Below are 251,849 nucleotides of genomic sequence, written 5' to 3'. Positions count from 1 at the left end.
TACATTGACTTCAATACAAAACATTAGAGGCTCGTAGGCCTCACCCCCTTCCATAGACATACATGGTATTTATGACCACTTCCCGGAGGACGTCCTCCAACCAATCAAAGCTTTTTCAGTATGAACTGACATGTTGTCCATCCAGTCATAGCATGAGGATCAGAAAATGAACCTAGTGTGCTGTATTGAGATTGTGCCACAGAGCATTATGGAGGTTCTATTTGTTGAGAAGCTTAGTGACATTGTTGGATAGAGATTAAGAGTGATAGTTGAGCATTTTTGGGATATTATTCCATTCAAATTACAGGAGACGGAGAAGGTATAAAATAAATTGTTACCTTGATTTGAGACCTTGATTTTTGGGTCCAGTTATTAGCAAAGCACATTTTTATAAATTGCACTAACTTCAGTAGCTAGCTAGCTACCAGCGCGAGTGTGCAGTTTTCTCCGCCATAATGGTAGAATGACCAACGCTGACGAAAATGTTGTGGACTTTTTGTTGAAGAACCCCTTCCATTCTCTGGGGTACACGGAAAAGGTGCAAATTAAAAATGAGGGTCAACCTCTGCCTGAGATCAGTTTCATGAAGAAGGAGGAAACGGTAAGGGTGTTCAATACCAACTGGTATCAAAAGTATAGCTGGTTAAGAGGGGGCCTTTCATCAGGCCGCCTGTATTGCTGGCCTTGCCTGCTTTTTGGAAAGTCTGAGCCTTGGTCGAAAGGTGAGTACAGTGACCTTGAGAACATCGATTTTCAGCTAAATGGTAAAAGAAAAGCAGGGAGCATATAAATGCCCACATCAGATTCAAGCTTCTGGGGAAAAGCTGCATCGATTAGGACAAAGGTCTGCGTATTCAAACTGCGCAACTGTAATGATCTTCTTCATCTGATGAACAGGATAGATCGGACCAAAACGCAGCGTGGTAAGTGTCCATGATAATTTATTAGAACTGAACACTAAATAACAAAAGTGAAACAACAAAAGTGAAACAATGAAAATCGAAACAGTCCTGAAAGGTGAACAGAACAGAAAACAGGAAACAACTACCCACAAACACCAGGTGGGAAAAGGCTACCTAAGTATGGTTCTCAATCAGAGACAACGATAGACAGCTGCCTCTGATTGGGAACCATACCAAGCCAAACACATAGAAATACAAAACATAGAATGAAAAACATAGAATGAACATAGAATGTCCACCCCAACTCACGCCCTGAACAAACCAAAATAGAGACATAAAAAAGGAACTAAGGTCAGGACGTGACAGCAACAGAAAGTAAGAAGAAACGGGAATGTTGTCAAGCGGCTTATCAACACCACTGCATTTTTGGGCATGCAAGAATTTGCTTTTAGAGGACACAACAAGAGGGAAAATTCTGCCAATAAGAGCAACTACAAGGAGCTTGCAGAGGTAATTGCACGTTACGATGCTTTACTTGCTGAACATATCAAACTTCCGACTGTCTTTTCTGGGGTGTCAAAAACAATTCTGAATGATTTGATAGCTTCCGTCGCATCATCCATTAAAAGTTAGATTAAAGAGAGAGGTTGACACAGTGCATTTTTTCACATGAGCCTTAAGTAGGCTTTCCACCTTCCTCCGATATTTATTTATCAAAGATGATAACACATAATCACCCCGGACAGACACAAGCAAAAACTCACAACATAAATATTGCAGCAGCCTAGGCTACACCTACATTACATTTAAGTCATTTAGCAGACGCTCTTATCCAGAGCAACTTACAAATTGGAAAGTTCATACATATTCATCCTGGTCCCCCTGTGGGAAATGAACCCTGGTCCCCCCGTGGGAATTGAACCCACAACCCTGGCGTTGCAAGCGCCATGCTCTACCAACTGAGCCACACGGGACCACCTAGACATTAGAAATCTGTATGGGATGAAAATGAGACTATTTTTCCACCCCATACAGAACCAATCAGTTGATATAATCGAGAACATTCATCATAAATTATGCGATATGAATCAGACAGTTGGGCGCCGCCTGACCCACTAGTTGGTCAGAAGGTTCAAATCAACGTTCCATATCGTAATTTCCGAGTAGGCAAAAAGCATCAACTACGGCTGTTATTACACCCCGTATACGTTGGTGGATATTACCATATGTATTGTGCTGTAACTAAAACCAGAATAAGCTGTTTTTTCGGCTTAAATCCTGGGAACCACGGCACGGTGTCATTTCCTGTTTTCAGGGCTAGTCTGAGTCTAATTTATTTGGCTGCATCTCATGTCTCTGTCTAAATCTCCATATTTTTCCCGAAGTGTGCAATAGTACACTATCTCGCATGGATTTAAACTGTCTAGCCAATGCTTACACCATGGTACTTAGAAAGACTCATTTAATATGATATGCCTACATTTAAAATGCATATTGTTTTTCCCTCATTCAACTTTTTCACTCCGGACGCTTTATCTGGACATGGTTCGTCAGCACCTTCAACAGCCGAAGCTAAGTAGTAACATTAACATGATGTCTTCTAATTGTAGTCGCTGTACTCATAATATACAGGAGAACGATCGCCTTACGGCGAGAATAGCTGTGCTACAAGCCCAGCTTCAGACGCAATCGTTAGGCAAGGGTAATTTCAGTGTAGGAAAGGAAGAAACAGCGTCTGTGCCACCAGTAAGTACAGATATTAACGTTAGTATAAACCCCCCCGCACAGTCCCCGCAGCCGGACAACTTTCTCATAGCTTCTGGAGGGAAATGCTGTAGGAATGCTCAACTGGTGTCGCTCATTCAGCCGACAGAAACTTTCAACCGGTTTTCCCCATTATGTAGCGAGTCGGAGTCTGAGTCTGAGTCTTCTCTTGTCTCTACTCCTCCCGTTACGGGGTCTGAGACGCCGAAGGCTCCAACCATTAGCTCTGACAAATTGAAAACCCTAGTCATTGGCGACTCCATTACCCGCAGTATTAGACTTAAAACGAATCACCCAGCGATCATACACTGTTTACCAGGGGGCAGGGCTACCGACGTTAAGGCTAATCTAAAGATGGTGCTGGCTAAAGCTAAATCTGGCGAGTGTAGAGAGTATAGAGATATTGTTATCCACGTCGGCACCAACGATGTTAGGATGAAACAGTCAGAGGTCACCAAGTGCAACATAGCTTCAGCGTGTAAATCAGCTAGAAAGATGTGTCGGCATTGAGTAATTGTCTCTGGCCCCCTCCCAGTTAGGGGGAGTGACAAGCTCTACAGCAGAGTCTCAGCACTCAATCGCTGGTTGAAAACTGTTTTCTGCCCCTCCCAAAAGATAGAATTTGTAGATAATTGGCCCTCTTTCTGGGACTCACCCACAAACAGGACCAAGCCTGACCTGCTGAGGAGTGACGGACTCCATCCTAGCTGGAGGGGTGCTCTCATCTTATCTACCAACATAGATAGGGCTCTAACTCATTTAGCCCCACAATGAAATAGGGTGCAGGCCAGGCAGCAGGCTGTTAGCCAACCTGCCAGCTTAGTGGAGTCGCCAATAGCACAGTCAGTGTAGTCAGCTCAGCCATACCCATTGAGACTCTGTCTGTGCCTCAACCTAGGTTGGGCAAAACTAAACATGGCGGTGTTCGCCTTAGCAATCTTATTAGGATAAAGACCTCCTCCATTCCTGCCATTATTAAAAGAGATCATGATACCTCACATCTCAAAATAGGGTTACTTAATGTTAGATCCCTCACTTCAAAGGCAGTCATAGTCAATGAACTAATCACTGATCATAATCTTGATGTGATTGGCCTGACTGAAACATGGCTTAAGCCTGATGAATTTACTGTGTTAAATGAGGCCTCACCTCCTGGTTACACTAGTGACCATATCCCCCGTGCATCCCGCAAAGGCGGAGGTGTTGCTAACATTTACGATAGCAAATTTCAATTTACAAAAAAAAAAAAGACGTTTTCGTCTTTTGAGCTTCTAGTCATGAAATCTATGCAGCCTACTCAATCACTTTTTATAGCTACTGTTTACAGGCCTCCTGGGCCATATACAGCGTTCCTCTCTGAGTTCCCTGAATTCCTATCAGACCTTGTAGTCATAGCAGATCATATTCTAATTTTTGGTGATTTTAATATTCATATGGAGAAGTCCACAGACCCACTCCAAAAGTCTTTCGGAGCCATCATCGACTCAGTGGGTTTTGTCCAACATGTCTCTGGACCTACTCACTGCCACAGTCATACTCTGGACCTAGTTTTGTCCCATGGAATAAATGTTGTAGATCTTAATGTTTTTCCACATAATCCTGGACTATCGGACCACCATTTTATTACGTTTGCAATCGCAACAAATAATCTGCTCAGACCCCAACCAAGGAGCATCAGAAGTCGTGCTATAAATTCTCAGACAACACAAAAATTCCTTGATGCCCTTCCAGACTCCTTCTGCCTACCCAAGGACGTCGGAGGACAAAAATCAGTTAACCACTTAACTGAGGAATTTAATTTAACCTTGCGCAATACCCTAGATGCAGTTGCACCCCTAAAAACGAAAAACATTTGTCATAAGAAACTAGCTCTCTGGTATACAGAAAATACCCGAGCTTTGAAGCAAGCTTCCAGGAAATTGGAACGGAAATGGCGCCACACCAAACTGGAAGTCTTCCGACTAGCTTGGAAAGACAGTACCGTGCAGTACCGAAGAGCCCTCACTGCTGCTCGATCATCCTACTTTTCCAACTTAATCGAGGAAAATAAGAACAATCCAAAATTTATTTTTGATAATGTTGCAAAGCTAACTAAAAAGCAGCATTCCCCAAGAGAGGATGGCTTTCACTTCAGCAGTAATAAATTAATGAACTTCTTTGAGGAAAAGACCATGACCATTAGAAAGCAAATTACGGACTCCTCTTTGAATCTGCGTATTCCTCCAGGGCTTAGCTGTCCTGGATCTGCACAGCTCTGCCATGGCCTGGGATCGGGAGAGACACTTAAGTGTTTTAGTACTATATCTCTTGACACAATGATGAAAATAATCATGGCCTCTAAACCTTCAAGCTGCATACTGGATCCTATTCCTACTAAACTGCTGAAAGAGCTGCTTCCTGTGCTTGGCCCTCCTATGTTGAACATAATAAACAGCTCTCTATCCACCGGATGTGTACCAAACTCACTAAAAGTGGCAGTGATAAAGCCTCTCTTGAAAAAGCCAAACCTTGACCCGGAAAATATAAACAACTATCGGCCTATATCGAATCTTCCATTCCTCTCAAAAATTTTAGAAAAAGCTGTTGCGCAGCAACTCACTGCGTTTCTGAAGACAAACAATGTATACGAAATGCTTCAGTCTGGTTTTAGACCCCATCATAGCACTGAGACTGCACTTGTGAAGGTGGTAAATGACCTTTTAATGGCGTCAGACCGGGGCTCTGCATCTGTCCTCGTGCTACTAGACCTTAGTGCTGCCTTTGACACCATCGATCACCACATTCTTTTGGAGAGACTGGAAACCCAAATTGGTCTACACGGACCAGTTCTGGCCTGGTTTAGATCTTACCTGTCGGAAAGATATCAATTTGTCTCTGTAAATGGTTTGTCCTCTGACAAATCAACTGTGCATTTCGGTGTTCCTCAAGGTTCCGTTTTAGGACCACTATTGTTTCACTATATATTTTACCTCTTGGGGATGTTATTCGAAAACATAATGTTAACTTTCACTGCTATGCGGATGACACACAGCTGTACATTTCAATGAAACATGGTGATGCCCCAAAATTGCCCTCGCTAGAAGCCTGTGTTTCAGACATAAGGAAGTGGATGGTTGACAACTTTCTACTTTAAAACTCGGACAAAACAGAGATGCTTGTTCTAGGTCCCAAGAAACAAAGAGATCTTCTGTTAAATCTGACAATTCATCTTGATGGTTGTAAAGTCGTCTCAAATAAAACTGTGAAGGACCTCGGCGTTACTCTTGACCCTGATCTCTCTTTTGATGAACATATCAAGACTGTTTCAAGGACAGCTTTTTTCCATCTACGTAACATTGCAAAAATCTGAAATTTTCTGTCCAAAAATGATGCAGAAAAATTAATCCATGCATTTGCTACTTCTAGGTTAGACTACAGCAATGCTCTACTTTCCGGCTACCCGGATAAAGCACTAAATAAACTTCAGTTAGTGCTAAATACGGCTGCTAGAATCCTGACTAGAACCAAGAAATTTGATCATATTACTCCAGTGCTAGCTTCCCTACACTGGCTTCCTGTTAAGGCAAGGGCTGATTTCAAGGTTTTACTGTTAACCTATAAAGCGTTGCATGGGCTTGCTCCTACCTATCTTTCCGAGTTGGTCCTGCCGTACATACCAATACGTACGCTACGGTCACAAGACGCAGGCCTAGAATTTCTAAGCAAACAGCGGGAGGCAGGGCTTTCTCCTATAGATCTCCATTTTTATGGAACAGTCTGCCTACCCATGTGAGAGACGCAGACTCGGTCTCAACCTTTAAGTCTTTACTGAAGACTTATCTCTTCAGTAGGTCCTATGATTGAGTGTAGTCTGGCCCAGGAGTGTGAAGGTGAACGGAAAGGCTCTGGAGCAACGAACCGCCCTTGCTGTCTCTGCCTGGCCGGTTCCCCTCTCTCCACTGGGATTCTCTGCCTCTAACCCTATTACAGGGGCTTAGTCACTGGCTTACTGGTGCTCTTTCATGCCGTCCCTGGGTGGGGTGCGTCACTTGAGTGGGTTGAGTTACTGACGTGATCTTCCTGTCTGGGTTGGCGCCCCCCCTTGGTTTGTGCTGTGGTGGAGATCTTTGTTGGCTATACTCGGCCTTGTCTCAGGATTATAGTTGGTGGTTGAAGATATCCCTCCAGTGGTGCGGGGGCTGTGCTTTGGCAAAGTGGGTGGGGTTATATCCTTCCTATTTGGCCCTGTCCGGGGGTATCTTCGGATGGGTCCACAGTGTCTCCTGACCACTCCTGTCTCAGCCTCCAGTATTTATGCTGCAGTAGTTTGTGTCGGGGGGCTAGGGTCAGTTGGTTATACCTGGAGTACTTCTCCTGTCTTATCCAGTGTCCTGTGTGAATTTAAGTATGCTTTCTCTAATTCTCTCGTTCTCTCTTTCTTTCTCTCTCTCTGAGAACCTGAGCCCTAGGACCATACATCAGGACTACCGGGCATGATGACTCCTTGCTGTCCCCAATCCGCCTGGCCTTGCTGCTATTCCAGTTTCAACTGTTCTGCCTGCGGTTACGGAACCCCTACCTGTCCCAGACCTGCTGTTTTCAACTCTTAATGATCGGCTATGAAAAGCCAACTGAGATTTATTCCTGATTATTATTTGACCATGCTTGTCATTTATGAACATTTTGAAAATCTTGGCTCTCTCTAATTTTCGCCTTCTCTCTTTCTTTCTTTCGGAGGACCTGAGCCCTGGGACCATACGTCGGGACTGCCGGGCGTGGTGGCTCCTTGCTGTCCCCAGTCCGCCTGGCCTTGCTGCTGTTCCGGTTTCAGCTGTTCTGCCTGCGGTTATGGAACCGCCACCTGTCCCAGACCTGTTGTTTTTCAACTCTTAATGATCGGCTATGAAAAGCCAACTGAAAATTATTCATGATTATTATTTGACCATGCTTGTCACTTATGAACATTTTTGAACATCTTGGCATAGTTCTGTTATAATCTCCACCCGGCACAGCCAGAAGAGGACTGGCCACCCCTCATAGCCTGGTTCCTCTCTAGGTTTCTTCCTAGGTTTTGGCCTTTCTAGGGAGTTTTTCCTAGCCACCGTGCTTCTACACCTGCATTCTAGCTGTTTGGGGTTTTAGGCTGGGTCTCTGTACAGCACTTCGAGATATTAGCTGATGTACGAAGGGCTATATAAAATAAAATAAACTTGATATAGCAATAATTAAACACTGGAATGGTATATGTGCAGAAGATGAATGTGCAAGTAGAGATACTGTAGTGCAAAGGAGAAAGATAAATAAATAAATACAGTATGGGGATGAGGTAGTTGGATGGGCTGTTTACAGATTGGCTATGTACAGGTGTAGTGATCTGTGAGCAGGTGCAGTGCAGTGAAAATAATGTGTGCAAAAAGTAACTGCACTAGTCATGCATTATGATACAGTAGATAAGTATGTGGCCTATGTATCAGATAATTTAAATGTAAATCATAATATATCTTAATTTAGAATAAATCAAACTTAGTTGTTGTCTTGTTTTTCTTTACAGATGCCAATCTTTTAAAAGAAAAAGAGCCACACTGGTTTACAGAGACCTGACTAGAGGCGTGATAGTACATCAACTTGGATCGGTGAGAAAGTCGCTCTGTTCTGTTCAACTTAATTTAACCCGGATAGTCCACTCAGTAACAATTGTCACTACTCTCTAGGGAGTACTGGGAGACAAAGTCGGTTTCCTCTACAGCAGAAGTTGTGTTCAGCTGTAGTGATGCACCTCCTCCACCAGCATAAGAAAAAGGAAGGCAGCGGATGTTGAGGCCTGGAAGCGGTTGAGGGAGCTACTACACCTGCCTGCAGTGGAGGCGGAATGTCCTCCACCCAACGCCATCTGCAGTGTGTGTAGAGTTTTGGAGGAGGCTGAGCTATGGTGCAGTGGCTATTGTGGCTCAGATAAATATTTCTGTACCATCTGTGCTGTGAGAGCACACAGCACTCCCAACATTGTCCACCAGTTGGAGTTATGGAAGGTCATGTATTTTATGTTGTGACAACAAACATGTCAACTTCTGGCAAAAATCGCTTCCCAGTCCAAAATCTTTATCATGTACATACAGTTCAGTTTCGATAAAAGTTACAGTTCCCTTTTTATTTTTTAAATTTTATTTCACCTTTATTTAACCAGGTAGGCCAGTTGAGAACAACTTCTCATTTACAACTGCGACCTGGCCAAGATAAAGCAATGCAGCGCGACAAAAACAACAACACAGAGTTACACATGGGATAAACAAATGCAGAGTCAATAACACAATAGAAAAAGTGCAAATGTTGTACGATTAGGGAGGTAAAGGCAATAAATAGGCCATAGAGGCAAAATAATTGCAATTTAGCAATTAACACTGGACTGATAGACAAGTAGATGATGAAGTGCAGATCTATCAGCGGCAAGGTAAATGTGCCAAATCTGTCGTGCCAAGCACAGAGTTGATATTGAGTTTTCGAACAACTTGTGCAATGAAATATCCCCCTGATAGTGTCGTGTCAAATCTCGCCCACTATATCACAGCATCAAGTGTAGCAGCATCATGCTCAGAGACGTGTTCTGCCGCCAAGCCATAAGACTGTTGACGAAAACGCAACTCTTTGCTGCTATGGCAAATACTGTACTGTACTGTACTTAATATTCTGTAGTTATCTACTTATTTCATTGTATTGTGCACACTACGCCGTATTCCTGCACAAATTACAACTTTGATTTTGATTTCATTTGATCTAGTGTACAAGAACCCTGTTCACTCGGTTGTTACGATGAAAATATGGAGTCATTAAGAAAGTTCTTAAGAGACATGCATCTCACCGACATCGGATGTCATGTTTAGTGATGGAATCTAAGAAACGGAATGTCCTCATTTCAGGAAGAGCTCATGACGTCTGGCTGCAGTTTTGCAGCTGTGAGTTGGAACCTGCCACTCTGATCCGCTACAGACTCTGGTCTGCCACCCCCCATCTGCTGCGAACAGCAATTTCAGTGGACCTCCTGCACCAGTTTGCAGCCCTGCATCTGGAGTGTGGGGTGTCTTTGAGGGGAATTAACTTGGATTTTCATAAATCCAATATATGCTGGAAGGTAGTTATTGTATTTTAAATTGGAAATCAAACCATACATGTAAGTGTTTTTTACTATGAGGAGTAGTTTTATTTTCATTCTATCTACAGACAGTTGAGTTCTACCGGAAGTTCACAAATTAGTCATTTGAGGAGTTCAAACACTGGCAGTTTGAACGAGAGACTGTCAGGAAGTTGGCGCTACTGACCTTGGACGGAACAAAGTGTCCTCTCTGTCCACAGGTTGGTCAATGTATAACAATTACGGGACAACAATAAGTAAGTGAGGATTCTTATTTGCTTTCAGTGATGTTCATAATTAATGAGGGGAAATACACTGCTCAAAAAAATAAAGGGAACACTTAAACAACACAATGTAACTCCAAGTCAATCACACTTCTGTGAAATCAAACTGTCCACTTAGGAAGCAACACTGATTGACAATAAATTTCATTGCTGTTGTGCAAATGGAATAGACAAAAGGTGGAAATTATAGGCAATTAGCAAGACACCCCCAAAAAAGGAGTGATTCCTCAGGTGGTGACCACAGACCACTTCTCAGTTCCCATGCTTCCTGGCTGATGTTTTGGTCACTTTTGAATGCTGGCGGTGCTCTCACTCTAGTGGTAGCATGAGACGGAGTCTACAACCCACACAAGTGGCTCAGGTAGTGCAGTTCATCCAGGATGGCACATCAATGCGAGCTGTGGCAAAAAGGTTTGCTGTGTCTGTCAGCGTAGTATCCAGAGCATGGAGGCGCTACCAGGAGACAGGCCAGTACATCAGGAGACGTGGAGGAGACCGTAGGAGGGCAACAACCCAGCAGCAGGACCGCTACCTCCGCCTTTGTGCAAGGAGGTGCACTGCCAGCGCCCTGCAAAATGACCTCCAGCAGGCCACAAATGTGCATGTGTCAGCATATGATCTCACAAGGGGTCTGAGGATCTCATCTCGGTACCTATTGGCAGTCAGGCTACCTCTGGCGAGCACATGGAGGGCTGTGCGGCCCCACAAAGAAATGCCACCCCACACCATGACTGACCCATCGCCAAACCGGTCATGCTGGAGGATGTTGCAGGCAGCAGAACGTTCTCCACGGCGTCTCCAGACTCTGTCACGTCTGTCACATGTGCTCATGTGCTCAGTGTGAACCTGCTTTCATCTGTGAAGAGCACAGGGCGCCAGTGGCGAATTTGCCAATCTTGGTGTTCTCTGGCAAATGCCAAACGTCCTGCACGGTGTTGGGCTGTAAGCACAACCCCCACCTGTGGACGTCGGGCCCTCATACCACCCTCATGGAGTCTGTTTCTGACCGTTTGAGCAGACACATGCACATTTGTGGCCTGCTGAAGGTCATTTTGCAGGGCGCTGGCAGTGCACCTCCTTGCACAAAGGCGGAGGTAGCGGTCCTGCTGCTGGGTTGTTGCCCTCCTACGGCCTCCTCCACGTCTCCTGATGTACTGGCCTGTCTCCTGGTAGCGCCTCCATGCTCTGGACACTACGCTGACAGACACAGCAAACCTTTTTGCCACAGCTCGCATTGATGTGCCATCCTGGATGAACTGCACTACCTGAGCCACCTGTGTGGGTTGTAGACTCCGTCTCATGCGACCACTAGAGTGAGAGCACCGCCAGCATTCAAAAGTGACCAAAACATCAGCCAGGAAGCATAGGAACTGAGAAGTGGTCTGTGGTCACCACCTGCAGAATCACTCCTTTTTGGGGGGTGTCTTGCTAATTGCCTATAATTTCCATCTTTTGTCTATTCCATTTGCACAACAGCATGTGAAATTTATTGTCAATCAGTGTTGCTTCCTAAGTGGACAGTTTGATTTCACAGAAGTGTGATTGACTTGGAGTTACATTGTGTTGTTTAAGTGTTCCCTTTATTTTTTTGAGCAGTGTATATCCAACCTTAGCTGTCTTTCTCATATATATTCTATTGTTGGGCAGCAGGTAGCCTAGTGGTTAGAGCGTTGGACTAGTAGCCGAAAGGTCTCAAGATCGAATCCCTGAGCTGACAAGGTAAACATTTGTTGTTCTGCCCCTGAACAAGGCAGTTAACCCACTGTTCCTAGGCTGTCATTGAAAATAAGAAATTGTTCATAACTGACTTGCCTAGTTGAAAAAATAGAATTCCTTGCCTAACAGTTGCAATGTTATGCAGCAATTCCATTGCAAGCCTCAAAAATCCAAATCGTGGGAGGCGGAAACAGGTAAAGTACGGGATTGCCAGACAGGGTTTTAATTTCTGTGTGGCTTTGCCACCCAGGCCGCTACGGTTGCCATAAAAGCCTGTCTGGATCCACAATATGCTGGATAACGGGACTCTGGTAAAGCTAGGTGGACCAATCATCTGCTTAATGGATACACCGATTACAGATGCATTCACGATGAAACTACAGTGACCCATGTTTCCCAAAAAGCACAAGGGTTTAAGTAATAGCTTCCATTCCCTGTATCTCTAATAATTCTGTATAATTCATTATTTGCATTATTGTTTTAAAGTAAAACGGTCATCAAATTATTGCAGCTGATGCCCTATTTGGTCTTCCCAGAAAAAGATTGCCTGGGACAAGCATTGAGGGTCCAAAACATGCTGGCAGCTGGACGCTTCTTTTGTGACCAAGACATAGTCTACTGCTTTGTAGGAGGAGCATCAGACACACCAACAACTGAGGTATACTGGATTTTGAAGAATGGGATGTATTTCACAAGCAGTTAGTATCACTAGCCCTCTTCTGTGTGACTTGTGTGACGTGTGTTCATGTGTATAACCAACAGCCGGGCTAATGTTGGCGAAGTTAAAGTGTTTGATTGAAATCAGGAGAAGCCATTTATCCTTGGTGACGCGACACTAGCATTAGACTATTCTGTCCCTAATATTTTTCTGAAGTTGAACAGATCAGATGAAACATGAACTGCACAGTGAATGTGACTTTTTACGCACTCTTTTTACAGGAGTGCCCGGGATTTCAAGCAGGGAATGTGCTGTGATCCAAAACCAAAAAACTGGACATAACTGGTGTGTGAAGAGAGGAGAGAAGTATTGTTGATGGATGAATGTGGATGGATGGATGGATTCTTCAGATGTGTAGCTGATGTTTAGTTGATTTTTTTAGTTACAGTGGCAAGAAAATGTATGTGAACCGTTTGGAATTACCTGGATTTCTGCAGAAATTGGTCATCAAATTTGGTCTGATCTTCATCTAAGTCACAACAATAGACAAACATAGTGTGTTTAAACTAATAACACACAAATTATTGTATTTTTCTTGTCCATATTGAACACATCATTTAAACATTCACAGTGTAGGTTGGAAAAGTATGTGAACCCCTAGGCTAATGACTTCAGGAGTCAGCTAACCTGGAATCCAATCAATGAGACGAGATTGGAGTTGTTGGTTAGAGCTGCCCTGCCCTATAAAAAAACATTCACAAAATTTGAGTTTTTTTATTCACAGGAAGCATTGCCTGATGTGAACCATGCCTCGAACAAAAGAGATCTCAGAAGACCTAAGATTAAGAATTGTTGACTTGCATAAAGCTGGAAAGGGTTACAAAAGTATCTCTAAAAGCCTTGATGTTCATCAGTCCACGGTAAGACAAATTGCCCATAAATAGAGAGTTCAGGACAAGTTCAGCACTGTTGCTCCTCTCCCTAGGAGTGGCAGTCCTGCAAAGATGACTGCAAGAGCACAGCGCAGAATGCTCAATGAGGTTAAGAAGAATCCTAGAGTGTCAGCTGAAGACTTACAGAAATCTCTGGAACATGCTAACACCTCTTTTGACGAGTCTACGATACGTAAAACACTTAACAAGAATTGTGTTCATGGGAGGACACCACGGAAGAAGCCAGTGCTGTCCAAAAAAAAAACATTGCTGCACGTCTGAAGTTTGCAAAAGTGCACCTGGATGTTCCACAGCGCTACTGGCAAAATATTCTGTGGACAGATTAAACTACAGTTCAGTTGTTTGGAAGGAACACACAACACTACGTGTGGAGAAAAAAAGGTACAGCACACCAACATCAGAACCTCATCTCAACTGTAAAGTATGGTGGCGGGAGCATCATGGTTTGGGGCTGCTTTGCTGCCTCAGGGCCTGGATAGCTTGATATCATCGATGGAAAAATGAATTCCCATGTTTATCAAGACATTTTGCAGGAATGTAAGGCTGTCTGCCAATTGAAGCTCAACACAAGTTGGGTGATGCAACAGGAAAACAAACAAAAACACAGAAGTAAACCAACAACAGAATGGCTTCAACAGAAGAAAATATGCCTTCTGGAGTGTCCTGACCTCAACCCAATTGAGATGCTGTTGCATTACCTCAAGAGAGTAGTTCACACCAGACATCCTAAGAATATTGCTGAACTGAAACAGTTTTGTAAATAGGAATGGTCCAAAATTCCTCCTGACTGTTTGGTTTGGTTGAGGTTATTGCTGCCAGAGAAGGGTCGACCAGTTATTAAATCCAAGGGTTCACATACTTTTCCCACCCTGCACTGTGAATGTTTACACGGTGTGTTCAGTAAAGACATGAAAATGTATAATTTCTTGTGTGTTATTAGTTTAAGCAGACAGTGTCTATTTTTGTGACCTAGATGAAGATCAGATCAAATTTCATGACCAATTTATGCAGAAATACAGTTATTTCCAAAGGGCTCACATACTTTTTTTTGCCACTGTATATATAAAATTGGCTAGGATGACTGATGTCGGACTGTCATTTCAGGCTTGCAAATGCTGTGTTCCTGCTGGGGGATCTGAAAGCAATGCAGGGACCAGACATGACAACGTTTCTTCACTATGACATTGCATGCCAGCTACAGGTAAAATTGATAGATCAATCTATATTAGCTATTATAATACATGAGATAATGTGTTTAATATTTAACCAACACCCTGTAGTAAGAGATTCATGAATAGCTTAATACGGTTTTATGAATGGCTTGAAATGGATTGCTCCATACCTGCATTGTCATCATAAGTAATATTTTACACAAAAATGCACAAAATAACTGCTCCCACACTCAATTATTTTGACATTTAGAAAAACATTGTTATAATTTATTCTGTTAAACACCAATTATTTGTAGTTGCAGACAGCAGACAGCCCTAACAGTATTAAGAAACAGCTAGTTGTTAATTTGTCCCTTAATGAATCATCACCACCCATTGTAATGCTCATTATGGTTTCTGATTGTACTTTACATTTCTGGTCACTGATTGTACCAGGTATGTGACTGGTAGTGGACTTGCTGATGGAGAACAGATGAAGAGGTTGTGGTCCTACCTTATAACATTTGGGAAGATCACAAAAGAGATGACACCATCTCATCACGTTGACACTCTTACCGATGACCACCTCTACTACACAGCCAGGGTCAGGGAGGTATAACTTGTGGCAGCAGGTAGCCTAGTGGTTAGAGTGTTGGGCCAGTAAACAAAAGGTTGCTGGCTCAAATCCCTGAGCTGACAAGGTTGTTCTGCCCTTGAACAAGGTAGTTAACCCGCTGTTCCCTGGTAGGGAAAATCGTCATTGTAAATAAGAGTTTGTTCTTAACTAACTTGCCAAGTTAAATAAAGGTTAACTGGAAATCAGTTAAGTATTGCAACAATCCATTGTGTTGATATCATTTTGCACAAAAAAAGTGTATTCACCTTCACATGTTATAATACCAGCAATAAAACTCCGTCGGCAGAAGGTCTTGAAGGAGGGAACCGAGGCAAAGGAGGAGTTAATGGTGCTGCTAAATAGCATTCCAGGTTAGATTCCATGTGTTTTGCTCATAATTTTTCCTAATATGTAATTATCCTTTTCTGTAACTTCAATCAGATGAATTGGAAGCAGGGCTTCAGTAGCTGGAGGCTTTCTCCTACAGAGCTCCTCTTTACGGAATAGTTTGCCGACGTGAGAGAATCAGACTCGGTCTCAACCTTCAAGTCTAGACTGAAGACTTCTCTCTTCTGTCAGCCTTATGATTGAGTGTTGTCTGGCCCATGGGTGGGAGGGTGAACAGAAAGGTACTAGGTTTGAATATAGGTTTGAAACATTTCAACATAAATGCTTACGTTTCAGCCTGGAGATAAGGTTGAAGGCCATGGAGAAGAGAAACTGGATTGTACACTACACTGAGCAGCAATTTTGGAAAGTCTGCAAACTAAGAAGACTCACTGTCTGCTGGCCACAATCCATAGGCTTGTCCTGGAGTGCTCTTTCTATTGTGGCCTGGTCAGAAAGTATGCAGGTACTGAAGCCAATTCAGTGTTGAACACTGCATCACGCCCTGGCATATCACTGCTGTTGTTAACTCATTCACCCAGATGCTTTGAACTATAGGAAAGATTTCTATCAAACTTCAAGATTTTCATTAGCATTTCTTACAATAGTTTTCCAGATGGACAAACCATTGCTGTGCGGCTCTCCAGAAAAATCAAGCAGACATCAGAGAATAAAACAGCAGATCAACGCCTACAACGGAAGGAACAAGTCACCTCAATTCCCCCCAATTCTTGGGCAAAGTGTGGCCGAGCCAACACGCTTCCTGGGTGCCTCTGTGCTGTCCGAAATAAATTGCAGAACATATTAAAGCTCCAGCAAGCATTTTCAATGTTGGCTGGTGATGGCCCAGTCAGCACAGATGGAGAGGAGGACAGTGAATCAGAGGACAGTGATTCAGAAGATGAAAGTGGTTGAGGAATGCATGTTTGCGTGTGAGTTCTACAGGGACAAACTATACACCGAGTATTCCAAAAATTAGGAACACACCTTCCTAATATTGAGTTGCACCCCCCCTCCACCTTTTGCCCTCAGAACAGCCTCCATTTATCAGGGCATGGACCTGTACCCCCCCGCACATTGACTCGGTACCCCCTGTATATATCCTCGTTATTGTTATTTTATTGTGTTACTTTTTTTACGTTAGTTTATTTAGTAAACTCTATTTTCTTAAACTGCATTAGTTAAAGGCTTGTCAGTAAGCATTTCACGGTAAGGTCTACAAATGTTGTATTCAGCGCATGTGACAAATACAATTTGATTTGACTTTACAATGAGTCGAAAGCGTTCAACAGGGATGCTGGCCCGTGTTGAATCCAATGCATTCTTGATACATATGTGAAACTGTTGAGTTATATCCTTCCTGTTTGGAACTGTCTGGGGGTATCATCGGATGGGGCCACAGTGTTTCCTGACCCCTCCTGTCTCAGCCTCCAGTATTTATGCTGCAGTAGTTTATGTGTCGGGGGGCTAGGGTCAGTTTGTTATATCTGGAGTACTTCTCCTGTCTTATCCGGTGTCCTGTGTGAATTTAAGTATGCTCTCTCTAATTCTCTCTTTCTTTCTCTCTCTCGGAGGACCTGAGCCCTAGGACCATGCCTCAGGACTACCTGGCATGATGACTCCTTGCTGTCCCCAGTCCACCTGGCTGTGCTGCTGCTCCAGTTTCAACTGTTCTGCCTTCGGCTATGGAACCCTGATCTGTTCACCGGATGTGCTACCTGTCCCAGACCTGCTGTTTTCAACTCTCTAGAGACTGCAGGAGTGGTAGAGATACTCTCAATGATCGGCTATGAAAAGCCAACTGACATTTACTCCTGAGGTGCTGACTTGCTGCACCCTCGACAACTACTGTGATTATTATTATTTGACCATGCTGGTCATTTATGAACATTTGAACATCTTGGCCATGTTCTGTTATAATCTCCACCCGGCACAGCCAGAAGAGGACTGGCCACCCCTCATAGCCTGGTTCCTCTCTAGGTTTCTTCCTAGGTTTTGGACTTTCTAGGGAGATTTTCCTAGCCACCTGCATTGCTTGCTGTTTGGGGTTTTAGGCTGGGTTTCTGTACAGCACTTTGATATATCAGCTGATGTAAGAAGGGCTATATAAATATATTTGATTTGATTGAGAGCTTAGTTCTTTGTGGAGGGACAGCTTGACTGGGCCAGTTTTCTTCTTTCATTCCCTAACCAATTCTAGAGGAAACAATAGCAAGACAACACAATAGTAAAGAAAATCTGGGTTTTACCAGGCAATATGAAACTAGAAGCAAAATACAAATAGCTACTCGAAAAAGTTAAAATAACATGAGAATCAACATTATTATCACAACAGCAGAGGACAGGATCCAGGATATGCATGTTATGTTTTCAGAATTTGAAGTCATAACCCTCTGATAGCTAGCCAATGGGAAGAGGTAGGGAGTGCATTGGGACCAAGTGAGGGAATCCAATAGCCCGCCAACAATGGATGAATGAACACTTAATTGTTCCACGGTGGCATTTGTTTGGGAATAATGGCACAAATGTAACAAATCCCAGAACATTCAACGCTTCACTTAAATACAACATAAATTGTAAATTGTAAATCTTTTTCCTCCAAACATAACGATGGTCATTATGGCCAAACAGTTCCATTTTTGTTTCATCAGACATATCTCCAAAAAGTACAATCTTTGTTCCCCATGTGCAGTTGCAAACCGTAGTCTGGATTTTTTTTATGGCAGTTTTGGAGCAGTGGCTTCTTTCTTGATTTACACTTTTCGCACCAAAGAACGTTCATCTCTAGGACACAGAATGCCTTCCTTCCTGAGCGGTATGACGGCTGCGTGGTCTCATGGTGTTTACACTTGAGTACTATTATTCTTCAAACAGGTGAACATGGTACCTTCAGGCATTTGGAAATTGCTCCCAAGGATGAACCAAACTTGTGGAGGTCTACAATTTTTTTTTCTGAGGTCTTGGCTGATTTCTTTTGATTTTCCCAAGATGTCAAGCAAAGAGGCACTGAGTTTGCAGGTAGGCCTTGAAATACATCCACAGGTACACCTCCAATTGACTGAAATTATGTCAATTAGCCTACCAGAAGCTTCTAAAGCCATGACATAATTTTCTGGACTTTTCCAAGCTGTTTAAAGGCACAGTCAACTTAGTGTATGGAAACTTCTGACACACTGGAATTGTGATATAGTGAATTATAAGTGAAATAATTTGTCTGTAAACAATTGTTAGAAAAATGACTTGTATCATGCAAAGTAGATGTCCTAACCGACTTGCCAAACCTATAGTTTGTTTACAAGAAATTTGTGGAGCGGTTGAAAAACTAGTTTTAATGACTTCCGACTTCAACTGTATATCAGTATGCATATCAGACTTCATTTGAGAAGTGGGCCATAATCAGCTAAGAAATCACTAAGGCAAAATACAAGATTACACGCAAGGCAAGACCCATGGCAGATGATACTGACTTCATATTATTCACATCCAGCCATAGGTACCCAATGATGAAAACATGCATGTTTCAAGTATAAGCGTTGTTCCCTTAGCCATTAACACAATTAAAACCTACTCCACTGATTATTGCTAGGACTTACTAGTGAGGTTGTTTCCATGATATGTTGGCTGATTGGGTACACTATTGTTATGCTACTGTGTTGTGTTGCTATTGACATGGTAATGTTGCTTCTGTTTGTAACCTACTTTGTAACAACAGGCTGTAAAATCAGAACAAACTTGATTCACCAAGAACATTTACATGTACCAGGAATTTGACCAGGTGACATGGTGCTGATATACGAAGTCTCTATGGGGGTGCCACAGGGTTCAATTCTCAGGCCAACTATTTTCTCTGTATATTTCAATGATGTCGCTCTTGCTGCTGGTGATTCTGTAATCCACCTCTACGCAGACGACACCATTCTGTATACATCTGGCCCTTCTTTGGACACTGTTTTAACAAACCTCCAAACAAGCTTCAACGCCATACAACACTCCTTCCGTGTCCTCCAACTGCTCTTAAATGCTAGTAAAACAAAATGCATGCTCTTCAACTGATTGCTGCCCGCACCCGCCCGCCCGAATAGAATCACTAATCTGGACGGTTCTGACTTAGGATATGTGGACAACTATAAATATCTAGGTGTCTGGCTAGACTGTAAACTCTCCTTCCACTCACATTTAGCATCTCCAATCCAAAGTTAAATCTAGAATCGGCTTCCTATTTCGCAACAAAGCCTCCTTCACTCATGCTGCCAAACATACCCTCGTAAAACTGACAATCCTACCGATCCTTGACTTCGGCGATGTCATTTACAAATTAGGCTCCAACACTACTCAGCAAATTGGATGCAGTCTTTCACAGTGCCATCCGTTTTGTCACCAAAGCCCCATATACTACCCACCACTGCGACCTGTACGCTCTCGTTGGCTGGTCCTCGCTACATATTTGTTGCCAAACCCACTGGCTCCAGGGCATCTATAAGTCTTTGCAAGGTATAGCTCCACCTTATCTCAGCTCACTGGTCACCCCCAAAGCCAAAACCTCCTTTGGCCCGCCTTTCCTCTGCTGCCAGTGACTGGAACGAATTGCAAAAATCACTGAAGTTGGAGACTTCTATCTCCCTCACTAACGTTATGCGTCAGCTGTAAAGAGCAGCTTACCGATCACTGCAGCTGTACACAGCCCATCTGTAAATAGCCCATCCAACCAACTACCTACCTCATCCCCATATTTGTTTTTGTTTTTCTGCTCTTTTGCACACCAGTATTTCTACTTGCACATCCTCATCTGCACATATATCACTCCAGTGTAAATTGCTAAATTGTAATTACTTCACCACTATTGGCCTATTTATTGCCTTACCTCCTTACTTCATTTGCACACATTGTATACAGATTTTTCTATTGTGTTATTAACTGTATGTTTGCTTATCCCATGTGTAACTTTGTGTTATTGTTTTTGTCACACTGCTTTGCTATATCTTGGCCAGGTCGCAGTTGTAAATGAGAACTTGTTCTCAACTGGCCTACCTGGTTAAATAAAGGTTAAATATATATTTTTTTAAATATATGGATTATAAGAATATTATAACGATATTACAAGGGCTCGTGTATTCAAGTATGTTGTGCTGGAGTATGCTGATGTTCAGCTTGTCAGTTGCACCTAAGAGCTAGAGAAGGAGCTTATGAGAGTACAATGCAGATGGCTATATTTTGCCACTCTGCTCCCCAGCTCTACCCACACGCTTTTGGCCATGGATGGTGACTTTAACAGAATATAGATAGAAAGCCACAATTTTACTCCTCAAAGACAACAGAGATCCATCTTCACGACCTCCTTCCACTCAGAGAGCACTAACAGTTCACAGCTTCTCAGTTCCACCTGCTAGGACAAAGCCATTCCAACTATTTCCTACATTCTGCTATCAGACTCTATACTGGTAGATACATTTAATGTCTACATGATTCTATGATATATTCAAATCAAATAAAACATTTTACTGGTCGCATACACATATTTAGCAGATGCTATTGCCGGTGTAGCAAAATGCTTGTGTTCCTAGCTCCAACAGTGCAGTATTATCAAACAATTCACAACAATACATACAAATCTAAAAGTAAAAGAACGGAATTAAGAAATATATAAATATTAGGACGAGCAATGTCAGAGCGGCAATGACTAAAATACAGTATAATAGAATACAGTATATATACACATATGAGATGAGTAAAGCAGTATGTAAACATTATTAAAGTCACTAGTGATTCCATGTCTTTGTACATATGGCAGCAGCCGCTAAGGTGCAGGGGTGAGTAACCGGGTGATAGCCGGCTATTGACAGTGACTAAGTTCAGGGCAAGGTACTGGGTGGAGGCCGGCTAGTGATGGCTATTTAACAGTCTAATGTCCTTGAAATAGAAGCTCTTGGCCTGCCGGGTGGCGCAGTGGTCTAGGGCACTGCATCGCAGCGCTAGCTGTGTCACCAGAGACTCTGGGTTCGCGCCCAGGCTCTGTCGCAGCCAGCCGCGACCGGGAGGTCCGTGGGGCGACGCACAATTGGCCTAGCGTCGTCCTGGATAGGGAGGGTTTGGCCGGTAGGGAAATCCTTGTCTCATCGTGCACCGGCGACTCCTGTGGAGAGCCGGGCGCAGTGCACGCTAACCAAGGTCGCCAGGTGCACGGTGTTTCCTCCGACACATTGGTGCGGCTGGATTCCGGGTTGGACGCGCGCTGTGTTAAGAAGCAGTGCGGCTGGTTGGGTTGTGTTTCGGAGAACGCATGGCTTTCGACCTTCGTCTCTCCCGAGCCCGTATGGGAGTTGTAGCGATGAGACAAGATAGTAACTACTAACAATTGGATACCATGAAATCGGGGAGAAAAAGGGGGTAAAAAAGAAATAGAAGCTCTTTTTTAGTCTCTCGGTCCCAGCTTTGATGCACCTGTTCTGACCTCGCCTTCTGGACGATAGTGGGGTGAACAGGCCGTTGCTCGGGGGGTTGATGTCCTTGATGATCTATTTGGCCTTCCTGTGACATCGGGTGCTGTAGGTGTCCTGGAGGACAGGCAGTGTGCCCCCGGTGATGCATTGGGCAGACCGCACCACCCTCTGGAGAGCCCTGCGGTTGCGGGCGGTGCAGTTGCTGTACCAGGCGGTGATACAGCCTGACAGGATAATCTCAATGATGCATCTGTAAAAGTTTGTGAGGGTCTTAGGGGCCAAGCCGAATTTCTTCAGCCCCCTGAGGTTGAAGAGGCGCTATTGCGCCTTCTTCACCACATTGTCTGTGTGGGTGGACCATTTCAGATTGTCAGTGATGTGTACACCGAGGAACTTGAAGCTTTTCACCTTCTCCACTGCGGTCCCGTCGATCTGCTTGGGGGCGTGCTCCCTCTGCTGTCTCCTGAAGTCCACGATCAGCTCTTTCGTTTTGTTGATGTTGAGTTTTTTTTTCCTGGCTGTTCTATATTGGTTTGTCTCTTGCAACTCAAGTGTCAACACAATCCACACTGTGCCTTAACATGTTTTATTTGTCTACTAATAAATTCAAACTAAACCCTTGAGAGTTTTTGCCTATCATGCTGTACCAAAAGCAAAGGCCACCAACTCTGATTGTGTGGCAATAAAGAGTCTTGCTGTGACCAGTGTAACAGAACAATCTAAAGACACTACACACAGACGAGATGGGAGACCACGACCAGTACGTCACATCATTCCTTTGATCTTTCCCGTGAGCAGTGGCAGTCTTTCTGAATTTGTAAAGTAGAATCTGGGTCGGCCATCGGTCAACGACCAATGCGCGAGACTGCTCTCTAAACAAAACAAAACTGAAACTATAGAAGTGCAAATAAGCCGTCATGGGGCAGTGTGCCCACAAAAGCCTGGGACTTGGTTGGAGGCAGAACAGGGTCATATTCACTAGGCACCAAACAGAATGAAAACGGACTGAAACTGCAAGGGACTACCTGAACTTGTCCTATAAGAAACAAAAGGGAGTTTAATACTAATACTTTCACAGGTTACAACAGAGCTACCTAACCCTCTTCCTGGAGATCTACCATCCTGTGGGTATTCAGTCCAACTCTAAACTAACATACCTGTTTCAGCTATTGAGGGTCATGTTCCAGGCCCTGACCAAATTGCAGATAATACATTGCATCAACCAATAGTTGAATAGCACGTAATTTGCATGCCAAATCATCGACTGTGCAGCCAGTATTAGATTGCTTTTCCCCTATATCATATGGGTGGCATTCCTGCCTGATTAAATTGTAGATCCCTGCCAGATCTCGCGAATCTTGGATAGTTGTTTAACACATCAGCTAACCGCATCATATGATATTGCAATGTAATGCCCGACAGTTGATGACGTGGCGCACAACCATTGGTTGATGCAATGCAACGTCTTCAACGTAATCAGGCACGAACACCACCAGTATGTGGTTAGCTGTTATGTTCAACACTAGCCCTGTGTGGCCATCCTTCCAAATCTTGTCTCGTTGAATCGTGTTAGAAATCTGGAGAAATCCAGTATATGATTCTGGGTTTGGATGGGAGTGTAGGTTTTTCTTCAAACCCTTATCTAGCGCACCTAATTAACTGGTTGATAAACTGAATCATGTTACAGGATGGTAGCTCTCCAGGAACAGAGGTAGTAAGGGCTCCTGAGTGGTGCAGAGGTCTAAGGCACTGTATCTCAGTACTAGAGGCCTCACTACAGACTCGATTCCAGGCTGTATCACAACCGGCTGTGATTGGGAATCCTATAGGGTGGCGCACAATTGGCCTAGTGTCGTTAGGGTTTGGCAGGGGTAGGCTGTTATTGTAAATAATCATTTGTTCTGAACTGACTTGCCTAGTTAAATAAAAATTAAAAGCCCTACAATAGTGATTTTGGATTTGTAAGAAAATGTATAAAAGTAGAGGCCAAATAAGCTGAACCAATTATGCTAATCTGTTGTTAACTATCCAAGCGTTGCAATACACCCATAAATTAAGAAGCAATGAAGTCCACCTCAAACGCACCTGTCTCGACCTGCAGGTCGAGACAGGTGCTATCATCAGAAATCACGCAAGTCAGTTAAGAACAAATTATTATTTACAATAACAGCCTACCCCTGCCAAACCCTAACGACACTAGGCCAATTGTGCGCTTTATGTTTGCTTTATGTTTGCTTTATGTTTGCTCTTGCTTTATGATCAACATTGACATCATGAGAAAGTGATGGGGTAAAGTCATTAACATTAAAAAGCATTCATATTACAATATTGATTTGTTGCCTAAGTATGGCTTGGTGGGTATGTTCCACCATTTAAGTTGTACAACATTAAAGGTCATGAACAGTCAAAATCATGTTTTTCATGAAATTGGATGACATGGAACAAAACTCGGACGCAGTTGTCATGTCAACACATCCGTCTGTGCTGCTGTGAACTGCATCACAAGAGACATGCCAAAAGTAAAATGTATAATAAAAATGACATCATTGATGCAATTTCGAGGTTTGAGTTGCTTTGTGTGTCACCAAATTTGCTTGAGATGATTTTACTGCAACACTGCATCCAAGTTTATTGACATAGGCGTTTCAAAGAGCTATCAGTCAAGGCGAGCTCATGAATATCAGCTCCCCCGCCCACTCGGCCTGTCTTTTTTCGAACTTGCTGGTGTGGGAGTTAATGTTACATATAGGGATAGATATAATACTATAGAGCAAAGACATGTGTACATCAGACCACAGGAGGAGAAGGCGACACTTAAGTGCATTTGCTATTCTGGAAAGGGCAGCATACCAAAGATTAGATGGAGCGGAACAAACATAAGTATAATGGCCAAGGCCATAAGTGCTTAGGATAAGCTGGACATACCAATGTCAGAGGGACACACAAAGGAGGGTGCCAGCCAACTGACCAACAGATGGAGTATAGGCATTAATAAATATATTATTTTAGGATATTAAAGGGTCCCGCCACCATTATAACCTAACCGAAAGCAGATGTGGGCGTTAACAACCAACCTCTGAGATGAAAAGATAATAATGGAGAAAAATCAAGGGAAGCTTTTTTCATATAGAGGGAGGGGACTCTATATGTTATGCAAAGACAGAATCCTATAAAGGCAGGACTCTGTAATATGAGAATTTAGTCTCTTTCCATGGAGGGGCTCGGCTCTGTTACGTTTGTGATAGGGTCCTTCCATGGAAGGGCTCATTTTTGCTACTTTGTATTAAAGTCTATATTGAATTCACAAGTTCTTGTAAGAGTGTTATATTTCTGAAACAATTCTCCACGACATATTTGGCGAGCTTTGCAAGGAGATCAAGGGACCTCGGAGAGTGGCGTTCCAGGCTGGTGACAGTTTCTCTGGACAATCTTGCAAACAGGTGGCCACCCAACTATAAGAAGGTAAGCTTGGACTTACATAGTTAAATGTTTGTGTAAATTGCTTCAGAGATCCTGTCTCAGCGAGAAGGGCGTCACGTAGGTCTCTCTTTAAAATTCCTAAAAACCCAGTAAACGCTAAGAGCTTTTGAATTCAATGAATTGCATGCATGTGTGATTTTGGGGGTTGTTAAATGTACATTTATGTGTGCATGTGTAGGAACTAGGTGAGTAGGGGCTGTGAACCTTGCTGGAGTCGGGTATTTAGCGGAGGGGGCTTGCACTTGCTCTGGTCGGACCGTTCAAACGGACCCACGTGTCTGGGTTGATTGTGAGGAGTTGTTCCGTCTGATTCTGCTTGGCCGAGCTCGACTGTCTCAGGACCTGTTTTGGGATGTGCATAAACACAGCCCAATCAACCTGAGCGTGCGACTTGTGTTGGGTGTGTGATTCGGAAAAAGAAAATCGTAAATGATGGCTGGATTCACAAGATGTTTATCTTTCATTTGCTGTATTGGACTTGAGATTTCATGATATTTATATGCTATTATTTACTTGTGGCGCTATGCTAGGCTATGCTAGTCAGCTTTTACTGATGAGGATGCTCCCGGATCCGGGATGGGTGTTAAGTAAAGGTTAAATGGACTAGTTACTCAAATATGTTTACTTTTGATTTAACATGTGTTCATAGGAAAAATTATCAGTACCCTGGGTTTATGGTCTTTGGGTAAATACACACATGTGCTTTGTTCATTCTGCATATAAAAGGGAAATATGTACCCATAACATAGGCCACAATCACAGAGACTGTAAACAGAGAGAACAGGTTGAGTCAAAATATCTGACCGTAACTATCGGGGTAATTCTGGACAGGCATGAAGGAGACCTAAAGGGGAAAGGACCTAAGAAAGACAGAGAGAACAGGACTAGGTCAGACAGAAATGGAACGTCAGAGGAAGGGAGAAAGGGGGGGGGCAAAGATGTTACAATTGTAATAAAAACTGACATTTCGCCAGGGAATGCGAGGTTCCATGTGGATATTGTAAAAAAAAAAAGGACATCAGCGCCGCGATTGTAAACAGAAACCACCAAAATTATAATTCAACTAAGGGGAAAGTCAGGCGCGACAAACGGGAGAAAAAGAGGCAACGAGAGCGCGATTAATGAGAATCCTCGCTGGGGAAACGCTTGGATCTTTAAATTAGAGCTATTTTCTGGGAATTGCCTCGGTGCCGGAGTTTGCGACTACAGAAAATAATAATAATAGGGTTATTGGCTCCTTTATTCCTAAAGTGATGGTGGTTCAATGGTTAAATGGCTGCCTTCCAAGCTTGAGACCTGAGTTCGATTCATGGTAAATGCTCTGACTAAAATCTGAGTTTTTAAATTGTAATTAAACCATTTGTATGTTTTGCCTGAGAAAATACGGTCGTTAGTGTCGGTATAGGATATAAACTGAAACGTTTCAATAGCTTGTTTAGGTTAAAATAAAAGACTAATCCATTCTTAATAATAGCGGGGCGATTTCGATGGAATGTGTTGTGTTGCCTAAATGATCTGCTGGAATAAGGTGTTGAGACGGGAGTCATATTCAAATTACTAAATCATAGATTAATAACGGAGAGATACGATAAAGTCGTGCCCATCGGAATGTTATTATTCTTATGGATTGACTGACATGCAATATAAATTTAGCGAAGTATATGGTACGTTTACATTTTGGAGTAGAGAAAGTTGAAAAGTTGATTTTACTTTTACGATAGTTTTGGTGCAAAACTCAGTTGGAGTAAGGGGTATGTTTTTGCCTAGAGGCAGGAATAAGAGAGTTAGTTTTGGTGTTGGCTACTAATTTTCAGGGTAAGTTGCTAGAGGCAGGTTGATTTGTTGTGTAATAACGTAAAACTGCGTCATTACGTGGGATATACAATAACGTTACTCAAATGGATTTGCCCGTTGTTCAGGTACACTCTTTTCTGTACTTCTGGCAGTATAATTTTGATTAAAAGATGTTGATTGATATTGTAAATTCTATTCAAGATCCAACATTTGTGATAAATTGGTTTTGGTTTATCGAACCCGTAATAATGCTGTTGTAGTTAGCCAACAATGATTTACAATTCGTTGAAAGTTGCAGCGGCCTGAGCACGGGCTGAGCGCTCGTTGTTGACATCACTCACAATGCACTTTTGCAACCAGGCAATGATGTTGTGTCTGAGGGTGGGTGGGACAGAGAAAATGGTTTGTGTCATTTAGAGGGAAAATGCGTGCATTATAGCTTTGAGACACTTTTCAGAAGTTGTTAAAAGTTCCAAATGGAATTTTAAAAGTAGCTGAATATCGTCAGGGTAGTCTAAAAAGATGCTAAAACTAGCAACAAAAATTGCTAGGTGGCCATCACGGATTGTTGGCACTCACTGGGCTATATTTGGCTATAAGAGAGGAAGGTCAGAATAGTTGAATCGTAAAAGTTTATGATAGCTCTTTATTGATTTTTAGTTCGAATGTCTAGGTAACCCCAGTGAAATTTAACAGAAAGTTAAGGTATATTAACATGCCGGTGGAGCTGATTTAAGGTTAAAGGGACAGTTATAATTACTAGGTTTTGTTTGTAGTAAATGTTGGGTTTGAGGGGATTTCCACATATGGAATATTAGAAGTTTTGTTTTCTGAGTTTTCATAAATACGTAAATTTTTTAGATAAAGCGTTCTTTATTTTGTCTAATATAGTAAGGAACACTTCTTTGAAGTGGTGGAATGACTTCTATCATAACTTTCCATAGTGGTCTGATCAGCCTCATTGAAAAGCCATTTGAATGGAGAATCTAAGGTCATTGGCGTCTGAGTTTAAGGTAATTTGATACAACAAGGCGGTGAAATTAATATTATGGATATTGGTGTAGGATGTATTTTCTTAGATGAAAGGTCACTTGAGGGCGCCATTGGTCAACTTATGGAGGTTTGAAGTGCCCACTTCTCTGTTCATTGCACTATGCTTGGCAGTGGAATGGGTATAATGGCTTCAGGGGGGCGTTGATGGAGGTCCATGCCCGGGTTGGGTGCACCCTCTATGAGGGTGCCATTAAGCTTTAGTTAGGGTACGTTTGGAAAAAAAAAGGTACACTCATGTTAAGTATTTAGAACATATTTTTATAAATTTTTCCCCCTTTTCTCCCCAATTTTCGTGGTATCCAATCGCTAGTAATTACTATCTTGTCTCATCGCTACAAATCCCGTACGGGCTCGGGAGAGACGAAGGTCGAAAGCCATGCGTCCTCCGAAGCACAACCCAACCAAGCCGCACTGCTTCTTAACACAGCACGCCTCCAACCCGGAAGCCAGCCGCACCAATGTGTCAGAGGAAACACCGTGCACCTGGCCCCCTTGGTTAGCGCGCACTGTGCCCGGCCTGCCACAGGGGTCACTGGAGCGCGATGAGACAAGGATATCCCTACCGGCCAAAGCCTCCCTAACCCAGACGATGCTAGGCCGATTGTGCGTCGCCCCACGGACCTCCCGGTCGCGGCCGGCTGCGACAGAGCCTGGGCGCGAACCCAGAGACTCTGGTGGCACAGCTAGCGCTGCGATGCAGTGCCCTAGACCACTGCGCCACCCAGGAGGCCCCCATTTAGAACATATTTTAAGCCAACAGGGCAGGAAAAAGATGAAGGTAGAAAAATAGTATAAAGTGGACGGGGATATATGACATCTGTGGTGATTCAGGATTATTGATAGGATCGAGATAACCTTAATTAACCTATGTAAGGACTTTAGAACTTGCCACAGAATTTTTTTTTATTCCATGGGTTCAGATAAAGCCAAACAGCGAGACACTTAGTTAATGTTTGCTACAGACAGATAGGGGAAATGTTTGCTACAGACAGATAGGGGAAAGGGCCGACAGAGGGGCCCTCCCCACACTGCTGAGACCTTGAAGGTTGGGAGCAGAGAGATAGGAGTGACACAGACTGGGTCACGGTTACTGAGGGGAGACAAAGAGGGAATGAAAACTTAGTTGGTTTCAGGAACTAAGGGGCGGGCAGCACTGATAACTTTTAAAGTAGATAAGTAGATAAGTAGATAAGATTTGCGCCAGTATTGATACAAGGGCGGAGCCATGTATCAAAGGGGGGATGGAATAGGGCACTTTGTGGCCTATCAGATAATAATAAGAAAAATAAAACTTTTTTTATATCTATATATATATATCTATATATATATATATATATATATATATACACTGCTCAAAAAATAAAGGGAACACTAAAATAACACATCCTAGATCTGAATAAATGAAATATTCTTATTAAATACTTTTTTCTTTACAAAATCACACAAAAATTATCAACGGAAATCAAATTTATCAACCCATGGAGGTCTGGATTTGGAGTCACACTCAAAATTAAAGTGGAAAACCACACTACAGGCTGATCCAACTTTGATGTAATGTCTTTAAAACAAGTCTAAATGAGGCTCAGTAGTGCGTGTTGCCTCCACGTGCCTGTATGACCTCCCTACAATGCCTGGGCATGCTCCTGATGAGGTGGCGGATGGTCTCCTGAGGGATCTCCTCCCAGACCTGGACTAAAGCATCCGCCAACTCCTGGACAGTCTGTGGTGCAACGTGGCGTTGGTGGATGGAGCGAGACATGATGTCCCAGATGTGCTCAATTGGATTCAGGTCTGGGGAACGGGCGGGCCAGTCCATAGCATCAATGCCTTCCTCTTGCAGGAACACTCCAGCCACATGAGGTCTAGCATTGTCTTGCATTAGGAGGAACCCAGGGCCAACCGCACCAGCATATGGTCTCACAAGGGGTCTGAGGATCTCATCTCGGTACCTAATGGCAGTCAGGCTACCTCTGGCGAGCACATGGAGGGCTGTGCGGCCCCACAAAGAAATGCCACCCCACACCATGACTGACCCACCGCCAAACCGGTCATGCTGGAGGATGTTGCAGGCAGCAGAACGTTATCCACGGCGTCTCCAGACTCTGTCACGTCTGTCACATGTGCTCAGTGTGAACCTGCTTTCATCTGTGAAGAGCACAGGGCGCCAGTGGCGAATTTGCCAATCTTGGAGTTCTCTGGCAAATGCCAAACGTCCTGCACGGTGTTGGGCTGTAAGCACAACCCCCACCTGTGGACGTCGGGCCCTCATACCACCCCCATGGAGTCTGTTTCTGACCGTTTGAGCAGACACATGCACATTTGTGGCCTGCTGGAGGTCATTTTGCAGGGCTCTGGCAGTGCTCCTCCTGCTTCTCCTTGCACAAAGGCGGAGGTAGCGGTCCTGCTGCTGGGTTGTTGCCAGCCTCCTCCACGTCTCCTGATGTACTGGCCTGTCTCCTGGTAGCGCCTCCATGCTCTGGACACTACGCTGACAGACACAGCAAACCTTCTTGCCACAGCTCGCATTGATGTGCCATCCTGGATGAGCTGCACTACCTGAGCCACTTGTGTGGGTTGTAGACTCCATCTCATGCTACCACTAGAGTGAAAGCACCGCCAGCATTCAAAAGTGACCAAAACATCAGCCAGGAAGCATAGGAACTGAGAAGTGGTCTGTGGTCACCACCTGCAGAACCACTCCTTTATTGGGGGTGTCTTGCTAATTGCCTATAATTTCCACCTGTTGTCGATTCCATTTGCACAACAGCATGTGAAAATTATTGTCAATCAGTGTTGCTTCCTAAGTGGACAGTTTCATTTCACAGAAGTGTGATTGACTTGGAGTTACATTGTGTTGTTTAAGTGTTCCCTTTATTTTTTTGAGCAGTGTATATATAGCGTTCCCAACTTACTTGGCGGAGACGAGTATGGTAACTAAACAATTAGGTCAAGATATTCTTCCTAGAGTTGGGTTACTAGGATAATAATGGATGACATTCTAGCTAATCAGATAGAACAGATAGAATGACAGAGGTTCTAGCAGAACACATTAAAAGACTGTTAATTAACCAAACCCGTATGACCAAGTTTTTATGCTCTACAGCAGAACTACAGAAGGAGATTACCCACATGATTGGGCCAGGGGACTGGGTCTGGGTCCAATCACTAAAGAAAAAGGACTGGAAGCAGCCACGGTGGTAGGGGCCATACCAAGCACTCCTGGTGACTGCATTCGCAGTGAGAATAGTTGAAAGAACTACCTGGGTTCATATCACACAATGCAAGAGGGTAAGACACACTGACACTGCCAAACCATCACAGAGTTAAGAGAAGAACCGTAGCTAATAAAGCTCGGGGGTTAACTCTTTTAACGAAGATTTCCCTGACCCCGCCCTCTCATCACTGTGTACGTTCATAGAAGTGGAAGTATGGTCTGGCCTCTGACTGCTGATATGTTTTCCGGGAAAGGGTGGGGCCTTACAGGGGTGCTGGTTGGTCTGAGCTATCTTATTGTGGGAGCCATATTCCTAATACACCACACCCCACCTGAGTATGCAGAAGGTGGTAACTTGACCCATGGTTTCGATGATGAGAATTTTGTATTAACCAAGCATAAGAGATCCCTTGATCTGGATAGACAGGAAGTTAGAGTGGAGGTTGGGAAGGATGTCTCAATGGAGTTTTATGTAGACCAAATGGGGTCTCTGACTCCTGGGCAGTCTAGGACTATGAGCCATTATGGAATATATCTGTGTAGGTCCCCGTGTGGTTCATGGACACAGGTCATAGCTCACACACAGAGAGAGAGGGCTATGTAAACCCATACATCCAATTTGGGAGCAGATGGAGTATAGTAAGGGTTGGAGTTTCTGACTGTGTTCCCGAGCAGAGGTAGTATTTTATAAAGGTACGAATTAACATTAAAACGGTAAAGTCCCAGGATCTCGGGTTATGGTATGTTGGCTTCGAACAGTTTTCAACTGATACTATGGTAACATTCCAGGTGGCAGAGGTTAGAGCTGGTAAGGAGACTATGGTCGGCCAGAGTTCAATCAATCTCCCTAACACCACGGACATTCCTAGTATAAACATCCAGGGTAAAGGACCAGTACGAATAGTTCAGACAAAAGACCTTAAAGAAGTGATAGAGGTGGAGACTGGGTTTGGGGATTCCAACTTTGGTTAAAATGTATTCAGTATACAGCCAGATCAGTAGCGAAAGAAGAATGTTATGTCTGTGCTACTGCCAAACCACAGCTGACCACCATCCCCTTTCCATTTGATGGAATTGATATACTCAGGGGAATGGCCTGTATGGTAAAGCTGTTCATGAAGTCAGGGAAGCCAGACAATGACAGTTGCTTTGATCTGCATAACCTTTATCCCCATGTACCCATCACCTCCATTCCCCCTTTCACAGTTACAGAAGGACACTATTATTGTATGGCCTGGCACATCACAAACGGATGGGACGTAGGGGAAGTAAGACCTGACTGGATGGTTGACTTCCGGGGATTTCAGTAAGATAAAAAGGCCCAGAGCGGATGTCTGGTTGTTATGTGGAGGGATGAGGCTGTGGCCTGACCTGCCTACCAATTGGACCGATAGTTGTGCACTAGTGCAGTTAGGCATGCCCTTCACCCTTATCTAAAACGAGGACCTAGAACCAGGTAGAAGAGAGAGGAGGAGTGCTCCGTCCGGATCTTTTGATAGTAGTATTAATAGTACTTAATAGTATTTACATAGGATAGTATTGGATATGTTATTGGCTGAAAAGGGTGGCGTGTGCGTCTTATTCGGAGCAAAATGTTGCACATTTATTACTGATAATACAGCTCCAGACGGATCAGTGACCAAGGCTCTGGCTGGTTTAACCACCTTAACTCACGAATTGGCAGAAAACTCTGGGGTCGATAATTCTCTTACAAATGGATTTGATAGTATGTTTGGGAAGTAGAAAATTGTCATAATCACTGTGTTGTGGGCCAATTTCACCTGTATGAGTGTTTTGGTTCTGTGTGAATGCTGTTTGATTCTGGGTGTGAAAGGTCTCATTTCCAGGACTCTGGAGAAATCGATGACAATACTGATGATAAGATATGGACCGATTCCAAGTTCTGACCAGTGGAAGGATGAATACTGGTTCCCAGACCGAGGATGGATCCGGCTACTTTAAGACATTATAAATATTTAGGTCCCATCTTGTGTTGATGCTTAGACTATTTTTTGATAAAGATTATAATGAAAATCCTGTTAAGAAGAGTTATGATTCTGATGAAGGCCTGGAACAGCCATTGTAAATACATATATTGGTTATTGTGTGGTTGATGTTGTGTTAGATGTTGTGGTTGATTTAGGTTGTATTTGGAAAACAATAAATATTTCTAATAAAAATAGATTTGTGCCTTTTAATATTTCTAATAAAACTAGATTACGATTAGATGTAAAATATTTAGTCATATGGTGGATATGTTACGGGATTTTTGTCTTTAATGACTAAAATATGTATACATTTGACTTAGAATTATAACTAAACAGAATACTACTATGTTACTGTATGGATGAATGAATCTTATTATAATCATAATGCTGAATATAATGTGTTCCTTGTTAGAAAGAATGGAGTTATCTTCAGACAGGCTGGAATGATGTGTTCCTTACAGGAAATTCAGTCTCTACCCAGGGAGGGGAGAGACCTTGGGTTGGTTGCAGATTGTTTAACAGGTGGCAGACAGTAATGTGAGAACGCTAACTGTACTACCATTGTATCCGAGAGGAGGAAGGACATTTTAAAACCTATGACGTCATTTTTATTATATAACCTGATGTAAATTGTACTATGATCAGTACTCTCGAGAATAAACGCGATTGATTGATTTTGAGACTGGTTTCTGTCCATTTAATGCTGATAAATATCTTACAAATTCTTATGTATGGACAGAGTGTTTTAATTGAATTGGTTGATAAACATATAGGAATTAAATTCCTTTAACAATATGTTAACAAGCAATGACAGTTACTCCAAATGGTTTATTGGAGTGTGGGTCTCTGCGAGGGTTATGTTGATAACTACATAATCTGTAACTCGTCTGAGAGATCGCCAGTAGAATAAGGGAGTTATCATGGAAGGTGACGTCAGAATGCTTTAATGCATGGGAGAGATATTTTCACCACAACATTTTTCACCACAACACTCTTATCCAGAGCGACTTACAAATTGGAAAGTTCATACGTATTCATCCTGGTCCCCCCGTGGGGAATGAACCCACAACCCTGGCGTTGCAAGCGCCATGCTCTACCAACTGAGCCACACGGGACCACCACAACAAGTGTGTGTGAAGCTCAAACCCACCCTAACCCGCTGAAGAGTGAGGGACAACTGTGTCTGATGACCTGTGAACTATATCTGAAATAGACATGCTGGAATGATATGTGCTGGGAGAAGAAAGACTAAAGGGGAATGGGTTACTGACCTTTCATTACCAGGCCACTCATGACAGAAAAACAGGGACAAAAGGGGCTATTTGGAAAATAGATATTACTGGTACTACAAGTTTTTAGTATAAATGTAAATTATTAAAGGGATGATGTGTATTGAATTGAGAAGGTCAAATTTGAGTTAAAGCAAGCACTAAGGACTGTTATCCTGAATTTGGGTTGGACAATTTATAAAACGTTTTAGTTATGATTTGGATATAGAACTGTTTAAATTTACTAGGCCTAGGGAAGCTCTGGAAACTAATCCTGAGACAGGGTGGTTGACAGAATTTACAGAATATTAGATTACAGGTTTTGTTTCTTTTGTTGTATTATGTCATTAGAATTTTAATGATAAATTGTATTGATATAATTAACTGAATAAAAGTTTTATAGTCTGTTGTGCGATAACACCCAAGGATGAAGAAGAAAGAGACCAACATAACATGGGCATAGAATGAAACGGATGGACGTTTTCCCCAGGTTTAGTTACATTACAAATAGTGGTAATTTATTGCAAATATGCAGTTATTATAATTTATTTTTCTCTTTTTTCTTGTTTGGTCAATTTATTTTTGTTTTGAGGAACATAAGAGTGTATATTGTTCCTGAGGAGGGACTGTTATAAATTGACTAAAATTGATTTGAGAATGTTTTAGTATGTATCAAACTATGGAAGGAAATTAGGAGTAGATACTTATGTGTTATGGGTTAGAAGAACTGTGACTACATTGGTATATGAGGGGGCTCATAAATGAAGGTTATGGTAGTGGAGGGGTGTTATTTCTAGAAACAATGTATATTATTAGAGGAGATAACTCACAGAAAAGGAAGGACAGCTGGCTGTGTAAAATATAGGGATATAAAATATAGGGACAATTCTAAAGTAAATTGAACATTACACATACCTAGATTATGGTAAAAGTGATAAGTGATGGCATTTTGAACACTATAGTAAAAGTTTAAGAAACTTATGACTTAGTTTTGTTAGGATTGGATATTCTTCCAACTGGAAGAGACTTGACTGATTACATGTTATTCTTACAGCAGTTGCTGTAGGGACCATAATTTGGCTATCATTATGAATATTTCTGTGGCAGGAGGCCAGGTATTTGAGACAGAATGTTTACATAGGGCTGTTATTTAAATATTAAGAATTAGTGATCTTGCTAAAAGAAGAAAGTCTGTTGTCAGGAAATAACCCATGTGTTAGTGTGTATGTCCTCAGGAAAAAAACAGCACATAAGAAGCCAGAAATAACCAAGGGCATGGGCTGAATTCTGGAGACTGAGTGTACATCAAGATACACCAGGCTGGGGGTATACTTCTTACATCACCTGCAGTGGTAAAGATCGTCATGTCTCTCTTCGGTGGGTGCATAATTCTCACAAGAAGTAAGGTCCAACTGAATAATGGGTGAGCTTGAAAACACCATGACAGAGGACGTGGAACCAGAGAGAGAGAGAGAGAGAGAGAGAGAAAGACTAGATTCCACTGTAGACATACTGGGTTGAGTTTGGGGGCTACTTGTTTTATTTGTTAATGCAGCATGTGAAAAAGGATAGATGTTAGGGTATTTGTACTCTAAACAACATGTTGAAGGCATTGATGTGAAAGCATATACAGTGTTGAATTACTTCAAGAAGAGATAATGTTGATTAAGGATATGCACATGCTTATCAGTTGAAATGGAGCAGATGGGAAACAAAGTAAAAAATGACATGATTTGGGAACACCTCAGAACATGGGGCCGAAAGGGGAAGACTTGGTGGAAGCATGAGGAAGCTTTTTAGGGCTTTTATTTTTGTGGAGTCCAGCAGAAAAGTATCCTGGAGGCATAGAGTCAGGTGAAGAGAGAGTGGGAATTGTCATGATCTCAGATTTCGGTATTCATGAATATATTTATGCATAACACATCACATTGTCAATACTGTTATGTTTTGTTTTTTGCTTTTAGGAAACCAGAAGGAGAGGGGTTCGCCAGCTTCAGCTGGAATGTCAGTTTATTGTGTGACGAGTGATGGAAGTAGGAGGGTGTATGGTGTAATCATAGAACAGAGGCCATAAGTCTCTAAGTCTGAATGCCTCACGGAAAGAAGGCAGAAACCTGAACCAGGACCAGAGGTTCCACATCTGATGATCCAAGGGGACCAGAAGGACCTCTCCCAGTGATACCAGGAGATCTAGTCTACGTTCGAGTGTTCCGGAGGAAGTGGGATCAACCGAGGAGAGAAGGACCCTATGAGGTGGCCAAAGCAACGAGAACGGCCGTCCAAGTGAAAGGAAGCCAGACGTGGTACCATCTGAACCACTGCACCCGAGTCCCAACGGAGAGAAGGACACAACCATATAGAGATGAGGACACAGAGGATGCTGATTCACCAGGCGGGAGCCCGGAAGGAGCAGGAGCAGCGGAAGCGATCGAGACGCCAGGGAGGAGCCAAAAGAACAGCAGACCAAGTGAAAGCCAAAATACGACAGGTGCATCGCCTAATGCACCCAGAAGAAGACGAAGAAGAGACAACACTGGAGAGAAAACCAGCGAACAACCAGTATTCTCTCCTGTGGGGCCAGAGAGTCCAAGGATGGGGGGGAGTAACATGCTTGCTACTCCTGATGATATATCTGTTGTGGCAGACCTCCTTGACGAAGCCCTCTACAGTGGGCCCCCGAAAAACCACCTACAGAATGGGAACATCTCTTCCCTGAAATTGATACCCTTCCAGATGGAAGCCCAGTCCGGCCTGAGGAGGGAGCCTCAGGGGAAGAAAGAGGAGGAGAGGCCTCACAAGAAACAGAAGGAGAGACCCCACAACAAGAAGCAGAAGGAGACACCCCACAAAGAGGAGAAGTCCCGCAAGCTAAAGAAAACGGGGATTTCCCCACAATTGACTTTTCACCTCTGGAATGGTCCCCTTAACAGACAATTGAAGTTAGAACAACAAAAGAACAAAGACATTGACATAACATAAGTAACAGTGAACACTAATACAGAAACAACAGACTCACGCACAATCAAGAAGTATGGTGGAAGCAGGAAGAGAAGAGAAGAGATGAACCAGCCGAACAATCTAAAAATACTGACAAGGTTAGAATCTCTGTTTCCACCTCAACTCATAACTGAAACAGGAGAACAGAAGTCTATCTCAATCAAAAGGATCAAGCCTCTACCTGAGATTGCATTCTGTGGATGGACACATCATCAAACGAAGGGAGGAGTCGTTTGGGACCCGAAAGGATGTGACCTGACGTTAATCAAAGAAAAAGACGAGTGGGTGCTCATCATGAATAAGATTGAACCAGTGGAAGGTGAAGAATATATAGTTGAAATAGCGAGAACAAGATTGACTGAAGGGAGTAGCACCACGGTCATTAGAATTGGTCCTACGCCTATACCTGAACAGGAAGAGCCTGTGACAACTAGAACAACGTCAACAACAGTGACAGCTGCTGCAAAAACTACAGTAGTTACCACCAGGGCACCATCCACTGCTATTACCAAGCAGTCCACTGTACGCACAAAGAAACCTGAAGCATCAGAACCAGGAGGGTTTTTTACTGACATTTGGAACTTTCTGACAAACACCAAAAATCTGCCTCGAGAAAAGGACATTGTGACTCCAACTGATGCTTTAACCCCAGAACTATACAAGGACAACTCATTGGAGAAATTAGTGGGAAATGATTGGTATGGAATGGCTCAATATACAGCATTAAAATTAAAGCTGACAAATTGCTTACTATGTGCATCCTCTCCGCTGACAGAATTAGTGGTGGTACCAACTCCTTATGATTATAGGGACTGTGCTGATTTTAATAAGAACTTTTGTCATTAGAGTAGACCAAGAAAGGCTTTATTGCCCAGCTGAATGTTTGTCATATTTGGGTAATCCATATTATCATCGATATTACAACCAAACTGGCTGGGGAAAGTGGTGTAAAGAATTGGATATACGGGTGGAAGTACAGAAGCTAGAGGTCCCATATAAATATCGGATAGATTATCAACAAACATATGAATGTTATAACAGCACAAAAGGACAGAATGAGATGGGGAAGTTTAAAGGTAAATGCGAGATCACATGGCACTTAACTAAGGATACCACATGGAATGCAGACACTACAAGAAGGGCTACTTGTCAAGCAGCTGGAAGTTGGGTGGGAAAAGTAGTTATTCATGGTAATTGTCAAAATCAAACTCTAGCACTACCATTGATTGCACCGTATGAAGAACAGACTATGATAGTAGCAGATTTCTTCTGGATATGTGGGGGGAAGAGATTAAGGGCAACATTGCCAAAGGGATGGACAGGCCTCTGTGCAAGAGTTAGGTTGATTCAACAGATAACTGTCACTGAATGGGATCCTAGTGATGCTAGGCAACAAAATACTAAAAATAGAGTAAAAAGAGAATATAAATCTGACCCCAAGGTCTATTTGGATGCAATAGGCCAACCTATAGGTGTTCCTAACGAGTACAAAGCAAGAGATGAGATTAAAATCAGGATTTGAATCAATATTCTTGTGGATAACACCTAATAAGAATTTAGAGTGGATTAATTATATTTACTATAACCAACAGAGATTCATTAACTATACCGACTCGGCCTTAACTGCATTGGGGGAACAGGTACAAAAGAGCGTGAGGACGGTCATTACCATCATCCAGAACCTTTTTTCTGTGCTGTGTGTCAAAGAGGGGATTGTCTTGTCGGTCAGGATGAGAAATGTGTTCCTATGTAATGATTTTTAGTATATCTGTCTAGCCTAATGCTTTGTGTTATTTTTATGTTTGTTTGGGTTTTTATATATATATCTATAAATATATATTTTCTTTTAATTGAAGTTAGTTTTGCCTTCTAAAATTAGGAGCATTTTAAACATGTTAGGTAACAGTGGGAATTCCGGTTACAAGTGTCTACGGACGATGTCCTTAATCTTCTAACAAGGGTTGTTATCTTTGATAGTACTTTGTTAGAGAGGTGTCTGCAAGGCAGGATCGTGTTGAAATGTTTGATTTTAGAATGATGTCTTGTTAACTTCTTGTGAATAGGGGGGCGCTGTTTTCACTTTGGAAAAAATCGTGCCCAAATTAAACGGCCTCGTATTCTGTTCTAGATCATACAATATGCATATTAGTATTAATATTGGATAGAAAACACTCTGAAGTTTCTAAAACTGTTTGAATTATATATGTGAGTAAAACAGAACTCATTTGGCAGCAAACTTCCATACAGGAAGTGAAAATTCTGAAAATGAGGCTCTGTGTCAGGGCCTGCCTATTCAACTGGCTTTTATCTATGGATCTGTATGCACTTCATACGCCTTCCACTAGATGTCAACAGGCAGTAGAAGATTGAATGGGGTGTCTAGCTTGATGTGAGGCCGAATAAGAGCTTTTGGAGTGACAGGTCTGCTCTTTTGTCAGTTTTCATCTGCGCGCCGGGGAACCTCACATTGTCTTCTGAAAAGCGTTCGGTATACACTACGAATTGCTCTGGCTCTGATTTTATTGTATACATATGAGAAGAACATCATAAAGTAGGATTTTCAACCGAGTTTGACCAGTTTATTCAACGTTTATTGGGAATTTTGGAATTTTTCGTTCCATGCGCCAAGATTTCTTGGACACGTGAGCTCCGCATGGCTAGCCAAAGTTTCTAATTCGACAGAAGAAATGGACATTCTAAAACCAAACAACGATTTATTCTGGACCTAGGACTCCTTGCACAACATTCTGATGGAAGATCAGCAAAAGTAAGAGAATATTTATGATGTTATTTCGTATTTTTGTGGAATATGTTGGCTCCAACACGGCGGAGAATAGGTGAGCGCTGTCTCACAATAATGCATGCTGTATGTTGTAGTAAAGTTATTTTAAAAAATCTAACACAGCATTAAGAACCAGTGTATCTTTCATTTGCCATACAACAAGTATTTTTATGTAAAGTTTATGATGAGTTCTTTGGTTAGATTAGGTGACTGTCCAAAATATCTCCGGAGATTTTGGTGAATTGTTGCTACGTATTCACAATGTATAACCACGATTTGCAGCTCTAAATATGCACATTTTCGAACAAAACATAAATGTTTTGTATAACATGATGTTATAAGACTGTCATCTGATGAAGTTGTCCAAAGGTTAGTGATTAATTTTATCTCTATTGCTGGTTTTTGCGAAAGCTATGTTGGCGGTGAATAAATGTTTTTGTGTGTTTGGCTATTGTGGTAAGCTAATATAATTCTATATTGTAGTGTGTACCCTGAGGCTGCATTCATCGTAGCTGGGGATTTTAACAAGGCTAATCTGAAAACAAAACTCCCTAAATTCTATCAGCATATCGATTGTGCTACCAGGGCTGGTAAAACCTTGGATCATTGTTATACTAACTTCCGCAACGCATATAAGGCCCTCCCCCGACCATCCTTTCGGAAAAGCTGACCACGACTCCATTTTGTTGCTTCCAGCCTACAAACAGAAACTAAAACAGCAAGCTCCCGCGCTCAGGTCCGTTCAACGCTGGTCCGACCGATTTGATTCCACGCTTCAAGACTGCTTCGATCACGTGGATTGGGATATGTTCCGCATTGCGTCCAACAACAACATTGACGAATACGCTGATTCGGTGAGCGAGTTCATTAGAAAGTGCATTGACGATGTCGTACCCACAGCAACGATTAAAACATTCCCAAACCAGAAACCGTGGATTGATGGCAGCATTCCCGTGAAACTGAAAGCGCGAAACACTGCTTTTAACCAGGGCAAGGTGACCGGAAACATGACCGAATACAAACAGTGTAGCTATTCCCTCCGCAAGGCAATCAAACAAGCTAAGTGCCAGTATAGAGACAAAGTAGAGTCGCAATTCAACAGCTCAGACACAAGAGGTATGTGGCAGGGTCTACAGTCAATCACGGATTACAAAAAGAAAACCAGCCCCGTCGCGGACCAGGATGTCTTGCTCCCAGACAGACTAAATAACTGTTTTGCTCGCTTTGAGGACAATACAGTGCCACTGACACGGCCCGCTACCAAAACCTGCGGGCTCTCCTTCACTGCAGCCGAGGTGAGTAAAACATTTAAACGTGTTAACCCTCGCAAGGCTGCAGGCCCAGACGGCATTCCCAGCCGCGTCCTCAGAGCATGCGCAGACCAGCTGGCTGGTGTGTTTAAGGACATATTCAATCAATCCTTATCCCAGTCTGCTGTTCCCACATGCTTCAAGAGGGCCACCATTGTTCCTGTTCCCAAGAAAGCTAAGGTAACTGAGCTAAACGACCACCGCCCCGTAGCACTCACTTCCGTCATCATGAAGTGCTTTGAGAGACTAGTCAAGAACCATATCACCTCCACCCTACCTGACACCCTAGACCCACTCCAATTTGCTTACCGACCCAATAGGTCCACAGACGACGCAATCGCAACCACACTGCACACTGCCCTAACCCATCTGGACAAGAGGAATACCCATGTGAGAATGCTGTTCATCGACTACAGCTCAGCATTCAACACCATAGTACCCTCCAGACTCGTCATCACTCGTCACCCTGGGTCTCGACCCCACCCTGTGCAACTGGGTCCTGGACTTCCTGACGGGCCGCCCCCAGGTGGTGAGGGTAGGTAACAACATCTCCACCCCGCTGATCCTCAACACTGGGGCCCCACAAGGGTGCGTTCTGAGCCCTCTCCTGTACTCCCTGTTCACCCATGACTGCGTGGCCATGCACGCCTCCAACTCAATCATCAAGTTTGCGGACGACACTACAGTGGTAGGCTTGATTACCAACAACGACGAGACGGTCTACAGGGTGGAGGTGAGGGCCCTCGGAGTGTGGTGTCAGGAAAATAACCTCACACTCAACGTCAACAAAACAAAGGAGATGATTGTGGACTTCAGGAAACAGCAGAGGGAGCACCCCCCTTTCCACATCGACGGGACAGTAGTGGAGAAGGTGGAAAGTTTTAAGTTCCTCGGTGTACACATCACGGACAAACTGAATTGGTCCACCCACACAGACAGAGTTGTGAAGAAGGCGCAGCAGCGCCTCTTCAACCTCAGGAGGCTGAAGAAATCCGGCTTGTCACCAAAAGCACTCACAAACTTCTACAGATGCACAATCGAGAGCATCCTGTCGGGCTGTATCACCGCCTGGTACGGCAACTGCTCCGCCCACAACCGTAAGGCTCTCCAGAGGGTAGTGAGGTCTGCACAACGCATCACCGGGGGCAAACTACCTGCCCTCCAGGACACCTACACCACCCGATGTCACAGGAAGGCCATAAAGATCATCAAGGACAACAACCACCCGAGCCACTGCCTGTTCACCCCGCTATCATCCAGAAGGCGAGGTCAGTACAGGTGCATCAAAGCAGGGACCGAGAGACTGAAAAACAGCTTCTATCTCAAGGCCATCAGACTGTTAAACAGCCACCACTAACATTTAGTGGCCGCTGCCAACATACTGACTCAACTCCAGCCACTTTAATAATGGGAATTGATGGAAATTATGTAAAAATGTATCACTAGCCACTTTAAACTATGCCACTTTATGTTTACATACCCTACATTACTCATCTCATATGTATAGACTGTACACTATACCATCTACTGCATCTTGCCTATGCCGTTCTGTACCATCACTCATTCATATATCTTTATGTACATATTCTTTATCCCTTTACACTTGTGTGTATAAGGTAGTAGTTGTGGAATTGTTAGGTTGGATTACTTGTTGGTTATTACTGCATTGTCGGAACTAGAAGCACAATATTTCGCTACACTCGCATTAACATCTGCTAACCATGTGTATGTGACAAATAAAATTTGATTTGATTTGATTTATTGTGCATATTTCAGGTATAAATCATAGTTTTACATTGCAGCCACCATCACAACTCTCACCAAAGCAAATAGAATAACTACTGAGAGCAACGTGAATTACCTAAATACTCATCATAAAACATTTATGAAAAATACACAGTGTACAGCAAATGAAAGACAAAGACCTTGTGAATCCAGCCAATATTTCAGATTTTTTAAGTGTTTTACAGCGAAAACACAATATAGCATTATATTAGCTTAATACAATAGCCAACCACACAGCAGCATTGATTCATGCACGTTAGCGATAGCGAATAAACCAGCAAAAGATATTACATTTTTCACTAACCTTCTCAAAACTTCATCAGATGACAGTCCTATAACATCATATTACACAATACATATATGGTTTGTTCGAAAATGTGCATATTTAGCGGCACAAATCGTGGTTATACAATGAGAATAGTGGCCAAGCTGCAAACAAAATGTCGGGAGAAATCTTGGGAGAGGCACCTAATCTAATCAATAACTAATCATAAACTTGACTAAAAAATACAGGTTGGACAGCAAATGAAAGATACATTAGTTCTTAACTAGGCAAGTCAGTTAAGAACAAATTCTTATTTACAATGACGGTCTACAATGAATAAAAGTCCCATGATGGTAGTGACTGCCCATTACTGAGTACCACTTATTAACCATCATTTATTCACATTACTTCATTAAAATATTTCAGTTGTTGGGTATATTACATTTGTAATATTTTATGACTTTATTATTTCATTCTAAGTCATCATCTCATCTATATAGAGCTGCTGCTTATGTTGTCTGACAAAATCACTATTTTAGTAAATAAGGCATACTTTTATGACTGCTAAATACCAACAATCAATCACTTAGATCATGTATTTTCAGGTACAGATACCTCGTGAAGCAACTGCTTTCTATCCCTTTCGATAGCGCATTCTTCTGTCTCTTCTCTCCATGTCTGCCCGACACTAACCTAACGTAGTAACAGGCGTAAAAGAAACACACTGGCACACAATGGCTTATGGTCATTGTAATTAAATACCCCGTTTTATGTGCTAAACTATGTAGAATTTTGTCCTGTTGGAAACTACAACTCCCTACTACATCGCACAGTTCTGGGCTTGATCTGATTTATCGCTTGAAAAACTATGCAATGTGCGCATTGAGCTCACAGAAAAAAACAGAAGGAAATGGAATTCAAATAATTGAAGCGACATCGGTCAATAAATTGTTTAAAAAATGAAAAATAACCAACATTTCGGTTAATCACTCAGGACTAATATGCAGAAAAATATACCTATTTTTTTAACAATGAATTAAGCATAATGAGGGCCTCCTGATTGGCGCAGCGGTCTAAGGCACTGGATCACAGTGTTGCATCATCACTACAGCCTGGGGTTCGATCCCAGGCTATGTCACAACCAGCCGTGACCGGGAGTCCCATATGGCGGCGCACAATTGGCCCAGCGTCATCTGGCTTAGGGGAGGTTTTGGCCGGGGAGGGGGCTTTACTTGGCTCATCGCGCTCTAGCGACTCCTTGTGGTGGGCCGGGCACCTGCAGGCTGACAATGGTCATCAGTTGAACAGTGTTTCGTCCGACAACATTGGTTCAGCTGGGTTAAGCAAGCGGGTGTTAAGAAGTGAGGTTCATGTTTCGGAGGACGCATTACTCGACCTTCACCTCTCCCGAGCCCGTTGTGGAGTTGCAACGATGAGACAAGATCATAATCATGAAAAAGGCGGTAAAAAAAAAATAATTCAGTATAATCATTTTGGCTCTAGACTGCAGGAAAACGCTGTTTCAGTTTTTTTTTAAATAATAAATTCTCCATCTTTAGGATGGGGGGGCCTAGCACCACTCGAGACAACTTCCCAGCAATCCTCACGTACTTTGTGCCCCCTCACCTTTTTGAGGTGCATGACGCCCCTGGACGCAGATACATAATTTTATCCACAAGTTAATCTAACTCTGGGGAAGCAGATAAAGGGCTTCATTGCCAAAATCCCAAACTATCCATTTAACGTTGCATACATACTAAAAAGCATATATTTATGCTGTGACATTCATTATTAAGAAAATTAGATTGATTCTCATTCAGAAAGATCAAACTTCACATCTCATGTTTGTTCCATGCATGCCAAACAGTAATTGGAAGACATCAGTTGGAGGATACCAGAGTAGTTGGTCTTTGTCTCCCCCTAGTGTTTTGTTTTCTTAATAAAACTCTCTCTATTTTTGTCTTGCAGAACATCACAAAAGGTAGGTGACTATGGAAAGTTTAGCCTACTAATGAAATAAAACATTAAACAAACTCAAGTTTCATGTGGACTCTATGGTTAAAGAAAACGCGGATTGCTTTGTGGTATGGCTCTAAGGTTAGCACATTTTAATTGGACAGACATCGGTTGGTATGGTAAAAATCTGAACACACTACCAGCACTTTGAAAAGTTGATGTACATCTTACAAAATATACATGCAAAATGTAAAGTGCTGGTCCCAGGTTTCATGAGCTTAAATAAAAGATCCCTGAATTTTTCCATATGCACAAAAAGCTTATTTCGCTCTATTTTTGTGCACAAATTTGTTTAAATCCCTGTTAGTGCTCAAGATAATCCATCCACCTGACAAGTGTGGTAGTATATCAAGAAGCTGATTAAACTACATGATCATTACACAGGTGCACCTTGTACTGGGGACAATAAAAGGCCACTCTAAAATGTGCAGTTTTGTCTGTAATGAAGCACTTTTGTTGGGAAAAACTAATTCTGATTGGCTTGGCCTTGCTCCCCAGTGGGTTGGGCCAGTCTCCCAAGTGGCTACGCTCCTGCCCAGTCATGCGAAATCCATAGATTAGGGCCTAAGGAATTTATTTCAGTTGACAGATTTCCTTATATGAACTGTAACACTGCAAAATCTTTGAAATTGTTGCACGTAGCGTTTATATTTTTGTCCAGTATATTTATCATTTCCTGTGGATATATTCTCACATTCCTAAGTGCAAAAAGTATATCATTTTCAGAAACATTCTGGCTTGTAGAGTTCGTCAGAGGAAACTTTCCTGATCAAAACGCAAATTTTTGCTCGAGGTAGAATTCAATGCAATTCAAAGTCGGGTCTTCTGGTTAGGTAAGCACATTCTGCTGCTAGGCAATAATACAAAAGCAATTGGACGCGAATTAATAGTTGTGCAAAAATACATCCAAATGGTTTTGTTATTAAACTCACCTGGTTCGAGATAGTAGAACGTTATCACAAAGTATACGACGAGCATAGAACGTTATAGCAAAGAGTTTAAAACTAACTTTAAATAGTCCTATTTCTCTTACTCTTTTTATCAAGTCACGGTGGCCGAGAGGTTAAGGCGTTGGACTCGAAATCCAATGGGGTTTCCCCGCACAGGTTCGAATCCTGTTCGTGACGAATTTTTGTAGAGATTTGACTGTTGCTAATTTATTTCATTTTGAGATGTAGTTTACCCAAATCGAAAATATATATTTAACAGAGTAAATGCCGTCATTTGGCATACCGAACATACACAACAGTATCATAACCAAGAAAAAATATATGAACTACATGGTATATTGGATATAGATATAATTTAACATTATAGCATAAGTGCACAGCACACTTGATAACACTACTGTACAATGTGATACAATGTGACTAGCACTGTAAATTAAACCTCACAAGTTATCTTTTGTCGCGTGGCCGTCTGGATACATCTTTAAAGATAGCGTATTGCAAAAGTCAATATAATATTGATATGCACCAAATTATGCACTGCTAGATCAGCCAAAGCTAATAATTAATAATAATACTAATAATAAATTAGACAAAGGGTTTAAAATAAATCGGGAGAGGGGGTATAGTCAGTGATTATTTGTGGTTTTGAAACTGAAGAAAAAATACCCTCCCGTGCACCCCTTTCTAGCCAGTGAAATGGAATGGTCGGGTGTATTTATTCGACCGGCGAAACACGTTGACGTAGTTTGGGGGGCATTGTTTGAAGAGCAGGGGAAGCGTGCCACAGTTGTCTAGATTTAAGCTCGCCGATAATTTTCTTTAGCCACAATTCAAGTCTAATTACTAGCAACACTTGAATTTACGTTTATCAAATAATTATATATAGCGGCCATGTATTAGCAACATAGACACGTACGAGTTTGTGTTGTAACAAAGCTGAAGTTGGACAGCTAACGTTAGCTAGTGCTACTTCCTCCATCAGACTAGAAATTAGTGTTAATGTTAGCTATACTTTATAATTGAGCCAACATCAGTCTTGTTCGCTATGTAAGTAGCTAGCTAGTTCAAGTAAAGCACAAGTCTTGCGTAGTCTTGTGTAAACTCACCATTGTGAGAATGTTCAGGCTAACGTTACTGCTGTAGCTAGTTAGCACCAGATGAGGAAAGAGAACTGAATTGTCAGGCGTAATTTTTTTGTTGGCGTTCATATTTTTTTATTCACCATTAACTGGTGTTTTAGATTAATACTTAGCACAGCAAGCATATCGTTCAATGTAGTTGGCTAGCTTTATGTAGTGATTTTTTTTAACGTTTAACTAAGATTGTTCTAGCAGGAAGTACAGTAACCTTAAGAGAATAGCTTGGTAGAAAATGGAGTAAAGCAGTTACAGTAGTCCATCCATTGAAAAGCAAAAGTAACGTTAGCTTGTTATCCTTTGAGGCCAGCTTTATACATCGGGAACCCCACATCTCCTTTGTTTCAGGTTGTGGCAAAAAAACTTTTTCAAATAACTTTGTATAGACCGCTAGCAAGTTATGACAATCCCTTTATGTTGAAAACTAACGTTAGCTGGCTAGTTTGCTGCTAGCTACCGACCGAATGCTGCTACCGATTGCATAGCTTCCTAGGCAGCTTGCTAGCGTGTCACTTTCCCAACTGCATCCTAAAGATGTCGAACGCCATAAACGAAGGTCTGTTCTTGATAAAAGACGTGAAGCCTGGATCGAAAAATTTAAATATCGTATTCATTGTTTTGGAAATAGGTAAGTTGGTGGAGATAACAATGTCGTGTTTCTCGTGTCATGTCAACCTAGATTCGTTACCGTTTTCTTAAAGGGCCAGAGGAACAATTGAGTCGATTGTGCAACTTAGTGCAAACATGTAATCGTGAGTATAAAATGGCATACAATTACCTGTATTTTTGTTTGTTTTTGCTTTGGACATGTCATGTTCTGACAGGGTGCCATATTACAGCCATGAGGACTTGGTCACCCATCACAAAGGCTATGTAGAAGAGCAATGTTTATTGCATTGCTTTTCTAAAGGGATAACTTCACTTGCTCTTATTCTGTTATAATATGTTAGGACGGGTAACCAAGACGAAGGATGGCCATGAGGTGCGTTCCTGCAAGGTAGCGGACAAGAGCGGAAGCATCGCCATCTCTGTCTGGGACGAGCTGGGCAGCCTCATTCAGCCTGGGGACATTATCCGGCTGACCAGAGGGTATTGACCCCCACTCACACCCATTGGGCTTACTGCAATGATTCTCATCTCTGGCATTGTCTACCCCCATGGTTGTACATTTTGTTCTAGCCAAGCACAATAACATCCCATTTAGCTACTCATTAAGCTATTGGATATGTTTAATCAGGTGTGGTTTTACTGGACTAGAACAGAAATGCAACTTTGGCAGGACCTGAGGATTGGAGATGAGAAACACTGCATGACAGGCCTTGACTGATATGAGCAGTTAGTATATGGAGCATACACTCCCCTGAGCACCTGCACAGGCTTACCATTGATTCTGTTATGACAAGAATCTTAGAAAAGTGAATAGAAGTATAGCAAAATGTGTTAGTCAAAAAACCATGCTCATGAAAACCCATGAGCTGTTTTCCCCTCTGGAATATAATTAAAATTATGAAGTTAATGGAACTGATCCCAACCCCAGTACTTTGTTAGCTAGATACAGAGTCTTGACTTTCCTCCATCTCTGCAGCTACGCATCCATGTGGAAGGGCTGCCTGACCCTGTACACTGGAAGAGGTGGAGACCTGCAGAAGATCGGAGAGTGAGTACAGTCTATTTATACCACCAGGAACTTCCTGTATTTCACGAGAATTCAACTGGCCACTTGACGCACTCTTTATGATTTAATGATGCATAAAAGCAGAGAACACAAAGTGAGACTTTTTTTGGGGGAAAACACTCTGGTTAGGGTAGTATTGATGACTCATGTTGAAAAAGTGGTAGTGTAGGAGTCTCATACCAAGAAAAGCAGAAAATAACAACACTGATATCATGGTATGGGTAGCATTCAACAGGCCTGAAATTTGATGAAATAAAAAAAAGTATCTGAACTTGTCCAATAAGAGTGCTTGTTTTTCAAAAATGTTGCCTGAAAAAAGTACTAATGTGCAACCCCACTGCCCCTCCGGTATTGTATTGTAAACATGTCTTGTTCTATCAAACAAAACATGTCTGTTCTTACATCTATCTACAATAGTTGAGCAACAGGAATCGCATTTAGTTTAGGAATACAGAAGGTTATATTGCTTTGAAATAGGTTTGGCGATAGTACGATAGCATCGTTTATCGACAATAATTGACAGCCATGGTCGATGTTGACGACATCGTAATGTGACAAGATGGTTTAGCGTATTTGAGTGGCGCCACACAGTACATTTTTGTCTTGCAGGGCAGGGCAGCACACAAGTGACATTCTGAGTATGCCTATTCCTATATGCTATAGCCCATTTCAATAATTTTTGTATAGCCTACAGAATGTAAGAGGAATGTAATCCTGAAATAACAGAGAATTCCACCAAATCAGCACAAAATGTCCAGTTTTATAACGCACTCTTTTAACTATTTGTTTAAAAAAAACTTAGCCTATGTTCCATTCTCTCTCCATTCGATAGGCTATGAATATAACTGAAGGCTACGCTTCATCGTTTTATGCATGGCTTTCTCCCGATCAATGAATTATTTGAAAGCCTTAAGGTAGGATTAATAACGAGCACAAACAATATCAATAGCCTATAGAAAAAGCTAATGACCATTTTATTGAAGTTTAACCGTTATTATGAAATAAATTATCCATGCGGGCTGGGAAAATTCCCCCATGCAAGGTTGAAAACCAAATTGGCCAATTACCTATCCTCCAATTAGGCCTATCATAAAAGCTTTAAAACCAGTTTAAGTTATGAACATGAGCTTATTTCCCAAGTATTCTAGCCTATCAGTGTTCTCCTAAAGTTGTTGTGGCTTTCAAAAATAACAAGAATGAAAGTCTGTAACCTAAGCCAAGGCATAGGCTATTCTCAAGCACTGCTTTGAGAGATGGAATAAACAACATTTATTCTTCTATTTTGAGGCAAATAAAGCAATTATTATCCAGTTCTGAAGACTGTAGACTGCTTCTATCCAGGCCATGATGTAGGCCTAAAACCTAGCTCACTACGGTAAGACAGCCCGTTCATCATCAGTCACTGCTCCATCATGTGCAAGCCACACAGATATACAACTGTTCTGCTCCTCCACCAGCAGGGAACATTAGAAAAAATGTGCTATTGCCTGCACTGCCCATGCTTTCAACCACATTGACTTATGTCATGATTCGTCCTGTTGCATTAGGTTTCACGCTATAGCCCACCCTTCGTTTTAGGAGTTATTTTTTTCCCAACAAAAAAATAAATACATTTGTGGGTGGCCAATCGGGGCGATAACGTCGTATATCAATGTTTTATGGGTACATAATCATGATAGGACAAAGGTTGACATCGCCCAACCCTGCTTTGAAATACAGGTTTAATGTATACTGAACAAAAATATAAACGCATGTAAATGTAAAGTGATGGTCCCATGTTTCAGGAGCTGAAATAAGACTCCCAGTTTTCTATACGCACAAAAAGCTTATTTCTCCCCAATTTTGTGCAAAAATGAGTTAACATCCCTGTTAGTGAGCATTTCTCCTTTGCCACGATAATCAATCCACCTGACAGGTGTGGTATATCAAGAAGCTGAATAAACTGCATGATCATTACACAGGTGCACCTTGTGCTGGGGACAATAAAAGGCCTCTATAAAATGTGTGGTTTTGTCACACAATGCCACATATGTCTCAAGTTGAGGGAGCGTGCAATTGGCATGATGACTGCAGGAATGTCCACCAGAGCTGTTGCCAGAGACTTGAATGTTCATTTCTCTAACATAAGCCGCCTCCAACGTGGTTTTAGAGGATCTGGCAGTACATCCAACCGGCCTCACACCGCAGACCATGTGTAACCATGCAAGCCCAGGACCTCCACATCTGGCTTCTTCACCTGCGGGATTGTCATGAGACTGGACAGCTGATGAAACTGAGGAGTATTTCTGTCTGTAATGAAGCCCTTTGTCGGGCCTGGCTCCCCAGTGGTTAGACCTATACCCACCCATGGCTGCTCCTCTGCCCAGTCATGTGAAGTCCATATATTGGTGCAGAAGGAATTTATTTAAAATGACTGTTCCTTATATAAGCTGTTACTCAGTAAAATTGTTGAAATTGTTGCATGTTGCTTTTTGTATTTCTTCAGTATAGTTTCAAGCTGGCTACATTACATTGTTTTAATGCTTTTCGGTACAAGTTGATGCATGCAACATTACTTGAATGTGCTGGGTTACTTTTAAATATCAATGACATGCATGCAGTATTAAAACACAGGGTTAATGTTCCTAACATTCACTAAATGTATTCCCTCCCATAGGTTTTGCATGGTGTATTCCGAAGTGCCTAACTTCAGTGAGCCCAACGCAGATCTGCTAGCCCAGAACCAGCAGAACAAGACTGTAAGTACCTATACCCTACCCTGGTCCCAGATCTATTTGTTCTGTCTTGCTAACTCTTATGGGCATTGTTATTGCCAAACATGTTGGCTATCCAGCACAAACAGCTATGTGACCAGGCTAACGGTAGCTCACCTCAGATTGCTCAAGAGGGTTGGTTAATTAATATATATCAAATCCCGTTAGCGGGATCGATTTCACAACATCTGGTGAAATTGCAGAGCGTGAAATAAAAAAAAATAGAAATGATTTGAAATATTTAACTTACATACATTCACAAGTGCAATACAACAAATTAAAGCTTAACTTCTTGTTAATCTAGGTACCGTGTCAGATTTCAAAAAGGCTTTACGGCGAAAGCAAACCATGCGATTATCTGAGGACAGCACCCCATCAAACAAACACATGACAATCATATTTCAACCCGCCAGGCGCGACACAAAACTCAGAAATAACGATATAATTCATGCCTTACCTTTGAAGAGCTTCTTCTGTTGGCACTCTACTATGTCCCATAAACATCACAAATGGTCCTTTAGTTCGATTAATTCTGTCGTTATATCTCCAAAATGTCAATTTATTTGGCGCGCTTGATTCAGAAAAACACCGGTTCCAACTCGCCCAGCATGACTACAAAATATCTAAGTTACCTGTAAACTTTGTCCAAACATTTCAAACAACTTTCCTAATCCAACTTTAGGTATTTTAAAACGTAAATAATCGATAACATTTAAGACAGGATGAACTGCGTTCAATAGCGGATAAAATGATTGTGGAGCGAGCTTTAGGTCACGCGCCCCAACAAAAACAGTCCACTTCGCTATACACCCAGAAAGGAAATGGCTGCTTCTTAATTTCTCAAAAGAAAAACATCAACCAATTTCTAAAGACTGTTGACATCTAGTGGAAGCTATAGGAACTGCAAGCATATTTATATTAAAATGGGCTTGCCATAGAAAACCAATGGAAAACAGATTGACCTCAAACATTTTTCCCTGAATGGATTGTGCTCGGGGCTGTCTAGCAATGATCAACAACCAACCTGAAAGAGCATGAAAAATTATTTAAATAATGTGCTAATAATTAATTGTACAATCCTGGTGTGCAAAGTTCTAAGAGATTTACCCAGAAAGAGTCTATATGATTGAAACAGACTTTAAGTAACTCAAAAGGACAACACGTTTCTGAGAGAATCTGGTACTTAATGATATCAAAGAAATATGTTGAAGATCCTGAAATTCTTGTGAAATTATTTCTTACAGCACTTCAGATCTCAGGTGACACTGTTGACAAAATCAAACTTCGAGATACAGTGGGGCAAAAAGTATTTAGTCAGCCAACAATTGTGCAAGTTTTCCCACTTAAAAAGATGAGGCCTGTAATTTTCATCATACGTACACTTCAACTATGACAGACAAAATGAGGGAAAAAATTAGGGAAAATCACATTGTAGGATTTTATAATTTATTTATTTGCAAATTATGGTGGCAAATAAGTATTTGGTCACCTACAAACAAGCAAGATTTCTGGCTCTCACAGACCTGTAACTTCTTTAAGAGGCTCCTCTGTCCTCCACTCGTTACCTGTATTAATTGCACCTGTTTGAACTTGTTATCAGTATAAAAGACACCTGTCCACAACCTCAAACAGTCACACTCCAAACTCCACTATGGCCAAGACCAAAGAGCTGTCAAAGGACACCAGAAACAAAATTGTAGACCTGCACCAGTTTGGGAAGACTGACTCTGCAATAGGTAAGCAGCTTGGTTTGGCGAAATCCTGCAGTGCCAGACGTGTCCCCCTGCTTAAGCCAGTACATGTCCTGGCCCGTCAAGTTTGCTAGAGAGCATTTGGATGATCCAGAAGAAGATTGGGAGAATGTCAGATGAAACCAAAATATAACTTTTTGGTAAAAACTCAACTCGTTGTGTTTAGAGGACAAAGAATGCTGAGTTGCATCCAAAGAACACCATACCTACTGTGAAGCATGGGGGTGGAATCATCATGCTTTGGGGCTGTTTTTATGCAAAGGGACCAGGACGACTGATCCGTGTAAAGGAAAGAATGAACGGGGCCATGTATCGTGAGATTTTGAGTGAAAAACTCCTTCCATCAGCAAGGGCATTGAAGATGAAACGTGGCTGGGTCTTTCAGCATGACAATGATCCCAAACACACCTCCTGGGCAATGGAGTGGCTTCGTAAGAAGCATTTCAAGGTCCTCGAGTGGCCTAGCCAGTCTCCAGATCTCAACCCCATAGATAATCTTTGGAGGGAGTTGAAAGTCCGTGTTGCCCAGCAACAGCCCCAAAACATCACTGCTTTAGAGGAGATCTGCATGGAGGAATGGGCCAAAATACCAGCAACAGTGTGTGAGAACCTTGTGAAGAGTTACAGAAAACGTTTGACCTCTGTCATTGCCAACAGAGGCTTTATATAACAAAGTATTGAGAAACTTTTGTTATTGACCAAATACTTATTTTCCACCATAATTTGCAAATAAATTCATAAAAAATCCTACAATGTGGTTTTCTGGATTTGTTTCTCCTCATTTTGTCTGTCATAGTTGAAGTGTACCTATGATGAAAATTACAGGCCTCATATTTTTAAGTGGGAGAACTTGCACAATTGGTGGCTGACTAAATACTTTTTTGCCCCACTGTATGAGCGCCCAATCGTTGCCAAATTTTTGCATTCCTTAAAGATAAAATAATGGTTAAAAGCCTGGGTATAATCCTTCCTGCATGAATGGTCCAGTTCCCAAAGGAAATTGCAGAACAGTGCCAAGGTCTGTACCCACTCTTCAAGGTGAATAGATTAAAAGGGAAATGTGTAGCTCTCGTTGTCGATAAACTGTATATTGATAACGAATTGTGCCGAGACACTAGGACTATTTGTAATATTCTAAATATTACAAAATTCCCGGAGTTGACGAATAATAGATCACCCAATACTATCCATGGTAGGGATTGTAATATTTTCTGGGGGGGGAAACAATAAAATGCAACAATTGATAAAGAAATAAACTACACTATACCATTCAACACGGGGAATGTTGTAAAATAATTAGTATTCAACCTTCTTATAGTATTTATAAATAGATAAGACAGCATTAGAAAAAAGGATAATTATTGAAAAAAGAAATCAAGCCTGAAATGAGGTAGGAATCAACATGGTAGGAATAAAACAGAGAACATAAGGCACAGTTTGTCGGGTGTAAGGTGGGGTGTGTATTTTTGTGTTTGGGAAAAGTGGAGTGAAAAAGAAATGGTTGCAAATGTCAGAGCCCATGTGTGTCTATGAGCAGGAGTTGAGAGCTTTCAATTTTGTGCAGATATGGGATATACATTTTTAAAATTATAAGTCGTTAATTTATTATCCTATCGTGGTGGAACGGTCCCCAACTCTATACCCTAGACACGCACCTGAGCGACCCATACTCTCAGGAGAAGTCCTTATCTGTTTTATAGGCCTACTGCAAGTAGCCTATACCCAGCCAAGATGAAAATATAAATGCACTCAGACATCCACTAAAGCAGCACCGCCCTCTCAAGATTCTGAGCCTGCCTGGCAGAGTTGGGGCTTCAAAGCCTCTGGATGGGAGAGCATAATATTAAACTATTTTCTCAGTGCCCTGGTGGCACAAAATAATCTATGGTCTGACTGCTCAGCGACGCTTGGGGAAATGTTCACAATGGGGGACCTGTGTGTGTGTGCGTGTTTCAGGGGAAGGGGGTGTACCTGATCTCGAACAGCTAGGACTTGACATTGAGCAAGAATGGGAAGATTTGATTAACCAATGTTGCATGCCTTTTCAAACAGCTACAACTATGTATTTGCACATCAAGTCCTTTCTTGACTTGGATGGCACAACTACATCTGAGCTTGTTGTGTTTGTGGGGGAAGGGTGTGTGTTTATCCCACATCTGTTGCTATGGGGTAATGATGTTAGGGACGATATAGGATGAATCACAATTTTCAAAAATAATTGCTTGCCAAAAATGTACGTTTTGATCGCCATCCTGGTTATAGGTAACAATCCTTTGCATGAACTGCCCACATTTATTTGTTCATTGTGGAAATTAAGATGCGCAAGATTTTAAAAATGTGTTTGTGTTTAAACTGTATATAATACAATTGAGGTGAGGGTGTTGGAAATGCTTTTGGCTGTTGATATCCTTCTGTTATGTGTTTACTTGGATGACAACCCAACTTGGGATGGGGGAAGGTTTTAGCGGGTGGACAATTGGATGTTTACATAGTAGCAATGCAAATATCATGGTACAACTATATGGACACTCAATCATTGTTACTTTTTAACAGTAAGTTTACAAGTGTATATTATGATAAACAGAATTGGGTGCGGGGCGGCGGCAAAATTATTCTCCCATAGGCAAAGAAACTCAGAAGGGGTGACGATATTAATTAACAATTTTGATCCCAATGTGCAAATTGTCCAAACGGATCCGCAAAGTAGATGGATTATTTTAAATGTTTTATTGGATCATAAACAGATTTGGCTCATTTATTTATATGGTCCAAATAATGATCCATGCTTGTTTGAAAATTAATAATTATAATGTATATCAAACCTACAAGCAATACAAGATGTATCATTATGGTGGGAGATTTATAATACGGTTTTAAATACCTCAATGGACTGTAAAGGAAATCACACTACCAACTTTAACCCTCATGCACTTAAGGAGATCATTCATATAGATGCATTAGAACTGGAGGCTTAAATATCCTGACCTAGTGAGATCTACATGGTGGAGGCTCAATCAAGCTAGTCGTCTTGACTTCTTTCTTATGTCATTCTCGCTGGCACCAAAAGTTAGTGTTGATAGGGGACAGAATGCGGGCGGACCATCACATAATTGGCGTATACATTACTCTCACAGAATTTCCACGTGGGCGAGGATAATGGACATTTTTATCAAAGCCTATTGAATGTTAATTTGTTTTAGCTAGGACAGAATAATTTAACTGACTCTTTCTGAAGTAACATAGGTACAGCAGATCCCCATGTTGTATGGGACCATTTTAAATGTGCCTTTAGAGGCCCTGCAATTCAGTACTCATTTCTAAAACAAAAACAATTCAGGTCAAAAGTCCATATTAACAAAGGAAATAGGACTAACAGTACAAATGGCAATGCAAACTGTACCATAGAGGCTCAGAATAAGTTGGAGGAAAATAAAAATAAATGGAGGAGCTTATTTAAAGAGTATTGTTATAAGAAATAGTGAACTGGATGGAAATATGGGGGAAAATGTGCCCAATTTTTTTTTAATCTTCAATTTAGAAGTGTTACCAAAAATAATTTACTGAAACTTGTTACAAATTAGTCACCCATGATTCACAAACTATATTTTGACAGCGGAAGCAAAGTACTTTAAAATTGTATGGTTTTTGTTTGTCTCATCTAACCGACGCTGATTGTATGGATTTTTTTCCTATTAATAATGTAAAATGAACAGCTGCGCAGAGACTCATGAAGGCTGAATTAGAGGAGGAATTTCTTGATGCAATTAAAGCCTTTAAGTCCAGTAACTCCAGGGCTGGATGGCATACCCGTTGAGGTATACCAAACCTTTTTTGATATACTATGAGGACCTTTTTTATTAGCTTGTTTTCACCACTTCTATAAAATTGGTAGATTATCAGATACTCAACAATGTCTGATTTCATTTACTGAAACAGGACCCAAGTGGTAAAGTATAAAGATCCAGTCCCCCCCCCAAAAAAATGAAGGCCCCTTACACTTCAGTGTTGTGATGCAAAATGCATAGCGCTTGTTGTTGGATGTTATTCTACCTAATCAGACTTTTTTTAAACTTTTTTTTTTTTTTTTTTTACATGGACGGTACATTGGAAATAAGACAAGTACTGGAAACAATAGAACACTATCTGACTTGAAAAGATTTTTGATAAGTACAACTGGGATTTATATATAAATGCCTCGCATATTATAATTTTGGAGAATCTCTTATACAATGTGTTAAAGTTATGTATAGTAACCTTAGATGTAAAATGGTAAAGAATGGCTACTTCTCAAGTTTTAAATTGTCAAGAGGTGTAAAACAAGGTTGTCCACTATCGGCATATCCATTTATGGCCATCTAAATGTTAGCGATTTAAAATCAGGTCCAGCAATATCAAGGGACTATAAATCCAGGACTTGTACGCTGATTCATGTTTTCTTTTAAATCCACAATTTGGATCCCTCCACAGCCACATAGATGATATAGATACTTTTTATATACTGTAGTTTATTTCTTTATCAATTGTTGAATTTTGTTTCCGTTTTAATTTATTCACATTGAAGAGTGGGTACAGAACTTTGCTGCATTCTGCAATTTCCTTCAGGAGCTGATCATTCATGCCTATATACTGTACTATATTACGTATTGGATCACAAAAAAAATACTTTTACATTACTGTGTAGTTTACCAATAAAAGGGTCTGACGGTGATGTGAATATATTTTTCGGGAAATCATCTCACTAAAACACATTCTAATAAAATTAGTAAAAATGGATAAGATCTTGCTACCATAGACAGGAAAATGCCTGTATTTGTGTTAAGATCACCCTGAATAAGTCTGAGTCATATCCCAGTTGACCTATTTGCTTTATGGCTTTGCCTACACCTAGCAACCTATTTTTATTATATGAGCAAAAAATATTACATTTTACTTGGAAAAGCAAGCTAGATCAAATTAAACGGGCTTATTTATATAATGAATATGAATTCGGAGGGCAGAAATGAATAACCTCCACGGGATCGGTGTCTGTATACCGGGATGGTTGAGCTAATGTGATTAGCATGACAGTTGTAAGTAACAGCAAACTTTCCAGGGCGTAGACATGTCTTATATGGGCAGAAAGCTTAAATCCGTGTTAATCTAACTGCACTGTCCAATTTACAGTAGCTATTACAGTGAAAGAATACCATGCTATTGTTTGAGAGTGAAACAAACTTATCACGGCAACTGGTTTGATACATTCACCTCTGAAGGTAAATAATGTTCTTACATTCTGTAATCTTGCTCTGATTTGTCATCCTGAGGGTGCCAGAGATAACATGTAGCGTAATTTGGTTTGATCTATTTTTATATTCAAATGTAGGAACTGGGTTCTACAGTTTGAACCTCTGCTGTCTCTGGGTCCACACCCACCCCGCCCGGCTATCTAGATGTGTGAAAGTTTATTGTGTAAGCTAATGATCCATCATGTATGACATTCCTGGGAGTGTGTAAGCTAATGATCCCTCATGTATGACATTCCCGGGAGTGTAAACTTTAATTTTGTATTACCATGTCTATGTTCTCTATAGGTATGTACTTGAAAATGTATCAATTGACCAATTTGGCACATTTGGGCAGACTTGATACAAAATATTGTCCAGTATTGCAATGATACTGGATCAATCTGAAACTTTGCACACTGCAAAATTGCAACTAAACTGCAATATTATATTATGGTCTTTCTCTTTCTCTCAAAGATGGAACAAAAAAAAATAATGTATACATACAGTGCATTTGGAAAGTACCCCTTGACTTTTTCCACATTTTGGTAGGTTACAGCTTTATTCTAAAATGTATGTATTTGTTTTTTTTCCCTCATTCTACACACAATACCCCATAATGACAAAGCAAAAAACAGTTTTTTTGCAAACGTATTAAATTAACAACATACCTTATTTACATAAGTATTCAGACCCTTTGCGATGTGATTCGAAATTGAGCTCAGGTGCATCCAGTTACCATTGATTATCCTTGATGATTGGAGTCCACCTGTGGAGAAATTCAGTTGATTGGACCTGATTTGGAAAGGCACACATGTCTATATAAGGTCCCACAGTTGACAGTGCATGTCAGAGTAAAAACCAAGCCATGAGATCAAAGGAGTTGTCCCTAGAGCTCAGAGACAGTATTGTCAAAGCATAGATCTGGGGAAGGGTACCAAAAAAATTCCTCACGAGTGAAGGTCCCCAAGAACACAGTGGCCTCCATAATTCTAAAATGGAAGAAGTTTGGAACCACCAGGACTCTTCCTAGAGCTGGCTGCCCGGCTTAACTGAGCAATTGGGGGAGAAGGACCTTGGTCAGGGAGGTGACCATGAATCTGATGGTCAGACAGAGCTCCAGAGTTCCTCTGTGGAGATAGGAGAACCTTCCAGAAGGTCAACCATCTCTGCAGCACTCCACCAATCACGCATTTTATGTTAGTGGCCAGACGGAAGCCACTCTCCAGTAAAAGGAAACCTGGCACCATCCCTACGGTGAAGCATGGTGGTGGTGGCAGCATCATGCTGTGGGGATGTTTTTCAGGGACTGGGAGACTAGTCAGGATCAAGGGTAAGATGAACGGAGCAAAATGCAGAGATCCTTGATGAAAACCTGCTCCAGTGCGCTCAGGACCTCAGACTGGGGACATGGTTCACCTTCGAACAGATCAACGACCCTAAGTACACAGCCAAGACAATGCAGGAGTGACTTCGGGACAAGTCTCTGAGTGGCCCAGCCAGAGCCCGGACTTGAACCCAATCGAACATCTGGAGGAACCGGAAAATAGTAGGGTGCAGCGCCGCTCCCCTTCCAACCTGCCAGAGCTTGAGAGGATCTGTAGAGAAGAATGGGAGTAATTCCCCAAATACAGGTGTGCCAAGCATGTAGCGTCATACCCAAGAAGACTTGAGGCTGTAATTGCTACCTTAGGTTCTTAAACAAAGTACAGAGTAATGGGTCTGAATACTTGTTGTTTTTGCTTTGTCATTATGGGGTATTGTGTGTAGATTGATTAGGGGATATTAACAATTTAATAATTTTTAGAATAAGGCTGTAGAGTAAAAAATGTGAAACTTCAAGGGGTCTGAATACTTTCCGACTGCACTGTGTATTTACAAAAAAAAGATATGGGGGATTGGAAATAATGCAGACAATTACATTGTTGGAAGCTGCAATATTAAAGCTGATCTAACCCTCCCACTTGCAGCTGTAAACGCTGCCAAAGGTGACTCTAACATGTATTGACTCAGACGTTTAATACTTATCTAATCAAGATATATGGGTGTTTTATTTTTTATGTCAAATGTTAGAATTTTCCTTCCACTTTGACATTTGTATTTAGTGTAGATCATTGACAAATCCATTTTAATCCCACTTTGTAACACCAAAAAATGTGGGAAAAGTAAAGGGGTGTGAATACTTTCTAAAGTCACTGTAAATCAGATGCTAATTGAAAAGCAAGAGCAACATCAACGGCAGACACTCTCTAGAAAAGGAAATGCTCAGAGTTTACACACCTAAATCAATGTTCTTTTGAAAGCACAAACAAAAATCTAATTCAAGTTTCAGAGAACAGGAATTGCCCATCTGTCTTAGACTCTACATGTGTAAAGTGTTTTTAGTTTTTAGAGTCTTAATGAGGTTAGTGGTTTAGTTATCCCCAAAATATTGAATGGTGTGAAGTGATGCTTAATGGACTTTTTTTATAGTGTTCTCTAATGCCCTCACCACGTCTCCACTTGCAGGGCAAATCGGATCAGAGGGGGAATTCTCCACCTAATCAGAATTCAGGTACACCTGCTCAGTCAGGTAAGTGATAATTGGGGTGGTGGGGCAGTTGATCTAGTCAGAAAATCCACAATGAATCACACTGTTTAATTTCACAAAGTTGTTCATATTGGCGTATAACAACTGAAATAAGTCTAGATTTCCAGGCTAGTTGAGGTCCAGGCCCAGTCCAGAAACATCCCCTACCCCCAGTGTAGATCTGAAAGTATTTGATGGGTATAAGCAATATGGGAGAAACTAAGTCCACCTAACCTATCAGGGGGAATTATTAGTTCTGTTTGATTAGATAGAGCCTTTGTACACACAACTGGGGCAGAAGCATTCGTGTTGTGCTATTTAAAGTAGAACCTGCTTTGACAACTGTGGAGAATGGCCGTTTCTATTCCGCTTAGCACGGCGCAGCGGAATCAATGACCTACGAGGTGAGATGTTACGCTGCTCTATTTTCTCTGTTTGTGGGGATGCGTTCTGCTACGTCCAGTCAACCAGAAAATGTTATGAGGGATAGGGGTTGCTTTAAATTGTCACGTTCACATGTTTTTGCTGCCTTTGTGTGTACAGAGTAAACCAGGTGACGGCCCACCACGTGAGCAGGTGAAGGCGGGGCACTGTTCTCTGGTATATTGTCAACAAAGAAGCCTGATGGATTGTTCAGAAACATGTATTCATTCCATAAAATGAATGTAAAAAATATTAACTAGATTTAGTTCTAAACTCAGAAAAAAAAAGAAACGTCTCTTTTTTAGGACCTTGTCTTTCAAAGATAATTTGTAAAAATCCAAATAACTTCACAGATCTTCATTGTAAAGGGTTTAAACACTGTTTCCCATGCTTGTTCAATGAACCATAAGCAATTAATGAACGTGGAACGGTCGTTAAGACACTAACAGTTTACAGACAGTAGGCAATTAAGGTCACAGTTATGAATGTTTAGGACACTAAATAGGCCTTTCTACGGACTCTGAAATACACCAAGAGAAAGATGCCCGGGGTCCCTGCTCATCTGCGTGAACGTGCCTTAGGCATGCTGCAAGGAGGCATGAGGACTGCAGATGTGGCCAGGGCAATAAATTGCAATTGCCGTACTGTGAGACGCTAAGACAGCGCTACAGGGAGACAGGACGGACAGCTGATCGTCCTCGCAGTGGCAGACCACGTTTAACACCTGCACAGGATCAGTACATCCGAACATCACACCTGTGTGACAGGCACAGGATGGCAACAACTGCCCGAGATACACCAGGAACGCACAATCACTCCATCGGTGCTCAGTCTGTCTGAGAGAAGCTGGACTGAGGGCTTGTAGGTCTGTTGTAAGGCAGGTCCACACCAGACATCACCGGCAACAACGTCGCCTATGGGCACAAACCCACCGTCGCTGGACCAGACAGGACTGGCAAAAAGTGCTCTTCACTGACGAGTCGGGGTTTTGTCTCACCAGTGGGGATGGTCGGATTTGCATTTGCATTCGTCAAATGAATGAGCGTTACACCGAGGCCTGTACTCTGGAGCGGGATTGATTTTGGAGGTGAATGGTCCTTCATGGTCTGGGGCAGTGTGTCACAGCATCATCGGACTGAGCTTGTCATTGCAGGCAATCTCAACACTGTGCGTTACAGGGAAGACATCCTCCCTCCCTGCAGGCTCATCCTGACATGACCCTCCAGCATGACAATGCCACCAGCCATACTGCTCATTCTGTTCGTGACTTCCTGCAAGACAGGAATGTCAGTGTTCTGCCATAGCCAGCGAGGAGCCCGGATCTCAATCCCATTGAGCACATCTGGGACCTGTTGGATCGGAGGGTGAGGGCTAGGGCCATTACCCCCAGAAATGTCCGGGAACTTGCAGGTGCCTTGGTGGAAGAGTGGGGTAACATCTCACAGCAAATCTGGCGCAGTACTTAATGCAGCTGGTGGCCTCACCAGATACTGACTTTTGATTTTGACCCCCCCTTTGTTCAGGGACACATTATTCCATTTCTGTTAGTCACATGTCTGTGGAACTTGTTCAGTTTGTCTCAGTTGTTGAATCTTATGTTCATACAAATATTTACACGTTACGTTTGCTGAAAATAAACAGTTGACAGTGAGGACGTTTTCTTTGCTGAGTTTATGCATTTTGTGTTGCTTATACCCATCAAATCCTCTCTGATCTAATGGGTTAGGCATGTCAATGTACATGGTCATACTTGATTTTGAACTTCTTTTTGCTAGTGCCAAATTAGGCCACCTACAAGTAACTGCCAAAATATAGGGAACCAACCGCGTCTTAACCTTTCTCCTACAATTTCTGTGGCCCTGTGGAAATATGATTAACACAATGATAACATCCCCATCAAAATCTGTCTATACTAGAGATGTTTTTTTTTGCATGGGCTGTCTCAATCCACTGCATCTGTTAATATCGCCCTTCTGTATCTGCGGTGAAAGGTGGCAGAGTTGGAGCTGTGTTGGTCAGACCATAAAACATCCCAAAAATCTTCTCACAAATGTCTAAAGCATCAGAACGGAGTGGCCTACAAACTATTATGACCCCTCTGTGGAAAGATGAGACTCTCACGAACATGATGGTGTTGCACTACGAACCCCACAAGTGTCACAGGACTTGTCTGAAGGTGGTGATAGTTTAGTGCCTAGAATAAGGGGTTAAATACATGTGTACGTAAAAAAATTATACGTTTGCTGATCTTTTATTTCTCCTATATAGGACAAACACTTCAGAACAAACGTATATATATATTTTTTAAACTTGTGGGGGAGTTTCTGTTCCATGTAGTGAATCTGTTATTTAAAGCATTTCTATGGGCTAATAGCAGAAACGCTAGAGTCAATAAAAATGTTTAAGCTTAATGCTTCTTGGCATGACCATCTTAAATCAATCCCATATGTTAGCTTATCCAGCTGCAGATTATGCACACTGACTCCTTGTGGTCTGCTAACTTAAAATACTCATTTACTTGCGTCTCGCATGGTAGTTTTGCATTTCAAATGCTATGTGCGTGCGCACCCTGTACACTTTTGTTATCGACTGAGTCAGTCGACTGTCTGCTCTACAAATCACCTTGCATCCTAAATAACTACTCAATACTATTTCTAGTTCAGTCAGTCACAATTTACCCTTGATGCATCACGATTTTGATGCTCTCCAACACGGCCATCCAACACGGCCATTATGTGTGTTACGCACACTAGCTCTGGTCCAGGGCGTTATGTTAACCACTGTTGCTTGTGCAGCTACCTAATACAACGCGGGACGCTCGCAAGTATGACTTTCAGGGGTAGGCAACCCTGGTACTTAAAGTTTCAGATTTAACCAACCTAGAAAACCAGGTGGGTTGAATTTAGGCAATCACTGACCTGAACAATTAGCTCAGTTGGTCAGGTGTGGCGCCTAGTTGGAACAAAATCTTGCATTATCTTCGGCACTCCAGGAGCAGGGATGCCTACCCCTGACCTAGCTTCTAATTCTAAATGTAATTTCATCATCTGTGCTGTTGGTGGCGGTAATGCACCATCCTCTCTCGCACCATTCGATATCTTGTCTCATTTCCTATGTCTCACAATGTCTGTGTTGTGTGAAGTTATCTGCTGGAGTCAGACTCTGAAAATAATAGCCTCCCCCGCAGGCCCTAAGCATGATGGAATGTTAATTGCTTAAATAACTCAAACCACACCTGTGTGGAAGCACCTGATTTCAACCTACTTTGTATCCCTCATTTACTCTAGTGTTTCCAATGCTTTAGCAGTTGCATGTGCACTATATGACTAAGTATGTGGACACCTGCTCATCGAACATCTCAGTCCAAAATCATGGGCATTAATATTGAGTTGGTTACCCCCTATGCTACTATAACATCCTCCACTCTTCTGGGAAGGTTTTCTGATGGATGTTGGAATATTGCTGCGGGGACTTGCTTCCATTCAGCCATGAGCGTTAGTGAGGTCGGGCACTGATGTTGGGCAATTAAGCCTGGCTCAGTCTGCGTTCCAATTCATCCCAAAGGTGTTTTTTTGAGGTCAGGTCTCTGTGCAGGCCAGTCAAGTTCTTCCACACACACATCTCGACAAACCATTTCTTTATGGACCGCAATTTATGCACAGGGGCAATGTCATGCTGAAACAGGAAAGGGCCTTCCCTAAACTGTTGCCACAAAGTTGGAAGAACAGAATCATCTAGAACACAGGTGTCAAACTCATTCCACGGGGGGCCGAGTGTCTGCGGGTTTTCGCTCCTCCCTTATACTTGATTGATGAATTAACATCACTAATTAGTTAGGAACTCCCCACACCTGGTTGTCTAGGGCTTTATTGAAAGGAAAAAACAAAAACCTGCAGACACTAGGCCCTCCGTGGAATGAGTTTGACACCCCTGATCTAGAATGTAATTGTATGCTGTAGCATTAAGATTTCTCTTCACTGAAACTAAGGCGTCTAGCCCGAACCATTAAAAAAAACAAAAAAAAAACAGCCCCAGACCTTTATTCCTCACCCAGCAGACTTTGCAGTTGGCGCTATGCATTCGGGCAGTTAGCGTTCTCCTGACATCCGCCAAACCCAGATTCATCGTGGACTGCCAGATGGTGAAGTGTGATTCATCACTCCAGAGAACACGTTTACACTGCTCCAGTCTAATTCCTCTATATAGTGTATGTCCATGTTTAACTGGAATTGTTAGTTTGGGTTTCTGAATGGCTGTCTCGCATATCTTTATTAAGTTGGTGCTACTGTTATCTAAGCATAGTGGACTCGTGCATTTTTGTATGTTTGGTCCATGGCGGGCGACCTTTCTGGCTTGCTGCTTTCATGTCAAGTTATGATGCTCATCTCTATGCCATGTCCATTGAAAGGATTAAGAAAGCGTTAGTCTGCTATATTTGATAAATGGACACATGTTTTCCCCTCCTATGTGATATACACAGTTGATCATGAATGCTGTTCTCAGCATTTTTGCCCATTCCCTTCTCTTCCCACAGGTAACGGTGCCATGATACCATTTGTCAACAACAACAGTTCTCCCTCCACTCCTCGTGATCCTGTCTTTGGGAGTGTGGGGCGGACTAACGGCCGTTCCCCTGGCAGCGCAGCTCCTCCAATGTCCGCTGTGGGACCTCCCAGTGCCCCCAAGCCTTCGGTCACTATTAGCAATGGCAGGGACCCCCGGCGTGCCAAGAGATGAAACTGGCATAAGGGAAAACTTTCCCCTGGCCTCTTAACCCCCCCCCCCCCCCCCTCCTCCTCCTCACTCTCCCTTCCATCTACCTTTTGAACAAGCCAGATCTGGCATTTGCAACATCACTGAAAAATACTAGTTTCTGATCTGCAGCTTATACTGGTTAACCTAGTTGACGTTGTCTTTCTCTAGTTGAGCTAATGTTTGTTGGTTATGCCATCAGTTGCATAAAGCACCTCACTGAATAATTGTGACCTAAACATGAACACAGTAGCAGGACTTGCAAAGCTCTTGACATAAAGTATGTATACCCCCTTCCACCACCACCATAATTGCCAATTTTGTGCCAATGTTATTGACAACCCTCCCTGTGCCTCTCTCGCCTATCTTGTTGGCTGAAACTATACACCCTACTTGACCACTAGATGCACTTTCTTCTCTTTAAGTCAAAGTGAATGCATCACTAATTTGATTTAGGAACTGATTACTGCTGATGGGGAAAGCCTTACGTAGGCGCAACAACTTTTTGGACAGAATTAACTAACAAACCCCCCTTGGGAGGATCTACTCCCTTCTCAACCAAAACATATCAAAAGTGACTGAAAAGAAGGTGATAGTTTGATTTTTAAAGGTAGGTCGCTTAGATTTAGTTGAATGGCTACAGTTTTCATGAGGGCTAGTTTATTTGCTGCCCAGTTATGAACAATACGTTTGTTAGGTGGGAACACTTAAGAGGTTCACCCAAATATATTTTACTGCCATTTTGATTTCTATTTCATCTCTTGAGATACAGATGGTGAAGTAGCTAATGAGTGCAATAAATAATATTGTCACATTTAACTCTAGCTATGTTCCTCATTCTGTCAAACAACTTTAATCAAGACTGAGTAATACATTTCATCTGTTTTATCACATGGACACATTTCCAATGAATGACAGACGGGAGAACAGCGTTTCTGATATGTCAAAACTAGCCATAAGGCTAATATCCTTACCTTTAATCGATAGTCCTGAGGCTTATTCAGTAGGAGGAAATATGTACCTTGTTGCATGTCTACCCTGTGGGCCGGTTTCCCAGACAGGTTATACAGGACAAAAAATGATACTCGATGGAGATTCTCATTTGAAAGTATTTTAGTCCAGGACTAGGCTTAATCTGTGTCTGGGAAACTGTCCCTATATGTCATCTATCTGAAACACTTAAAATGTTGAAACATATTGAATAAGCTCCAGGGATCACCCAACTGCCCTCAAGTAGAGAGACATTTTGAAGATCTGTCATCACGTGGTGTTTATTTATATACTACCATTATACAGTGCCCTCCAGTGTCCATCCACTCAAGTTCTTGGCATGCCTTGCGCAGGAAACTCATTCCATGAAGGGCCAAGAGTCTGCTGGTTTTTGTTAAGACCTCGTCAACAAGATGAGAGGAGTGCCTTACTAATCAGCGACCTTAATTGATCAAGTACAAGGCAAGAGCAAAAACCGCAGACACTCGGCCCTGTGTGGAATGAGTTTGACACGTGCCTTACTTAATAATTTAGGCTGCTGCTAAAAAAAAAAAAAAAGTAGTTATTTTTTTGGTAGTCCTCTGTGCCATATTGTACCCTTCAATTAGATTGTTATGATCAAAGTTTAGAATCCATACTTTGCGATCTTATTTATTTCCCAAGTCCAGTTGGACTGACCTCAAATTGTTTCATAGTGCAGTTGTGGCAATAGTCTGAACTAGACGAAGCCTTCGGAAGGCCTACATATGATGTTCAAGTAATTTATAAGCAGATATCTAAAAATGCATTCCAAATGTGTTAACCCATAAGTATGTTTGCTTCTAGCCACAATAACAGAAGCTCATTCAGAGTTCTAGACAAATGTAATTTAGTGATGAGTCCATCTGACAGTTATTTTGGCCCTTTGAATATGGTTAATGTTGTGAGAAAAGATGCAGTATGATGACAATTAGTACTTTCCTTATTTTAGCCCAGTGGTCTGTTTTGAAACTTTTATTTTGTAACCACGCATTGCAAGAGAGTAAACACACATGGGCTCATCCTGTGTTTCACAAAGCACCACTGACCACAGCCTGGAAAGGCTTTGGCCTGTGAGAATTTCCCCTGCACTAACTGATAGGCACTGTGTCACGTTTGCGCAAACGAAAAATAGCTTCAGGCTATTCTGGATATTAATTAACAATTTAAAAAATGGTTATCTACTCTTTGATATTCCAAAATAGGGCTGGTTTCCCAGACCCAGATAAAGCTTATTCCTTTACCAGAAAGAACTTTAAATGAAGACTCATCGAGCATGCATTTTTGCTCACTACTAGGCTTAATCTGTGTCTGGAAACTGGCTCATATTAAAATAAGCAATGTAATACAGTGAGAGTGCTTACTCAGTTGTTGGGTATGTGAGCTTTATATTTTGAAATGTATAAAATATTTCCTAGAGAAATTGTTGGTTGAATAAATGTACAGTGCATCAGACACTGGCAGAGGACAACAGCACAATATTTTTGTAATATGTCAGGTATGTTATGAAATGTGCTCCTAAAAGTGAGTGTATGTATGAACTAAATCCTGGGTGGTAAAAGTTCAAAGATCAAAATGAAAGCGGAAGTGTGGAGATAACAGCTGGTGATTTAGACTGTAAGAATTGTGTCCTTGGAGTAATTTTCTGCCTCAGATGCTTGAAAACAAATGGACACTTTGAAATAAGATCAACATTACCTCGCACATGTGCATGCCATATAATGTTTAATCTTCCTAATAATGATTATACTCTTACGGTTATTTTCTGTTTCACTTTTAGTATTATTGTGACAAGTTACTTTTCTGGTGACAAGGTGAGTTGTTGAACATTTTTAGAAAAACATTGTGGTCTGGTCATGACTGTAGAGTTTTTAGTGTGATATCCCTTCAGGTAGTTAAAAAAAAAAAAAAAAGGAACTAACAATTTATAGAATACATCAGTGATATAGTACATGATCACTTAAATTAATGAGACTTAAAGGAATAGTACACTCCAAACCAATGTTTACAAGATTGTTATATAGCCTCAAAAGTGCTCCTCAGTCATTCTACAATATCTGTTGAATAGATAGTATTCAGGGAAATATGCATGATCTACCTCAAATTAATGGAAAAGATCTGTTCAACCAATGTTTGAATTTGAGTGACAATATTATATCGCTACATTTAATTAACCTCTTGGATGTAAAGGCCCCTGAAGAGGGGACTAGCAAAGTTCTGGTACCTGTAATTTTTGCTTTTAAATCGATCTGTGGATGTCGTAGATCAAAATGACTACCATTCAGCAATAGCCCTAGTTCTCACGGAGTCTGGAGTATTGTCAAGTGCTAGTCGGATCAAGGAAACTCGGGTTTTCCGACTTGCTAACTTGTTGTAGCTATACAACTGCTGCGTTCAACCAATTTAGCAAGTCGGAAATTTCTGAGTTTCATGTGTTGCCAGTCGGGGAACTATCTCTTTCACCTTTGTGACTCAGGCTGTGAAATCTGGCACCACTTTAATTTGGGATGTCCCGCCCACCATTTCATTCGCTCTTCCGACTGGCCATTATCTTCTGGCTGGACGCTACATCGCAGCCGTTGACAAAGCACATGCCTGAAATCCTTAGATCCTAGCACAACAGAAGATCGTGGTTTTGACACACTAGCACAGGGATGGGCAACTGGTGGCCCGTGGGTTCAGTTTCCAATAGATTTTTAATGTTACATTTGGGAACTCAGTCCGGGTCTCAATTTACTGTTGAGAGTTAGAATAGTAGAATACACAGGGTGCAGTTTCTCTTGTCAGTCACTCAATTAGCCCATGTCAACATTCTTATTTTATTTTTTAGATTGGTAAGTTAGTCTAGCGGCCATCTATCAAAATTTCTAGTAATCATGGTCGAATTACCGACCGGGGGGCCCCATTGATTTTGTTAGTCACTCTCACTCAGATATAATTTTAAAAAACTGCAAATATTTCTGTCACAATGCAAAATTAATATAATTGCATTCCATTTTGTATAAAATTGCAAAATCTTCTCTACGCCCCATGGCAAAATGTGTAGAATTAACCCAAAAATCCCTGTCGGGGGCCTCTTCATGTTTTGCCCCTTAAGGTGAGGGTGGGCACCCCCAATAAAGTTTTGCTTATGGCCCCAAAAGGATCTGGCCAGCTCTGACGGCATGTGTGGGTATGAATACCCACGAGCCACTGCGGCCCCTCATGATCACTTCTGATTTTTTTGTGGCCCCCGCCCCCATCAAAGGTGCCGATCCCTTTTGTATTGTAAACTACTTCCTTTCTGTAAATGTGATTGTGCACTCATAATTGACTCCTGACAGTATGTAAATAGTTACATTGTATGTTCGTGTCGTCAGGTCGGCTAGTATTTGTAACGTGATCCTGCGTTGTATATTGTGAAATAATAAAAAGTGCCGATCCCTGCTCTAGCAGATTCAGGGATTGATTTTACGTCAAATCAAATCAACATTATTTGTCACACGCGCCGTATACAACAGGTGTAGACTTTACCGTGAAATGCTTACTTACAAGCCCTTAACCAACAGTGCAGTTCAAAAAGAGTTAAAATATTTACCAAGTAGACTACAATAAGTAATAATAAAAAAGTAACACAATAAGAATCACAATAACGAGTTTATATACGGTCGGCACGGGTACCGAGTCAGTGTGCGGGGCTACACGTTAGTTGAGGTCATTTATACGTGTAGGTGGGGGTGAAGTGACTATGCATAGATCATAAACAGCGAGTAGCAGCAATGTACAAAAGGGAAGTGGGGTCAATGTATTTGTCCGGTGGCGGTTTTATTAATTGTTCAGCAGTCTTATGGCTTGGGGGTAGAAGCTGTTGAAGCCTTTTGGTCCTAGACTTGGTGCTCCGGTACCGCTTGCCATGCGGTAGCAGAGAAAACAGTCTATAACTTGGGTGACTGGGTTAGGGTTAGGGTTAGAATTTTTAATGGCTTTCCTCTGACACCGCCTATTGTATAGGTCCAAGGCAAGGGAGCTTGGCCCCAGTGATGTATTGGGCTGTTCGCACTACCCTCTGTAGCGCCTTACGGTCAGATTCCGAGCAGTCGCCATACCAGGCGGTGATGCAACCGGTCAGGATGCTCTCGATGGTGCAGCTGTAGAATCTTTTGAGGATCTGAGGACCCATGCCAAATCTTTTCAGTCTCCTGAGGGGGAAAATGTGTTGGGGTGCAATCTTCACGACTGTCTTGGTATGTTTGGAACATGATAGTTCGTTTGTAAATTGGACACCAACGAGCTTAACTCTCGACCCGCTCCACTACATTCCCGTCGATGTTAATAGGGGCCTGTTCGGCCCACCTTTTCCTGTAGTCCATGATGAGCTCCTTTTGTCTTGCTCACATTGAGGGAGAGGTTGTTGTCCTGGCACCACAATGCCAGTTCTCTGACCTTCTCCCTATAGGCAGTCTCATCGTTGTCGGTGATCAGGCCTACCACTGTTGTGTCGTCAGCAAACTTAATGATGGTGTTGGAGTTGTGCTTGGCCACGCAGTCGTGGGTGAATAGGGAATACAGGAGGGACAAAGTACACACCCCTGAGGGGCCCCAGTGTGAAGGATCAGTGTGGCTGACGTCGGTAAGTCACATCCATTGTTGCCTACTCTTACCACCTGGGGGCGGCCCGTCAGTAATTCCAGGATCCAGTTGCAGAGGGAGGTGTTTAGTCCCAGAGTTCTTAGCTTAGTGATATGCTTCGTGGGCACTATAGTGTTGAACGCTGAGCTGTAGACAATGAACAGCATTCTCACATAGGTGTTATTTTTGTCCAGGTGAGAAAGGGCAGTGTGGAGTGCGATTGAGATTGCATCATCTGTTGGGCTGGTATGCGAATTGGAGTGGGTCTAGGGTGTTCGGGAGGATGCTGTTGTGAGCCATGACCAGCCTTTCAAAGCACTTCATGGCTACCGACGTGAGTGCCGTGGGACGGTAATAATTTAGGCAGGGTACCTTCGCTTCCTTGGGCACAGGGACTATGGTGGTCTGCTTGAAACATGTTGGTATTACAGACTCTGTCAGGGAGAGGTTGAAAATGTCAGTGAAGACACTTGACAGTTTGTCCGCACATGCTTTGAGTGCACGTCCTGGTAATCCATCTGGCCTAGCGGCTTTGACTGTTGACATGTTTAAAGGTTTTGTTCACATCGGCTACCGAGAGCGTTATCACAGTCCTCCAGAACAGCTGGCGCTCTCGAGTATGCTTCAGTGTTGCTTGCCTCGAAGTGAGCATTTTCTTTGCATATGGCCTTATAGAGTAGGTTGAGAGTACCAGCTTCGTTCTGTGGTGGCAAATAGATGGCTACGAATGATATAGAGGAGAACTCTCTTTGTAGATAGTGTGGTCTACAGCTTGTCATAATGTACTCTACCTCAGGTGAGCACTATCTAGAGACTTCTTTAATATTAGACATCGTGCACCAGCTGTTATTGACAAAGACACACACCCCCCACCCATCGTCTTACCAGAGGTTGCGTCTGTTCTGTGGGTGCATGGAAAATCCCACTAGCTCTATATTGTCCGTATCAACGTTCAGCAATGTCTCGGCGAAACATAAGATGTTGTTGATGTCCCATTGGTAGAGTAATCTTAATCGTAGGTCGTCAATTTTATTTTCCAATGATTGCACGTTAGCAAGAAGAACGGATGGCAGTGGGAGTTTACTCGCTCGCCTACGGATCCTCAGAAGGCTGCCTGATCTGCTGCCCCTTTTCCTGTATCTTTTCTGCATGCAAAAGGCATGGATCTGGGGCTGTTCCAGTGAAAGCAGGATATCCTTCTCGTCGGACTCGTTAAAGGAAAAAGTTTCTTCCAGTCTGCGGTGAGTAATCGCAGTTCTGATGTCCAGAAGTTATTTTCAGTCATAAGAGACGGTAGCATCAACATTATGTACACAATAAGTAATTTAAAAAAAATAAGTTCCGCAAAAAAAACGAAACAAAATTGCGTAATTGGTTGGGAGAATGTAAAACGTCAGCCATGTTCTTCGGCGCCATCTCATTTTATAGCCTACTTTATCAAAGTAATTTAAAACAATGAATAGATGTTTTTTTTTAACAAAAATCCCTTTGTCATACATGGACAAGATTTAATGAGATTAAAGGCCAGTTTGTAAAGTTTTCAGGAAGCCAAGCTAGAGCCCTGTCCGATGTTCATGAGTGGGGGCTGGAGCTTGATCAAGAGAGACTTTTAGAAAATATGCTAATTCTCTAACACTAAGCATTTTACACTTTTAAGGAAAGTGAAATCTTAGTAATTTTATCATTTGATTGTACTATATTTAGAAAGCATATTTTAAGTTCTTATTCATACCGTTTTGTTGAATAGGAAATAAAGTATGTCATATTAAAAAATATATTTTTATCATAATGTACTGTGTACTTCAGCTTGTGTCCTCAAAAGTAACTACACCTCAGCAATGTATAACTATTTTTACCAGAAAGGTGAGATTTTTGTCTTGGCGCATGCAGCATTACTAGTTATAGTTTATGGCCCTCGTGACAAATAATAACTTTTGGGATTACAATTTAGTTATATCTAGAAAAGGCTCTTGTCACATGTAATTTACAATAGCGCTGGTTTCAACAGAGATCTCTTCACAAGTACATTAGACGTTTCCTGTGTGGTGTGGGGTGGGGATGCGATTTAGTGATATCCTTTCGTCGACAAAGCAAGACATGGTCACAATGGCAGGTAAGTCATTTAGTTCATTCCTATAACATGACACATACTTTTTCAGTTTATTTGAACGTACATTTAGTTTTTCTACAACACATTGGTTGTCATTCACACAGGCTCGTTATGATTCAAAAACAGCTCTCATTTGTCCTGACATTTATTCAATGAGTTTTATAAATTAATGAATGCTATGGAATCAATGCTCTATCACAATAAGTCAAGCATGCATTTCAAAGCCTTTTGGATATCACTGCAAGTCATGCACTGGAAAAAATATAATCATTTATAATGAAATGTAATGTATAATGTAGTAAGAAAGAAAAGGATCTTACTGATTCTCATCAAGTATTACCATAAGGGGTATTGCTGTAATACCTTTTGAGGAAACCAAACTGTGCAGACACTATACCAATGCATTTTGCCAAAAGAGAAAATAAATTGTCCATTTAGCTCTTACTATTTTTCTATACTATCCATTTTTATTCAAGAAAGTGTAACCGTTTACCAACAAAACAAGTCTGATCTTCTTTTCAGACCCAAATACCTCATACCTTTTGATTGTGGAGGACTTTGGTGAATTCTTCAACTACACTGACTTCAACACAACTTATGAGCTTGACGAAAACACCCTAACCTGCGATACCTCCCCCATTTCCTCTGGTGTGACAGTCGTCGTATGTGCCTTATACATCCTCATCTTGCTCTTGGCCATTCCTGGGAACCTGGTGGTGGGGCTGGTGATAGCCTCCAGCAAGCAGCCACTGTCTCCCTCTGACTTATACCTGCTCCACCTGGCTGTTGCCGACTTCCTGTTGGCTCTCACCCTCCCTTTCTGGGCCGCTTCTATCACCGTGGGCTGGGTGTTTGGTGACGCCATGTGCAAACTAGTCAGTGTCTTCCAAGAGGTCAGCTTCTATGCCAGCATCCTGTTTTTGACCTGTATCAGCGTGGACCGTTACCTGGTGATCGTGCGAGCCATGGAGGCGTCCAAGGCTGCTCGTCGCCGAGAGGTCAGCTGGAGCACCTGTGCCGCTGTCTGGCTCGTGGGTGGCCTGCTGTCCCTGCCCGGTGTCTTCAACCACGTCTTCCTCGTACGCGGCACAGAGCAGATGACATGCACCGAGGGTTACGACCCAGGCAGCGCTGAGGCATTGCGGCTGGTCATACGGGTTCTCGGGCACATGTTAGGGTTTCTACTCCCTTTGACCGTTATGGTGGTGTGCTATGGTGTGATTGTGGCTCGACTCCTGCGGACCCGGGGCGGTTTCCAGAGGAACAGGGCCATGAGGGTGATTGTTGCGCTGGTTTTGGCCTTTCTGCTGTGCTGGATGCCCTACCACCTGGTGGTGATGGCGGACACCCTATTCCGGGCAAAAGTGGTGTGGTACGGGTGCCGAGAGAGGAGCGCTGTGGACACCGCCATGTTCGCCACCCAGAGTCTAGGCCTGCTGCACAGCTGCGTCAACCCGGTTCTGTATGCCTTTGTCGGGGAGAAGTTTAGGAGGAGGCTGCTCCAGATGCTCCAGAAAGCGGGTGTGATGGAGCAGCGAGCGTCGTTGACCAGGACAAGCAGATACTTCTCTCAGACCTCGGAGGCCACCTCCACATTCATGTGATCTGTGTGTTTTACCCCTGATTTATAAGAAGAATCAATTAGTCATGATGAGGACTCTGGTGCTATGCTGTGGGTGTGCAGGAATACGCCCACATAAATGTCAACAAACTGGAATTTTAAAACTGCCTTCTTACTTGAGACCACATTTGTCTTTAAATGTGTTATTGTATTAACTCAATGCATCGAATGTTTGCGAAAAGGAAGTGTAACGCCCCTTGCGGGTTTTGAACGTATGTCTCCCAGCATGTAGGCAAACCTGCTAACCACTGCTCCAATAAATCTGTACCATTTTGGGGGATATAGTAACAGGCCTACATAGGCAAGGTCCATGACATTATTTTCTATTCATAAACATTGTTTAGGGACAATTCTGAAAATAATAAGTATGTCAAAACAATATTGACATAACAAACTTGGCGACGCCATGTTTTCCGTTCTAAATCAGACCTTTCATAAAACTGCGTTTGTGAATTCACCTTTTTATGTTGACAATAGCCCCCTTTTTTTGCTGTATAATATGGAACTATTGAAATTAGTTTCTAAAAGAAAGAGCAATGGCACATTTTGATTACACTCCTGTAGAAGTGTGGGCAGAATGAAAAAAAAGTCACTAAAATATTAAAACAAACTAAATATGCATGCTATCAAATATAGCAGGTGCCAAACACTTGATTGTACATTAGAAACATCTTAAAAGTGAAATTCTACAGCCCACACTTCTACAGTATACAAAATGTTCAACATTTTGTTAATCAATAGATGATGTTTCTATCTCCTGCCTTGGTTTAGTCTCTGATATTAAAGAGGCTATTACCTTGTGCTCCTATTGCACAGCAATACTGTAGCCAATACCCATACTGTCAAATATTTAACATAGGCTACCAGTCTATTTACTGTGTTGGCAGAATGCTTTAATCTTTTGCATTAACTTATGCTGTATTTGGCAAAGGACTGTGAATGTTTCTGAAAAAGAAAATGATGTTAAATTGTTGTGGACCTGTCAGTATAATGTTTTAATTTAATGTTTTGTAATGACTTTCCCCCAAACCTAATATGCTAGACTGTCAGCAAATTGTCTAGGCTACTCAAAAACAAATAATTGAATTATTCAAAAAATTAAACACATATTTTTGCTCTTCTCACTAACTGCAAATGGCTGCAACTTATGTTTAAGTATGTTGTGACACATGTATGGTCATTTTTGCCGTTTTTATTTCATTTTGTTATTTTATGGGGCCATGCCTTGTCAATTTTTAGGCCGTCTAGGTATTTGCATTTAAATTAATGTGTTTTGAGTGCTGTGACATCAAATGGGAGCGTTTGTGAGGTCTTGGAGGTTTCTTCTTCAATCTTGTAGAATGCCTACTACTGAACACCACTAACGTTTCTCCAACATCAATCTATCCTGTTAATTCAGGTATGTAATGTGCAATATGTTGAGGTAACATGGTTAATTACATAGTCCATGAGTTTAGTGACGTTTAAAGACGTAAAGGAGGGAGTATTAATCGAGTGAAAAACTTGTTGGTACAGTGGGGCAAAAAAGTATTTAGTCAGCCACCAATTGTGCAAGTTCTCCCACTTAAAAAGATGAGAGAGGCCTGTAATTTTCATCATGGATACACTTCAACTATGACAGACAAAATGAGGGGGAAAAAATCCCAAAAATCACATTGTAGGATTTTTTATGAATTTATTTGCAAATTATGGTGGAAAATAAGTATTTGGTCACTTACAAATAAGCAAGATTTCTGGCTCTCACAGACCTGTAAGAGGCTCCTCTGTCCTCCACTCGTTACCTGTATTAATGGCACCTGTTTGAACTTGTTATCAGTATAAAAGACACCTGTCCACAACCTCAAACAGTCACACTCCAAACTCCACTATGGCCAAGACCAAAGAGCTGTCAAAGGACACCAGAAACAAAATTGTAGACCTGCACCAGGCTGGGAAGACTGAATCTGCAATAGGTAAGCAGCTTGGTTTGAAGAAATCAGCTGTGGGAGCAATTATTAGGAAATGGAAGACATACAAGACCACTGATAATCTCCCTCGATCTGGGGCTCCACGCAAGATCTCCAACAATTGTAATTGATTTTGACTTCTGTACAGCACTTTGAAATATCAGCTGATGTAAGAAGGGCTATATTAATACATTTGATTTGATACTGAAAACCACTCACGTTTCTCCATCTCAGCATTCTATCCTGTTAATTCAGGTTTATTTTCTGCTGATCACATCTCAGTTCGAGGCGTGTAACCTCGTCCGGGATCGGTGCCACCTTCAGGAGGTAGCTGATCCAGAGATCCATAAACCAGGGAAGGCGTGACTGGAGCGAGAGGGATACGAGTGGGTGACTAAGCAGTGGCAGGTGACCAATGTGAAAGGGGATCCTGGCAGAGAGAGTGCAGCACTACGTATCTGAAGTGTTTGGAAGTGTGCATCATGTCCGACGATGAAAGGGAGGGACTGGTCTGGGCCATTAAGAAAAGGTTGTCTACGCTGACATCTGAAATTTTCCAGTTGGCTGAAAGTCTTGGTGCGTTACCAGAGCTTGACCCAGCTAAGTTAAACAAGGCTGATGAGGAAGGTTGTTTTGACTGTGTGAATTCATGTTTTAATGGGAATTTTAATGTTTGTGCTTTTCTTAGAAATGTGTTGTGTTCTATTCATGTGCTGTTCTATAAACCAATTTCTGTGTTCATGCAAGTGGCTGACTGAACGAATCCTCACTTTCGTTAGCTGCAATTTGGCAGTACGCCAAGACCTTGTTTTGAGAACAAAATATATCTCACTTTTAAGGTCTCAGCTTATAGAGAAGAGTCCTTGTGCGGTATTGGTCTGTCACATGTTGTGAACCAGAATTGGTCGGTCACATGAATGAAACACAAAACGGTAATGATTAATTAATTATGCTAAATCATGCAAATATAACTTGTCTGTGTATAGCGGTGTATAAGACAACTGCTGGGATTGCATAAGTAGAGCTTCTGTTTGACATGTGTACTATGGCGCATTAAGTGTGTTAAACTCTCCAGTGCGCTGACAATAAACAATGATTGACTTAAGATTGACTTCGAGTGTTCCCGTGTTAAGATTTCCACAATTCCACATTTCCACAAAACAAATTTCCACTAAAAAATGGCATCAAGAACAGAATGATCTGATTCTGCCTGCGGAGCTTTCCAGTGGGAGTCTGTAAGGAAAACCAGTGTTATTACAATAGGTTATTATGATCTGAGATGATAATAATATACAACTTGCACACCCACATGTAGACGTACGTACATAAGTGGGGGGGAAAGTATTCTAAGGAATATGGATAATTTGAGGTATAAGGTTAAAGCATTGTACAGGACTTGACTTACCAATAAAAATATAAACGCTTAGAATATATCCTCCACCCTGGTAATGCATTTAGAAATAAACCCCATACCTTGTTAAATAGAACTAATGAATGTTGAACATGATTTGCTGTATTTACCTACTCAACTGTTTTAAAGTGTTAGGTAGAGACTTATTATGGACAGAGCATGCCATCTACTGGGGATTGAGACAGTGCCAACCCAGTTAACCTTTTCTCAATAGGGGGTGCTGTTTTCACTTTGTAAAAATGTTGTTCCCAAATTAAACTGCCTCGTACTCAATTCTTGCTCGTACAATATGCATATTATTATTACTATTGTATAGAACACACTCTAGTTTCTAAAACCGTTTGAATTATATCTGTGAGTAAAACAGAACTCGAGTTGGAGCAAACTTCCTGTGAGGAAGTGAGAAATCTGAAATAAGGCAGGATGTTCTAGGGTCAGTTTATTAATTTGCATGTCTTCTATTGGTCGAGATGCACTGCATACACCTTCCCCTAGATGTCAGCAAATAGTGAGAATTGGAATGGAGTTGCTAGGCAGATCTGAGGCCATATAAATGGTCTTGGAACGTGGGGTGCAGTCTTTTCAACATTCGCCATGACGCAAAACAGACCTCAGGATGGCATTCTGGAAAGCTCCCGTTATAGGCCTTAGATATATCCGGCACTGATTTTATTCGATATAGGTGTTAAAGACATCATAATGTTGTTATTTTGTCTTTGTCTTTCATTTGCTGTATGCTGTGTATTTTTCAAAAATGTTTTATGATGAGTATTTAGGTAATTCACGTTTGTCTCTGTAGTTATTCTAGTTGCTTTGGTGAGAGTTGTGATGGTGGCTGCAATGTAAAACTATGATTTATACTTGAAATATGCACATTCTTCTAACAAAACATATGCTATACAATAAATATGTTATCAGAATGTCATCTGATGAAGTTGTTTCTTGGTTAGTGACTATTTATATCTTTATTTGGTCGAAATTGTGATAGCTACCTATGCAGGAAAAAAATGGTGGAGAAAAAAAAGTTGTGTCTTTTGCTATCGTGGTTAGCTAATAGAAATACATATTGTGTCTTCACTGTAAAACATTTTAAAAATCAGAAATGATGGCTGGATTCACAAGATGTGTATCTTTCATCTGGTGTCTTGGACTTGTGGTTTAATAATATTTAGATGCTAGTATTTACTTGTGACGCTATGCTAGGCTATGCTAGTCAGCTTTTTTACTGATGGGGGTGCTCCCGGATCCGGGATCCGGGAGCACCCCCCGGATCCCGGTGCAAGTAGAAGTTAATAAGTATTGATCCCTCCACAGCATTACATATGAATCTTAAAATTGACATTTTAATAAATATTGAAGCAGAAAGTGAATATCCAACAGATTGGTAATGAAAACAACATCTTCCAATATGGAGAAAGTTATCATGTTTGTTTTAAGCCTTGCAATAGGGGTAAAAGCAGAATGTTTTTTTAGTGGTCTGTGTGTATAAGTAGTAGATTGAGGTATTCCTTTTGGGAATAAGGGAATCCTAGATGAAGGAAGCAGGTTTATGGAGACTAGTAAAAGTAACAAAGTGTCATCATATAGTCATGCTGATACTAAACTCAAAGTCCTGACTTCAGAGTCTGGAAAGGCTGTTTTGATGTCAACACGATGCCTTGATAATGACGGGGGGCTGTGCTTTTACTAGTTAGTTCTGCTCTTTGTCTTTCTCCGTCAAACACCCACGAGCACCACCCCCTTTCATTACTACTGTTGGATTTTCAAATGCAAACAACGAGGTCTCAACCCCCCAGGATAAAAAATATTTGAGAGACTTAATGTGTTCACTCAATTTCTGAGCAAATATTGCATGAACAACCAGCCTCCTTTTCAGACAAATGAGTCAGCTTTTCCTTGCTGTGTTGTTGCTTCAGCCAGGCTAGTCATCATATCCCCCATTTGTACAAAATACTTACTTGCCTGCTTGCAATACAATATTTTTACCACTAGAAAATGTGCGAACGCATGGTCTAAAGTTTGCGTGGAGGAAAGGACATTCTCACGGCAAGTTCAGTTTTTATAAATGCCAACTTTGTGTGAACTGCTCGCATGCATGTTTTGGGGTATATTTTGTACGTACACAACGTTTTTAAGTGAGGCCCTGGGAGAGGAGTGACCTCTTTTTATGCCTTTGAAAAAACTAATTTTATCTTGCAATTGTATAATGAATATAGTTTGTGTCAGTGCCGTTTAAGATGAGGGAGGATTTGTTTTATGAGCATGGCCTTATATCTATTGCAGCATATTGGATGACTGTCATTCATATTCCATTCACCCAGTTCAATGTAACAGCAATAGGATTAGGCTACTACATGATACTCAAATTTTCCCTATACCCATCACGAGGTTGCTGTGAATGGAAGTTTACAACGTATGTGCACACAGGTCGAGAGAAAGATTTGAGGTGACATAGTGACACATGGACAGACAGTGACACAGTCAATACTTCCTTGCACACTCTTGCCTGCGTCTAGCTGATCTATGGTGTAATTATTAGTCCAACACTTGCAAACGATAGTATCTATTGGACAAATTCAGGTATGTTTATCCCCATTTCGTTCCATTTGCTTCTGTTTAAGAAACATCTTTCAACAGAATTGGCGGAATGAATACACCCCCTGATCACGTGTAAACACAGTTCGGGTTGATAGCAGCCAAGTTGTTGTATTCCTTCTCCCTCCACACACCTTTTCCCTTCATTTGTGGACTTCAATGCACATCAGCTGTATGTAATCAGGCGGGAAAAAAACTTTCCAAGCCAAAACATATCATAACCACTACACACAGCCTACACCGTTGTCACCATTTTAGCTAAAGTAAAGTCATAGTCAACATAGCTAATAGAACTAACGTGTTAGTAAACCCGCTACCATCATGCAGTGACGTTACTGTGTATTGTCATTAAGCAGTTTAGCACTGAAACCGGTGGGCCCCAGTGGCAATACATTCGTAAAACCAAAAGCTTACCTTGACTTGGAAGAGTTCCAGTGTTGTGTTGGATAGTCATAGCCAGCTAGCTAACATAGCATCCATCTGGTTGAGCAGGGTGTTTGCGTGGGTTAAACTAGCTAGCTGTATTTGCTAGGTAAGTAAGTGCAACTGGAAAAAAAGGACAATCGCTCTCTCTTGCTTTTCCCATATTTTGGAAGAAATGTATTTGTTCAAAACTGTTGAACTATTGTCTTTCTTTCTCATAGTCAACTATTCACCACATTTTATGCACTGCAGTTCTAGCCAACTGTAGCTTATGCTTTCAGTACTAGTTCCATTCTCTGATCCTTTGATTGGGTGGACAACCTGTCAGTTCATGCTGCATTGTGTTACCCTACAGAGTGCTGTTGAAGCAACTGAAGACCTTCATTCGAAAACAGTGTGTTTTAATCAATTATTTGTTGACGTGAATATATTCTGTATAGTTTTATCCAAAAAGGATAACTTTTTAACTAAATATTTTATTTTTATAAAATACCCTGAGGAGAATGGTCCTCCCCTTCCTCATCCGAGGAGCCACCACTGGATATAATCACATGTTGGGCAGTTATATGCTGGAAAGTCTTATTAAAAAAGTTGTTTCTTAAATGTTGAAGTGTTTAAATACCACACTGCAGTGTAATGCTTGAACAACAAGTTTAATATGCTATATTTTAACCATACTGGTACACACAGTACAAAACATGGCTTCATTTGAACTGATTGAGACTGACACCTTGTGGTTTAAAATAAGAACAACAGGGGTTTGATACTACAGATTGGAGTAAATTAGAATGTGTCATTGCGTGCAGAGCATATCCTAGGAATTATTAATACCTTTAAGCCCGAAACAGATTTGATCTGGAAAAAGGAGAAAACCCTTACTGATTTTGCCATTGTTTTGCTGTCACGATTAGAATTTCTAGATTTTTTTTTCAACTTTAGTGTTACCGAGTCTGCGGTAATGGGTTGACATTAGACTCAGTCACTGCTATAAACTCTTAAAACTTGTACATTTACTTTTAATAGTGTAATGAGTACCTGACAGCTGTCTGATGAGAATCCATTTAGGAACAAGTATTCAAAGAAATTAGATACCTAGCTGCTTGTGATGTGATGAAACCGTGTGGACTGAGGTCTTGACTGCCTAGTGCCCACAGTATGTTGCTTTACCTCCTGAATATTTTTTGCGAAGTTGCTTTTGAGTTTGCATTTGACCTACAAATCAAATATTTTCTCAACCCCTTCCTCCCTGCTCACAGTGGCACTGTCCAACATGCTCTGGAGGCCACATGGTTGGCTACAAATGACAAGAGGGTGGGAGCTAAGGGGGACAGGGCAGAAATATCTGCATGCAACTGTCATTCTGATGCTTTCTAGTTCTGTGGCTGGCACTTCCACTGAGAACTTGCCTGGCAGAGGTGGGGGGAGATCATGATTTGAGAAGGCTTAGCTCTTTTGGCATAGTAGGGGGGACAGACTGTGCATTTGGTGTGACTAAGCCTGGTGCATAATGAATTGGAAACAAAGTGAGTTTGTCAGGCAGAGCCAATCCCAAGAGTTGAACTTGGAAGTAAGGGAAGAGTATTTGACAGAGTCCAAGGCACTTTTTCTTTGACTCGTGCTCAATGTGTTCAAGCCATGAACTGGCACAAGAGAGGTGAGAAGCAAGAGAAACCAGCCAGCGGAAAGGAAGGTGAAAGGCATAGGCCAGCAATGTGCAAAAGGCAATACTGGGAGCTGTTAATGCAACATGATCCTGTAGGTCTTGCCATAAAAATACCGTAGGGCAGGAGAGCATGCAGTCTGTATCTGGCTAATTGCTAGGTAATGATCAATTTGTTTAGCCTTTTTTTCCAATTGAACTTTCAAAGTTGTTTGAATTGGCTCATGTATTGCTAATAATATACCCGTATCTTCTGCTATCAAAGTTCTAAAGCAAATAAACTGAATTAATTAAATTGGATTAGATTACCTTCAAAGTGCCCAAGCCAGGTTTTTTGTCTCAGCTTTTTTTAGAAGGTAGTATTATGTTTGAAAGTGTAAACAATACTTATAATAATCAAAAGTGTAGTTGGTAAACCTACTTTTAAACCGCCTTCAAATCACTAAAAGTCAGCTATCATAAAGCAATTAAGAAAAAGGGCCCATTTGGAATGTATTGGGACCCATTTTGAAAACACAACTGATGCTATTATAAGAAGGCAGCACTGTGACAATGAACAAGGCAGAGCTGCAGATGACCCTGAAGAAGAGAGCGGATGAGGGGGTGTGCGGCATCCCGAGCCCCTTCATTCCTCCAAAGCGGGCCAAGGCCCACCCCTACCCAGACCAGGCGGTCCCGAACTCTGGGGCTTCCTAGTTCCCCACCCAGACCCCTCCAGCGTCTGTACGCAAAATGAGGAACGCCGCTGTGGGAACCGGCTGCGACATCCGTCTGAAAGTGGTGGTGATAGGAGACCCGCAGCCCTCGCTCTACTGGTACCACAACGACGACATGCTGAATATGGATAACCAGGAGTATGGGGGCCTCTGGATCAGGGACTGCAAGCCCAGCGATGCCGGCCTCTACACCTGCATCGCCAGCAACCACTTGGGGGAGTTGCGGAGTAGCGCCGTGCTCGCCGCCCTGGACCTGTAGGAAGGTAATGTAGACAGATTACTTATCCTATAGTTTTGTTAAACATCCCTGACCTATTATCAATGTGTTACAGTTCATATAAGGTAATACTTTTGGATTTATGGAATGAACATGATTGGGCAGGGGAGCAGCCATGGGAGGGCATAGACCCACACACTGGGGAGGCAGGGCTTTATTACAGACAGAAATACTCCTCACTTCTCTGGCAACAGCTTTGGTGGACATTCCTGCAGTTAGCATGCCAATTGCACGCTCCCTCAAAACAATGTGTGGCATTGTGTTGTGTGACAAAAACATTTTAGAGTGGTATTTTATTGTCCCCAGCACCTGTGTAATGATCATGCAATTTAACCAGCTTCTTGATATGCCACACCTTTCAGGTGGATGTATTAAAATCCAAGATGGCGTAGCAATCAGACGTCTTTTGTTCTCGTCTTGCCGTGTATATATCTTTTCATATATTTTTTCTTCGCATATATTTTCGATATTTTTCTTAACCTCAACTTCAACAGACTCTCCTGCAATCTGCCTCACCCAATCTGGTATGGATCTGCTATTTTCTTTACTTTTGAACCGGAATCCCCAACAGAAGCTAGCCAGCTAACTAGCTACTAGCTAGAAGTCAGCTAGCCACAGCTACCTTTAGCCCGGACAACTCTCGCCAGTCTGCGCAGCGCGACTTAAACCAGAGCAAATCAGACTTCTTTTTCTCCATATCTCCGGATTCCTACCGCAAGCTCTGAACCTTTTCACCTGGATCATCGCAGCTAGCTAGCTGCTATCCGAGTGGCCACTCCCAGCTAACGTCTCTGTACCGAAGCAAGAACCGTTTAGCCTGGAGCTAGCCTTTGCTAGGCCCATCTCCCGGCTAGCCGAAGAGGTCCATCAGCCACTCCTTGGGCTACAATACCTATTTTGCCAATTGGCCTTGACCCCTTTTACTGCCGACACGGAGCCCCGCCGACCCATCACGACTGGACTACCGATGTAATTCGTCCGAGGGTTTTTTTCAACTGGCCACTCTGTCGCGACGTCCCCTGAATGCCCATCTGCTAGCCTGTTAGCCGCGGCCCGCTAGCTGTCTAGAGCATATCAAACTGTTAGCTGAAGAGGCCCATCGGATAAATTCTTTGACGACTATACCTATTTTGCCAATTGGCCTGGACCCTTTTACCACACGGAGCCCTGCTGATCCATGACGACTGGTCTGCTGACGTAACAGCACGAGGGGGCTACAACAGACTTCTTCCTTCGCGACGTCCCTCTAAGGCCCTTGTGCTAGCTTGCTAGCCATGGCCCGCTAGCTGTCTGAATCGCCGTGTCTCTGGCCCGCCGAGCTACTCACTGGACCCCTATGATCACTCGGTTACGCATGCCTCTCCCTAATGTCAATATGCCTTGTCCATTGCTGTTTTGGTTAGTAATTATTGCCTTATTTCACTGTAGAGCCTCTAGCCCAGCGCAATACGCCTTAGTTAACCCTTTAGACCCACCTCCCATACATGCAGTGACCTCACCTGGTTTATCCTCTCTAGGGTACGTGGGACGGTAGCGTCCTACCTCTTCAACAGCCAGTGAAACTACAGGGCGCCAAATTCAAATCAACAGAAATCCCATAATTAAAATTCCTCAAACAAACATGTATTTTACACCATTTTAAAGGTAATCTTGTTGTTAATCCCACCAAAGTGTCCGAATTGAAATAGGCTTTTCAGCGAAAGCACCACAAATGATTATGTTAGGTCACCACCAACTCGCAGAAAAATTCTGCCATTTTTCCAGCCAAAGAGAGGAGTCACAAAAAACACAAATAGAGATAGAATTTATCACTAACCTTTGATGATCTTCATCAGATGACACTCATGGGACTTCATGTTACACAATACATATATGTGTTGTTCGATTAAGTTCATATTTATATCCAAAAACTTCAGTTTACATTGGCGCCATGTTCAGAAATGCCTCCAAAATATCCGGAGAAATTGCAGAGAGCCACGTCAAATAACAGAAATACTCATCATAAACTTTGAAGAAAGATACATATTTTACATAGAATTAAAGATACACTTGTTCTTAATGCAACCGCTGTGTCAGATTTCAAAAAGCTTTACGGCAAAACACAATATTCAATCATCTGAAAAAAGCGGTCAGCGACAAAAGCAAGCCATACAGTTATCCGCCAAATTGTGCAGTCAACAAAACTCATAAAAAGCATTATAAATCTTCACTTACATTTGCTGATCTTCGTCGGAATGCACTCCCAGGACTCCCACAAAAAATGTTAGTTTTGTTCGGGTAATGTCCATAATTTATGGCCAAATAGCTATTTTTGTAGCGTGTTTGGTAAACAAGTCCAACGTCAGGAAACGCGTTCACTAAAAGCTGACGAAATGTCCAAAAGTTCCGTAACAGTCAGTAGAAACATGTCAAACGATGTATTGAATCAATCTTTAGAATGTTTTTAACATAAATCTTCAATAACGTTCCAACCGGAGAATTACATTGACTTCAGATGAGCGATGGAACAGAGCTCCCTCTCATGTGAACGCGCATGGTCAAAGAATGGTCTGGTCATGGCAGACCTGACTAATTCCCCTCTCATTTGGCCCCCCTTCACAGTAGAGGCATCAGACAAGGTTCTACAGACTGTTGACAACTAGTGGAAGCCGTAGGAAGTGCAAACTCATCCATATCTCGCTGTGATTTCAATAGGATCTTGGTTGAAAATCGACCAACCTCAGCTTTCCCACTTCCTGGTTGGATTTTTTCTCAGGTTTTTGCCTGCCATATGAGTTCTGTTATACTCACAGACATAGAAACTTCAGAGTGTTTTCTATCCAATACTAATAATAATATGCATATATTAGCAACTATGACTGAGTAGCAGGCCGTTTACTCTGGGCACCTCTGTGCACCTTTCATCCAAGCTACTCAATACTGCCCCTGCAGCCATAAGAAGTTATACGATGTACCGGCAGGATAGAACAGCGGCGTCTGGTAAGACAAGGGGCAGCGGTCTATGTATTTTTGTAAAAAACAGCTGGTGCAAAATATCTAAGGAAGTCTCGAGCCATTGCTCGCCTGAGGTAGAGTTTCCCCAAATAAGCTGCAGACCACATTACCTACGAGAGAGTTTTCATCTATATTCTTTGAAGCTGTTTTACATACCACCACAGTCAGACGCTGGCCATAAGCAAGCTCTCCCTCGAAAAATGAACGAGATCTTTCAAAAGTAGTCAGATGTCCTCTGAATAGTGCCTGCGCGCCAGAGGGGAGCTCTCCATTTTGCTTTTCTCTCTTATTGAATAGGTTACGGTCCGGTTGAAATATTATCGATTACGTTTGTTAAAAACAACCTGAGGATTAATTATAAAAAACATTTGACATGTTTCTACGAACATTACGGATACTTTTTGGAATTTGTCGAACGGAACAAGGCTTTGGTTTTCTGAACATAACGTGCAAGATTGATGAGGAAAACAATGTATGTAATACATTTTAGAATAAGGCTTTAATGTAACAAAATGTGGAAAAAGTGAAGGGGTCTGAATTCTTTCTGAATGCAGTGTATTTGCAAACATTATTTAAAAAAATGTTTTCACTGTCATTATGGGGTATTGTGTGTAGATGAATGAAAAAAAAATATTTAATCCATTTTGAATTCAGGCTGTTACCAGTGGCGAACCGTGACTACAGTATAGGACCTAGGCCTTCAGAGGGACCAAAAATCATCCAATACGTTGTATCAAACCAAAACATTATGAAAATAACATAAAACGTAGCATCACTTCATGCGCCCGACATTATATCCTCTGTTGTCGGACCGTTCTAGTGAAGGAGGAGCAATACATTTTGATGACATTATGAATGAATCCTTGCCGGGCTTCGGGCTGCTGTACGCACAACATGACACACAGCATAAAATAATGCACTGTTTACATAACTTATGGTAGCCAACGCCACCATCATAAATCAAATCCGATTTTATTTGTCACATGCGCCGAATACAACAGGATTAGACCTTACCGTTAAATGCTTACTTACAAGCCCCTAACCAACAATGCAGTTCAAGAAATGGAGTTTAAAAAATGTTTTACTTAATAAACTAAATTAAAGAATGTAATTAAAAGTAACACAATAAAATAACGAAGCTATATGCAAGGGGTACCGGTACCGAGTCAATGTGCAGGACTACAGATTAAGGCACAGTTGGTTAGGAGCCCATAAAACAGCAGCCATTCCCTCCGGCACCACACGGTCACCAATTGCGTCATCATCAGTGTCACTTCAAAGGTGACAGGTTCATGGTGCTGAATGGACAGCGACCGTAATACCTGTTCACTCCTTGGCACTGAAGAAGAGCCAGTTTTGGTCACACACAGCCATCCCATAAGAATAGACAGCCATTCACTCCGGTAGGACCCATGAAATCATACCAATACAAAAGCACAGCCATTTCATGTCCAAAATTAAATGAACAAACCAGTTAATACTTCCCATTGCAAATATATTTTATCACGTTCGTCACAATAACCGGTGATCTAAAGTTTAAATGCAACAATGTTTCACAGTCAATATTTTCAAAGAGAACAGCAAGCGAGCTGCAACAAAAAACAGTGCCACTGACCAGATGATGATAATTTGTTAACGAAGTTTGAAAGGTAATCTTGAAAAGGGTGATGCTAACAAATTAGCAACAGTATCCACCTTGAAGTTGATAACATTTGCTGAAGCCACCAACCCCATTGTTACACTACTACAACACAGCTAGCTGCTTGCATCACTGATTATCTTGCACGCTCTTCTTCGTTAAGGTTTTATGGCAGACTACAACCTATTAGTGTATTGCCACCACCTACTCTATTGGCTGTTTATCAGCCTGCTAAATTATGAATTCATTACCTCTTGTGCTGGCAGTAGTGATGTGTCTAGGCCTTCGAGAAGGACTAGATATGTCACTTTCATTTATTTTTTGGTTCCACCCATTGCAAGTCAAAATGTGATTAGTTCATTCCACTGTCACTCCACAATTCTGCTCTAATACAGTTGAATGGCATAGGGCTTCTGTCCAAAGAAAAATCCTGGTTGGAGACTACGAAAGAAAATCCTGATTGGATAATTTTTTCTATTCAGTACTAACTTCTCTTTCCAACACAAACTGAAGAGATGAAATCAGAAAATTTGAATTATTGTAAAGATTAAATAGAAATTATAACAAAATGTAATTAAAAAAGATATGCATTTTTATAAATCCGTAGGCCTTCACTGAATAAGAAGGACTAAGTCAAGGGGTATGAACACTTTCTGACTTAGGAGCAGTGATGTAAAGTGCTTAAGTAAAAATACTTTAAAGGGCTACTTAAATAGTTTTTTGGGGGTATCTATACTTTATTTTTATATTACTGTTTTGGACAACTTTTATTTCACTACATTCCTAAAGAAAATAACGAATTTTTACTCCATACATTTTCCCTGACACCCAAAAGTACTTGTTACATTTTGATTGGTTATCAGGACAGGAAACTGGTCCAATTAACACACTTATCAAGAGAAAATCCCTGGTCATCCCTACTGTATCTGCTCTGGCAGACTCACTAAACACAAATGCTTAGTTTGGAAATGATGTATGAGTGTTGGAGTGTGCCCCTGGCTATCCATAAATAAATTAAAAAACAAGACAATTGTGCTGATTTGTTTGCTTATAAGGAATTTGAATTACATTTACTTTTGATACTTAAGTATATTTAGAACCAAATACTTTTTGACTTATACTAAGTAGTATTTTACTGGGTGACTTTCACTTTTACTTGAGTCATTTTCTATTTCAGTTTTTTTCAACTGCTTACACACGTTTTCAAAACTGTCTCCTTTTTTCAAAACTCTACACACAATTCCCAAAACTGCACACACAAAATGCAAAATGCCTCACATCTCCTTCAAAATGTAACACTGCATTCAAAATGCCATAAACACATGTCAGAATGAAGCATTTGCATCAAATGGCAAAGACTGCTTTCATAATAGTACATTTTTGGATATACCATGTAAACACTGTTGTTCTAAATCTAAAGCTCTTTGGTCTTTCATAGGCTTATATCTACATTTCAATACAATGTTCTACAGTGAAAGTAATCTGCTCAGAGGGGTAACAAGTACACTGTAAACACCAATGCAATGTAGAAACAGAAAATATTTATTAGGCCAAACATTACTGTTGTATACAGTAGCATACAACAAAACCATAAACATATGTAAACCAAAAGTCTATTCTTCAGAATACAGTAAAGAACACAATTGTGTGTGTGTTCACCTTTTCTAAATCTCCAACCATAGGGTTGGAGATCATACACTTTTTTACATTTACATTTACATTTAAGTCATTTAGCAGACGCTCTTATCCAGAGCGACTTACAAATTGGTGCATTCACCTTATGACATCCAGTGGAACAGCCACTTTACAATAGTGCATCTATATCTTTTAGGGGGGGGGGGGGGGGGGGGGGGGGGCAGAAGGATTGCTTTATCCTATCCTAGGTATTCCTTGAAGAGGTGGTGGGGTTTCAGGTGTCTCCGGAAGGTGGTGATTGACTCCGCTGTCCTGGCGAACTTTTCAGCGTCAGGCTGAGAAGAATTCCTCTATGGGATTTAGAAAAGGTGAATATGGGGGTAGGTACAAAACTACAAATTGTGGATGGGTGGCAAACCAGTTTTGGACCAGAACAGCCCGGTGAAAACTAACATTGTCCCATAAAACCACAAATCTAGCAGGCTCCTAATCTGGATCAGGGACAAGCATTGTGTAAATTGCATCCAGAAAAGTGAGCATATGGCCGGTGTTGTACGGACCCAGTGTGGCATTGTGATGGAGGACCCCGTTTTGAGTGATGGCAACACACATAGTTATATTACCCCCACGCTGTCCAGGGACATTGGTAATTGCCCTCTGTCCTATTACATTTCTTCCGCGGCGCCTGGTTTTGGTGAGGTTGAAGCCAACCTCATCCACATAAAGAAATTAATGGCGAATTACATGGGCATCCAGCTCCAATAGTCTCTGTAACAGACAAAATTATATACAGATGAGTAAATATGGTATGTCTGAAGTACTGGAAGTAGTGTTGCATACATACCTCTACAAAGTCATGTCGCATATTCTTGACTCTGTCAGAGTTTCTCTCAAATGGCACCTTGTAAAGTTGTTTCATCGTCACTCGGTGCCGTTGGAGGATGCGTTGTATGGTCGACAGGCTTACAGCATTGATGTTGTTAAATATGGTGTCATTATTCAAGATATGCTCTCTTATCTCTCGAATCCTAATTGCATTGTTGGCCAAAACCATATTTATAATTGCAGTCTCTTGTACATCTGTAAACAAGCGTCCTCGTCCTCCATGATGTCTTTGCCTTTCCACTCTGTACAGAATTCAAACACAGTATGTGTTCAGCATAGGAATGGTAAATAATGTACAAAAAAGTAGTACAGCATGATAAACAACCTCATTCATTCAATGCAGTGCAGTAAACAGATGGCTTAGAGTTACAAATGTTTATGCAATACTATGCAGTCATACATATTTTACAGTACATTACTGTAATGCTAAAATAGTCATTAGATAGTTGCATACCTGTTGTCATGTCTGAAGGTTCGAATTATGGACGCCACTGTAAATCGACTCAAGTTGGGCTGGACTCTCAGTCCAGCCTCTCTCATGGTCAAACCGTGGTTGATCACATGATCAACAAGTGTTGCCCTAATCTCATCAGAGATGGCTCTCCTTCCTTCTCTTCTTTGCCCTCGTCCTCTTCTTCCTCTCCCTCCTACTCCTCCTCTTGCTCTCTGTCCATTGTTGTCATCCATTGTTCAAAACAGGTAATCTGACCTTTGACCTATTTATAGGCCTATACTACAGTAAAGCAGTGATTGGTTAGTGATCAGTTAAGCTATTAGTGTTTGCACATGTGAGGCGTGTGTGTGTGACCTGGTGAATAAGTGTAGCATTTTGATTGGTTGTGTTTGGAAAAGGAAAGCAAGTCTGTTCCTGTTAGATTTTTGTGTTTTATGTAGAGAATTGTGTGTAGTGTTTTGAAAAAAGTGTTTTATGCAATTGACAACTGAGTCAAAGGCTGAGAAATAGCTTATGGTTTTGGATATTTGGTGTGTAGTTTTGCACTTTGAGTGAGAGGTTTCAAAAATCGTGTGACATGAAAAGATTTTGTGTGTAAGCAGTTGGAAAAAACTGTAACATATATTTTTTTTCTTTATTTTTTTATTTTTATTTTACTCAAGTATGAAAATTGAATACTTTTTCCACAGCTGCTTAGGTCTTAGTAGTAACTTATAAGTTACTGAAGTTCATTCTCTACATGTCTGCAGTGTTGTAAAAAACATAAAAATGGACAGTCCCTGTTGGCTAGGTCTTTCGTTATATTGTACCCGGTTTAACCTGTCTGGCTCTGGCGTTCCGCCAGCGGAACTCCTCCCACATTCCACTGAAAAGGGAGAGCGCGAAATTCAAAATATATTTTTTAGAAATATTTAACTTTCACACATTAACAAGTCCAATACAGCAAATAAAAGGTACACATCTTGTGAATCCAGCCAACATGTCCGATTTTTAAAATGTTTTACAGCGAAAACAGCACGTATATTTATGTTAGCTCACCACCAAATACAAAAAAGGACAGACATTTTTCACAGCACAGGTAGCATGCACAAAGCCAACCTAACTAACCAAGAACCAACCAAACTAACCAACAAACAACTTCATCAGATGACAGTCTTATAACATGTTATTCAATAAATCTATGTTTTGTTTGAAAAATTTGCATATTTCAGGTATAAATCATAGTTTACATTGCAGCTACAATCAGAAATGGCACCGAAAGCAGCCATAATAATTACAGACACCAACGTCAAATACCTAAATACTCATCATAAAACATTTCTGAAAAATACATGGTGTACAGCAAATGAAAGACAGGCATCTTGTGATTCCAGCCAATATTTCCAATTTCTTAAGTGTTTTACAGCGAAAACACAATATAGCATTATATTAGCTTACCACAATAGCCAGAAACACAAGCCATTCCCCAGTAGCAAAAGTTAGCGATCGTAACAAACCAGCAAAAGATATAATTTTTGACTAACCTTGATAAGCTTCATCAGATGACAGTCCTATAACATCAGGTTATACATACACTTATGTTTTGTTCGAAAATGTGCATATTTAGAGCTGAAATCTGTGGTTATACATTGTGCTAACGTAGCATCTTTTTTCCACAACGTCCGGATATTTTTCTGACACACATATTCTGACCAAATGACTATTCATAAACATAACTAAAAAATACATGTTGTATAGGAAATGATAGATACACTAGTTCTTAATGCAATCGCCGTGTTAGAATTCTAAAAATAACTTCATTACGACATCCAGCTTAGGTATAGCGAGAGAGTACCCAAAAGCTGAGCGCAAACGACTAGTACAACATGTTCGACAGATATATGAAATAGCATCATAAAATGGGTCCTACTTTTGCTGATCTTTCATCAGAATATTGTACAAGGGGTCCTTTGTCGGGAACAATCGTTGTTTGGATTTAGAACGGCCTTTTTCCCTCTCGATTTAGCAAGCACACTTGCCAAGTGGCGCGAATCTCTCCATGTCAACAAACGGAAGAGAACGGAACACGGCAAAACTCCCGAAAAAATTTCAATAATCTGATTAAACTATATTGAAAAAACATACTTTACGATGATATTGTCACATGTATCAAATAAAATCAAAGCCGGAGATATTAGTCGTCCATAACGGCAGCTTATCAGAAGGCAAATCCAGGTCCCTGCTCACGCTCTCCAGAAAACAGGAAACTGGTGACACGTCATGCCAAGAGCTATAATTCTAGCCCATAATATGTTACACACTCAATTCCTTCTCCCACTGTTTGTCGACATCTAGTGGAAGACGTATGAAGTGCATCTAAACTAATAAAAATCAAGGACTTTAATAGGCAGCCCCTAGAAGAGTGCATCGATTTCAGATTTTCCACTTCCTATCAGGAAGTTTGCTGCAAAAGGAGTTCTGTTTTACTCACAGATATAATTCAAACGGTTTTAGAAACTAGATAGTGTTTTCTATCCAATAGTAATAATATGCATATTGTACGAGCAAGAATTGAGTACGAGGCCGTTTAAATTGGGCACGATTTTCCTCTGTCCTCAACAGGTTTTAATACTGAGAAAGACATTTATACGTTTTTACGGTAGTATTTACTGATAGCCGGAAACACATTTTGTGACTGTAATGGTTGTCGTCCTCTTCTTCCTCTGAAGAGGTGTAACAAGGATCGGACCAAGACGCAGAGTGGTAAGTGTCCATGTTTTAATATAATCCACTAAACACGACAAAAAATACAAAATAACAACGTAACCTAACTGAAACAGTCCCGTGTGGTATGAACACAGACACAGGAAACAAACACCCACAAACCAACAGTGAAAACAGGCAACCTAAATATGGTTCCCAATCAGAGACAATGCAAAACACCTGTCTCTGATTGAGAACCATATCAGGCCAATTGACAGACCTAAACATAGAAACACATAACATAGACTGCCCACCCCAACTCACGCTCTGACCAAACTAACTAAAGACAAAACAAAGGAAAATAAAGGTCAGAACGTGACAGTATCCCCCCCCCCCCCCCCCCCCTCCCAAAGGTGCGGACTCCGGCCGCAAAACCTATAGGGGAGGGTCTGGGTGGGCTTCTGTCCGCGGTGGCGGCTCTGGCGCGGGACGTAGACCCCACTTCATCATAGATTTTGTCCGCCTCCTTAACCTCCTCCTTGGCCTCTTACGAGCGGCGATCCTCGCCGCCGACCTTGGCCTGTTAACCCAAATAAATGGGCTCATAGGACTGAAAGGCACCTCTGGACTGATGGGCAGTTCCGGACTGAGGGGCAGTTCCGGACTGAGGGGCAGTTCCGGACTGAGGGGAGGGGCAGTTCCGGACTGAGGGGCAGTTCCGGACTGAGGGGCAGCTCCGGACTGAGGAGCAATTCCGGCATCGCCGGCGTGACAGGCAGCTCTGGCAGGTCCTGGCTGACTGACGACTTTGGCAGCTCCTGGCTGGCTGGCTGTGGCAGCGCTGGACAGGCACAACTGTAGAAAGACTGTAGAGAGAGCAACTGTAGAGAGAAAACGGAGCGACAGCCTGGTTTGGGGGGCTGCCACCGGAGAACTGGTACGTGGAGGTAGCCTCGGATATACCGGACCGTGAAGGAGTACAGGAGCTCTTGAGCACCGAGCCTGCCCAACCTTACCTGGTTGAATGCTCCCCGTAGCCCGGCCAGTGTGGCGAGGTGGAATAGCCCGCACTGGGCTGTGCTGGCGAACCGGGGACACCATGCGTAAGGCTGGTGCCATGTATGCCGGCCCGAGGAGACGCACTGGAGACCAGATGCGTTGAGCCGGCTTCATGGCACCTGGCTCGATGCCCAACCTAGCCCGGCCGATACGAGGAGCTGGAATGTATCGCACCGGGCTAAGCACGCGTACTGGAGACACCGTGCGCTCCACCGCATAACACGGTGCCTGACCAGTACGACGCCCTCTCTCTCCACGGTAAGCACGGGGAGTTGGCACAGGTCTCCTACCTGGCTTAGCCACACACCCCGTGTGCCCCCCCCAATAAATTTTTGGGGCTGACTCTCGGGCTTCCAACCGCGTCGCCGTGCTGCCTCCTCATACCAGCGCCTCTCTGCCTTCGCTGCCTCCAACTCTGCCCTGGGACGGCGATATTCCCCTGGCTGAGTCCAGGGTCCTTTGCCGTCCAGAATCTCCTCCCAAGTCCATGAATCCTGTGTGTTCTGCCGCTGCTGCTACTGTCCTTTACCACTCTGCTTGGTCCTTGGTTGGTGGGTGTTTCTGTAACGGCTGTCGTCCTCTTCTTCCTCTGAAGAGGTGTAACAAGGATCGGACCAAGACGCAGAGTGGTAAGTGTCCATGTTTTAATATAATCCACTGAACACGACAAAAAATACAAAATAACAACGTAACCTAACCGAAACAGTCCCGTGTGGTATGAACAGACACAGGAAACAAACACCCACAAACCAACAGTGAAAACAGGCAACCTAAATATGGTTCCCAATCAGAGACAATGCAAAACACCTGTCTCTGATTGAGAACCATATCAGGCCAATTGACAAACCTAAACATAGAAACACATAACATAGACTGCCAACCCCAACTCACGCCCTGACCAAACTAACTAAAGACAAAACAAAGGAAATAAAGGTCAGAACGTGACAGTGACCTTGTCTCTTCTGATGAAAACAATGTGTTGATATTCTGTGAACAAAGCACTTTACAGTGAATTTTGCATTCATTGATGACAATTGTATGTAAAGTTTTGCAAACGTAAAAAATGTACATGCAATGCAGGTACAAAGGCTAGAAAATGATCAGACATTCTTGAAATGTATGTAGATAAACATTGGATCATTCTTTCTACAGGCACGTTTAACCACAGTTCCAAAAGTAGCAATTTTCCACTGTATAACATCTCAATGTAAGAGCCGTCACTACAAACCCTGGTTCGATTCCTGGGCTGTATCACAACCGGCCGTGATTGGGAGTCCCATAGGGCGGCTCACAATTGGCCCAGCATCATCGTCTGGGTTAGGGTTTGGCCGGGGTAGGCCGTCATTGTAAATAAGAATTTGTTCTAAACTGACTTGCCTAGTTACAGTTGAAGTCGGAAGTTTACATACACTTAGGTTGGAGTCATTAAAACACGTTTTTCAACCACTCCACAAATTTCTTGTTAACATACTATAGATTTGGCAAGTCGGTTTGGACATCTACTTTGTGCATGACACAAGTAATTTTCCCAACAATTATTAACAGACAGATTATTTCACTTATAATTCACTGTATCACAATTCCAGTGGGTCAGAAGTGTACATACACTAACCTGACTGTGCCTTTAAACAGCTTGGAAAATTACTGAAAATGATATCATGGCTTTAGAAGCTTCTGATAGGCTAATTGACACAATTTCAGTCAATTGGAGGTGTACCTGTGGATTTCTATGAAGGCCTACCTTCAAACTCAGTGCCTCTTTGCTTGACATCATGGGAAAATCCAAAGAAATTAGCCAAGACCTCAGAAAAAAAACGTGTAGACCTCCACAAGTCTGGTTCATCCTTGGGAGCAATTTCCAAACGGCTGAAGGTACCACGTTCATCTGTACAAACAATAGTACGCAAGTATAAACACCATGGGACCACGCAACCGTCATACCGCTCAGGAAGGAGACGCGTTCTGTCACCTAGAGATGAACGTACTTTGGTGCGAAAAGTGCAAATCAATCCCAGAACAACAGTAAAGGACCTTGTGAAGATGCTGGAGGAAACAGGTACAAAAGTATCTATATCCACATTAAAACGAGTCCTACATTGACATAACCTGAAAGGCCGCTCAGCAAGGAAGAAGCCACTGCTCCAAAACAGCCATAAATAGCCAGACTACGGTTTGCAACTGCACATGGGGACAAATATCGTACTTTGAGAAATGTCCTCTGGTCTGATGAAACAAAAATAGAACTGTTTATTCATAATGACCATTGTTATGTTTGGAGGAAGAACGGGGTGGCTTGCAAGCCTGAAGAACACCATCCCAACCATGAAGTTTGGTGGTGGCAGCATCATGTTGTGGGGGTGCTTTGCTGCAGGAGGGACTGGTGCACTTCACAAAATAGATGGCATCATGAGGAATTAAAATTATGTGCATATATTGAAGCAACATCTCAAGACATCAGTCAGGAAGTTAAAGCTTGAACAATGACCCCAAGCATACTTCCAAAGTTGTGGAAAAATGGCTTAAGGACAACAAAATCAAGGTATTGGAGTGGCCATCATAAAGCTCTGACCTCAGTCCCATAGAAAATTTGTAGGCAGAACTGAAAAAGTGTGTGTGAGCAAGGAGGCCTACAAACCTGACTCAGTTACACCATCTCTGTCAGGAAGAATGGGCCAAAATTCACCCAACTTATTGTGGGAAGCTTGACCCAAGCTTGACCCAAGTTAAACAATTTAAAGGCAATGCTACCAAATACTAATTTAGTGTATGTAAACTTCTGACCCACTGGGAATGTGATGAAAGAAATAAAAACTGAAATAAATCATTCTCTCTACTCTTATTCTGACATTTCACATTCTTAAAATAAAGTGGTGATTCTAACTGACCTAAGACAGGGAATTTTTACTAGGATTAAATGTCAGGAATTGTGAAACTGAATTTAAATGTATTTGGCTAAGGTGTATGTAAACTTCTGACTTCAATTGTAAGTAAAGGTTAAATAATAAAATAACACTTTATTTAGATAGTTTGTTTGTTGGACATCTACAGATGGACTATCAATTATATGCCAACAGCATATCTGTTGACTTGCATCGTGATACTGATAGTCTTTTGATAGTGGTCCTCTGTGGCTCAGTTGGTGAACTATGACGCTTGGAACATCAGAATAATGGGTTTGATAACAGCTGTGGCCACACAAACAAAAAACCTGACTCAGATTAAAGCTTCTGCTAAATGACGTAGTTTGCTGAGCATCTACAGATGGACTATCTATTCTAGGTGTTACCCCTTTTCCCACTTATTGTCCGTTTGTATATAACATATTTTCCATTGTGATGCATGTTTGTTCAACCTGACACTTGTTTGTTTCAGGTTGAACAACCTCTTCCTTGATAGTTTCCTCTCCGTAGTAGGACCATACCCTCAATGTCTTTAGAGCATTTGTGTGCTGTGCACAGTGCACAGCATTTGCACAGTTTTAAGTGAGTGGTTCTCTGTGAGCTTAGCAGGCTCAATGTATTGACACAAAAAAGAATAATGTATTGTCACGTACACCAGATAGGTGCAGTAAAATGTGTTGTTTTACAGGGTCATCAATAGTAGAACGGTGCCCCTGGAGCAAATTAGGGTTAAGAGCCTTGCTCAAGATCACATTGACACCTTGTCGGCTCAGGTCTTCGAATCGTCAACCTTTTGGTTACTGGCAAAACTCGCTAACCACTAGGCTAGGAGAGGAGATTGAGGGCTTAAGCAAGAAAATGGGGTGAGCTGTGTATGCAGTTCTAGCCTGTTATGTTATCATCTCTCCTAAAAACCCTGCCTGACAACATTTTATATAAGGGTGTTTGGCATTTGATACAATATTTGATGTATTTCAGCCTTGTGTGTGCATGCGTGCAAGTGTGCGTAAAACATGTGTGTTAGTGTGTGTGCGTGTCTTTGAGTGTTTACTTAAATCAATGGGAATATCTAATGATTTGAAACAAGGAAAATGATCTGTGTTGAAAATAAGTGTTACAATGTTTAAATTATTTTATCTGCTCAAATAGCTGATTTACTGTACTAGGTGCAAACCAGGCTGGAGAGGAACAGTAGCTTACATATTCAAAATACAGCCGTCGGCTCGTTTGATGTCCTATTCAATAGTTCATCAAGGATGCAGAGGAGTGAGGAGAGCCCTTACACAACACTGCCTCATTAAGCCAGCCAAGGACTTTTATCTCTAGACAGAGACTCGGGGAGGAAAAAAAGAAAGAAAACACAGCGAAAGAAATGGCAACCTACGCTTGCTTCTTCTAAGTCCTATTTTCAGGAGACGCTGATTCACTCCCACTGCTGCCTCTCTGCCTCGCGTTCCTCATTCTCCTTGTGGTGGGAGACACGGCGTAGGGATTGCACTCCTGTCACTGGCTACTGTTGTAAGAGGCAGCTTATTCTTTCTCAAAAGCTGATCATATGTTGTGCTCTTTTGCCTGTCGACATAGCATCTGTGCCTTACAGATGCTGTGGCATTGCTTTACTGAGCCACGTCGACCTTCACGAGGATCAGTGAGTGAAGGGATGTGAGCTCGCTTACACTCGAACACTCGCCGTATTGATTATGTAATAAATCCAAGTGCCTTGATGTCCGTTTTTTTTCCGCACAGCACATTGGAAAATCCAATTGTTGAATGACAGTCTCCGTTCATTAAGTTTAATTCTCGATTGTTGGAGCACGATTTCCTAGTCAAGCGTAGTAAGATGTTATGTTATCATTCTTGTTTTCTACAAGAATGACCTGGGCATTATCGTGAGTGTGATGAGAAATATATAACTGAGACCCAACCAGAAGAATTGTCAAAGAAAGACCCATGGCAGCCATGAAGAAAACCAGGACAAAGAAATGCCTCCAGGTGAGATCCAACTTTCTCTCTGTTTGTTTGTTTTTATCTTCACGTGTCCTGAAAGAATCTGACGTCATGATTTCTCTCTAAGCTTTATCAGTTATAGTCCAATAAGTGTTTTATATACCCCCTCCATTAGCATATTCTAATGCAGGTTCCTGTCACATTGCAGCATGCTTTATAATGTGTGGGACTTGATCGACATACTGATTAATGCTTCTATATGATGGCTTGATATGCAATGATTTATCGAAATGTGTCTCGAGAACAACGCCGCCAAATCTGTTAGTGGCAAATGAGCTTTGCCCCCATACCAATATAGGCAGTAGGCAATGAGATGTCCTGCTTCGATGCCATGGAGATGATGAGAGGTTGTCAGATTGATCCACTTGCAGGGATTGTTATAGTCACATGCGCCGAATACAACAGGTGTAGATCATACAGTGAAATGCTTACTTACGTGCCCCTAACAAACAATGCAGTATTAAAAAAATACAGAGAAAAATAAGAGATAAAAGTAACAAGTAATTAAAGAGCAGCAGTAAAATAACAATAGCGAGACTATATACATGGGGGATACTGTTACAGAGTCAATGTGCGGGGGCAATAGTTAGTTGAGATAGTATGTACATGTAGGTAGAGTAATTAAAGTGACTATGCATAGATGACAACAGAGATTAGCAGTGGTGTGAAGAGGGGGAGAAAGGGGGGGGGGGGGGTGCAAATAGTCTGGGTAGCAATTTCACTAGATGTTCCGGAGTCTTATGGCTTTAGGTTAGAAGCTGTTTGGACCTAGACTTGGCACTCATATACCACTTGGCATGCGGTAGCAGAGAGAACAGTCTATGACTAGGGTGGCTGGAGTCTTTGACCATTTTTAGGGCCTTCCTCTGGCACCGCCTGGTATAGAGGTCCTGGATGGCTGGAAGCTTGGCACCAGTGATGTACTGGGCCGTTCACACTACCCTCTGTAGTGCCTTACAGTCGGAGGCCAAGCAGTTGCCATACTAGCCAGTGATGCAACCAGTCAGGATGCTCTCGATGGCGCAGCTGTAGAACCTTTTGAGGATCTGAGGACCCATGCCAAATCTTTTCAGTCTCCTGAGGGGGAATAGGTTTTGTCGTGCCCTCTTCACGACTGTCTTGGAGTGCTTGGACCATGTTAGTTTGTTGGTGATGTGGACACCAAGGAACTTGAAGCTCTCAACCTGCTCCACTGCAGCCCCTTCGATGAGAATGGGGGCGTGCTCGGTCCTCTTTTTCCAGGAGTCCACAATCATCTCCTTTGTCTTGATCACGTTGAGGGAGAGGTTGTTGTTCGGGCACCACATGGCCAGGTCTCTGACCTCCTCCGTATAGGCTGTCTCATCGTTGTCGGTGATCAGGCCTACCATTGTTGTGTCATCAAATCAAATTTTATTGGTCACATTCACATGGTTAACAGATGTTAATTAACTTCTTTGGGACAGGGGGGCAGTATTGAGTAGCTTGGATAAAAAGGTGGCCAGAGTAAACTGCCTGCTACTCTGTCCTAAAAGCTAGAATATGCATATTATTAGTGGATTTGGATAGAAAACACTCTGAAGTTTCTAAAACCATTTGAATGATGTCTGTGAGTATAACATAACTCATATGGCAGGCAAAAACCAGAGAAAAAATCCAACCAGGAAGTGGGAAATCTGAGGTTGGTTGATTTTCAACCCAGCCCCTATTGAAGATACAGTGGGTTATTGGTCATGTTGCACTTCCTAAGGCTTCCACTAGATGTCAACAGTCTTTAGAACCTTGTTTGATGCTTCTACTGTGAAGTGTGGCCAGATGAGAGGGGATTGAGTAAGGTCTGTCATGACCTGAACATGCGCTGACCATGCGCGTTCACGAGAGAGTGAGCTCTGTTCCATCTTATTTTTTTGAAGACAACGGAATTCTCCGGTTGGAACATTATTGAAGAAAATCCTAAAGATTGATTGTATACTTCGTTTGACATGTTTCTACGTACTATAATATGACTTTTCATCTGAACTTTTGCCTGGACCTGCCCGCGCGTCGTGAGTTTTGTGTACTGAACGCGCAAACAAAACTGAGTTATTTCGACATAAATGATGGATATTATCGAACAAAACAAACATTTATTGTGGAACTGGGATTCCTGGAAGTGCATTCTGACGAAGATCATCAAAGGTAAGTGAATGTTTGTTATGTGACTTCTGTTGACTGCACAATATGGCGGATATCTTTTTGTCTTGTTTGGGCTCTGAGCGCCGTACTCAGATTATTGCATGGTTTGCTTTTTCCGTAAAGCTTTTTTGAAATCTGACAGCGGTTGCATTAAGGAGAAGTGGATCTAAAGTTCCATGCATAACACTTGTATTTTATCAACATTTCTAATGAGTATTTCTGTAAATTGATGTGGCTCTGCAAAATCACCGGATGTTTTGGAAGCAAAACATTACTGACCGTAACGCACCAATGTAAACTGAGATTTTTGGATATAAATATGAACTTTATCGAACAAAACATACATGTATTGTGTAACACGAAGTCCTATGAGTGTCATCTGATGAAGATCATCAAAGGTTAGTGATTCATTTTATCTCTATTCATGCTTTTTGTGAGTCCTGTCTTTTGCTGGAAAAATGACTGTGTTTTTCTGTGGCTATGTACTGACCTAACATAATCGTTTGGTGTGCTTTCGTCGTAAAGCCTTTTTGTAATCTGACACGTTGGCTGGATTCACAACACGTGTAGCTTTAATTTGGTGTATTGCATGTATGATTTCATGAAAGTAAAATCTTTATAGTAATTTATTTGAATTTGGCGCTCCGCATTTTCACTGGATGTTGGCCATGCAGGACACTATATCCCAGAGAGGTTCATGCAGTGTAGAGAAATGCTTGTGCTTCTAGTTCTGACCATGCAGTAATATAACAAGTAATCTAACAATTCCACAACAACTACCTTTTACACACAAGTGTAAAGGAATGAATAATAATATGTACATATAAATATATGGATGAGCGATGGCCGAATGGCATAGGCAAGATGCAGGAAAAGTGTAGAGTACAGTATATACATATGAGATGAGTAATGTAGGGTATGTAAACATTATATAAAGTGGCATTGTTTAAAGTGTCTAGTGATACATTTATTACATACATTTTTTATTATTAAAGCGGCTACAGATTTTAGTGAGTATGTTGGCAGCAGCCACTTAATGTCAGTGATAGCTGTTTAACAGTCTGATGGCCTTGAGATAGAAGCTGTTTTTCAGTCTCTCGGTCCCAGCTTTGATGCACCTGCACTGACCTCGCCTTCTGGATGATAGTGGGGTGAACAGGCAGTGGCTCGGGTGGTTGTTGTCCTTGATGATCTTTTTGGATCTTCTTGTGACATCGGGTGGTGTAGGTGTCTTGGAGGGCAGGTAGTTTGCCCCCGGTGATGGGTTGTGCAGACCTCACTACCCTCTGGAGACCCAGTTGTGGGCGGAGCAGTTGCCGTACCATGCGGTGATACAGCCCGCCATGATGCTCTCGATTGTGCATCTGTATAAGTTGGTGAGTGTTTTTGGTGACAAGTCAAATTTCTTCAGCCTCCTAAGGTTGAAGAGGCGCTGTTGTGCCTTCTTCACCATGCTGTCTGTGTCGGTGGACCATTTCAGTTTGTACATGATGTGCATTTCGAGGAACTTAAAATGTTCCACCTTCTCCACGACTGTGCCATTGATGTGGATAGGGTGGTGCTCCCTCTGTTGTTTCCTGAAGTCCACGATCATCTCCTTTGTTTTGTTGACGTTGAGTGTGAGGTTATTTTCCTGACACCACACTCTGAGGGCCCTCACCTCCTCCCTGTAGGCCGTCTCATCGTTGTTGGTAATAAAGCCTACCACTGTAGTGTCGTCTGAAAACTTGATGATTGAGTTGGAGGCGTGCATGGCCACGCAGTCATGGGTGAGCAGGGAATACAGGAGAGGGCTGAGAATGCACCCTTGTGGGGCCCCAGTGTTGAGGATCAGCGGGGTGGAGATGTTGTTTCCTACCCTCACCACCTGGGGGCGTCCCGTCAGAAAGTCCAGGACCCAGCTGCACAGGGCGGGGTCGAGACCCAGGGTCTCGAGCTTAATGACGAGACTGGAGGGTACTATGGTGTTCAATACAGAGCTGTAGTCGATGAACAGCATTCTTGACTGACATTGACAGCAAATTTAATGATGGTGTTGGAGTCGTGCCTGGCTATGCAGTCATGAGTGAACAAGGATTACAGGAGGGGACTGAGCACGCACCCCTGAGGGACCCCTGTGTTAAGGATCAGCGTGGTTAATGTATTGTTACCTACCCTTACCACCTGGGGTGGCCCGTCAGGAAGTCCAGGATCGAGTTGCAGAGGGAGGTGTTTAGTCCCATGGTCCTTAGTTTATTGATGAGCTTTGAGGGCACGATGGTGTTGAACGCTGAGCTGTAGTCAATGAATAGCATTCTCACATGGGTGTTCCTTTTGTCCAGGTGGGAAAGGGCAGTGTGGAGAGAAATAGAGATTGCATCATCTGTGGATCTGTTGGGGTGGTATGCAAATTGAAGTGGGTCTAGGTTTTCTGGGGTAATGATGTTGATGTGAGCCATGACCAGCCTTTAAAAGCACTTCATGGCTACAGACGTGAGTCTTCGTCACAGACACTATGGTGGTCTGCTTAAAACATGTTGGGATTACAGACCCGGACAGGGAGAGGTTGAAAATGTCAGTCAAGACACTTGCCAGTTGGTCAGCGTATGCACGGAGTACACATCCTGGTTATCCGTCCAGCCCTGCGGCCTTGTGAATGTTGACCTGTTTAAAGGTCTTGCTCACATCGGCTGCAGAGAGCGTGATCACACAGTCTTCCAGAACAGCTGGTGTTCTCATGCATGTTTCAGTGTTATTTGCCTCGTAACGAGCATGGAAGTAGTTTAGCTCGTCTGGTAGGCTCGTGTCACTGGGCAGCTCTCGGCTGTGCTGCCCTTAGTAGTCTGTAATGGTTCGCAAGCCCTGTCACATCCGACGAGCATCAGAGCCGGTGTAGTATGATTTGATCTTACTCCTGTATTGACACTTTGCCTGTTTGATGTTTTGTCGGAGGGATTTCTTATAAGCTTCCGGGTTAGAGTCTCGCTCCTTGAAAGCAGCAGCTCTAGCCTTTAGCTCAGTGCGGATGCTCTCTGTAATCCATGGCCTCTGGTTGGGGTATGTACGTACGTTCACTGTGGGGACGACGTCATCGATGCACTTATTGATGAAGCCAATGACTGATGTGGTGTACTCCTCAATGCTATCGGAGGAATTCCGGAACATATTCCTGTAACAGTCCTGACCTGTTTTATGTTGTTTTTTATGTGTTTATGGTCAGGGCATGTGTTTTGGGTGGGCAGTCTATGTTATCTGTTTCTATGTTGGTTTTGGGTTACCTGGTATGGCTCTTGATTAGAGGCAGGTGGTTTGCGTTTTCCTCTAATTAAGAGTCATATTTAGGTAGGGCGTTCTCACTGTTTGTTTGTGGGTGATTGTCTCCTGTGATGTCTTCGTCGTTGTCGATGTATTTTCACATTCGGGGCTGTTTGGCTGTTCGTGCGTTTTGATGTAACGTTCCTGTCCGTGAGTTTACGTTTAGTGATGTGAGTTTATGTTCAGGTTTCGTTCTACGTCGTTTTCTTATTTTGTAAGTTTGAAAGTGTTTTGTTTTGTTTCGTGTGGCCGTCGTATTTATAATAAAGATGGCTTATTTCCCACAAGCTGCATTTTGGTCTGAAGATCCTTCTCTCCTCACCTCTTCCGAGGATGAGGAGAGCGACAGCCGTAACAGAATCACCCACCACGCTAAGACCAAGCGGCAAGGGAGAAATAAACGGAGTAAGGGACAGGAGAAGAAGGAGCAATGGACATGGGACGATTTATTGGATGGAAAAGGTGTCTACACATGGGAGGAGATCCTGGCTGGTAGAGATCGCCTCCCATGGGAACAGCTGGAGGCACTGAGGAGAGCAGAGGCTACCGGAGAGAGGAACCGGAGCTATGAGGGAACGCGTCTGGCACGGAAGCCAAAAAAGCCCGTAAGTAATTCCCAAAAATTTCTTGGGGGGGGGCTAGGAGGTAGTGGGCCAAGGGCAGGTAGGAGACCTGCGCCCACTTCCCAGGCTTACCGTGGAGAGCGGGAGTACGGGCAGGCGCCGTGTTACGCAGTAGAGCGCACGGTGTCTCCTGTACGAGTGCATAGCCCAGTGCGGGTTATTCCACCTCCCCGCACTGGTAGGGCTAGATTGGGTATTGAGCCAGGTGTCATGAGGCCGGCTCAACGCGTCTGGTCTCCAGTGCGTCTCCTCGGGCCGGCATACATGGCACCGGCCTTACGCATGGTTTCCCCGGTTCGCCTACATAGGCCGGTGCGGGTTATTCCACCTCCCCGCACTGGTCGGGCAACCGGGAGCATTCAACCAGGTAAGGTCGGGCAGGCTCAATGCTCAAGAAAGCCAGTACGCCTCCACGGTCCGGTATTTCCGGCACCACCTCCCCGCCCCAGCCTAGTACCTACAGTGTCTACACTACGCACTAGGCTACCAGTGCGTATCCTGAGCCCTGTTCCTCCTCCACGCACTCTCCCTGTAGTGCGTGTATCTAGCCCGGTGCCTCCAGTTCCGGCACCACGCACTAAGCCACCTGTGCGTCTCCAGAGCCCTGAACACACTGTATCTTCTCCCCCTACTAATCCTGATGTGCTTGTCCTCAGCCCGGTGTCACCAGTGCCGGTACCTCGCATCAGGGATAGAGTAGGCTTTGAGAGTACAGTGTGCCCTGTTCCTGCTCCCCGCACTAGTAGGAAGGTGCTTATCATTAGCACGGTGCCTCCAGTTCCGGCACCACGCACCAGGTCTACAGTGCGCCGTATCCGGCCAGAGCCATCCGTCTCACCAGCGCCATCTGAGCCATCCGTCTCCCCAGCGCCATCTGAGCCATCCGTCTCCCCAGCGCCATCTGAGCCATCCGTCTCCCCAGCGCCATCTGAGCCATCCGTCTCCCCAGCGCCATCTGAGTCATCCGTCTGCCAGGAGCCTGCAAAGCCGCCCGTCTGCCATGAGCCTGCAAAGCCGCCCGTCTGCCATGAGCCTACAGAGCCATCCGCCAGACAGGAGCCGCTAGAGCCGTCAGCCAGACAGGAGCCGCTAGAGCCGCCCGCCAGACAGGATCTGCCAGAGCCGCCAACCAGACAGGATCTGCCAGAGCCGCCAACCAGACAGGATCTGCCAGAGCCGCCAACCAGACAGGATCTGCCAGAGCCGCCAACCAGACAGGATCTGCCAGAGCCGCCAACCAGACAGTATCTGCCAGAGCCGCCAGCGAGCCATGACCAGCCAGAGCCGTCCTGCCATGACCAGCCAGAGCCGTCCTGCCATGACCAGCCAGAGCCGTCCTGCCATGACCAGCCAGAGCCGTCCAGCCAGGACCTGCCAGAGCCGTCCAGCCAGGACCTGCCAGAGCCGTCCAGCCAGGACCTGCCAGAGCCGTCCAGCCAGGACCTGCCAGAGCCGTCCAGCCAGGACCTGCCAGAGCCGTCCTGCTATGACCTGCCAGAGCCGTCCAGCCAGGACCTGCCAGAGCCGTCCAGCCAGGACCTGCCAGAGCCGTCCAGCCAGGACCTGCCAGAGTCCCTCAGCCAGGACCTGCCAGAGTCCTTCAGCCGGGATCTGCCCCTTGTCCCGGTGTTGCCCCTTGTCCCGGTGCTGCCCCTTGTCCCGGTGCTGCCCCTTGTCCCGGTGCTGCCCCTTGTCCCGGTGCTGCCCCTTGTCCCGGTGTTGCCCCTTGTCCCGGTGCTGCCCCTTGTCCCGGTGCTGCCCCTTGTCCCGGTGCTGCCCCTTGTCCCGGTGCTGCCCCTTGTCCCGGTGCTGCCCCTTGTCCCGGTGCTGCCCCTTGTCCCGGTGCTGCCCCTTATTCCGGTGCTGGTCCTTATCCTGGTGCTGCCCCTTGTTCCGGTGCTGCCCCTTGTCCCGGTGCTACCCCTTGTCCCGGTGCTGCCCCTTGTCCCGGTGCTGGCTGTTTATTTAGGGGAAGGTAGTTTTAGGGTGGTCAGTGGAAGGGGTAGACAGAAGAGGGGAGTGACTATGGTGGTGTGGGGAGAGCGTCCAGAGCCGGAGCCACCACCGTGGTCAACTGCCCACCCAGACCCTCCCCTGGACTTTGTGCTGGTGCGCCCGGCGTTCGCACCTTGAGGGGGGGGTTCTGTAACAGTCCTGACCTGTTTTATGTTGTTTTTTATGTGTTTATGGTCAGGGCATGTGTTTTGGGTGGGCAGTCTATGTTATCTGTTTCTATGTTGGTTTTGGGTTACCTGGTATGGCTCTTGATTAGAGGCAGGTGGTTTGCGTTTTCCTCTAATTAAGAGTCATATTTAGGTAGGGCGTTCTCACTGTTTGTTTGTGGGTGATTGTCTCCTGTGATGTCTTCGTCGTTGTCGATGTATTTTCACATTCGGGGCTGTTTGGCTGTTCGTGCGTTTTGATGTAACGTTCCTGTCCGTGAGTTTACGTTTAGTGATGTGAGTTTATGTTCAGGTTTCGTTCTACGTCGTTTTCTTATTTTGTAAGTTTGAAAGTGTTTTGTTTTGTTTCGTGTGGCCGTCGTATTTATAATAAAGATGGCTTATTTCCCACAAGCTGCATTTTGGTCTGAAGATCCTTCTCTCCTCACCTCTTCCGAGGATGAGGAGAGCGACAGCCGTAACAATTCCAGCCTCTGGGTGAGCGTTTTCTTGGTTGCTTATGGTGGAATACAGCTCCTTCAATGCTGTCTTATTTCCATTGTCTGACAGTAGTGGTATGTAAACAGCTACGAAGAATACAGATGACAACTCTCTTGGTAGGCATTGTGGTCTACAGCTTATCATGAGATACACTACCTCAGGTGAGCAATAGCTCGAAACTTCCTTAGATATCATGCACCAGCTGTTATTTACAAAAATACATAGTCTGCCGCCCTTATCTTGTCAGATGCTCCTGTTCAGCCATGACTCCGTGAAGCATAAGATGTTACAGGTTTTAATGTCCCATTGGTAGTTTAATCTTCCGTGCAACTCTGCGATTTTATTCTCCTAGGATTGCACGTTTGCTAGCAGAATGGAGGGAAGTGGGGGTTTATTCGATCGCCTACAAATTCTCAGAAGGCAGCCCGCCCTTTGGCCCCTTTTTCCCCGCCTACCCTTCACTCAGATCACGGGGATCGGGGCCTGTTCCCGAGGAAGCAGTATATCCTTCGCTTCGGACTCATCGGAGTCTTGAAAGGAAAAAAAGGATTCTGCTAGTCCGTGGAGAGTAATCGCGGTCCAGATGTTTAGAAGTTATTTTCGGTCATAAGAGACGGTAGCGGCAACATTGTGTACAAAAGAAGTTAAAAAAGAAGTTACAAGCGACGCAAATAAACAAACAAAAAAACACAATCGCCTGGGGGCTCGTAAAACTTCTGTCTTCTTCTCCAGCGCCATGTAGTAGATGTGGGGCATCCTCAACTTCATGTTCAGAGCAGGCTGTTTTGTAGCTGTGTATGAGGACTAAAAGGAGCAGTCAAGTATGTGGGCCTTATTTGGCAGGTCCCACTGTCATTTTGGAAAATGTAACAGTTTTCAAGTTTTATTAGTTGTATGTACGGGATACACAATGGTATACACAGTCCAACAAAAAGCTTACTTGCAGGTTCCTTCTTGGCAATGCAACAACAATAACAACAATAGGAAATAATACAAACAAGAATACGAACATAAAGTAAATGGCACAGTAGAAAAATTTCCTTTCAGAAAACTGGCCTCTCATAGATCATGGATCCTCCTCTCATGGTTTGTTTGGAGTTAGGAATAACAGGTTTCTAGAACACATTACCGATGTCAAGTCTGACAGCTAGTGGCATGCCTATTTACAATATATGTATTTTTCGATCTGATATGTTTGCTCATTTAGTTTTCCAGTTATTTTGGTAAAATATTGTATTCATAAAAGTGTCAATGGAAATCTTCTCTGTTTTTGTTAAATAACATTCTATGATCACAATCACTATTAACGCTACTATTTCATCTGATTTAACTGAATTGGATAAATTGCACATATAAATAAAATTGAATACATATTCATATAACTGTAGTATAGTATAATTCTGTTGATGTTATCTAATTCAAGCTCATACCCCAGGTAAGTCTAGCCATTTAGATGAACATCAGATGATCATTCTGTTTGAAGCAGTGAGCTCTAAGCATCTAGTCCTCCCATGTTGAGGTGGAGAACATCTCACGAGAGCTGCTGGGTTACTGATGACTCAGTGGAGTCTTATCTATTCCGAGCTCTACCCATGACATTGTGAGGTGGAGCTGTGTGTTGAGAGTGTTTGGCAGTCTGAACAACTCGGTGATGCTGCGAAGATGTTCATGTGGTGTGAACACTGATGTTGGTGAGTACAGCTTAGCTGAGGTTTGTGTTCAGTGAGTAGTTACTGCTCTGTGATGCTTAGCTCAAACTTGACAAAATGTCTGTCTTGCTATTTTGTGTTTGGTTTGCAAAGACAAGGAGAAGTATCCCAAACCTGTTGAATCAACGTTGTTTCATTGTAATTTGTCAATGTATTGTGTCATGGAATCTATGTAGAAAATAAACTACATACAAAAGTATGTGGACACTCCTTCAAATTTGTGGATTGGGCTATTTCATCCACACCCATTGCTAACGTGTATAAAATCGAGCACACAGCCATGCAATCTCCATAGGAAAATATTGGCAGTGGAATGGACTTACTGAATACCTCAGTGACTTTCAGCATGGCACTGTCATAGCATGCCGCCTTCGAAACAAGTCAGTTCATCAGATTACTGATCTGCTAGGGGCTGCCATGGTCTACTATAAGTGCTGTTAAGGTGAAGTGTAAACATCTATGAGCAGCAAGGGCTCAGCCGCAAAGTGGTAGGCCACACAAGCTCACAGAACAGGACCGTCGAGTGCTGAGGTGCAGAAAAATTGTCTGTCCTCGGTTCCAACACTCACTACCGAGTTCCAACATGCCTCTGGAAGCAACATCAGAACAATAACTGTTCGTTGGGAGCTTCATGAAATGGGTTTTCATGGCTGAGCAGCCGTACACAAGCCTAAGATCAGCATACACAATGCCAAATGCGGCTGGAGTGTTGTAAAGCTCGCCACCATTGGACTCTGGAGCAGTGGAAATGCGTTCTCTGGAGTGATGAATCACGCTTCACCATCTGGCAGTCCGACGGACAAATCGGGGTTTGGCGGATTCCAGGAGAACGCTACCTGCCCAATGCATAGTGCCAACTGTAAAGTCTGGTGGAGGAGGAATAATGGTCTGGGGCTGTTTTTCATGGTTCGGGCTAGGCCCCTTAGTTTGAGTGAAAGGAAATCTTAACACTAGAACATACAATTACATTCTAGACGATTCTGTGCTTACAACTTTGTGGCAACAGTTTAGGGAAGGCCCTTTCCTGTTTCAGCATGACAATGCCGCCGTGCACAAAGTGAGGTCCATGCAGAAATGGTTTGTCAAGATCCATGTGGAAGAACTTGACTGGCCTGCACAGAGTCCTGACCTCAACCCCATCAAACACCTTTGGGATGAATTGGAACGGCGACTGCGAGCCAAGCATAATCGCCAAATATCAGTGTCCAACCTCATTAATGCTCTTGTGGTTGAATGGAAGCAAGTCCCCGCAGCAATGTACCAACATCTAGTGGAAAGCCTTCCCAGAAGAGTGGAGTCTGATATAGCAGCAAAGGGGTCATGTAGTTTTGGTCATGTAGTGTACTTTGGATTTGAAAAAAGTATTCATCGTCTCCATTGATTTGATTGATTTAGTTAGATTAGATTAATGTTTGAGATGGAGATGTGAATCCAACATATCAATTATTAATTTGTAGACAAACTGGAATTGAAGTCAGTGGCACAGATGGAACTATCCAAGCAAAAGATACATCTTCAAATGTTGATATTTGGTTGCCTTGTCAACCAAGCACAATTCAATATTGGTTTTGTAATCAGCATGCAAATAGCTTGAAGTTAAGGCTATCTTAGAAACGAAGGTAACATTCAACCTTAAAATGTAACACATCCATGGCCGCATTGAGGTTACTGTAACTGTATATTTCTTCTTATGTAATCATATAATGTATGTGCGTTCAAGATAGCTTGTAGAGGTCTTTACAGGTGAGTGGAGACCTTCACAATTGCTGCAGAACCTCGAGAGGCATTGATCACTTGCACCATGTACTTTTTATCTAATCTCAACTGCAATCCAGGTCGTTTGGTTCTGCTACCAGATGAAGCACAGTGATAACACATTAATCTGTTGTATAAATAAACAAAATATTTGGAATGTATTCCCGTTGGAACTTTACTGTGCTTTTAAATTGTTAAAAGCACAGTTATAGACATTTGCGTGCTAACTAAACCAAATATCAGAAAAAAATTTCATTGGAATTTGGTTGTGCTATTAGATGGTTGAAAGCATAGTGAAAATGCATTGTGAATTCAACTAACCCTTGGCTGTCTTTTTGAGTGGGTGAATATAGGTTGTAATCTCATTGATCAACGTCTCAACCAAATATTACCCAATTATCCATGTTGAAATTATGTGGTGTGCCTAGTGGAATGATTCACTCATGATGATCAAACTGACTCAACCAATTTACAATAGTAAATTGCTCCAAAATAAATATTTGAATGTTTTCCCCACACACCTTACTGTGTAAGGTAAGAATTAAAGTGTAATGTCACTCCCTGCTAGTTTGAAACAGCTTTCCCACTTGACCTCTCCTATTGCAATAGGTTGACTGTTGATAGCATCAAATGTCATGGTAAATTATGCAAGACACTAATAACAATGGTTACTGAACCACCAATTAGCTGAAACATATCATGATAGAGGTCTGTCTTGAGTTTCTGCCATTTGTGAGGGATGGTACTTAGTATCTTCAAAAAGTATTCACACCCCTTGACTTTTTTCACATTTTGTTGTGTTACAGCTTGAATTTAAAACGGATTATATTTAGATTTTGTGTCACTGATCTACAGAAAATACCCAATTATGTCAAAGTGGAATTATGTTTTTAGGAAATGAATCTCTGAGCATGGTCAAGTTATTAATTACACTTTGGATGGTGTATCAATACACCCAGTTACTACAAAGCCCCAGGCGTCCTTCCTAACTCAGTTGACAGAGAGGAAGGAAACAGCTCAGGGATTTCACCATGAGGCCAATGGGGATTTTAAACCAGTTAGTGAGTTAAATGGCTGTGATAGGAAAAAAAAATAGGATGGATCAACAACATTGTAGTTACTCCACAATAATGACAATAATAACTGACAGAGTGAAAAGAAAGAAGCCTGCACAGAATAAAAATACTCAAACATTAATCATGTTTGCAATAAGGCGCTAAAGTAATACTGCCAAACATGTGGCAAAGAAATTCACTTTTTGTCCTGAATAAAAAGCATTATGTTTGGGGCAAATCCAACACGACACATTTTCAAGAATGGTGGTGGCTGCATTATGTTATTGGTATGCTTGTCATCGGCAAGGACTAGGGAGTGTTTTAGGATAAAAATAAACGGAATAGAGGTAAGCACAGGCAAAGTCCAAGAGGAAAACTTGGTTCAGTCTGCTTTCCAACAGACACTGGGAGACAAATTGACCTATCAGCAGGACGATAACCAAAAATGAAAGGCCAAATATACACTGGAGTTACTTACCAAGACTGCATCAAAAGTTCCTGAGTGGCCTAGTTACAGTTTTGACTTAAATCGGCTTGAAAATGGCTGTCTAGCAATGATCAACAACCAATTTGACAGAGCTCGTATAATTTTTTAAGGAATAATGGACAAGAACCATCCAGGTTTGCAAAGCTCTTAGAGACTTACCCAGAAAGATTCACAGCTGTAATTGCATCCAAAGGTGATTCTAACATGTATTCACTCAGGGGGTTGAATAATTATCTAATCAAGACATATTAGTGTTTTATTTTGTAATACAACTAATGTGGAAAATGTCAACGGGTGTGAACACTTTCCGAAGGCACTTTCCGAAGCTAATTAACAAAGGGCTTCCTAAAGTAACAACTGCTTGTCATTGCTGTCACTATGGAAACATAATTTCCCCTTACTGCAGCACAGTAATGGTAAATGTCCTTGGTACCATCTTGGTTCACCACTGCTTACTTAAAGTCCGGAATTTAATCGTTGCAAATGAGGATTTCAAAATCAATTGTCAGCTTCATGCTTTTGGGACACATCAAACGCACCTCTGAAAGTGCAGTGCGGAAAATCCTCTATTTGCAAACATTGAATTCTGAAAATAGCTTCCTTTTGGCACCTGATTTGTTTATATTACTGGTAGCTTTGTCCTCTTCTCTATGTAATGGTGGCCTTTCCTAATGCAATGTTTCACAATCCATTCCCGGGGGGCCTCTCACAATTTGGTTCGGACTCAGCGATGACACACCTATTTCAACTAATCAAGAGTTTGGTGTTTAGTTAAATCAGGTGTGTTAGTGCTGGGTTATAAAAAGGGATCAATCCTAATTTCCACTTTTGTAAGATTTTCATTTAGTTATACATTGATGTCATAGTGACAATTTGACTTGAGTGTAGGTTAGGATTCACTCCATGGTTTTAAAATGGAATGTCATGCAACACCATATGTTGTCAATCCACTTGAGTCTAATACCTTTTCCTTGTCGCTCTTTCAGACTCAGAGACCACAGAATACGAAGGTGGAGACCCCATTGAGACCAAAGAAGGAAGCAGAGGTATTCAGAACCAGGCTTAATGTGTGGCAAGGTATATTTTGAGAACATCTGTGTAGTATTCACTCCAAGCGACATGGTAGTTGTAGGGCTCTATTTTAACAAACCTAGCGCAATGGTAAATATTAGCGCTGGTGGTAGCGTTATAGGTTCGGGGTGTGTCAGAGATATTTTTGCCTTTTTCAGAACTTGAATTATGTGCACAGTAGCAGGTGGTGGTGCAAAAGGTCTGAGCTTTGATAAATGAACAAGTTGTGGGTGTGTCGTGGATTGGATCCTCACTTTGTCATTCAGAGCGTGCTCCATGGCTATGTGGTTGCTTCAAGTTGTGTATTTACGGTCTTGTATGTATTGTATCGTCATCATTTCCAATTTGAATGTTAAATATCCTGCCCCATATTTGCTAAATATTTTGAGAACTTTTGAAATCCACATTGTTCTTATTGCATTGCTTCAATCTAGAAATATGTTGTTAAACATTGGCTAGAGCATTCACACTGATATAGGGTCTAGGTCTACTGTAAATTGCAGTCTGGACATGGACATGCCAAACATAGTCAATAAGCAAGATTAAATTCACAAGGCAATTGATAAGGCCTGAAAAGAGTGTATAATATTAATCAAATTCTAATAAAAATGAAACAACAACTTGTTTTAAATAGGCTATGTCTAAATATAGTTATATTACAGAAAAAGCAACTTGGAGGGTTTTATGCGCATCTAACCTTTTCACACGAATGGATACAAATCCAACATAAAGTGAAAGGGGGAATGTCCACTCAATGTTATACTGCCCACAAACGTCATGTTTTATAAACACCACGAACCATCTTACAGATCATATTTGCAATTCTCCAGAAATAGCAGATGGAATTGCATTGCATTCGAGCCATGTACGTTCACAACATAAACTCATAGATGGTGAATCTTTCTAATACTAGGCTCCAGTCAATTGTATTGTTGCCTATGTTGCTAGGCAGATTATCTATCTCTGGTTGATATGGAATTGTAGGAGGATTGAATAGTTTGGAGGAGCATGTGTCTTGGGTAATCGGACGAGTGGCCCTCTTTGAAAATGGAGATGAAAAGCCTACTCGAACAAGCAACATAAAGTATGCAGGTAACATTGCCTTTGGAAAGTATTCAGACCCCTTGACTTTTTCCACATTTTGTTACGTTACAACCTTATTCTAAAATGTATTTAATAAACAAAATGCCTCATCAATCTACACACCATACCCCATAATGACAAAGTGAAAACAGTTTTGTAGAAATGTTTGCAAATGTATAAAAAATAAAGAACAGAAATACCTCATTTACATAAGTATTCAGACACTTTGCTATGAGACTCGAAATTGAGCTCAGGGTCATCCTCTTTCCATTGACCATCCTTAAGACATTTCTACAATTGATTGGACATGATTTGGAAAGGCACACACCTGTCTATATAAGGTCCCACAGTTGACACTGCATGTCAGAGCAAAAACCAAGCCACGAGTCGAAGAAATTGTCCATAGAGCCCCGAGACAGGATTGTGTCGAGGCACAAATCTGGGGAAGGGTACAAAAACATTTCTGGAGCATTGAAGGTACCCAAGAACACAGTGGCCTCCATTATTCTTAAATGGAAGAAGTTTGGAACCACCAAGACTCTTCCTAGAGCTGGCCGCCCAGCCAAACTGAGCCATCGTGGGAGAAGGGCCTTGGTAAAGGAGGTGACCAAGAACCTGATGGAAACTCTGACAGAGCTCTAGAGTTCCTCGGTGGAGATGGGACAACCTTCCAGAAGGACAACCATCTCTGCAGCACTCCACCAATCAGGTCTTTATGTAGAGTGGCCAGACGGAAGCCACTCCTCAGTAAAAGGCACATGACAGCCTATTTGGAGTTTGCCAAAAGGCACCTAAAGACTCTCACACCATGAGAAACAGGATTCTCTGGCCTGATGAAACCAATATTGTACTATTAGGCCTGAATGTTTTATTTACCTAGGCATGTCAGCTAAGAACAAACTCTTATTTTTAATGACAGCCTAGGAACAGTGGGTTAACTGCCTTGACCAGGGGCAGAACAACAGATTTTTACCTTGTCAGCTCAGGGATTTGATCTAGCAACCTTTCTGTTTCTAGTCCAACACTCTAACCACTAGGCTACCTGCTGCTGCGAATGCCAAGCGTCACATATGGTGGAAACCCGACACCTTCCCTGTGGGGATGTTTTTCAGCACTAGGGACTGCGAGACTAGTCAGGATCTAAGTCAAAGATGAACGGAGCAAAGTACAGAGAGTTCCTTGATGAAAACCTGCTGTAGAGCGCTCAGGACCTCAGACTGGGGCGAAGGTTAACCTTCCAATAGGACAACGACCCTAAGCACAGAGCCAAGACAATGCAGGAGTGGCTTCGGAACAAGTCTCTGAATGTCCTTGAGTGGCCCAGCCAGACCCTGGACTTGAACCCGATCAAACACCTCTGGAGAGACCTGAAAATAGCTGTGCAGCAACGCTCCCCATCCAACCTAACAGAGCTTGAGAGGATCTGCAGAGAAGAATGGGAAAACTCCCCAAATACAGGTGTGTCAAGCTTGTAGCGTCATACCCAATAAGACCCGAGGCTGTAATCGCTGTCAAAGGTGCTTCAGCAAAGTATTGAGGGTCTGAAAACGTATGTAATTATATAAATAAGCCAACAGTTCTAAAAAACAGTTTTTGCTTTGTCATTATGGGGTATTGTGTGTAGATTGATGAGGGGGGGAAAATTATGTAATACATTTTAGAATAAGGCTGTAACATAACAAAATGTGGAAAAAGTCAAGGAGTCTGAAAACTTTCCAGAGGCACTGTATGTGGATTGAGAATAATGAAAAAGAATGAGGTCAAAAAAAACTGTAGTACCATTTTTTCCATTTTACTACAATCAAGGTCACACAGAATGTTTCTTGGTAGTCTTAAACAAATCTACTTTGAATCAAAAATATATACCTCACACATGGCTATGGGCTTATACAGTTAAAATGTATTTGCATCACAATATTACACTTTATTTACATCACAGAATACTGAAATAAAACAAAAACGTTTGACATAGAAACACCTGATTTTCCGGTGTTAAAAAAAAGTGTATTAATGATGAAATTATGAAACATATTAACATTCCACCAATGAGGCCACTAGAGGGTGATTTGGTCATTTGACTGCAGGAAAGGTCTACAACTTTTTAATTCATAGGCTACTTGGCTAATGGCAAGGATAAAAAATATGCACCTATGTGATGCTGCTAAACCAGCCTAAGCGGAGGGTACGCTATGCTTGGTTTTTAATCAAATTAAACAAAATGGGGGAGGAACCAAAAGTTTTTATGTTTTCTAAATACGAGATTCACCAGGACAAAATGCACATCTCTCTTCCATGGGCAATGTGTATCATGGCTGGATAGGCTGCCTTTCCGCTCTCAAAATCCATGCCATTATCAACTGTGTTACAGTACCTGTAGGACTTGCTTTTTGGTGGGTCTTAAAACTTCCCATTAGCGCAGCATTAAATTGTCAGTGTTTTTAAGAACACACCTCAAATATTGCCCCCCCTCCCACTTCAGCGCAAGTGAGCTGATATAAGACAGGTAAATTGCTGAACCTGGTGTTAGGGCTGGAAAATGACAGTGCGACAGTCTTAAACATGACAAAATTGCAAATTAATGTGCATTTGACACTTGCACCTCCTTAGCGTCAGACGAAAATAGAGCTCATAGACGTCTTAACCTTCACATTCTCTGCACCAGATAGCTGAATATCATTTAAGCCATCAGTTGGATTCACAGCATTATCTGTATAGAAAGAAAAATGACTTTTTCCATGGTTGCTATGGATTTGAAAAGGAACATTGCTCTTTATAATTCTAGGGTTTAGGCATGTTTGTCCTACCTGTTGCTCACAATTACAGGTAACTATACCAACTGAGGTAGACGTTCTGAATTATTAAAGTATTTCAGGTAGAATAACTGACAAATTGGCTAACAAATACAACTATTTGTGTTTCATGTTTTATCTTGCCACAGGGGACAGAATGATGGACAGCTGGGGCAAAGGACTTCAAGACATCTCCAAGCCCTCCAGGCAAGCAAACAGGGTGGAGCAAGCAGCCACCCAGATCAAGCACCAAGGGGTCAAGTCTCTGATAAGAGCACATATGCTAATCTAACTGGGCCAGTAGGGGAGTCCAAGGAAAGTGTGTCTTTAGCAAGCGGTTACTATGACAGCAGTTTCAGTATCTATAATGTAAGGATACTCAAACCATACTCCTTTAGGTAAACATTACCAAGACGCCTGGGTAACACACTTAGGAAAGCAGACATTATTCAAGCGCACCCATCTCAAACACCCGCAACACAACACAAGTCAATACAAGTATTTCAGATGACTTACTATTACACTGTGCAACACATAATAATGCTTTAAGAAGTGGATTGTTGCCCTTGGGAAAGCTCCCACTTAAGAAAGAATAAAGTCACTGTGGTGTATGTATGCATTTGCTGTCACCACATGAATGGAGGTGCAGGTGATATACTGAGGAGGATCACTCAGGGATTTAATTGAGTAGCTGTTACAACAGATTTCACTACTGATATGATTAGTAAACATTCCTTAAAGAGGCAATCTGCAATTAATATACTTTGGGACTTTTATATGAATGATATACTGTGCACTGAGTATTCCAAACATTAGGAACACCTCAGAGCAGCCTCAATTTCTTCAGACAAATACTCTACAAAGTGTCGAAAGCGTTCCACAGGAATGCTAGCCTATGTTGGCTTGAATGCTTCCCACTGTTGTGTCAAGTTGGCTAGATTTCCTTTGGGTGGTGGATCATTCTTGATACGCACGGGAAACTGTTGAACTTGAAAAACCCAGCAGCGTTGCAGTTCTTGACACAAACCGGTGCACCTTGCACCTACTACCATACCCCGTTCAAAGGCACTTACAGTTTCTGTCTTGCCCATTCAAATCAAATTTATTTATATAGCCCTTCTTACATCAGCTGATATCTCAAAGTACTGTACAGAAACCCAGCCTAAAACCCCAAACAGCAAGCAATGCAGGTGTAGAAGCACGATGGCTAGGAAAAACTCCCTAGAAAGGCCAAAACCTAGGAAGAAACCTAGAGGAACCAGGCTATGAGGGGTGGCCAGTAATCTTCTGGCTGTGCCGGGTGGAGATTATAACAGAACATGGCCAGGATGTTCAAATGTTCATAAATGACCAGCATGGTCAAATAATAATAATCACAGTGGTTGTCGAGGGTGCAGCAGGTTAGCACCTCAGGAGTAAATGTCAGTTGGCTTTTCATAGCCGATCATTGAGAGTATCTCTACTGCTCCTTCTGTCTCTAGAGAGTTGAAAACAGCAGGTCTGGGACTGGTAGCACGTCCGGTGAACAGGTAAGGGTTCCATAGCCGCAGGCAGAACAGTTGAAACTGGAGCAGCAGCACGGCCAGGTGGACTGGGGACAGCAAGGAGTCATCATGCCAGGTAGTCCTGAGGCATGGTCCTAGCGCTCATGTCCCCTGAGAGAGAGAAAGAGCTAAAGAGAGAATTAGAGAGAGCATTCTTAAATTCATACAGGACACTGGAGAAATACTCCAGATATAACAAACTGAAACGAGCCCCCCGACACATAAACTACTGCAGCATAAATACTGGAGGCTGAGACAGGAGGGGTCAGGAGACACTGTGGCCTCATCCGATTATACTCCCAGACAGGGCCAAACAGGCAGGATATAACCCCACCCACTTTGCCAAATCACAGCCCCCACACCACTAGAGGGATATCTTCAACCACCAACTTACCATCCTGAGAGAAGGCAGAGTATAGCCCACAAAGATCTCCGCCACTGCACAACCCAAGGGGGGCGCTTGAATGGCACACATACACAATCCATGTCTCAATTGTCTCAAGGTTTAAATATCCTTCTTTAACCTGTCCCCTCCCCTTCATCTACACTGATTGAAGTGGATTTGACAAGTGACATAAATAAGGGATCATAGCATTCACCTGGATTCACCTGGTCAGTTATTAATGTTTCATATACTCAGTGTATATACGTATTAATTCTTGAAGAATACAACTTTTAAATGACTCATGAGCCTACTTCAACTGTCGTACCCCATCAGAACCCAAAAATAAGCTTATATTACTCCATTGTTTGTAAACAATGTAATTGAACACAAACCCTTACACCTCAAAACATAGTTAAAACTATAACTATGATCTTATGGATGGTCTGTCCTTGCATCCAGTTTGAGAGTAGTTACATTTCTCCAGCCCCATCCCTCATCTGTTTACCAAAATCAGTGGCTGGGGGGTCCAGTTTATTATTGTTTGAATCACAGATTGCCCCTTTTAGCATCAAATTACTTTCTGACCTATATTTACAATTTCCTTCAACTCTCACAATTTCCTTCAACTCGCCCATTACAATTTTGCTTTCAATTTTGACCAACACCAGTCAGGGAATGAAAATAAATAAAGTGGGCAAATTGTGCAAGCAAGCAGTTACTGCATTCCAAACATTTCCAAAGTTTGAGCATAGCCTTGCTTCGTTAGCTTTGTTTGGATTTCACATGGACTTATATCAACTGCCATTCAGAGCACTGTTAACATCACATTGTATGTGTGAGGTATTATTGATTATTGATTATTCTTCTATGGTTGATATGCATGCCATTGTTGAATAGATGATTTTCAGTTTGCCATGCCTGCTGTTTACAATCTTGTGATTTAACAGACAGAATGATGTGCTTGAAATCTTTCGTTTCATATCAGTGTAATATAATTTTGGCAGCCTAAGAGCTCTATTTGTACAATCCAAATGCAAACGTGAATCTTAGTGCATTCGCAGAAATATTTGAGCTATTTTGATGGCAGGAATTATGGGCGCAACCCCTGGGGTTAGCGTAAAGCGGCAGGCTTTCTATCGATTCATAAATTGTAGGTGTGACGAGGGCTTTTTATGTGGTTGCTTCAAGTTGTGTGTTTATGGTGTTTGATGTCCAATTCGCAATGAAGGCATGGATGTTCGTCCTATCCATTGAAGATAGTTGATTAAATATTATAGGGCTACAGTAACCGTATAACAGGCCTAGCTATAACAAAGATGTATAAAAAAAATACAAAATAAATACAAAAAAAGTAGGCTAGTTGGCTTCAACATGGAAATTAATTTGGCTACATATAGCATTTGCATTTCGAAAATTGCATTTCATGTCCGAGCCATGGACATTGCCTTCCAAACATGATAATAAGATTAGGCTACCTTCGCCGTTGATATGACCCGTATGGTGACTTGCCAGGTAAAGAATTGTAAAGGTAAACAAACAAACAGGCAAACATCAATAGTGAATTCAGCGCCACAGACAGAATTACCACGATTTTACATTTAGGTCCAACAGAGGAAAGTGGATTTTTTTACAAAATTATCAACGAAAAACAATAAGCAATCTTTTTTTTTATCAACAATGCTTCCAAACAGGCTTCCTGCAGTCACTTAGAAACCTGGCACTTTCCCATCCGAACACAATAGGCATAAATATATACAGTGGGGCAAAAAAGTATTTAGTCAGCCACCAATTGTGCAAGTTCTCCCACTTAAAAAGATTAGAGAGGCCTGTAATTTTCATCATATGTACACTTCAACTATGACAGTCAAAATGAGAAAAAAAAATCCAGAAAATCACATTGTAGGGGTTTTAATGAATTTATTTGCAAATTATGGTGGAAAATAAGTATTTTTTCCACCATAATTTCCACCTCTCTCATCTTTTTAAGTGGGAGAACTTGCACAGTTGGTGGCTGACTAAATACTTTTTTGCCCCACTGTATATATTAAAAAAATATATATATTGAATATTTAAAACATACAATATAGTTGAAGTGAAGCCGCTCAACAACTGCATCACATTAGTCATCTAACAGCCTCCCATCCAGAAACACACACAGAAGCAACCAGGGTCAACACCCTGCCCCAACCCCCCCCCCCCCCCCCCCCCCCCGGGAAAGAATAAATAAATACAATAAATACATTCCCCACCCCCAAGACCCATCCCCCCTCCGCACCAACAACCAACAAAATGAACAAAAGAGAAAGACAAAGGAAAACAGAAAACAATGCAAAAAACAAAAGACATCAAGGACAACAAAAATCATAACAGCAAGGCCAACTGAATATGTTTAAGTGCATGTTTGGCACTATTTACATGTGTGTGTGTCCGTGTGTGTGCACATGTGTGCATTTGAATGAGAGTTTGTGTATATTGCATGTGTACAAACATCCTCACGGCATCAGCCTCAGGCAAACCGGCATTAACTGTAACAACACTGCCCCTCAGTGTCACTCAAACGTACTTTTTTTAATGTTTCATTTTGACTTAATTATTACTTCTATCTTTGACCGTCATTCTAATCCCGCCCAGCAACTCCACTTCCACTTCAGATCCCACATCCCAACCCTCAGCTTCCCTCAGCTTCCCTCAGCCCATCCCACCTATCTCTGCTGGCCACCCTCTTCGGATTTCTATGCACAGTATATCTTTCAACTCTGCTGTGATGTTTAACATACAATTTCAATCTATCTAATCGAACAGAAGATACACAGATTGCGAGTTGAAGAGGAATACTTTTACTAAGAGTATTAGTATACAGTAATAGTTATTGAATGACCTGGTCTCTCCAGATCTCCCAACAGTACTATTTCTAGGGTCAATTTTAGATCAATGTTATACATTTTCAACTATTCCTGGGCAGTACCAAAATAAATGGTCTATTGATTCTGTATCCTCACAACAAAATCTGCAGTGCTTCGATGATTGTATGCCACAAATACTCAACATTTTGTTGGTGGCAAGAATTCTATATAATATTTTTAGCTGAAAAGCACGAAGTCTTGAATCTTGCGTAATTTTATATATCAACTCATACACCCGTTACCATGGAATCGGTACATCAAAAATCTCTTCCCTACTATTCTGCAATCTGTATGGCACAGCTGTCAACATCCTGGTCCTCAAATGAAACTGCTATACTTTCCTATTTATGCAATTTTTATTCCTGCGTCAGTTGTGATCCTTTATATTGGGCAGACAGACCAGTTCCCTACCTCCTCCTACTGCCACCTGCCTCCTCCATTTTTGGGGTAATGCTGTAATCAATTGGTTGTATTCTTGGATTGAGCAGAAATTCCCATACAGTTCTGATAACTCCATGAAAGACATAACTCTACCATTCCAATTTACAATACAATTTAAAAACAAAATATACTTTTCAAACATATTTTCCATGAAAACAGGTATTTTATCAACCAGCACATTTGAGTTCAGCCATAATATTTGTTGTAATATTTGTTCTATCTTTTCAAGGGAATGAAATAGAAATTTTAGCCAGCTCTGGAATGCTTGTTTGAAATATATTAAATTAAAGATTCAATTAATTCAATTAATGGAAATGAGACATGGCAATCTGCACAAAGGTAAAAAGGCAATTTTGAAGCTTTTCTTAGTAATCTACTTGAGATCTATTTAGGGTTCAAGTAACACTTTGAATAAGTAAAGCTTTAAGAGAGTTTAGTGCTTTTACATTTAATAATCTCAACCCACCCAATTCATATTCAATGTATAGATAGACACACTTTATCTTGTCTGGTTTAGCGTCCCAGATAAAGCGAAATATTTTTTGCTCATATGATTCGAAAAAAAAATCATCAGGAGTAGGCAGCACCATAAGTAAGTGAGTAAACTGAGATATGACTAAGGAGTTAATCAGTTTTATATTAAAATTCATTGAGGAGAGCTCATTTATATCTTTTGTGATATGAATACCAAGTATGTCTACTTCACCGTCAGCCCATTTTATAAGTAAACTGCAGGGTAATGTAAAAGTAAAATTTGGTAAAGGTCCAATATGTAATATTGTACACATCATAATTAGGTTTTAGTCCAGAGAATCCAGAAAATGTCTCTAGATCTTCAATGAGACATTGCAGGGATCTAGCTTGCGGACTTAATATAAAACTTGAGTCATCGGCATACATGGAAACTTTTGTTTTTAAGCCTTGGATTTGTAATCCTCTAATGTTGTTATTTGATTTTAATAGCTAGCATTTCGATGGCCTTAACAAATAGATATGGTGACAGCGAACACCCTTGTTTAACTCCTCTTGACAATTCAAAACTCTGAGAAGTAGCCACTATTTTACACATGGGGTTGCTATACATTACTTTTACCCATTTTATAAGAGAATCACTGAAATTGAAAAAATCCAGGCATTTATAAATAAAATCTAGTCTGACTTTATCAAAGTTCTTTTCAAAATCCGCAATAAATACCAGGCCTGGCTTCTTAGATGTTTCATGATGTTCTAATATTTATAGTAGTTGTCTTGTATTATCTCCAATGTATCGTTCATTTAATGGATGAACAATACCTGGTAAAACCTTTTTAATTCTGAGTGCTATGCATTTCGCTATTATTTTTGCATTACGACTTTGAAGTGTAAGTTTTTAAGATAGACTGGGTCTTTATATTTGGTATCTGGGTCTTGTTTAATAATAATGAAATTAGACCTTCCTGCTGAGTACCTGACAGACTACCATTTCTATAGGAGTGGTTAAAACAAGCTAACAATGGAGCTTTGAGTATATCAAAAAAGGCTTGATAAGCCATCAAGCCCTGGGGTTTTTCCAGACTGAAAGGATTTAATAGCCTCAAAAAGTTATTCATCTGGAACTTGGCCATCGCATTGATATAAATCAATTTTTTTAATATAGAGACCCGTTCCGACCAGACCCAAGGATTTTCTTTAAGCTACTTTATTAACCGGAGCTGATAAAGTACGAGGGAGAGGAGATAGAGAGAGGTGGATATCTATCAGGGGCCAATCCATGTGTGTAGACTACAGTGAAAGTAGCAGTCTACCTGTGGCTCTTGATCGTTGTAGCTTTTTCCTCTCCTTGAAGTTTTAATTACTTAATTTAACTCCCGTTTCCCTTAAATAGATATCTCCTTACTTTTGCCCCCCTTGAAGGCTCTATAACTGTAGCCTATTGCCTCTATGATTACTTATGATTTGCCAACAACAACAACAATTGCTACAGGCTCTCGTGAAAAGCAAAGAGCAGAAGCATAAATAGAAAAATGTCTCTCTCTCCGCAGCAGTTACATTCGGATCTGTATGGGTCCTTCCGGATAAGTCCGTTAAAATTACACATACCTGACATGCATGACAATCAGATCCGACCCAGACCCGTGACATTATTTAGAATTCTGGATCCGGATCCGCTCAGGTCCCGGATCGGGTCTCAGGTTTTTGGCTACAGGTGAATCCGTGAAGGCCTCTACTGTCACTGACATCTTTCATTCAATGGGCATTGCACATAATGAGTCAAAACGTTTTACAGAAGCTGTAAAAAAATCGAATATAAAGAAAAAAGGCGAATGTCTGCTGACTTTTGCTGCTCCCGAAGATGATATTTCAATAAACATTGGTGATAGGCTACTGATTAGGCTATTGTGCACTTCCGCTGGCAAAATTGATGCCATAACCAACTTTCTTATGGCTATGACCAGCTTTTGGTTGGTCTTAAATATTCCCAGTTGCACTGCATGAAATTGGCAATTTGGTGCACATTTTTAAGGGCACAGCTCAGATATTTCTATTCCTCCCACCTCAGCGCAAGCACCTTGATGTTAGATGGATAAATTACCAACCCTTGCGCAAGGGTTGGAAGATAGCAAAGCGCCTACAAGCATGTGCGTATGACAATAGCACTGCATTAAAGCCAGCCGAAAATAGAACTCCCAGTGTTAATGATATCCTTGACATTACTCACACTGGCCCAGGTATCATTTAGAACTCTTTCTCTAACAGATCATTTCCCATAACCATCTTCTTTCAGGAGCCAATCTGAAAATGTTTTGAGGGAATCATCCCCACAAGTCCTCCCACCCCCCTCCCCCAGAATTATTAAATGCCCCTCCACTTCTCCAATGCCAAGCTGCTCTGGATCAGCCCCGAACACACCCCTCACACCCTGCAAGAAACATTTTGTGCCAACCGACTACCAAGACACAGTCCCTGCTGAATTTGAGGAAATGTTAAGGCATCCAAAATTATCAGCCATGTCTCAAAGCAGCACTCAGAATTCCCGTCCTCAGACACCTGTCAGTGTCAACGAATACTTCCACAAGGAATACCAGCCTAGGCCGTCCCCAAAACTGACGAGAGCAAGCTCCAAGATCTTTGAGAAGGTGCGCGGTTTTGAAGAGGCAAGGCGAAGTTATGACCATGAAGGCTCCATCTCGGGACGGTCCTGGGCCGGGTTCAACCACGCTGGGTCTGTCGACTCAGACGATGGAGGGAACCGGTTGGGCGTCTCCAGAGAGAGTTTGAGGGAAGACCTACGAGAGTCTCTGAAGGAGGACGCTGCCGAACGGAGGTCCAATTTCAGACAGAAGGCTGCGTCCTTAGAGGACTGCAGGCCCTGTACCACCCAGAAGTTCCAGGAAATCGAGAACAAGTTCACTGAAGAGCTTCAACAAATCAAGAAGCTTGTGGGTAAACCTCACATGAAGAAGTCCTTCTCCACCGAGCAGCTCTCGCTCAGGGCAAGAGGCAGGCAGCCCTTGAGGAAGATTGAGCCCCTCCCACCGCAAATTCTCCAGAAGCTCCAGGAAAGGGAGCGAGCCCATCAGGAGAAGGAGCAGAAAGAGACAGAACAGCCTAAAAAAGTAGCGCCACCACGACTGCACCTACAGGCACAGCAGGGGCAGCCTTCGCCCCAAACCCACGAGATTGAGGGCCCATCCATGAGTAACATAACAGTCAGTAGATTGGGAGAAGTAGCAGCCACTCCAGAATCTATGCAACTGGCTGACTTATGGGGACAGACGCCAACAAGACAGGAAAATCGAGTCAGTCCAATCAAGGAGATCCTTCAGAGGTCTCCATCACCAGTTGTTCAGAGAGTATCTCATATGCAGGAGTCTCAGGACATTCAAGAATCTCCTGCCCAGAATTCCCCAAAGGAAGAATCGTCAGGAAGAAAAACACCTGTAGAGGTAGCCTTAAGAAAAGTAGAGTATAAACCAAAAAGTCCATTGGTACAGAGAAAGCCTACTGTTGTACAAGACCATCCAATACAACCTCTGCAAAAACCTCCATGGCTGGTTACCTCTTCCACAAATATTCCACTCTCCCCATCTGAGGAGAAACTGGAAGTGGAGTTAATCAAGCCAGCCCCCAAGGTAATCATACCTACCATCATTGTTAAAGAAGAGCCCATGGAAGAGGAAGTTCCTCCAGAGACTGACAAGTCTAAAGAGGTGACCAATGTGAAAGAAGGCCAAACACAGAAGACCCGGGGGAAGGGTCGCTGCGCTTGGCCCATGTCTCCAGAGTTAGGTGCGAATTATTTTCTATATTCTTTGGTCAAAATGAAAATGTCTGTCATGTGTATATTAGAGGCTTCTTATCTTATTAACCTTGTCTTTTCAATCTCCAATGCTAATGGGTATTCCTCAGTTCTGAACACAACCATGAATGTCTTTGTAATTTCATTAAAACTGGGTATTTAAATTACGTTTCGTCATCTGTGCAGATTCTTCAGACGACTCTTACGTGTCTGCTGAAGAGGACCCCTTGGAGGCCCCTATGTTTGAGTTTCCTCTTAAGGACACTGTGGCAACTGCTGGTACTGAGGTCCTGCTGAGAGTCATCATTGCTGGCACTCCTCTCCCAGAAGGCAAGCTATCTCAATCTCTATGTAGCACATACACTGAGTGTACAAATCATTAGGAACACCTTCCTAATATTTAGTTGCACCCCCTTTTGCCCTCAGAACAGCCTCAATTCGTTGGAGTATGGACTCCAAGCTATTGAAAGCGTTCCACAGGGATGCTGGCCTATGTTGACTCCAATGCTTGCCACAGTTCCAATGTTTCCCACAGTGTGTCAAGTTGGCTGAATGTCCTTTGGGTGGTGGACCATTCTTGATACATACGGGAAAAAACCCAGCAGCTTTGCAGTTCTGTACTCAAGCCTGGCAGCTTCTACCATACCCTGTTAAAAGCCACTTAAATATGTATTTTTGATATCACCTCAGCTTATATTTGTGTCCTGATCTGTGTCCTTATCTAGTTACCTGGAGGCGAGACAATATTGAGATCACTAACAGCCCAAACTATGGGGTCAAAGTGGAGGGAGAGCGGTATTCACTTCTCATCAAATGTGCAAAACCAAGTGATGCTGGAACATACTGTGTGACAGCTGCCAATGAGGCTGGGCGAGCATCTAGCAGTGCCACCCTTTCCGTCAAACCAGGTAAGCATGAGTTGCAAAATTGCATTGGTTAGATCACACCCCCTCCTCTTGAACCTGATGTCTGCTTGATGTCTTTAGCCTTTGGGAATGGCACCTGACTTTAGCTAACTTTTGCTAACAGAGGTCTGTACCTGGACGGTTGCATCAGTAATGGCATACCATTCTAAACTCCTCGAAAAATATGTTCTATCTCGAAACTAAAAGGATTCTTTGGCTGTCCCCATAGGTGAACATTTTGAAAAACCCTTCTGTGTGTCAGGCAGAATCCTTTTGGGTTTCATGTAGAACCCATTCCACAGAGGTTTCTACATGGAACCAAAAAGGGTTATCTTTGGACAGCTGCAAAAAAAATTTTTTAACCCTTTTTCTAAGTGTAAGTCCTCGGTTATTTCAGAGGGATGAATTAAAGGATGTTGTGGACATTTGAGTCACTCCATTGACCTATGTGTGTGTAATTTTTATTTGCAGTGGCAGAGAAAGTGTCATTTAAATTTGCACATCAATGCCTTCAAATTTGATGAGTTCAAGGAAATGAATATCAGTTTTCTTTAAGAAAACAGCATACTTCTGAACAACATGTGATTCTCATAAATAGGGACCTAGATAAACCTTCCTTTTGTGATGTCATGCTGTGAATGATTCATATGGAGGTTTTCCAATCAGATCAAAAGAATGTACTTTGTTATTTTGTTCTTCGTGAAGTTATTTCCTCATTTCTCCTCACCCACTCCATCTTTCATAATCTCTCTCTCTCTCTCTCTCTCTCTCTCTCTCTCTCTCTCTCCACAAAATGTGTGCAAGCAATATATTCCAGCTGAGCCAACTCACTTATAGTTACCATAGCAACTAGAAGGCTAAATTGAACCAATACAGTGTTAAGGAACACCGGTTTCCTTGCCATAAATCCCCTGTTGTTGTTCAGATATCACACATCTTGTGTAAGGTAAATTACACCATGGTCTTGATTTTTAAGCATAGGATAATGTATGTATATATTCAACCATAAAACTCATCAGTTAATTATTTCATCTAGAACTTATATTACTCAAATTAGAAACGTAGACCATTTGCTCCCTGAGCCATCAAGATGGTGATATTATTTACAGAGTACAAATTAATGAGAATATGACTACTTGTATATGAGGGAGAAAAAAGAGAGGGAGGGAGGATATGGTTAACACCTGAAGATAACAGGTAAAACACTCATGATTATGCTAACACACACACACACACACATTATCGTACATAATTTGTCATTTTTACTTAACTCCTTTGTACACAGTCACCATTTACATAGACATACGGTACCAGTCAAAAGGATGGACACACCAACTCATTCAAGAGTTTTTCTTAATTTTTTTTACTTTTTTCAACATTGTAGAATAAAAGTGAAGACATCAAAACTATGAAATAACACTTATGGAATCATGTAGTAACCAAAAAAGTGTTAAACAAATCTAAATATTTTTTAGATTTAGATTCTTCAAAGTAGCCACCCTTTGCCTTGATGACAGCTTTGCACACTCTGGGCATTCTGTCAACCAGCTTCATGAGGTAGTCACCTGGAATGCATTTCAATTAACAGGTGTGCCTTGTTAAAAGTTAATTTGTGGAATTTATTTCCTTCTTAATGCATTTGAACCAATCAGTTGTGTTGCGACAAGGTAGGTGTTATACAGAAGATAGCCCTATTTGGTAAAAGACCAAGTCCGTATTATGGCAAGAACAACTCAAATAAGCAAAGTGAAATGACAGTCCATGATTACTTTAAGACAAGAAGGGAAGTCAATCCGGAAAATTTCAAGAACTTTGAAAGTTTCTTCAAGTGCAGTCGTAAATATAAAATATATGTTTTTTTGGTTACTACATGATTCCATATGTGCTATGTATTAGTACTGATATGTTCACTATTATTCTACAATGTAGAACAAAAACACCCAAAACACCCAAGATTGGCAAATTGAATATTAGGCATAATAACTTTAATAAATATGAGATTATTAATACTTAAGAATTGAAATGGTTATCATGCTTATACATTTTTTTTTTTTACAATTAATTAAATCGTTATTAATGAATAGTTCATGCATTTTTTATTAATGCTTATTCATGAAAGTTATACGGATGCCCAAGAAAAAATGTAATAACGTAGACCCTTGGAATGATCTAATTTGAAAGACTTGAATGACTTATTAAAAAAATCATTGTTATTTTATCTAATTAGGTCTCATTTGTTATGCAGCTTGTCAGACAATGTAATGGTTGCTGTAGCCATTCATTCACTGACTCCATCCATTGATATGATTATTCATTGACAGTTCTTTGATAAGCTACAGCACGGCTGCTTTTGAATGCCAGAGCATGTAAGTGGAACACAGAAGGGATGGTTGCTGATAATGGGCCTCTGTACGACTATGTAGATATTCCATAAAAAATCTGTCGTTTCAAGCTACAATAGTTATTTACAACATTAACAATATCTACACTATTTCTGACAAAAAAAATGTTTTTCTTTCAAAAACAAGGACATTTCTAAGTGACCCCAAACTTTTGAACGGTAGTGTAGGTGTTCATTTTGTCCAGGTGTGAAATGTCAGTGTGGAGTGCAAAGGAGATTACATCATCTGTGGATCTGTTGGGGCGCTATGCACATTGGAGTGGGTCTAGAGTTTGTGGGATAATGGTGTTGATGCGAGCCATGACCAGCCTTTCAAAGCACTTCTTCGTTAAAGACGTGAGTGCTACGTGTTGGTAGTCATTTAGGTAGGTTACCTTAGTGTTCTTGGGCACAAGGACTATGGTGGTCTGCTTGAAACATGTTGGTATTACAGACTCAGACAGGGAGAGGTTGAAAATGTCAGTAAAGACACTTGCCAGTTGGTCAGCGCATGCTCGCAGTACACGTCCTGGTAATCCGTCTGGCCCTGCAGCCTTGTGGATGTTGACCTGTTTAAAGGTCTTACTCATATCGGCTGCGGAGCGCATGATCATACAGTCGTCCTGAACAGCTGATGCTCTCATGCATGTTTCAGTTTAACTTGCCTCGAAGCGAGCATAGAAGTAATTTACCTCATCTGGTAGGCTCGTGTCACTGGGCAGCTCGCGGCTGTGCTTCCCTTTGTAGTCTGTAATAGTTTGCAGGCCCTGCCACATCCGATAAACGTAGGACCGGGTGTATTACAATTTGATCTTAGTCCTGTATTGACGCTTTGCCTATTCGATAGTTCGTCGAAGGGCATGGCGGGATTTCTCATAAGCATTGAACGTTGCCTGTAATCCTTATCTTCTGGTTGGGGTATGTATGTATAGTCACTGTGGGTACGACGTCATCGATGCATTTATTGATGAAGCCAGTCACTGATGTGGTGTACTCCTCAATGCCATCACCCTGCTCACCCTGCACTAACATAAATAACCTGAGCATGTCTACCTATGCTAAGTTTCCCAGTAAAGCAATGAAAACAATCAAGCACCCCAGAAAAGTGTTAAAATAGCCCACGTTAACATACAGTATGTAGCTTAAGAAAACAAGGTTCATTAAATCAATAATTTGCTAGTAACAGATGGCATTCATATTCTGTCTCTGAAACTCTGAAACTCACGTAGATAATACCTTTTATGATACAATGGTAGCAATACATGGTTATGAATATACAGAAAATATAGAAACGCCAAAGGTGGAGGTGTGGCCATTTATATTCAGAAACACATTCCTGTAAAGCTTAGAGAGGGTTTCATGTTAAATACTTTTGAATAAATATGGATACAGGTTCATCTGCCTCACCTAAAGCCCATTCTGGTGGGCAGCTGCTATAGACCACCAAGTGCTAACAGTCAGTATCTGGATAACATGTGATGCCAACAGAGAGGTATATTTTCTGGATGATTTATATATTGACTGGCTGTCCACTCAAGAGAAAGCTTCAAACTGTAACTAGTGCCTACAACCCTGTTCAGGTTATCAGTCAACCTACCAGAGAATTTACAAACAGCACAGAAATGAATTTATCAACATGTATTGATCACATCTTTACTAATGCTGCTGAAATTTCCTTGAAAGCAGTATCCAAATCCATCGGATGTAGTGATTACAATATAAACTGAGCAAAAAAAGAAAAATCCCATTTTCAGGACCATTTCTTTCAAGGGTAATTCGTAAAAATCCAAATAACTTCGCAGATCTTCATTGTAAAGGGTTTAAACACAGCTTACAGATGGTAGGCAATTAAGGTCATAGTTATGAAAACTTAGGACACTAAAGAGGCCTTTCTACTGACTCTGAAATACACCAAAAGAATGATGCCCAGTGTCCCTGCTCATCTGCTTGAACGTGCCTTAGGAATGCTGCAAGGAGGCATGAGGACTGCAGATGTGGCCAGGGCAATAAATTGCAATGTCTGTACTGAGACGCCTAAGACAGAACTACAGGGAGACAGGACGGACAGCTGATCGTCCTCGCTGTGGCAGACCACATGCAAAAACACCTGCACAGGATTGGTACATCCGAACATCACACCTGCGGGACAGGTACAGGATGGCAACAACAACTGCCCGAGTTACACCAGAAACACACAATTCCCCCATCAGTGCTCTACTGCTCCGCAATAGGCGGACAGTCAGAAAAGCTGGACTAGAAAAGCGGGACTAGAAAAGCTGGACTGAGGGCTTGTAGGTCTGTTGTAAGGCAGGTCCTCACCAGACATCACCGGCAACAACGACGCCTATAGACACAAACTCACCATCGCTGGACAAGACAAGACTGACAGAAAGTGCTCTTCACTGACCAGTCGCGGTTTTGTCTCACCAGGGATGATGGTCGGATTCGTGTTTATCGTCAAAGGAATGAGCGTTACACCGAGGCCTGTACTCTGGAGCGTGATCAATTTGGAGGTGGAGGGTCCGTCATGGTCTGGGGCGGTGTGTCACAGCATCATCGGACTGAGCTTGTTGTCATTGCAGGCAATCTCAACGCTGTACGTTACAGGGAAGACATCCTCCTCGCTCATTTGGTACCCTTCCTGAAGGCTCATCCTGACATGACCCTCCAGCATGACAATGCCACCAGCCATACTACTCGTTCTGTGCGTGATTTCCTGCAAGACAGGAATGTCAGTGTTCTGCCATGGCCAGCGACGTGCCCGGATCTCAATCCCATTGAGCACGTCTGGGACCTGTTGGATCGGAGGGTGAGGGCTAGGCCAATTCCCCCCAGAACTGTCCAGGAACTTGCAGGTGCCTTTGTGGAAGAGTGGGGTAACATCTCACAGCAAGAACTGGCAAATCTGGTGAAGTCCATGAGGAGGATATGCACTGCAGTATTTAATGCAGCTGGTGGCCACATCAGATACTGCCTGTTACTTCTGATTTTGACCCCCCCCCTTTGTTCAGGGACACATTATTCAATTTCTGTTAGTCACATGTCTGTGGAACTTGTTCAGTTGTTGAATCTTGTCATGTTCATACAAATATTTACACATGTTAAGTTTGCTGAAAATAAACGCAGTTGACAGTAAGAGGACATTTCTTTTTTTGCTGAGTTTACTAGCCATATCTAGGAAAACAAAAGTTCCAAAGGCTGCTTCTAATATACTATATAAGAGGTCTTACAATAAGTTTTGTAGTGATTCCTATGTCGCTGATGTCAAGAATATTTGTTGTCCTTGGTGTGTAATGAGAAGCAACCAGACGCTGCACTTGACACATTTATGAAATTTCATATCCCAGTTACTAATAAGCATGCACCCATTAAAAAAAGGACTGTAAAAACTGTTAAATCCCTTTGGATTGATGAGGAATTGAACAATTGTATGGTTGACAGGAATGAGGCAAAATAAATTGCACAACCGATTGGCAAAGGTACTGCATATTAACCTGAATAAAAAGAAGGATAAACTACACTATGAAACAAAGATAAAAATGATAGTATAAAGCTTTGGAGCACTTTAAATGAACTCCGCTCCATAATTATAATTAATTGAAACAGATGGCCCATCCATCACAAAACTAACTGATATTGCCAACTACTTAAATTATATTTAATTGGCAAAATCAGCAATCTTAGGCATGACATGCCAGCAACAAATGCTGACACTACACATCCAAGTATATCTGACCAAATTATGAAAGACAAACATTGTAATTTTGAATTCCGTAAAGTGAGTGTGGAAGAAGTGAAAATAAATATTGTTGTCTATCAACAATGACACCAGGGTCAGGGTCTGACAACTGGATGGAAAATTACTGAGGATAATAGCAGACGATATTTCCACCCCTATTTGCCATATCTTCAATTTAAGCCTACTAGAAAGTGTGTGCCCTCAAGCTCGGAGGGCAGCAAAAGTAATTCCGCTACCCAAGAATAGTAAAGCCACTTTTACTGGCTCAAATAGCCGACCAATCAGCCTGTTACAAACCCTTATTAAAGGGGAAAAAATGGTGTTTGACCAGAAACAATGCTCTTCTGCAGTAAACGAATTGACAACAGACTTCCAGCACACTTATAGAGAAGAACATTAAACAAGCACAGCACTTACACAAATTACTGATGATTGGCTGAGAGAAATGTATGATAAAAAGATTGTGGGGGCTATTTTGTTAGAATTCAGTGTGGCTTTTGACATTATCGATCATAGTCTGCTGCTGGAAAAACATATATGTTATGGCTTTACACCCCCTGCTATGTTGTGGATAAAGAGTTACCTGTCTAACAGAACACAGAGGGTGTTCTTTTATGGATGGATGCCTTTCCAACATAATCCAGGTAGAATCAGGAATTCCCCAGGGCAGCTACAGACTTTACATTAAATTGAGGAGAGCTTTACATTTTCCAGTTAAAAGTGCCTGCACCTGTTGTCCTTTCAAATGCAAATGTTTCAGTTGGGCAATTAGGTTCCTGCAAGAACCCCCACCAACTAAGGAGGTCCTCGATGAACCCCACCTCCTATGGGGTTCTTGGAAGAACCTTTTGGGGGCCATTTTCAGTGCCAAGAACCCTAAGGTTCTTCGAAGAACTTTGAGGATCTTAGAAGAACCCTTGTTGGACCCCTAATTTTTAGAGTGTAAATATCCACAGCTGGATCAATAGGCCCAGGTAGAATGAATGTAGATGGAGCTCTAAATACACCTTTCACGGGGACAGAGGTTGCAAGCTCTAAAGAACTGTTTCTGCTGTGCATATGAATTAGTAGTCGAAACAGGTTGCAGTTGTTCATCCTGAAATTACAGGCTGATTTGCTACTATATGTATTGTTTTGTATATATTTTCTGTAAATAGTTCACTAAAGTTTATTGAACCGTTCCAGCCGCCTACCTGTTTTCTTTCTCCAATCAAATACAAAAAAATAGCACAATAGACACAGTAAGAATTATCAAAAATAGCGGCTTCATCTCAATGTATTTGACATTTTTAAGCTTTTCAAATATATTCAATTCTCCTTTCTCTTGTTTGTTATATGGCTCTATTCCCACTAATATTCCTTTGTGTAATTAAGCTTTTAGATGTGTATTTTTCTGTCTTTATTATAATAATAATAATTAATTTGTAGAGCGCATTTCCTACGCTCAATGCACATGTGAAGCATTTTGCAAATCATTTAACAGCTGCAGTTTCAGATGATTTATTGTCTTTTATTTATGAAAAGAAGCAGATACTGGCCTTTATTATTTACCATTTTTTTTCTGATATTTTAGCTTATTTGATGTATATTATGGTGTTTCTATTCAATAAAAAACTAAAATACATTTGACAGCATATGTACTTCCTATCTAAAAACGTCTTAATACATTTGAACTCCTTCAAAATAGGAACTACACATTCTAATGTTAGAAAGAATAATATAAACTAGATATAGGCTATGGTGGGTGGGGTTGGCTAAATAATTAAAACTGAATAGGCCTAAAGAATAGTCATGAAGTAAATGTAAAAGGCAGAGCGTGCCCAGAACTTGTGGCTGAGCAGTGCCAGAGCGAAATTGGATCGGGAGAGAAGGCTGACACCATTTTTTGGAACCAGACTTGCCGTGGCTATTGATATGAAGATTTCTGCGCTTGTGTGCAAACACAGCTGCTGCCCACTCTGTTGCCTATGTACCTTCTGCTCAGTGCTCCCACTGCCGCTTCCCCCTCATTGACATAGAGTGGAGACTTAATGTTGTACACTAAACATACAGTATGGTTGATATGTTTGAACGATGCGTTCCATGGCTCAAGCGTGATTTATTTTTTCAGTTGGGGTGTTAGGCTACATGCAGCTATCCTGCTGTACACAAAAGACATGGTCGACATTTTTGTACAAACGTTGTTGTCTGTTGTAACAGTAATTTAGCCAAGCATATCAAACACTGAATCAGAATCTGGCTTTACAGGAGATGTTCAACGTCTCCGCTAAGGTCAGATTCTGGTTCAACACAAGCAAGACACATAGAGGCAGCGATTCTTTTCTCATTATGATTGCAAACATTGACTAATTTCTTTTTTCAGCAACTCTCGCTACGATATGGTAGTATAATATCTAAGAAGATTATCATCACAAATAAAAGGTAGTCTAAAGCAGTAGTTGACAAACGACAAAAGGAAAAATAGTGCTCTGGGCTATGGAAAACCAACTCTCCCATTGTCAGACCCTGGTTACTGGTCTGGGTAAACATTCTCGGGCTGCCTAGAATGTTCTGCTGCCCAGAGGTGGAGCAGCTTGGTAGCCTACTCATGCGGTAATTGAACGATAATCTAGTAGCTATGATATGGCAGCAACTATAAAGATTAGCCTACATCATCACACAAAACTCTGATTGTTCTTGCTCCATGTAACGTCCTGACCAGAGTTCTTATGTGTTTTGCTTGTTTAGTGTTGGTCAGGACGTGAGCTGGGTGGGAATTCTATGTTGTGTGTCTAGTTTGTCTGTTTCTGTGTCCAGCCTAATATGGTTCTCAATCAGAGACAGCTGTCAATCGTTGTCCCTGATTGAGAATCATATATAGGTGGCTTGTTTTGTGTTGGGGATTGTGGGTGGTTGTTTCCTGTCTTTGTGTTTTGTCTGCACCAGCTAGGACTGTGACGGTTAGTTTGTTTTGTCATTTTGTATAGTGTCTTGTTTTGTGTTAATTAAATAATGGAAAATTACCACGCTGCACATTGGTCCTCAGATCCTTCTCGCCTCTCCTCGTCTGAGGAGGAGGACGACTTAGACTGCCGTTACACTCCAATCCAATATATGGGGACTGTGTCCTTGTGCAACAGCAATATCTGTTACAGCTGACAGAGACAGTTGTATATCCATCAATAAATATTTGTAGAGATGTGTTTTAATTTCAGCTGTTCAGTAATATGAGGCAGAGATAAAGTTATGCGTAAAGTTATTATAAAAACTGATACAAGTCATTTTTTAAGATATGTCATACTTATGAATTGAAATGCTTATAAGCCTTAATGTATTTATAAATGTTTACAATTAATACAATTACTATTTATTAATAGTGTTGTGAATGCAGATATACCCTTTTTATGTCCCGCCTACCGTGTGGGGTGATGGGCAATAGTGTTGGCCAATCATCAGTCAGCACCACATTCATGTTCTTTGTAACTCATTTTGGGGCAGTTGATTTGACGTATGGCCCCAGCATAGAACCCATATTGAAGAGAATAAGGTTTGTTGTGGTCCTTCCACCCATGTACATCCACATCAGCTGTACAGTGAGTTATTAGTTAGCTAGATTCACAGTGCTAGCCAGGTTAAGGTTAGCTACTGAGGTGACAGCGTTAGCTCACACTCAGTGAAGATCTCAAACCACAATAGTTTATACATAATGTATAAGTGCTAATAAATAAATGTTATTATAAGTGTGACAGAATATAAAAAATAGTTTGAAGTAGAAATGATTTACTCATCCTTACACATTTACACATTGATTGTTTGCCATTGCTTCCTATGTTCCTATCAGCACTATGTTTTTTTCACGTTCCTGAACTGTTTTCTGTTGTTTTTGTATGTGTTTAGTTGGCCAGGGCGTGAGTTGGGGTGGGTAGTCTATGTGATGTGTTTCTATGTTGGGTTAATTTGTTGCCTGATATGGTTCTCAATTAGAGGCAGGTGTTTGACGTTTCCTCTGATTGAGAACCATATTAAGGTAGGCTGTTCTCACTGTTTGTTTGTGGGTGATTGTTCCTGTGTCTGTGTATACCACACGGGACAGTTTCGTTTGTTCGTTCGTTTTAGGTAGTCTGTTCTTGTTTCATGCGTTCTTCGTCTATATGTAAGTTCTTATGTTCAGGTCAGTCTACGTCGTTTGTTATTTTGTAATCAATTCAAGTGTACTTCGTGTTTCGTGTTTCATTTAATAAATTCATTATGTCTGCATACCTCGCTGCGTATTGGTCCTCAGATCCTTCTCGCCTCTCCTCGTCTGAGGAGGAGGACGACTTTGACGAACGTTACAGTTTTAGATGCAACATCACGACCGTTCAAGTCACATCTATCAAATCAAATCAAATTTGAGTGTGTTAGTATACTGTAATGTAACTGTAGGGAGGAGACCTTTTCAAAGCATCTGTTTTTTACAATATCACCATGGACACTAATTCACATGCACGTACGGTGCCTTCAGAAAGTATTCATACACCTTGAATTATTCCACATTATGTTGTGTTACAGGATGAATTTAAAATGGAGGAAATAGCTTTTTTCTCTCACCCATCTCCAAACAACCCCCCATAATGAGAAAGTGAAAACATTACAACTTTGAGTCTTTTTGGGTGTGTCTTTATCAGCTTTGCACATCTGGAATTGGGGATTTTCTCCCATTCTTCCTTGCAGATTTTCTCAAGCTCTGTTAAATTATATCGGGAGCGGCGGTGAACAGAAATCATCAAGCCTTTCCACAGATTTTCAATGGGATTTAAGTCTGGGCTTTGGCTGGGCCCCTCAAGGACTTTTACATTCTTGTTCTGAAGCCATTCTAGCGTTGATTTGTCTGTATGCTTGGGGTCATTGTCCTGTTGGAACGTAAATCTTTGCCTCAGTCTAAGGTCATTTGCAACCTGAAGCAGGTTCTCATTAAGGATTTGCCTGTATTTGGCTCCATTCATTGTTCCCTCTATCCTTACCCGTCTCACAGTCCTTGCCACTGAAAAGAATCCACATAGCATGATGCTGCCACTACCATGCTTCACAGTAGGGATGGTGTTAGATGGGTGAAGAGCTGTGCCTGTTTTTTTTCCAGACATAGCGCTTTGCATTCAGGCAAAAGAGTAAAATGTTTGTCTCATCAAACCACAGAATATTTTGCCTTATGCTCTGAGTCTTTCATGTGCCTTTTTGCATACATCAGATGTGCTGTCATGTGCCTTCTTCTCAGGAGTGGCTTCCATCTGGCCACTCTCCCATAAAGCCCAGATTGGTGATGTGCTGTAGAGACTGTTGTCCTTCTGTCAGGTTTTCCCATCTCTGCCAAGGAACTTTATAGTTCTGTCAGAGTGGGTTCTTGGTCCCCTCCCTGACCAAGGTCCTTTTTGCCGGGTTGCTCAGTTTGGTCGGACGGCCGGCTCTAAGCAGAGTCTGGGAAGTTCTATATTTTTTCCATTTCCCAATGGAGACCACTGTGCTCTTGGAAACGTTCAACACTCTAGAAATAGTTTTATACCCTTACCCAGATATATGCCTCATCACAATTCTATCTCGGAGATCTGCGGACATTTCCTTGGACTTCATGGTATAGTTTCTGCTCTGACATGCACTGTCAAGTGTTGGACCTTATATAGACAGGTGTGTTTCTTTCTAAATCATGTCCAAACAATTGAATTGGCCACAGGTGAATTCCAATCAAGTTGTAGCGACATCTCAATGATGATCAAGGAAATTGGATGCACCTGAGCTCAATTTAACTATTTTTTAAAGTCAGGCTGTATCACAACAAAATGTGACTCACCACCTGTAGCAAAATATGACTGGTGTTTTTTACTGGTAACTCAGAGCTACAAAATGGTATATCATATCATTGCATTTGAAGAACAATGGGAAAGTAATTCTGCTTTGAAAGTGAATCAACTTGTAAACACTCTTTTGAGAAAATCACATTTGAATGTTTTGGTATCTAGTGAAGAGCTCTTTTTTGTCTACACCCATTTAGCATCGTTCATCCTCTTAAGCTTTAGCCTCACCCATCTCGTTTCACTCTCATAGCGCAAACTTGACGCTCTGGCTGATGATTTATTTACCTCTGGATAACATGAAAACAGCCTAACCAGCTCTCCTGGCAACAATTTCATTACGCTTTTTTGCAGACGTTTATTGACACCGATCATATTGAACAGGTGTTGTACACACGTCACGTAACGTTAGCTAATGACCCAGCCAGCTAACGTTAGCTAGTTAAAAAACAATGAACAAAGTGCCAACAATGCCTAACATTAGGCTCATATGACATTAACTAGAAAAGCAAACGGATCTGGGAAACAAATAATAACATCAGCTAAGGAGCCATCCAGCTAATGTTAGCTAGCTAGTTAACAGTACACTTTAGCTTGAAATGAAACCACTTTCTGTCAAAATTAGAGACTTGTAATATTTGAAAATGTAGCTAGCTAATGCTAGATTATCTTACCTGTATACATCATCATACAGGATGGACGCGTTTCCCTGTCAGGATTGCCATACCACAGCTGCCCTTAGTTTGAAGATGTAATCCGGAGACAGGTGTTTTCTCCATATCTTTTGCTATCATACTCTAATTTCACTGATTTCAAAACTTGATCGTCCAGAAAGTGGAGAGCAACATTAATGCAGCTCCACTACACAATACATTTTTTTAAAAGCCAAGTTCAACAGGATTACCAACACAGACTGACAAACTCAAATAGACAGAAACCTTCAATATGGCAGACCAATCCGAACTCCTCTCTCGGCATGTCCAGCCCACTTATTATATCAGCCAATCATGACCAGTGGGAAGGTTGCTTACTTTTTCTGTGGCTTAACCAACAAGGCTCGTAATTTAACAATTGTACTAATATTTACAGATGGCATACAAGTTTGTTATTAAGGCACATGAAAGTTTAACATGTTCAAGAAGACATTTCTGCCCAAAAAACTTTTTAACTTTCAAACGACTTGCGACATATGCATCGTTTTCTGAATCGGGTCACAAATGTGGAGTAAGTCAAGGGGTATGAATACTTTCTGAAGGAATTGTGCATGTACATGTATATAAGTTGCACTCTTGAAATATTAACTGCAGTTGAATATAACTTTTGGGCCTTACATTTCTAAAATAGTCAATTGTCCATGTTTACAGTTACCAACATTTAATATCTAAGAACCAACATTTAATATCAGAGAGAGATAGAAAGAGAGCAACTTGTTGAATGTGCCTAATATGGAGAGAGAGATGGAGGTGGAGCTTCAATTACAACCTTTCTGTGTTTACTACTCATGGTTAACCCACTGGCACCATTTCTTTAAAAAACAAGAGAGTGCTCTGAAATCAGAGTCGATAGCAATATCGAATTTACCAGCTTTGTCTATCAACAGTTGTCAGAGTGACATCATGAACATTCTATTTACATGGTAACTTGCATAGTGGAGTCTTTTGTTTCGACATGTATCTAGCTAGCTAAACAATGAACCATGATCCCAACTCATAACGTTACTACCCTGCATCAATCTGCAGGTAGCTAACCAACCAGGTTCAATGTTAGCTAGCTAGCTAACATTAGGCTATAACTAGCATTGCAAATTACTCTGAAATATGAATAAAATTACTACACAGATCACACATGTAACATTAGCTAGCGAGCCAGCCAGCTAACGTTAGCCAGATAGCTAACAGTAAGCTTAAACTTGAAATAAAAATGACTTTCTGACAAAATTACAAATGTGTAATATCAAAACATTTTGCTAGCTAGGCTATCTTAACCGTATACATGGATGGACGCTTCTCCCTCTCTGTCACAGATGCCATGGTTGCCTTTAGTTTGAAGATGTAATCCGGAGACAGGTGTTTTGTACAATAGCCTTCTGTGTGTTTTCTTTTCAACTCCCTCTGCATATTTTCAATCAAACAGCAGAATTTCCTTTGCTATCATACTCTAATTGCACTGATTTCAAAACTCAGTCCTCCAGAAAGTGGAGAGCAACACTTTTGCAGTTCTCGTAAGCGATATCTTTAAAAAAGCTGTGTTAGAAAAGATTACCTACACATACCGAGCAGCTCACGTTATAGACAGAAGCGAGCTACATGGCAGACCAATCCGAACACATCTCTCGGCATGTCCAGCCCACCTATTGTCTCAGCCAATCATGGCTAGCGGAAAGTTTTCTGACTTTTTCTGTTGCTAAACCAACTAGGCTCATAATTTAACACTTTTATTCCCATTAACAGATAGCATACAAGTTTGTTATTAAGGCATATGAAAGTTCACATGTTCCAGAAGGCATTTCTGCCAAAAAAAAAACACATTTTGATTAAAAATATAAGTTTACATTCAAATGTCTCTCCTGTGAAGTAATGACGTACGATATACACCTAGTTTCCTGAAACTGGATTCCTCATTTATTAATGACATAAAACAATAAAGCCTTGTTCACCTTTTCACAACATGGAAAATAAAGTACATTTTCTATTTTATTCTTCATCTTATTATAATGTATATTCGACAGAGCCCATGCAGGAGCCGCAGGGGAACCTGGGTGTTCCTAGGGACATCAGCAGCCCTATCACATCTGATGAAGAGTACCTCAGCCCACTGGAGGAAGGCATGGACTTTGGAGGGCCTGAGACAAGGAAGATAGTCGACACACGATTCAAGGAGCCCCCTGCATTCCAGGTGAGACTGTGTAACACTGGATCCAAAAAGGATCTCTCGTGTGTATCACTTGGCTCTCCTTCACTTTACATTATCCTGTTGTGGTAAACTTAAGCATAGGGGCAAGGGATCAGTTTGGGATTTGGCAACTAGATCTTTCACAAAACTTTTTATTGGCATTGCAATACACTGTAAACTCTATAAATTGTTTTAAACTTAATCTCAAAGCCCTTCATATTGTATGGTGATTCATGCAGTGGATGTTCAAGTAACGTTTTACTTGACACCCAGCGTCATAACACGTTATGACATGGTCATAACCATGTCATAACAGCTGACATAACTTGTCATAACCTGTTATAATATGATCACAATACTGTCATGACATATATTTAGACATAAAAAATAAACATCCCTTTTTCAGGACCATGTCTTTCAAAGATCATTCGTAAACATCCAAATAACTTCACAGATCTTCATTGTAAAGGGTTTAAACACTGTGTCCCATGCTTTTTCAATGAACCATAAGCAATTAATGAACATTCACCTGTGGAACGGTCGTAAAGACACTAACAGCTTACAGATGGTAGGCAATTAAGGTCACAGTTATGAAAACTTAGGACACTAAAGAGGCCTTTCTACGGACTCTGAAATACACCAAAAGAAAGATGCCCAGGGTCCCTGCTCATCTGATTGAACGTGCCTTAGACATGCTGCAAGGAGGAATGAGGACTGCAGATGTGGTCAGCGCAATAAATTGCAATGTCTGTACTGTGAGATGCCTAAGACAGCGCTACAGGGAGACAGGACGGACAGCTGCTCATCCTCGCAGTGGCAGACCATGTGTAACCACACCTGCACAGGATCGGTACATCCGAACATCACACCTGAGGGACAGGTACAGGATGGCAACAACAACTGCCCGAGTCAGTGCTCAGACTGTCCGCAATAGGCTGAGAGAGGCTGGACTGAGGGCTTGTAGTCCTGTTGTAAGGCAGGTCCTCACCAGACATCACCGGAAACAACGTCGCCTATGGGCACAAACCCACCGTCGCTGGACCAGATAGGACAGGCAAAAAGTACTCTTCAATGACCAGTCGCGGTTTTGTCTCACCAGGGATGATGGTCGGATTCACGGTTATCATCGAAGGAATGAGCGTTACACCGAGGCCTGTACTCTGAAGTGGGATCGATTTGGAGGTGGAGTGTCCGTCATGGTCTGGGGCGGTGTGTCACAGCATCATCGGACTGAGCTTGTTGTCATTGCAGGCAATCTCAACATTGTGCGTTAAAGGGAAGATCCTCCTCCCTCATGTGGTACCCTTCCTGCAGGCTCATCCTGACATGACCCTCCAGCATGACAATGCCACCAGCCATACCACTCGTTCTGTGAGTGATTTCCTGCAAAACAGGAATGTCAGTGTTCTGCCATGGCCAGCGAAGAGCCCGGATCTCAATCCCATTGAGCACATCTGGGACCTGTTGGATTGGAGGGTGAGGGCTTGGGCCCCCCAGAAATGTCCAGGAACTTGCAGGTGCCTTGGTGGAAGAGTGGGGTAACATCTCACAGCAAGAACTTGCAAATCTGGTGCAGTCCATGAGGAGGAGATGCACTGCAATACTTAATGCAGCTGGTGTCCACACCAGATTACTTTTGATTTTGACCCCCCCTTTGTTCAGCGACACATTATTCAATTTCTGTAAGTCACATGTCTGTGGAACTTGTTCCTTTTATGTTTCAGTTATTGAATCTTGTTATGTTCATACAAATATTTACACGTTATATTTGCTGAAAATAACGCAGTTGACAGTGAGAGGACTTTTCTTTTTTTGCTGAGTTTATATTGCATTATTTTATGGCTGGTTATGGCATCTACGTAAGAGTGTCAAAACCCACATAACCTACCACACAAGTCAAAACATTCCATTACACCATAGCTTACATGTCATGTTATATATACTGTATATATTTTTTTATTTACCATTTTAAATTATCATTGTAATTGCACACACATTGATGTGTGCTCTGTTGCTGATGACTGGGATGAATGCAGGAGCAGATTCCAGGAGCAGGACAATATGTCCTTGTTGTGACTGATGATTGATATAAGGGAAAGCACGTGGTAGGCCTATTTGGCTTGTATGATTAGGATGGTCATAATGCTTCTTGACAGTGTCATAAAGTGTATTTTCTTAGTCCAAGTAAAGTGTTTCAGGATGGTCATAATGCTTCATGACAGTTTCATGAAGTTTATTTTCTACAAGTTATTTAAAATATAATGGGAAAAAGAACATGACTGTAAAGAATTCATTACAACAACAAAAGGGTTTAAGAAACAAACTTTCAAACAAAAGGAAACTTCTCGGCAGGGAAAAAACAAATTGGAACAAATGTGGGTTTTGACACTCATATGACATTATATATGTATTATATATGTATGTATTATATATACAATCATATGACATCATAATGTAATATGACACTGTTTGTCATGTAAAGTGTTACCGATGTTCCATATAGTGTAGTTTGCATTTCAAAAGTGACAGCATGGAAATGAGACTATGTGCTGTCAACTCCCATTTCAAAATGGCTCATCCTCTGTTTTAACAGGTAACTATGAATGATCAAGCGGTCATTGAGGGGCAAGAAGTGACCATGTCTGTCCGACTAAATGGACAGCCCAAACCCATGGTTTATTGGTAGGTTTCCTTACGCCATTAAATCATCAATTCAATGCTCTGTGTATTTAACCTAAACTGAAAAAGCCTGCTGTAATGTACAAGAGTTATTGATACAATACAGAATGTGTTTTGTCATGTATACACTACATGACCAAAGGTATCGTATGTGAACACCTGCTCGTCAAACATCTCTTTCCAAAATCCTGGGCATTGATATAGAGTTGGTCCCCCCTTTGCTGTTATAACAGCCTCCACTCTTCTGGGAAGGTTTTCCACTAGATGATGGAACATTGCTGCGGGGACTTCCTTCCATTCAGCCACAATGAACGTTGGGCGATTAGGCTTGGCTTGCAGTTGGCGTTCCAATTCATCCCAAAGGTGTTCGATGGGGTTGAGGTGAGGGCTCTGCACAGGCCAGTCAAGTTCTTCCACACCGATCTCGAAAAAACGTTTCTCTATGGACCTCCCTTTGTGCTGAAACAGGAAAGGGCCTTCCTTAAACTTTTGCCCCAAGTTGGAAGCACAGAACCATGCCCCAGACCATTATTCTTCCTCCACCAAACTTTACAGTTGGCACTATGCATCAGGGCAGGTTGCGTTCTCCTGGTATCCGCCAAACCCAGATTCGTCCGTCAGACTGCCAGATGTTAAAGCGTGATTCATCACTCCAGAGAGCCATTTTCACTGCTACAAAGTCCAATGACGTCGAGCTTTACAGCTCTCCAGCGTACGCTTGGCATTGCGCATGGTGATCTTAGGCTTGTGTGCGGCTGCTCGGCCATGGAAACCCATTTCATGAAGCACACGACGAACAGTTCTTGTGCTGACGTTGCTTCCAGAGGCAGTTTGAAAACTCGGTAGTGAGTGTTGCAATCGAGGACAGACTATTTTTACGTGCTGCACCCTTCAGCACTCAGAACAGGTGGTCCTGTTCTGTGAGCTTGTGTGGCCTACCACTGCGGCTGAGCCGTTGTTGCTCCTAGACCAGGCCTGGGAAATGATTTTCCATGGAGGGCCACATCATATGACAGGATTATACATCATGTGTATGACTCTGTTGATAGATATATCTTTTGTAAATCACTTTAACATATAAACCACATCCATGTTCTCCTATTGGTAGGTATTTTCATTATTAAACATGCAATGAACTACACGGAGGGAAAAGTACACTGCATTCAGCATCACGGACAGAACTCTTGTTCACAGGTATGCACAAAAACACAAGAAAGAGAGAGAGCTCAACATTACATTTGGCTAAGGGGCAGTATCCTGAATTTCCAATGGAAGTCTATGGGTCTATATATAAAAACAGTTCCCAGATTGCAGTTTCTATGGCTTCCACTAGATGTCAACAGTCTTTAAACAGGGTTTCGGGCTTGTTTCTTGAAAAACAAACAAGTAATTGTAGTTTTTCCAAAGTGAGCTAATCAGGAAAGGTAGGCTTTTGGCGCGTGTGAATGATGGCGCGCTCTTCGTTATTTTCCTTTCCTATTGAACGCCGTTTTCTGAAATATTATCATTTATTTAAATATTAGGGTACCTGAGGATTGTTTAGAAACATTATTTGGACGAAGTTTACCGGGAGCTTTTTGGATTCCTTTGTATGCATGTTGAAGTTGTGGATTACTGAAATCAATGGCGCCAACTAAAGATACTTTTTGGGATATAAAGAAGTATAAAGAAGGACTGTATCGAACAAAACAAACATTCATTGTGTAGCTGGCACCCTTGGGATTGCAAACAGAGGAAGATCTTCAATGGTAAGTGATTTATTTAATCGCTTTTTGTGATTTTTGTGAAGCCTGTGCTGGTTGAAAAAGTATTTTGATGTTGTGCGCAGTCCTCAAATAATCGCTTGGTATGCTTTCTTGAAATCTGACAACGCAGTTGGATTAACAAGAAGTTAAGCTTTTAAATGATATGATATGTTCATGAATGTTTAATGTTATGAGTTTGTCATTTGAATTTGGCGCCCTGCAATTTCACTGGATGTGATCCCGCTAGCGGAACACCTAGCCCAAAGATGTACTACTCAATCAGTGTGAGGAGTGAAGTCTGATGGGCATTGACTAGAGCAGTGAAGTCAGGTTTAGTTTCTGATGTCGCTATGCGCAGGATTGGTGAGAGTCAGTAAGGGATGATCTGTGCCTTGACTTGTTATATTTCATCACTGAAAATGTCTTCACATACATAGTTTGCCCCAAACAGTACAAACATCTTCTGAGCATGACTCCTAGTCTTTGGAAAGTTTTGTTCATCGAGAGATACATAGAACCTTGTCAGTGACATTGCTTTGAATAGTTCTCCAATCACTGCATCAGACTGAAGATCGATACGCTCAAGTTGCAGGTCAATGGGAGCGTTATCCACATTGAAGGTGAAAGGAGAGGAAACCAACAGCATGTCATTTTCCAATACTTTGAAATCCTCAAAACGACGAGAAAACTCACCATTGAAAGCACGCAGGACCGATGCATACTTCTCCCGCTGGTCATCTGACAGGGAACAGACTAGTATCAAATCAAATCAAATCAAATTTTATTAGTCACATACACATGGTTAGCAGATGTTAATGCGAGTGTAGCGAAATGCTTGTGCTTCTAGATCCGACAATGCAGTAATAACAACAAGTAATCTAACCTAACAATTCCACAACTACTCCCTTATACACGCAATTGTAGAGGGATAAAGAATATGTACACAAAGATACACGAATGAGTGATGGTACAGAACGGCACAGGCAAGATGTAGTACATGGTACAGAGTACGGTATATACCCATGAGATGAGTACTGTAGGGCATGTAAACATAAAGTGGCATAGTATAAAGTGGCTAGTGGTCCATGTATTACATAAGATGGCAAGATGCAGTAGATGATACAGAGCACAGCATACACACATACATAAGAGATGTGTAATGTAGGGTATGTAAACATCATACTAGGTGGCATTGTTTAAAGTGGCTGGTGGTACGTTTTTACATAATTTCCATCAATTCCCATTTTTAAAGTGGCTGGAGTTGAGTCAGTATGTTGGCAGCGGCCGCTAAATGTTAGTGGTGGCTGTTTAACAGTCTGATGGCCTTGAGATAGAAGCTGTTTTTCAGTCTCTCGGTCCCTGCATTGATGCACCTGTACTGACCTCGCCTTCTGGATGATAGCGGGGTGAACAGGCAGTGGCTTGGGTGGTTGTTGTCCTTGATGATCTTTATGGCCTTCCTGTGACATCGGGTGGTGTAGGTGTCCTGGAGGGCAGGTAGTTTGCCCCGGGTGATGTGTTCTGCAGACCTCACTACCCTCTGGAGAGCCTTACGGTTGTGGGCGGAGCCGTTGCCGTACCAGGCGGTGATACAGCCCGACAGGATGCTCTCGATTGTGCATCTGTAGAAGTTTGTGAGTGCTTTTGGTGACAAGCCGAATTTCTTCAGCCTCCTGAGGTTGAAGAGGCGCTGCTGCGCCTTCTTCACAACGCTGTCTGTGTGGGTGGACCAATTCAGTTTGTCCGTGATGTGTACACCGAGGAACTTAAAACTTTCCACCTTCTCCACTACTGACCCGTCGATGTGGATAGGGGGGTGCTCCCTCTGCTGTTTCCTGAAGTCCACAATCATCTCCTTTGTTTTGTTGACGTTGAGTGTGAGGTTATTTTCCTGACACCACACTCCGAGGGCCCTCACCTCCTCCCTGTAGGCCGTCTCGTTGTTGTTGGTAATCAAGCCTACCACTGTAGTGTCGTCCGCAAACTTGATGATTGAGTTGGAGGCGTGCATGGCCACGCAGTCGTGGGTGAACAGGGAGTACAGGAGAGGGCTCAGAACGCACCCTTGTGGGGCCCCAGTGTTGAGGATCAGCGGGGTGGAGATGTTGTTACCTACCCTCACCACCTGGGGGCGGCCCGTCAGGAAGTCCAGGACCCAGTTGCACAGGGCGGGGTCGAGACCCTGGGTCTCGAGCTTGATGACGAGTTTGGAGGGTACTATGGTGTTAAATGCTGAGCTGTAGTCGATGAACAGCATTCTCACATAGGTATTCCTCTTGTCCAGATGGGTTAGGGCAGTGTGCAGTGTGGTTGCGATTGCGTCGTCTGTGGACCTATTGGTTCGGTAAGCAAATTGGAGTGGGTCTAGGGTGTCCGGTAGGGTGGAGGTGATATGGTCCTTGACTAGTCTCTCAAAGCACTTCATGATGACGGAAGTGAGTGCTACGGGGTGGTAGTCGTTTAGCTCAGTTACCTTAGCTTTCTTGGGAACAGGAACAATGGTGGCCCTCTTGAAGCATGTGGGAACAGCAGACTGGGATAAGGATTGATTGAATATGTCCGTAAACACACCAGCCAGCTGGTCTGCGCATGCTCTGAGGACGCGGCTGGGAATGCCGTCTGGGCCTGCAGCCTTGCGAGGGTTAACACGTTTAAATGTTTTACTCACCTCGGCTGCAGTGAAGGAGAGCCCGCAGGTTTTGGTAGCGGGCCGTGTCAGTGGCACTGTATTGTCCTCAAAGCGGGCAAAAAAGATATTTAGCCTGTCTGGGAGCAAGACATCCTGGTCCGCGACGGGGCTGGTTTTCTTTTTGTAATCCGTGATAGACTGTAGACCCTGCCACATACCTCTTGTGTCTGAGCTGTTGAATTGCGATTCTATTTTGTCTCTGTACTGGGACTTTGCCTGTTTGATAGCCTTGCGGAGAGAATAGCTACATTGTGTGTATTCGGTCATGTTTCCGGTCACCTTGCCCTGGTTAAAAGCAGTTGTTCGCGCTTTCAGTTTCACGCGAATGCTGCCGTCAATCCACGGTTTCTGGTTTGGGAATGTTTTAATCGTTGCTGTGGGTACGACATCGTCAATGCACTTCCTAATGAACTCGCTCACCGAATCAGCATATTCTTCAATGTTGTTTTTGGACGCAATGCGGAACATATTCCAATCCGCGTGATCGAAGCAGTCTTGAAGCGTGGAATCAGATTGGTCGGACCAGCGTTGAACAGACCTGAGTGCGGGAGCTTGTTGTTTTAATTTCTGTTTGTAGGCTGGAATCAACAAAATGGAGTCGTGGTCAGCTTTTCCGAAAGGGGGGCGGGGGAGGGCCTTATATGCGTCGCGGAAGTTAGTATAACAGTGATCCAGAGTTTTGACTAGTAGTGTCGGAAGGTGGGTGAGATTGTTGGCATCTACTTGGCAGGTCAGGAGGAGTAATTTTCCCTTGAAGGCTTTGACAAGGCACATTTCTGATGTGCAAAAAGCCCCTTCCCTTGTAGTTTGGAATTCAGTTCATTCATGAGAGCCATGATGTCCACGGCGTAGGCAAATTCAGCCAACCATTCTTTATCTTGCAGTTGAGTGAAATCCACATATTTTCCTTTCATTTGCAATCTCCAACTTCAGGTCCCACACCTGGTTAAGGAAAGGGGATACCTACAGTTGTCAGTTGCCCAACTGAATGTATTCAACTGAAAGTGTCTTCCGCATTTAACCTCTCTGGAATATGTGGGACAGTAGCGTCCCAACTGGCCAACATCCAGTGAAAATGCAGAGCGCCAAATTCAAATAAATTATTATAAAACTTAAACTTTCATGAAATCACACATTCAATATACCAAATTAAAGCTACACTTGTTGTGAATCCAGCCAATGTGTCAGATTTCAAAATTGCTTCACGCCGGAAGCAAACAATGCTATTATCTGAGGATAGCACCCAAGCAAACGTTCACAGACAATCATATTTCAACCCTCCAGGCGCGACACAAAACGCTGAAATAAAGATATAATTCAAGCCTTACCTTTGACGAGCTTCTTCTGTTGGCACTCCAATATGTCCCATAAACATCACAAATGGTCCTTTTGTTCGATTAATTCCGTCGATATCCAAAATGTCCATTTATTTGGCGCGTTTAATCCAGAAAAACACCGGTTCCAACTCGCTCAACATGACTACAAAAGTTACCTGTAAGCTTTGTCCAAACATTTCAAACTACTTTTGTAATACAACTTTAGGTATTTTTTTATGTAAATAATCGATAAAATTGAAGACGGGATGATCTGTGTTCAATACCGGAGGAAAACAATGTGTAGCATGCTTTCTGGTCACGCGCCTCTAACAAACAGTACACTTCACTCGAGCCTCATTCTGAACATGGCTACTTCTTCATTTCTCAAAGGAAAAACCTCAACCAATTTCTAAAGACCGTTGACATCCAGTGGAAGTGATAGGAACTGCAAGAAGGTCCCTTACAAATCTGGATTCTCAATTGAAAAAAAGAGTGACCTCAAAAACTAAGAAAAAATCTGAATGGTTTGTCCTCGGGGTTTCGCCTGCCAAATAAGTTCTGTCATATTCACAGACATAATTCAAACAGTTTTAGAAACTTCAGAGTGTTTTCCATCAAAATCTACTAATAATATGCATATATTAGCAACTGGGCCTGAGTAGAAGGCAGTTTACTCTGGGCACGCTTTTCATCCAAACGTGAAAATGCTGCCCCCTAGCCCAAAGAAGTTTTAACCCAACCCCTCTTTTAAGCACCTTCCCCAAACTCAGCCATCTCACGTTTTGTTGTAGGGGAGATCTGCATAACCCGACTCTGTCTCTTCCAACAGTGAGATAAACTGCCTGTGGTTTAAAGATTTTTCTCTTATGAAGTTTACCACTAAATGACTGTATCCACAACATGGCTCATTTTCAGAACACATTTACAGAGCACCTGATGAATAATGCAATGCAGGAAAATAATTTTCTGATCTGGGTTCAGCTCAGCTACTTGATCTTGTATCCTTTTCAAAAGACCAAAATGTTTTATTCTGTCAAGTTTGCGCACCCATCAGTGGTCACAGTCTTTCCCTGTCGTTGTGCTCTTCATTGACTGCACTGAAGCAAGCTCCTCTGTAATTTCAAAGTCTGGGGTTATGCCTCGTAAGAATATCAACAACTGCACTGTGTCACGTGCATCACTGCTCTCATCCAGGGCCAATGAGAAATAGGTGAAATCCTTTACCTTGTCTTTCAACTGTTGTTCCATATTCTCTGCGATGTCCCCAACACGCCGTGTCACTGTTCGTCTTGACAGGGAAACATTTTCAAACAGCTCTGTCTTGTCGGGGGAAAGTATTGCTGCAGAGTCAATTAAACATTCTTTAATGAATTTGCCCTCAGGAAATGGCTCACTATGTTTAGCAATTTTGTGGGGCAGTACATAGCTAGCTCTCTCAATTCCGTTGTTTGTTGAATGCAGTTTTGTTAAAAGTCCTTGCTGCTTTTGCAACTGAGAAAGCAACTATTTTGATGCACTTGCCCTCTGCTAAGAAGACATATTCCTATATTTCTCTGCATGCTTTGTCTGGACGTGTCGGGACAAGTTGTAGTCTTTCAAGACAGCAATGCTCTCTTTGCACACCAAGCACACAGCTTTCCCTGATACCTCCACTCTTGCTGGAACACCCTACATTCATTGTCTACTTTCCTTTTCTTTGAAAAACAAAAGGCCCTTGCCCAGGCCTGTCCTAGACTTTTCCACTTCACAATAACTGCACTTACAGTTGACTGGGGCAGATCTAGCAGTGCACAAATTTGACTAACTGACTTCTTGGAAAGGTGGCATCCTACAACGGTGCCACGTTGAAAGTCACTGAGGTCTTCAGTAAGGCCCTTCTACTGGCAATGTCTGTCTATGGAGATTGCATGGCCGTGTGCTCGATTTTATACACCTATCAGTAATGGGTGTAGCTGAAATAGCCGAATCCACTAATTTGAAAGGGTGTCCACATACTTTTGTATATTGTATCTTGCCATTAGAGTTTTGTGCCTTCTCCACATTGGCATGGTTCACATTGGCAAGACAATGGTTGCTAGGTTTCTGTAATATATTTACAATGTAGTCTTTATAAAACCAGTATACTGTAGTTCACTCTCCATTGTAATGCATCTCTAAACATTGCAAAATATTTCTAAATATAGAACTCTCTCTTTGTTCAGGCTGAGGGACAGGGAGACGATAAAAACAGACTTGCACCACAAAGTGCGTGAGACCAAGGACTGCACTTTTGAAATGACCATCAACTCAGCTCAGAAGTCGGACACGGGAGTGTACACCTGCAAGATCATCAATGAGTATGGAACAAAGCAGTGCGAATGCAGACTGGAGGTGAAAGGTACAGTACAGCAATGTTGTCTTTTTCCAATGCCTCTCTATGCTGTATGCCAATCAAATAATACAAAACGTTGGATAACATATTTGTTATGTGAGGTACATATAATGCCTTATAACACCTATACTGTGTTATAACACTGACTCGAAGCATAGTAATAAGAGTAGTTCTACCTGCACAATGTGTAAGCTACAAAGCTTGGCAGACAGCTTACACTCTTCCAGTAAATAATCAAAAGGCATTGGTACCATTAAGAATCTTTAGTTGAAGACATTTTGTTTGAAAACTGTAACAGATACAGAAAGGAGAAACTGTATGAGAAAAATTCCCTATATACATTCACACAAATGGATACAAATAAAGAACAGCATCTCTATCACGAGTGAGCAACCACAACTAGCCTAGCTAGCCAACATGACCGTGCAGATATGATGACAATCACAGGAAATGTACCACTAAACATATACACATCATCTAAGTGTCCATATAGCTTAATACATGTGATTTAGCTTTGTCACGAGAGATATCTGAACACTTAAAATAGCTAGATACATCCAAAAATCAAGAAGCTAAATTCCATCCCAAAACGATAGCTAGCATGCTAACGCACAATGTTAAGTGAATGGGTGATAGTTAGCGTAATTAGCTTAGCATCATCGGAATTTAGAAAACTAGAATAAACATGCAAAAAACATTAATATTCTAGAAACCCAATTTGAATTAGCAAAAGCATTTTCTAATAACTCGAAAGTATGTACAGACTCATCTTTAACCAAGACCTACTAAAATGAACGAATAGAGCTTGTCTGTCTTTTCTGTTCTGACAGGAAATAGCTCTGCACCGATAGTTAGCAAATTAAAAGCTATAGTACCCACATTTACCACTAGATGACAACATAGGACAATATAATACTTTGTACAGAAGTACAGCTATCAGAACAGTACTATTAAGCTATAAACTCACAAGTCATTAAAACATCCTTATAAGCAGTGGTGGGAAAAGTACCAAATTGTTATACTTAATTAAAAGTATTGTAGCGACCCGCACAGACAGCTATGTGTTATGCTGTTAGTTGTTTATGTTGTACATACCAGTACCCAGTGTTCGCGTGGCCAATCAACCTGCTATCTTCCAATCACAGGAATGCCTGGAATGTTCTAACGCTGGGCATCCTGGTGATTGGTGGAGTGGGGGGGTTGGCAGGGGGGTGGAGCATTGCAAGTTTAAGACCATGTTTAGCCATTGTTCTCTCTCTTACGTCTGGTCTTCACAAGAGAAGGTCACGATTGTTTTATATGGATATCTTTGTCGGCGCCATCGCCTCGCTTCAGGTCCTTAGAAAACTATGCAGTTATTTGTTTTTTTAGGTATTCATTCTTACATTGTTAGCCCAGAAAATCTCAAGTGTTATTACATACAGCCGGGAATAACTATTGGATATTAAAGCGATGTCAACTTATCAACATTACGACCAGGAATACGTCTTTCCCGAAGTGGACCCTTTGTTTGGAACTCCACCCTGGACATGGGATCTTATCTCGGAGGCTGACCCAAAACAACGCAGTCGCAGCATGAGAGGCAGACGGAACGGTCTACTGGTCATACTCAGAAGGCGAGCACACCATCCACCGCTTCCGAGGATATTACTCGCCAATGTCCAATCTGGTAGAATTCTGTATCATTACTCCTCTAACTTCCGCGAGGCATACAAAGCCCTCCCCCGCCCTGCATTCGGCAAATCTGACAAAAACTCAATTTTGTTGCTCCCAGCCTATAGACAGAAACTAAAACAGGAAACGCCCGTGCTCAGGTCTATCCAACGCTGGTCTGACCAATCGGATTCCACGCTTCAAGATTGCTTTGATCACGTGGACTGGGATCTGTTCCGGAAAGCCTCAGACAATAACAGTGATGTATACGCTGACTCGGTGAGCGAGTTTATTAGCAAGTGTATCGGAGATGTCGTACCCTCTGTGAATATTAGAACCATTCCTAACCAGAAACCGTGGATTGATGGCAGCATTCGCACAAAACTGAAAGCGCGAACCACCGCTTTTAATCATGGCAAGGCGACAGGAAACATGACCGAATACAAACAGAGCAGCTGTTCCCTCCGCAAGGCAATCAAACAAGCAAAGCATCAGTATAGAGACAAAGTAGAGTCACAATTCAACGACTCAAACACGAGACGTATGTGGCAGGGTCTACAGCAAATCACGGATTACAAAAAGATAAACCAGCCCCGTCGCGGACATCGACGCCTTGCTCCCAGACAAATTAACCCAACAGCCAATGAAATTGCAGTGCGTCAAATTCAATCAACAGAAATCTCATAAATCAAATTTCTCAAACATACAAGTATTAGGCACCATTTTAAAGATACAATTCTCTTTAATCCAGCCACAGTGTCTGATTTCAAAAAGGCTTTACAGCGAAAGCTCCACAAATGATTATGTTAGGTCACCACCATGTCACAGAAAAACACAGCAATTTTTCACTCCAATTTGCTTACCGCCCCAATAGGTCCACTGACGATGGAGTCGCCATCACACTGCCCTATCCCATCAGGACAAGAGGAATACCTATGTAAGAATGCTGTTCATTGACTACAGCTCAGCATTTAACCTGTCTAGGATCAGCGTGGCGCTAGCGGCACACCCCCCCCCCCCCCCACTGAAAAACCAGTGCCGCGAAATTCAAAAAAAATATTTTTTTAAAATATTTAACTTTCACACATTAAAGTCCAATACAGCTAATGAAAGACACAGATCTTGTGAATCCAGTCAACATTTCCGATTTTTAAAATGTTTTACAGGGAAGACACAATATGTAAAGATGTACATCTATTACCTAAAAACACATTAGCATAATCCACCATCTTTTATTTGTCCACCAACACCAGTAGCCATCACCAATTCGGCTAAACTAAGATATTTATAGCCCCTAACCAACAAAAAAACTCATTAGATGACAGTCTGATAACATATTTATGGTATGGGATAGGTTTTGTTAGAAAAAAGTGCATATTTCAGGTAGATGGCATAGTTTACAATTGCACCCACCATCACAAATGGACTAGAATAATTACAATGAGCAACGTGTTTACCTAACTACTAATCATCAAACATTTCGTAAAAATACACAGCATACACGAATCGAAAGACACAGATCCTGTGAATACAGACAATATTTCAGATTTTCTAAGTGTCTTACAGCGAAAACACAATAAATCGTTATATTAGCTTAGCACATAGCAATTAGCAGCCCAGCATTGATTCTAGCCAAAGTGAGCGATAAAAGTCAACATCGCCAAAAGATATTAATTTTTTCACTAACCTTCTCAGAATTCTTCCGATGACACTCCTGTAACATCACATTACAACATGCATATACAGTTTGATCGAAAATGTTTATATTTAGCCACCAAAATCATGGTTAGACAATGTGAAATGTAGACAAGCTGGTAAAGAAAAAGTCCTTGCGCCACTTAGACAGTGATCTACTCTTATACATAAATACTCATAAACGTGACTAAAAAATATAGGGTGGACAGGGATTGATAGACAATTTAATTCTTAATACAATTGCGTTATTACATTTTTTAATTTATCCTTACTTTTCAATACAGTTTGCGCCAAGCGAAGCTACGTCAAAAAACATGGCGTCCTAAGCCACTAAAATGTTTCGACAGAAACACGATTTATCATAATAAAAATGTCCTACCTTGAGCTGTTCTTCCATCAGTATCTTGGGCAAAGGATCCTTTCTTGGGAGAAATCGTCTTTTGGTGGAAAGCTGTCCTCTTGCCATGTGGAAATGTCAACTGCGTTCGGGATGAACTGAAAAGCGTGCCCAACTTTTCACATCGTTGCAAAAATAAATGTCCCAAAATCGCACTAAACGGATATAAATTGCTATAAAACGCTTTAAATTAACTACCGTATGATGTTTTTAACTCCTATAACGAGTGAAAAGATGACCGGAGAAATATAACAGGCTAAACTAACGCTTGGAACAGGTGCGCGCCGGTGTCCTCTAGGCTCATGACGCAGCTCCCAAAGAATGACTAGCTTCAGGGTTTTTTCATTTGTAGGGCCTGTGAACGCGCAATCGACCCCGTTGGAATCGTCATCACGTAAAGGCATCCAGGGGAAGACGTAAGAAGTGTCCGTATAGTCATAGCAACGACAGTGCCCTTATAACTGACTTCAGAAGAGTGGCCAACATTTCTCAAATCTGACTCCATGTCAGGGAAATTGCTGTAGAATGGGCTCTGTTCCACTTAGAGACAAAATTTCAACTCCTATAGAAACTATAGACTGTTTTCTATCCAATAATAATAATAATATGCATATTGTACGATCAAGGATTTTGTGGGAAGCCGTTTAAAAAATTAGCCAAATTAGCATAAATAGTCTAAACAGCGCCCCCATCCCCAACAGGTTAACACCATAGTACCCTCCAAACTTGTCATTAAGCTTGAGACCCTGGGTCTTGACCCCTCCCTGTGCAACTGGGTCCTGGACTTTGACAGGCCGCCGCCAGGTGGTAAAGGTAGGAAACAACAACTCCACCCTTTTGGTCCTCAACACTGGGGCCCCACAAGGGTGAGTTCTCAGCCCTCTCCTGTACTCCCTATTCACACATGCCTGCGTGCCATGCACACCTCCAACTCAATCATGAAGTTTGCAGATGACACTATAGTGGTAGCCTTGATTACCAACAACGACGAGACGGCCTACAGGGAAGAGGTGAGGGCCCTCGGAGTGTGGTGTCAGGAAAATAACCTCTCATTCAACGTCAACAAATCAAAGGAGATGATCGTGAACTTCAGGAAACAGCCGAGGGAGCACCTCCCCATCCACATCGACGGGACAGTAGTGGAGAAGGTAGAACATTTTAAGTTCCCCGACGTACACATCACGGACAAACTGAAATGGTCCACCCACACACACATTGTTTTGAAGAAGGCACAACAACGTCTCTTCAACCTCAGGAGGCTGAAGAAATTTGGCTTGTCGACTAAAACAGTCACAAATTTTTACAGATGCACAATCGAGAGCATCCTGTCGTGCTTTATCACCGCCTGGTACGGCAACTGCAGCGCCCTCAACCGCAAGGCTCTCCAGACAGTAGTGCTGTCTGCACAACGCATCACCAGGTGTAAACTATCTGCCCTCGAAGACACCTACAGCACCCGATGTCACAGGAAGGCCAAAAAGATAATCAAGGACAACAACCATCCGAGCCACTGCCTGTTCACCCTGCTATCATCCAGAAGGCAAGGTCAGTACAGGTGTATCAAAGGTGGGACTGAGACTGAAAAACAGCTTCTATGTCAAGGCCATCAGACGGTTAACTTCTTATGGCTGGGGCAGTATTGAGGAGCTTGGATGAATAAGGTGCCCAGAGGTGCCCAGAGTAAACTGCCTGCTCCTCAGTCCCAGTTGCTAATATATGCATATTATTACTATATTTGGATGGAAAACACTCTGAAGTTTCTAAAACTGTTTGAATGATGTTTGTGAGTATACCAGAACTCATATGGCAGGCAAAAACCTGAGAAAAAAATCCAACCAGGAAGTGGGAAATCTGACGTTGGTCGATTTTCAACTCAGCCCCTATTGAAGATACAGTGGGATATTGGTCATGTTGCACTTCCTAAGGCTTCCAATAGATGTCAACCGTCTTTAGAAACTTGTTTCAGGCTTCTACTGTAAAGGGGGGCTGAATGAGAGGGGATTGAGACATAGGTCTGGCAGAGTGCCAAGAGCTGGTCACGCGCATTCACAGGAGAGGTAGCCCCCGTACCATTTGCTTTTTCTGAAGACAAAGGAATTCTCCGGTTGGAACATTGTTGAAGATTTATGTTAAAAACATCCTAAAGATTAATTCTATACATCGTTTGACATGTTTCTACGGATTGTAACGGAACTTTTTGACATTTTGTCTGCAACTAGTGAACGCGCTTCGTGAGTTTTGATTTGTTTACCAAACGCGCTAACAAAAGTAGCTATTTGGACATAAATGATGAACATTATCGAACAAATCAAACATTTATTGTGGAACGGATTCCTGGGAGTGCATTCTGATGAAGATCATCAAAGGTAAGTGAATATTTATAATGTTATTTCTGACTTCTGTTGACTGCACAATATGGCAGATATCTTTTTGTCTTGATTGGGCTCTGAGCGCCGACCTCAGATTATTGCATGGTTTGCTTTTTCCGTAAAGCTTTTTCGAAATCTGACACAGCGGTTGCATTAAGAAGTGGATCTAAAATCCATGTATAACACTTGTATCTTTGATCAACGTTTATTATGAGTATTTCTGGAAATTGATGTGGCTCTCTGCAAAATCACTGGATGTTTTTGGAACTACTGAACATAACGCGCCAATGTATACTGAGATTTTTTGATATAAATATGAACTTTACCGAACAAAACATACATGTATTGTGTAACATGAAGTCCTATGAGTGTCATCTGATAAAGATCATCAAAGGTTAGTGATTAATTATATTAATTATATTAATTATATTATTATATTATTACTCTATTTCTGATTTTTGTGAGTCCTGTCTTTGGCTGGAAAAATGGCTGTGTTTTTCTGTGATTTGGCGGTGACCTAACATAATCGTTTGTGGTGCTTTCGCTGTAAAGCCTTTTTGAATACGGACACTGTGGTGGGATTAACAACAAGATTACCTTTAAAATGGTATGAGATACTTGCATGTTTGAGGAATTTTAATTATGAGATTTCTGTTGTTTGAATTTGGCGCCCTGCACTTTCACTGGCTGTTGTCATATCGATCCCGTTAACGGGATCACAGCCATAAGAAGTTTTAACATCTGCTAACCATGTGTATGTGACCAATAATGTTTGATTTGGGATTCAATTCAATTTGATTTGATTTTATATTTCGCGTGGACTATGGCCAAGCAGTAGCCTGTGTGGAGTTGGGTTAATAAACAGTGAATTCATAAACTCAAACCTCTGTCTAGACAATTGTTCCTTTATGATCTAGCCAGGTCATTACAGTATAGATACCTTCCTCTATGGGATGCCCACCCCCCACGAGACAGTTGAGCAAATGTAGGCTAATGTGATTTGCAAAAAAAAAACTTCCCAGGACATAGACATATCTGATATGGGCAGAAAGCTTAAATTCTTGTTAATCTAACTGAACTGTCTAATTTACAGTAGCTATTACAGTGAAATAATACCATGCTATTGTTTACGGAGAGTCCATAATTATGAACTTCAAAATGTATTAATAAACCAAATAGGCACATTTGGGCAGTCTTGATACAACATTTTGAACAGATATGCAATGGTTCATTGGATCAGTCTAAAACGTTGCACATATACTGCTGCCATCTAGTGGTCAAAATCTAAATTGCATCTCTGCTGGAATAATACATGATGGCCTTTCTCTTTCATTTCAAAGATCATGGTTCAACATATTTTACCAGATCTAATGTGTTATATTCTCCTACATTAATTTCACATTTCCACAAACTTCAAAGTGTTTCCTTTCAAATGGTATCAAGAATATGCATATCCTTGCTTCAGGTCCTGAGCTAAAGGCAGTTAGATTTGTCATTTTAGGCAAAAATTGGAAAAAAAGGGTCAGATCCTTATGACGTTTTAATTAATAGAAAGTTATTCAAGTGAAAGTCAGCCAGTAAAATACTACTTGAGTAAAAGTTTTAAAGTATTTGGTTTTCAATATACTTAAGTATCAAAAGTAAATGTAATTGCTAAAATATACTTAAGTGTCAAAAGTAGAAGTAAAATTATAAATCATTTAAAAATTCTTATATTAAGCAAGAATTTTCTTGTTTCTAAAATATACGGATAGCCACTCCAACACTCAGACATTATTTACAAAAGATGTATTTGTGTTTAGTGAGTCCGCCAGACCATAGGCAGTAGGGATGACCACATGTTCTCTTGATAAGTGTGTGATTTTCACAATTTTCTTGTCCTGCTAAGCATTCATACTTTTGGTGTATGGGAAATGTATGGAGTTAAAAGTACAATATTTTCAATAGGAATGTAGTGAAGCAAAAGTAAAAGTTGTCAAAAATATAAATAGTAAAGTACAGATGCCCAAAAAACTACTTAAGTAAAAATACTTTAAAATACTACTTAAGTACTTTACACCACTGCTTATGAGACTCAAATCCATGATTATTGCACAACTTTTAAAACACAGGTGATATAATTAAGTATATACCTTACTAAATACTTAACTTGGTGCAGACTGCCAGATAACGAACAAGACACAGATTTGATCAAATATTCTCTCTTGTCCTGTGTATCCCCTAGTGCCACCAGTGGAGCCAGGCCTAACCATTATCCGTCCAGTGATGGACATCACAGCGGATGCAGGTGAGACGGTCATGTTAGAGTGCCACATAATTGGACCACTGGAAACAGACGTCGATTGGCTTGCAGATGGTAAACTGATCCAGCCAGCTCTGCTCAACTGCAAAATGCATTTTGACGGGAAAAGGTGCAGGCTGCTCCTCAACTCAGTGCACGAGGACAACAGTGGCTCCTATACGTGCAAGCTGACCTCGCCCAAAGGTGAACTCTTAACTGCACTGTCATCTGCTTCGCTTGTCCTCTTCACTTCTGTGGTTTAGAATAACCAAACGTATAGATTAAGCAAAAGATAAATTAGCTTATATATATTACTGCATACATATACAATATCATATCATATGGATGATAACATGTAAGTCATCAACTTCCCAGAATCAAACTGGAGTTCTTGAAATTAGTTGAATGACCATTTTAATTAATAAAACCGGTACTGTAAATGTTTTACTTTATTTTCAACTATATTTTCAAGTTTGTTTCTTTACTTTGACCTTGTTTTGTTTTAGAGGAACTGAACTTAAGTGGCCAACTCAAAGTCATCCCTTCCATCAAGCCCCTTTTCACCCGCAAGCTGGATGCCTTAGAGGTGATTGAGGGACGTAACGCCCGCTTTGACTGCAGGGTCAGTGGAACACCTCCTCCAAAAGTCAGCTGGGGACATTTTGGTAGGGGACCCATTTTCATCATGTTCACCCAGCCAAATAATTTCCTATAAATAGCCTACTTTTTGAAAGTATTTTCAAATACTTATTTCAAATACTAATTTCAAATACATGGGTTGAATGCATGTGAGTGTATTTGAGTGTTTTAAAATACATGCCAATACATTCCAAGTTTATTTCCGAATGCATTTCAATAATTAACTACTTCGAAATCTATGTAAAAGTAATTGAAATATTTTATATAGTATTTGAACTCAGGTCTGGCAGGTACACATTGTTACATAGTAATACTACAGTTAGTACTACAGTTATACTTGTTTGTGGCATGCACAATTTCAAGGTTTCGCAAATAAAATCTCTGTGCCGACAATGTCTCAATGTCTGTATGTCCTCTTCTCTCCCCAGACCATACACTGGTAGAGAGTGACAATGTGCAGATCTTACAAGAGGGAGGACGTCACTCCCTCATAATCTCTCATGTCACCAATGAGGACGAGGGCTTCTACACAGTCATCGCTTGCAATCCACACGGCGACGCCGAGAGCTCCGCTGAGCTCTACGTCCAGGAGCCCAAACCTGCTATGTCATCTCAAATGTACAAACACACTTACCACCTACAGTCCTCACCAAATGTATTTGGACAGTGAAGCTACATTTGTAAATTTGGCTCTGTACTCCAGCATTTTGGATTTGAAATCTAAATGATTAATATGACAGAGACAGTACAGTATTCCACCTTTTAATTTTATGGTATTTGCATATATATGTTTTACCATTTAGACTTTTATAACTTTATGTGTCCCCCATTTGAAGAAATCATAAGTATTTGTACAAATTCGCTATAGTGTGTTAATTAAAGTAGTCAAAACTTTAGTATTGGTATTATAATCATTGCCTGCAATGACTACATCAAGCTCTACAAATACGGTTGGTGCGTTTGCAGTTTGTTTTGGGTCATGTCTTGTCCAATAGTAACTGAATGGGGAATTATGTCAGGTGTCATTTTGGAGTGAGAATAAAGTGAGAATAAAATGTGTTTCTAAACATGCTTATATTCATGTGGATGCTGCCGTGATCATGACAAATCCTGAATGAATCATGAATAATGAAGAGCGAGAAAGTTACCGAGGCACAAATATCATTATTCATGATCCATTCATGAATTGTCTTAATCGTGGCAGCATCAGGATGAATTTAGAAGTGCTCAGAAACATCCTCTCTGCACATTTAGAAATAAAATGACTCCAGGCACCATTCACCATTAAGTTACTATTGGACAAGGCATGTCCCAGAATATACCCAAAACAATCTGCAATCTGCACCCAACGAGATGTAGAGTCAAGCTTGATGTAGCCATTGGGTGCAATCGATTTGGGACCAAGTACTAACCTGTAGACTCGTTTAAAACTTCTTTGGGATTGGTGTCCCATCCATGGGATGGTTGAGCTAACATAGGCTTATGCGATTAGCATAAGGTTGTAAGTAACAAGAACATTTACTAGGACATAGACATATCTGATATAGGCAGAAAGCTTAAATTCTTGTTAATCTAGCTGCACTGTCCAATTTACAGTAGCTATTGCAGTGAAAGAATACCATGCTATTGTTTGAGGAGAGTGCACAATTTTGAACATGAAAATATCTTAATAAACAAATTAAGCACATTTGGGCAGTCTTGATACAACATCTTGAAAAGAAATGCAATGGTTCATTGGAACTTTTCACATACACTGCTGCCATCTAGTGGCCAAAATCTAAATTGCATGATGATGGTACAAAAGAAATACAAAAGAACGGTTGGTTTTTACATTTACATTTACATTTAAGTCATTTAGCAGACGCTCTTATCCAGTTTTTCTTTGTATTATCTTTTACCAGATCTATTCTCCTACATTCCTTTCACATTTAATTTGTCCAAATACTCCAAGTGATTTCTTCAAATGGGGGGGACTAGATACTGTATATAACGCGGGGGAGACCGGGGGCAATTGTAACACCTTACATTTCTCCCAAAAGAAACTAGCTAGAGTGACGAAACTCAGTACATGCCCATTAAAGCTCTCTCCCTGCTTGAAAAGTTTCAGCCAAATTTCTCACTATTTGCTCGTTTTATGGGCAAGTGTTTGTTTTTTAGGAGTGTAAGTAGTTTGTTCCACTGGCTTTACATTTTTTATACTATCCTGAGCATTAATGTCCAAGAATTCAAATGAACATAATTTTAATCGCTTTATATTTGCTTAACATTGACATGATTGACATGTGTCACTATTGTTTTCTCTTGCTAGGCACATGTTGTCAAGTCAAGCAGCCAAATGATGAAAACAAGGGATTTTTACTTTAAGATATTAGGAATTACACAAATACTAACGTTCAATATCCTTGGAGTGCCAAAGAAGTTGTAAACATATATGATCTGGGCACCATTAGACTATTCAATATATTGTGAGAGGAACCGAACCAAACAGGGGTGTTACTGTAAATATTGGTTACATACATAAAAATTATTATTTCTTGCAAAGTCATTACATATGTCTATGATGATATGATAGTTCATAAACATTAACGTTTTTTTTTAAGTTAAGTGAGTTTATTTGGTTTATTTCTTAGGCGTTACATTTGACCCCAGTTACTGCTACGATTGCCCCTGGCATGGCGGCAAATGTAACGTCAGGACTTTTCAGATTGAAATCTATATTTTGCTCTGAGCGTTTTATGCACAGACCTAAATCAAATCAAATTGTATTTGTCACATGCTTTGTAAACAACAGGTGCAGACTAACATTGAAACGCTTACTGAAGGGTCCTTTTTCAACAATGCTGAGTTAAACATAAAAATAAAATAAAAATACAAATATTGACTCCAGGAAGAAATACACAGTGAATAATGAATAACAATAACTAGTAAAAATAACGTGGCTATATGCAGGGAGTACCAGTACCGAGTCGATGTGCAGGTGTACGTGGTAATTGAGGTAGCTATGTACATATACAGTAGGTAGGGGTAAAGTGATTAGGCAACAGGATAGATAATAGACAGTATTAGCTGTGTTTGTGGCGAGCGTGAAAGTGTGTGTGTGTGTGTGACTGTGGTATCATTATGCATGTGTCCGTGTGTTATGTGTGTGTGGAAGTATGTAGTATGTGTTTATGTGTCTGTTGGGGTGTTAATGTAAGTATGTGTGAGTGTGTGGGTAGAGTCCAGTGTGTGTGCATTGAGTCAGTGCAACAGAGTTAGTGCAAAAATGTGTATGAATGATTGAGACAGATGTAAGTTTCTTATATAAAACAAATGACCGTAAAGTTTGATGGAAAAGGAATAATGGTCTGGGGCTGTTTTCATGGTTCAGTCTAGGCCCCTTCGTTCCAGTGAAAGGAAATCTTAACGCTACAGCATACAATGATATTCTAGACTGTTTGGGGAAGGCCCTTTCCTGTTTTACCGTGCACAAAGCGAGGTTCATACAGAAATGGTTTGTCGAGATCGGTGTGGAAGAACTTTACTGGCTTGCACAGAGCCCTGACCTCAACCCCATCGAACACTTTTAGGATGAATTGGAACGCTGACTGCAAACAATGCCTAATCACCCAACATCAGGGCCCGACATCACGAATGCTCTTGTGGCTGAATGGAAGCAAGTCCCCACAGCAATGTTCCAACATCTAGTAGAAAGCCTTTCCAGAAGAGTGGATGCTTTTATAGCAGCCAAGGGGGGGACCAACTCCATAGTACTGCCAATGATTTTGGAATGAGATGTTCGACAAGCAGGTGTTCACATACTTTTTGTCATGTAGTGTATGTATGAAAATTCCCCCAAATAAAACATTCTCTACTATTGTGTCATATTTATCTTATTGATCAAATGGTGGAGAATAGAGACATTTTAAGTTTTAGCTTCACTGTCTAAATACAGAATTTAGAAATAATCTAGCCTAGATTTCTCAATCCATATTAAGCACATTCAACAAGATGCTCTATCTCTATAACCCCTCTCTCCCTCTGTTTCATTTCACTCCCTCCCTGCTCTCCTCTCTCCAAAGGGCGAAGCTAGAGAAGATGCCGTCCATCCCGGAGGAGCCTGAGCTACTGGTCAACGAGGTTGAGCGTTTTACTATGCCTGACTTTGTCAAGCCACTGTACGACCTGGATGTGATTGAGGGCACGGAGGCCGTGCTCAAGTGCAAGGTGGCCGGTCTGCCGTACCCCACCATCGTGTGGTTCCACAATGGCAAGAAGATCGACAGCATGGAGGACAGGAAATTGACACAGTGTGAGTTGAGATTAGTACTTTATTAGTGCAGCTATATACACCTTAGCCAAATACATTTACACTCAGTTTTTCACAATTCCTGACATTTAATCCAAGTTAAAATTCCCTGTTTTAGGTCAGTTAGGACCACCGTTTTATTTTTAGAATGTCAGAATAATAGTAAAGAGAATTATTTATTTCAGCTTTTATTTCTTTCATCACATTCCCAGTGGGTCTGAAGGTTACATACACTCAATTAGTATTTGGTAGCATTGCCTTTAAATTGTTTAACTTGGGTCAAACGTTTCAGGTAGCCTTCCACAAGCTTCCCACAATAAGTTGGGTGAATTTTGACCCATTCCTCCTGACAGAGCTGGTGTAACTGAGTCAGGTTTGTAGGCCTACTTCTGCCCACAAATTTTCTATGAGATTGAGGTCAGGGCTTTGTGATGGCCACTCCAATACCTTGACTTTGTTGTCCTTAAGCTATTTTGCCACAACTTTGGAAGTATGCTTGGGGTCATTGTCCATTTGGAAGACCCATTTGTGACCAAGATATAATTTCCTGACTGATGTCTTGAGATGTTGCTTCAATATATCCACATAATTTTAATTCCTCATGATGCCATCTATTTTGTGAGGTGCACCAGTCACTCCTGCAGCAAAGCACCTCCACAACATGATGCTGCCACCCCCGTGCTTCATGGTTCGGATGGGGTTCTTCTGCTTGCAAGCATCCCCCTTTTTCCTACAAACATAGCAATGGTCATTATGGCCAAACAGTTCTATTTTTGTTTCATCATACCAGAGGACATTTCTCCAAAAAGTACGATCTTTGTCCCCATGGGCAGCGGCATTTCAAATAATGTCGATATAGGACTCGTTTTACTGTGGATATAGATACTTTTGTACCTGTTTCCTCCTGCATCTTCAAAAGGGCCTTTGCTGTTGTTCTGGGATTGATTTGCACTTTTCACACCAAAGTAAATTAATCTTTAGGAGACAGAACGTGTCTCCTTCCTGAGCGGTATGACGGCTGCGTGGTCTCATGGTGTTTATACTTGCATACTATTGTTTGTACAGATCAACGTGGTACCTTCAGGCGTTTGGAAATTGCTCCCAAGGATGAACCAGACTTGTTGAGGTCTACAATTTTTTTCCTTGAAATACATCCACAGGTAAACCTCCAATTGACTGAAATTATGTCAATTTGCCTATCAGAAGCTTCTAAAGCCATGACATCATTTTCTGGAATTTTCCAAACCATTTTAAGGCACAGTTAACTTAGTGTATGTAAACTTCTGACCCACTGGAATTGTGATACACTGAATGATAAGTGAAATAATCTGTCTGTAAACAATTGTTGGAAAAATGACTTGTGTCATGCACTAAGTAACTGCCAAAACTATAGTTTGTTAACAAGAAATTTGAGGAGTGGTTGAAAAACGAGTTTTCATGACTCCAACCTAAGTGTATGTAAACTTCCGACTTCAACTGTATGTCCAACTGCGACTTTCATACACTACTAGCTCATCACAATATTTTGTAAAATTGTCCAAACATTGTCCAAAATTAAATGCACCATAATTTATAGATAAAGTTCCTATATTTGATTCATCAGTTGTAGTACAGCAATGGTTTTTGGGAAACATCTTGAACGCTAACAATGGACTTTCAGCAGGATTAACGCTGTGATGCGCTTTGGGAAACTCACCCCTGTGCTGTTCCTCTCTTCCAGTCAGAGACATCCACAGCCTGGTCATCAGCTGTGTCTGCCATGCTCACGGAGGGGTATACAAGAGTGTCATCTCCAACAAGGTGGGCAAGGCCACTTGCTATGCCCAGCTATATGTGACTGGTGAGGAATCCCAGATTACTTTTTGTTAATACTTACTTCAAGCTGTTAGGTTCTAATTTTTCTGAGTAAATCACCCACGGACACTAGTGAAGCTTAACCAAGTTTAATTCTTCCCAAAGGGTCGACACAGCTGTATTCAGTCAAAGACATGTTTCCACCACTACAAATATATATACTCCACTTTAGGCACTCCTCCTTCTCTCCAATAAATACTTGTGGTTCGACAGGAAGAGGGTAAAAGGGTAATGAACCATAATTTCTCCCTTCAGGGGATCTGACCTGACCTCAACCCCTCCTTTGCCTAATCCACAGATGTCCATCTGCTTCCCCTATAGCAATCCTGTGACATCCTCCCATCCACCCAACACAGAGAACCATTAACCTCTGACATAAAAACCAGTCTCTTCCACTCCTTTATATACTATGCTTATGCATATAACAATGTTCAAAGTTCACCCCAAATCCAACAGTCGCTCTTTTTGAACAATAGCTTCCTAATGTTCAATTTACATAAACTTGGAAATTACTTCTAAATGGACAAACAATGATAATAATACATTCATTAAAAAAACTAACAAATTATTATCAATGAACAAACAATGATAACAAAACATGAATTGAAAAAAACGACCAAATGATTATAAATGAACAAACAATGATAACAAACATTCAACGTGAGGTTTACAAACTCAGAGACGTATGGCCTCTGTTCTATGATCACACCATACACAATTGTGTTTCCATCTCTCATCACACAAAAAAAAGACATTCCAGCTATATCTGCCATCTTGTTACATGTCAGCTGGAGCACTTTTTGTTTCTCCACTCTCTCCTTGCTGGTTCCTAAGAGTGTGATAGCATATGACTTGTAAAGCAACAAAAAGACACACAAAACATAACAGTATTAACAATGTGAGAAGCTATGCATAATTATATATGCATGAAAACCAAAGTCTGACACCATAACAATTCCCACTCTCTCTTCACCTGACTATGCCCCCAGGATACTTTTCTGCTGGATTCCAGAAAACTGAAAGCCCTAAAAAGCCTACTCATGCTTTCGCCCAGTCTTCACCTCTCGGTGAAGAGAGGTGTTCCGAGAGGTGTTCCCAAGTCATGTCATTTTCACTTTGTTCCCCATCTCCTCCATTTTCACCCGATAGGCACGTCACCTGATACGCAAGTGCGCATCCCTAATCAACATTACATCCTCTTGAGGTAACTCAGCACTATATATCCTGTCTGGGATAGGCGTTCCGCTATCCGCCAAATTCAAAATACAGAAATACTCATAATAAACATCAATAAAAGATGCAAGTGTTATACATCGGCTTAAATATTAACTTCTTGTTAATCCAGCCGCTTCAAAAAAGCTTTACAGCGAAAGCATACCATGCGATTATCTGAGGACAGCGCCCCGCATACAAAAGCATACAAACATGTTGAAGCCAAGTAGAGGAGTCACGAAAAGTCAGAAATAGTGATAAAATTAATCACTTACCTTTGATGATCTTCATCTGGTTGCAGTCACAAGAGCGGTTACACAATAAATGTTTGTTTTGTTCGATAAAGTCCCTCTTTATATCCCAAAAAACTCAGTTTTGTTGGCGCGTTTTGTTCAGTAATCCACTGGCTCAAAGGCGGTCACAACATGCAGACGAATACACACTAATAGTACCAGTAAAGTTTGTCGAAACATGTCAAACGATGTTTATAATTAATCCTCAGGTTGTTTATTGTCTAAATAATCAATAATATTTCAACCGGACAGTAGCGTATTCAATAGAAAGGAAAAACAACAAAGAGTGTTTTCTATCCAACTCAATTATATGCATATCCTAGCTTCTGGGCCTGATTAACAGGCAGTTTACTTTGGGAACCTCAGTCATCCAAACTTCCGAATACTGCCCCCTATCCCTGAAAAGATATGCTTTCACAGCAATTCCTTCAACATGTTTAGAGTACAATTACCCCAACATCTATCACCTTTCATTTGATGCAATAACCAATAAAGCAGCTAACCCAACCCAACTATGATGTTTAAAGTTGCTCTCAGACCCAACCCATCTGCATGTCTTACAGTGGAATCTAGTCTCTCTCTCTCTATTTCACTCCACTTCCTCTGCCATGGTGTCTTCAAGCTCACCCATTATGCAGTTGGACCTCACTTCACGTGAGAACTATGCACACCCCCAAGGAGAGACATGACAATCTTTACGGCTGCAGGTGCTGTAAGGAGTACTGTGTGTGGACCAAACCAACGCTGTCCCCAACACCCCCGCCTGGTGTATCTTGATGTACACTCAATCTCCAGAATTCAGCCCATGCCCTTGGTTATCTCTGCTTTCACCTGAGGATATACACACTGCAACACATGGGTCATTTCCTGACCACATAGACTCTTCTCTTATGGCAAGATCACTAATTTGTGACATTTGAATAACAGCCTCCCCTCTACTCCCATTGGTCTCCCAGTTACCAGTTACCAATCCATGTGGCACGAGTCCTCATAAACTCATATCCCAACAATGCTACTAAAGTAACCCCTGCTACTACTAACATGGCCCATGACTATAACCTCCTTCAATGAATCTGTCAAGGGTTCACTGGGTTTTAGAAATTGGGAAAAGATTCATGAGTTGGGAAGAATATCCAACCTAACACAACTCTGAGTCACAGGTTTCTTGAGTGTCTTTACTATAGTGTAAGAAATGCCACCACTATCTATTCTACTCTCACCATGATCTTAATTTATGAGCCCCCACAGATCTCTACTGCAGCCATGCCATAATCTGGGTATGTGTAATGGTCAATTAAATCCCCATATTGTGTACAGTTAGCTGTCCCCCCTCTCCTATGAGCTATCTCCTGTAATAATATAGTCTCTGGGAATGATACGCCTCTATCATTCCATCTAACCCATAACACACTATTCACTAGCCACTACTCCAAAAAATATATAAATGACAGTCCTTAGTGCTTACTTTGAGTATAGGACTCGAATCCCAGCTTCTCAGTTTTGCACACATCATCCATGTTAGAACGTACATTTATAAACTAAACCTTTATTGCCGGTAATAACTCTTCTCATTACAGCCCCCCTTTGGCCCTGTTTCCCTGTCACGAGTGGCCTGGTAATGAAAGATCAGTATCTCAATGCACCCTTAGTCTAAATTGTTCGGAGTGTGTAGGCCACCCAAATCAACACACCACTACCGCACATTCATAACCAGTAAATGGTGTGTACGTGCTGGTGAACCGTAGGTCCAGAACACATATGAACAGGCCCACAGTCTCTGGGGACCTTCTAACGAGAAATATTGAAACCCCCTTTTTTGGAAAAGAGAATGTCCTCCCTCTCTCACTATGCTACATTTTACTCAGCAATCCAAAGGTGTTAATTATAAAACAAACCTGATAATTGTATATCCACTGTCCTTTATTTAGCATGTACTACCCTTAGACATGGCGACATTATCTTGCCACCGAGTCTAACGATTCACTGGTCTCTTTTCCCCATGATTCTCCATAACCAACGCACCACATAAAAACATGTAAAGTTTATTTTAGGTTTGGTATCCCCTATACTAATTCCTCGTGACCCCTCCACCCTTTCGACCATTCTAGAAATCTATTTCAGAATAAGACATTAAATGTCTCATGAGATCAAAAAACCCACCAAGGCTTTCTGAGTTTGCAAAGAGTGTTTGGCTATATCATTTAAATTTGTTACCTTTAGAATCCATTCCCCTGGCATTTTGCCTAGATTCTTCAACCCAAAATACATTTTCCTCTGGCAAATTTTGCCAATTTCTCATCGTAAAGAATCTGCAATATTTGATCCCTGGCCTCTACTAAAAAGTTAGGTAAGGCGTGATTTCATATGTCTTCCTTCACATAGAAACTGTAATCTCTATCAACCACTTATCGATCGAACCGAGGCTATACACAGCTAGGTGAAAGTTCCTGTCCTGCTACTTTCCGGAGGATTTGTTGTTTGCTCTTTGAAAAAGAAATGCATCAAAGCAGAAGTGCAAATTCTATCAATGCACCTAGCTCAATATTCCAGGGAGAATCGGGGCCGTTTGTCGCCATATCAATAGTTATTATTACTTAATCTCTCCCGACAGTGTTCAGTGGGTTTTGGATTTCTTCACTCCCGTCTATAATACACACCTTTAATTAACTATTTTCCAAGGTAGCACTACACACTTCCCCGGATAATAATTAATTGGTCCCGGCACTTAATTCCTTGTTTTCAAACGTTTACTATAGCGTCTGCTAATGTATTACTGGAGAATACGGATGACTTAATGTCTTATTCCATTATTTCTTTATATCACTATTATTGATAACCCACATAATCTCTCTTGGCTCCCCCTCCCCATAAGGCATAAACCAACCTCTCTCCATATTGATACTGCTACTACACGTAAATCAAACCATGTTCGAATATCTTATTTTTCCTTCTTGTATTTTAACTCACTAGCTTCTATAACTCTCATCTTACAAAAACTCACTGGGAATTTTGTCCCTTTTACAGATCTCGCAGGGGAATAACCCCACTAGGGACCTATGCTCCCCTGTATTGTCACTCCTGGCTCTCGCAGAGAAAAACATTCACTCGATACCTATCCTTAAAGGAACCTAACCACCACTTTTATTAGCATGTATCTCGCAGAGGAAAACCTCCACTCGGTACCTATCCTTATGGAACCTACCCTATAACAGATATTTACGACCGGTCGTTATACAATCGGCCTACAGAATTAAACTCAGGCTCTCCAGGTCCGTATCCCATAATTTGTTCAGCCTACGATTCTCATCTCTCCAAGATGTCAAAATGAGTGGAAACAGATATAGGAACTAGCCTACCTTGTCTGATGCCAGCTCTGCTTCACTGATCTGGACTCTTTGGTTAGACTACAAATCGTGGTGAACCCTGCTCGCAGTGCCATCTGTTAGGTTCAAATTTTTCGGAGTAAATAACTCCCAGACACTAGAGAAGCTTAACCAAGTTTAATTCTTCCCAAAGGGTCGACACAGCTGTATTCAGACAAAGACATGTTTCCACCACTACAAGTATATATACTCCACTTTGGGCACTCTTTCTTCTCTCCAATCCTTACATCTTATGGTTCGACAGGAAGAGGGTAATAGGGTAATGAACCATAATTTCTCCCTTCAGGGATCTGACCGGACCTCAGCTTCCCCTATAGCAATCCTGTGACCTCCTCCTGTTCCAAAGCCATCTGTCTTTCTACAGAGAACCATTAACTGACATAAAAACCTGTCTCTTTCACTCCTTTATATACCATGCTTATGCGTATAACAATGTTCAAAGTTTACCCCGAATCCAACAAAGCCTAAAGGTTTAATGCATTATGTCACATTTATAATGAGTTGTAAGACTTGTCATGTGCATGTATGGGCCTCATACTGCCTAAATTCCAGCCATGTTGAGTCAGTTGACATTTGATGAACTTTGTCAATAGAATCATTTTTTTATTTAATTTAATTTAAATGTCACCTTTATTTAACTAGGCAAGTCAGTTAAGAACAAATTATTTTTTACAATGACGGCCTCAAAAGAGTCTAGTCTGTTGCTGAATCCCAAATCAACAACTATAGCCTCTACCCCCATGGCACTCCTGTAGATCTAAAAGGACCTGCTAGGTTTAAGCAACACAGCAATTACATAGGTTTGCCTTGCTTTGCCTCGACTGGGTGGAGTTTTTGCCATATTGTGCGCACCTTGCCAAGGGTTTATGGGCTAGAGGTCGATTTGGGATTCAGCATACTTTGATGCATGCACAAGAGGGTCATTTTACCATTCCTCATTAACTTTAACTACAGTGTTGATGGAATAAGGGACCTGGGCTGCAGTCCAAATAAAAAGTAGACAGCCCTTGGCCCTAAACCCTCAGTCCTTGAGTTACGTGTTACATCGTCACAACCGAGTGTACCTTACCCAAGCGAGGGAGAGTGATGATCAAAGAGGCAATCTCAATGGTGGAAATCTTGAAATTGAGATTAAAAACAACCAACCTAAAGCTATTAATGTACCTAGCAAGCTAACATTGCTAGCTAGCACTCCAGTCAGGTTGCTAGCGACTGTCACCAATAGCTGGCTAGCTAGTTTTATAGTTTGGTAATTTATAAATATATATATATATGTTTATGAAGCTAGCTACTTATTATAGGGTCCTCACTCTGAGACTCAGACAATTTGCCAACGCTAAAATCAATGTCATTTACACTACCGTTCAAAAGTTTGGGGTCACTTAGAAATGTCCTTGTTTTCCATGAAAACATACATGAACCGAGTTGCAAAATGAATAGGAAATATAGACAAGACGTTGTCAAGGTTATAAATAATGGTCTTTAATTGAAATAATAATTGTGTCCTTCAAACTTTGCTTTCGTCAAAGAATCCTCCAGTTGCAGCAATTACAGCCTTGCAGACCTTTGGCATTCTAGCTGTCAATTTGTTGAGGTAATCTGAAGAGATTTCACCCCATGCTTTCTGAAGCACCTCCCACAAGTTGGATTGGCTTGATGGGCACTTCTTACGTACAATACGGTCAAGGTGCTCCCACAATAGCTCAATAAGTTTGAGATTTGGTGACTGTGCTGGCCACTCTATTATAGACAGAAAACCAGCTGACTGCTTCTTCCCTAAATAGTTATTGCATAGTTTAGAGCTGTGCTTTGGGTCATTATCCTGTTGTAGGAGGAAATTGGCTCCAATAAAGCGCCATCCACAGGGTATGGCATGGCGTTGCAAAATGGAGTGATTGCATTCCTTCTTCAAGATCCCTTTTACCCTGTACAAATCTCCCACTTTACCACCACCAAAGCACCCACAGACCATCACATTGCCTCCACCATGCTTGACAGATGGCGTCAAGCACTCCTCCAGCAACTTTTCATTTTTTCTGCGTCTCGCGAATGTTCTTCTTTGTGATCCGAACACCTCAAACTTAGATTCGTCTGACCATAACAATTTTTAGAATCTTCCTCTGTCCAGGGTCGGTGTTCTTTTGCCCATCTAAATCTTTTCTTTTTATTGGCCAGTCTGAGATATGGCTTTTTCTTCGCAGCTCTGCCTAGAAGGCCAGCATCCCAGAGTCGCCTCTTCACTGTTGATGTTGAGACTGGTGTTTTGCGGGTACTATTTAATGAAGCTGCCAGTTGCGGACTTGTGAGGCATCTGTTTCTCAAACTAGACACTAATGTACTTGTCTTCTTGCTCAGTTGTGCACCGGGGCCTCCCACTCCTCTTTATATTCTGGTTAGAGCCAGTTTGCACTGTTCGGTGAAGGGAGTAGTACACAGCGTTGTACGAGATCTTGTTTTTCGGCAATTTCTCACATGGAATAGCCTTCATCTCTCAGAACAAGAATAGACTGACGAGTTTCAGAAGAAAGGTCTTTGTTTCTGGTCCATTTTTAACCTTTAATCAAACCCACAAATGCTGATGCTCCAGATACTCAACTGGCCTTTCTAAAGAAGGCCAGTTTTATCGCTTCATTAATCAGGACAACAGTTTTCAGCTGTGCTTACATACTTTCAAAAGGGTTTTCTAATGATCAATCAGCCTTTTAAAATGATAAACTTGGATTAGCTAACACAACGTGCCATTGGAACACAGGAGTGATGGTTGCTGATAATGGGCCTCTGTACGCCTATGTAGATTTACAACATAACAATGTCTACACTGTATTTCTGATCAATTTGATGTTATTTTAATAGACAAAACATGTGCTTTTCTGTCAAAAACAAGGACAATTCTAAGTGACCCCAAACTTTTGAATGGTAGTGTATATTTTGTTTTTGCAAGCTAGCTTAATAAATGTATCTGACATGCCGAAAATTAAGCCATGTTGATTAAATTTGACAGTTTGCGGCCGCTGGAGTATGACACGTGACTACAGTTTGCATTGATTTGTGGGTCATATCAATGACACAAGTGATGAAAGTTGCTCCCTCTAGCAAAATCGAGGGCAGAGGGGGTCAACTTTAGTGAATTGAACCTCCAAGTAAGAATGCAGTCAAACTGCATCCATTTTCGATGGGGATTCCCCCGAGGGAAAGTTGCTAGCGCGAGGGCTTAGAGGGTAAAAATGTGTTTGGACTGCAGCCCTAACAAATGTTCAAATCTATTACAAAATGTATATCCTCCTATTCAAGAAGTTAGGGTAGGTGGTAAAGGGATACTGTTTATATGAATAGGAGGATATACATTTGATCAAAGAAAAAAAACACTTATGGTGTTAAACACTTACTGTTTGGTTCTTTTCAGACGTTCTTCCAGAACCTCCAGATGGGCCCCCAGTAATAGAGGCGGTTACTGGCAAGACTATCACCCTGAGCTGGAAGAAACCCCGGCGGCTGGATCCCTCTATTGGTAATTTTAATTTCACTAGCATTTCTATCATTCATTATAATGTGGATTGTGGAACCATGGTTCCCTGTATTTCAAAAGCTAGCTGCTAGACAGTTGTAACATCACCCGATGAAAAAGAAATATGAAGTGAAGAAAGATGTACATCTTTACTGTATTTGGTATTACCAAGTTTATAATCAAAGGATACAGCACCAGGGTGAATCATTCACTGATTAAGAATATTGAGTAAGATGAGGCTGGAGGTATCATATCCATTTTCGTAGTACAGGAAAAGTTCTATACTGAACTAAAATATAAACACAACATTTAAAGTGTTGGTCCCATGTTTCATGAGCTGAAATAAAAGATCCCAGAAATGTTCCTCTGTTACGCACGCCTCTGAAGAGGGAACGCAACACCCTGCTACAACTCAACTCCCCGTGAAGTGAAAGAGGTATGGGACTGTAGGTGCGAGTAAGGATGACAAAATGCAGAATTGACCGTTTACTAGGGCTTTATTCCTTTACACGGTAATATGGGGAAAGGGGGCTGGACGGAACCAAAGCAAAGAAAGTAAATGTCAAAGCTCCCCCTCTCCTATCTAACCTGCCTACCCACTACCTACCTAACTTAGCACCGCCTGGTGCGCTAACCAAAATACAAGGGGTGGTCCGCCCAGGTCTTACCTAGACAGTGAATATACTACGGGTATATGTATGCCCACGGGCCTCTTGCCTAAGCACTCCCTAGGTGCCTTCCCCTTCCCCCCTGGGAACAAATGAAACAGAATATCAAACAATTACTCAAACAAACTAATAAACAAAGGACATCAAATAAGCTCTAGCTGAGCAACAATCTCACACGGAACATACCAACTGTTCCCAGCAACAACCAACACAGTACAGACCAACATGCTATAACCCTCAGCCATCAACCTCCTCTCTCAGCAATGATCTATATAACATTCAATCTCTCCAGCAATGATCTCAGCCTACAATGGTCTAAGCCTGCCTATCATCTCTCTCAGCAAAAATCTCTCTCTTCTGAATAACAGAACACTGGCTTTTATAGCTTCAGAAGGCATTGGTAATTGGAGACAGCTGCGTCTTGACGAGGGGGCGGGGTCAGCTCTCCAATCATCAATTGGGGCCGACCAAACAGCTGCTTGGGGAGAATTTTAGGAAGCCATCTCCTGAAACACACACACTCAAATACAAACTACAACACAGAAACTGGGGAACGTAACATCCTCACACACAACCAAATAATTTCTGCACAAGCTTTCAGAAACCGTCTCAGGGAAGTTCATCTGCTTGATCGTCATCCTGACCAGGGTCTTGACCTGACTGCAGTTCGGCGTTGTAACCGGCTTCAGTGGTCAACGACTCATCATGGATGGCCACTGGCACACTGGAGAAGTGTGCTCTTCACGGATGAATCCCGGTTTCAAATGTACCGGGCCGATGGCAGACGTGTGGGCGAGTAGGATGCTGATGTCAACATTGTGAATAGAGTGCCCGATTGTCGAGGTGGGGTTATGGTATGGGCAGGCATAAGCTACGGACAATGAACACAAATGCACTTTATCGATGGCAATTAGAATGCACATGAAGAGATCCTGACGCCCATTGTTGTGCCATTCATCTGCCGCCATCACCTCATGTTCCAGCATGATAATGCACGGGCACGTCACAAGGATCTGTACATAATTCCTGGAAGCTGAAAATGTCCCAGTTCTTCCATGGCCTGCATACTCACCAGACATGTCACCTACTGAGCATGTTTGGGATGTTCTGGATTGACATGTACGACAGCGTGTTCCAGTTCCTGACAATATCCAGCAACTTCACACAGCCATTGAAGAGGAGTGAGACAACATTCCACCGGCCACAGGCCACAATCAACAGCCTGATCAACTCTATGCGGAGATGTGTCGCTCTGCTTTGGGCAAATGGTGGTCACACCAGATACTGACTGGTTTTCTGATCCACACCTCTTTCTTTTTTTTAAGGTATCTGTGACCACCAGATACTTATCTGTATTTCCAGTAATGTGAAATCTATAGATTAGGCCCTACTGAATTCATTTAAATTGACTGATTTCCTTATATGAACTGTTACTCTGTAAAATCTTTGAAATTGTTGCATATATATTATTCTTCAGTGTAGTACATGTTCAAGTTAATTCTGTTTGAATGCCATTCCAACAGGTCAAGGTTATGCTCTGTCTTCATGTATTCACACGTACCAAAAATGTATGTTTGCCATTGCAGATCCCAACACGTTGATGTATGCCATCCAACAACAAGCGCTGGGCTCGATCCAGTGGACCATCATAGTGTCCAGTCTGAAAGACCCTTGCTATACAGTGACCAGCTGCTCCAAAGGAGTCTGCTATGCCTTCAGGGTCCTGTCAATCACCACCAAGGCCTTTAGCAAACCCTCTCCGTCCACAGACCCAGTGCAACTTGTCAACAGAGGTATGAGTCATCAAATGAGGGCAACATGAATTGATGACATGATGCCTATATTAGTGGTTTCTGGCAAGGGCTGGTTTAACAACATGTAAGCATGGATTGCACTTTCTTCTTGTCCAAAGACTGCTGACAAGGCATGGAACAAATATGTCGTTTTGAAAATGTGAGGAACTATCCCTTTAAGGTTAAAGAGATTTAATTTCTTCCAAGGTCCATATCTTCAGGAGGGTCCGGTAATCATTGATAAGCCAGACATAGTCTATGTCCAGGAGAACCTGTCATTCAGCATCACCATCACTCTGAACCACGTCAACGCTTCAGTTATCTGGAAGAGGCAAGTCCCACACTGTATCACTACAGCTGAAACACTAACAATGATGTATTAACATGGTCATTTTAAGAAGATGCTTTAAATTTGAAGGTACAATTTAACTCATAGGTAGTATGCACTGAGTGTACAAACATTAAGGACACCTGCTCTTTCCATAACATAGACTGACCAGGTGAATCCAGGTGAAAGCTATGATCTCTTATTGATGTCACTTGTTAAAGCCACTTCAATCGGTGTAGATGAAGGTAAGGAGACAGGTTAAAGAAGGATTTTTAATAAACCTTGGAACGTGGATTGTTTATGTGTGACAGTCAGTCCATGAATGGGCAAGACACAAGATTTAAGTGCCTTTGAACAGAGTATGGTAGTAGGTGCCAGGTACACCGGTGTGTGTAAAGAACTGTAACGCTGCTGGGTTTTTCACACTTAACAGTTTCCTGTGTGCATCAAGAATGGTCCACCACCCAAAGGACATCCAGCCAACTTAACACAACTGTGGAAAGCACCGGGGTTAACATGTGCCAGCATCCCTGTGGAATGTTTTTGACAACTTTTAGAGTCCATTCCCTGACGAATTGAGGCTGTTCTGAGGGTAAAAGGGGCAGGTGCATCCTAATATTAGGAAGGTGTCTGTCATGGAAATTCTACACTTGGAACACTCGAAAGTCAATCTTAAATTAATCATTGTTGATTAACTTCTCTAGGGTATGTGGGACGGTAGCGTCCCACCTCGTCAACAGCCAGTGAAACTGCAGGGCGCCAAATTCAAAACAACAGAAATCCCATAATTTAAATTCCTCAAACATACAAGTATTTTACACCATTTTAAAGCTACACTTGTTGTAAATTCAGCCAAAGTGTCCGATTTCAAAAAGGTTTTACGACGAAAGCACACCAAAAGATTATGTTAGGTATGAGCCAAGTCACAGAAAAACACAGCCATTTTTCCAGCCAAAGAGAGCAGTAACAAAAAGCAGAAAAATATCAAATTAATCACTAACCTTTGATGATCTTCATCAGATGACACTCATAGGACTTCATGTTACACAATACATGTATTTTTTGTTCGTTACAGTTCATATTTATATCCAAAAATCTGAGTTTAGGCAAGACGCTACTGTCTAACTTGGCATAAAGCCTGAGAAAATGCAGAGCGAAATATTCAAATTAATTACTATGAAAATTATTATAAAATCAAACTTTCATTAACCTGTTTGGCGTGCAAGACCGACGTCGGTACACTTATGACAACAGCCAGCTCATAGTGCAGGGCGCGAAATTCAAAATATATTTTTAAAAAATATTTAACTTTCACACATTAAACACCAGATGAAAGGTACACATCTTATGAATCAAGCCAACATGTCCGATTTTTAAAATGTTTTACAGGGAAGAAACAATATGTAAATCTATTAGCTAACCACGTTAGCAAAAGACCACCACTATTTTTACTCCATCAGTTTTTTACGCCATCAGTAGCTATCACAAATTCGACCAAATAAAGATATAAATAGCCGCTAACCAAGAAACAACTACACCAGAAGACAGTCTGATAACACATTTATTGTATAGCATATGTTTTGTTAGAAAAATTTGCATATTTCAGGTATAAATCATAGTTTACATTGCAGCTACAGTCATACATTGCACCGAAAGCAGACAGAAAAATTACAGACACCAACGTCAAATAGCTAATTACTCATCATAAAACATTTCTGAAAAATACATAGTGTACAGCAATTGTTCCAACAAACTTGATGCACCATAGTACACGTCTGTCGGGGCAGTCCCATTAGATATAGATAGATATACTTACACAAAAAAAGTTGTATTTGCATGATTTAGCTTATTCATCATTGCTAATTAATTCATCATTAACATTTTGGTTCATGCATGTGACCGTCCAATACCTCAGAAAGCTTCTTCTCTCCAAGTTGAGACCTTGAAACTGAGATATAGGTGTACTGCCAAATTGCAGATACTGATAGTGAGTATTTTTTCTATCACATTCCCTCCTCTTATCACTCAATCTATGATAATTATCAATACATTTTAAGATAATCATCAAATTATTGCTTCTATCAAAAAGGTCTATACTTCTATTAAAGTAAGGGAAATCAAAATATAAAACCAGACTCTTCATAATTTCAAACCCTTCATTCTGGGTTATACAATCTAAATAGTATGGTAATACTATCATCATAATAAATGTTATACTTCTATTAACAGGATTGAATTTATCAACTTTGATGCCTATACATGGTCTTAACACTTAGGAGTCTGCTGACAATCTATACGCCTTCCTATTGGTGTAAAGAGGATGTCAGAGAATAAATTTTTCTGCTCATCTTGTTCTGTGGTGGGAAAAAAACAATTTCTTTGTCCTGACCGTCCACTTCCGGTACTCTGGAGGAAGTGGGATGGACTTCTGTTTTGCTGCCGTAACGAACGGCTAACGTCTCCGGCTCAAATTTTTTTTTCTACATGTGACCATATCATCGTAATGTACGTTTTTTCAATATAGTTTAATCAGATTATTGAAACTTTATTCGGGAGTTTTGCCGTGTTCCGTCCTCTGACTGTGTTTACGTTGGAGAAATTTATGCCACTACGCTAGTGCCAATGCTAATTGAAGAGGGACATTTGCCATTCTGAATCGAAACAACGACTCATCTGGACAGAGTACACGTTCTTCAACATTCTGATGAAAGATCAGCAAAAGTAAGACCCATTTTATGATGTTATTTCATATATCTGTCGTGCATGTGAATTGGCCGTGGGCGCCCAATTATTTCTGTCTATTGTAGCTACGCTAATATAGCGATACATTTTGTTTGCGCTGTGAAACATTTAATAAATCGGAAATATTGTTTGGAATCACAAGATGCCTGTCTTTTCAATTGCTGCAGACTATGTATTTTTCAGAAATGTTTTATGATGAGTAATTAGCTATTTTACGTTGGTGTCTGTAAATATTATGGCTGCTTTTGGTGCAATTTCGGATTGTAGCTGAAATGTAAACTATGGTTTATACATGAAATATGCAAATTTTTCAAACAAAACATATGCTATACAATAAATATGTTATCAGACTGTCATCTGATGAATTTGTTTCTTGGTTAGTGGCTATTTATATCTTTATTTGGTCGAATTTGTGATAGCACCTGATGGAGTAAGAAACTGATGGAGTTAGAAAAAGTTGTGTCTTTTGCTAACGTGGTTAGCTAATAGATTTACATATTTTGTCTTCCATGTAAAACATTTTAAAAATCGGACATGTTGGCTTGATTCACAAGATGTGCACCTTTCAGCTGGTGTCTTGGACTTGTTAATGTGTGAAAGTTAAATATTTAAAAAAAATAGATTTTGAATTTCGCGCCGTGCACTTTGAGCTGGATGTTGTCATAAGTGTACCGGTGTCGGGCTGCCCCCGTAAAAGGTTAAAACACTCTGTCCATTCCTAAGAATTTGTAAGATACTTATTTGCATAAAATGGACAGAAACCAGTCTCAAAATCAATCAATCAATAGCGTTTATTCTCGAGAGTACTGATCATAGTACAATTTACATCAGGTTATATAATAAAAATGACGTCATAGGTTTTAAAATGTTCTTCCTCCTCCCAGATACAATGGCAATATAGTTCACAAGCCTTCCCACATTGTCTGCCACCTGTGTAAGTGCTGTAGTTCTCCTCTTCCTCAGACGAGGAGAGGAGAGAAGGATCAGTAGACCAAAATGCAGCATTAGGGAAATAAGCCATCTCTTTATTCGTAACGACGGCACACGAAAACAAAACACTCTCAAATATACAAAATAAGAAAACGACGTAGACGAAACCTGAACATGAACTTAACTAACTAAACGTAAAACTCACGGACAGGAACAGACTACATCAAAACGAACGAACAACCGAACAGTCCCGTATGGTGCAAAACATAACACAGATACGGAAGACAATCACCCACAAACAAACAGTGAGAACACCCTACCTATATATGACTCTTAATTAGAGGAGAACGCAAAACACCTGCCTCTAATTAAGAGCCATACCAGGCAACCAAAACCAACATAGAAACAGATAACATAGACTGCCCACCCAAAACACATGCCCTGACCTAAACACATACAAAAAACAACATAAAAACAGGTCAGGACCGTTACAGAACCCCCCCCCCTCAAGGTGCGAACGCCGGGCGCACCAGCACAAAGTCCAGGGGAGGGTCTGGGTGGGCAGTTGACCACGGTGGTGGCTCCGGCTCTGGACGCTGTCCCCACACCACCATAGTCACTCCCCGCTTCTGTCTTCCCCTCCCAATGACCACCCTAAAACTAACATCCCCTAAATGAATGGCCAGCACCGGGAGAAGGGGCAGCACCGGGACAAGGGGCAGCACCGGGACAAGGGGCAGCACCGGGACAAGGGGCAGCACCGGGACAAGGGGCAGCACCAGGATAAGGGGCAGCACCAGGATAAAGACCAGCACCGGGATAAGGGGCAGCACCGGGACAAGGGGCAGCACCGGGACAAGGGGCAGCACCGGTACAAGGGGCAGCACCGGGATAAGGGGCAGCACCGGGACAAGGGGCAACACCGGGACAAGGGGCAGGTCCCGGCTGATATACTCAGGCAGATCCTGACTGAACGGCTCTCGACGCTCATGGCTGGCTGACGGCTCTCGACGCTCATGGCAGGCTGACGGCTCTCGACGCTCATGGCAGGCTGACGGCTCTCGACGCTCATGGCGGGCTGACGGCTCTCGACGCTCATGGCGGGCTGACGGCTCTCGACGCTCATGGCGGGCTGACGGCTCTCGCTGCTCATGGCTCGCTGGCGGCTCTGGCAGATCCTGTCTGGTTGGCGGCTCTGGCAGATCCTGTCTGGTTGGCGGCTCTGGCAGATCCTGTCTGGTTGGCGGCTCTGGCAGATCCTGTCTGGTTGGCGGCTCTGGCAGATCCTGTCTGGTTGGCGGCTCTGGCAGATCCTGTCTGGTTGGCGGCTCTGGCAGATCCTGTCTGGTTGGCGGCTCTGGCAGATCCTGTCTGGCGGGCGGCTCTAGCGGCTCCTGTCTGGCGGACGGCTCTAGCGGCTCCTGTCTGGCGGACGGCTCTGTAGGCTCATGGCAGACGGGCGGCTTTGCAGGCTCATGGCAGACGGGCGGCTTTGCAGGCTCATGGCAGACGGATGGCTCAGATGGCGCTGGGGAGACGGATGGCTCAGATGGCGCTGGGGAGACGGATGGCTCAGATGGCGCTGGGGAGACGGATGGCTCTGGCCGGATAAGGCGCACTGTAGACCTGGTGCGTGGTGCCGGAACTGGAGGCACCGGGCTAAGGATAAGCACCTTCCTACTAGTGCGGGGAGCAGGGACAGGGCACACTGTACTCTCAAAGCCCACTCTATAACTGATGCGAGGTACCGGCACTGGTGACACCGGGCTGAGGACAAGCACATCAGGATTAGTAGGGGGAGAAGATACAGTGTGTACAGGGCTCTGGAGACGCACAGGAGGCTTTGTGCGTGGTGCCGGAACTGGAGGCACCAGGCTAGATACACGCACTACAGGGAGAGTGCGTGGAGGAGGAACAGGGCTCAGGAGACGCACTGGTAGCCTAGTGCGTAGTGTAGGCACTGTAGGTACTAGGCTGGGGCGGGGAGGTGGCGCCGGAAATACCGGACCGTGGAGGCGTACTGGCACTCTTGAGCATTGAGCCTGCCCAACCTTACCTGGTTGAATGCTCCCGGTCACCCGACCAGTGCGGGGAGGTGGAATAACCCGCACCGGCCTATGTAGGCGAACCGGGGAAACCATGCGTAAGGCAGGTGCCATGTATGCCGGCCCGAGGAGACGCACTGGAGACCAGACGCGTTGAGCCGGCCTCATGACACCTGGCTCAATACCCAATCTAGCCCTACCAGTGCGGGGAGGTGGAATAACCCGCACTGGCCTATGCACTCGTACAGGAGACACCGTGCGCTCTACTGCGTAACACGGCGCCTGCCCGTACTCCCGCTCTCCACGGTAAGCCTGGGAAGTGGGCGCAGGTCTCCTACCTGCCCTTGGCCCACTACCTCTTAGCTCCCCCCCCAAGAAATTTTTGGGTGTTACTTACGGGCTTTTTGGGCTTCCGTGCCAGACGCGTTCCCTCATAACTCCGGTTCCTCTCTCCGGTAGCCTCTGCTCTTCTCAGTGCCTCCAGCTGCTCCCATGGCTTTTCGGGCTTCCAGCCACGTCTCCTTGCTGCCTCCTCAAACCACCGCTCCTGGGCTTTAGCTGCCTCCCTCTCTTCCTGAGAGCGGCGATTCTCTCCTGCCTTAGCCCAGGGACCTTCTCCATTCAATATCTGCTCCCAAGTCCAGGAGTCCTTGTTGCCCTGTTGCTTACTCCGTTGCCGCTTGGTCCTAATTTGGTGGGTGATTCTGTAAGGGCTGTAGTTCTCCTCTTCCTCAGACGAGGAGAGGAGAGAAGGATCAGTAGACCAAAATGCAGCATTAGGGAAATAAGCCATCTCTTTATTCGTAACGACGGCACACGAAAACAAAACACTCTCAAATATACAAAATAAGAAAACGACGTAGACGAATATGAACTTAACTAACTAAACGTAAAACTCACGGACAGGAACAGACTACATCAAAACGAACGAACAACCGAACAGTCCCGTATGGTGCAAAACATAACACAGATACGGAAGACAATCACCCACAAACAAACAGTGAGAACACCCTACCTATATATGACTCTTAATTAGAGGAGAACGCAAAACACCTGCCTCTAATTAAGAGCCATTCCAGGCAACCAAAACCAACATAGAAACAGATAACATAGACTGCCCACCCAAAACACATGCCCTGACCTAAACACATACAAAAAACAACATAAAACAGGTCAGGACCGTTACAACCTGTTAAACAATTTACTACTAGCCCAAGGTATCTCCCCTCCCTGGGTAGAGACAGAATGTCCTGTAAGGAACACAGCATTCCAGCCGGTCTGACGATAGCTCCATTTGATTCTAACAAGGAACAGAAAGTCCTTGTTCTAATTCTTGACTAAAACTACACACATTATATTCAGTATTATGATTATAATAAGATTCATACATCCATACAGTAACATAGTAGTATTCTGTTTAGTTATACTGTAGTTCAAAGTTAAATGTATACATAATTTAGTCATTATTCATAAAAATTCCATAACAAAGTAACAGACACATTTCAATATTAACTGTTCAGAGGACACTGCGTGAATCAGACCATCATTGAATTTCTGCAAAGAAACCACTACTAAAGGACACCAATAATAAGAAGAGACTTGATTGGGCCAAGAAACACAAGCAATGGACATTAGACAGATGGAAATCTGTCCTTTGGTCTGATGAGTCCAAATTTGAGATCTTTGGTTCCAACTGCCGTGTCTTTGTGAGACACGGAGTAGGTGAACGGATGATCTCTGTAAGTGTGGTTCCCACTGTGAAGCATGGAGGAGAAGGTGTGATGATGTGGGGTGCTTTGCTGGTGACACTGTCTGTGATTTATTTAGAATTCAAGGCACACTTAACCAGCATGGCTACCACAGCATTCTGCAGCGATACGCCATCCCATCTGGTTTGCACTTAGTGGGACTATAATTCATTTTTCATAAGGACAATGACCCAAAACACACCTCAAAGCTGTGTAAGGGCTATTTGACCAAGGAGGGTGATAGAGTGCTGCATCAGATGACCTGGCCTCCACAATCACCTGACCTCAAACCAATTGAGATGGTTTGGGATGAGTTGGACAGCAGAGTGAAGGAAAAGCAGCCAACAAGTGCTCAGCATGTATGGATACTCCTTCAAGACTGTTGGATAAGCATTCCAGGTGAAGCTGGTTGAGAGAATGCTAAGAGTGTGCAATGCTGTCATCAAGGCAAAGGGTGGCTACTTTGAAGAATCTAAAATACACTTTTTTGGTTACTACATGATTCCATATGTGTTATTTCATAGTTTTGATGTCTTCACTATTTTTCTACAATGTAGAAATGGTAAAAATAAATAAAAACCCTTGAATGAGTAGGTGTGTCCAAACGTCTGACTGCTACTGTACACCACGTTCTATTAGTAGTGTCTGCAGAACATGTAGACACTTCTCTTATAAAATGCCTACAGACAGCTGTCAGCAGGGCTATCCGTGGTACCGTCATGCCCTCGCTCTAGTCTTCTCATAAGAGTAGGATAATTGCCTTCTCTCTCTAAGACTATAGGTATCTTTTTATGCGCTACTTGCCTTTCATTTAATTTGTTTCATCATTTATTTTTATACAAATTATTTTAAATTGACTTACTGAAATTCAGTTGACATGTCGCTCTTGTGTTCGCGGATGATGTGTGTCCTCCTGGGCAGCTCACAGTAAGCGTCTGGTCTTGGTGGGTTTCGTCCTCTTTTAGTCAGCCGGGAATTTCCCTCATGCTTCCATGCGCCACCTGTTTTCCTCATCAATCTTAAATTAATCTTTGTTTGTTAACGGTTAACTGGAGAGGTTCCAACAAACTTCATGCACTATAGTACACGTCTGTCAGGAGCTCTGTTGGGGCAGCCCCGTTCGATCTGTTATATACTTACACAGACAAATTGTATTTGCATGATTTAGCTTATTCATTATTGATTATAAATGTTTTGGTTCATGCATGTGAACGACCAATACCTCATGAGGCTTCTTCTCTCCAAGCTGAGACCTTGAAACTCAAATATCCTTTCGTTCTCAAAACAAGATTCTGGGCGTACTGCCAAATTGCAGATACTGATAGTGAGGATTCAGTCAGTCACTTGCATGAAAAAGAAATTGGCTATTAGAAAAGCAGAAACATAGAACACAGAAATTGGTTATTAGAAAAGCACAAACATAACATTTTCCATCACATGTCCTTAATGTTTTGTACACTCAGTGTATGTGGCCCATGTGGGAATCAAACTCACAACCTTGATATTGCCAGCAACCAGCAGCATACTACAACCCACTGAGCCCTCAATCAACTGGCCATATTGTTCTAAACTGTATTTGAAAAGCACCATGCCCGTTCTCTGGCCTTCTTGTTTGCTTCACAACAATTGAGTTCACAGATATGCCAGTGTGCAAGAATGCCATTTCAATATCAAGTGCTGTAGGATAAAACAATAAGATGTGTGAAGCAGACATGCAAAAAAAATTCTTACCCCTAAAATGTAACATCACCACGACAATGGGATATCTAAGCTGCCTTATTGTTCCCTGCGATTAGGAGTGGAGTGGTCCTTGCAATCAAACCTGGACTGTATGAGATGAGTATGCCTGATGATGACCAGCACACTCTGAAGATCATGAGGGTGAAGAGTGGCGATGTGGGTCAACTGATGTGTGTTGCCTCCAACAAGTTTGGCGTCGACTCCTGCATCTTTAGTGTGGAAATGGCAGGTGAGTGCAATAATGACAGATTATGATAATGGATTGGATTTACAGTATGTATCTCTCTTTGCAGCTGCTCAAAGCGCTTTGCATTGTTTGGGAGTGGAAACTCTTCTCATCCACTATAGTAATGGGCATTAAGTTAGCCACTTTTTCAAAATGCCTTACTGCATGCAGCAAGGTACATCGTCAGGAAATGTTGTCTGCTTCATGTTTTGTTTCCTTGCCATGATACTTTAAGTATCGACATACTAACGTGACAACAGTATCTAACACATTTTCATGTTCCCTCTGTAGCACCACCAACCTTTGAGTCCATCATGGAGGATGTGGATGTGCACATGGGTGAGACACCACGCTTGGCTGTGGTTGTGGAGGGCAAGCCCATTCCCGACATCCTTTGGTTTAAGGTGCATACATGGAGACACATATATATTTGAGTGTGTATATCATTGTAACCCTTTATGAAGTTGCACACTCATGCCATATATATACTCTATAGATAACTAGTTTGATAACCAGAATGTAGGTACTCAGCTGGTAACTGCTGAGAAGGTACATAAACAATGACTTGTAGTGACAGCATACTCCAAATTATGTTTCAAATTAGTTTTTAAAGACTTCATAAAGCTTTCATAAAGTGTTCATAAACACTACATAGATGTGTCACAAGTAATCTATGACTGTGTCATGCCTAATAAAGAGTTCATAAACAGTGGTGTAAAAAGTACCCAATTGTCAAACTTGAGTAAAAGTAAATATACCTTAATTTAAAAGTAAAAGTGAAAGTCATCCAGTACAATACTACTTGAGTAAAAGTATTTGGTTTTAAATATACTTAAGTATCAAAAGCAAAAGTATAAATCAATTCAAATTCCTTATATTAGGCAAACCAGATGGCACCATTCTCGGGAGGCAAAGGTCGAGTCATGCATCCTCCGAAACATGACCCACGCGCTTCTTAACACCGCCTACTTAACCCGGAAGACAGCCACACCAATGTGTCAGAGGAAAACTGTTCACCTGACGAACGAGGTCAGCCTGCAGGCGCCCGGCCCATCACAAGGAGTCGCTAGAGTGCAATGAGCCAAGTAAAGCACCTCCGGCCAAACCCTCCCCTAGCCCAAACTACACTGGGCCAATTGTACGTACTTTTGGGTGTCATGGAAAATGTATGGAGTAAAAAGTACATTATTTTCTTTAGGAATGTAGTGAAATAAAAGTAAAAGTGGTAAAAAATATAAATAATAAAATACAGATACCCCAAAAAACAACTTAAGTAATACTTTAAAGTATTTTAACTGAGGTACTTTACGCCACTGTTCATAAATGTGGCATAACTCTGTGGCATCATTACCAATGTCAAATGTGACATACCCCTATGTCGTATATGACATAATCCTGTGCTTCTTAAAGGGTGACATAAGCACGGCTTACTAAGGCTTTATAATTCCTATTAAATTGAGCCATCACAAAACGTCTACAACCTTGTCATACACCCTGCTGAAAGATTGTAACAGGTTGTAATCGAGCCCTGGTCTCTAGCACGGGAACAGAATACCTGGTGGTCTCAGGTTCGACTACTCCAAATCATATTGGCTCTGACACAGAAACACAAGCATTGCAGGTCCATTGACCCATCTAAATTCCCCTCACACCCTACAGTAACCTGTGGATCATGAGAGAACTTTCATAAATCGGCAGTGCGTTTATAATCTATTTATTAACACTTCATGGAGTCCTGTAATAGTTAATTTGAAGTGAGAAACCTTTGGTTATTCATAACACATCCATAAAGACTCTATATCACTTGACCCTGTACCCTCCCTATTCCTAACACAAGAGAGGTAAAATAAAAGTGAAAACAATACAAATACACAAATTGTCATGCCCTGACCATAGAGAGCCAAATTGGACAACGTGGAGGAGAGTGAACGGAGGGGAGAGTTAGAGACCTTCGAGGAGTTGTTGGACAAATTGGAGGAGAGTGAAGCGAGAGAGCTGTTGGTTTGGCGTAGTATGCACGACATTCGCCCTGAGGAGTGTGTTAGCCGTCCGATGCCGCCTGTGCCAGCTCTCCATACTCGTCCCGAGGAGCGTGTCATTTGTCCGGTACCATGTGGGCCGGTTCTACGCACCAGGTCTCCAGTGTGCCTCCACAGCCCAGGACGACCTGTGCTAGCTCCCCGCACTCACCGTGAGTGAGCGCACTCACTCATCGCTCCGGGACCATCTGTGCCAGTTCTACGCACCAGGTCTCCAGTACGCCTCCACAGCCCAGTACGTCCTGTGCCTGCTCCTCGCACTCTCCCTCAAGTGCGCCTTCCCAGTCAGGAACGTCCTGTGCCTGCTACTCACACTCGCCCTGAAGTGCGTGTCCCCAGTCCAGAGTTTCAGGCGACGGTCCCCAGTCCAGAGCTTCCGGCGACGAGCCCCAGTCCAGAGCTTCCGGCGACGAGCCCCAGTCCAGAGCTTCCAGCGACGAGTCCCAGTCCAGAGCCTCCTGCGAGTGTTCCCAGTCCAGAGCCTCCTGCGAGGGTTCCCAGTCCAGAGCCTCCTGCGAGGGTTCCCAGTCCAGAGCCTCCTGCGAGGGTTCCCAGTCCAGAGCCTCCTGCGAGGGTTCCCAGTCCAGAGCCTCCTGCGAGGGTTCCCAGTCCAGAGCCTCCTGCGAGGGTTCCCAGTCCAGAGCCTCCTGCGAGGGTCCCCAGTCCAGAGCCTCCTGCGAGGGTCCCCAGTCCAGAGCCTCCTGCGAGGGTTCCCAGTCCAGAGCCTCCGGCGAGGGTTCCCAGTCCGGAGCCTCCAATGATGATCTACGGTCCGGTTCCTCCGGCGACGATCCACGGTCCGGTTCCTCCGGCGACGATCCCCGCACCAGAGCCGCCACCGAAGCTGACGTATCCGCGAGCGGAGTGCGTACTTCGCCCCGCACTGGAGCCGCCCCCCAACGTTAGATGCCCACCTGGACCCTCCCCTATTGAGTCAGGTTTTGCGGCCGGAGCCTTTTATTCTCTATGTTGGTTAGGTCGGGGTGTGACTCGGGTGGGTTATCTAGGTTATTATATGTCTATGTTGGCCCGGTATGGTTCCCAATCAGAGGCAGCTGTTTATCGTTGTCTCTGATTGGGGATCATATTTAGGCAGTCTTTTTCCCACTGGGTTTTTGTGGGATCTTGTTTGTTTGTGTGTAGTTTCCAGGTTGCACTACATTTGACTTCACGTTTCGTTTTTGTTCTGTATTGTTTTAGTGAGATTCTTTAATTAAACATGTGGAACTCTACGCACGCTGCGCCTTGGTCCGTTAATTCTACAAACGATCGTGACACAAATACACTTGTCCCCAAGCTGCCGGATGAATTGTTCCTGCCTCTGCCTGCTGGAGGTACTGCATGTTGGATCCAACCTTGAAAGTAACAACAAAGAAAGTTTAGCTGGTCTGTTAGAAATGCCTTTGTCACATTCTGGATAAGGGCATTTCTGTGCTTGGATAAGGGCATTTCTGTGCTGCTCTGAGAGGACAGATGGACTGCATTGTAGAAATGGTTCTACTATGTGTTATTATTTAGCCTGTATACTTACAGGTTGTATATTAGGGGTGAATCATTTCCCCAGTCATTCTGTATGATGATGGAGGCAGGATAGCAGGAACCACCTTCAGGGCCACATCGCCAAATGGGTCTATTGGGGAAAACAACATTTCAAACAAATGTCTAATTATTGATTTGATCAGAAAAATATATTGGAGCAGGGCATTAATATGTCAAATGCCATAGTAAACCAATAAAGTATGATGTCAAAAGCATAATTATGATTGGCGTAGTATATTTTTCATGTTGTCTTACCGTTAGACGGGTTTCAACATCTTTTGCGAGGTCACTTTCCCTCTCCTCCTATGGAAGACAACAACTTATGCCCGATGTCACTCTGTCACAGGTCATCATAGCCCATCACAGGTCACCACTGCATTTGAAGTAACACAAAAGATAGATCTTTTAAAACAATGTCCAAGAGTGAATAGATGGATGCTCAAACCATACATTTTATCAAATGTCTTAAATGAAAGGTGTTTTATCTGTCCTAACCTGTCAGCTATGTTGGGAGTTAGTGCAGCAGTCTGGGAATGAAGTTGTTGAGGAATGGGATGAGGTAAAGGAGGAGGCCATCTCAAGCACTGGGGAGAGCTTGGGTCTCAGTGCCTTCATTGGCTACCTGGAGAGCTTATTATCAAAAAAGAGAAGAGTCAAAGCAACACAGGAACCAATGCAAAAACAACCAATGCAAAGCAATTCATATCCTGCATCTCAATGAAATAACGACAAATGGAATGCAATTAATACATTTCATTTATGAGACTACAAAACAAAAAGACCCAGCTAGCTAGCTAACTTTTTTCTGAGCTAGACTCACCTTCAATAATAAGGATTTTCCACTCTGTTGTCCTGCCCAAACAGTGTCTGTAACAATACAAAAGTAAATATTATAGAGATAATTTAGGCCTCTTTCATTTACAAATCTCATGACAAGAGTGTGGCTTTGAGATATAGCTACTGTAGTACATAAGAGGGATTTCTATTTAGCTGAGTCTATTAGCTACAGTACCAGTCAAAAGTTTGGACACACCCACTCATTCAAGGGTTTTTCTTTGTTTTTAATATTTTCAACATTGTAGAATCATAGTGAAGATATCAAAACTATGAAATAACAGAAATTGAATAATTTAGTAGTCAAATCAAAATATATTTTCCAAGTAGCCACCCTTTGCCTTTACACACTCTTAGCATTCTCTCAACCAGCTTCATGAGGAATGGTTTTCCAACAGTCTTGAAGGAGTTCCCACATATGCTGAGCACTGGTTGGCTGCTTTTCCTTTACTCTGTGGTCCAGCTCATCCCAAAACATCTCAAATGGGTTGAGGTCGGTTGATTGTGGAGGCCAGGTCATCTGATGCAGCACTCTATCACTCTCCTTGGTCAAATAGCCCTTACACAGCCTGGAGGTGTGTTTTGGGTCATTGTCCTTATGAGAAATAAATTATAGTCCCACTAAGTGCAAACCAGATGGGATGGCGTATCGCTGCAGAATGCTGTGGTAGCCATGCTGGTTAAGTGTGCCTTGAATTCTAAATAAATCACAGACAGTGTCACCAGAAAAGCACCCCACACCATCACACCTCCTCCTCCATGCTTCACAGTGGGAACCACACTTACAGAGATCATCCGTTCACCTACTCCGTGTCTCACAAAGACACGGCGGTTGGAACCAAAAATCTCACATTTGGACTCATCAGACCAAAGGACAGTTTTCCATCTGTCTAATGTCCATTGCTTGTGTTTCTTGGCCCAAGCAAGTCTCTTATTATTATTGGTGTCCTTTAGTAGTGGTTTCTTTGCAGAAATTCTACCATGAAGGTCTGATTCACACAGTCTCCTCTGAACAATTAACATTGAAATGTGTCTGTTACTTGAACAATGTGAAGGATTTATTTGGGCTGGAATTTCTGAGGCTGGCAACTCTAATGTACATCCTGTGCAGCAGAGGTAACTCTGGGTCTTTCTTTCCCGTGGCTGTCCTCGTGAGAGCCAGTTTCATCATAATGATTGATGGTTTTTGGTATTTTGGTATTTTACCAAATAGTGCTATCTTCTGTATACCGCCCCTACCTTGTCACAACACAACTGATTGGCTCAAACGCATTAAGAAGGAAATAAATTCCACAAATTAACAAGGCACACCTGTTAATTGAAATGCATTCCAGGTGACTACGTCATGAAGCTGGTTGACAGAATGCCAAGAGTGTGTGCAATGCTGTTATCAAGGTAAAGGGTAGCTACTTTGAAGAATCTCAAATATAAAATACATTTTGATTTGTTTAACCCTTTTTTGGTTACTACATGATTCCATATGTGTTATTTCATAGTTTTGATGTCTTCACTATTATTCTACAATGTAGAAAATAGTAAAAATAAAGAAAAACCCTGGAATGAGTAAGTTTGTCCTATATTTTGACTGCTACTGTAGCTAGCTACATTTCATATTGATATAGCTAGCTATATAGCTAGTTAGCTAATGCTGCTAGCTATCTAGCAAGCTAACATTAGCAATTGCTCTGAAGTCACCAAAATTATTTGAAATAACTATTGAAGTAGCCATGCAGGCATGTACACAGATTAGGGTCTACAGTACATGTGCCCGAGTATCTGTCCCTTTGCCCTCCCACTCGCCAAGCTCCCTTATGGGTGGTGGTATAATTATTTAAAACAAAATTGTATACAGTTTTTCATTTTCGACATAGTGACACATTCGACATTCAACATTATCACATTTGACGTTGGTTGTTATATCACACAGTTATGCAGCATTTATGAATCCTTTATAAAGCATGACACACTGTTGTAGATTATTTGTGACGTTTATGTCGTGTTTCTGAAGGCTTTGTGAAGGCTTTCTGAGGCCTTTATAAGCGTCACATAATTTAAAGGGCAACTCCACCACTTTTCAACCTTATTGTCATTATCTCCATCACAATTCCATTGTCTACATATGTGAAAATTGCTAATTTTTATGTTTATAGGAAGAAATAAATATCAAGTTGAAAAGTTCTCCTCAATGACATCATCAAAAGTTAAAACATTTTAAAAACTGTGATTTTTAAACACTATGAGATTCTTGGTAATGTGGGGAGCAAGAAAATACCCTCCTTATGGCTAGAAACGTATTGTAAGTTTTGAAAATCACAGTTTTCTTTCTTCTTTTAATCCTACTCTATGATTTCAAAGAGAAGCATTTTTTAGGACCTTGTCTTTTTTTCCCCACAGATCATATAAATGCACTATTTTCCCAAATGTAGACAATGGTATGGTGATAATGAATATGAGGTTGAAAAGTGGCAGAATTTCCTTTAAAGCGGGTCCACATTATATGCATGCTTATTTTCATGAAATGTGATTAATTCCAGAGTGACATATTGTTACTTTGTTTTAGGATGCTACATTGTTGTGCGAGAGTAGTCACATCACCTTTGTGTATGATGACAACGAATGCTCCCTTGTGCTGCTCAACACAAGTCCAGAAGATTCAGGGGTGTATACCTGCACAGCCAAGAACCTGGCTGGTTCTGTGTCCTGTAAGGCTGAGCTCACCGTACGCACAGGTAAGCCTTGGGGTACCATTCAATCAAATATGCATTCCAGTATTGACACAGAGGCATAGTTTGAGGTCTGTTTTCAGACCTCAAAGTAGACGAATGATGAGACATATCCACATCCTAGGCCACCAGTTGCATCGTTTCAGCTATATGCCTTAATCCCCAAATTACAGGAAAATATTAGTACCGTCTAATTTCCTGGTTGTTTTATTATGTGATTATCTTTTCTATTCATTTAGGATATTTGAGTTGACAGCCGGATCTACACAACCGATGTTGAAGGACGTGGATTCATCTTGACATTAGACTACTTTTGAGGCCTAAAAGCATCTGACAAACTTACATTTTGGAGTGAAAAGTCAGATTGTTGAGATGCAGCTATGTAGAGGCAGGCAGATGTAAATTAGCAGTTGGGAATGTGATTAACACAGGCCCGAACACTATGAAATGTGGGCCTGTAATTAGGCTACATTGTAATTGTGTCCTCACTTCTGTGCTACCTTGCAGTTAAAGAAGACAAGGAGGACACAATGGAGGACGAGGAGACCGTTCTCAGGAAGATGCGCCGGCTGACTGACTACTATGACATCCACAAGGAAATAGGGAGGTGAGGCACCCGTTTGTAAATAAAGCTAGAAAAAAAAAGCGACGTAAACTAGATGGTTATTTTCCATGAAAAAAAAATTGAGAGACTTGCTTCGATTCTTTAGAAGTATTTTTGTGGTATCTTCGACACACCCTGCGTGAACATTGGGAAACGAATAGGCTGGTGTTCAGACGATATGAACGGGTCTGTAAACCCGGTGTGATTGGGTTGAATATTCACGAAAACTTACCCGGGAATGAACAGCATCTCTCAGGGTGTCCTGACAACATGTACTGCAGTTGTGTGTGTGTATGTGTCTGAAAAACTCCCTATCACTCTCTCCCACCGAATTGAAACTTTTACAAACCTGCAATACTCACTCCCCCACCTTATAAACCTCAGAACCTTGCCGTGAGGAAGGCATCAAGGCATGCGTACTAAGTGGTGAAAATGCTAGCTGGAAATTGCTAGCTAACGTTATTGCTAATTTGCTAAACCAGCTGCAGTAGTCAACACTAAAACAGTCTTTAGGCTTGTTTAGAAAACATACCGTTACTCTGTGTTGTTACTATCAAACATCCACTTGCCAAACTATGGTTGCGCATACTGGACAAACTGGTTAAACACACATTTGTTTCCCTGAAAGGAGCTAGTAATATTAACGTTAGGCTATACAATGCTACTTTTTCAAACATCTAAACCCACTTTCACATTATACATTAACAAAAAAAAATTTTTTAAGTGTTAAACTGCTATATTTAAACACATTTTGGAAAAACTTTAACCCTTGATACACAAATGATTAGGCCTAACATTAGCTAGGTAGCTATACACATCATAAAATGAAAGTCAAGTCTATTTGTCAAATACACTGGCTGGGTGTTAAACCGTAAACAAACTATACAGGTATTCATTCACAGACAGGTTTGAATTTACACTTCACCTTATATAAAAGCATTTTAACGTTTGATTTGTTATATTAAAAATGCAGTAATGACTCCAAAAAAGGATGGCACTCATTCGGTTTTTATGGCCAGAAAGAACTGTCTTTAGCTGAGAACTGAGGAGTTTGCTTGCAATACCAAGAAGTCAAACAACTTTGGGAGGAAAGACCCCAAGACATTGGGCAACTACCCCTAGTGGCGAACGTAAGAACTGCAGTCAAACAGGTCGGAGAATAATTAATTCTGTCAAGGAAACATTATTTAATTTTATTTTTTGCGAAATAGAGGCATATTAAGACAAAAGAAACAAGACACAGTTTGTGAATGATAATAAATTAGTGCCGGAATTGAACAAATAACTATGCAAATGGTAAACATTGGCTGAGTAACAAGCTAAAAAATTGGATTTTGATTCCTATTTAATGTTCTATAAATAGGACTTCTTCACTGTCAGTTTTGTCCAATTATTTTTGGCTGAACAGTAAAGCAATCAGAATGGAGAAAACAAATTAAAATCACATAATTCATTTGTTGCCATCCTAGGGCGCATTTACAACTTGTATTATTCAGAAACATCAAATACTGTCATAGTCAAACATTTTAAAAATACAGTGATATGATATTTTGGCCATGTAGCCCAGTGTTAGATATACAGTCCCTTTGGAAAGATTTCAAACCCATTGACTTTTTCCACATTTTGTCAGGTTACAGCCTTATTCAAAAAATTTCCTTATCAATCTACACACAATAAACCATAATGACAAAGCAATAAAAGTTTTTTTTTTTTTTTAAATTGTTGCTAATTTATAAAAATATTTATAAATATTAGATTTACATAAGTATTCAGACCCTTTACTCAGGACTTTGTTGAAGCACCTTTGGCAGCAATTACAGCCTCGAGTCTTCTTGGGTATGACGCTACAAGCTTGGCATACCTATATTTGGGGAGTTTCTCCCATTCTTCTCTGCAGATACTCTGAAGCTCTGTCGGGTTGGATGGGGAGCATTGCTGCACAGCTATTTTCAGTACTCTCCAGAGATGTTCGATAGGGCCACTCAATGACAGTCAGAGACTTGTCCCAAAGCCACTCCTGCATTGTCTTGGCTGTGTGCTTATGGTCGTTGTCCTGTTGGAAGGTGAAACTTTGCACCAGTCTGAGGTCCTGAGCACTTCGGAGCAGGTTATCATCGTCCTGAAAATCCTGAAATTTCCATCCCTAACTATAACATTTTCCGACAAGATATAACTGCCAAAGGGGGCGGAGTTGTAATCTACTGCAGAGAGCCTGCAGATTTCTGTCATACTATCTAGGTCTGTGCCCAAACAATTTGAGCTTCTACTTTTAAAATCCACCTTTCCAGAAACAAGTCTCTCACCGTTGCCACTTGTTATAGAGCACATTCAGCCCCCAGCTGTGCCCTGGACACCATATGTGAATTGATTGCACAACATCTGTCTTCAGAGCTCATACTGTTAGGTGACCTAAACTGGGACATGCTTAACACCCCGGCCGTCCTACAATCTAAACTAGATGCCCTCAATCTCACACAAATTATCAAGGAACCTACCAGGTACAACCCTAAATCTGTAACCATGAGCACCCTCTTAGATATCATCCTGACCAACTTGCCCTCTAAATAATCCTCTGCTGACTTCAACCAGGATCTCAGTGATCATTGCCTCATTGCCTGTGTGCGTAATGGGTCTGCGGTCACCCCTCATCACTGTTAACCGCTCCCTAAAACACTTCAGCAAGCAGGCCTTTCTGATCGACCTGGCCCGGGTATCCTGGAAGGATATATTGACCTCATCCCGTCAGTAGAGGATGCCTGGTTGCTCTTTAAAAGTGCTTTCCTCTCCATCTTAAATAGGCATGCCCCATTCAAAAAATGTAGAACTAAGAACAGATATAGCCCTTGGTTCACCCCAGACTTGACTGCCCTTGACCAACACAAAAACATCCTGTGGCATTCTGCATTAGCATCAAATAGCCCCCGTAACCACACAGACATGAAGCCCTATCCTTTGATATCCAGCTGAGCGTGAACGATGCTGCCCCTGAGGTGTTGTGCAGGTGTTTGACCGTGTCCCTAGCCCCCCTGGTGCTGGAGAAGTAGTTGGTGAACCAGGCGAGGCAATCATTTGAGAAACCAATGCTGTTGAGTCTGCCGATGAGGATGTGGTGATTGACAGAGTTGAAAGCCTTGGCTAGGTCGATGAATACGGCTGCACAGTATTGTTTCTTATCGATGGCGGTTAAGATGACGTTTAGGACCTTAAGCGTGGCTGAGGTGCACCCATGACCAGCTCTGAAACCAGATTGCATAGCAGAGAAGGTACGGTGGGATTTGAAATGGTTGGTAATTTGTTTGTTAACTTGGCTTTCGAAGACCTTAGAAAGGCAGGGTAGGATAGACATAGGTTTGTAGCAGTTTGGGTCAAGAGTGTCCCCCCCTTTGAAGAGGGGGATGACCGCAGCTGCTTTCCAATCTTTGGGAATCTCAGACGACACAAAAGAGAGGTTGAACAGGCTGGCAATAGGGATTGCAACAATTTCAGCAGATAATTTTAGAAAGGGTCCAGATTGTCTAGCCCGGCTCATTTGTAGGGGTCCAGATTTTGCATCTCTTTCAGAACATCAGCTGACTGGATTTGGGAGAAGGAGAAATGGGGAAGGCTTGGGCGAGTTGCTCTGGGTGGTGCAGTGCTGTTGACCGGGGTAGCCAGGTAGAAAGCATGGCCAGCTGTAGAAAAATGCTTATTGAAATTCTCAATTATAGTGGATTTATCGGTGGTGACAGAGTTTCCTGTCCTCTGCATTGGGCAGCTGGGAGGAGGTGCTCTTATTCTCCATGGACTTTACTGTGTCCCAGAACTTTTTTGAGTTTGTGTTGCAGGAAGCAAATTTCTGCTTGAAAAAGCTAGCCTTGGCTTTTCTAACTGCCTGTGTATATTGGTTTCTAACTTCCCTGAAAAGTTGCATATCACGAGGGCTGTTCAATGCTAATGCAGAACGCCACAGGATGTTTTTGTGTTGGTTAAGGGCAGTCAGGTCTGGAGAGAACCAAGGGCTATGTCTGTTCCTGGTTCTAAATTTCTTGAATGGGGCATGCTTATTTAAGATGGTGAGGAAGGCATTTTAAAAAAAATAACCAGGCATCCTCTACTGACGGGATGAGGTCAATATCCTTCCAGGATACCCGGGCCAGGTCGATTAGAAAGGTCTGCTTGCTGAAGTGTTTCAGGGAGCGTTTGACAGTGATGAGTGGAGGACGTTTGACCGCTGACCCTTTACGGATGCAGGCAATGAGGCAATGATCGCTGAGATCTTGGTTGAAAACAGCAGAGGTGTATTTAGAGAGCAAGTTGGTTAGGATGACATCAATGGGGGTGCCCGTGTTTACGGCTTTGGTGTTGTACCTGGTAGGTTCATTGATAATTTGTTGAGGGCATCAAGCTTAGATTGTAGGATGGCTGGGGTGTTAAGCATGTCCCAGTTTAGGTCATCTAGCAGCATGAGCTCTGAAGATAGATGGGGGGCAATCAGTTCACATATGGTGTCCAGAGCACAGCTGGGGGCAAAGGGTGGTCTATAGCAGGCGGTAACGGTGAGATACTTGTTTTTAGAGAGGTGGCTTTTTAAAAGTAGAAGTTCAAATTGTTTGGGTACAGACCTGAATAGTAGGACAGAACTCTGCAGGCTCTCTCTGCATTAAATTGCAACACCGCCCCCTTTGGCCGTTCTATCTTGTCTGAAAATGTTGTAGTTAGGGATGGAGATTTCAGAGTTTTTGGTGGTCTTCCTAAGCCAGGATTCAGACACATTTACATTTACATTTAAGTCATTTAGCAGACGCTCTTATCCAGAGCGACTTACAAATTGGAAAGTTCATACATATTCATCCTGGTCCCCCCATGGGAATTGAACCCTGGTCCCCCGTGGGAATTGAACCCACAACCCTGGCGTTGCAAGCGCCATGCTCTACCAACTGAGCCACACGGGACCTAGACACGGCTAGGACATCCGGGTTGGCAGAGTATGCTAAAGCAGTGAATAAAACACACTTAGGGAGGAAGCTTCTAATGTTAACATGCATGAAACGAAGGCTATTACGGTTACAGAAGTCATTAAAAGAGAGAGCCTGGGGATTAGGAGTGGAGCTAGGCACTGCAGGGCCTGGATTCAGCTCTACATCGCCAGAGGAACAGAGGAGGAGTAGGATAAGGGTATGGCTAAAAGCTATGAGAATTGGCCGTCTAGGACTACCGGAACAGAGAGTAAAGGAGCAGGTTTCTGGGGGTGATAAAATAGCTTCAAGGTATAATGTACAGACAAAGGTATGGTAGGATGTGAATACAGTGGAGGTAAACCTAGGCAATGAGTGATAATGAGAGAGATATTGTATATAGAAACATAATTGAAACCAGGTGATGTCATCGTATGTGTTGGTGGTGGAACTGAAAGGTTGGATAAGGTATAATGAGCAGAGCTAGAGGCTCTACAGTGAAATAAGCCAATACACACTAACCAGAACAGCAATGGACAAGGCATATTGACATTAAGGAGAGGCATGCTTAGCCGAGTGATCATAAGGGTCCAGTGAGTAGTGAGGTCGTTTGGGGTCACAGTGATTCAGACAGCTAGCCGGGCCATGGGTGTAACGATTGTCTATTTCGTCCGCCTCATCGGACGAGGAGAGGCGAGAAGGATCGGACCAATATGTAGCGTAGGTGGAATCAATCATGATTTATTTAATAGATGAACACGAAGCACACTTGAACAACTACAAAATAACAAACAACGTAAACAGACCTGAACATGAGAACTTACAGACAACGAAGAACGCACGAACAGGAACAAACGAAACAGTCCCGTGTGGCACAAACACTGACACAGGAACAAACAAACGAACGAACGAACGAACCGAAACAGTACTGTGAGGTGAACAAACACAGTCACAGCAAACAATCACCCACAAACAAACAGTGTGAACAGCCTACCTTAATATGGTTCTCAATCAGAGGAAACATAAAACACCTGCCCCTGATTGAGAACCATATCAGGCTAATTAAACATGAACCCAACATAGAAACACATAACATAGAATGCCCACCCCAACTCACGTCCTGACCATACTAAACAAATACAAAAACAGGTCAGGAACGTGACAATGGGTAGCAAACTGGCAGAAGATGGAGGTCTGTTTTTTGCCACCTCGTGAATTTCCGTCGGTAGATTAGTGGGGTACTGTGTGGTAGAGGGGACCAATCCAATTGGCAAAATAGTTATAGTGGCCCAAGAAAATTGTCCGATAGACATATTCAGATAGCAGCCGATATGCTCAAGACAGCTAACGATTAGCGGGCTGCAGTTAGCAGATGGGCGTTCAGGTTACGTCGCAACGGAGGGGCTAGTTGGATAACTCCCTCTGGCAGATCACGTCGGTAGTCCAGTCGTGAAGGCCCGGTGGGGCTCCGCATCGGCAGTAAAACGGGTCCGCATAGGTGATTGTAGCCCAGGAGTGGCTGATGGAACTCTTCAGCTGGCTAGCTCCGGAATAATTGGTGTTTGCTCCGGGACCGACGTTAGCCAATAGTCACTCGGATAGCAGCTAGCTAGCTGCAAGATCCAGTTGTAGATGTCCAGAGCTTGCGGTAGAAATCCGGGAATATGGAGAAAATAGGTCCGGTATGCTCTGGTCTGAGTTGTGTTGTACAAAACTGGCGATAGCTTTTCGAGCTAAAGGATAGCTGATGACCGGTAGCCATGGTTAGCTGAATACTAACGTTAGCCAGTGAACTGGCTAACTTCTGGCAAGCTTCTGTTGTGGATTTCAGATCTGAGGTGAATAATACTTTTTTTTTATAAAAAAAACTGATTCGCACCACAAATTGGTGAGGCGGGTTGCAGGAGAGGGTTTTGAAGTTGAGTTTAGAAAAAATATATAAAAAAGATATGCAAATTAAATATGTAAATATTTATATACACGGGACACGACAAGACGAGGACAAAGGACGTCTGACTGCTACGCCATCTTGGAAATGATTTAATGAATTGTAAGGACTATATCCTTATAAATGTTCTAAATGTGAAATGTGTATTTATTCAAGGTTTAGAAATTGTTTGTTAATGCTTAATCATGAAAGTGATTGTAAAGTGTTACCTCCAAATCAATCGTTTAATTTATTTTTTCAGAGGCGCTTTCTCCTATGTGAAACGGGTGACGCAGAAGGTTGGTAAAATGGAGTATGCTTCCAAGTTCATCTCGGCCCGAGCCAAGAGGAAGGCATCTGCTCTGAGAGAGATGAACCTACTGTCTGGGCTGCACCACGAGAGAGTCCTGTATTTCCATGATGCCTTTGAGAAGAAGAACACATTCATTATTGTCACAGAGATGTATCCTTTTGGGAGATCATACTGACTGGTGCCTGTCACATAGATTACGTATACCATTTGATTTGAAAATTGGAGAAGTTGGCAGCTATAATGGTCTTTCTTATGGTAGACACACGCATACACATACGCACTTGCATTCACACACAATCACATGGTGACAGTAATATGCATAAAGTTCATATGTTGGACAATTTTTGCCCCCATTCATCTCATATCATAATTATGGAGTATTTTCAGTGTCAGAAATGTATTTCTCCTTGATCAATGCGTCAAGATGCAATGAGGAGTTGCTGGAGAGGTTAACAAAGAAATCTACAGTAATGGAGTCAGACGTGAGTTGGTTACTATGTGCTTGGAGGACACTCCTTACAAAAAAATCATTTGTTGCGGCACTTCCCGCAAGTTTTTGGCAAATTTGCTGCAAACTAAATAGTGTGCTACAAAATGTTGCCAGAAGTTTGCAAATGTTTGTCACTAATGGTGAATCTGCGTCAAACCTTTGGCAACAATACTACAGTATTTATTGCCATTGGTGGCAAAAAGTTTGCCAGAGGTTTTATAGTAAATAATGATCTCATAATTATATTTGAATCTGTGGCAAACAGTTTACCAGAAGCCTTTTCTGTGTAACACGTGAGTTCCAAGACAAGTAACTGTTGACAACCAGTCAGGGGGAGAAGAAAAATCACTTAGAAAATGCAGAACAAGTTTTCCAGCTAGCTACCTACCAAAGTTGTCTGGTAAGTTTCTAACTTATTAATTAAACTTCCTAGTAAACTTCAAAATAGTGTTAAAAAAAGTATGCCTGGCTAGCAATGTCATGTTTTATGGAATAGAGTGAAACACATTTTGTTGCTATATCAGTTTCACTCTGTCAGCACCACCAGCTAGTGCTCAACTAGCTAGCTAAGGTTAGCTATCATACTTTTGCACAATTGATGTGATAACTAGCTAGCTAACTAATTATTTGCCTAAACACAATTTTTGAATGAATAAGTTTCTGTCTTTGTTAACTGACACAGCTAGCTAAGGTTGCAGCAATATGAGCTGACTTGACATCAAAGCAAAAATGAACTTTTGCAGATGGATACGCTTCCCTTACCCATGATGTTGAAAAACGCGGAATTGGGAAGAGGATGCATCAAAACCCTGGAAAGATGTTTGTGGTGGACTCACTCATAACACTTTTTTGAGTGATAAATTACTATTGTGTTCAAGCTTGATAAGGTAAGTAAATCAAATGTATTCATAAAGCCCTTCTTACATCAGCTGATATCTCAAAGTGCTGTACAGAAACCCAGCCTAAAACCCCAAACAGCAAGCAATGCAGGTGTAGAAGCACAGTGGCTAGGAAAAACTCCCTAGAAAGGCCAGAACCTAGGAAGAAACCTAGAGAGGAACCATGCTATGAGGGGTGGCCAGTCCTCTTCTGGCTGTGCCGGGTGGAGATTAAAACAGAACATGGCCTAAATGTTCAAATGATCATTGATGACCAGCAGGGTCAAATAATATTAATCACAGTGGATGTCGAGGGTGCAACAGGTCCGCACCTCAGGAGTAAATGTCAGTTTGGCTTTTCATAGCCGATCATTCAGAGTATCTTTATCGCTCCTGCTGTTTCTAGAGAGTTGAAAACATCAGGTCTGAGACAGGTAGCACGTCCGGTGAACAGGTCAGGGTTCCATAGCCGCAGGCAGAACAGTTGAAACTGGAGCAGCAGCACGGCCAGGTGGACTGGGGACAGCAAGGAATCATCAGGCCAGGTAGTCCTGAGGCATGTCCTAGGGCTCAGGTCCTCTGAGAGAGAGAGAAAGAAAGAGAGAGAATTAAAGAGAGCATACTTAAATTAACACAGGACACCGGATAAGACAGGAGAAATACTCCAGATATAACAGGCTGACCCTAGCCCCCCGTCACAAACTACTGCAGCAGAAATACTGGAGGCTGAGACAGGAGGGGTCGGGAGGCACTGTGGCCCCATCCGACGGTAACCCCGTACAGGGCCAAACAGGCAGGATAGAACACCACCCACTTTGCCAAAGCACAGCCCCCACACCACTAGAGGGATACCTTCAACCACCAACTTACCATCCTGAGACAAGGCCGAGTATAGCCCACAAAGATAAATGCATGTATTATTCTCATAAATGTATCCCAAACATTCATTCTTTGTAACAATTAGATCTTTAATTTCTTCAAACACGTAGCTAGCTCATCTTGATCATGTGTTTTCCCTTACCTCTTTCTGTAACGGCAGTCCTCCTCCTCTTCATCTTCGGAAGAGGAGGAGTATTGAGGGAACCAAGGCGCAGCGTAGTGAAATGACATATTTTATTAACGAAAACGCGAACTTGATTAAACTAACAAAAAACGGTGTAGACAGACCTAGACGACGTACTTACATAAAACAAGAAAAACGCATGAATAGGAACATAGGCTACACAAACTGAACAAACCGTAAACAGTCCCGCGTGGTGTACAGACACAGAAGACAATCACCCACAACGAACACTGTGACAACGCCTACCTAAATATGACTCTTAATTAGAGGAACGCCAAACACCTGCCTCTAATTAAGAGCCATACCAGGCAACCCAAAACCCAACACAGAAACAGAAAACATAGAATGCCCACCCAACCTCACGTCCTGACCAACTAACACACATAAACTAACAGAAATAGGTCAGGAACGTGACATAACCCCCCCCCCATAAGGTGCGAACACCGGGCGCACCAGCGCAAAGTCTAGGGGAGGGTCTGGGTGGGCATCTGACCACGGTGGTGGCTCAGGCTCCGGGCGAGGTCCCCACCCCACCATAATCAATCCTAGCCTCCATCTACCCCTAAAAATGTCCACCCATATCTTACCCCCACAAAATCCTCTTAGTAACATCCATGACAGGGACAGCACCGGGACAGAGGGATAAATCAAGACAGAGGGATAGCACAAGACAGAGGAATAGATCAGAATAAAGAGGTAGATCAAGATAGAGAGGGAGATCATGATAGAGGGGCAACTCCGGACTGAAAGGCAGCTCCGGACAGAGAGACAGCTCTGGACTGAGGGGCAGTTCTGGGTATATAGCCGTTTCTGGCTGAAGGGCAGCTCCTGGCTGACTGACGAATCTGGACGCTCATGGCAGGCTGACGGCTCTCGACGCTCATGGCAGGCTGACGGCTCACGACGCTCATGGCAGGCTGACGGCTCACGACGCTCATGGCAGGCTGACGGCTCTCGACGCTCATGGCAGGCTGACGGCTCTCGACGCTCATGGCTGGCTGACGGCTCTCGACGCTCATGGCTGGCTGACGGCTCTCGACGCTCATGGCTGGCTGACGGCTCTCGACGCTCATGGCTGGCTGACGGCTCTCGACGCTCATGGCTGGCTGACGGCTCTCGACGCTCATGGCTGGCTGACGGCTCTCGACGCTCATGGCTGGCTGACGGCTCTCGACGCTCATGGCTGGCTGACGGCTCTCGACGCTCATGGCTGGCTGACGGCTCTCGACGCTCATGGCTGGCTGACGGCTCTCGACGCTCATGGCTGGCTGACGGCTCTCGACGCTCATGGCTGGCTGACGGCTCTCGACGCTCATGGCAGGCTGACGGCTCTGGACGCTCATGGCTCTGACGGCTCTGGCAGATCCTGTCTGGTTGGCGGCTCTGGCAGATCCTGTCTGGTTGGCGGCTCTGGCAGATCCTGTCTGGTTGGCGGCTCTGGCAGATCCTGTCTGGTTGGCGGCTCTGGCAGATCCTGTCTGGTTGGCGGCTCTGGCAGATCCTGTCTGGTTGGCGGCTCTGGCAGATCCTGTCTGGTTGGCGGCTCTGGCAGATCCTGTCTGGTTGGCGGCTCTGGCAGATCCTGTCTGGTTGGCGGCTCTGGCAGATCCTGTCTGGTTGGCGGCTCTGGCAGATCCTGTCTGGTTGGCGGCTCTGGCAGATCCTGTCTGGTTGGCGGCTCTGGCAGATCCTGTCTGGTTGGCGGCTCTGGCAGATCCTGTCTGGTTGGCGGCTCTGGCAGATCCTGTCTGGTTGGCGGCTCTGGCGGATCCTGTCTGGTTGGCGGCTCTGGCAGATCCTGTCTGACGGGCGGCTCTGGCAGATCCTGTCTGACGGGCGGCTCTAGCGGCTCCTGTCTGGCGGGCGGCTCTGTAGGCTCATGGCAGACGGGCGGCTTTGCAGGCTCATTGCAGACGGATGGCTCAGACGGCGCTGGGGAGACGGATGGCTCAGACGGCGCTGGGGAGACGGATGGCTCAGACGGCGCTGGGGAGACGGATGGCTCATACGGCGCTGGGGAGACAGATGGCTCATACGGCGCTGGGGAGACGGATGGCTCATACGGCGCTGGGGAGACGGATGGCTCAGATGGCGCTGGGGAGACGGATGGCTCAGATGGCGCTGGGGAGACGGATGGCTCAGATGGCGCTGGGGAGACGGATGGCTCTGGCCGGATAAGGCGCACTGTAGACCTGGTGCGTGGTGCCGGAACTGGAGGCACCGGGCTAAGGACACGCACCTTCATACTAGTGCGGGGAGCAGGGACAGGGCACACTGTACTCTCAAAGCCCACTCTATACCTGGTGCATGGTACCGGCACTGGTGACACCGGGCTGAGGACAAGCACATCAGGATTAGTAGGGGGAGAAGAAACAGTGTGTACAGGGCTCTGGAGACGCACAGGAGGCTTAGTGCGTGGTGCCGGAACTGGAGGCACCGAACTGGATACACGCACTACAGGGAGAGTGCGTGGAGGAGGAACAGGGCTCAGGAGACGCACTGGTAGCCTAGTGCGTAGTGTAGGCACTGTAGGTACTAGGCTGGGGCGGGGAGGTGGCGCCGGAAATACCGGACCGTGGAGGCGTACTGGCACTCTTGAGCATTGAGCCTGCCCAACCTTACCTGGTTGAATGCTCCCGGTCGCCCAACCAGTGGGGGGAGGTGGAATAACCCGCACCGGCCTATGTAGGCGAACCGGGGAAACCATGCGTAAGGCAGGTGCCATGTATGCCGGCCCGAGGAGACGCACTGGAGACCAGACGCGTTGAGCCGGCCTCATGACACCTGGCTCAATACCCAATCTAGCCCTACCAGTGCGGGGAGGTGGAATAACCCGCACTGGGCTATGCACTCTTACAGGAGACACAGTGTGCTCTACTGCGTAACACGGCGCCTGCCCGTACTCCCGCTCTCCACGGTAAGCCTGGGAAGTGGGCGCAGGTCTCCTACCTGCCCTTGGCCCACTACCTCTTAGCCCCCCCCCAAGAAATTTTTGGGTGTTACTCACGGGCTTTTTGGGCTTCTGTGCAAGACCCGTTCCCTCATAACTTCGGTTCCTCACTCTCTTTTCCTCCACTCTCCGAGCTGCCTCCAGCTGTTCCCATGGACGGTGATTCACTTTAGCCCATGGTCCTTCTCCGTTAAATATTTGCTCCCAACTCCACAAGTCCTGTATACTTCCCCGTTGCTCCAAATTACGCTGCTTGGTTCTGGATTCTTGGTGGGTGATTCTGTAACGGCAGTCCTCCTCCTCTTCATCTTCGGAAGAGGAGGAGTATTGAGGGAACCAAGGCGCAGCGTAGTGAAATTACATATTTTATTAACGAAAACACGAACTTGATTAAACTAACAAAAAACGGTGTAGACAGACCTAGACGACGTACTTACATAAAACAAGAAAAACGCACGAATAGGAACATAGGCTACACAAACTGAACAAACCGTAAACAGTCCCGCGTGGTGTACAGACACAGACACGGAAGACAATCACCCACAACGAACACTGTGACAACGCCTACCTAAATATGACTCTTAATTAGAGGAACGCCAAACACCTGCCTCTAATTAAGAGCCATACCAGGCAACCCAAAACCCAACACAGAAACAGAAAACATAGAATGCCCACCCAACCTCACGTCCTGACCAACTAACACACATAAACTAACAGAAATAGGTCAGGAACGTGACACTTTCTTTCTAGAAGCAATCAGTTACAAGGCAAAAATACAGATTGAGGCCTTCAATCAAACTGGGGACAGAGAAATATATTTGCAGCAGGTCAAGGCTTCTTGCATGCCTGGCTTTGAGATGTAAGTTAACAATACTTCATTTTGGAAAAATAATACATATTGCCATATTAGGCACAACTCAATTTTATGTTGCTTTTCTTCCACCCAAGCCTTATACACCTGAGTCAGGAAGAAGAGACAAATAGTAGACAATGGTCTAGATTGAATATCATAATTAGATGATTCGTTTGAATCAATTGTGCAAATCCTTTATACTCTGGTAGATTTAAAAGGCCTAAGTTCCAGTTTATTCTAGCTAAATCATTTGATAATATAGCATTTATACAAGGCAGAAACATTGTTTCCTTGCTGATAAATATAGAGAATGCCAGTTTTAATGAGAAGCATAGCAACATCAAGGCAACTTTGTAACAGCTGACCCCGTTTTTCCAAAGCCTACCATTTAAAAATAGAAAATGTTTTCAGTAATTGCTTTCAGTATCCTAATGTTGTTTTTGTTTTCTGTTTTCTGATTGTTTCAGTGCATTCATTCAACAAGCTTTGGACAAACGACTTCCACAGGGCCGCCAGCTTCAAAGTTCACTCAAAAAGGCAACAGTTCTGAACTGGGTTTGATTTTGTTTTTGTTGTTTTAAAATATTTCAATTTTGTTAATTCTCTTTTATTAAACATTCATTGGTTGAAAGTTCATTGCTCAGTTATCGCTTGGCTCAAGTAAATTCTGTAGTTTCCCTTTAAACATCCTATGGTCAGCATCCCTGTAGTTTTCACATTTCTCTCATTTAAATGTTGTAGCTACATAAGATTAAAACTATTTATTTGTGAAATATTCAGACTGTGCTCTTTTTTTTCATTAGCATGCTGAATATTTCAAGTTATGTTGGATTTATTTTGTATCTCTTAAGACATTGAATACATTGAATATTTAATACATTTAGTATGTTTAGTCTTCTCTGTGAAAAGTTAATCTAAAGTTATATGACATTGCATATTCATAATGAGTTTGCAGCAAATATGCTGCAAACAGTAGAATGTTAGCCCCGGTTTCCCAGATTTTTTGCCAGAACTTCACAAGTCACCACATATTTGCCTCAACAGTTTGCCACAAAATGTATTTGACTGCAAAAATATGAGCTTGCAGCAAATTTCCCAAAGATTTGCCACAACTGTTTGCCAGAATATTTTTTTCTTTCGGTAAAGGACTTCATTATGGGGTCATGAGAAACAGTGACCTCTATTGAAAGATCATTGTACTCTTGCCTGTAGCAACCAACCTGGCCCCTAGAATTATTCTCTAAGCAGACACAAAGAAAACCAAGTAAATCCACACACTTTTACAGGAGTAAATGTGACCTTGTATAATACAGTCAGGTCCATAAGTGGAATGTGACACAATTTGCATCATCTTGGCTCTATACGCCACCACAATGGATTTGAAAGGAAACAATCAAGATGTGTTTTAAGTGTGGACTTCCATCTTTAATTGAAGGGTTTTTTCAAAATGATTGTATGATCCATGTAGGAATTACAACCATTTTTATACATAGCCCCCCAATTTTTGGGGCTCTAAAGTAATTGGACAACTAACATAATCCAAATTAAATTGTGTAGTTTTAATACTTTTTTGCAAATATGTCAATGACTGTCTGAAGTCTGGAACCCATAGACACCACCAGATGCTGGATTTCTTCCCTAGTGATGCTCTTCCAGGCCTTTACTGCAGCTGTCTTCAGTTCCTGCTTGTTCTTGGGCCATTTTGCCTTTAACAAGTAAAATGCATGCTCAATTGGATTCAGTTCAGGTGACTGACTTGGCTATTGCAGAACATTCCACTTCTTTGCCTTAAAAAAGTATTGGGTTGCTTTCACAGTATGCTTCGAAGGTCATTGTACATTTTCACTGTGAGGCACCGTCCAATGAGTTTTGAAACATTTGGCTGAATCTGAGCAGATAATATAGCCCTTAACACTTCAGAATTCATCCTGATGTTTTTGTCAGCAGTCACATCATCAATAAATACAAGGGAACCAGTTCCATAGGCAGCCATAAATGCCCACGCCATAACACTACCTCCAAGTACAAGTTGATCTTTGTCTCATCTGTCCATAGGATGTTGTTCCAGAACTCTACAGGCTTTCTAATATGTTTTTTGGCAAACTCTAATCTGGTCTTCCTGTTTTTGAGGCTTACCAATGGTTTAAATATTGTGGTAAACCCTCTGTATTTACTCCGGTGAATTATTCTCTTGATTGTTGACTTTGACACAGAGACACCTACCACCTGGAGTGTGTTCTTGATCTGGTCAACTGTTGTGGAGGGGTTTTTCTTCACCAGGGAAAGAGTTATTCTGTCGTCCACCACAGTTGTTTTCCGTGGCCTTCCAGGCTTTTTGGTGCTCCTGAGTGCACCATTGTGTTCTTTCTTTTTAGGAATGTACCAAATAATTGATTTGGCCACACCTAATGTTTTTGCTATCTCTCTGATGGGTTTATTTTAATTTTTTCAGTATAATGATGGCTTGCTTCACTGGCAGTGACAGCTCTTTGGACTTCATATTGAGGGTTAACAGCAACCAAATGCAAATGCCACACTTGAAATCAACTCTAGACCTTTTATCTGCTTACTTGTAAATGAACTAATGAGGGAATAACACACACCTGGCTATGGAACAGCTGAGCAGCCAATTGTACAATTACTTTTGGTACCTTAAAAAGGGGTGGGATCAGTTATAAAAGAGTGTTGTAATTCCTACACTGTTCATCCGATTTGGATGTAAATACCCTTAAATTAAAGTATGCACTTTCAGCTCCAATATGCTGTGGTAGACAGCTAAAATAATAACTTGGTCAATGTCCAAATATTTATGGACCTATGCTTGGTATACCTGCAGATCCGCTCCTGCATGAGACAGTTGCTGGAGGGTGTGGACTACCTTCACCATCAAAATATCATCCATCTGGATATAAAGGTAAACACGTCTTCACTTAAAAGAGAGTTTTAAAGATATCTCACGAGAGGGATTCTGGTTAGTACTGTGTTTTTTTTTTTTTTGTATTGCAGGTGTGCGTTTAGACAAGGAATATGTACCCCTGAATGCAGTAATTTGTCAATATGATCATCTTGATTCTGAACTCTGACCTCATCTTTGGGTTTCCCCTTAGCCTGATAACATCCTCATGGCAGACCACCAGGGTGATCAAATCCGCATCTGTGATTTCGGAAACGCCATAGAGCTCACACCCGACGAGGCTCAGTACTGCAAATACGGCACACCAGAATTTGTTGCCCCAGAAATTGTCAACCAAACTCCTGTGTCCAAGGCAACTGACATCTGGTAAAAACGCTGAAGGCCATGAAAGTGTTAAAAACTTGATACATATCACAAATGGATCCTCTCTTTATCACAAATTCTCTGCTTTGTCTTCCAGGCCGATTGGAGTCATCACATATCTGTGGTAGGTACACGTGAAAAGTGTCTTAAATTTGGTGTGATCCATAAGATTATTAATTACAATTTAAGCATGGATTTATGCATATGCACACTTTACAAGCCAATGGATAAATTAACACCACATATGTAGCTGACGATTCCTATTTGTATTGCTATGAGAGAGACCTTATCAAACATGCCATCGACCTGCGGTAATATTGGAACGTGGTTCTAGAAATCAGTGAACAATTAGTGAGAGGAAGAGAAGTTCACAGGTGTTTCTGCATTTCAGCCTGACTGGAGTGTCTCCGTTTGCTGGAGAGAATGACCACAGATCCGTGCTCAACATCAGGAACTACAATGTGGCCTTTGAGGAGAGTATGTTCGCTGACCTGTGCCGAGAAGCCAAGGGATTCATCATCAAACTGCTGGTGACAGACAGACTGTGAGTGGCAACTGTAGATGTTAACATGTTCAGGCCAAAACTTGAGATGTCCATGTGCTAGTTCAAATTTCAGGTAAATCATGCATTTGATTGAATACATGTTCAAGACAATTTGAGTTGCAGTTGTCAAGATAGGATGTGTCCCCTTCTAGATTCACGTTTCTTTAGTTCTTATACATTTGTGGGCTTCTTCGCCCTCACTAGAAATCAAATGTAAAATGGAATCATGCCATCCCTTTAGGAGGCCTGATACAGAAGAGGGTCTCCGTCATCCATGGTTCAAGGTGAGACATGTAAACTTTGACTCATATGTGACGCACAACACACATTTGCTTCAGGGATCTGTTCTGACTTGAGATGCATCATCATATACAAAAGTATGTGGACATCCCTTCAAATTAGTGGATTTGGCTATTTCAGCCACACCCGTTGCTGACAGGTGTATAAAATTGAGCACACAGCCATGCAATCTCCATAGACAAACATTGGTAGTAGAATGGCCTTACTGAAGAGCTCAGTGACTTTCAACGTGGCACCATCATAGGACGTCAACTTTCAAACAAGTCAGATCGTAAAATTTCTGCACCCTGCTAGAGCTGCCCCGGTCAACTGTAAGTGCTGTTATTGTGAAGTGGAAACGTCTAGGAGCAACAACGGCTCAGCCGCGAAGTGGTAGGCCACACAAGCTCACAGAATGGGGCCGCAGGCTGCTGTCTTTCCTCAGTTTCAACACACACTACCGAGTTCCAAACCGCCTCTGGAAGCAACGTTAGCACAATAACTGTTTGTCGGGAGCTTCATGAAATGGGTTTCCATGGCAGAGCAGCCTCACACAAGTCTAAGATTACAATGCGCAATACCAAGTGTCTGCTGGAGTGGTGTAAAGCTCGCCACCATTGGACTCTGGAGTGATGAATTACGCTTCACCGTCTGGCAGTCCGACGGATGAATCTGGGTTTGGCGGATGCCAGGAGAACGCTATCTGCCCCGAATACATAGTGCCAACTGTAAAGTTTGGCGGAGGATGAATAATGGTCTGAGGCTGTTTTTCATGTTTCGGACTAGGCCCCTTAGTTCCAGTAAAGGGAAAACTTAACACTACACCATACAATAACATTCTAGATGATTCTGTGTTTCCAACTTTGTGGCAACAGTTTGAGAAAGGCCCTTTCCTGTTTCAGCATGACAATGCCCCCCATGCACAAAGCGATGTCCAAGCAGAAATGGTTTTTCAAGATCGGTGTGGAAGAACTTGACTGGCCTGCACAGAGCCCTGACCTCAACCCCATCGAACACCTTTGGGATGAGTTTGAACTCCGACTGTGAGCCTAATCGCCTAATATCAGTGCCAGACCTCACTCATGCTTTTGTGGCCCAAGTCCCCACAGCAATGTTCCAACATCTAGTGGAAAGCCTTCCTAGAGGAGTGGAGGCTGTCATAGCAGCAAAGGGGTGACCAACACCATATTAATGCCCATGATTTTGGAATGACTTGTTCGTCGATCAGGTGTCCATATACCTTTGGTCATATGTAGTGTAATTTGGTAAGATATTGAGCATTTTCAAAATTACACATGCTAATCAATTCTTTTCATACAGACCCTTACCAAGGGGAAGCCAATAAGCACAGAGACCCTCAAGAAGTTTGTGGCTCGCCGAAAGTGGCAGGTCTGTCATCAAAGCGTATTTTTAAAAATGTAATTGTATCTGCTTCCATCTTATATTTGGTTATGTCCGTCTTTTGCAGCGGTCCCTTATCAGCTACAAATCCAAAATGGTCATGAGGTCCATCACTGAGTTGCTGAATGACTCATCCAGCCACATCTCCATCGCTGTTCCCAGACACCTCAAAGAGGGCTCACCCCCACCATCATCGTCCTCTGACTCCGACGAAGATATTGACAAGCTGCCCTTCATTCCAATGCCACTCAGTATGGAGTTCTCCGGATCAAGAATGTCTCTAAACGAGATCCAGGAAGGCACAAGCCGGTCAAACGGCACTATTGACAGTTCAGGGTCAGCAGTCACCCATGACCAAGAGGCGATGGAGTGTGAACATATGGGGAAATTGAAAGAGGCTGGAGATTCGACAGGTAGGGGGCGCGCCAGGAAAAGTTTGACGCAAGAAAATGACAAGGGGTCTTTGGATGAGGAGTTGGCAGAGTTGGCGCAAGTATCTGAGAATGCAAGAAGGCCCTTGTGCAGAGGCTCGAGCTTGGAGTTGGACAAGCCAGAGGGAGGACCCAGAAGGGGGTATCTGCATAGAGGGGGCTCTGCTGACAGCGCACTGCTACTCCACATCGTTCCAGAAGATAGAGCAGACGACGAAATCACTGAAAAAGGCCGACAAGTCCTCAAAAAGGCGGTATCCATGGAGTTGCCTAGGAGGAGCGTGAGTCCAGGTCCTCTGAGTCAAGATGACTATGCTCACAAACTGGAGCTGATGAGGCAGAGGTTGCTCCGAGGTGGCTCCGTGGACAAGAAGATGAGCGGCCTGCGAGGACCCCTGCTGGAGACACTGGGTATGGATGATGGAATGCAGTATTCGTCGTCGCTGGAGCGCTACTCGCGCACTAACCGCTTATGGGTTCCTCCGTTAACCAAGGCAGTCTCCAGCGACGAGCCCAGAGAGGACGTGCTCAAACCCAAATTCCTTCGCAAGAGCGCCTCCTTCAGTCAAGGAGATGATGCAGAGCCCGTTCCTCTGCACCGACGCACCGGGGCACCACTGGAAATCCCGCTGGCTCAGATAGAGGAGCGAAGGCTCAAGGAGGCCATATCCATGTCTGCTATCACTGAGCCATTTAAAAATGACTCCTGCACCGTGACTCCCAGGAAACCTACCCTTAAACTTCCCACACCAAGCCCAGTGCCTACAGAACAGGAGACATTAACTAAGTTGGAGGAAGAGGACTCGTCAATAGACAAGGAGATTAAGACTGAGAAGTCCATTCGTGAAAAAACGATAATAGAACCAGAGTACATGGCCTCGAGGGAGCCTATCCCTCCTTGGAGGGAGTATAGCCCTCCTGTGAGGGTTCTTACATTCGAGGAGCAAATGAAGAAAGATAAAGAAGAGGCTAGGGAAGTTGAAGAAGTACACAAAGAAGTAAAAAAAGTAGAAATGGAACTGAAGGCACAAGTGAAATCTTCTGAGATGGTCATTACTACAAGTTCTAATAGGGTCACGCCAGCACCAGCATCTTCAAGGGCACCAGCAAATGTTGTGACTCCCTCTCCACCTGCCCTAACTGTGCTCCCAGACGGTAGGACCTCTGTGTACACTAGCATAATGCAGACCATCATGGTCCCCTTGCTTCAGCCCCTAGTTAGCCCCCTGTTAGCAGACTCCACCCCTGTGGTTGTTCCAGTCCCTGCGCAAGCCCCATTTCTAGCACCAACATTTATCAACACACCTACATCTGTCCCTGGCCAAACAAAGCCAGTCACTCTGCTATCCACACCAGGGGAACACCCTGCAGTCTATTCAAGGGTGACATCCCCCGTGCCCAAAGAACCGAGTCCACCCAAGGTTTCCCCATGCCCTACACCCCAGTGTGAGCTCTCGCCAGTGGGACAAAACCTCCACGACATTGCCTCTGAGGAAGTTTTTGAGGCACGCTTCAAAAAGCGTGAGTATTCTCCAACGCGAGGCCTGCAGCTTCTCAACTGGTCAAAGCCTGAGGATAAACCAGTAGCCACTTTGGACTCTGCCAAGTTAGGCAAAGAGGTATACCGACCTGGGCCCATTGGTGCGCCGTTGGTGTTTGTCCCCAGGAGATTGGAGGAGAAGTCCAAGTCGGTGCAGGATCTCCGCGAGGCCCAGAAGGACGAAGGCTTTATGAGAAGGCTTTCCATGCGTCTGAAGAGGACTCCGTCAACCGAAAGCAAGGAAGAAATGCCCAAGGAGGAAGAACCAGTGACTCCCAGGCGCCGACTCTCCTGGGCTCTCCGTGGCAGAAGAGGATCCCATTGCCAGGAGAGGAAGGATGTGGAGATTATGAGGATGGATGGGGGAATAGAAGCTGAGGCGGAGCAGGAGGACAAGGAGCCGGAAAAGCCCAACAAGTCACCGGTTATGGCCATGCGTAGGAAGATCGAGTCGACGGTGTCCAGGATACCCATGAGGATCCGCAGCGCCTCGGAGGAGAGAAGGATAGCGTCCGAGGAAAGGGAATCCAACAAGCCAGAGAGCAAGAAGACACCCCTGTTCTCCAAACTGCACAGGTCGACTTCTGAGGGACGTAGCCTAAAGAGTATGGCTGGATCCGGTATCCCTCAAAACCAGCTGGCTTCTCAGTCAGGCACCGGAGCCTCCTCAGAGTCCATGGAATCTATGTTCAGCATCAAGTCGGAGAGACCATCCAAGGGTACGAGACTTTTTCCCCTTGAAAACGTTCAATCAAATATAGAAATAACATTTATTTTGAATTAACATGTGCCCCCTGCACCTGAAAAGGTCATGTTCATTTCAAGATGATTACTGAGCAGAATTAGACGAAATGTAACTTTAACAATGAAAATGTGCATTGTCACTGCACAGACACAATGTCACTATTATGCGGTGCTTGAATCCAATTTTAAGGATGAAGGTTCATTTTAAGAACCGGCACATGTAAGAATCAAAACACATTTTTTTTTATACAATTATGCAAACCTTCCCACGCCCTTCCTCAAGCAAACCTTTGTTCTTACATCCTGAGATGACATACAAGACAAAAATAACAATCTTCCAATAGAGGCTTCACTTTGTGTGCTAACCTCACCTTTTTTCTTCGTTACTATTTCTGTTGATTTCAGTTTGAGTTATATTTGTTCCCTCCAGCAGGGACAGAGGTAGGAAGGAGGTCCCGATTGGACCGTGTGGGCCTAACCAGAGCTAGCAAGAAGGACAAGATGGTATCGGAGTCTCGTATCCCCACGGCTATTGCCAGAGAGAATGACACCCTAAGCTCCCGCTTGTACACCAGACTGGCATCTGGTAATCCTTAAAGCCCTTGATTTCTTAAAATTCATCCAAATTACAATATTTAATATTGGTTTCCTTACTCTGTAAGCAGTCAGCAGTCAGTGGACAAAGAGAAACAGCAATCCATGATGATGCCTTGGTTTTGTTTACCTGCCTGCTGTCACTAAATGTAAAAAAAAAATGCCTGTCAATGTCCCCCAAATTAGCATATGTTAAATATCAATCCAAAATCATCCCTAAGTGTCTGAAATTGATTATATCGTAATTCAGTTGATTTGAACTTTCCTGATTTCTGCAGTATTGCATTGGCCCAAGTAAGCAGCGACAGCACTGAACTTCTCCCCCCGAGTATGAGTACTGCCTGTTGTCAACGTGTCAATGCAGTTAGTTAGCTAAGTTAATATAAGTTCACCTGGCTAGTTGCAGCAACATTATCCAGCTATCAAGTCAGCTAATAAGCCATAGTACTCCCTTCTACAAATTGAATTTGGAGGCGTGGAGAATAACTGCTACAATACCAGATTAGCTAATGGTAAATCAGTCACATTTAGATAACCAAGCTAGCTATTGAGGTACATTATTTCAAGATTGTATATACAGTGCCTTCGGAAAGCGACTTTTTGCACATTTTGTTACATTACAGACCTTATTCTAAAATGTATTAAATAAAACAATTTCCTCAGCAAAGCGAAAACAGGTTTGTAGAAATTTTAGCAAATTTATAAGAAACAAAAAACAGAAATACCTTATTTTCATAAATATTCAGACCCTTTGTAATGAGACTCGAAATTGAGCTCAGGTGCATTTTGTTTCCGTTGATCATCCTTGAGATGTTTCCACAACTTCATTGGAGTTCACCTGTGGTAAATTCAATTGATTGGACATGATTTGGAAAGGCACACATCTGTCTAAGGTCCCACAGTTGACAGTGCATGTCAGAGCAAAAACCAAGCCATGAGGTCGAAGGAATTGTCTGTAGAGCTCCAAGACAGGATTGTGTCAAGGCACAGATCTGGGGAAGGGTACCAAAAAATGTCTGCAGCATTGAAGGTCCCCAAGAAAACAGTGGCCTCCATCATTCTTAAATGGAAGAGTTAATGGAAGTTTGGAACCACAAAGACTCTTCCTAGAGCTAGATGCAGGACGGAAGCCACTCCTCAGTGAAAGGCACATGACAGCCCGCTTGGAGATTGCCAAAAGGAACCTAAAGACTTTGACCATGAGAAACAAGATTCTCTGGTCTTATGAAACCAAGATTGAACTCTTTGGCCTGAATGCCAAGCGTCACGTCTGGAGGAATCCTGGCACCATCTCTACGGTGAAGCATGGTGGTGGCAGGATCATGCTGTGGCAATGTTTTTCAATGGCAGGGACTGGGAGACTAGTCAGGATTGAGGCAAAGATGAACGGAGCAAAGTTTAGAGAGATTCTTGATGAAAACTTGCTCCAGAGTGCTCAGGACCTCAGACTGGGGCGAAGGTTCACCTTCCAACAGCTAAGACAACGCAGGAGTGGCTTCGTGACAAGTCTCTGAATGTCCTTATGGCAGCAGATCCACAAGGTCTGCCATGAGAGGTGACTGTATAGTTCCCTTAAGGAAAAGCAACTTTAGTAAATCCGCTTTCTCTGTGAGAGCTTCCCATGTCTGGAATACACTGCCATCAGACACACATAACTGCACCACATATCACACTTTCACAAAATGCATGAAGACATGGCTAAAGGTCAATCAGATTTGTGAACCTAATCCCTAGTTGTGTATTGCCGCTTTACATGTTGTCTGTAGCTTGTGAGGTGTGGAAACACTTTGTTGCTTGTCCTATGTTGCTCTGTCTGTATGCTATGTCTTGCTTGTCCTATGTTGCTCTGCGTTTGCTCACTACTCAATGATTGTCTACATTGTTTTTAATAACCTGCCCAGGGACTGCGGTTGAAAATTTGCCGGCTGGCTAAAACCGGCACTTTTACTGAAACGTTGATTAATGTGCACTGTCCCTGTTAAAATTAACTCAAACTCAAACCTTGAGTGACCCAGCCAGCAGGGGCGAAAATCTGATATCAACTTTGGAGGGGACAATTACATTAAATTTTCACAAGAGCAATTCCTGAGGGGGACACCAAAGGTAGTGCTGTAACACAGCCTACGTTGTAATATGTTAAATGTATATTGAGGAACCATAATCACTACTACTGGATAATTGATAGGTACAGTAGTTAACTGAAGGGTTGTCCCAACTTGTTCAAATGTTTAAATCATAATACTACTAATAATTATAGTTATAGCAGTGTTCCTTATCAGTCCAGTATGTATGCAGGTATTTGTACTTACAATGAGCAATACCAGGATAGGCCAGTAGGTGGCAATGGTACTGTAAACTGTATGGGTGCAGTTTTCGTAAATACAATGAACATGGTGTGATCTCGTCTAAAATAGTCTCCATTGAGAACCATCACAAAGTTGGTCTCCGTATTGAATTGACCTTTTAATTTTACTTTTTCTGATACATTTATATAGTCATTAAATATGTGCCACTGGTCTGAGTCTTCTACAATAGCTTTACAGGAACAAAAAGATCCAAATAAGTACAGTTCTAAAAGCAAAATAACCACTTCAATGAATAACCCAAATAAATCAACCAAAATATCCTTCAGTCAGTGTCTCAACTCTTCAAACAGCAGCTATGGACAAGTATGTCACACAATGTATGCAATTTAAAATAAAATAACATTAAATAAATATTTAGTAAGTATACTGTCATGTACTAAAAACTGAAAACTACTAAACAAAAGAACAAATATCATACTATACACCAGGGGTCCTCAAACAGGGGTACATGGACCCCTAGGGGTCCCTGGTGTAGTTGCAAGGGGTCCGTGAAATAAGAAAAGTGTAATGAACTTATTCAGTGCCACAAGGTTTCCAGTAACTTTACATATAATATAGAGGGGGTGGAGGTCCCTGAGGACTGCTCAAAACCTTGCCTGCCTTGCCTTAAAATATGCAGGGGTTCCAGTACCCCAAAAAAGGTTGAGAACCACTGCTATACACACTACTGAACAAAAGAACCGAACATATGTTTGCGGGTTTCAATGGATCCAACAAATTGCTGGCAGATATTTTCCGTCTTGAGACTGTCCAGCCTGTCTTTATGTACATTACAGACAACTACGCCGTTCAGTCTCTCTTGGCCCATGCAAGCCCGTAGCCAAGTCTTTAACCTGCGGAATGCACTGAAACTCCTCTCAGCCTCACATGAACACACTGGTACCACAAACAAAATTCTGATCAGTACCTCAACTTGGTCAAACAACCCCTGCACCTCCACTGGAGGCCGCCTGGGGACCTCCGATGCCTCTCCACTGCTGCTACAGGGGTATTTGTTGTGAAAGAGATGGATCTGCACTGAAAGAGAATCTATGTTCACCTCTGGGTACTGATCTAGAGACTCATCCAACTCCCCCGTGAGAAGCGTCCTTTCCAACTTTTGCAGGACGTTTAGACTGTCCTGGTCAAAACAGTCGCCAAACTGACCCTCCACACCATCCAACATAAAAAAAATTCTGCCCTATAGTGATCCACTGCTTTGCCAGCAAATCGTCTTGAGTGCGTCTCAATGGATTCAATAGAGTCAATCAATGTTGTTGCTTTCTCATACAGTCAAAGGTAGCTTTCGTGATTTCTCTTGCCCCTACGAGATGACCGCACACACTCGACTGCAGCCTGCATACCAGAGACAGTGAAATGTTTAGACATTCAAGCTCTCCAAGAACAGCAGAGGACAGTGTGAGGCCCAACACAGTCTTGCCTTTGCTGAAGTGCTCGAATAAGCCACTGGCAGTTGAAGCTGTCTTGGATGCAGTTTTTGCCATCTCATCTAGGCTGCTTAGTACCCGCTCATACTGCCCTAGCACAGCTCTAATAGCAGTATTCCGCACAGTCCACCTTGTTCAACATAGGAGTTTCAGGGTGGTCAGATTTGTATCTTTGGACGTGACAATTGATTCAAACATCCTGACTGGCCATAGAGGACACCTAACTGATGGACCCAAGAAAGGGAATCCCGGATCAATGGGGAGGCTGAGCAGCCAGCCTGTGTAATCAGATGTACACAGTGTGCTCCACAATGCACATAGAGAGCTAATGGCTGCTGCCTCCTCACAATTGCCTGTGCACCTGTGTATTTTCCTGCCATGTTTGAGGCACCATCGTAACTCTGCCCACGTAAGCCAGACATGGACAAATTGAGCCTCAACAACACATCAGTTGCCACTTTCGCAATGCCCTCGCCAGTTGTCTCCGACACCCTGTATAGCCCAATAAACGCCTCGTGAGGGACAAGGCCATGGTCAACATAACGCAGACAGACACCCCTGTTCAGCACCAGAGACATCTTGAGTACCATCAACAATTACTGAAAATTTAACAATCGGAAGAGACCTAATCTCAGCTGCAATGCCTCGAATGACTGTATTGGCCATGATGTTCAGAATTTCATTCCGTGCTTTGAGGCCTGTGTACATTGTGGTACGCTCTGTTAACCACTTCAGTAAAATAGGATCATCCTCTAATGCCCTAAGTTTCAAAAGCTGGTATAAATTCCCACAGTCATCCGTGTGGCCTTTAAAGGCTTGTCCCTGTCTTACTACATGCCGCACCGAACTAACAATTTTCATCAAGCAATGCCTTGCGTCCTCCTGCTGTTTACCCCAAGCGCTGGATAACTGGACACTGATTGGATTTAGCTGGTGTGCTGTTACAGTTACAAAGTGGCGGTGGGTTTGGCAGTTTTGATGTGCTGTGAATTTTTCAATGGCTTTTCTCCAGTTCCTAAATCCTGCACTAATGAAGGCAGCATCTGCTCTTTGGCCAAAAGATGTCTGGCTTGAAAACCCTTGGCAACAGTGAAAACACAACACTCCTTTTATTGATGGATTATAATGTAGCCAGGGGAAATCGCGAAACCATCTCTCTTGAAACGTCAACGCTCTGTTGGCAAGAGTTTGCGGTTCTATAAATTTTGTGGCTGATATAGTTTTGTGCCATCACTGAGGTAACTGGACAATGCTGTGCCACTGTCCCCTATACTGGTGCTGCTGGCAACAAGGGTGACACCTGGTCCTGCCGTGGCTGTGACATTGTTCTCTGAAGTCTCTCTCCCTGGCTCTTTCCCTTTCACCACCCTCACTGACTCAGTCTGTCTCCTAGAAAATAAATAAGGTGTTTGCCGTACTCGTAACTACCGGTACCCAAAACTACACAATTAATCACAACAGCAATACCATTGCCTTAAACAAATCTTAGTTCAGTCACCAGTTTAAGTTGAGAGTGGGGGTATCCATGGCATTTTCCAATTATGTCCCTATTTTACAAAAAAATTAAAAATAAAAAGGAGAACCTTTCATAATGTTAACAAACAAAGACTCAACAAACTTACCTGAGACTCCCTGTCTCTGCCAGTCTGTCCCTGCATATCTGTCCCCAGCTCTGCTGTCTGTGTGCCATCTGTTGCCTGCTCTGCCTAATGACATCATTGTGAAACATTTCCATTCGCATTTCACTTCTTTCTTATGAACATTTTATCAACTGGTCTTTGAGATATTAGGCTACTAGGGTTCTTACTTTGCGTTTTGGTGTACTGAAAAATACTCTGTCTGTCGTTTTTCTGCCATTTTTCTACCTGGCTGGCTGGCTACACACACACACATAGTGTGTAGGTTATTTACAGTAGGAGATGGGCTTCTATCATCTTATCTTCTATCATTCTATATGTGCTTCGATCTAAAAGGTAGCTAGCAAATGTGAAACGGATTGCAGTGACAAGAGTTGACAGCTGTATGAGTTCACCATTTACACAACATATGCTGCAACCTTTCGTAATTTTAATATAGTTTGTTTCATATTGTCTGGCTTCCAACAATAGCTGAAATTGTAAAGCTAGCGAGCACCAATTCCGTTTCTTTGGTGTTTGCTATAATCTTTGCTACCTGGTTAAATAAAGGTGAAATAAAATTAAAATAAAAAAGTTCCCTAGCGACAATTTAGCTTTTGCAACGAGACCATGAAATATATTTAAGACAATGGTAGAAGAGAGTGTAGTTCTGTTCCGTTTGGACTTCAGTTTATCACTAACCTTATCACAGGGACTTTGAAGCACTACAGCTGCATGCTGATCTTGGAATAAACTGACGATAGCAAAGATTCCATCTTTGACGATGGTTAATGCTAGCTCTGCAAATTCAACTAGTGTGTGTGAACCCTGCCAACATAAAAAAAAACATTGCTATGGCCGTTTGACTACATCAACCTCACGTCAGTTACATGCATTGAGTGCCTTTCACACAGTAGATACGAACCCTTTGTTACCTTGCCAGCTAAGGAACTGGCAGTGGATCAAACCATTGTGAGGCAAAGGGCGGGGGTCACAATCTTGTGAAATTTAAAAACGCGCTATTAAGTGTCTACAATCAGCATAAGTGCTTTCGTTGCGTATTATTAATATTATTGAAATTACATAGTTATGTTTACAGTGATATAATGGGGGGGACAAATCATCTTTTCCCCCATCCAACCTGACAGAGCTTGAGAGGATCTGCAGAGAAGAATCAGAGAAACTCCCCAAATACAGGTGTGCCAAGCTTTTAGTGTCATACCCAAGAAGTCTCAAGGCTGTAATCACTGTCAAAGGTGCTTTAATTAATCAGGGATAGGCGTCCAGCTAGCTGGACACCAGTCGACAACATCCGGTGAAATTGGAGGGCGCGCAATTCATATAAATAATCGTAATATTAAACATTCAAGAACATACACGTATCTTATATCATTTAAAAGCCTAATCCTTATGTAAATGTGATATTTCCATGTATTTTTATTTTATATAAATTAGAAGAAAAACATTTAAAACAGTTTTTGCTTTGTCACTATGGGGTATTGTGTGTAGATCGATGAGAGGAAAATGATGTGGGAAAAGTCAAGGGGTCTGAATACTTTCCAAAGGCACAGTAGCTTGTTAATGTAAATTTGCTTATCAATCCAACAGCATGTTCATACACACAGCTGTCGAAAGAGACTAGCTAGCAATCTCTGAAATACATATCAAGCAAAATATATTTTTTGTAGGTCATAGCTAGTTATGGGACTGTTTTTACAAGCCCAGAAAATTGTGCCCTTTCTGTGGTGAGATCTCAGCCTCTCGAAACATCCCTTAATCTCAATCACACAAAGTGCCCACCAGAAAGGGGACGAGCGATCCCTCGCCAACAAATCCAGCTGTTCTGGAGACACAGGGGGATATTGAATTGCAGTGGTTGGTGTGTACAAAAATGCTTAATTAGCATTTGATGACAGCAGGCAGGTAAACAAAAGACTGCTTAAAATGGATTGAAATGATGCCCATTCTTCTTAATTCTTAATCACATTCCCAATTTGTCTCTCCTCCAGACTTCCCTCCCGTGTTCCACATCAAGTTGAGGGACTACACCCTGCTGGAGGGAGATCCCATCACCCTTAGCTGCCTCCCAGCTGGCAGCCCCCATCCACACATCTCCTGGATGAAAGGTAAAAGCTTATTATAAGAGCTAAATGTAAAATCCATCCCTAGCCTCCACTCTTTGTGTAACAAATCTTACAGTATATTATAACTGCATCATAATGCATTATACCTGCTGGCTTTAAGTAAAGTGTTCCTTTTTCTTCCTCCTCAGATAAGAAGCCTCTGCAGATTGACGCCGGAATGAACATTATCTCCTGTCCTGATGGCAGGCAGCTGCTGATGATCATGACAACCACCAAGAAGGATGCAGGGCTGTATGAGTGTGTGGCCACCAACCTTCTAGCTTCGGTCTCCAGCTCCTGTATCCTCTCCCTCGCTCGTGAGTTAGAGTCACACGCATCAGAGAGGGCAAGACAGAGAGAATTGGGTTTGTGTGTGTGTTTGTGAGAGAGAGAGAGAGCGAGGGGGATGGAGAAAGACAAAAAGACACAGAAAAATAATTTCAGGGTTATTTATTGGTTTTCTATATGACAATGTTTCCCTTTCTATTATTTAGGTGTGGATAGACCCCTTGACCAGCACAGCAACTAACCTACTCTAGATTAGCGAAAATTCCTTTTGAATTCTGTTACTTCACCAAATGATACCAAATGAATTACCATCAACTTGATATGAATCTATCTTTAGACAAACTCTCTCGCAACTGGAAATATTCTTTACCTAAGGCATTATATTAGGTATAACGCATTTATTGATTTGGATTGAATAGGACTGAGTTGCAATGATGATAATACATTTCTGCCCTCATAGGTTTACCCACTCGTCCTGGGACTCCTGAGGTTCCCCAGCGCTTTAAGAACACTGCCCTGGTCCTCTGGAAGCCCTCAGACAGTATGGCCCCCTGCACCTACTCTCTGGAGAGAAAAGCAGAGGGTGAGTCATGGTGTCCCAAACCACCCCCTCGCCCCTGCCAACTCTCTCAGAGGGCCCTGCGTTGTCACGTGTTGCTGAAAAAACTCAGAGGGAGACTTTCAGAGAGTGGCGAGGAGATCAATAAACCCATGAACTTCAGGACACACTTGTGACTTGAATGATGCAATTTATGTTCCAGATTCAAATAATAAAACAAACGTGAAATTCCAAAATACAATATATAAATGTACAATATGTAAACCTCTGTAACAGTTAAACATTTAACTTGGGAGGTGTTGTGTCAAGCTTTGAAATCCGATTAAAAACAAATGCACATGGCATATAATTAGGCACACCTCTCGATTCTTTCGTATGAAAATGCGCAAACTCCAAATATATTGCGGAGCGTGTTGGGATACCACTGCCCTCTGGAGCCCGCAGCCTTGCTTGCTTGGTTAAAGTAGCTATCGGTCTAATTAGCCCCTACAACCTCAATCATTTTCACTGTCTCAGCTTTGGGACACTTCTTCATATGGCGGAGGTACGCGTGGACTCGCAAATGTAGAGCCGAGGGGTGGGGGAAGGGGGTGAATTGGGATTCAGCCACAAACACACACTACTTTGTTAGTATAATGTCAAAGCCATACTGTCCAAATGCAGTTGTAAAATACGCCAAATGTCTGCAGTCCAACACACTACTGCCCTCCTGTGGTCGTTAGCACTATTGTAGTGCTGTTCTGTTCAATCACTGACAGACATCACAGTTGTATTACCCCAATGATTCATTCAACTTCTTTCCATGGCCTTGTTCTCTGACGATGATTGAAATGTGTCTTTCTTAATTATATATTAACATGAACACATGAAAATATGTCTGTGGTCTTTCTCCCAAAGCTGAGAGTAACTGGCTCACCGTGGCCACAGGAGTGGCTGACTGTTACTACAATGTGGTTGACTTGCCAGCAGGGGGCGTCTTCAGGTTTAGAGTGGCGTGTGTGAACAAGGCAGGCCAAGGACCCTTCAGTAACCTCTCAGAGGTAGAGTGCCTGGACGCTTCAGGTATGTACTACTTTCTAGTATGAATAACTAATAGTAATATGAATAGTAATATATCGCTTCAAGCTCATTGAGCGTTTTCCGTCATACATTCCCTGTGGTTTAAATGTTTGCACATGTACACAATGATGTGCTTGACGAACCTGGAGATTGACAAACTCCTGTGAACTCGTATTCTCTCCATCAAATATGAAGGTGTCATAGCAAAGTATTTTTTTATAGCATTGTACGAGAGGGAAAAAAGTGACACTCAAAACAGTGTTATTCTGAATCAACAGTGCCAACAAAATGCAGTGGATCAGTAGTTGTGAAGACAGTCCCTGCAGCACCAGTGGTCAAAACGTCACCAATGACCGTCCCCTCCTTGAAGCCTGCGCCTAGTAAAGGGTTGCACCCAGCCCCATCTTCTGGCCCATCCAGACAGACCCCGTCTGCCTCTGCTTCCTCTTCTGCTGCACCACCGGCCAAGCCTATCGCTTCTACCCCCGCCTCTAAACCTATTCATTCCAAACCCATAGTCCCTCAGACCCCAACCAGTGCTGCTTCCGCCCCCATGTTTATTAGTGAGGTCCCGTCTCACCTGGCCGTCCCTGAGATCCAAAGCCCGCCTCCGGCTCAGCCCGCCCCAGCCCCGGCCAAAGCCAAGACCCTCAACATCAAAGTCACGAAACCTACACTGTCTCAACCAGCAATCATAACCAAGCTCGCTCCCCCTATCGTTCTCCCCAAACCCCAGAGTCCCGTCAATACCGTCTCGCCCATGATTAAGACCCCGCCCCCACTCGTGGCGCCTCCGCCCGCCATCTGTAAACCCATTTTGTCTGTGCCCATGTATGCACCAATACCGGCTGCCACACCACGCGTCACCCCACCCTTCCTCTCCATCCCTGCCATCTCATCCCCAGTCATGCTAATTTCCAGCACGAGTACAGCAGGGAAGAGTGGGGTTACACACACACGTATGACGCCGTCAGGATGCAAGACGCCCTTGGGGGGACGACCTGGTGAGAGCACCCTGCGCCAGGGAGTGCCCCAGAAACCATACACCTTCATGGATGAGAAGGCCAGGTAAAGGAAGCATAGAAAATGAAATGTCCACAATGCTCCCACTGTGATGTGCTCAGGGATTAGGCTCCCACAGTGGTTTATTGAACTGTGTAAGCTATGCAAGAAAGTAACCCATGCAAACAGCTTCATAGATTTTAGTTTTCTATTCAATATTGTGCAATTTCAGGGTTATAACATTGAATGGGGTTATGACTGTGAAGGAAACAGTGTAGATATCAACTTCTTTCATATTTTAGAGACAGCCTTTCCCTCAAGATTGTCTTACCATAATCTTATTGTTATTATAATTATTGTATTTTTTATGCATCCCACTGAAAATTGACCTTTCTATAATTCAGTTAGATTGACTATTGAGTCAGTTGTAATGTTGATACATTTAGAGAGACATCGTATATTATAAGCCTTATTAAAAATACATTTTAAAGGTTTGTACATAACAGATAATAAAACATAATACCTGAAGGCTTTAATAAAAGTGTCACCTCAAGATTGTTTTCTCTTTGTTCGTCTTAAAGGGGCCGCTTCGGCGTGATCCGAGAATGTAGAGAGAATGCCACAGGCAACCTGTTCATGGCTAAGATCGTGCCCTACGAGACAGACAACAAACAGACGGTGCTGCAGGAGTACAACATCCTCAAGTCCCTCCACCACGATAAGATCATGGCTCTGCACGAGGCCTACGTCACGCCCCGCTACCTGGTGCTCATCTCGGAGTGCTGCAGAGGGAAAGAGCTCATCTACAGCCTTATTGACAGGTCAGGCAGCACAAATCCTTAGGAGTACCAACTTATGGAATATTTCTGTTATATATTTTTGTACGTGATGATTGCTTTTGCTCTGTATAGTGTTCCTGGGTCAGGGTTGGAGTCAATTCCATCAAATGTTCTAATTGAAAAGCAATTTACAATAGAGGACCACTTTGGAAATGAGTGTTTCAATTAAGTGCTATCTGTAACGGTTGTTCTCCTCCTCTTCGTCCGAAGAGGAGGAGTAGGGATTGGACCAAAGCGTAGCGTTGCTATATGACATACTGACGTTTATTAAAGTAAGACGAAACACGAAACACTTTAACAGACTACAAAACAAATAAACGATGTAGACAGACCTGGACTTGAGAACTTACAAAATGACGAAGAACGCACGAACAGGAACAGACTACATATACGAAACGACAAACGAAACAGTCCCGTGTGGTAGACATACAGACACGGAAGACAACCACCCACAACAAACAATGTGAAACAACCTACCTATATATGGTTCTCAATCAGAGGAAAACGTAAACCACCTGCCTCTGATTGAGAGCCATACAAGGTCAATTAACACTGACACTTAACATAGAACAAACAACACAGACTGCCCACCCAGCTCACGTCCTGACCCACTAAACACAACTATACAAAAGGAAAACAAGGTCAGGAACGTGACACTATCCTCTGAGAATGCGATGCACATCTTGTGGAATAATTTTTTACCCAAATAAATTCAATTCAAATCAAATGACAGGAATTTGGAATTTCAGTTAACTTCCTCAATTGACAGAATTGAAATTAAATTGACCCTTTTATCCTTTGTTGCCCCTCCTGCACCCCCCCCCCCCCCCTCCCCCCCAGATTCCGCTACTCGGAGGATGACGTGGTGGGCTACATCGTTCAGGTTCTGCAAGGTTTGGACTACCTGCACAACCGCCGCATCCTGCACTTAGACATCAAACCGGAGAACATCATCATCACCTACATGAACATGGTGAAGATCATAGACTTTGGAAGCGCCCAGACCTTTAACCCACTCTTCCTCAAGCCGTTCAGCCCACCTGTTGGAACTCTGGAGTATATGTGTGAGTCGTGAGGATTATCTAAATCGCTGTGTCTCAACCCATTCCTGAGGGTTGAAACACAAGGGCTGAACATTTGTATCTTAGCATATAACTAACATACTGTACCTGATTCAACTTATCAATAAAACATGTTTAATAAGGAATCCTTATGTATAAGAATATTTATTGAAGGTGACAACTTGTGAACTTGGGCAATATGAACATTTTCAAACATATCAAAATGTGTTCGGTGCAGCAAGGTCTTACTCAGAAAACATATGTGTGTAGGTACAATGCCGACACAGACAGTAAGAGACAGCTTATAATACCGTGTAAAGAAGCACGGAGCGATAAATAGATAATGATCTAATCATACATGATCAATTAATCATATGTTAATACCAGGTATGTATACACACCTTAGTTGTGTCCCTTTATGTGTCCTCCTATAGCTGAATGCCCAGACGTTATCTCCCTAACCTTTCCCTAACCTTTTTCCTAACCTTTCCCTCAAGCTCCCGAGATGTTGAAGGGGGATGTGGTGGGCCCTGCAGCTGACATTTGGAGTGTAGGCGTGTTGACCTTCATCATGTGAGTATGAGCAAGGCTTCGGGCCAAATGCCATTTGAACACATTCAAACTCGAGCCAATTCCCAGTTCATTCAAATACCATTCATGACTGTCAATGGTCTTTTTACAGTTCTGTAAGGGTGTTCTTTAATGAATTAATTTTCACTTAATTTCCTGAGTTGACTGAGCTGAAACGGAATTGACAACAACGTGTGGCCATCTACGCGGTGTTACAGCTGGACATCTGCTTTACATGAATAAAATCGAACTTTATTTAAAGTGCGTTTAAATGTCTAAACACAAATTGTGACGCATTCATCTTTGACTGTGTTGATTTGTGTGTTGCAAGTGCTCTGTCAAACCAATTTAAACCCATTTAAATTATTGACTGTGTTCATTTGTTTATTTTAAGTGCTCTGTCAAACCTATTTCAAACCCATTTCAAATGATTTCAGGCTGAGCGGCAGGTTGCCTTTCATGGAGAATGATCCACAGGAGACTGAAGCCAGAATCTTAGCCGCCAAGTTTGATGTGGGAAAACTCTACCGGAACGTGTCTCAAAGTGCCTCTCTGTTTTTTAAAAAGGTCCTCTGTAGTTACCCTTGGTAAGCGATAATTTATACCAATTAAGTGTCATTTTCTTTTGATGAATTGGTCAATTAATTATATTATGTACTGTCCGCACTGACATTGGCGAGTTCTTATTTTTCTTTGACATATCAATAAAGTAGGGGTACAACTACATTCTCAACACAATGGCATCTTATTCACTCCAAAAAATTACAAATCATTGGATGTTGTTAACTTGATCGATACACATAATTTGCTGCCATTGATAGATAGCGCAGGATTGAGGAATTTAAGTCCTCACACCTACACCCGTTCAACATTGCTGCCAATGGCTGCCATAGCCCGTAATGAATGAATGATATAATTTGTATTTTTCTATCGTATCGCATTTATTATCAATCCCTTGTGGGAGAGTTTGTGATTTTGGGTTCAGGCTGCTTGACCCTGGTTGTAACCTCTGTTTCAGGGCCCGTCCTTCCATCAAGGACTGCTACAACAACTCATGGCTCCAGGACGCCTACCTGATGCGGCTGCGGCGGCAAACCCTCACCTTTACCACCACACGCCTCAAGGACTACCTGGACAAGCAGCAGAAGCTGCGGGCGGGTGTGGCCACCAAGCACAAGCTCCTCCTTCGGTCGTACCAAAGCTCACCCCAGTCCTCCACCGGCCCTATACCCCCATCTCCCATGACACCGGTCACACAGTGAGCACGGCTGAATATGTCAAATGCATGAAGGCAGGAGCTGTGGCATGAAAGGAGGTGCCTAATCTATATGAGGCAGGTCCTAGGATCGAGCCCTGAACAACCCCCTTGGCCCCCTAACCTGGTGAGATGAGTTGTGAGTTTAGCTTTTCAGACAAATGGACATAAAATCACAAAATCCAGAACTGGTTCGAGATATTAAGAATCTCTCTGCCTCCACCATAGTCCCTACAGAGAATGTTCTTGTAATGAGACAATAACAGAATAGTTCTTTGTGTATTGCATGGTGTGATACACATTTCTCCAGCTCAAAGTTCCAAACCTCTGCGCTCTCTTTTTAATACTCAGAAGCTCGTAATTGTTTTATCTAAACCTCTTGTATCCAAGTATATCAACCAGATATCTTCTCTTAATATCTAGTACATGTGTAATTTTATCTTTCCCTAGGATGATGAAATTTGTGGAGATGATGTCTCTTCTCAGCTAGTTTTTATGAACAAAGCGACACTACTGATAACATCTTGGGTCCATGATTATGGGCGCTACAGTATGTACGCCCTTAATCTCAGTCGACATGCTCTATCTTTGATAATCAGAAAGTTCTTGACCACATGAGTCGGTTTAAATGCATTGAGAAAGCATTGGGTTATTTATGACATTAGGCAAAATGGTTCAGACAAGATTAGCAATATCTACCAGAACAGTGAACAACTAATCAACGCAACCCAAATCAAGGAGTAGGACCTGAAAATATTCTTAGAGACATGATTTGGCTAACCAAGTCTTTGTCATTATATATTACAATGTCAATTTTCCTATAGTTCTCAAAATTCATGGACATTGCAGACGATTTGTGTAAACCAAGTATATGTATACAAAGGATGCCAAGATCTCCAGTACCTTACATTCACAGGAACTGAGGGTGTCTTGAGTCACAGGGTAGAATGTGGAAGGGTCATGCTGTGCCCATACTTGAGTTCAGATTGAACATTTTGACAAATGAGATTGTGACATGTGATTGAACAGATGAGGGGATGAGTGGCTTAATCTAAAGTCACTTGCCCCGTTTATACCTGGTTCTAACATGCATCTGCTGTCCTGATCTTGTGCACATTCTGATTGTGCCCACATTTATCAACAGCTGTAGACCTACAAAATACACATTGTGATCTGATTGTGATTAGGTCTTCCTGACAACCTCTGGAGGTAGTCAAAGATGCATCTGGTATGGATGTCCTTGAAGTGTAAACGAATCCTGACAACAAAAGCGTATACATTTGGGCAAGGTCACGGTTGTCCTGCCCTCTCAAGAAAAGAACACTGTCCAGCTGAATTAAGATCATGGTCTTCATTAGAAACCAAGTGCCTATACTGGCACTGTGGTCAGATGCCACAATCCCAATACCGGGTCCAGCTAAAATGGGCATGTAGAAATAAAGATATTTATCAAGACATATCATCACGAATGAGAGAAAAAGGGTTATCCCGATCACACGTCCAATGCCAGTGCAAAATGTTATATTTGAAAACCACAGAAATTCCAAGGACTTTAATAGAATAATTTAAATTGAACTACGTCTGTATCGGGGATGTTAGGGACGGACTAGGATGGAGTCGCTGCAGAAGAGCACAGTGCATGACAAGAGTATGGCAAGGTATAATGTGTAGGCCTAATTTTCCACCTGTAGATCGAGCCAAAATAAATGGTGGGTGGGTGGTGAATAGTCTAATTCAGTTTCTATATCCTATATGAAAATAATACAGTGGTATAATGAAATTCTTTTCGATTCTATTTTATGAATCTTGGAGCATTTTCCAGCTATGAATACAGTGCAGAAGATGTCCAACCTGATGCGTTAAGGTGCATAGCTTTCTGTAAGCGTGAACGAGGCCACTGTACAATATACTGCCGGCTACAAACACAAAGGACTCTTATTAAGGCTACTTTCAGATTGACGCTTTATTCCCTTTATAAAGCCATAGTATTTGCTTCACATGTGTACTCCTTTGCGCGTTTTATCGATTGCCACTTTTATCCATGCATTTTCCTAATTTCACCATTCGTTTTGCTATAGCTTATCATATCAGAGGTTTCATTAGTGAATTATCACTGATCAATGTTTTGGAGGAAACGAAACCACGATCGTTCTCCCAGCATGTCACATTCCGTCCTTTGGTAATGTTTAGGCCTATACTAGAGGTTATTTACAGTGCAAGATCACAAATAATATAAAGACAACGCATGTAAAAATCCATGGGTTAATATCAACCCTGTCCAGACCTGTTTGGTTAAATGCGATGCACCATTCGGAGATGCAGTCTGTTTCTACTCTGTGCATTAGGGCCTGTCATTTGTATTTATACTGTGCATTAATTGGATTTTGTACATACATCCAGATACTTAGCACGTTTTTTTGTGGTGACTGTCAGGGGATGGGAGATTCTCTGAATATTTATTACTACGGCTGTGGACAGATCGAGGTTATGGGGACAGTAGCCTATTATGTCTTATATCGCTGGGTAACACACATAGGTTGTAATGATGAGAGTATAAAACTTTTGACTATAAACTTGTGCTGTTTTCTGTTGATTTAAACAGCTTGTGTCATAAGGGGAGGTCCAAGGCAGGTTGGCTTAATTTGCATACAGGGCGGGACCAGGGAATCTGGTCACAATATTGACGTTGTGGGCAGATGAGACACATTTTATTCCTATGTGTAGGCGTAACAAATCTCGATCAGATATTGATTGGATGAGGACAACCACATGTTAAAGCAATGTGTAACCACAGCTTTTGACTGTAAGAATGCATATGATTGCAGACTAGTCATCAGTTACTCATAATGCAGGTCCTCACTTTTAAATTAGGATGATGCTTGGGGAAAGAATGTATTTTTGTTTTGGGTATATTGCCAAATGGTTACTTACTCAGAAAATAAATGTGTAGGTGCATGTCACATCCACGCAGATTAAGAAAATGTTAATTTATGGAACTGTTAGATTTCAATTGTTTTGTACACTTTGTTAATCGATTATAAGTTTTGCTATTTTCATTATCCAACATTGAAACAGTATTTATAACAACATATATTTATTGTGTAGATATAGTAACAGTCAGAAGTTACTTTTTTGGTTACTACATGATTCCTTACAATGCCTTGCAAAAGTATTCACCCCAATTGGTGTTTTTCCTATTTTGTTGCATTATAACCTGTCATTTAAATAGATTTTTATTTGGATTTCATGTAATGGACATACACAAAATAGTCCAAATTGGTGAAGTGAAATGAAAAAAATTACTTGTTTAAAACATTTTTTTTCTATTTTTTTAATGGAAAAGTTGTGCGTGCTATCAATCCCCTAAATAAGACCTGGTGCAACCAATTACCTTCAGAAGTCACATTATGAGTTAGATTGCACACAGGTGGACTTTATTTAAGTGTCACATGATCTCAGTATATATACACTTGTTCTGAAAGGCCCCAGAGTCTGCAACACCACTAAGCAAGGGGCACCACCAAGCAAGCAGCACTATGAAGACCAAGGAGCTATCCAAACAGGTCAGGTACAACGTTGTGGAGAAGTACAGATCAGGGCTGGGTTATAAAAAATATGAGAAACTTTGAACATTCCATGGAGCACCATTAAATCCATTATTAAAGAATCGAAAGAATATGGCCCCACAACAACACAGCCAAGAGAGGGCCGCCCACCAAAACTCACGGAACAGGCAAGGAGGGCATTATTCAGAGCCAACAAAGAGACCAAAGATAACCCTGAAGGAGCTGCAAAGCTCCACTTTAAGCCGTACACTCCACAGAGCTGGGCTTTACGGAAGAGTGGCCAGAAAAAAATAAGCAAACATGTTCGGTGTTTGCCAAAAGGCATGTGGGAGACTCCCAAAACATGGAGGAAGATACTGGTCAGGTTAGACTAAAATTGAGATTTTTGGCCATCAAGGTAAATGCTATGTCTGGCACAAACCCAACACCTCTCATCACCCCGAGAACACCATCCCCACAGTGAAGCATAGTGGTGGCAGCATCATGTGGGGATGATTTTCATCGGCTGGGACTGGGAAACTGGTCAGAATTTAAGGAAGGATGGATGGCGCTAAATGCAGGAAAATTCTTGAGTGAAACCTGCTTCAGTCTTCCAGAGATTTGAGAATGGGACAATGACCCTAAGCCTACTGCTAAAGCAACAGTGAGTGGTTTAAGGGGAAACATTTAAATGTCTTGGAATGGACTAGTCAAAGCCCAGACCTCAATCCAATTGAGAATATGTTGTATGACTTAAAGATTGCAGTACACAGTGGAACCCATCCAACTTGAAGGAGCTGGAGCAGTTTTGTCTTGAAGAATGGGCAAAAATCCCAGTGGCTAGATGTGCCAAGCTTATAGAGACATACCCCAAGAGACTTGCAGCTGTAATTGCTGCAAAAGGTGGCTCTACAAAGTATTGATTTTGGGGGGTTGAATAGTTCTGCACAATCAAGTTTTCTGTATTTTTGTCTTGTTTCTTATTTGTTTCACAATAAAACATATTTTGCATCTTCAAAGTGGTAGGCATGTTGTGTAAATCAAATGATACAAATCCCACAAAAATCCCAAAATAGGAAAAATGCCAAGGGGGGTGAATACTTTCGCAAGCCACTGTATGTGTTATTTCATAGTTTTGAAGTCTTCACTATTATTCTACAATGTAAAAAATAAAGAAAAACCTTGAAGGAGTAGGTGTGTCCAAACTTTTGATTGGTAATGTATGTTATATATTTATTGTGGTATAATCATGAAGTGATGTGGCAGATGTGTGTCATGAAGTTGATTTTACATTACATTGTATTTAAGTTTTAATCAACAGCATCCGTGGGTTTGTTTAGAATTAAGTATTTAAGCAGGATTCTTCTAGTTGAATTCCATGGTCAGGTATGAGATTGATTTGATGGCTGCTTGTGTGTCACGTCATAGAGTTTTGTATAAAATGATGATATGCTTGATTTATTGGATGAATGTATTTCAATATATTGTGAAGATAGTATTACCATTTAAATGGAGAGGGTAAATATTGATGTATGAAGACTAAGAAGTACTGAGCAAGACACCTCCAGTACGTTAAGAAGTAAAGTAGTTGCAAATTATTTTTGGAACGGAGCAGCATGCAAGGTTGATAATGATTAAGTTCAGAGTTTTGTACCTACGGCATATATATATACCTTGAATGTGTTGCAGTGTCCCATGTGACGGATAGTGAAACAGAAGTGTTTGCTTGTAAGTTGACAATCAATATCTGCTTTTTTGTGCGATTTTTCAGGGAGGGGGGGACAACGACATTATGTTACTCGATTGTTTTTTGTGTGATTGTTTGGTTGTTTGTTTATTTGATTGCTTGAGTAATCACAATTGGTGCAGCTCTTAAATTTATTTTCTCTGCGGAACCTCTGAATATGGCATGGGATAGGCATGACAGTTATAAATAATAATAAAGAACATACAACTTCAACCCAAAAGTAGCAGTTTGTGTTATTTCAATTGAGTTTTGTGTTTTATCTTTCTTGATTACATTTAACAAACACCTAAATATAACTGATTAAATCAATTATGTAATAGAATATTGCTGTATTGAAAGATATGGCATACGGTACATAATTAAAAGCTAGAATCCTTAATTGAAACTATAACAAAGCGGCCACCCCGCCTGTGTTTCGGTAAAAAGCTGAGGGATGGGCATGTAGAAATGTAACTACTCTCAAATTGATAGACAGAGCTATGGATGCAATGACTGACCATGCACGATATCAAAAGTATAGTTTTAACAATGTTTTGAGGCTATACAGTGTTTGTTTACATTTACATTGTATACAAACATTTGGAGGTAAACAGGCTTGTGTTTTGGGTTCTGATTGGGTATTTTCAAATGAACTGAGCTCATGAGCATTTATAAATTATATTCTTCAAGAATCAATATATACAGTACCAGTCGAAAGTTTGGACACACCTACAGTGTGGGTTTTGGGTTTATTTTATTTTTGCTTTATTTGTACTATTTTCTACTTTGTAGAATAACAGTGAAGACATCAAAACAATGAAATAACATGTGGAAACATGTAGTAACCAAAGAAAGTGTTAAATTAAAATATATTTTATATTTGAAATTCTTCAAAGCAGCCACCCTTTGCCTTAAGGACAGCTTTTCACAATATTGGCATTCTCTCAACCAGCTTCATGAGGTAGTCACCTGGAATGCATTTCAATTATCAGGTGTGCATTGTTAAAAGTTAATTTGTGGAATTTATTTCCTTCTTACTGCGTTTGAGCAAGTCAGTTGTGTTGTGACAAGGTAGCGGTGGTATACAGAAGATAACCCTATTTGGTAAAAGACTAAGTTCATATTATGGCAAGAACAGCTCAAATAAGCAAAGAGAAATGTCCATCCATAATTACTTTAAGACATGAAGTTCAGTCAATCTGGAAAATTTAAAGAACTTGGAAAGTTTCTTCAAGTGCAGTTGGAAAAACCATCAAGCGAAATGATGAAACTGGCTCTCATGAGGACCGCCAAAGGAAAGGAAAACCCAGAGTTACCTCTGCTGCAGGGGATAAGCTCATTAGCATTAACTGCACCTCAGATTGCAGTCCAAAAAAATGCTTCACAGAGTTTAAGTACCAGACACATCTCAACATCAACTGTTGAGAGGAGACTGCGTGAATCAGGCCTTCATGGTTGAATTGCTGTGAAGAAACCACTACTAAAGGACACCAATAATAAGAAGAGACTTGCTTGGGCCAAGAAACACGAGCAATGGACATTAGACCGGTGGAATTCTGTCCGTTGATCTGATGAGTCCAAATTTGAGATGTTTGGTTCAAACCAAAGTGTGTTTGTAAGACACAGAGTACAGTAGGTGAACGGATTATCTCCACATGTGTGGTTCCCACCGTGAAGCATGGAGGAGGTTTGATGGTATGGGGTTCTTTGCTGTTGAAACTGCCTGTGATTTATTTATCATTCAAGGCACACTTAATCAGCACGGCTACCACAGCATTCTGTAGCGATACGCCATCCCATCTGGTTTGCGCTTAGTGGGACTATCATTTGTTAATTAACAAGACATTGACCTAACACACCTCCAGGCTGTGTAAGGGTTCTTTGACCAAGAAGGAGAGTGATCGACTGCTGCATCAGATGACCTAGCCTCCACAATCAACTGAGATGGTTTGGGATGAGTTGGACCACAGATTGGAAAAGGAAGTGGAAAAGCAGTTAAAAAGTGTTCAGCATATGTGGGAACTCCAAGACTGTTGGAAAAGCAAACCAGGTGAAGCTGGTTGAGATAATGCCAAGAGTTTGCAAAGCTGTCATCAAGGCAAATGGTGGATATTTTGAAGAATCTCAAAAATAAAATATATTTAGATTTGTTTAACACTTTTTTGGTTACTACATGATTCCATATGTGTTATTTCATAAATTTGATGTCTTCACTATTATTGTACAATGTAGAAAATTGTAATAATAAAGCAAAACCCTTGAATGAGTAGGTGTGACCAAACTTTTGACTGGTACTCTATATACATACACTACCATTCAAAGGTTTGGGATCTAGTTTGAGAAACAGATGGGATGCTGGCCTTCTAGGCAGAGTTGCAAAGAAAAAGCAATATCTCAGACTGTTGACGTTGAGACTAGTATTTTGTGGGTACTATTTAATGAAGCTGCCAGTTGAGGACTTGTGAGGCGCCTGTTTCTCAAACTAAACACTCTAATGTACTTGTCCTCTTGCTCAGTTGTGCACCGGGGCCTTCCAGTCCTCTTTCTATTCTGGTTAGAGACAGTTTGCGCTGTTATGTGAAGGGAGTAGTACACAGCGTTGTACGAGATCTTCAATTTCTTGCATGGAATAGCCTTCGTTTCTCAGAACAAGAATAGACTGATAAGTTTCAGAAGAAAGTAGCTTGTTTCTGGCCATTTTGAGCCTATAATCGAACCCACAAACGTTGGTGCTCCAGATACTGAACTAGTCTGAAGAAGGCCAGTTTTACGGCTTCTTTAAGCAGGACAACAGTTTTCAGCTGTGCTACCATAATTTGAAAAGGGTTTTCTAATGATCAATTAGCCTTTAAAAATGATAAACTTGGATTAGCTAACACAACGTTCCATTGGAACAGAGGAGTGAGGTTTGCTGATTATGGGCCTCTGTATGCCTATGTAGATATTCAATAAAAAATCTGCTGTTTCCAGCTACAATAGTCATATACAAGATTAACAACGTCTACCCTGTATTTCTGATCAATTTGATGTTATTTTAATGTACAAAAAAATGTGCTTTTCTTTTTTTTAAAAATGACATTTCTAAGTGGCCCCAAACTTTGAACAATAGTGTATATAAACTCAGCAAAAGAAGAAATATCCTCTCACTGTCAACTGCGTTTATTTTCAGCAAACTTAAAACTTCTTCAGGCTAGGGTCTATTTTTCTCCACTTCCTGTCTGACTGACGTGCCCAAAGTAAACTGCCTGTTCCTCAGGCCCAGACGCCAGGATATGCATATAATTGGTACCATTGGATAGAAAACACTTTGTAGAAAAGTAAAAATAATGTATGAGACTGTAGCACAATTGATATGGTAGGAGAAAATCCAAAGAAAAACCAACCGGAATATTATTTGTTTTGAGAGCCCATGATCTTATATCGGAAAGCTATGGGGCATATGCAATTCCTATGGCTTCCACTAGATGTCAACAGTCTTTGATCGTTTCAGGCTTGTTTCTTCCCAAACGAGGAAGAATTTTGAGTTTTGGTACTGGGAGTCAGATTTGGAAAGCAGTCTGTGCGTGCGTGATGAAGAGGACACGCACCTGCTAATTTTATATTCCTATTGAACATACTTCTTTCCCTATGAAATAGTATAGTTTAATTACATTTTAGGGTACCTGAGGATTAAATAGAAATGTATTTTGACTTGTTTTAACAAAGTTTAGGGGTAGCTTTTTGGATTCCATTCTCTGCATGTTGGAACGAGTGGATTACTCAAATCGATGGCGCCAACTAAACTGACGTTTTGGGAAATAAAGAATGATTTTATCAAAACAAAACGACCATGCATGTTGTAGCTGGAACCCTTTGGATTGCAAATCAGAGGAAGATTTTCAAAAAGTAAGTGAATTTTTAATCGCTATTTGTGATTTTATGAAGCTTGTGCTGGTTGAAAAATATTTTGATCTCTGGCGACGTCCTCAAACAATCGCATGGCATGCTTTGACTGTAAAGGCTACTGTAAATCGGACAATGCAATTAGATTAATAGGAATTTAAGCTTTTAACCGATATAAGACACTTGTACGTACCTAGATGTTTGATATCCATAATTTTTATTATTATTTATTTGAATTGCGCGCCCTCCAATTTCACAGGAAGTTGTTGACAGGTGTCCTGCTGGCGGGACGCCTAGCTTTAACATGCTGTAAATATGTGTATGAACATAACAAGATTCAAAAACTGAGACATAAACTGAACAAGATCCACAGACTAACAGAAATGGAATAATGTGTCCCTGAACAAAGGGGGGTGGTCAAAATCAAAAGTAACAGTCGGTATCTGGTGTGGCCAGCAGCTGCATTAAGTACGGCAGTTTATCTCCTCATGGACTGTAACAGATTTGCCAGTTCTTGCTGTAAAATGTTACCCCACTTTTCCACCAAGGCACCTGCAAGTTCCCGGACATTTCTGGGGGGAATGGCCCTCGCCCTCACCCTCCGATCCAACAGGTCCAAGATGTGCTCAATGGGATTGAGATCCTGGCTCTTCGCTGGCCATGGCAAAACACGGACATTCCTGTCTTGCAGGAAATCACACACAGAACGAGCAGTATGGCTGGTGGCATTGTCATGCTGGAGCGTCATGTCAGGAAGAGCCTGCAGGAATCAAATCAAATCAATGTGTATCAAATCAAATCAAAGTTTATTTGTCACGTGCGCCGAATACAACAGGTGTAGACCTTAGAGTGAAATGCTTACTTACAGGCTCTAACGAATAGTGCGAAAAAAAGGTGTGTGTGTGTGTGTGTGTGTGTGTGTGTGTGTGTGTGTGTGTGTGTGTGTGTGTGTGTGTGTGTGTGTCTGTGTGTGTCTGTGTGTGTGTGTGTGTGTGTGTGTGTGTGTGTGTGTGTGTGTGTGTGTGTGTGTGTGTGTGTGTGTGTGTGTGTGTGTGTGTGTGTGTGTGTGTGTGTGTGTGTGTGTAGGTAAGTAAAGAAATAAAACAACAGTAAAAAGACATTTGAAAATAAGAGTTGCAAGGCTATATACAGACACCGGTTAGTCAGGCTTATTGAGGTAGTATGCACATGTAGGTATGGTTAAAGTGACTATGCATATATGATGAACAGAGTAGCAGTAGCGTAAAAAGAGGGGTTGGCGGGTGATGGGACACAATGCAGATAGCCCGGTTCGCCAATGTGCGGGAGCACTGGTTGGTCGGGCAAATCGAGGTAGTATGTACATTAACGTATAGTTAAAGTGACTGTGCATATATCATAAACAGAGAGTAGCAGCAGCGTAAAAGAGGGGTTTGGGAGGGGGAGAAACAATCCAAATAGTCCGGGTAACAATTTGTTTACCTGTTCAGGAGTCTTATGGCTTGTGGGTAAAAACTGTTGAGAAGCCTTTTTGTCCTAGACTTGGCACTCCGGTACCGCTTGCCATGCGGTAGTAGAGAGAACAGTCTATGACTGGGGCGGCTGGGGTCTTTGACAATTTTTAGGGCCTTCCTCTGAACCCCCTTGGTGTAGAGGTCCTGGATGGCAGGCAGCTTTGCCCCAGTGATGTACTGGGCCGTACGCACAACCCTCTGAAGTGCCTTGCGGTCGGAGGCCGAGCAATTGCCGTACCAGGCAGTGATGCAACCGGTCAGGATGCTCTTGATGTTGCAGCTGTAGAACCTTTTGAGGATCTCAGGACCCATGCCAAATATTTTTAGTTTCCTGAGGGGGAATAGGCTTTGTCGTGCCCTCTTCACGACTGTCTTGATGTGTTTGGACCATTCTAGTTTGTTGTTTATGTGGACACCAAGGAATTTGAAGCTCTCAACCTGCTCCAATACAGCACGGTTGATGAGAATGGGGACGTGCTCGGTGCTCCTTTTCCTGTAGTCCACAATCATCTCCTTAGTCTTGGTTACGTTGAGGGATAGGTTATTATTCTGGCACCACCCGGCCAGGTTTCTGACCTCCTCCCTATAGGCTGTCTCGTTGTTGTCGGTGATCAGGCCTACCACTGTTGTGTCGTCTGCAAACTTAACGATGGTGTTGGAGTCGTGCCTGGCCATGCAGTCGTGGGTGAACAGGGAGTACAGGAGGGGACTGAGCACACTCCCCTGGGGAGCACCAGTGTTGCGGATCAGCGTGGCAGATGTGTTGCTACCTACCCTCACCACCTGGGGGACGGCCGGTCAGGAAGTCCAGGATCCAGTTGCAGAGGGAGGTGTTTAGTCCCAGGATCCTTAGCTTAGTGATGCGCTTTGAGGGTACTATGGTGTTGAACGCTGAGCTGTAGTCAATGAATAGAATTCTCACATAGGTGTTCCTTTTGTCCAGGTGGGAAAGGGCAGTGTAGAGTGCAATAGAGATTGAATCATCTGTGGATCTGTTTGGGCGAAATGCAAATTGGAGTGGGTCTAGGGTTTCTGGGATAATGGTGTTGATGTGAGACATTACCAGCCTTTCAAAGCACTTCATGGCTACGGACGTGAGTGCTACGGGTCTGTTGTCATTTAGGCTGTTTGCCTTTGTGTTCTTGGGCACAGGGACTATGGTGGTCTACTTGAAACATGTTGGTATTACAGACTCAATCAGGGACATGTTGAAAATATAAGTGAAGACACCTGCCAGTTGGTCAGCACATGCCCGGAGCACACGTCCTGGTAATCCGTCTGGCCCCGCAGCCTTGTGTTTTGTTGACCTGTTTAAAGGTCTTACTCACATCGGCTACGGAGAGCGTGATCACAAAGTCGTCCGGAACAGCTGATGCTCTCATGCATGCCTCAGTGTTGCTTGCCTCGAAGCGAGCATAGAAGTGATTTAGCTCGTCTGGTAGGCTCGTGTCACTGGGCAGCTCGCGGCTGGGCTTCCCTTTGTAGGAAGGGTACCAAATGAGGGAGGAGGATGTTTTACCTGTTACGCACAGCGGTGAGATTGCCTGCAATGACAACAAGCTCAGTCCGATGATGCTGTGACACACCGCCCCAGACCATGACGGACACTCCACCTCAAAATCGATCCCGCTCCAGAGTACATGCCTTGGTGTAACGCTCATTCCATCGACAATAAACGCGAATCCGACCATCACCCCTGGTGACACAAATTCGCGACTTGTCAGTGAAGAGCACTTTTGATGTGCTCTTGATGTTACTTTATGTAACCTGATGTTACCTTATGTAACTCGGGCAGTTGTTGTTGCCATCCTGTGCCTGTCTCGCAGATGTGATGTTCGTATGTACCGATCCTGTACATGTGTTGTTACACGTGGTCTGCCACTGCGAAGACGATCAGCTGTCCATCCTGCCTCCCTGTAGCACTGTCTTAGGTGTCACACAGCACGGACATTGCAAATGATTGCCCTGGCCACATCTGCAGTCCTCATACCTCCTTGCAGCATGCCTAAGGCACGTTCACACAGATGAGCAGGGACCCTAGGCATCTTTCTTTTGGTGTTTTTCAGAGTCAGTAGAAAGGCCTCTTTAGTGTCCTAAGTTTTCATAACTGTGACCTTAATTGCCTACCGTCTGTAAACTGTTGGTGTCTTAACGACCGTTCCACAGGTGCATGTTCATTAATTGTTTATGGTTCATTGAACAAGCATGGGAAACAGTGTTTAAACCCTCTAAGATCTGTGAAGTTATTTGGATTTTTACGAATTATCTTTGAAAGACAGGGTCCTGAAAAAGGGACGTTTCTTTTTTCCCGAGTTTATATATATATACATTCTTATACATATATATGCACTTTTCCCATTTAGTATCATCAACTACTCTCCCTGCTTGCCAGACAATTGTGAACTGCAGTGGCGCAGTGGTCTAAGCAACGCATTCTGGCCATGAGTGTTGTGCATTTAAGCCCAGAACTGTGCCATCGTTTTATTAAAAATGTTTCATCGAAGTGTGTTATTAGTGACCCGCCTGGGACATCATGCTCAAAATCAGATTGGAAAATTGTCCAGAAATGTCCAATCCCATTGAATGTGGTCACAGTCCCATTATAGGATGTACTTTAATACCAGATGAAGATGGGGAATTGCCTTTAACCCAGTGGCCAACACTTGGCATGGGGTGTCATCATTTTCTGTTTGGAATCTTGTTTTTCTGGTGGCATCAGATACTCAAATTACAACCAGCTAAATACGTTTTTATCATGACTACATCAAGATTCCTGGGAAATTTGTCATATTGTGGCTGTTTTCTGAAGAGTTATGTCCACTGTTCTGAATTTAATGAATTCAAAACATATTTATTCTGGTTCCTACTACAGAACAAGCAAAAAAAAAGGTATTTTCAACCAAATCTGCTGACTGGGTAGCTTGAGCAAATGATTCTACAAACTCCAAGTGGGCTGTCATGTGCCTTTTCCTGAGGAGTGGCTTCTGTCTGGCTACTCTACCATAAAGGCCTGATTGGTGGAGATTATGGTGATTGTGCCCCTCTCTCTCTCTCTCACGTGCAATATATATGTTTGTGCATATGGAAGTCAGTGATTTACGTTTACTATACGTTAAATGGCCCACTTGTTTTCGTCATTTTGACTAACTACCCTAAATCATTATTCAAAAATTTAACTAAGACTTAATTATATTTTAGTCAAAACTACTAAGACTACACTAAATCTAAAAAAAGAGTGCCAAAATTAACACTGATCTAAACATAGATCCTACCCCAACGCAGGCCTAATGACACTGTTGCTGTCGTCCAGCTTGCTCCAGATGGCGTGAAACAAGTTGTCGAATTGTAACAGGGTATCTTGTGTCGAGGCGGTAAAGTCAGACATGGAGTGGCCTATCTCTGCCTGGATTGGAATAGAAGCAGAGGTGTGCCCGAAAGAGACCCTAGATACGCCACTTTTAACACAGTGGGCTAACGCATGCTGGCCTGGCCTCAGCAACGCTTTCCCCTTGTAAAACTGTAACCTCATTGTCAGTGCTGTAGCCTCTTGGGAGACGGGGTGTGAGCAGGGGAATAGAGGTGTCACACTGCATGTGTCAAGTTCACATAATACCTAATGAACTGAACCACTAATGTGGTGGTTAATGTTTGTTGATTATTGGACCACGGACCAATTTAAATTCAATTTCCATTGCTCCATTTATTTGTATGTGTACATTTACTACATTAGCACTTCAGCTGCATCAAATAAACACAAGGCTTAGCCATTTCCTCGTGTGGCTGTTACCGACACAAAAAGGTTTTGTTTTGCGCCTCCGTTTATGGCCTGGAGTGAGTGCGCGCCGGGCTATATATACAAAGAATCCCATCATTAACCACTGTCAGCAGCTGCTCGTGGTGTGCTATTTTAAAGTGCTCTGATGTGTAATATCAGAAGAGCTAACGTGGAGGGCAGCGTGATGTTTCTTCACACCCCTCCGTTCACCTGCCCAGTTCCTTCACAAATGTTTGCACACAAACCTCGCGTCTTGTAAGCCCCAAACAACTATGCATAATCCCATGTGTGTCGGTCCAGTTTCAGCTCCAATTGAAAGACGTCTTCAGTTGTCCTCTCAGTTCAACATGAATTGGTTTGTGAAGTGGGTCGTGTTTATTTCGCCGCCGATGAAATGTAAACCATCTGTTATTGTCCATGTTTATTTTATTATTTAACCTATATTTAACTAGGCAAGTCAGTTAAGAACACATTCTTATTTACAATGGCGGCCTACCCCGGCCAAACCCGGACGACGCTGGGCCAATTGTGCGCCGCCCTATGGGACTCCCGATCACGGCCAGACGTGAAACAGCCTGGATTTGAACCAGGGACTGTAATGATGCCTCTTGCACTGAGATGCAGTGCCTTAGACCGCTGCACCACTCGGGTCAGTTTAATATTTGATTAATTATATTTTTGCCATTATATTATGAAACAGGTGTCAGATTAATGTGAAGATGACCTAATTCTTAACAAATTACAGAACATTGTTGTCTCGGGAGTCCCTTGGAAACAAAATGATTTATCTTTAAGGAAGATTTGATCTGGCAAGATATGTTTTACAGTGTTACTCCATTGATGTTTGAGTTGTCATGAGATACTTGTCAGTCGCCCACTATTACACAGTGGTTTCACGTGCCCTCTCATCTCTTCAAAATGTTATGACAGAGTTGTT

At 42.3% G+C, this 251,849-nt stretch overlaps 3 protein-coding genes, 2 long non-coding RNA genes and 1 other non-coding gene across 7 annotated transcripts; all 6 read left to right on the top strand.

Moving 5' to 3' along the window:
• The first annotated feature begins 26,244 nt into the window (after window positions 1-26,244).
• On the top strand, window positions 26,245-34,182 carry LOC129816483 (uncharacterized). Its single transcript, XR_008753561.1, has 2 exons — window positions 26,245-26,765; window positions 31,404-34,182. It is a non-coding gene; the product is annotated as an uncharacterized LOC129816483 (long non-coding RNA).
• A 12,788-nt stretch (window positions 34,183-46,970) lies between these two features.
• trnas-cga (transfer RNA serine (anticodon CGA)) lies at window positions 46,971-47,052 on the top strand. The gene has a single exon. It is a non-coding gene; the product is annotated as a tRNA-Ser (tRNA).
• Window positions 47,053-47,604: 552 nt separating this feature from the next.
• nabp1a (nucleic acid binding protein 1a) lies at window positions 47,605-68,014 on the top strand. 2 transcript variants are annotated; one of them, XM_055871021.1, is made up of 7 exons: window positions 47,605-48,639; window positions 48,713-48,763; window positions 48,962-49,100; window positions 49,597-49,668; window positions 52,343-52,424; window positions 61,960-62,023; window positions 66,978-68,014. In XM_055871021.1, exons 1-7 carry the CDS (start codon window positions 48,546-48,548, stop codon window positions 67,178-67,180), a joined length of 705 nt encoding a protein of 234 aa, XP_055726996.1. In that variant the 5' UTR covers window positions 47,605-48,545; the 3' UTR covers window positions 67,181-68,014. The 2 variants fall into 2 exon arrangements, with proteins under 2 accessions (XP_055726996.1, XP_055726997.1); XM_055871022.1 differs by lacking the exon at window positions 48,713-48,763 and having other exon boundaries at window positions 47,607-48,639.
• Window positions 68,015-68,114: 100 nt separating this feature from the next.
• On the top strand, window positions 68,115-79,593 carry LOC129816481 (C-X-C chemokine receptor type 1-like). The gene is made up of 2 exons (XM_055871020.1): window positions 68,115-74,924; window positions 75,444-79,593. The coding sequence occupies exons 1-2, from the start codon at window positions 74,870-74,872 to the stop codon at window positions 76,523-76,525; spliced, it is 1,137 nt and encodes a 378-aa protein (XP_055726995.1). The 5' UTR covers window positions 68,115-74,869; the 3' UTR covers window positions 76,526-79,593.
• A 32,566-nt stretch (window positions 79,594-112,159) lies between these two features.
• LOC129816480 (uncharacterized) lies at window positions 112,160-124,444 on the top strand. The gene is made up of 3 exons (XR_008753560.1): window positions 112,160-112,250; window positions 116,552-116,642; window positions 120,658-124,444. It is a non-coding gene; the product is annotated as an uncharacterized LOC129816480 (long non-coding RNA).
• Window positions 124,445-128,540: 4,096 nt separating this feature from the next.
• LOC129817018 (striated muscle preferentially expressed protein kinase-like) lies at window positions 128,541-241,996 on the top strand (the record flags this gene model as incomplete). Its single annotated transcript, XM_055872003.1, has 38 exons — window positions 128,541-130,050; window positions 130,247-130,390; window positions 130,786-130,968; window positions 145,617-145,783; window positions 148,374-148,462; window positions 156,411-156,586; window positions 164,919-165,179; window positions 165,482-165,640; window positions 166,043-166,232; window positions 169,676-169,905; window positions 171,623-171,742; window positions 180,048-180,152; window positions 182,404-182,610; window positions 182,818-182,941; window positions 192,200-192,372; window positions 192,661-192,773; window positions 199,342-199,510; window positions 200,012-200,111; window positions 207,232-207,432; window positions 207,707-207,764; window positions 216,353-216,430; window positions 216,624-216,796; window positions 216,891-216,917; window positions 217,185-217,337; window positions 217,579-217,621; window positions 218,937-219,005; window positions 219,085-221,707; window positions 222,163-222,318; window positions 229,745-229,861; window positions 230,008-230,175; window positions 230,607-230,729; window positions 231,603-231,767; window positions 232,043-232,832; window positions 233,348-233,587; window positions 234,446-234,669; window positions 235,164-235,239; window positions 235,674-235,823; window positions 236,255-241,996. Coding segments are annotated over 38 exons (10,098 nt in total), but the record flags the coding sequence as incomplete, so codon positions are not given.
• Between the last annotated feature and the right edge of the window lie 9,853 nt (window positions 241,997-251,849).

The sequence above is a fragment of the Salvelinus fontinalis genome, chromosome 19, assembly GCF_029448725.1.
Source record: "Salvelinus fontinalis isolate EN_2023a chromosome 19, ASM2944872v1, whole genome shotgun sequence".
NCBI lineage: Eukaryota > Metazoa > Chordata > Actinopteri > Salmoniformes > Salmonidae > Salvelinus > Salvelinus fontinalis.
Note: the sequence above shows the minus strand (reverse complement) of the source record. Positions and strands in the feature narration are given on the sequence as shown.

Coding starts and splice junctions, on each gene's coding strand:
- nabp1a (XM_055871021.1), top strand. CDS start 48,546: ATGTCGAACGCCATAAACGAAGGTCTGTTCTTGATAAAAGACGTGAAG. Junction 48,640..48,712: donor ATTCATTGTTTTGGAAATAG/GTAAGTTGGTGG, acceptor GTTTTCTTAAAG/GGCCAGAGGAACAATTGAGT. Junction 52,425..61,959: donor AGAACCAGCAGAACAAGACT/GTAAGTACCTAT, acceptor CTCCACTTGCAG/GGCAAATCGGATCAGAGGGG.
- LOC129816481 (XM_055871020.1), top strand. CDS start 74,870: ATGCGATTTAGTGATATCCTTTCGTCGACAAAGCAAGACATGGTCACA. Junction 74,925..75,443: donor AGACATGGTCACAATGGCAG/GTAAGTCATTTA, acceptor TCTTCTTTTCAG/ACCCAAATACCTCATACCTT.